The 288,358-nt window shown below is 46.4% G+C and overlaps 2 protein-coding genes across 8 annotated transcripts; one reads left to right on the top strand and one right to left on the bottom strand.

Moving 5' to 3' along the window:
- Positions 1–62,006: 62,006 nt before the first annotated feature.
- Positions 62,007–276,685, bottom strand: TRABD (TraB domain containing). Of its 7 annotated transcripts, none has more exons than XM_085653949.1 (11): positions 276,187–276,306; positions 258,261–258,317; positions 250,984–251,050; positions 241,035–241,113; positions 222,669–222,835; positions 217,281–217,421; positions 111,736–111,846; positions 87,989–88,128; positions 76,231–76,403; positions 67,701–67,812; positions 62,007–65,178 (listed from the first exon to the last, which is right to left on the bottom strand). In XM_085653949.1, exons 4-11 carry the CDS (start codon positions 241,096–241,098, stop codon positions 65,007–65,009), a joined length of 1,080 nt encoding a protein of 359 aa, XP_085510075.1. In that variant the 5' UTR covers positions 241,099–241,113; positions 250,984–251,050; positions 258,261–258,317; positions 276,187–276,306; the 3' UTR covers positions 62,007–65,006. The 7 variants fall into 7 exon arrangements, with proteins under 7 accessions (XP_085510075.1, XP_085510073.1, XP_085510074.1 ...); XM_085653947.1 differs by having other exon boundaries at positions 250,827–251,050; positions 276,187–276,291; XM_085653948.1 differs by having other exon boundaries at positions 250,827–251,050; positions 276,139–276,269.
- LOC146855989 (STING ER exit protein) lies at positions 263,813–264,949 on the top strand. Its single transcript, XM_085653943.1, has one exon. The coding sequence runs from the start codon at positions 263,852–263,854 to the stop codon at positions 264,518–264,520; it is 669 nt and encodes a 222-aa protein (XP_085510069.1). The 5' UTR covers positions 263,813–263,851; the 3' UTR covers positions 264,521–264,949.
- Positions 276,686–288,358: the final 11,673 nt, after the last annotated feature.

Genomic DNA, 288,358 nt, shown 5'->3' with positions numbered 1-288,358 from the left:
GCTCAAGTGTGCCACGCTTTGCGGTCAGTCCTTGTAGAGGGGGAGAAGGTGCCTGAGTCCTCTCCGTTAGAGGACCGGATCCTGGATGGCCATATGCCAGAGAGTACAATCTCGCTCATTTATAAGAAACTAATTAATGTTCGGGCGGATCTTCTTCTAGGGTTGCGCGATCAATGGACCAGGGATGGCCTCGAACTAGATGATGAGGATTGGCAGTATGCAGTTTCTTCTCCCAAAGAGGTCGCGATCCCCGCGCGCCTGCGGCTGGTGCAGCTTAAAATACTCCATAGGGTCTACGTGACGGGGCCCAGGCTGGTTCATATGGGTTTCTCTGAGGAGGGCTTATGTAAGAGAGGCTGTGGTATGGTGGGCACCTTCCTACATATTATTTGGGAATGCGGTGCGATTATGGAGTTTTGGAAGCAAATCCACGATGTGATGGGGGAGGTGACAGGCATCGTCATGCAGCCGGAGGCGCGGTGTTGTCTCCTGAATGTTTGGGGTCCTACTGACCACGACGCGGCACAGACTCAGTGGGTGACCCTAGGGAACATGGTAGCCAAGCGCGACATCGCTCGCCTGTGGGGCTCTACTAGGCCTCCTACATTGACAGCGTGGATGGAAAACATGGACTGGAGCATGTCCAGGGAGAAGACAGTGTATTGTGCTCGAGGGCGCCCTCGGAAATGGCACTCTGTATGGGCGCGATGGAACCAGTACAGAGGGGGCATATGCCTGCCCCCAGACCCGGACCCGCCTGAGGAGCAGCTCTCCCCTTAGCTTTCTTTCCGGCTTTGTACTCCTTGCTGGTATGTGTTTGTCTTCTTGAGTCTCTGACTTCCCCTCCTTTCCCTTACTATAGACCTGTGTCTGATGGACGAAATGGGGCTCGCTCCCCCTGATGGGAACCCTTTTTGTGCTTTCAGTACTTATCGCCTTGCTTGTGTTTAGGTTCGGGTTTGTGTTTATTTAAAACAGAACCTTTGATTCTCCTGTCAGTGAAATGTGGACGCTCACATGTGTTGTGTTTCTAAAGCTGCCGTGCCTCCGGGTTGTCGGCTGAATAGCTGTGTCACTGATTTAAAAGAATAAAGGTTTTTGGAAAAAGAAAAAAAAAAAAAGATGTTATCAAGGTCTGGCGGGATATATGCAAACAATATTCATTGCCTCATGTACATAAACATATGCCAATATGGGATAACCGTATGTTCCCCGACATATTTCAAGATATGATTGAGAAGGGGTGGCAACGCAACGGCATAAATCAGATTGGGCAATTGTATGATGAATGTGGGTTCCGGAGTATGGATTAAGGAAGAATACTTTTTAAAGTATTTACAAATCAGGGATTACCTAGTCAGAGGCCAGAAGCTATTAGTTTTTCCAATTTCATCGGAAATATTATTAGGACTATATAAGAGTTCTGGCTGTGGTGCAATTAGTATGGCTTAGCAGAATTTTTTAGCGGCTGCTAATGATGACAGTTTGCATATAGCTATCAAACTAAGTCGGATGCTTAGGGCTGAAGTAACGTCTGAGGAAATACAGGAATCAATGGAGGTACTGGATAGGGCAGTAACCTCGGTTAATTTGAAATTACAGAGCATCGTACAATTTATATGTTATATTACACACCAGCGATTATTTCCAAGTGGGCAGGAGCCCGATGTTCGGCCAAGTCATACTGCCCAAAATGTCAATTATATGCAGCTGATTTAAGGCATATGTTGGTTGACTACCCTGGGCTAAATAGATTTTGGGCTGGAGTTTCTAATATTCTCACTCTGGTATTGGGCCCAAACTATCAGCTCACTGAGAAGGAAATATTTTTGGGGATCAAACGTGATGGTGTTAGTCTTGAGTACTTGTTAACAACTATTATCTTAGTTTGTGCTCGTTTGTACATTGCCAGAGTTTGGATAAATAATGCTGACCCAAGTATTGGCGAAATGTGTCCTTTACTTAGACAAGTATATGAAATGGAGGCTGCGTTGGCAGAGGGCCTTGATCTTGGTTAAAGTTTAATAGGATGTGGGCTACTATACAATGGGACTAATGAGGCACTGTCACTTTAGCACATTTAAATCTGTTAGTATATTATGACTCTCTATCTTTCTCTGGTATAGACTTTTTAAATATATTTTTCAACCCACCTGCTCATTCAATCAATTAAATTGTAGAGTTAGGAAAGTATTGACTTTTCTTGAATTTTGAATAATGTAATTGTATTTGTGGTTCCAATGTTAATGAACGAATAATCTGTATGTAACTGATGTTTTATTCATATACTTTTTTTTTCTTTTTTTCCCCTTGTACTATATCGTGTAGTATTCATGGCTCAAAAAAAATAATTAAAAAAAAAGAAGAAATTGGGCTTTGATTGAATCCACTTGAAATCCCAAAAATTCTATCTGTTCTGAAGGAATCATTATGTTTTTTAAAAAATTGATGACAAACCCCAATTGTTGCAGCAAAGTCACCACCCAAGACAAGTGTGTCAAGAGCTGATCCTTGTCTTGAGCCATCAGAATCAGGTCGTCTAGGTAGACTATCATTCGAACATCCCAGCCCCCTCAAATGTACCACCACTGGCTTCATGAGTTTTGTGAATGCCCAAGGGGCTGATGAAAGTCTGAAGAGGAGGGACAGGTACTCGTACCACTGATTTTGGCACTGGAAGTAACACCTGTGCAGCGGGAAAATGGGAACCGTGAGGTAGGCGTCTTTGAGATCTAGACACTTAGATCCATCATCCAGTCCTTCTACTGAAGCAGATCCCGCAGAAGGTGAATACCCACCATTTGGAAATTAAGGTAAACTACCCAGGGGTTGAACTTTCTGAGGTTGAGAAATAGTCTCTGACTGCCACCCTTTTTGTGAACCAGAAACACCTTGCTGCAAAATCCCTGGGTGTGGGGAAAAGTTGGTGCAATAGCCTGTTCTGCTGCAAATTCTTGGATCTCCAAGTCTATCAAGCTCAAGTCTTGTTGGGAAAAAAGGAGGGGGTAAGAAGGGAAGATCTGAACAGGAACCTGAGAAAGAGCTATACGATAACCTTGAACAGTGTCCAAAACCCAACAATCTGTCGAAATCTTGGCCCAATTATGTTTAAAGTGTCGCAGTCTGCCCCCCAAAGGAATGCCAGAAAGAGGAGGATGAATTGTTACCTGTAGACTGGTTGTTAGGGGGTTGATTTTCCCTGTTGACACCTTTATTGAAAAGTCCTCGGAAGCCTCTGGATCTGGAAGGGAAGAAGCATGCTTGGGAGGGGTCTTGCCAGTAGCCTCTGCGGTGGTAGGCGAATCCTCGCTGAGGACCTTGAACCTTGAAACAGTCAACCGATCGTCCTCTGCTCCGGCCGGCCCAATCAAAAAGGGAGTTGAACATCTTCAGAGAAGATTGGGTCTTATCCAATGAGGCAAAGGTATTGACGAACTTGCCAATGTCCTTGACAAACCTATCACTGAAGACTTTACCCTCAGCTTAGTGGCCAGGTTTAGCCGTGGCCAATTCTACCAACTGGGGATCAATTCTCATAATCCTTAAACCCAAAACCACCACCACCTAATATTGATCTAGGGCCATTAACAGAGAAAATGACCTTTGATAAGATGTAGCTAGGTACATGGTCCCTTTAAAGTATTCGTAGAGGTTAGTCACCAATTTGTTGAACTTCAGGCCTACCAGAGAATGGGACTATGGATTCCATTGCCCTAAATGTTTTGCCTGCTGTTTCAATGCCTCAAAATTTTGATTTTTTCACATTTTTATGGAACCAAAAGTATGTGAAGGGTTGGCTTCAAATTGGATTATGAGAACAGCAAGCACTTTTATTTCAAAATGGCTGCAAACCGGCTTATTGTGTATGTGCAACCATTCAGAGCAGCCACCCACCACAGCAGCAAAGAGTGCTGCAAAGGTTCAAAGGAGGCCATATTTCAGAAAATATTAATAAAGAAGGGTAGATGAAGGAAGCCCCCTGCAGGGACAGATGGTCAAGTGCATCTGCTTACAGGCGGTCTGACTGCATTCCCAAGTTGTCCATCACCCCCACATCTGACTGAGAGGGACTTGTCAGATTGCAATATTTGCATGAAGGAAAAATGTCCTACAGAGAATGACCAGGATGGCATAAGGACTCCTATATCGACGGAAGACAAGTAGCCACTTGGAATTGAAGAATCAATAGATTTAGGAGAGCAATTAGGAGGTAAGCAGTACACATGTGTCATTAGTAACTACCCAGAATTGATGGAGGGTGATCTGCACAGCAACCAAAGTCCAACCAAGACTCTACAGAGATGCGGAAAAACAAGAAACAAAAGTGGTGGATTACACCATGTGAGATTAAGGATGAGTGGCTAGCTTTTATGTGTATATACAGTCAATCAAGAGTAGAGAAGACCCCAGTATGGTATTTGTAATCTCTGCAAACCTCCTGTTCACTCAGGGCATTTTATTAGAACTCTAACCGGTGACATGCTTCATCATGGAGTTCTTGTACAGAGACCTATGTGTTCTCTGCACAGACTCAACCTTGCTAAACAGGAGAGCTCTTTGATATTATTATATGGGATCCTAAACAAACTGTTTAAATCGTCCTAGGTGTCTATATAATCTGTTTATTTGAGAGCACCATGGCATAGAAATAGGGACGCTCGCTGAGAGAAAATAGTATCTCTAAGCATATGTTGGTCACTATGTTTCAGCCACCTGAATATCTTGGTACTAAATATGGATTTCATCACAACTTACTACGGATACCTTGATACTCCTTAATTTTAGGTAATTTTGATATGATCTGGTCTGTTGCCACTATTTGTTGAATTTATCACAGCCATGCCATACAAACTCTCCTTAATTTTTCTTCTGTAGGGTATTTGTGGGTTTAGAATGGACAAAGTCATTCAGTATAATATGGTTACATCTATGAATCTTTTATTGTGTCACACTGTTAACAATGCACATGAGGATTGCGGTAACTGCCAGTTTTTTTTAGTCCCTACAGTGCAGAAAACATTAACATCGACCATTACAAGTCCACTCGTGCATCAATAAAACAATGCATTATTCTGACTTTCTGAAAAAAACATCTTATTGGTATTGTTTCTCTTTTTGCCTCATAGGTTTGGTGGAGGCAGGCGAGCACTGGAACACTAGAAAATGGACAACAAAAGGAATAGTTGGTATCTTTCTCATACAATCCCGTATTGCTGTAAGTTTAAAGCCCCTTAACAGGACAGCCCCTCTTACTAGTACAATGGTCCGCACTAGCACTTCACACCTCCTTGATCCTCCACGCCTTGCATCATGTTACTATGTAGTGTCAACCTGAGGCTATTTGTAAGCCTTCCTGTTTTTGTGATAATTTTCCACCTAACCTGCTCATGTAAACGCGTGTTACATGACTTGCGCCTCCTGTACACAGTGACGACGTCCATGGATGCTCTCAGGTAGCGTATGTGTTCCCTCAGTGCCGCTGCTCCAGAGGAAACAATCTAAATGCCTTTGAAGTACTTAAGAGACCCAAACGACTCTATTATTAACTCTTAATACAGAGCTGCCATAAAGGCGTATAAATCGATCGACCTGGAACTTCTACAGAATAAGCATTTCTTTTATTCATTGAAAGCAGTGTAAAATTTCAAGTACACTTTTAGAATGATTTATACATAGTCAAGGATTATTAAGTACTTTAATCCTACAGTAATCTCATATTCCTGTCGTGTTATCTAAATTTAACATTCAGATGATGGATCAAAGTGTCAGTTTCCTTTCATCAGTGGTGTTTCAGACACTCTTATGTATCGGCACCATATTATTTCTGGAAAGAACCCAAGGAATGATGCTGTTTAAACCTTCCTTTTTTTCTTTTAAAGAATAACAGGAGTGATATTTTTAAAATATTTTCAGCATTTTTTTGTATGTGGTTCTAACTATTTAATCACCACTCACCTAAGATCTTATGTTGTGTGGTCCTGGGATATGAAGTGGCTCGACATTTTGGTTGTACTTCACTGACACACACACACCTCAAGTTACTCCGGTGTACGCAGATACAGGTCTTAGTTTTCCTCAGGGTCATGCCCAGGCGTCTTAGACCGCATGGGCATGTTGTAATGTAGACCACCTGTGAAGAGTTACAATTGGTGTCTTACTAACCTCCCCATTTTGTTTTTTTAAATCCAGATCCATGGCTTTTGTGAGGCTCTTAAGGTAACAGACACTACATTGACCAAAGGGATGTTGGCTTGCCACTTTTGGTAACCCCCACAAGGGTCGGGCCTGTTTTTTCCCATTGTTCTCTGGTGTGTACTAAACTGTTCCTTAAGATAATGGATCTTTTTTGAGAAAATTAAGTTTTTTTCCCCATTTCTTTGTACCTGTGTTTAATGGGTGTCAGTTTGCATTGAAGATCTTCTTTACCTGGTTCGAGGCTAGGTTGTATGTAGTCACACAGACACATTGTTGGCCCTTTTGAGGCCTTTGTGTAGATTCAAGTAAGCCTTCTCTATACTGATTCCTAGGTCTCTTTAGGGATCCCTCAATAATCCTTTCTTGATAGTCAAGTTTTATTCGTTTTTTCTGAGGTGGAAACTGTCATATTTAAAAAAAGTTGTTGTTGTCATTGAGTTTGCTCCTCGTTGTGAGCGTGAAAATAAGGTTTGCATCACAGCTGTTTAACCACGCAAAAAATGGTATAGTGGAAAACATATTACCATCCCAGATAACAAAGATATCATCTACATACCTTCTACAAATTTTGATCTGCTTAGGGAGGGGTTGATCATTTCTTTTCAAAAGTATGCACATACAGACCTGTCAAGCTTGGGGCAAAAGTGCTGCCCATTGATGTCCCATAGGTCTGTAGATATAATATCCCTTCGTACTCAAAATAGTTCACAGTTAATATCCACCTTATACACTCCAAAATAAAATGTGGGGGAGGTAGAGCACTCCTATACCTCACTAAACAGCAGTTCTGCAAAAACTTTGAGTGTCTCCTCCTAGGTTAAGCTCATATAAAGGCTTCTGTATCAGTCCCATTAGTGGATTGCAGTGGGTTAGAATAAATGTCTTTCAGGTAAGCGGGGGTCTCTTATTCCATAGGAGGCAAGACGAAATGGCAGAGCTATGAGAGAGGTTCAAATACTGAACCAATGCCCAAAACAATTGGGCGTCCTGGGGTGGTATTCTGTCTTGTGTACCTTGGGGCGGGTAAATAAGTAGGGAGTTGTTGGGTTTTAGTTAACAAGCAAATTCTACTTCATTCCTTGAGATCCAGCATCCTGTTTCCATATCTTTAATTTCCTTAAGTAGGTTTGGTGTGGGGGTCTACTTTCAAGATCTTGTCATTTTTTCCACCACCCAGAAGTCGTTAGCACTCATCTCTGTAGTCATTTTTAGTCTGTTTCACTGTACCCCCACCCTTGTCTGCTGGCTTTCTTATGATCTCAGTATCTGTTCTAAGTTGAGTGCTTTTTTTTCCTCCCTTGACATTTTGAAAGATTTTTAGCTTGCTTGGGTCTAGGTTCTCAATTTTCTTTGTGACAGTCTGTACAATAGCAAGGATTTCTACAGAAACACTCTGTATAGGTGGTCAAAAGTTTGATTTGTTCCGTAAGCCTGCGTTTCCATTGTTTAGTTTCCAGAAAAACTCGGATAATACACACTAGACTTTGAATTTGTCCAGAGTGCATGTGGAGACTAACCAAAGGCCCCTGTTGAGGACCTGTCATTGTTCTTTTTTTCTTTTGCTTAGATCCCTTTGTCAGATTTATCACAAAATTGTGGGTGTGGCTGGACCTCCTACTGTGTTCCTGGCCGTACTTTTTGTGTGTGTGTGTGTGTCTACTATTTGATGAGTGTTCTCCCACTGTACTCAATCCGTTTTTCTTCTCCCACTTGGTTGTCCCTGGCCTCACCCTAAAAAAGCGGTCAGTTATTGTATGGAAACCTGGAGGGTGGGGGTTGTGGGGTGAATGGATTTATCCACTCACAGTAATGTAGTTGTGGTAAAGTGTTGGCAGAAATGGGGTGGAGGGAAATTCCTTCAAGCATTCAATGGCTGTCCCCAGAATATGCCCCTGCTTCTCCCTCTATGCCTACTCCATTGTTCTTCACTGCTACTCCAGGCCTAAGAATTAGACGATGCATGGTCAGTGGACTGACACTCAGTCCTATCGCCACTTTTTGCCCGAAGTTGAGGTGTAATCTTGGGCTGAGGAGGGGTATATTTGTTTCTTCGGAAAACCATTTCACAATCTTCTGTATTTTGTTAACTTTTGATTGGATAAGGAAGTCCTTTATTTCTCTAATTTCTTTATTGATCTCTTGAAGTCTTTCCTTAAATGTTGATGTTACGACTGATTATTGTTCGAAAGTCTGGCAGCCTCTTTGGGTTTTTTAATTATTATAATGTGCCATCTAAGAAGAGTGCTCTATTCTTCTGTTAAGGTAGTGGATGTCTTTGTAAGAAATCAGGCTATTGGTTGAGTGGGACGTGGGTCCTGGTCAAGCAGCAACCACAATCCATGTCAGGTTAAGGCACCAGCAAACCCCAAATTAACCTGTGCCGAACCCCTTAGTAGCTTGGCACAGAGTAGTCAGGCTTAACTTAGAAGCAATGTCTAAAGTATATGTGCAACACTTCAAACAGTGCAAGAGTCAAAACAACATAAAAATAAGAATTTGCAATGCAATAGGTCTCGCATTACTGAGAGTTTGAGCTATTGGCATTGCAAATAACTATGCAATGCAAATAGATCAAGCTTTTAGTAATTCGAGACCAATTGCATTTAAAATGCTTGTTCTTAATAGCAATTAGTTAGGCTCAGAAATATGTAAATCCACAATTTTTAATAATTTTACAATACAATTTTGTAAATAGCCAAAAGAAATAAAATAATTCAAAGGTTTAAGAGTAAAGTTACATCTGTAAATTACTCAAGTGTAACACATGGTCTATAGTTTGTTTACAAGCATGTATTCTATCGTCCAGCAACACAGGATGCCATTTGCCTCACTGTAGCCATCTTCCCCATGCCCGGTTCATACTTCAGACCACAACCTTTTTTCTCTGTCTCATTTTACATGAACATAGTGTATCTTGTGTAACTACACAGGGCTCCATGTACATCATTGCTCTCAATCCCGCTTGGTGAACATGTACATGTCAGCATACACTGAGCCAGGTGTCATATCACAGCATTCTCTATCTACCATACTTTTCACGCATGTGCTCAGTTGATGGATGTAACTTCCTAATCCTGCAGTGCCACTTGAGTGTTGCCACTTGCATCAGAATGAGACACAGTGCCAAGTCCTCTATCAGACTGCAAAGCAATGTGCTATTGGACTTGCACATGTCCCATTTGGTCTGCAAATGTCCACACTCAACAGAAATGTGCAGACTTTCGCGAAGTCACTTATCAAACAAGCCATTTTATTCTACTGCTTAGTAATAAAAAACAACCACGTATTCGCCTTAAACTGTGTCACCCCAGACCAGTAAGAACTATAAACAATCTTTGGCTAAGCCAATAGCTTGGGGGTTGTCAGGCACCCTTTTGGCTTCTCAGTGCTTATTTAGTTTTTCAAGATTTTGCAGAAAGTTATTGCTGGAGAAGCACATGGGCCTTTAAAAATATTTTTGAAATGGTTAAAATGAGCTGACCCACATTGATCCATGTTGTATACTGTAGTGTGCTGAATAAAATGCGAATGGCAAAATAACAGGCCAATGTGTGAAGAAAGCAGGTTTAAAGTCATTATAAAAATAGTATATATATATAAATTTAGTAAAAATTGAAAGGCCTCAGTTAACACCATAACTAAAACCAGGGACAGACACCAGGGAGCAGGGACAGACACCGGGAGCAGGGACAGACACCAGAGAGCAGGGACAGACACCAGGGATCAGGGACAGACACCAGGGATCAGGGACAGACACCAGGGAGCAGGGACAGACACCAGGGACAGACACCAGGGAGCAGGGACAGACACCAGGGAGCAGGGACAGACACCAGGGAGAGACACCGGGGAGCAGGGACAGACACTGGGGAGATTGGTGGCACAGCACCGCATTACTGCAAGTTGGATTTAAATGCAACACAGTGAATTGCACAGAGAGGGAGCAGGGACAGACGACAGGGTGCAGGGACAGATGACAGGGAGCAGGGACAGACACCAGGGAGCAGGGACAGACACCGGGGAGCAGGGACAGACACCGGGGAGCAGGGACAGCCACTGGGGTGATTGGTGGCACAGCACCGCGTTACTGCAAGTTGGATTTAAATGCAACACAGTGAATTGCACAGACAGGGAGCAGGGACAGACGACAGGGAGCAGGGACAGACACCGGGGAGCAGGGACAGACACCGGGGAGCAGGGACAGACACCGGGGAGCAGGGACAGACACCGGGGAGCAGGGACGGACACCGGGGAGCAGGGACGGACACCGGGGAGCAGGGACGGACACCGGGGAGCAGGGACGGACACCGGGGAGATTGGTGGCACAGCACTGCATTACTGCAAGTTGGATTTAAATGCATCACAGTGAATTGCACAGACATAGATCAGGGCAACATGAAGTGCTGTTACACGGCAAATAACGAATAGTGCATCCCAGGTATTAATACTCGCAGCATTCACGTCACGCAGTCACGCTTCAACAGTAACTAAGGCATGAAGTAACAAATGGCAGAGAACATTTCAAATTCATTCGAAGTCAAAACAGACAACTTTTAAGTCCCCTTTTTTTGGCTGCTGCTCTACAGACACTATGATGCGCAACATCGGCAGGAAGGAGTTCCACAAAAGGTCTGCAGTGGTAGCGCCGCACAACAAACCCTTACGGCGCTGCATGCAATGAAGGCTGTGCTTTGCATCTCATCCATTTCAATGGCATTCACAGACTGTCAGGGGCTTGCCTGCAAGATAAGAAACCTCACGGCGCTCAGTCACATTTGGCTCGGATTACAGGAAGCAACCACTCGCTGGTATGGACAGGGAGGTCATATCAGCAGAAGCGCGGATTAAAAGATTGAGAAGTCAAAGCGATAGAGAGAAAGTGAACCACAAGTTTAAGTAAAACCAGACTCACTCCGCCATCAAACCTGACCGCGCGGGGGCTGCCAGGGCAGGCCCGTTCACCCCGACACTCACCTCGATCCATTTCTGCGCCTCGCTGAAAGCTGCCTCGGGAGCCAGCTCCTGCAGGTTGCTTCACAGTGAAATGGATCCAAACAAAAACAGAAGCTCGCGAGTGGTGCGCGCGCACGCCACAGCGAGCCCTGTGGTTTCACTTTTCGCGCCCGTGTCTGGGCACGATAATTGAAACCACATGGCCTATTGGTGTCTATTACGCGCACCAAGCGCGTAATAGACACCAATGAGCCATGGGCGGAGCAATGCGCCCACCTGTGGCCAATTGCGTGCAGTCTTTTATGAAAAGACGCACGCAAAGGCCAATGGGGTAGCACAAAAGGAAAAGCACACGCACGAGCGTTTGCGATTCCTAGGTCAGTGCTAAAACCCTGTTTTTCACCTACTAAATGTCTCGCGCTGCGCAGTGCAACGCTAGGCGCTAGACCTAAAAAGGACCCTACACCAGGTTAGAAAAATAGAGTTAAATGTAATTAATGAAGCAAGACCAAAACAACAAAAATCCAATCAGTAGATCCGGAGTTATGATTTTTTTTAAGACTAAAGTGTAAAATAGAACCTAAAATCACAAAGCGCCAACCACGGTGATCTGGTCTCACTGGCCTGGGTCTAAGTCAAAAGTTCCGGCCAACTGCGATGGAGCGCAGGTCGGGTACAGTCCCAGATTAGTCTTGCTGACGGTTTACCTTCCCAGGATTTGTGCCAAGAGTCCCATCAGCATAGGAAAGGGCTGCAAAAGAGAGCATCGCAGGAGGCTGTCGGCGTGGTGGGAAGAGCAGGTCGGCATTGCGGACGGGCAGGCTGGAGCTTCATATTGGCGGTTCCCCGCAAGCTGTCAATAGGGCAGTGCAGAGAGACAAACTAGCTTAGTGCGAGCGGCGTGCTCTCGGTATGAACAGACACATTTGCAATCACAAAGAACCCAAAAGCTTGATTTAAGCTTGCTGAGCCACAGCAAGTGTCCAGAACCTGAGGGGCACCATTGGGGGTCCAGAACCCACTTCAGCTGGGTCCAGGAGAGGAGAGGCCAGCAGACTATCCCTCGGGCTCACTCTGGAGTCCTGGGTTCAAGATGTAGTTGCACTTCCAGTTCTTCTTTCCCCGGCAAAAGGGCAGCAGACAGTAGGTGAGCAGTGCCTTTCGAGCAGCGTTCCAGCAGAGTGGCAGTTATTGTAGCAGCACAGCCATCTTCCTTCCTGCCAGAGTATCCACAGGTTAGGAAGTGTGCTGAAGAGTTGGTGCCTGAAGTCTTGTATTTATACCCAGTTGTGCGTTTGAACTGGGATAAGCTTCTAGAGGCATGCCTTCCTGGTCCCAGATTACCAACAAGGGTTATGCAGCCTGCTGAAAGGAGACAGGACAGCCTATTCAAGTGTAGACTAGGCTGGTCCCAGATTCTCCCTACCATCCTGCCAGCAATGGCCTATCCAGACACACCTAAGCTCCCTATTGTGTATGGCTGTCTAGAAGGAATACACAAAGCCCAATTGTCAGCTACATCCAGTCGTGATCCAGAGACAGGCTGCAGGCACCAAATGTCTAAGGCAGGAAAATCAGACCTTTCTAAGAGTGGCATTTTCATAATTGTAATTTAAAATCCGATTTCACTATAAATTAGAATGATAAATTAGGATTCCAGAAACACCAAACATGAACTGGTTACCTATTCCCATTTGGGAATTACACTTATAAAATGTAATAAAGTAACTCCAATGTGATACTATGAGGGAGGTTGGCCATGCAGTAGTGAAAAATTAATTTAAAAGTTTTTCAATACCAGGAAAATGTAAAACTTAAAAGTTCATGTCCTACCTTTTAAATACATTGCATCCTGCCCTCTCGGCTGTTCAGGTCCTACCATAGAGGTAACATGTATTGAAAAGGACGGTTTAGGCCCAGCAAAAGGTTTATTTTGCTAGGTTGAAATGGTAGTTTAAAACTGCACATGCACGCACGCACACACACACAGGCTGCAATGGCAGATCTGAGATGTTTACAGGGCTACTTACAAGGGCGGTACAATCAATGCTGATGGGCCGCTAAGAGCATTTAATTTACAGACCCCTAGGCACATGCAGTGCCACTTTAGTAGAGTCTTACAGGTAAACTAAATATGCCCATTGGGTAGAAGTCATTTCTACCATGTTTTAAGGAGAGAGCACAAGCACTTTAGCAGGTAAAGTTCAAAAAGTCTTATGGTCAACAAAAACTAATTCAGCAAAAAATTGAGGAGTGAAGGCAAAACGTCTGGGGATAACCCTGCAGAAAGGGGCAAGTCCAACATTCTTCATGTTCGTGTTATAGAGAAGGCAGCAAAGGGTATGGAAATGATATGGCACTACAAGAGAAACAGAAAGCAACTCTCAGCTTGCAGTAGTCAGAATCTGCCAGAAGAACAAGTTACTTATCTTCGGTAAGAAACATTAGTTAGTAAGATTCCTCACCTTAGAACATCCCCAGGCGTCGGGCTGGATCCGGAAAGATTTTTCGTCAGCAATACCCTTGCGCATGGCTAGGCGTAGTCTGCGGCTCCGCGTCCGTCGTCGGCATCGTGATCGCCGGGATGACGTCTGAGTACTTAGACGCCCTTGCGCGCTGACGTCAGTTCTTGTACATAACTTTCCGCGCCAGGAACGCAGAGCCATGCAAGAGACCGACACTGGTGCCAAAAAATTCTAGGGCCCTGAAAGGGATGACCTCAACCCTAGATATCGGTTCGCAGAACGGGGAGGATGGGTGGGGCGGTGAGGAATCTAACTAATGTCTCTTACAGATATATCATTACCGAAGGTAAGTAACTTGTTCATCTGAAAGAAACACGTTAGTTAGATTCCTCACCCTAGAATAGATACCCCAGCAATACCAACCCCGGTGGTGGGTCTGCGAACCAAGATCACACCAGAAAGTCCTGGAGAACAGAACGGCCAAAGAAGCCGTCTCTCCGGACTTGGCTGTCCAGGCAATAGTGTTTGGCAAACGTGTGCAGCGAGTCCCACGTTGCTGCCTGACAGATGTCCTGCAAGGGGACTCCCCAGCCCAGGGCAGCGGTCGCCGCTGTGGCCCGAGTGGAATGGGCCCTCAGCCCTACCGGAGGGTCCTTTTTAGCTAAGGATTAAGAGGCCTTGATACACAAACGACCCACCGAGAGATGGTCCGTTTGTGCACCGCTCGCCCCTTCTTAGCGCCCACGTAGCCAACAAAGAGTTGGTCGTCCACCCGGAATTGTTTGGTGCGGTCCAGATAGAAAGACAGCGCCCGCTTTGGGTCCAGACGGTGGAGCCTCTCTTCCTCTTTCGAGGGATGCGGAGGCGGAAAGAAGGTGGGCAGAGTACCAGACTGTCCGATGTGAAAGGCAGTTACCACCTTAGGGAGAAAGGAAGGACGAGTCCTGAGAACAACTTTGCCCGGATGGACAGAAAGGAAAGGAGGCTTAGAAGAGAGAGCCTGGAGCTCACTTACCCTTCTAGCAGAGGTGATGGCAACCAGGAAAGCAGTCTTAAGAGTGAGAAGACGAAGGGGACAATTATGAAGTGGCTCACATCAGATAGGTCAATACTAGATTCAAATCCCACTGAGGCATTACGAAAGGGACAGGAGGAAACATGTGAGTAATGCCCTTAAAGAATCGAGAAACAACAAGGGATTTAAAAAGAGAAGGCTGATCAGGAATCTGTAAGAAAGTAGAAATAGCTGAAAGATATCCCTTGAGGGTGCCAAGAGCAGAGCCCTGCAGGGCCAGGGAAAGAAGAAAGAGGACAACCTCAGAAAGAGGGGCGGAAAGGGGATCCACAGCCTTTGCTGTGCACCATGCCACAAATTTGTTCCACCTGCAGGCGTATACCGATTTTGTGGAGGGACGCCTGGCTGCCAGAATAACATTACAGACTTCAGGAGGCAAGTCAAATGGCATCAACACCCGCCGCTCAATCTCCACGCATGGAGGTGGAAGCTGGACAGGTTCGGGTGGAGGACCGTCCCCTGCTGCTGCGACAGAAGGTCCTCCTGAAGAGGGGATCAAGCGATAGACTGAGTAGCTCAGGATGCCAGTATCTTCGTGCCCAATCCGGAGCCACCAGGATGACTTGGGCCCGGTCGCGTCTGATCTTCTTCAGCACTCTGGGCAGAAGTGGTATAGGCGGAAAGGCGTACAACAGACCGCAACTCCACTCGCGAAGAAAAGAGTCTCTGAGCGAGTGCCGCCTTGGAAACTTCAACGCGCTGACATTGCGCGTTCTCTTCGGTGGCTCTCCCCACTGCCGAAAGAGGCCTTGCGTCATATCCGAGTTTAGACGCCATTCGTGATCCATCATGCACCGGCGGCTGAGTTCGTCTGTTCTGGCGTTCAGAGAGCCTGCCAGATGTTGAACCACCAGGGTGACGCCCTGATGTTCCAGCCATGTCCAGAGGCGCAGAGCCTTCTGACAAAGGGTCCACGACCCCACCCGCCCTAATTGTTGCAATACCACATGGTGGTGGTGGTGTTGTCCGTGAACACCTGCACTACTCTTCCCCGGACAGAGGGAAGGAATGCCTTCAGTGCAAGTCGGATCGCCCTCAGCTCCAGAAGGTTGATTTGGAGCCGGGACTCCGCCGGAGACCAGAGGCCTCTGCTCTCCACCTCTCCCATGTGGCCCCCCCATCCCAGGAGGGACGCATCCGTCACTACTACGTGCTCCGGTTGGGGTAGGGAGAGGAATCTGCCACTGACCCAATCGCGGTCCGTGAGCCACCACTGCAATTTGCCTGTCTTGCAGTGCCCTCCGAGATCAAGACATGGTCGGACAGGTTGCCCCGATGCTGGGCCCACTGAAACTTCAGTTCCCACTGCAGAGCCCGCATCCGCCATCTGGCGTGATGCACCAACAGGATGCAGGAGGCATCAGACCCAGAAGCCGCAGCACCAACCTTACCGAAACCCGGTATAGAGGCCGAAATATGGGAATCAGAGCCTGAATATCCCGGACCCGCTGTTCCGGAGGATAGACCCGGAACTGCACCGAGTCCAGAACCGCTCCGATGAAAAGGAGCTTCTGGGAGGGACTCAGATGCGACTTCGGCACATTGATGGAAAACCCCAGCAAATGCAGAAGGTCGGCCGTAGTCTGGAGGTGGGAGACGACTGCCTGGGGAAAGCCCGCCTTCAACAACCAGTCTTCGAGATAGGGGAAGACTGGAACCCCTAATCTGCGCAGATGAGCTGCGACCACCGCCATCACTTTCGTGAACACCCGAGGGGCACTGGTGAGGCCGAAGGGGAGCACGGTAAACTGAAAGTGCTCGTGGCCTACCGTGAACTGCAGGTAACGCCGGTGGGCCGGCAGGACAGGGATGCGGAAATAAGCGTCCTGCAAGTCCAACGCTACCATCCAGTCTCCAGGGTCTAGGGCAGCCAGAACCTGAACTAAGGTGAGCATCTTGAACCTCTCCTTCCGGAGGAAGGCATTGACGCTCCTGAGGTCCAAGATAGGGCGTAGGCCACCTTTGCCCTTCTTGGGAACCAGAAAGTAGTGGGAATAACAACCCCGACCTACTTCTGGGCCACGAACGCGCTCGATGGCCCCCTTGGCCAAGAGGGCCGTAACTTCCTCCCGCAAAAGGTTCAAGTGATCCCCCGACATGCGGTGGCACTGCAGTGGCATGGCTGGAGGGTTCGCCTCGAAGGGGAGGGAGTAGCCCCTTCAGACGATTTGCAGCACCCACCTGTCAGATGTGATGGTACGCCAGTGGAGCAGGTGATGTCGAACTCTGCCTCCAACTGGCGTGGAATGGGCCTGAAAGCTCTGGAGCCCTGGAGTTCTTAAAGCGCTCCAGCGCACTATCCGCTTTGTCACCAAAAAGGCGACTGCCATCAAAGGGCATGTCCATGAGCGAGCTCTGGACATCCCCAGAGAAGCTTGTGGACCTCAGCCAAGCGTGGCGACGAATCTCCACCGTGGTCGCCATTGCCCTGCCTAGCGAGTCCGGTGTGTTCAGTCCACATCGGATGGCATGCCGTGCCGCATCCCGCCCCTAGGCAAGAGCCTGGGCGAGCCGTGTCCGAGCCTCCTCCGGACACTGGGGCAGCACGTCCTCCACCGTATCCCACAGGTAGTGGGAGTAACTGTCCAAAAGGCACGGGGTGTTGAGAGACCGCAATCTCAAACTAAGGGAGGAGAACAGTTTCTTCCCAAACCGTTCCAACCTTTTGGATTCCCGATCCGGGGGAGCGGACGGGAAGGAGGTCTGGGAGGTAGAGGCCTGGATAACCCAGCTCTCGGGCGTGGGGTGCAGCAACAGAAACTGGGGTTGCCCGGGGCAGGGCGGTGGCGCCGGGCCACGGTCCGGTCCACAGGAGGAACTGTACTTCAGTGAGGAGATTTGTCCTCACGGCCACAGCAGGCAGCTCCAGCCCAAGGACTTTGGCCACCTTGCGCAGCACCACAGAAAATGTAGCACCTTCCTCCGAAGCCACGGTCGGAGGAGAGTTGAAGCAGTGTCAGGGGAGGTGTCAAGACCACTGGAATCCCCCAGTTCATCTGCCCAGTCCTGAGAGAGGGTCCTCAGACCCCTCCCAGTCGTCAGCGTCATCCGATTCTTGGTATACAGGTGGAAGGATCGGAGCCGGGTGGAAGATGAATCTGTCACCCATCGGCGTCGGATGCGGTGCCGGGCGGCGCCGCTCTGACGCCGGGCCCGGACCGGGACTAAACCGGGGAACGGCGTCATCCGAAGGCGGTGCCCGGGGCGGCACCAGAGGGGTCGGCGCCGGCGGAGAGGTCATGTGGTCGACCGGCGCCAACTCGGATCCAGGCCTGGATCCCTCGGGGGCCTGCGGCGTCGGGACTAGAGTCGACGACAGCGCCGGAGCCGCCGACTCGCTAGGCCTCCCAGTCGAGCCTGCGGGGACCCGAAGGCGCGCCGGCAGGCATCAACGGCGGAGCAAGTTTCCTCATGGCCACGCGGAAGTCCCTGACCTCCGCCGGAGTCGCGTCAGACCCAGGGACCGGAGGGTATGGGCGCGGACGGGACTCCTGCGGCTCCAACGGAGCCATGCGGGTGGTGCCACCTGAACCCTCAGCCGAGTCGCGCGACCGATGAGGGGAGCCAGAAGAGCGATGTCGCCTCTTCGACTTCTTGCTGTGCTTTGACTTACCGGATCGCAAAGACTTTGACCCCGACGAACGGTGATGGCTGTGGCTCAGCGACCGGTCCCTCGACCTCCTCCTCGACCGGGACCTTGAGCGGCACGGAGCAGACTGCCGGAACTCGAGCAGCTTGCAGGACCGCGCCCGCCTAGCCTTTGAAGTCAAGACCCGGCAGTTGAGGTACGACTCGGCATCGTGGTCGGCCCCAAGGCAATAGAGGCACCGGCGGTGGTGATCCGTTACCGACATCAGTCGGTGACAGGTGTCACAAGCTTTGAAGCCAGGCATCCCTATCGGCACCAGAGTCGAGGTCGACGAAGAATGGAACCAAAAAAAAAAAAGACTAAAAGGGTATGCTCTTCCCGGATCGGCACTTACTGGCGCAGAAAAAAGAAGAACCGACGTCAGTGTGTGAGGGTGGCGTCTAAGTACTCCGACGTTATCCCGGCGATCACAACGCCGACGACAGACGCGGAGCCGCAGACGACGCCTAGCGACGCGCAAGGGTATTGCTGACGAAAAATCTTTCCGGATCCAGCCCGACGCCTGGGGATATTCCAAGGTGAGGAATCTAACTAATGTGTTTCTTTCAGATGAGGATTTTACAAGGTCCTGTAGGTCTGACGTCTTTATGTTGAGAGTGGTGGGTGAAGGACCAAGTGGTAGGCTGCCTGTGCAGTGTAGCCATTATGACGGACAATGTGATGTATCCTATCTAGATCATTATCCCGCCTGTGTTCCCATGAATCCGCTGTCATACTTTTAAATTCCACTCCAAGGCTGTGATTACCAACCTTTTTGCTAAGAATGCAATTGGGCATCAGGGAGAAGCTGGCCTACCAACATTGGCTGCTGAAACAAGTGTCTTGTACAGTTCATCTTGGAGCTTTGTTTTGTGGAATTAACCAAGTTTCTAGTCTTTGCTGGGTTTGAGTTCCATAGATGTTCTTATACACCAATGCTCCTTTTACATGGGATGTATATGGAGGTGCTAGTCTACAACAGTGAGCCCTACATTTTTGTGTGTCTGTTCTGAATTTACTTTGAATTGAAAGAGGACCTCTACCATTAATGACTGTGCACAATACAGGGTACCTCGAAGAGAACGTGCCTGGCTATAGGGAGCCAATTAAGTGCTTGGAGCACTGGTGTGATGCCTTTCCATGGGTGGTGGTGGTGAAGAAACTCCCTTTCTGCTGTGTTGTGGATTCTTTGCTGAAAAAAGCCTGTTTGCAGGCCCCCCATTATCTGCCCTAGTTGGACTACTAGCTGCTGGTTTTCTACTCTGAAAGTGCACTTGACCTACTAACCATTATGAACAAGCATTGGCATAGCCAATAGGTCTCACCTTTGGGACCTTTTAGGTTTTTAGCCATGCAACAGTTGATGTTATTGCACCAAGGATATTATGCTGTATAACTAAATACTTATAAGGTCCCAAAAGCGAGACCTATTGGCTATGCCAATGCTTGTTGGAATTGTAATTATACTTGAAATATACGGCTGGTGGCGAATAAAAGTGAAACGTTCATGCATAATCCTTACCTCAGTATACTTAATAGAACTGGAACGTTCCTATAAGATATCCATTAAATTTTACATTATAGTGCACTCTGGGCAATAAAGTAATGTGTAACAGGTTAGAGAGAGTTAAGCAACAACAGAGCTGTCACTGAAGAAAAGATATTGCATCCCAGAAATGGGAATGAGACTACAGCCTGGACAGGATGGGAAAAACAACCAATACATATTTAAAGCATTTGACTTTTGACGACGTTAAGGTGTTCTTGCTTTTCTAACTTCTGAGGTGAAACATCATTTGCTTGTAGTTCTGATATCGTGTGTGGAGCAGGAGAATCTTTAGGGGTGATTTGTACATTCACTGGTACTTAAACTAGCCTGATAAACAGAAATGTAATAGCAAGTGTACGAAATGAATGCACATAGAATTTAATTTATCTTCCATGGTCCAATGGATTTTAAATAATGTGGGCCACCCGGTAAGGAGCAACTATGAGAAAGCCTTATTATGTGGGGTGAAATGCATCAGTGACCTGGCTTGTACTGATATTTGTTAATATTGTACTGTGTGAAAAAAAGAATGAAGAGCTCTGTCTAAAATTTGATGAACCAATTTTAGATGGGCTTCCATGTTCAGTTGGAGCAGTCACCTTTCCTGGACCAAAACAATCTTGATAGCAATATACCCAGGGATATTCTGAGTCTATGTATTAAAGTTCTATGAACGACAGACTTCCAATTTGAATTGACGTTATTTTAAGGGAAGCAGTACTTTGTGTTGTGTGTTGATTATGCATCCAACCGTAAAGAAAACCATTCTCCCTCACCTGCATGCATTCTTCATTTTGTATCACAGGTATCCAGCTGGAAAAACCCACTTTGCGTTGCGGATGGGCCATCTTCAAATGTGATTTGATTTAGAAACAAGACCTCAGCATTAACCAGCGTGAGATGCAAAAGTCCAGTTTGAAAAGCTAAGCACAGCTGGAAGAAAGATTTTAAAATTATATATCTGATTTGCTTATTCCAATAACTACCAGCATTAGTACTTTCCACTCTGAGTCTAATGGAATCCCCTGCTCTCTTCTTGGCTGCCAGTGTGGTCTATTTTCTAAAAAGACAATGAATCCTTGGTTGAATGCAGTTTTCCTGGCTCTAACAGAGAATTACTGTTCAATGAGTTCTTTACTTTCAAGCAGCTTTCTGTGATCTAACCCTGTATGTCACACTGTGGGGTGGAAAAAGTGATAGTTGTTTTTCTGGTGGAGACTAATTCTGAGACAGGGTAATGTAAATGAAATTGCCACTACCTCCGCCTACGCTGGACGCGTCATGTGATCAAGAATTCCGCTTCATGTGGATATTGTGGATGGTATTAAGACAAAGACACAGATGACCACAAATAGACACCAACTATCCGTGACGTAGCATAGTTTTTTCCTGTATGCATGAATATTCCCATCATTTCCCTGTAAGGAAGCATGCTGTAGCACCTTGGAACTTGCAAGGAATTAAACTGTTACATACTCTGCTAGTTTTCCCAGCCGAAATAACTCCAGGTGCCTTTGTGGGAAAGAAACGGCAGCAAAGAACAAGAGAGAAAGCTTTACTGGAGGAACAAGTATACCATGACGCTGTACCATTAATAAAGAAAGAAAATGAGCCCTTTCTGTATGTGCTCGAAGTCACTCAAAACACTCTGCTACCATGACTTGGTATTTACAAACTTGCTTGTGCCCTTATCCGGTCCAATAACTTGTATGCTAAGGAATCACCAATACCTTTTCTTTAATAACGGTAAATGCTTTTAAATAAACTGCAAAATATTTGTGTACAGGTTCTATGAGGGGAATAAAAATTAACTTAGAGGCAAGAAAATAAATGCCGTTGCAAGCCTCTTTTGTGAGGTAGCTCCCCTTACGCGTGTCCACTGGCTGGAATAATCATGCGGTGACTGAAGTATACACAGGTAAGATGTGGTGAAGTACCTCGGTGGTCATCACAATGTATGGCTAGCGGCTTGCCTCACAAGGCTCAGCGGCCATTCCACCATGAGATCAAAATCGGTGAGGGTAAGAAGGGGTCACCTGATCACACATCATCCGAAGCAGCGTGTCCTCCTCTGATCGCTGTCGCAACGGCAACGAGTCCAGGAGGAGTCGAGTAGGACATGGCTCCGATGTAAACATGGAACGTGAGAGTTATCTCCCAGCAAGGCAGCTATTTTACTGAAGCTGGCCATAAACCGTACAACTATTATATAATATAGAACGCATTAAAGAGAGGAGGATTCCCAAAAATTTTCAAAGGCACAAAACAATTCAGCTTTCAACCAACAAGAACAAGCAAGGTCCTGGGGAACAAAAGAAGGGAGTGATCCGCTGCAGAATGAAGAGCCGCGAGGCCACATTAAATATAAACGGACCGCGGGGCCAATGCTTTTAAGCAGGCGGCGGGAGCAGATTTTAATAATAATTAAAACAAGCAATGGCCGCGTGGCCGTGAAAGTGACACGGCTGCGTGGCGCGAAAGTGAAAGCAAACAAGCATTGGCCGAAAGTGATCGCTCCCAGAGGCGAAGCGAGGCGCGCGCACTTGTTGCCCCTAATAGCAAGCTGGTGGCCTTTGGTAGCACTTGAAAAACCCGCTTACTAAATGTCTCGCTAGACCAGCGGATGTGCTGGTTCTAGCGAGACCTAAAAATGGGGTGACCCAATAATGGTCTTGGACCTGGATTCAATGTGGTACAAAAGACAATGGTCCTAAACCTCACTTTTAAACGATATGAATCAAACCTACAATAGTTTTTTGAAAAACTATTTCTTGAGCATGCACACTGTTAGCTGACAGTAGTCAATACAATGAATATACTGAAGTGCAACAACCCAAAATTTGTCCAAAATAACAAGGGTTTTATTCCATCATACTTAAACCAACAGTAGATTTCTTACTTTAAAGGACAAAAGGAAGCAGAAAAAAGGGAGAAGGCTGCTCCAGGAGAACGTGCGGAAAGAGAGAGTGCGCTAGTGTGAAGGGGTGAAAAAGATTCCAGAAGGTGTAAGAAGAAAATTTACAATTGTTCAGAGATTGGACTGATAATCAAATCTCAGTCTTACATAGCCTGGCCACATTTAGTCAAATAGGAATCCATTTACATTTATTTTTTAAATACACAGATATAGCCTTGTGTGGCGAGTTGGGGGCTTATGATCCAGGCTAAGTAGATATGGATGTCGATGTTTCAACCCGTCTTGGGGCTCAGAGGGTAATTAGGGGCCTCGGCCTGCGGGACTTCCTCAGGACAGGGTAGGGCAACCTGGGTGTAGGTGTGGTATCTGTGTTACACACCCGCAAGGCATTGCAAAGCGCGGGGATAATTCCTCCGATCTGGTCTTGGTGATTAGCGTCCTCATCCGTCAGTGAAGGGTAATGCACTCGCTATAATTCAAAAGGCAATCAATGCTGGGCTACTAACCAGGCGCCAGTGGCAGTGCCCTCTCCCTAAAATTGATACCTGTGAATTGGTAACCTCAATTGGCAAGGACTTTAACTCCCTTATAAGTCCCTGGTAAGTTGTACTGAGGACCTGGGAGTTAAAGCAGTCACCAGGGCCTGAAGCACTGATTGTGCCACCCTGAAGTAAACAGATGACAGTAGTCCTGGCATTGCAAACTGCATGAGCAGTACAGACTGCTCAAATTCGACTTTGCCCCCATCATGTGTGGAAAGGTCAAAGCACTATTTTTAATATATGCCAGTCACCCGTAAGGTAGGCCTCCTGTGCCCAGGAAGCAGGGAGCATTATATTAAAGTTGTGGACACATAAGTGCAACCTTATATGTCCCTTTATGAGCCGCTTTCCATTAAGGGCTACTACAAGTAATCAGGGGGCCATAAGATAACATGGCCTGGAACCCAGGCACCTGTGAGGTTGCCAGTTCCATTATGGTACCACTGAAATATGTCATGTTTGGTATCAAACAACTTGTCTCATCATCACCAAAAAGAATCTCATGCCGGTTTTGATGTGTCCTGCACCTAAATGGCTACCACAGAGGTTGGCCACTTCTCTGTCCCAGCCTTTCCTGTGCCCTGTCTGACAGCCCTCAGCTGCTACAGGAATATGACCTCCTGCCAGGAGGTGTGAGAATCAAAGGACTGGCCTGACAGGATGGTTAGTGAAGTGGCACATCAAGGCAGTAAGCTTCAAAGCTTACACCGCCTCTGATGACATCTAGGTTGCCCTTCAAAGGATGACACAGCCCCCTACCCCCAGGTACATTTGCAGCTGGGAAAAATGATGTAGTCAGGAGGTATACACCACCAGAAGGCTAATCCCACCCCTAGGGTGGACTTTCTGGTCTGTACAGTCAAGCAAGGTGTCTGCCATTTTTAAAAGTGGCATAATACGGGGTTCTGGGTAGCAAAGGTGGCACCCCCCCCCCCGATGTGGCCACCACAGGAATGGATAAGCAGCTGGGGCTAGTAGCCCATTAGCTACTTCCAACCACACCCCTAAATCTAGGCTGTAAGCAGCACCCCCGGCACCAGAACCTTAGTTTTGATTAGAATTGCAACAGAGGACAAATAAGAGGCCTGAGTCCGCAACTACAGAACCTGCACAATGCTAAATGCGCGATACACTGAATCTGTGGCAACCCTCCTGCTACTGCACAACTTTGATTCATCACGGACCAAAGATGGGTTTCCCCTGACAGAGTGACTCCTTTGAAAGCCAAAGGCATCTCCAGAATCGCTTCGACTAGTGACACTTGTCGGCTGCAGCCTGCAGGTAAAAGTACACTCCCGGAACCAAAGAATTTCTGGCCATCAGGCCCTCCGAGAGATTGCACAAAAGTAGGTGGTCCAGTGCATTGTGGGAAACAGTCCTTACCTCTAGCAAGTTTCAGAGGGCTACTGTTTTACCCTGGATGTTGAAATATCTTCACACTGACCTCACCGCTGGCAAAGCTTGTTGGTGGCCAGTCCGCCTACCACTACCTTTACTCAACGCTGCAAAACGAGGGAGCTCTACAGCACCTTCAATCGACCACCTCCGTGGCCCTGGTGTCAACTTTTTGCATTGGTTTCCACACCAGCACCACCTAAGTGGTAAAACCAGATCACCCACTTCTGCATCAGCACCAGGGACAGCCAGAGCAACTCTGCAGCCAGGCCCTACAAGCCAGGTAAAATTCAATTTACTGTTGCATCACCTTATACCATCCCGCAGGTTTCACACAGCTCGACCTGCAAGTGATCAGTTGTCACAAGTGCTTTTTACCATTGACCACGCTTCTAAAGTTTTGCAGTATTGATTTGCACGGATTTATTTTTCCTTCTAAATCCATGATACAGATCGCTTTTTCTTAGTTTTGGTGTCTAAATTTATATAAAAATCTGCTTTATTTTCTATAAATTGGTGGCAGATTTCTTTCAAGTTGTGTAAATTACTTATCGTCCATGTTTGTACTCTGAATTGCTTAACACAAGTACCTCTAGTAAACCCGAATGCTCAGTGGCTCACTACCAGGACTGAGCTAGGTATTTATTAGTGGGACTCCAAAGGACCTACTGTGAGGCTTTGAGAGAGTATTGAATAGTGAAGCCTAACTAGCCTCACCGCATAATACTCTATTTTCCTACATTCTCATTTTAAAAAGACAGAGCTTTTTCCCGAGGTACAGACCATTTGCTTAGTCTACAAGTACTATGACAAGGGAAGCACAGAAAGATGGCAGCACCTTAAAGGAGCTTCAGCCACTGCCACTACTATCGCACTGAATCCTGGCTACTACACCCCTTCGCACAACGGGGGGGGGCACACTGGGGGCTAGACACCCTGAGGAGCACTGGGACCCCACTGAATGCACTCTGTGACATGCAGCAGGGCGGACTGTGGGTTGCTCCGAGGCTGTGGCAGCCACCGGTATGGCCTGGTGGGCCACTCCGACACCTCAAGGCATTGTAGGCTGATTGGCCGTGCTCTCTCTCTCTACATTGAGTCAGCAACCTGTTTGTTGATGGAGGGGAGAAGGAAGCCTTGGCTAAGGACTATAGTGACTTCCCCTGTTCTGGCTGGCGCCATGAGCAGTATCGGCATCACAACAGCTGACTGGCACACACTGAACCAGAGGGGCCTGGGTTGTGATGGCTGCTAGAGACAATGAGGCCAACCCTCCAATCTGCAATACAGGGCCCATTCCTGCAGAGCCCACTAGGGAAATTGTTGAGCACACCGCGAGGCCCAAGCCAGAAGCAACTGCTAGGCCCGAGCCCCTAAATCATTAATATACAGTGAGTCACAACTTATCCTGTAAGATGCACCGGATAGGTGGGTCCCCCCCCCCCCCCATCCCCCCCATCAGGCACACACCTGGCAGGGAGAGGGAGAAAAGTTTGAGCCAAGGTCCTGCTGCCTCCTCTGTGAACCTGTGCTAAGGCTTGGATTGAGGCGGCCACTTCTCCCATTCCACGGCAGGGCCCTTACTGTTGGGGAACACCGTACACCACAATTTGTACAGATGACTTCCTCCCGCCCTGCCTGGCACAACTGGCCACATCAGCGGAGCAGCAACAAATTGGCACACACTGGACTGTTGGGCTTATGTCATGATAACCACAGAGGCCCACTCCTGACCTTCACTTCTGGGCCCCCATCTGTAGCACCTTCTGCGGGGAATACCGAAGGGCACATCCAAGGGCCTGCAACTGGAGCAGCAATAAGGCCATTTTCCCCCGGCCATTGCACACGCAGTGAGTCCACGGAACTGTTCATCCAATGGGTCCCAGTCTAGCACACGCAGTGCGCAGAGGGGCAATGTAAATCGCCCCACGACTTTGCGGTCTCATTTGGCACCTTCAGGTGCAATGATGCGCCGATTACATTGCTGCCTGCATAGCTAGCTGACACCTGGGGGATCTCAGCGGTAAGACTGCCAAACGATGCTGCCCACCAGCCTGATGGTGCGAGGTCAGCCTTCCGTCCATCTCTGCTTCTTGGCCTCCCGTCCTTCACCTTGCTGGTAAGCCTTTGAAGGTTATCATGGGTCACATAAGATCAACCAAGGATCCCAGGGGATGCGCACACTCTGACGTGGACGTTATGCCACCTAACGTGAAGGGGTCCCAGCTGGAGGACGACGTTCCTCCAGTACCCCACAATTCATTCGACTAACTGGATCGTATCCTGGAAGCCACACAAGAGACGCTTGAGACTAGGATCAACAGTGTGGCGATAGACATTAATCTCCTGCGAGACGACCACACTAGGTTAGCGTACAGATTAAAAACTAATGAGACTGTCCTCCATGTGAAATACGCTTTGGTGGATGAGCTCCCAAACCAGGCGGCACCCCCATCATGAAAGTCACACTGTTTGACCAGCAAGCAAGGATGTGGAGGGCAGCAGCAGTAGCAATAACATTCAGCTGGCTGGCCTTGCCGAGGGCTCGGAGGGACCAGACATGGTGGCATTACTCAAACAATGGCTCCAAGCAGCTGTGACGTTGCAGGGCTTGTCCCAATTATTTGTGCTGGAAAGGGCCCACCGTGTCCCAGCAGGGCAACCCCCTCAATAGCACAACTCCGCCCAGTAGTGGAGCGCTTACTCAACTATAGAGACCGAGACACCCCACTGAGGATGGCCCACATGAAAGGCCCCTTATGACTGGGGAACGCCGAAATTGCCCTTTACCCGGACTACACCCTGGCAGTTCAGCACCAGAGGACCTCCTACACGGAGGTGAAACATTCCCGCCGAGACCTGGGTATGCAATATATGCTGCGGTTCCCAGACAGTCTTAAGATTATATTCAATGGCCACACATTCTTCTGTGACTCACAAGAAACTTGGGACTGGATTGAGACCCACCACATGGGGAGTATCGGCCTCTGCCACCTCGCCCCCAGTGCCAAATACGGAGACATAGGGTGCGCTCCTTGGAAGTGTGTCTGACCAAGCAACAAATGGACCTGGCCAGAGGGCGCACTAGAGGCAGACAACCAACCTAGCAGTACAACCAGACTGGGACCTGGGGACCACTGATCTGTTTCCTCTGGCAATGGCTCCGATTCAGACTTGGACCTCAGTGGTTCCTTCCAAGGTCCGCTCCGGACACCCCGCATGGCCGACAATCTCTGACCCTTCCCAACTGGTGTTAGAGCTTGTGCTGTTCTCTGGGACCCCATTGCGACAGGGCCACGCACCAGTCTTTACCCCCACAGATGATCATTGGCCTGGCTTTGCTGACTGCACCTACTACACTTCTGATGGTGGAAGCCGCTGGCAGTGGATGCCCATGCTCATGTCCCCGTCCATTCAGTCCTGGCAGGCCCATCAGGGCGAATGCAAACAAGCCTTGGCCCTGGACACTTGATGACATTCAAGTTGGTGGTTTGTTGGGGTTTAGGTGTTGTCGTTGTGCCCAGGTCGGTGGGAAGAGGGGTTGGGTTGTTAAGGTACACTGAGTACGTCATATCTGTTTCACTGTAGACCGGGTACCGTGTCTGCATAATGCTGGGCTTTGCATCGATTCATGTGCACTCCAGGGCCTTCGCCAGGGTCGCACTGAGGGATCCAAAAGATTCCTATCACCCATGTACAGCATATTTTGACCACACAAACTCCCTGTTATAGGGTCCTCACCTGGAATGTTAAGGGGATGCACTCAGCCGGTAAAAGACACCTGATACACTCTTACCTGGTAAGGAGGGGGTGGACATCGCATTCTTCCAGGAAACTCACTTGGCTGGGCCTTAACCATCTCATCTGCACCATAGATGGAGGCCAGCTCTTCGCCACGGGCTACTCCTCCTTCACCAGAAGCACACTCATATGGATCTATAGAGTCCCCTTTCTTTGCGAGTCCCCGCACATTGACAAGGAAGAGCGGTACGTCCTTCTTGAGTTACCTTGGACAAGAGCCCCTTGGGACTGGGTTGCATTTACACCCCCAATGTCAATCAGTCCATATTTATGGAATCCTTGGCCTTGCACTAGGTATGTCTGTGCCGGCGGCTAACATGCTGGGAGGCGATTTCAACTGTGTTGTGGATATATCGTTTGACAGATCCTTCCTCCCCCACTACTTGACTCATCAAGAAACGGGCCACTATTTTCCAGCAATGGATGATGAATTGGCACCTCTTTGACATTTGGAGGCTTCATTATGACCAGGCTGTAATATTCCTTTTACTCGCCGGTGCATGACCTACGTATATGACTGGACGGGATATTGGTGTCCTCAAAGGCAGTAGACCGAGCCATGCAGCTAGAATACTTGGCCCAAACTCATTCGACCATAACACGCTCTTGCTGTGGCTGCATTGGGGGAGGTGGCAGGCCCCGATCCCGATTTGAAGGCTCTGGCTGGGCTCCTGTCTGATGCGGTATTCCATGACTCCCTGAAAGAAGCGATTAGCAATTATTTTCCACGTAACCAAGGCTCAGTGACGGTACCCGTGGTCTCTGAAACATTTAAGATGGTGATTAGGGGCCACTGTATGGGCGTACAAGCTGCAGCATGCAAAGCTCAAGGAGGCAGAGCTGAATACCCTAGAAACTAGGATGAGAGCCCTAAAGTCCGTGTCTCTGCTGGACTCCCTCCCGTCACTATTAGCAGTGCGAGCTTCTCACAGAGATACCACATTTGCCATTTGGGTCTCTTCTTCTACAAAGAACATGTGGCCCGATCACACGCGGAAGGAGGTAAGTCTGAGAGGCTGCTGTCGTGACTTGTCTCCATGGGCCGTCAATCGCCGCCTACGAACATGCTTCAGGCGCCAGACGGTGCGATGCTACAAAACCAATCCAACATTCACCAGGAGTTTGTGTGCCATTACACGGCCTTATATGGGGGCCCGGACCTAGCCACTAAGGTTGTAACTGACAGGTTTCTGGCTGTGGTGAACCTGCTGCGCCTCCCAGGTGCGGTCTAGCTGGACCTCGGGCAACTGAATTTGGAACCCAAGATCCAGAGGGCCTTTAAGGACTTGGCATTGGTGAAGCCCCCTGGGATAGATGGGCTCCCTGTTGAGTTCTACCAGATGTCCAGCTCCCTGCTGGTGCTCCTATATAAGGTGGTATGTGAGACAGTTGCACTGCCACCCAATCTGTTGGGAAAACATTGCTAATCTCCCTGTTGAATCCGAGTAGGGACCGTGAGGACTTCTCAGGTCAGAATGGCTTTATTGCACTTCACACCACCTCCTTGAAGATCCGGCCCCTATACAGGGTACTGGTAGAGACACCAGTTGACACAGCCCTGAAGGCAGTGGTATTATCTGTGGACTTGCGCAAAGCGTTTGATACCATACAATTGAGATACATGCAAGCGGTTATGACCTACATGGGCCCAGAATGGGACAAATGGATGACACAACTATACACTGGGAATTGAGCCTGTGTAGAAACTGGGCAAAATAGCTCGGATTCCATTGTGGCTAGGTGACCCCTCTCTCCCATGCTGTTCGCACTGGCCATAGAACCGTTTGCTGGCACTGTTCAGCAGCAGGCACGGGGTTTAGGTATATGAGTGCACGGCAGGGAACATAACACTTTGCTACAAGCTCCTGTTTTTTCCGTAATGCCGGCAATAGTGTGTCCTGGGGGTTTCGATGCTCAGACACATGGGAGAGGCGACGGGTACCAGTAGGGAGAAATCCTATGTCTTCCCAGTTAGTGAGACCACTGATGTCCCAGCCCAGATGATTCGTAATACTGGGCTGATGTGGGAACCTCGAACGTTCCGATACCTCAGGATCCAGGTTTTTGATAGAGATGTGGATGGCCTGGAGTGCAACTTTGGGGGTGCACTCCGCTAGGACTCCAAGCTGCTTCGGATTGCACTACAGTGTTGGGCGAAGGTCGCTAAGATAACAGGCGAATCGTGCCCCTACTCCATGTCCTGCCACTAGTGGGCCTACAAAAACCGTCCAGGGGCCTACTCATGATCTGTGTAATGAGTGACTGGACTACGGTGAGCATACACACATTCAGGGATTGTTTTGCAGAGGGTAGATTACGGTCCCTAGGACCTAATGGAAGACATGGGCTTCCCACCACACAGTTCCTTACATATGCCAAAATAGTCTGGGCAATTCACACTTTATAGCAGCAGGGTCAGGCTGAATCGGTGACACACGAGGTCCTACACATTCTCCTAACATTATGGGAGGGCCGACGGCTAGTATCCTGGCTATAAATATCTGCTAGACTTCAGTCACCGCCTCAATGTTATTGCAGGTGCTGACAGTCGGCGATGCCCGCGTTGCAATGAGCCAGACAAGGACACAACCTGGTTTTGCCTTGGAGCGGAGTTGTTCTGGTTGGGAGGGGTGGGGCTGTGTAAGACCTGGGGGACACACCCTGGACCCGGCAGATCAGTGGGGTCTGTAGGTCTGCCTCCTGGCTTTGCTGCCATCTCCAAAGCTATCCATAGGTGATGCAAGCTTCCTACACTTGGCCAGGAGAGCCCTGGCCATGCACAGGAGCCCCCGGACGGTCCGCCCCGCTGCACATGGAGAACTGAGGTCGAACGGTGGGCTGGGCGGTGGAGACAGCGTTAAGAGCAGACGAAAGCAGGGGACTCCGCCGGCACCAGATTGATGCAGATTGGGCGACCCTCAATACCACCTTCACTGAGACAGATTGGGAAGAGGGTACACATTACTCAGATGCCGAAGGGTAGAAACCTCTCAGAAGGGGAGCGGGTCTTACACCGGGATCCCCAGGTCCACTGACTCATGTCCTACCAGTGAGAATAGGCCCAACATAGAGGGGCAGTCACACATCCGCTACTCTCTTAGACACATGGACCTCAGTGTTGTTTGCCAGTTACACTGGAGAGAAACGGGGATACCGAATAGGACAGGTTACAATGGTATATCCTTGTGATCAGTTACGCGATAAACAAGCTGAATCCCTGTTGATGCCTAGCCCCATGCACTTACACTGTTACAATGCGTTGACACTGCCTCTGGGCTTGAGCAAATTAACTAGCATAGTCATACCTAGGAGTCGTTATGGTATGGTATTTATGCAAACTTTAATAAGTTAATGTTTCAAAAAATGTACTATGACAAGGGAGATTGTGTCTGTAGTTTCTGGGAATATCTTAGGTGAGGAAAGAATCATACAGTGCAGAAGGCACTTCTTGTAAATTGAGGATCAATCGGAGGTCAGAATGTACAACCATTCAACAGCAGGGCCTCTGGTTCATTGGGCCAGATATCTGTGGGATTATAGTTTCTCCATTTTCAGCATGTGGGAATCTATGTTTTGGAACTGCTAAATTTAATGAGGTTAGCCTGCATCCATTCTTCAGTGGTATTGTTGTGTGTCGATTTAGATACCGTATATAGTTTTCCCGATTTATGTCCTTAAATAGGCCCAAATCGCATTGCCCATATTTAGGCATAGAAATCCTACCCTTATTTAGGCATTATCCATGCTAACCAAATACAGGCATGGCCACCTACATCCGTTAATCTACGTCACAACGAGATCTTGGAAAACCAGACTCTTAAGCCTTTAGGACTTCCCCCCTTGCTTGGATATTGATTTCTCCAAGAACTCATTTATTATGCATGAACATCTATTCCTTAGGGGTTAATTCATGACGTTCTTCTGCCTGACCTTTATGTCAATACTGGCATTCCTAAACACCTTCAAGGTATATATATACCTTCACTTACCAAGGCAAACCACGGTTCGGCTGCCTACTCGCACGACGCAGCTCGCCACGGCAAGTTCAAAAGGAAGTCAAGTCCCCGCCTGATGCACTGACCAGACGCTGTCATCCTCCTCGCAGAGAATCCAGCTCCAGTGTTTCTGACTCCCCTTGCGGGGTGTTAGAGATCGAGACTCGGAAAGAGATTCCAACCTCACTCATTCTAAGGTATGGAGTGGACTGGAACCTAGGGGGATTTTTGGCAAATCTTGGCAACTATAGCTAAACTAGACTATAGACAAACAGCACCTTCTTCTTACCTCGAACTACACTTAGGTTAGGTACACTGGGGTAGAACTAGCTTAGAAGCATCAGAGGAGTATTAACATTTTAGCCTGTGTTATTTATGTATGCATTTTTATGAATATCTGTCATAGCTATAAACCATGCTATTGCAGTATTATTTTATCTTACTGCTAACACTGTACATATTATACTTCGCATTCTGTCTTACGATTGTAGCAGTTCATATCTCTTGCACGAGAAATAAGACTGTTCAATAAACCCTTTTTTGTTGAAACGCCCGTCTAGCTATTTCTGTGTAACTCTGTAGAAACGAAGCATGCAGGATTGACTGAGTGAAACGTATCTATTGTTTCCACGATTCTGAGATTGTTCCGATTCGAAGGGAAACAAAGTTGTCATGTTTATGCGGTTGTCAGAAACTAATTCCTTCTTGTTTATTCGAGAAGTTTCTAGTGACCTCTGAGTTAGCTGGCACACACAAGTAATTAAGTTTAATGTCCTCGATAGAGACATACTGACCTCAGTCCTATGTCAAAACCATAGTGTATATTATTCCAATGCGCAGGGCCTATCAGGAATATAGGAACTACACTTCATGGCGCTCAACGGTTTGGTAAGGCACTAATTTAACGCTAGATACTGAAGTAACTCAGTCGTGCTTTTCTCAGAGACCCTTACTCATAATACTCCATAAGACGTCTGGAGTGGGTAGGGATAATATCCGCCATAGCTGTGTAGGACGAAAATCCTATGTATTAGCTGTTTGGTTTCTTCAACATTGAAGGATCGAATATGCTACTTACCAGTATGCATCTGTTCTTGGCATGTAGGGCTCCTGACATTCATATCTGTGCATAGATCGCCGCCTAGTGTTGGGTCCGGATGATTGCACATTGTTGTCCTGGAAGAGTCTTCGAAGTATCACGAGATAGGTGGCTCCTCCCCTGGACAACAGTGCGCATGGGCATCCTCTCCATCCTCAGATTGTTTTTCGCCATTGTGGCAGTGATGGAGTAGATACAGTAAGTGATGACCATGCTATACAGTAATTCTGAGTGCTGCAGCTGCTACAGGCGCCGGGGAGGAGGGTGGGCGATATGAAGGTCAGCAGCCCTACATGCCAAGAACAGATGCATACTGGTAAGTAGCATATTCGGTTCGAGGCATGTGGGCTGCTGAATTCACATCCGTGCATAGAATATATAGCAGTCCCTCGATTAGCGGCGGCTGCCCGTGCCAGCTGCAGCAGTCTGAAAAAGAGTCTTGAGAACAGCCTGTCCTACAGCTGCCTGCTGTTTTGAGTGTACATCTACACAGTAGTGTTTGGTAAATGTATGTATAGTGGACCATGTGGCTGCTCTACATATTGCTTCTAACGGAATGTTTCCCAGGAAAGCCATGGATGCCCCTAACTTTCGTGTTGAGTGGGCTCTCGGAGGAATAGTTAACGTGCGTTTAGCTTTTTCATAACAAATTTGAATACATTTAACTATCCATCTGGCTATCCCTGCTTTGGAAATGGCGTTGCCCTTATGTTGTGGAGAAAAGGCAACAAATAGTTGTTTTGTTTTCCTAAAATCCTTGGTCCTGTCTAGATAGTACATGAGGGCTCTCTTTACGTCTAGTGTATGGAGCGACAGTTTCCGGATTTTGAAAGAAAACAGGCAGTTCAATAGTTTGATTCATGTGGAACTGTGATATTACTTTAGGCATGAAGGTGGGGTTGGTACGTAGTACAACTCTGTTTGCATGAACCTGTATGAATGGCTCTTGAATGGTTAGTGCCTGGAGTTCACTAACTCGTCTCAGCGAAGTGATTGCCACCAGGAAGGCTACTTTCCAGGTGAGGAATTGAATGTCACATGAACGTAGAGGTTCAAAAGGGGGACCCATCAATCTGGTGAGGACCACATTTAGGTTCCACACCGGCGCCGGTGGGTGCCGTGGAGGAATTACTCGTTTAAGTCCCTCCAAGAATGCTTTGATGGCAGGCACTCTGAATAATGAGAGGTGTTGCCTGTTTTGAAGATAGGCTGCTATTGCGGTGAGATGTATGCGTATGGAACTGTATGGTAGACTGCATTGGTATAAGTGTAGCAGGTAACAGATGATATTCTGAGTAGATGCATCTAGCAGGTCGATGTCATTGTGTTGACAGTAGATGACAAACCTTTTCCATTTCGCCGCATAGCAAGCTCTGGTGGTGGGTCTCCTGGCCTCTTTGATGATGTTCATACATTCTGGAGGCAGGTTTAAGTATCCAAACTCTAAGACTTCAGGAGCCAGATCGCCAGGTGCAGCTGTTGCGGATCTGGGTGCTGAATTGCGCCATGGTTCTGCGTGAAAAGTTTGGGCGTTAGTCGCAGCGTTTGATGTGGCACCACAGAAAGTTCTAGAAACGTGGTGTACCATGGTTGGCGTGCCCACGTTGGAGCAACCAGAATGAGCGTCATTGAGTGTTGCCTCAGTTTGCGGGCCACTAGCGGTATTAATGGCGCTGGGGGAAAAGCGTACGCAAATCTGCCTGACCAGTTCATCCATATCGCATTGCCCTGCAACCGTGGATGTGGGAACCTGGCGGCAAAGCTTTGGCATTTTGCGTTTTCCCTTGTGGCGAATAGGTCTATTTCTGGATGACCCCACTTTCGGAAGAACGGTTGGAGTACTGATGGATGCAGCTCCCACTCGTGCGTTTGGTGGCTGTGTCTGCTGAGCAGATCTGCCATCTGGTTGTCCTTGCCCGGGAGGTGTTCCGCCATGAGGAACATGTTCCTTTGAATGGCCCACTTCCACATGCTCTGAGCCAGATGAGACAACTGCGGAGAGTGTGTTCCTCCCTGCTTCTGAATGTAGTACATGGCAGTCATGTTGTCCGTCCGGATCAACACGACTTTGTTGCACAAGTGTACTTTGAACGCCTTCATGGCTAGGAAGATTGCCATCAGTTCCAGAATGTTGATGTGCATCTTTTTCTGCTGTGTCGTCCATAGTCCCTGCACTGTATAATTGAGTACATGAGCTCCCCATCCCTGGAGAGACGCGTCCGCCGTCAGTATTATTTGTGGAACAGGCTCTTGGAACGGTCGGCCCTTGCAAAGGGTTTGTGGATTCCATCAATGCAGAGAGTTGTATGCCCGACCGCTCACCAACACTAGGTCTTTTAACTGTCCTTGAGCCTGATTCCATTGACGTGCGAAGCACTCTTGAAGCGGGCGCATATGTAGTCTCGCGTGCGGGACTATGAAGATGCAGGAGGCCATCATGCCTATCAACTGCATGAACACTCGCGCTGGAAGGGAGTGTTGAGGTCTGATCTTTGCTATAAGCAGTTGTATGCTGTTGATTCTCACTAAGGTTGGCTGAGCTTTGGCTGCCAGAGTATCTATGGTCGCGCCTAGGTACTGTTGTACGTGGGCTGGTTGAAGGTGTGATTTGGTATAATTTAGTGAGAATCCCAGACTGTGAAGAAGGTGAATGGTGTGGGACATGTGGCAGGCGTGCTGGGCTGACTTTGCCTGAACAAACCAGTCGTCCAGGTAAGGGAAGACGTGAATATGTCGTCTTCGCAAGTGAGCAGCCACCGTCGCTAGGCACTTAGTAAAGACCCTGGGAGCTGTTGTTACTCCGAAAGGGAGAACCTTGAACTGATAATGTTGATTTTGAATAGTGAACCTGAGATATTTTCTGTGGGATGGGTGTATGGGAACGTGGAAATACGCATCCTTTAAATCTAGTGTTGCTAGGAAGTCTCCCTGACTGAGTAACGGCAGAACCTGCTGGAGGGTGATCATATGAAAATGTTCCGACAGAATGTACATGTTGAGAGGTCTTAGGTCCAGTATAGGCCTGAGAGAGCCGTTCTTTTTGGGGATTAAGAAGTACAGAGAGTACACCCCTAAACCGTGCTGTTGGATAGGCATGGGCTCTATGGCTCCTTTTTGCAGCATACTCAGTACTTCCTGCTGCAATAATGTCAAGTGCTCTACGGACATAGGACGTCGTCTTGGTGGTATGTTGGGTGGAATGGATGTTAATTCTAGACAATAACCGTACTGGACAATGTCTAAGACCCACCTGTCTGTGGTGATGGAACTCCAGACTGGCAGGAACTGTTGTAATCTCCCCCCGACCGGTGTTTTGTGGACGGGGGGCAGTGACAAGATGTCACTGTTTGTTATTGGCAGAGGATCTGGTATTGTGGTTTCCTTTGCCTCTGCCCTTGGTGCTGGAGCCACGGTATCCACCCCTATTGTTTTTATTATAAGGACTTTGGGACCCTCCTTTATTGTACTGCTGCTGGGAGCCCTGACCTCTAGCTGCTCCTGAACTTCTGGGGCGACGAAAGGAGCCACTACGAAACTGCTGGGATTGTAGAGCCCCCATACATTTAGCAGTCTCAGTGTCTTTTTTAATCTTTTCGAGTGTGGTGTCAACTTCAGGGTCAAATAAGAAGTCTGGGTTGACTGGCTGATGCAAGATATTTGTTTGAATGTCTGGTTTAAAGCCCGATATTCTCAACCATGCATGTCTCCGTAACATCACACTAGTGTTGATGGCCCTGGCTGCTGTGTCTGCTGCATCCAGTGCGCATTTGATGGACGCATTGGTAACGAGTTGCCCCTCTCTAATGAGGAGCTCCGCCCCCTCCTTGTACTCATCTGGTAGGTGTTGTATTAGGGGTTCCAGGGTATCGTAGTGGGACCTGTTGTACCTGGCTAGAAGTGCCTGGGTGTTGGCAATGCGCCAGATGTTTGATGCTTGAGCTGCCACCCGTTTCCCAGAGTTTTCGAACACCTTGGACTCTTTGTACGGAGGAGGAGCATCACCAGTAGTTTGAGAGTTCGCTCTTTTGCGGGCGTTAGAAACAACCAGGGAGTCCAGTGGCAATTGACCCTTAATGTACGTAGGGTCTCCTGGGGCTGGTCTATACTTTTTCTCAATCCTGGGGTTTAACACTCGTTAAAAGCAGCAGTGTCCTCAGCAGGGGATGGTTTTATATTGTAGATAGGGGTGTCAGGAGCATTGTGGATGTCACCTGGGTCATTTGGGTCTCCCCATGATTGATCCTGGTACTGTGGTTCATCCTGGTCATGATGTAGAGGATAAGTGGTATCCTCATAATAGGTGTCACCTGCATCCGTCCCCGAAGGTGTTGGAGAAAAATCAAGTGTGTGGTGGGTATAAGTTTAATAAGGTTCCACAGGCAGTGGAGTGGAGCCAGAATCCATATTCTTCTTGCGCGGGATTTTATAGGACTCCAAAGTGTTCACCGGGACAATTTTTCTCTTCCGAAACACAGGTTTACCTGTTTCGAGGTCGATGACCCGCTCCTGTGAGTCGTCGACAGGTGGATCTGCAGGTGCAGGTTTTGCGGGTGCGAAGCCCTTCCGGAGTGCGAACATTTTAGGCGTCCCCGACGGCGGCAATCCAAAAGTGATCGGCGCCGGCGTCGATGTAGCCTTCGCGACCTTCTTCGGCTCGGGGCCCTGTTTCGGGTCGGGTGTGTCCCGTTCCCTGATGCGCGCCAGGGACTCAGACACCTGCTTCACCAAGGATGGCGATGGTGCACTGGAACCGACGTGCTCTTCGGGGACCGGCTTGGAGGCCGAGGCCGTCCCAGGCCCCTTTCCCGACTTAGGCTTTTCGATTCGAGTTTTCGGGTCGACGCCCTGTGGAGTGGGGATCCTCGCACCGTCGGCACCCTTTGCAGTCGATGCACGATCGGTCATCTGGGCTGTAGGCGTTCGCGCCCCAACTTTGGTTGTTAAAGGCATCTGCGGCTTCGGGCAACCGAGGGCCTTTTTGTGTTTCTCGGCGCCGAAAACCCTGTGTGGTTTCTCGGCACCGACAGTGCCTTTAGGCTGTTCGGGTCCGATGTCCTTCTTTTGTGTTTGCGGATGTGAAGGGTTGGAAGCCTTCGATCCGACGAGGACGAGTTGCACGTTTAGTTTCGGTTTCACCTGTGCAGCTTTCAGTTTCGATTTTGAGGGATCGACTCGAGAGGTTTTACAAAGTTCCGGCTCGTTGGAAATGTTCGAAGCCGAGCCCGGAGGCGGGGCTGTAGAACGCAGTGACTGGTCTTGGGTGAGGCCCGCAGGCGACCCCGCGACCCGAGCCAGCCATATGGACATTCTGTCCCTGGGCCTCCGTATCGACGGATTGGCCTAGCTCCTCCCCTGAGCTATCTTCTTTGGCCCCAAGGGCCCCATTGTCGTCTCCTACCTCGTCGACGACTTCTTCGTCCTGGAATATACCCTCGTCTTCGGCTTCATAGTTGGAGTCAGGTTCCGAAGCAGAATCAGATTCCACTTCCTCGACGCTCTCGAAATCTTCATCCTCGGTCCCGAATATGTTTACCGGGGTAGGCGCGGATTTGTTGGCCTCCAAGCGAGCTGCACGTCGATTTCGAAGTGTCTTCTTTGACCGGAATCGGGCGCAGGCCATACACTTGGATTCATCGTGATCCGGTGACAGACATTTGTTACACACCGGGTGGACGTCGATGTGGGGATATTTGGCGTGACATAGAGGACATCTCTTGAAGGGAGTCCTCGATTCCATGTTCGATCGTTGATTGAAGTTCGGTCCGAACTCGATCCGATGAGGTGAAAGAAGAAAGTTATCGATACTGAACGCGAATGATACCGACGAAGTCTAAAGATAGTTTTCCTAACTTGAGCTAAGATAAGCATATCCGAACCCAATGGCTGAAAAAAACAATCTGAGGATGGAGAGGATGCCCATGCCACCTATCTCGTGATACTTCGAAGACTCTTCCAGGACAACAATGTGCAATCATCCGGACCCAACACTAGGCGGCGATCTATGCACAGATATGAATTCAGCAGCCCACATGCCTCGAACACAGTGTTCCATAATATTGTGCACCTTAAATTTGTTCCCTTGAAACTTGCTCTGCAATTTTCATTAAACAAGGATAATAACACGTGTCTTCCAGGTTGCTCCGGACCCCGTGTCTTCCAGGTTGCTCCGGACAGCAAGTCAGCCACTCTGTGAGAGGTGCAGGGAGCAAGGAGCAAGGAGGGCGCCGCTCCTCTACCTCAAGCCCCCCGCAGCAACTGACAGCCAGGAGCGGGGGCAAGCGAGGGAGAGGTGAGCCGCGATCGCGCTGCGGGTGAAAAAGTGCCGGGAGTCGGGAGCGGGCAGCTGCGGTGCCGCAAATAGCGGGTGGTCTCGCAAGTACTTTTTCCTCTTCTTTGATGCACGGCTGGGAGAGAGCCGTGGAGCGGGTGCCACGAATGAGAGCGGTCCCGTAGGCATTTCTCCCCCCCACCTTGATGCACAACAGGAGCCGCGAGGATCACTCCAGTCCATGTTTTGCAGCAGCAGCGAGGTGCGAGGAGTGAGGTGAGGGCTGTGAACGACAGTGACCGGTCAGCGAATGAACGGCTGTAAAACCTGCCAGAAAAACACAGGAAAACCCACCGAGTCGAGGCCGCAGAAGCTGTCACTGAAGCCGCCTAGCTGCCGACCCACAGTTGATCCACCGCCGCAACTGCAACCGCGGCAAGGCCGCACATCAGCCGCAACCCGGTGAGCCAGGGATCGGGCTCCTTTCATCAGCAGCAGCGGCTGTAAGGCTCTCGGATTTTGGATTTTCTGTGCCGCAGCGGCATGGCAGGAGCCATACACGTTTCCTTATCACAAAGAGCGTACTGCAGAGCGGCGGGGAGCAAAGGAGCACCCGTTCGTGAATGCAAAATCGCCCGACGCAGTGAACCGTAGTGAGTTGGCAGCACTAAGTGGCAGCAAGCCGTGACAGCCTTGAGAGCCGCGAGCAGAGCAGGACACAGAGCAGGACACAGAGGAGAGAGGTGAGCAGAGCTGCAGCCGCGCTGTGTCCTGCCGTGCTCTCGCCCCGGTGAGGGAGGTCTGAGGGAGGTCAGATTCGGACCGTGCTACTGCCGGGTTCGAGCACAGATATGGCTACGCCAGAGGAGGAGGAGGAGGTGGTGGTAGAACTAGAGGAGGTGGTGGTAGAACTACAGCCGGTGGCCACGAGCCAAGAGAGGCCACACTAGACTCCACACTAGACTCCACACTAGACTGCACTAGGCTGCAGAGCCCGCAAGCCTCACCTGCGTCCTGCTGTTCCTCCTTACCCCCTTACCCCTCCTGCCGTAGCAACCTTGGTGCTCTCTAACACAGTTGGTGGAGAGGGGAGACGTGACTTGAAGAGGCGAGGGAAGCGAATAGGGTGAGGGGAGTGTTTATCCACCTGCGCTGCTCCCCACAGCTCCTTAGCCCTGTGTGTTGCCGGCTTAGCAAGCACCTGCGACCTGTGATCTGTGACCTGTAATAAGCGGCCAGAGATAAGTGGCAGATAAGTGGCAGAAAGGAAGCAGAAGTAGAACTGAAGTGTGGGTAGGGGGTCCCGCGCTTCGTCCACCCTCCTGCTACACTCTCCTGCCACACCTGGTCCAGGCAAAGTGAGGGCTCTGGACCCACAAAAGAAAAAGAAAAGCAGAGGGAAAACAACCACTGTAAACACAGTCTCTGAGCCTGTACCTAATCTGCTGTTGTGTGACCCTGAACCCATAACTGACAGCACGCCCCAATCCACCTGTAAGGACCCTGACAGGACGGCCTGCAAATCTTTCAGCAAACAGCCCAAGATAACGTCAAAATTCACTTACTTAAAAGACGCTGGTTCAGCGATCTTCTCAAGTAACATGAACATCGCTGGCCTCCCAACCCCCCCTAAGTCCCTTAGTGACAGTCATCAAGGGAAGCTCAGCGGCAAATGGGGGGACTTGGACCTCGCGAAGCAGTTACACGTCAGCTAGCGTCAATACTAATCCACCAGAGGAAGCATTTAAGTCCTCCCCAATCGAGCAAGTGTGTCAATACAACTCAGCACCTTCTTACGTCGCTAATCCTAACGCTGCTCATAAGTTACTGGACCTACAAGTAGAAACAATTAAAGAAGGAATAGAAGAAGAGGAAGCAAATAAATCCTCTCCAATTGAGCAAGTGTGTCAATACAACTCCGCATCTTCTTACGTCACCAAATCTAACTTTGCACATAAGTCACTGAACCTACAAGTAGAACCAACTGAAGAAAAAACAAGTAATTTGGACGATTCAAACGAACTAAGCGACTTGCAAAATAAAGTCAGGTTCAGTATTTCGCGCAGTCAAAATGGCGAAGTTTCAAACCACCTTAAAACGGCGAGTTCCACGGCTTCGAGGACGGAAGGAGTATTCACCACCCCTGGGAATGGGGCAATAGACTCAGCCAACCAGGAACAATATAGAGAGAGGAAACCAGACCCCACTGGAATTACAGAGGACGCATTCGAGGTAGACGGCAGCACCAAAGAACTCTCCTACTTCGAGTCAAAAGAATGGGAAAACATGCTGCATTCATATGGGAATACCACCTTTGGACACACGCTGCCACCAGTATCACCAAGGCAGGACAAAAGCGCGGGCCCCTCACAAGTAAAGGCATGGGCCACCGCCCTTGATATTCTTCAAAAGTCAGCCGACGCTATGACTTATCAGGCGAACAAAATGGACATCCAAATCAGCCTTCTAAACACGCTAGCCGTGTACATAGTCAAAATTGACGACAGGATCTCAAACTTAAACAGCCTGATCAGACGAGCCCAAGAAGCGGCAGACCGGCCGCAACAAGGATGTGACTGTACACAAATAGTGGAGCTCATTCCCAGGGATAATGGAAAAGCTAGTGGTAGATCTTAAAGAAATAACAAAAGTCAAACCCATTCCCGGAAAAGGCAGTGATGCTGACTTAGGAGACCTATGCGAAGATCCTCAAGTAACAACAGCTCCTAACTCAAGACTAAGTGGGGCTGACCAGACCAATTCTCCTCAACCCCAAGATTTTTCTGGGCTCGTGAGTCGCAAGAGGGCACAGCAATCATCTCCGGTTAATAGCAAAGCAAATTCTTCCTGCCTCACTTCAACAGAACAAGAGCAGGGAGAACCATCGGGGAAGGGGAAAAGACAAAGGAAGCGTAAAGGACGAAATAAAATGAGAAGGGGAAATACAAGACATAAGCCTCTACCCGATGTTTAACTCTCTTAGACGTCCGGCTGCCACAGGGGTTGACGATCCAAAACACTCCGCCACGTCATCAATCATAAGGGAAGAACAACCAACTACGCAAGATAGCAAAAAAAGGAAGAGGTCCACCGTCAATGGAAAAGGACCCAGCAATGGTACCTTCAGGTAAAAGGGTGTACTGTGGGACAGAAGAGCAAACCACAAGTACCCACCTGGCTCCCCCAAACATACCTATTAAGCAGAACATCACGACCCAGAGCCAAATAGCCTGCCCTATGATAAATCTTCCCGGTCGCACCATGACCTCAAACCAGGCATTTACAATCAGCCACGCCAACAACCAACAGGGCGAAATTCTAGCTAGTAGCAAAGGGTCTGTTGGACAATGGCTAAAAGAAAAGCTCGTAGGAGCGCCAAATGAAGACCAAGCCACGGGCCCTCTGCTAAAAGCAGATCACACGTCTAGCGCACAAAGCATAGAGGCAACTCCAAGGACGCTAAGTACAGCAGTGAGTGGGGATGCCTACTTTACTTACTTCTAGCCTGAATATCAGTCAAAAGGCTGCCATGACGTTCTAAACCGTGGCAACATCATGAAGCTGATCCAAGCATCAGGTCTGTCAAATCAAATAACCACACAAGACATAACATCGATAGAATTTATTGCACCGAGTCAGGGCCAAACAAACGAAACAACAAAGGTCACCTGGAGCTCAGCCGAGGCAATGAACAACATCCTAGGGCAAATTGACACCTTCAAGCAATGGGGTATACAGATAAAACCGGGCAGGGTAACGGGTTATCCACACATTCTGCAGGCAAGCCACAGTGAGGAACACACACGACCAGGGAGGGGCGCAGTGTATTCGGTCCTCAGGGGTGCTCGTAACAAAACTCCCACTCTTGTTCACAAACAGAGGGAACAAAGAGATGACGGCATTACACCACTCAGGGATCCGGAAGAGGCCGTATCATGGTCATGGTTGGCAGGCGCCCTGAATACAACTCCACTTTTACGATGACAGTCCAACAGGGAATACCGCCACGAAACGCGTCCCCTAAGAATTTGTTCATGGAACATCAATGGTCTAACAAGCAAACTTGAGGATAATGCCACAATTTCTTACTTTCAGGAATTCGACATATTATTACTACAAGAGACATGGCTTTTTGAACCGCAGCACATACAAGGTTTAAAAACTCATCACATTTCAGCCCATAAATTGAATCGACTGGGAAGAGGTAGCGGCGGCCTTGCTATCTACATATCAACTAAAAACACAGTTACCTCTTGGGATCTTCTGGGCTCATCACACTGTCTCCAATGTGTGGGAATTTCCTATACTCCTAGAAATGGTCAACGCTGGATCTTGATCTTAATGAACGCCTACGTTCGTCCAACCACAGCATCAAGGAAATCCTTCATAGAAGAAGTGATTGCGACAGTAGTGAGAGCGAAAACAGGACCCTTTGATCCAGAAATCTTACTAACCGGTGACTTTAATATGTGGCTAATGTCAGATTTAGAGAAAAATGAGGTCACCAAATCACATGACAGCATTTGGGAGATACCACCGTTGGTCCATCCAGGAGGGCATAAGAACGATCCAAAGGGACGATCCCTGCAAGGCAATCTTGAAAATTTGGGCCTCAGAGCCCTTAATGGACGTTTTCCCTCAGACAAGCCTCCTCGCTTCTCCTACATATCGAAAAAAGGCACCTCACTAATAGATTACACATTTGCCAGCCTCTCTCTTTTCCAACAAATAACAGACTTCAGTTTAGGGAGCAGAACTGAAAGTGACCATTGTCCCCAAGTAATATCGTTGAGGACTAGTGTCATGCAACTTGACGAAGGAAGGGCATTGCCATCCGAGTGTTTCACAATCAACCTAAAACGAATCAAATGTTCCTTCAATAATCTTCAGCAAGTCGCAATAGAGGCCAAAGGACTTATCGAGCACCACAGTAGACGGCTGGACGACACAATCTCCAACTGGTCAACATTTGCAACTGATCTCTCCGATAAATATGCGCAACCAGTAAAGCACGCGATCCAGATTGGACTGAAGCAGACGCCCAACTCGAATCGTGAGATACAAGCTGCAACAAGATCCATGAACCAGATTTGGCAGGCGCTAAAAAGTGATCCAACGGACCCCACAAAAATAACAAAATTGACAGCGGCCCGCAGCTACCTTAAGAAAGCCAAAAGAGAGCTACGCAGAAATCAATGGAACTCGTTCTGGGCAAAATTGCAGCATGACATTAAAACGAACAACTCCGCAAGGTTTTGGAGGAAAATCAACAGTGCTTCTGGGCGTGCATGGAAAGTCGCTTCATCAGGCATTTTGGAATCAGAATGGGCGGCGTTCCTCCATCTCCACTTTAACGATCAGGATGCAAATATCCAAAATCAGAGGCCCCAAGTCGAAGACAAACCGGCACATGCAGTAGCCGGCTGGGCACTAGTACCGAACATCACAAATTCGCCAATGAAAGTATGCTGGAACGATGAATCCAAAATGAAAATAATAAAAGAAAGCCCTCCGCCTCAAAGCGGTATTGAAACTATAATAATCCAGAAGGCAGATATTGAAAAACTGATTAAAAAGGGACGGAAGGACGGGGCTCCAGGCCCAGGTGGTATCCCTCAAGCCTTGTTCAAGGACGATGCATCTTTTTGGGCTGGGAAGCTAAGCACTTTATTCAACTCAATTTGGCAGAATAACATCATACCGCCTTCTTGGTGGGGATCCATTCTTGTACCAATCTACAAGGGTGGGGAAAAACAATCACCGAGGAATTACCGCCTCATCGCCCTCATCGATAATGAAGCTAAGTACTTTGTGGGAGTTTTGCTTAACTCACTTAGGGTATGGGCGGATGACAATTTTGTTATTCCCCCGAATCAGACTGGGTTCACAAAAAATACAGGCACATCTGTCAACCTTATGACCCTCTCCTGTCTGATTGACCAAGCTAAGTCCAGCTCCTGCCCACTTTATATGGGATTCATAGACTTCCAAGCGGCCTTCGATAACGTGAACAGATCAAAGCTCTGGAAGAAGTTGTTCAGCATCAATATTCCAGCCGACCTCCTAAGAGCTTTACAACTTTTACATCAGGATACATGGGTCAGGATTAAGGTCGGGGACGGCTCAAAATTATCCCGCCCAATTCCAACGGGAAAAGGATTAAAACAGGGCTGTGTCCTGGCCCCGACACTCTTCAACTTATTTTTATCCGACCTTCCAGAAGCCCTAAATAAGGTCAATTCCCACGCTCCCAAAGTAACTGGCCTTTTGTTGTCAAATCTCTTATACGCCAACGACGTGGTCCTGCTGAGTAAAACAAAGATCGGAATGCAAAGGCTCCTGGACGCCACTCTTGAATATTCAAACAAGAACGAACTTGTGATCAACAACAAGAAGACCAAAATCCTGGTGGTTCGTCCAGGGAAAGCCAAGACATTGTCCTGGACCCTGAATAAGGAAAGCATTGTCGAATCCAACTGCCACAAGTACCTTGGAGTCATATACAACAATAATGACAAATATAAATCTCACTTAGAAGAACAAAAAAGGAGGGGTGCTGCACTTGCTTTTGCAATTGGCTCAATTCAAAAGAAACTACAAGGTCCAACTCTTGCACCTACACTACAGGTCGCGCAGGCGAAAATCATCCCTACCCTAACCTATGGCAGTGAAGTCCTTAAAGGACTAGACAGCAGCCAATTGGATAAAATAATTTCAAAGATTTACAGATCGGTGTTCAAGTTACCAACTCAAACATCACCGGCACAAATCAGGTTGGAACTTGGAATCTGCCAGCAATCACTTGCCAGAGCTATGACTTTTCTTGTGTGCTGCCACAAGCTAAGGTCATCTAAGGAGGGAAGTCTAGGCATCCACTTGTGGGCCAGTCTTGACACAAACAAATGGCGAGCAGGTCACAACTATTTGGCAAAAGGCCTAACCACTTTAGGTCTAAACGATCTCTGGAGCATGCACATAAGCCAGAAGGAATTCAAACGGCTAGCGAAAAAAAGTACAAAACAACTTTCAATAGTAGAAGACAAGGCTCACCTAGCTAAAAGAAGTCACGGGTGGCTGACGCTGCAATCTTACGCCTTGCCGATCTCACCGCAGTACCTAATCGTACCCTTTTCTGTACGAACAAAACTAAGTTTCCTAAAATTGAGACTGGGAGTCACTAACTTGTTGGTTCATTTGCCAAAATGGAAAAGAGAACGTGGACCAGTTCTCTGCCGACTTTGTGGGGACCAAAAAGAAGACATTATACACATCATATGTCTATGCCCAAAATTACTGACCAAAAGACGGGCCCTTCTCAAACATTACTGGAACACAAAAAAGATCAGAACTTGTAGAGAAGCAGTTTTGGCTTGCTTTGACCCCAAGAATACCAAATTAAACTGTGCCCTTGTAAGGTTTATGGCTTACGCAGAAAAAAAATCCCCAGTCAGCGATCCTCCGTCGGCATAACGTATTGGCAGGCACAAATTGTCATCCGTAAGTCTATTGGACTAAATTAGTCTTATTTTAAATGAATCTTTCTTGATATTTTAACTTTGTACTTGCAATGGTTTTTTTAAATCACGCAATAAAGTATTATTATTATTATTAGGAACACCAGTACCAGTGGAGCTGTACCCAATGAAATCGCAGATTTTGATTTTACCGGTTTTGATGAAACCGATGAAAATGCGAAAATCATTGCTCCAAATTTAAGGAGAGCTCAGACTCAAACTTATAAAACATGGCATAACACCAAGAGGTGGTAGAGCAGGTTTTGTGATACAGGCACATGAATCTCACCAGACAGAGGTATTCTATTGATGGATAGTATTCCCAGAATCAAATCCAGTAACTAAGACGTTTCACTTCTACAAAGAAGATGAACCACCAGAGAAATATATTCCCTTCGAGGATATTGAAATTCCACTCACATACCAGGAGCATGATCTCTGGTTTAAAGGCGCCCTAAAACATTACAATCACATTACCAGGCTCGGTCCAGTACGTAGACCAGGAGCAATATTGCAGATTTTAGCCGGCTACACACCTCATCCGGACATTGACGCAATGTCAGACGTAGAATTACTTAATCAGATACAAAATTTAATAGAATTACACAGTTAAACCACAACTGTCTGAAAGTCCTGAAAAGGCCTTTAATAAAAACAATCCTACCTCTTCTAAAAAGAAGTGGGAAAATAATAAACAACACTCAAAAGAGAAAGATTCTCAATCCCGAGGTAGGTCTCCTCAAAAGGAGCCCTCTGAAAGGAGGTATAACCTCAGGAATAGGGATAATTTGAGAAAACCTGACAGTTATCAAGATACTGATACACGTTCCTCTCGTACCTTTCAGATATCATCACAGACATCTGAAAGAAGAGGACGGTCAGATCACAAAAGAAGAACACGTGAAGTCCAAAGACGAGCATATTTCAAGGGGTTATGACATACATCTAGCAGAACGGGACTGGCCACCAGAATTTGTCAGAGAGTGCCCACATGGCGAAGACATCATTATGCCAGCCTTCTCTAACCATGTTCCAGTACATTTAAAATATACTTATGCCAGGAAATGGGCAATGGCCCAAGCCCCAGCATTATACAAAAACCATGAAGGATGGGATGAGGACTCACCTCACCATAAGATCCAGTTAAAAATTCAACCAACTGCACAAATGCAGTATCCAATTAAACAACAAGCTCAAAAACAGGTCAGGGAGATCTTAGATCAACTTGAATACCAAGGGGTGATTGAAATATGCACCTCATCAATGAACAATCCTTTGTTTCCTGTTTCCACACCAGACACTACATATCGTCTAGTTTTGGATTACAGACACTTAAACTCTTGTTGTAAAACATTTGCAGTGCAAAATGCACATAGTACAGCATTAATGAATAACGTGCGGAAAAAATACAAAACCACATTAGATATTTCTAACGGTTTCTTTTGTCAAAACATAGCACCTGAAAGTAGTTATTTGACAGCTTTCTCAATAATGGGGACCCAGCGTCAATTCTGTTGTCTCCCTCAGCGATTCAAGAATAGTCCAGGGTTATTCTCAGCAAGGGTAACAGAGTTACTACAAATTTATGATGACAAGGCATTGTCATATGTCGATGATATCAATCGGACAGACGATGACCTGAACAGGTACTTGAACAGGATGAATACCATTATACTGGGCTTCACCTCTGAAGGCTACAAATTCAATTTAAAAAAAAAAAAAAAAAAAAAAAAACAATGACAAATTTAAAATCGATTCTAGGTTTCCTAAATTTTGGAAGAACATACATTCTAAACTACGCAGAAAGGGTTAAACCGATTTTAAAATCACACATTGGACACGGGAACACACAGATATCCTGCGTTCACTTCAAGCTGACATGTTAGCAACAAAACACTTACAAACACACATAAACATACGCAACTTAGTGATAAGAATCATTCAGGGTCAATGTGGATTCACCTACTTAACTTTTAACGAAGGTGAAAAAGTACCAATTACATACAAATCACATTTGTATACACAAGCAGAAATGAAATTCACATCGACAGAAAAAATTCTGACAGCAGTTCAAACCGCTGTAGCAAAAGAAAGAGCCCTAGCACAGGGGAAACGCATTATGGTCGTAACCCCTGTACCAGCCTTAGAGGAAGTTACAAAAACAAAAGCTTTACATCCAAGTTGGATACAATGGGTTAATTCTCTTGCTGCAACTGATGTTGAATATGTTTTTGATACTTATTTGAAAACACAAGCATTCCTACAATACGAACACGAAATTCCTCTGCCTACTGAAATTCTCCCTCTTGACCAGTACGAATTTATAATTTATACTGACAAATCTGCACAACCCGCTATGGGGGGGTAAGCAAGCTTATAGTGCAGCATGCGGGATCGTTAAAGGTCGTATGCTCAATGGCAAATCTAGGAGCTTGTACAGCTCAGCGAGATGAACTACAAGCATTTAAAATGGCACTTGAAAATACGGATCACGAATTCCCCACACTCAGTCTGCGATTCTTTTTATTGTGTTCAATCACACAATGAATATTTACAGAATTGGCTTCAAAAGGTTTTCAAAGATGCAAAAGGTGGCACAATCAAGCATAAAACGGTTTGGGAACAGGTAGCTCAGTTGCGAAACAGACTACAAAACACTCATGTGATGCACACGCTGAGTCATTAACGTGATGGCATTTACGTTGAAGGGAATTAATTGGCTGATGAAGCTGTGAAAGGGGCTGTGCAAACGGCTTCTGTAGCTGCAATCACTCGTTCAAAAACGAAAATAGACAGTGAAATAATACTGGCTGTCAATGCTTCAAGCAAAGGCAGCGGTGCAGCGTTACCTAAAGTTTCCACTCATATACTCATATATAATTGATGCAAACAATGTTCCGTTTGCTCGAATGCCTGGAGTGGGGGATAGGGTAATACCAAACATGGAACATAGATTAGGACTAATCCTAGCAGCACATGAAGGGATCGCCTCTGCCCATGCAGGTGTTTCAGCCACAGTATCGTTATTAAAACAGAGATACTGGTGGCCAGGCACTAGGAAACAGACCAGGACTTATGTTTGGGACTGCGAAATATGCCAGAAGATGAAAGTCTCTACTGTGAAACGTCCGGCGCAGACACCCCTGTTAATTTCAGATAAACCGTTAGCATGTGTTTATCTGGACCTCTGCGGTCCCTAACGGATTGTATCTATAAATATATCATGGTCGCAGTGGATTCATGTTTGAGGTTCCTTTGGATGTGGCCTCAGCGCTTGGCTGACGCTCGAACTGTTATAAAAGATTTGAGAGTCTTTATCGGCACATACGTAATTGGCACACTACATTCTGACTAGGGTCCTACGTTTAGCTCTCGAGCTTACAAAGAATCCATGGCCAGTTAGGGCGTAGCATTGCGGTATTCTTCTCCATTCCATCCTGAGGGAAATTCTGTTGTGGAAAGAAAAAAACAGGACATAAAGCAGTCTATAACAGCCAGGGTATTAGGTTCGGGTGATGGGTGGGTCGAACATCTTTATGGGGTCCAACGCTCATTAAACAATTTGCCAAGAAGTTCTCTAGGGGGTGTCACTCCATATGAAGTCCTATTTGGAAAATAAAAAGTTTGATATCAAAGATCGTTTGGCTGTTTTACAGAACTTAAATGAACTAAGATCCAAACAAAGCAACGTGTTTCTGAAGCCAACCACCACTGGGGAAAAACCAACCGACCCAGCAAGGCCTGTCTGGATCCCAAAGCTTGGTGATCTAGTCAGAGAAAAAATCACGGACACGAAGGAATTTGGACCTTCTTACAGACAACCAGTACCTGTCCTAGCAATCCACAAATCAAGAACAGTACTACTGCCCCCCTTGCAGGTAAAAAGGAGAAAAGATGTGTGTCCATCGACCTGATCAAACCACACTATGTGGCCAATACTAAGCAGTAGGCCAGGTGGACTCTGACAATGTAGCAGACGCACTCCGCTGGCTACAATCCAAGAAGTTCAAACTGAGAGACTCATCACCTTTGAAGATTCACAGTGAGAAATAAAGGACTAAGCAACAAAGCTATGGAACTCGTCCCTCTTGAGACCCAAATGACAGTTCGTCCTGATACACATGTCTACAACGAAGTAACAAGTGATCAACTGGTTCCAGAGATTTCAATGAATCCTGATGCAATTCCAACCATTGACAGAACTGCCTCTGGCTATTTCATGAACTTTGATACGTTTTCTGAGGATCCCAGCGAACCTGAAACGACGCCAGCACAAAGAACTTTCAAAGAACAAGCAACAGACTTTTTTCATCTCCTGAAAAAGACTTATCTGGTTTCACCATGGATTGAACTATGGATTGTTCTGGGAATATTCTTCTTTCTACTTTGGTTAGCTCTGGTAAAACTCTGGGTATGCTGATAAATAGAAGATATATTCAAATGGACACAGCAAGTAAAAGAGTGAACTTACTTCTCCAGCCACACAAATCATTCCATCGTGAAGCAAGAGACTTGTCAGCAGTGAACATCACAGCTGTTCCTATACCTGATGGTATAGTTTGGGACAGAACTGAATATGACATTTTTGGCCAGTCGGAACATTTGAAGATTCCACACTTATTTAAAATTTCATTAAGTAACTTTATTGCCTCTAGTACCTTTTCTGATGACTGGGACATTGAGACTGTTAATAACATGATGTCTGATCTAGAGATGTCTGCAGTATTCACAAATCATGAATATTTAGAGGGTTCATCAGAATATGAACAAATGTATTGTTATAACCACTATGGTCATCTTTTCTTGCATAAAACTGCATCACCTAGTAATGTATTTATGTATAACCAATGGGAACATTGTCCTACACTTTCGAGGGGTAGCTCAAAAACATTTGCAATGAAATTTCCATATTTTTCAGGGTTCAACTTATCAAATCCAGAAACGTTTTATTTTAAGAATGTAAATAAGACCGGAATGAAAAATATGTTAATCAATATGAAACAGATTTATTCTGCAGACTTTATTGCTCAACTGTCTAGACAGGGTTTTGACTTTTGGAAAGACAACATTGAGACAAAATCTGTCTGGGGTACAAAAGATTGGCAAGTGCAGGGGGTAGAAGCTCTGTTTAGAGCCTGTATCATCCCTGAGCAAATTATGTTTTTGAATGATACTGTCCAACAAACGTCTTGCCTTGGGTTAGCTAAGATCAAAGACATGAACACACCGATCATACCTATACCTGCAAGCAATAGCACAACACGGGGGGAGGTCGACGTACATAATATTTTGCATCACAACAGATCAGATCCAGCATGGAAAAAATGGTTGCTCTGGCCCACAGAAACAAACAACTGTCAAGATCGATTCCTGAACAAAACACAGGGTTTCACTATCAATAGGCCAGACCCACGCTATGTTCAAAGACAGCATCCAGGGGTAGCAACGACATACAGTGTAGGGAAACTCTGCCTTGATTGGCTACAGAAGACTACACTGCAGGATGTAAAACAAAACTTATCTTTACTTAAAGAAGGCGCAGACTTTAGGGAATTCTTGCTAGGACCAAGAAAACCGTGACAAAAACGTTTCATATATGCAGGTATCTACGCTGCTTCTAATGAAATATGGAAGATTACCCTAGCAGAGACTGCAGAACGAATACGAGAAATTGATCGTATTTAGAGAAATCTCTCTCTGTAGTAGACAATGGGTTAACGACTGTCGTCCAGGATATATTCATTGGACAGCATTGTGTCTTCTGCCATAGACATCATGGAACAAGACTTGGTCATGTTGCAACATGGTTAGTTTCAATTACGTTCTATAATGCTATTAGGCTTGACGCTCCAAAACGTGCGTTCAGGCTATGTGCCTTGGCGTTTAATCAACACTACGTCACTGTTTTCAGAATTTGAATTTAAATTATTTATAAAGCGCACATACACCAGCGGTTTCTTGGCGCTACAACTAACAAAGGACCGGAGCAGAAAAACGAAAACAAACTACAGGAGGGTTAGTTAAAGGACTTCATGAACAGATGAGCCTTGAGGTGTTTCCGAAATTGCGGGTACAGGGTGAGGGTTCGAAGTTCAAGAGGAAGAGAATTCCAGAGGAGCGGGGCAAGGGTCGCAAATTTCGAACCTCCCCATTTCTTTCTCCGGTACCGTGGGATAGTGAGAAGGGACTGGGTGGATGAGCGTAGTTCCCTGGTGGGAACGTAAGGGGTAATCTCAGAAGAGATGAAAGCCGGTGCCGAGCCCAGTCGAGCCTGAAAGGTGATGGAGGCGAGCTTAAACTGGACCCGAGCACGAACAGGAAGCCAATGCAAAGATTTCAAAAGGGGGGTAGTGTGGTGAAATTTCGGGAGTTTAAAGACCAGGCGGGCCGCCTGGTTTTGAATCTGTTGCAAACGCCGTAGACTATATGCAGGAATACCTGCATATAGGGCGTTGCCGTAATCCAGGCGGGAAACCACCATGGCCAAGATGATCAGTTTGAGGGCAGTGAAGGAAAAAAAACGGGACACCCTGCGTATAGTGCGCAGTGATAGGAAAGAAGAAGAAACCACAGAACTAACCTGAGAGTGAAGAGTGAGTTGAGAGTTGAGTTTTATGCCTAGTGTTTTGACTGAGGTAGAAGGGCTAGGTGAAGGGCCAAGAGAGGGGGGCCAGAATAAAGAGGACCAGGGGCTGGATGAACCACCCGTCAACACCAGCTCGGTCTTGTCTGGGTTGAGCTTCAAGTGGTTGTGGTTCATCCAGTCCCGGATATGGAGCATAATAGATTGGAAATTTAGAACAGAAGAGAGGGAAGAAGACAGATTAAAAACAAGCTGGAGGTCATCCGCATAATTGAATACGGCGACCTCCATTTGTTGCAGAGAAAAGATAAGAGGGGCAATATAAAGATTAAACAGAAGAGGGGAAAGGGAGGAGCCTTGGGGGACCCCGCACTGAACTTTCCGAACGTCCGCAGTAAAGTCGCCCAGGCGGACAGCCTGGGTGCGGTCGCTCAGGAAGGAGGATAGCCAGACCAGAGCGGTGCCCCCGATCCCCGCCGCCTTGACACGGGAAAGCAAGATGGTATGATCCACCGTGTCAAAAGCGGCTGAGAGATCTAGGAGCACCAGGGCCTGGGGCTGGTTAGTATCCATACCCTCCCTGAGGTTGTCCAGGACCGAGAGGACTACGGACTCCGTAGAGTGTGCGGGGCGGAACCCGGCCTTGCGGGAGGCAAGAGCTCCATGCTTCTCCACAAAAGAGCTCAGAGCGCAGGTGACATGGCGCTCGAGCACCTTTGCCAGGAATGGCAGGAGGGAAATGGGGCGGAAATTGGCAGGGATTGAGGGGTCCGCGCCCGGCTTTTTCAGGATGGGTACAATAACCGCAGATTTTAATGGGTTCGGTACTACGCCCTGAGAAAGGGAGCTATTGAGGAGGTGAAGGGGGGGGTCTGGGCAAGTGATAAAGATGTGGCGGAGAATATGGGCAGGACAGGGGTCTAGCGGGGAGCCGGATTTGACAAGGGGTATTATGGATGTCAGGGTTTCCTTAGTTAGAGGGGGGAGGGTGGTGAGTTCTCCCTTAGGAAAGGGACACTGGGGGTCAACAAAAGTGGGGGAAGGGGGAGGGATGTTGGCTTTAATAGTGGCTATTTTCTGAATGAAATAGTTATTAAGGGAGTGACAGAGTTCTTTGGAAGGGACGGGCTTTAGAGTTGTTCTGTCCGAAAACGCCAAGTTGTGCACGATTGAAAAGATTTCCTTCGACTGGTTTTCTGCTGCGAGGATTTTGGAGGAGAAGTAGGTGGTTTTAGCCCCCAAGATGTCTTTTTTGTATTGGGTCAAGATGTTAATGAACTCTAATCGTAGAGAGGGGCAGTAATTTCTCCTCCAAGCCCGCTCCGCGCGACGTACTGCTAGTTTGGTGGCCTTGAGCTCTTCGTTGAACCACCGGTTGGCATCCTTCTCTCGCTTGGAGGTAATTTGTTTTAGAGGGGCAACAGAATCGCAGCCTGAGGAGAGCCACTGTTCGATGGCCTTGACCTGGGAGAGGGTGGGTAGGCCTTGCAGGGAAGGGAGGGAAGTGGTAAGTAGGGACGATAAGTTTTCCGGATCAACTCGTCCCCAAGCACGAACCCAGATGTTTTTGGGGCGAGGGGGGTTGGTCGGAGGGTGAATGGGGAGGGCAAATGAGATCATGTAGTGGTCAGACCATGTGCAAGGCGAGATAGAGAGGGACTCCACAGGACAGTTCAGGGACCAGATCTGGTCTAATGTGTGACCTTTGATATGGGTAGGGAAGTGAATATGAGATGTAAAGTTAAGGGATTGGAGAGTTTCTGAAAATTCTTTTGAAGATGAGCATTCAGCTGGATCAGAGGGCCAGAAGTTGAAGTCACCAAGAAGTAGAATAGAGGAGTTGTTAACGGTGATTGTGGCTAGGACTTCCAGAAAGTCAGGGAGGAACAATAAAGGGGATCGAGGAGGACGGTAGGTAAGAAAGCAGGTAAGAGGGGGCGTAATGGATGTAGTGCGGATAGCCAGATACGCGGTATTCGCGATGTCTGGCAGGGGACAGGGTTTGGAAAGGAAGGTCGGTACGTGCGATGACCGCCACGCTGCCCCCGGCTCTGCCAGTAAGGCGATCTGCTCGGAGGGCGTAGTATGGAGCTGGTAAAGTGGCCAGTAGGGCAGGGAGGGAGTCATCGCAGAACCAAGTTTCCGTTAGAAAAAGAAGATCTGGGGCATGAAGGTCTAGCAGTACCGAGAGTTCGTGTGCATGGGCTACAGCAGACCGGGTGTTAAGGTAAAATGCTGCAAGGGTTTTGGAGATTGCCGGGAGAGCATTGTCACTAGGAGAGTGGGGAGGAGCGACTAGAGGAGGGGGGATGTCAAGAGGAGCAACGGGAGACAGACCGAGGGACGAAATGCGAGAGCAGGTGGAGGATGGTAGGGACTATGATCCCTGGAGGCTGCGTAGGTGGTCGGGGGCATAGATGGTAAATGAGGCAGAGTGACGTGCCCCTAGCCCCGGACAGTCGCAGACGGGCTTGCCTTAGGCGCGCCTTCGGCGCGCAATCGTCGCGCCCGTCCGCTGCGCCTCCGGCCCATACACATCCTTTATGAGGAAATCAAAGGGAGAGAGGGAATGGAAGGGGGCGTGGCCGGTAAAGTGGGCGGAGCTTACTCGCTCGCGGTAGATGGCGGCAGCGAGGGAGGATTCCCCAAGGCAGCGCCCAAATCGGCTGTCTAGGACCTCTGAAGGCAGGCAAAGATCGTGGCAAGATGCCGGTGAGTGAGCAAACACAGCAGTACAATACAATTTTAAAAAGCAATTAAAAAAAGCAGCGCTCCCGGCTTTCCACCTCAGGAGTTTGTTAGGAGGACGCGCTAGTAATCAGCACGCCCTTATAACAGATGGAAGGGGGCGTGGCCGGTAAAGTGGGCGGAGCTTACTCGCTCGCGGTAGATGGCGGCAGCGAGGGAGGATTCCCCAAGGCAGCGCCCAAATCGGCTGTCTAGGACCTCTGAAGGCAGGCAAAGATCGTGGCAGGATGCCGGTGAGTGAGCAAACACAGCAGTACAATACAATTTTAAAAAGCAATTAAAAAAAGCAGCGCTCCCGGCTTTCCGCCTCAGGAGTTTGTTAGGAGGACGCGCTAGTAATCAGCGCGCCCTTATAACAGATGGAAGGGGGCGTGGCCGGTAAAGTGGGCGGAGCTTACTCGCTCGCGGTAGATGGCAGCAGCGAGGGAGGATTCCCCAAGGCAGCGCCCAAATCGGCTGTCTAGGACCTCTGAAGGCAGGCAAAGATCGTGGCAAGATGCCGGTGAGTGAGCAAACACAGCAGTACAATACAATTTTAAAAAGCAATTAAAATAAGAAGCGCTCCCGGCTTTCCGCCTCAGGAGTTTGTTAGGAGGAATTAAATCTCACTGATAAACAGATCAAACTGGCACCAAGTGGAGCAGACTATACGGTGCTGAGCATTGAAAAACTGGAAAAATGACCATTCACGGTGGCAGAAAAACCAGCTACTCAGTGGATCATACATGGTAAAATTACTCCTTTACAACTTTCCATTTTCAGTATTGCCTAAAACATATACCAGCAGGCAAATATGAAAGGTTGTGTAAAGAATACATCAAGACATCTTGGGATTTACCTTACACACATAGATGTTGGAGTGGGGGGCGTGAAGTGTTTCATAGCGGTACAAACTGTGAAAACGCACTAAGCGGTTCTCTCCTTTGTCAGGGTATTAATTTACACGGGGCCTGCGATGGTTCCACTACAAACTTATCCTGTCACCTGCAAGGCTCACCAGCTGCAGTGATTAATCCAATTTTTGGACTACTTTCAAATGGAAGTTACCTCGTGTTGAATGATCACAGCTGCTGTGGCATGTTGCCAGGTATCCCATATCTAGTAATGGTTACATCCAGGGTCACTTGCTGTATGCAAGTCTTGTTTCCACAAATACAGTCAGGGAGTCGCCTCTATGGCCTTCACTGAACATCTCTTCTATACGAATTGATACTCTAAGCAGAATGAAAGCAAGTCTTTTACAACAAACTGTGCCACTGACCTCGCCCAAAGAAACCTATGATCTACAAGTCGCAAGGACTAATGCCAAGATACATGCCCTTTTGAATACAAACTGCCCAATACATTTCTCAGAAATGTTGGAACGTATCTTAAACATGTCTGATACGAGCGGTATTATACATGTATTTAAGACCGTGTGTTCAGGACTATTAGCACTTTAAGCAGTCCTCGGAATAATTCCCAACTTTGTGCACTCTGTTTGGCGGACTGCCACTACTTTTTGGACTCATTGCAGGGATCCTATTTTTGCTCCTACTGCTCCGATATGGCAAGCCAAATCACCGACGTCACTCCAAGCAGCATAGAGAGAGCTCTATTGGAGATAAGGTGTCGTGAGCGCATCCTCCAAATTTTGGGTTTACCTCGTCTACGAGAATTAAATACCACATGGTTTCTTTCATTCAGACCAATCTGGCAAGATTGCATCTTACCTGTTCTACGCTGCCTGCTTTGCAGTGAAGAATGCGTGCTAGACATCTGTCTAACACTCCCATCAGTCATGCCTATGGATATCGATACTCTGCTGGACCCGGTAACCGCCCATGCTGTGTGCTGTCCCCAGCGGCTACCAATCCTGATGACGGCATTCATTGAGATCTCACAGACGCAAATTGCTACTGCTGAGGTACGAGAGGAAATAACAGGCACGCAGGTAACATCCGACACAAGCATTGCGGATGCGACCAATGCTGACGGCGATGCTTCTCATCTATGTGCAGTTAGTCTTTTAAACAAGGTAATCCAACTTTCATCTACAACGGTAGACTACTTTTTGTCTACAGGATTAGATGATTTCATGTTTTCTCCACCCTCCTACACTGACTTTTGATTCAGCACACAGTGTACCGGGATGACTCTGAAATTGGCCTTCATTTTATTCAAAACAATGACTAAAACTTGAAACTTTTTCCAAAGATAAATCTTTTTTTTTTCCAAATTTGAATTTTTCTTTTTTGGCACGGTAATCTGCTTCTAGTAGAACTATTCATAGAGAACAGACTTCTTTGATACAGTTTCAGAGACAATATGTCACCTTGTCAAACAAAATTGATTTATGTAACTTGACATGGAATGGTTTTGGCTTTTTTCTTCTGTATTTACGGGCTATTTCATAATGTATATATGTATGTTCATTCATTTAGCATTCAATGTGAATATATGTTTAGAATGAAACATTGCTTTGATATGTACAGCACCAGTGCATTTTATGCATGGCAACAGTTTTTATGCATTTTACAAATGTATGTTTAGACATGTTCTTAGCTGTCCATATGTAGCTATTTTTTAGATATGTTTAGCATATTTAGGATTTAGTAATGTCGTTCATACGAAAGTGGAGTGGGTGTTGTGTGTCGATTTAGATACCGTATACAGGTTTCCCGATTTATGTGCTTATATAGGCACAATTCGCATTGCCCATATGTAGGCATAGAAATCCTACCCTTATTTAGGCATTATCCATGCTAACCAAATGCAGGCATGGCCACCTACATCCGTTCATCTAAGTCACGAGTTCTTAGAAAACCAGACTCTTAAGCCTTTAGGACTCCCCTTGCTTGGATATCGATTTCTCCAAGAACTCATTTATTATGCATGAACATCTATTCCTTAGGGGTTCATTCATGACGTTCTTCTGCCCGACTTTTATGTCAATACTGACATTCCTAAACACCTTCAAGGTATAAATATGCCTTCACTTACCATGCCATACCACGGTTCGGCTGCCTACTTGCAGAACACGGCTCGCCACGGCAAGTTCGGAGGGCAGCCAAGTCCCCCACCTGATGCACTGACCAGACGCGGTCATCCTCCTCGCAGAGAATCCAGCTCCAGTGTTTCCGACTACTCTTGCGGGGTGTTAGAGATCGAGACTCGGAAAGAGATTCCAACCTCACTCATTCTAAGGTATGGAGCGGACTAGAACCTAGAGGGACCTCTGGCAAATCTTGGCAACTATAGCTAAACTAGACTATAGACAAACAGCACCTACTTCTTACCTCGTACTACACTTAGGTTAGGTACACTGGGGTAGAACTAGCTAGAAGCATCAGATGAGTATTAACATTTTAGCCTGTGTTATTTATGTATGTATTTTTATGAATATCTATCATAGCTATACACCATGCTATTGCAGTATTATTTTATCTTACTGCTAACGCTGTACATATTATACTTCGCATTCTGTCTTACGATTGTAGCAGTTCACATCTCTTGCACGAGAAATAAGACTGTTCAATAAACCCTTTTTTATTGAAACGCCCGTATATCTATTTCTGTGCAACTCTGTAGAAACGAAGCATGCACGATTGACTGAGTGAAACTGATATCTATTGTTTCCACGATTCCGAGATTGTTCAGATTCTAGGGGAAACAAAGTTGTCATGTTTATGCGGTTGTCAGAAACTAATTCCTTCTGGTTTATTCGAGAAGTTTCTAGTGACCTCTGAGTTAGCTGGCACACATAAGTAATTAAGTTTAATGTACTCGATAGAGACATACTGACCTCAGTCCAATGTCAAAGCTATAGTGTATATTATTCTAATGCGCAGGGCCTATCAGGAATAGAGGAACTACACTACAGTATGAAGGCAGTTTATCTGTGTTTTAGTATAACATTTGTTGTCTGCATAGTTGCTAAAGATGAGGTTGAAGGAACTGATACACTTTGGCAAGGCTTTTCAGAAGTGATTGAACGAGAGTCTGAAGATAATCGAGCCTTGAGGAACTCCGAAGTTGATTAGGTTTGGTACATACTTTCGGATTTCACACCACATCTACACACAGTGTGAGCGAATGTGGCCTGAAAATAACAGTAGATTATTTTCTGGAATAATATGTTGCATAGTTTATTATTCGTTAAATAGCATTTTATGCAATTTTGCATGAAACACTACATCAAGAACTCTGTAACATACTTTCTGAAATCCGCATTAATTAAAAAAAAAAAATCTTTAACACTTTCCAAATTAAGATTTACAGGAGTCCGTTTAGCAAACGGACAGCGTGCCCTGTGCATAAACTATTTGATTCTGCCAACATAGATACGATACATTCAGCAGCAAATGTGGTCTTTAGATCTTCAAAGAATTGGTTAAATGGCTGCCAGGTGAATAAACACACTGGATTAAGTCTTTTTGGAAAAAAGCAATGCTTCAGAAGATTATCAATGTAAATATTATTCATCTACAGAAGACTGCTACAAAAGTACCAATTAACAAGCATCTTTCAAGCACCAGTTATATATGCTTTTCCCGTTTGGTACTATGTTAATTAAAAAAAACACAGCAATTATGTCAAGTCTCCTAAAATGTAATCAGTAGATTGAACACTGCTTAAATGTTTTTTTTTTCAATACAAAAATGTGATTATTAGCATCAAAATATCATTCTAACTTCATTCTAGTTCCATTAGCGATGATCTGGAAATCAAAGCCTTTCATACTTTCCATAAAAAAGGGGAAAAAACGAATTCTCTCAAAATGAAAAATCAACCCAAACCCCCCAAATCTTGGCTAATGTTCTCGAATGTATGTAGCAGTGCACATTAGGCAATATTGGTTACAAGTCATGCACATAAAATTTCAACACAATTTTGAAAACAAGTGTGGTTCAATATTGGAATATTAGAGAAGCAACTGATGAATCATCCCAAAAGGACACAAGAAGCAGAATGACAATTCTGATGGTGGTAATAATATTTAGAAAAGCTGACGAGTCATAGGAAAATGCTGCCTTAGGACCAAATAATCTGCTGTATATTTTGGCACAAACACATTCATTTCCTGGTACAAATGGCCACTATAGAAGGCTAGTATAAAAAACAGATTATTTCCTATGTTGACATCATCAGAAACGTTATTCTAGCTCTTCAACCTTTAGTGCAACTGAGTCAAGGACATAGGATTGTTCTACTTTTGGTATAATTTCAGCAATTTACTTTTACAGAACCAGTCAGTAGATGTAGTAGGACATGAAATACAAATGATATTAGCCACCAAAAAAGAAATTCAACAAAACATTTTAATAGTCCAGTTCACTTGGTTAAAGCAGAGTCTGAAATGGTACGATAAATCTTGATTACAAAAATTCAAAATATATGAAAGTGCTTCAGAAGAGAATGGTTACAATAATGTATTTATAAGAAATCAAAGGTACAGTTTAACAAGATCTTTGAGAGGCACATTCATCAAAAACGTATTCAAATTGAGAAACCAAGTACTACTAAGTAATACCAAGGTACACTTAGGAAAAAGCAATAAAGTATGGCTTCACAGGATTCATTCAAAATGTAAAAGATAATGAAAAACTTCTGTAACACCTCTAGCATTAACTGGAAGAGTGCAAAAGTGTAGTCCTTAAACAATCCTGAATATGCACACCTTTTTGAAAGACTTGTTAGCAGATGACATAATGAGGCCATCGGTGGTGCCAGGATGTCATCCCTAAGTTAATAAGGTAATGAGGAGATACTTGCTGTTAAGCATATTCCATGGCGCTGCAACAATCAATGATTTAAGAGGAAATATTGTGTCATGAAACATGAATATACATGTCGTTAACAGTTATTTCTCTACTGTCAATGTTCCATGAAACATAATGACGGCTTAGGACATCTCGTTACGAAGACCTTCCTGCTGGATCAGCATTAGAGTGGTGGTACCAGTTAACCTGTTAGGCAAAATACACAAGTGCATGGAAAGTTTAAAAAAACGCAACACTGTATTTTCATGAATAGTAAACTCATCTGGAGGCTTGACCAGCTTTCAAGGGGATAGATATTGTATACCCCTTTATTCTCCGACAATGATTACATGGAGGTATACTTTGTTAAACTATTAATTAACCATTAACGTTCCACCCATTGCCCTGTGCTGCCCACTCTAGGGCTGTACCATTAAGCAGGGCCATCACTCTGATAAAACCTTCCTGTTGAGATGGAAAAGATGAAAGCATGAAACCGAAGCTGTAAAATATAAATCTCAAATGTGAAATAATGGTCTCAGTGGATGAACTGGTCACTTTAGTTAGGGCTGGCGAGGATATTGTAAAATGTGCGACTTTCACATCCAATTTTATATCTGCTATTGTAAATAACAATGTTTAACATTTGAATGTTTACTGTTTTACATCTCAGTACTGTCTCTCACAATGCAGAACTTTACAAAAGCAATGTCTTGAATTCGGAAATAAAAGAGGGCAGGTTTGAGGGAAAGCTACCTAAAGTAACAAACAAAAAGTGTACCAGCTTTATATATGTTTTAGGACTTGCTTGCTCTATAATTAAAAACGCACACACACACTTCTCCAGCGGAGAAGAATACATCAAACAAATTAAATAATTTTTTATTGCTAGTCCCACTTGTGAAATTAAGGCATCTTTCTCTGTTTTTGCTCTAGCAGATTCAAAATTACCTGAGGAGCACAGTATATGAATTGCAAATATTTTCAAGTCAAATATGTCACTGTACAAGGTAGAAATATCTGACAAGACACTAAAACATTTGGTTTGTATTAAAGAATGACAGAATACTTTTAAGAAAATAAAAATGCACCCAAAATACAATAAGCAATCTAACTACAAGCAATATATGTGCAGTATTAAACTCTTCTGAACCAAAATAATCAATGACATAAATGCTGCTAAAATACATGTCTGCATTATAGAAAAATGTAAACCTTTTCTTTGTGGAAAAGAACCCACATTGTTTTTCGGAAATCCCCATAGTCAGAATCATGCAACCCGGTAGTCTTTAAGAGATGAACGTGTTAAATGGGTAAATAAACCTTTAGAATGTAAAGCAGTTATCCAAAATGTATGCAGTTTCAGACAGTATGCAGCTTATAATTTCTGTACAGCATGGTGAAAATAATACCACATGTGTATGATAATACCAAACCCTATTTACTAATCTTAGCACTTTGCATAATGGACAACGTAAAGTCATATTTGTAACAGAAGTTAAGGCCAATAAAATGGTAGTTTCAAGGAAGATCCTAGTATATAAAACTCAAGTGAACTGTTCACAATGTTACAATCCTCATCCAGAATGGAGCCATTTAGAATGTCATCAGTTTAAGTAGGCTAATTTTGCACAACTAAAAATAAAGTTAAAAGCACAGTAGAGATTAAAAATAAATGCTCCTCTAAATATTAATCAGTCTTTTAATCAAATGAGTCATACTCCCAACTTTGTGTAATGTACCATTATATTAAATAGATACTTTAAAAGAAAAGGCAAAAAATAAAATGATAAACTTTAAAAAAGCATGAATTAATTTAGGTTTGGAAATATTAACACTTTAATTACGAGGCTCACAAAACGGTATCATTTCAACAGGAAGTGCATAACAATCCTACCGAACGTTGCAATACCTTTTAAATACTGCTAATTTATAACCGTGTATCAGCAAATATTTGGCTTTATCTTTCCTTTTATAAAGAAAACATTTATATCAATAGGTCTGTAAATACGTTGTTCAAGGAATTACAGTCAACTATTTTCCAGCCTATATTTTACTCATTTTAAAATATGACATCTAGTTATAAAACTTCATTGGTAACAACATTTCAAATGGTTTTGTGGTGCTTGGCACCATGAACGTTATTTAGGTATAACTTGATCTGTACACTTCCAGGTGTGCGACTGCACATTTATGCAGATAACACAACTGGGTATTTCTTCACTATGGTCTTCAGAAAAAGGTCAACAAAATTCATATGGTTAATAAAAATATCTGATCTCTTTTGTATGACTGACCAAACAGGACCACATTCCTCCTGAAATCCAAAATGTCTAAACTTAGGAGAAACACATCTGTGAGCAGACAAAGAAATTATGCTGCACTCAATTCGACTTAAATAAAACGTTCCAATGCTCGAATCAGTTGACTATATAGGGTCAGAATGTAATTAGGCAAAAGGCAATGTAGCTGTCTGGACTTTATATGTTGTCACTTTCATCTGTTTTGCTTCCTGACGCAGGTTGACTTTCAGTTGAGATTTCAAAGCCTGAATTCTGAAATTCTTTGAAGACAGCGTGTTGTTGTTGGTAATGACAGAACTAACTTCACTGTCCTTTTACCGACACGGTAGCAGCCATATCCCACAAGTCCAAAAAAGGTGGCTTTTACAACAGATCGAAGAATCTTGCTTGAAAACGATGGAGGTGGTACACTGAAAGAGATTCGGACAAAACACTATCAGCTTAGGAAGAAACAACTGGTATATTAGGACACATCCTCCGCCACCCAATCTCCACCACTTTGAGATTCTTTTTTAAAGAATTTAGCCCCAAATGCTTTTAGGTGATGCAGTTTCTTTTCTGCATACATTTCATATTTACATCTTCATTGTACTACAGTTCCAAAAGCATGCTAAGCATCTTAAGTATGAAAACATTAATCTTGTGAACAGATATATTTAGGATTCAAGGATGACAGGGAATGATGAGAGGTGCCCCTAGATTGATTAAGTAAAGGGTTGATCATAGTAGCATTCTGGGTAGAGGGTAATGACATTAGGCTTTGGCCCCACTGTCATGTTTGCTAAGTACCATCTCCACTAAAAGAGATGGTGAAAAGTGGGCTTAACTTGAGAATCCCTTCCCAGAACTGCCTTTGCCTTTGCAATGGAGAGAGTGTGACATTCAGATATTAAAAAGCAAATTCAATATCTGTAAAAGTAGCAGTAGAATAATTTCAAAAGTGTTTAGCTCATTTAGGGCAGTAAAATGTTGATACAAGTATAATTAAAGGGTCTCCAGATAATCTACTAAGTGGGAAAGGGACCGAAGCAGATGGGGCTGCTGGTGACTTTCTTCCATCATTTTCATGATATTATCTTTATATTCCCGCTAGAAGCAATGATTGGTGAGCAATCATATGTTGTTATTACCATTTCAGGAGTGACTTTTGTACAAAGGGAACAGTTTCTTCCTTGGAATCCTAGCTCTCAAGCACAGGAATTTTCCCTCAATGCGTAAATGCTGAATGACTGTGCATATGCAAAATCCCAAAACACTTCAAAACACTTTTTAAAAAAACATACACCCATTTAAAGAGAATTTGAGCAGGTTAATTTGTTTTTACAAAAAATATATTTGTATTAGATTTTCAACAAACAACAAAATAATAGCTCATCATAGCGCACTGGATCGAAAAGGTTACATAAATCTACAGCAGTACATGTGCAGTATTCATGACATCAAATATAATACAATAGAAAAAAAGAGGGAGGGAAGCCTCCCGGGGCAGCCATCTGGCAGTGACCATGACATAGCGCGTCCGACAACAAGGCAAATAAAGCACCACAGGGCAGATAGCCCCAGGTGTAACTAACCAGACACAGCATCTGTATCTCCCAGATCCAAATTGCCTTTCACGCCCGCCTCAGTCTCCAGGTCATAATAGCTTGGAAAGGAAACCCATTCTGTGCAAAATTTACATGGACAACCCCTGCTGTTATATGTGACTTGTTCAGTGGCCATATACATGCCGCAGCTGGTTCTGGGTTTGCCCTCCTTGTGAACTGAAGTTATAATTGGACATTGGATATCTGGTGGCAGCACCCCTCCCCCCGCTCCCTTGACTCACGAAACATTCAGGATATGGGGTCCTAGTGTGCCAGCAAACAAGCAGGTTAGTTTGAACATAGTGTTTTAATGTACCATTTTAAAAGGAAAATGAAAACAAGTGACCAGATAGGCTTCATTTGCTGAAAACCTGCACTGTAACTTTGAGTCCGGGAAATTCAAATTTTTCAAGACTGATTTTGACAATGGCAATTCAGCACTACACATAGTTTTGATAACATAGTTCAACACATTACGATCTTAAAAAGACCCACCCAATTCCACTCTTGGTTTTCCTAGGAGTTGGTGGCCTGTTATCATTTCAGCGAGGACTCCATTGATATAAATATAGGAATACAAGTAAGTAACTTTTCCTTGCCTGCTGTAGAGTGGTCACTTAAATGTATGAATAGTGAACATACTAGAATACTTCTTCCGATTCAGAAGGGGCAGGAAGCTAACGTAAGAGTGGTAAAAGGTGGAACTGCCAGCTAAACAAAATAAGTTTCACAGAAGAGCTAGACTGGCCTGTGTGTCTATGTTATTAACTTTTGTGGATTCAGAGTACAGGCAGTAGTGCCATGCAAACATGTACAATGACCATGATCCAAATCTTTAGACTCGCCTCGGAGTTCATCTATCTCAGCACAAGTCATAAAAGTAAATAAGAAAGATTAAAGTGCACAGTACATAACAAACAAATAAAATCACATTTTAACTGAAACCATCATGCATTGATACAATGTCCAGATTGAACTGAGGCAATACATGAGATCAAAAAGGAGATAAAATGTACAAGACAACTCTGGTAGCAGCAAGGTAATATAGCAATTGACAAGTAACCTATTAAAATCACTTTTACTAAAACAGGACTTAGGGAGAACCTACCTCTGATTTACCCTTTTTAAGATTTAAATGTTCATCATTGTATTTAAAGTCATGATTATGCAGACTCATCTTCAGCTTGTCCTTTTTTTCAAGGTTGGAAATTAATGGTCGCTAATGCACAGACAAGCAGGCAATAATGCTAAAATGCCCCACCTTTTAAATTTAGCGCAAAACTGGGAAAACACATTGCCAATGACAATTAAGAATTATGCATCAACTGTATATGAGAGCTTACTACCTCATGATCTCTTGTATGTTTAATTCTTCACTCCAGTGCTTTTCAATTCCTGGCACATGACCCATTCCAACCACACCCACAACAACAGCTGGGATGCATTTTCTGGGTTCAGCTACATTGAGGAAAAACAAACAGACATGTTACAATGAAAGCAAGATAAGAGGTCATCTGTCAAAAACAAGGAGACAGTGCTTTAATGAAAAATGCCATGGTTAAGGAAATATTACATGCATTAAAGACAGCGCGAGTATTTACAAAACATCCCGGTAGATTAGACCTTGGGGGGCAATTCATTTATATCTGCAGCGCACATTTTTTAAAACAATTTCTATTGTGCTTTTACTACAGGATGTGCAACTGGTCACAACACTACCAGTGACAATTTGTCCTATGACCTGGCAGTGGTTGAAGGCCAACCAGCAACATACAAGTGTCTAGAAGCGGCGGCTGATCCGCAAAGACAGAGGAGCATCGGCCCACTGCCTGGCTCAGAGCCAGCAAATGAAAAATAAAACAAAGTTAAAGCAGGAAACACAAGGAGCTCATCATCAAAAATGAAAAAATAAAATCCACAAAGTAAAGCAAGCTCAAATGATTAAATAAAGGGAGGTCTGGAAGATCCCACCTCAAATCTGAATGTCAACTGAATTAGTGCATAAGATGGCTCACTCAGAGCTGAAATCCAGACAGATAAGTGAGCCAGGACATCCATCGCAATCAACCTACGATTTTGTTACAAGACAAATGAGCCAACACTCATCATCGAATCATGGAATAGCTATCTTGAATTAAACCCACCAATGAGGTTAGAGACCTGGCTATAGAAGCCAAGGATAAGAAGGGGGTTGAGATCCCAATTGCTAGATTATTGATGAGTTACCTGAAAACTTATACTCCAAAGGGCGTCTAACCCCTGTTTGGAGTGAATCCTAAAATATGGTCTCGAACTACGCGATTAACGAGAAAAAAAGGGGCTGATTCTAGATAAACAGGAAGTTTAGTAGAATCTCGTAAGCGTCAAAAGGAGAGAGGAAGGCCAAGGTTTAACTACAGTTGTGCATTCAAGACTCCTGCAAATACACGACTGTTCGGACTCCTTACAAGCTTCAGACAAACGTAGGCATCATACTGATAATTCGGGTATCATTCTACATATGATTTCTGAATGTGTGGGGATCGCCCCTTTCTGGAAAAAAGGGTCAGGATAGAAGTACATAAAATATTTGACTACGATATTTTATGACAACTAGACTGGTCTTCTCTGGGCCTTATGTAGCGATCCTCACACTCGTATGAGAAGAGAATGTATTCTTTTTGGATCTCTTGCTTGCACTAGCATCAACATCACATTGCACAGGTGGCAAAAGGTGAATGACTAATGTGAAAGAAGTGCGCACACAGCTATGGTTCTTTGGTGGTTGATCTAGGTTCTACATGCTCCTGGGTATCACTCTCTGAAGCAGAGTGTAGATTAAACAAACTGAGATAGCATCCCCAAAAACGTGGGGTATGTCCCCCGGGCACAGTTTCTAGTTCCTCCGAAGAGGATTGAAAGTTCAATAAAGTTTCATCACTGTAATGTGGTTTCAAGAATTCACATTTATTTCTTCATTTTTTCTTTAGGAGGAAATTGTACTTCATTTCCCACAATGCATCAGTAATGCTTCATCACATTTAAGACATTCAAATATCCCAATGCATTTAGGCCATTATCTGGTGAGTATCTAAAATGAATGAAATGATGTCGCCGTTATACAAGGGTCACGGGGTTCAGTAACGTGTTGGTGCACGGTGAATGAGGATTTACCGCGAGTTACTAGTGCAGGATTATGGTGGTGGGTCTATGGATACCGTGGTATAGAACTGTGAAAAAGTGCTTTGGATCATAAATGAAACGTGTTAAGAGAACATGCGGTGTGTATTAGTCGGAAGATGGAAAATTGTTGAAGTGGCAGGACGGTTATAAGTTACGTTGTGAAAGTGCTCCGATTTAGGAGTGAATGCGCGGTCACCAAATGGTGCTTTTATCATTGATACAAGTGAGTTTGCATTTCTGTCGTGATGTTAAAATATTAGACCACAAATTCGTGCTCTGTTAGGTTTGATGCATGTATTTAGTTCCATATACGGCGATGTATTACGCGCAGCGTTTAAACTTACTGTTGTCTGTGAGAGCGTGGAGACTCCGATGTGTTCCGCGCAAAGCTTACGAAAACCGGAAGTTGTTACTGGTGTTTAAAAGGACGATCGGTGTGGCGTAACAATAGAAATAGGACTAATGTGCAAGTGTTAGAAAAGAACGTTTACTATGTAGTTTCGTGACGATTACCAAAACATGAAAATGGTTAAGGTGTGTATCAACATATTTTGATGGTGTAGTTTAGATGAAATTAAAAATAATGAATAAGTAATACAAAGTTACACCTTGTTAATCAAGTAAATGCTATACATTGTCATTGTCAGTTGAAAATAAAGATGAGAAAAAGAAAAAGAAAAGAGACAAAAAAAAGAAGAAAGTCAATCAGAGAACATCGGTATTCCATCCGGTCATTCATCCCATGTGGTTTCATGGAATTTAGTAAGCGTATCGAATGATTTTCGGGATGTAGTAGCGAATTGTGGTTATCTTATCCTTCGTTTCTGGTTATGATTTCAAGTACGCAGAATTTGAGTTGGCGGATATTTTGTCCTGCCTCAATAAAGTGACTGGCTACTGTTGATTTCAGGTTTTTGGTTCTTATATTACTTTTGTGTTCGTTGATGCGGATTTTAACTTTTCTTTCAGTCTGTCCCACGTACATTTTTCCGCAAGGACACTTCAGTAAATAAATTAAGTTGAGAGTGTTGCATGTAGCAGTTACTTTTAGTTTAATCTCATGGCCTTTCATCGGATGTGTTATCTAGGTGCCAGTGATGATATTGTTGTAGTTGTTACAGTTTCGACAAGCTACAGTTCCTTTGTAGGTAATATCCTTTTGGTGTTTTATGGGATTTTTTATGATTTCTCCCAGGTTTTTTGATCTGGTATAAGCTAAGATTGGTTCTTGTGCGAAGATATGGTTGAAGTCTGGTTCTAGTTGGAGTATCGACCAATGTTATTTTATTATTCTCTTGTAGGTTTTACTCATGGTAGAGTATTTAGAAACCACCGTCATGCGGTTTTGTGTTGTCTTCTCTTTAGAAGATAATAATTCCTCTCGGTTTATTGTTTTGCATCGGTTGCTTGCTCGCTTCAGTGTTTCTTCTGGATAACCTCTTGTTTTAAAACGTTGTAGCATGTCATTGATGCGTATCAATCTCGTTTTTGGGTTTGATACTATTCTGGTCACTCTTAATAGTTGTGTATAAGGCAAGTTCTTCTTGAGTGATGGTTGATGGAAGCTTCCATATAGGAGGGTATTGTTTCTATCCGTATTTTCTGTATAAATCAGTTTCAAATCCTTCTGTTTTTGTGATCTTTACATCTAGGACGTTTATGGATTGATCTTGAATTTCATAGGTGAATTGAATTCTTTCATCCACGTTGTTGTGTGGTTATTCGATCAATAAGTTCTATGGATGAGCCTCTCCATAGAATGAAAATGTCATCAATATAACGGACAAAGAGTTTCAAGTTTGTCTGCCATTCTGGTACTGATAAAATGTGGTGCTCTTAGAAATTTCCCATAAAAATATTAGCATATGTGGGCGCGGCACAATTTCCCATTGAAGTACCGTTTTTTCGTAGGTACCAACTGGTTTGCCATTTGAAGTAACTGTGTGGTAATGTATATTGTAGTAGTTCCATGAGGAAACCTTTTAGATCGTTATCATAATTGCTTTGTAGTAAGGCTTGTTCTACGGCCTCTATTCCAAGTTGGTGAGGTATTGAGGTATATAAGGACTTGACGCCTATCGTACATAGTAGTTTTTCTTCGTCCTTTATGTTAGGTGTTTGTTTAATTTTGATCAAAAAGTCTATGGTGTCTTTGATGAAGATTTTTAGTTTGGTTACAAGAGGTTGTAAATACCTGTCTAAGTATTTACCTATTGGTTCATGGAGGCTGACCCTTGTTGAAATAATTGAACAAAAAGGTGGATTCGTCAGGCTTTTATGTATTTTTGGCACCATATAAATTGTGGGACTTTTTGGGTTCGGTTGAATTAAGTATTTCTTTAGTTTCTCGTTGATGGTGCCCATGTCTAGGGCTTTTTGAATAATGTCTTTTAAGACTTTTATGAATTGTTCTGGAGGGTTGGAATCCAATTTCATGTAGGTGTAATCATCAGATAGGTGTATTTCTACTTGTTCCTCATAGTACTTGGTGTTTAAAATTACCAGTGCTCCTCCCTTATCCGCTTTTTGACAAGTGATGTTCATTTTGTTAGCTATGGATTTCAAAATGCCCCATTCTGTTTGTGTCAGGTTGTTAGGTTTGCGTTGTTTTTGACTACTACAAGGCCATTCCATTCAATAACTTTATTCGATTCGAAAAAGAATCCTAAAAGTATTCATATTTAACATACAAACTCACAAATGGTATTTCTTATCAAAAAGGTACGAATACATAAGTGGCAAAGACCGTATGTCAAAAACACATTATCTATAGACACTTTATTCTTTATAAAAAGTTCTTTAAAATTCAATACGATAACACTAATAAAAATTGCATTAAAAACAGCAAACAATTTATAAAAATCTATTACTCCAGATTTCCCAATGGACTCACGATCAATTTACATCTCCACGGACATTTAATAACTTCCTTTAGACACAAACAAAGATCTAAAGTGCAATGTGCATTTTTAGACTACATCATCAAGTTTGTAGATTGTAGAAGGCAAAGTATACTGTGCATTATCAAAACCACAAAAACGTATATATTGGTGGGTTAGCCTCTCACACCAACCCACTTGATTTTGTAGGGTAGCTCCCACGACTCAGGTTATTTTAGCTAAATATGTTCATATAGGTTATCAATTCTATGAATTTCAGTAACTTATAGCAGGGGACATACTATCAATAACTTTTTCTGATTGAGAGTGCCAATCTAATAAAACTGATCATAGAGCTACATATAGCAGCAGTTTGTAATGTTCTTAAATGTTCAAAACCTTGCTTAAAATTGTAAGGTCTAATTTCCCTTAAGATAGGTTTAATAAAACAATCTCTTGGAGCTTTGTAAAGTGTGCAAAAAAGTACAAAGTGCAGAGTGCTTTGTTCAGCTTCATTGTCACATGGGCAAGGGGGTAGCCTCTCACACCAACCCCCTTGCTTCGGAAAAGCAACCAAAAAATGCAATATTTTTAACCGAAATCTGGTCAAATAAAAACGCCACCGCGTATGTGTAGTGAAAGACAAGTAAAATTGATGCTGTAATGTAATGGCCTGGTATAATGTTTGTTCATCATATTTAGATGAGCCCAGTATACTACGATATGCATTCTTGATCGCCATCTTTGAGCCTGGGTTAATACAAGGCAATTATGACGATCTAAAAGTTTTCCTCATGGAACTACTACAATATACATTACTACACAGTTACTTCAAATGGCAAACCAGTTGGTACCTACAAAAAAACGGTACTTCAATGGGCAATTGTGCCGCGCCCACATACGATAATATTTTTATGGGGAATTTCTTAGAAGAACACATTTTATCAGTACCAGAATGACAGACAAACTTGAAACTCTTTGTCCGGTATATTGATGACATTTTCATTCTATGGTGAGGCTCATCCACAGAACTTACTGATCGAATAACCACACTCAACAACGTGGATGAAAGAATTCAATACACCTATGAAATTCAAGATCAATAAGTAAACTTCCTAGATGTAAAAATCACAAAAACAACAGAAGGATTTGAAACTGATTTATACAGAAAGAATACGGATAGAAACAATACCCTCCTATATGGAAGCTTCCATAAAATCATCACTCAAGTACAACTTGTCTTATACACAACTATTGAGAGTGACAAGAATAGTATCAAACCCAGAAACGAGATTGATACGCATCAATGACATGCTACAACGTTTTAAAACAAGAGGTTATCCAGAAGAAACACTGAAGCGAGCAAGCAACCGATGCATAACAATAAACCGAGAGGAATTATTATCTTCTAAAGAGAAGACAACACAAAACCGCATGACGGTGGTTTCTAAATACTCTACCATGAGTGAAACCTACAAGAGAATAATCAAAAATAATTGGTCGATACTCCAACTAGAACCAGACTTCAAACATATCTTTGCACAAGAACCAATGTTCGCTTATACCAGATCAAAAAACCTGGGAGGAATCATAAAAAATCCCATAAAACACCAAAAGGATATTACCTACAAAGGAACCGTAGCTTGTCGAAACTGTATCAACTGCAACAATATCATCACTGGCACCCATATAACACATCCGATGAAAGGCCATAAGATTAAACAAAAAGTAACGGCTACATGCGACACACTCAACTTGATTTATTTACTGAAGTGTCCTTGCGGAAAAATTTACGTGGGATAGACAAAGAAAAATTAAAATCCGCATCAACGAACACAAAAGTAATACAAGAACCAAAAACCTGAAATCAACAGTAGCCAGTCACTTTGAGGCAGGACATAATATCAGCCAACTCAAATTCTGCGTACTTGAAATCCTAACCAGAAATGAAGGAAAAGATAACCACAATTCGCTACTTACTACTTACATCGCGAAAATCATTGGATACGCTTACTAAATTCCATGAAACCACATGGGATGAATGACCGGATGGAATACCTATGTTATCTCTGATTTAATTTCTTCTTTTTACGTCTCTTTTCTTTTTCTCATCTTTATTTTCAACTGACAATGACAATGTATAGCATTTACTTGATTAACAAGGTGTAACTTTTTATTTCTTATTCATTATTTTTTATTTCATCTAAACTACACCATCATAATATGTTGATACACACCTAAACCATTTTCATTTTTTGGTAATCCTCATGAAACTACATAGTACACATTCTTTTCTAACACTCGCGCATTAGTCCTATTTCTATTGTTACGCCACACCGATCGTCCTTTTAAACACCAGTAATAAATTCCACTTTTCGTAAGCTTTGCGCGGAACACATCGGAATCTCCACGCTCTCACAGACAACAATAAGTTTAAAAGCAGCGCGTAATACATCACCGTATATGTAACTAAATACGTGCATCAAACATAACAGAGCTCGAATTAGTGGTCTAATATTTTAACATCACAACAGAAATGCAAACTCACTTGTATCAATGATAAAAGCACCATTTGGTAACCGCTCATTCACTCCTAAATCGGAGCACTTTCACGACGTAACTTATAACCGTCCTGCCACTTCAACAATTTTCCATCTCCCGACTAATACACACCGCATGTTCTCTTAACACGTTTCATTTATGATCCGAAGCACTTTTTCACAGTTCTATACCACGGTACCCATAGACCCACCACCATAATCCTGCACTAGTAACTCGCGATAAATCCTCATTCACCAACACGTTACTGAACCCCGTGACCCTTGTATAACGGCGACATCATTTCATTCATTTTAGATACTCCCTAGATGAAGGCATAATGGCCGAAATGCATTGGGATATTTGAATGTCATAAATGTGATAGAGCATTACTGGTACATTGTGGGAAATGAAGTACAATTTCCGCCTAAAGAAAAAATGAAGAAATAAACGTGAATTCTTGAAAGCACATAACAGAGATGAATCTTTATTAAACTTTCAATCGAAACTGTGCCCAGGGGACATACCCCATGTTTTTGGGGATGCTATCTCAAAAGGTGAATGACGTCACTTATCACTCCTGGTGATCATGGAAAAGTTGCGCTAAAAAAAGTGACACTTTACGAAAGAGGCATTTTCACTTTAAGAACGTACATCGTTAGAAGTACGGTTGAAATTAGAGCTATCTCCCTAAGTGTAGAAACTGCCTTAAATGAATAGGATCTGCACTCCTTTCAGAATTGATGACTGTTTATTTCTTGTGCCCTCATCCATGTGAAAAAGTTTTGTTTTGCTCGCTCTTGTTCTAGATTGTTAATTGTGATACAAGTTAATTATCTGCATTGCTCGTCATCATTTTATTTTTCTTCTTGCTTTTCTTCCTTACCATCTTTTTTCCTCTATGTTAGAGTATACTGATTGGGCCATTAGTATATATGCTAATGAGATTGATATTTGCTTGAGCAATCAGGTTTACTAGATTAAATATTGCATTAAACTAGGGTTTGTTAATTTTGGAGCATATGTTATTTCTGAATGCTTGTTACTTGCAGGGCTATGTGCTGTAATACTGTGTATATGTTTTCCTTTCTCTGTCTTTGAAATTATTTCTATAAAAATGTGTTACAAGCTCCACAAGGGGTAGATCATTTGAAAAGCATAGTGCGAATTACACAAATGTCACATTACAATTTAATATTGAGAAAATATTTCTATACTGAAACAAAATTGTAAACCAGCTACACAGTACTGAGCAATAGAACAGTGAAAAGGTTTATGTCACAATACTTGCTATTACTTTCAGAAGTACGAGGTAGTTCTGTTTTCTTTGCTGCCTGCCTTAGCATGTAGGTTAAATAGACATCTCTCTCAGAAACGATTGTTCGATGGAGATCCGGAAATTCCCCTATCATCTCTGCCATCATCTGTTCCAGCAAGTCCTTTTGTTTGCATTTCTCTACATCATCTTTACTGAAAAAAAAGGGAAGCACATATCTACTTTCAGAGCTAAAATTTTGCAAACTTTCTTTGATATCATGATTTTATATTTACAGATATTTAGAAGGGAAACACCAATATGTAAATGTAAAATGTAAATGTAAATCCAGTACTTGTATAGCGCACAAATCCCCCCCGAAGGGGTATCTCGGCGCTGGGGGCCGTTGGGAAGATTAAGCGAGCTATTGCCCAGAGTCGCATGGTGCTGGGCAGACCCCTGCCGCCGGAGCCAGGGATCGAACCGTGATCCTCAGCGTCCAGTGTCAGTCGCCCTGGCCGCGGCGCCACACCTCTCTCTTGTCTGATAGCAAGTAGGAATTACGGATTAGAATACCTTTGCTATGTTAACTGAAAAGCGGTTCAGCTCACTGAAAGCAGAACTTTTTAGCTGAAGATCAGAAGAGGGTTCAATGAAGTGACAGCAAGTCAGTTCTTCAGCAGTCCTGTGTAGACTTATTAACCCCTTAAGCAAAAGAAATGCAATCAAGTCTGTATATTACCCCTCCTCCTAGTTCTGTCATTCTACCTTTCTACAGCCAGACCCCTTCCTCACTCTGAGGAATGAATGTGTGACAGTATTCTGAAGCCAGAATCACGCTGTGCCTTCATAGCGCTGTCATTAGAATTAATGCATCTTTAGTACGCATTCATTCAGCACACAAGTCGTTATAACAACTTGCCATAGGAGGCGCAGGATTTTGAAATTGTTTAACCCCTTCAGTGCCACGCCCTTTCCCCCTCCTGTGCCGGGCGTTGCACTAGTGGGTGGGGTTCATGACGAGATAGTCTCGTCATGGGCACAGCGCAACCGTGCTCCATGACGAGACCATCTCGTCATGGGCACTGAAGAGGTTAATATACTATTCCAACTCCAGTAGGCGCAACAGTAGGGAAGGTGTTGGTGATTAAATCCAACATCATTCAACCAATGTGCCCCCCCTAAGGCAAGTCGTTATAACGACTTGCGTGCTGAACAAATGAATACCAAAGACGCGTTAATTTGTTGCCAGCGCTGTATAGAAACAGCTGGATTCTGGCTTCGGTCTGAAGGATGTTTCCCCTGAATAATATTATCTCCTTACCATACACAGTTACAATTCATAATTCAAATACACAAATATCAAGTTCCAATGTGCTAAAAGTTTTAAAATTAATTGGCATTTAAATATTCAGTCAGTACTTTCGCTTATTTCAAAGGCACCAGAATAAGTGACATCCCTCTGGTAACTTGTGCTTGTGGGGCTAGTGCCTCAAAATGGAATAAACTGCACCATCCCCTCAGCGGCACATTTTTTGGAACTTCTCAGGGGCGCCTTAGATACAAGGGTAGACTAACCTAGTCGCAGCTAAGAGACTGTACTGTTAAAAAGAACTACTCTGCACCTCAGGATCACTGCCAGTGGAGCATCACAGAAAGTGTACATTTCTGACATACAGTCCTTCTGTTGAGGGATGATGGACCCAGGAGAGTTGGCCTCTATATACAGTGGGCTCCATGTCTCAAAACGGTGGCAGTGAAAAAATGAGGATGAAACAAGCATACTGATGCAGGTTGATCTTTGATGGTGCTTTATTTATTTATTTTTAAATCTGTTTTATTGATTTGCAGAGTTTACCATTTACAAACAGGCAGTAGCCAACTATGAACACCACCCACACCACACAGCATTAGACAAATCAAAAGAGCAGTACCGTGAATCGGGAAAGCACCCCACCCAGCATTTAGAGGGGTCCTTAACAATGTAATGACATTACAAATTGCAATACAGTACCCGTTAACGTGCTTTGGTGGTATGGGTCCATTGGTGTGGTGCATAGAGTCTACGCAGTGTCTTCAGGATACTTATTTATACAGATAGTACTAACAGAAGGTAGAACTTCAGGAGCCCCCAATAAAACCAAGAACAGCAGCAAAGTTCAACATGCAAATTCCCCCCCCCCCCTCACCGCATTATCCGAACGTCGACCGCCCTCCCACCCCCAACACACTCCGGCCGGCCATCACCACATGGTCAGCCCCGCGCCGCCCACTCCAAACATCATGTAGCACAGAGCCAACAGTGTGGCGGGCAAACAAGCCACATTAACCTTCCCATCGTGTTGAGAGGAGTATTCCGGAGTCCCAATGTTTCCTCTCTCAGGAGAGCTATTCGTTCTGCCTTGGCCCAAGCCTGGAACGAGTACCACCATGCCCGTGCATGCGGTGGGTCCAGCGCCTTCCAGCGTTTAATGAGGAGCCGCTTAGCCACCACCAGCCCCAGGTCGAGAAAGCGGGAGGTGACTTTCGTGGATGGCGTTCTGCGGAAGAGATTCAGTAGGTAAACTGACCACTCAAGTGGTATGGAACGGCCCGTGCACGCATGTAGCGCCCCATGTATCGACTGCCAGTATGGGCGCACCTTGCAGCAACTCCACAGCATGTGTACAATCCCGACTCCCAGCTACGCGCAACGAGGGCAAACCGTGTCAGTACGAGGATAAGTATCTGTTAATCAATTCGGGCGTGAGGTATGCCCTATGAAGTATAAACAACTGGCGGAACTGCATGTTTCGAGGTATGCGTGTTGGGCTCTGTAGCATCTTGCCCCATTCCTTATCGCCCAGTGGCCTCGCTAGGTCCGCCTTCCATTTGCGGCGGAGCGGTTCCAGACTACCGCTGCATGCGTGCGCAGGGAGGACGCAAACCACCGAATCAGATGTCTGCCCCTTCCCATAACGTGGAGATATTGCAGGGTGAGATGTTGACTCGGCTCCTCCTGCATGTCCCCCCATTTAGCGGTCAATGTCGCAATCAGGGAGCGATGTCTGAGGAATTGGCCAGGTGGCAGGCCCACCTCGTCGACCAGAGACTCAAACGTCATGAGGGTACCGTCTCTATAAAGGTCACCCAGGATCTGAATGTCCACTTCGTGCCATTCCGCTAGTGCAGGAGCGGTGAGCGCCCCCAGCCCGCTAGGGGAGCCCTCCAGTGGTATAGCCGGAGCATAAGGCACCTGGGTTCTAGTGAGGTAGAGACTGCGGCGGTAGCATTTGTAGGCCACTACCATGAGAAGTGGTGTTGGCATTGAGGCCCTCGCTGCGTTGTGGAATAGCTTGAAAATGTCAACTAGAGAAAGGGGAGGCGTCGTGGTTGCAGTGTCGTCAAGGCCTCTGCCTGCTAGCCAGCGGGCTATCCATTGTAGTTGCGCTGCCAAATAATGCTCGAAGCACGGCGCAGCCAGACCTCCCTGGTCAGTGGGCAAGTACAGCTTGGGCAGAGCCATCCTATGTCTTGCACTACCCCAGGTGAAGTCACGGAGCGACTGCGTGAGTGTGACAAAGAAGGCCGCCGGGACATATATTGGCAGATTGGCAAAGTAGTACAGGAGGTGGGGGGAGGATCACCATCTTGGACAGGGATACCCTGCCTGTGACCGTGAGTGGTAGTGTGGTCCAAAAACGCATCAGGGACTTTATCGCTGCTACTGCCCTACCTAGGTTGCCCTCAATGAGATCCGCCAGCTGACGGTATATCTGAATTCCCAAATATCGGAAAGTATCCGCTTTCCACTGGACACGCGCGCCATCCAGAACATAGCCAGGATCTGGGGTGTCCCCGCCGAACGCATAAAGGCAAGACTTGGTAGCATTCACCCTGAGGCCTGAGAGAGCGGCGAAGTCGAGCAGCACGCGCTCTAGATTGACCGAGATATTACCCACGTCTCTAACGAACACCATGAGATCATCTGCGTATAGCGACACCTGATGCGTTGCGTCCCCTAGGGGGATACCTTCTCCGAATGTCGCACGCAATGTCGCTGCTAGTGGCTCGATTGCTAGCGCGAACAGGAGTGGCGAAAGCGGGCACCCATGTCTGGTGCCTCTACAAATTGGAATCGCAGCAGAGATGTAGGGCCCAGTTTTCACCCTCAGTGTGGGTCTCCTGTACCAGAGCGCAACCATCTGTAGAAATCCCGAGCCCAACTCGTAGCGCGACAGCACCATCGCAAGATATCCCCATTGTAGACAGTCAAAGGCTTTTTCAAGGTCCAGTACGAGACACCCCGCCCTGGGCCACCTTTGTACACCATCCGATGCCACCCGAAAGAACCGCCGCAGGTTCAGTGAGGTACTGCGCTTAGGCACAAAACCGTTCTGGTCACTGTGTACCAGCTTAGGCACTACCGGCGCCAGGCGCTCCGCCAGCACATTGGCAAGTATTTTATAGTCCACGTTAAACAGTGCCAGGGGCCGGTATGACCCCCAGACTCACGGGATCCCTGTTTGGCTTGAGCAGGGACACCAGGTAGGCCTCGCGCATCGAAGGGGGTAAGACGCGTTCCTCGAGAGCTGCGGAGTAAAGGGCGTGCAATTTTGGCACTAGGGACCCCCGATAGGCCTTATAATATTCAGCAGGGAGGCCATCCGGCCCCGGTGCCCTCCCAGTGGCCATGGATCCGATTGCCTCTCCGACTTCCTCCGGGGTGGGGGGCCGTCGAGCGACTCTAGATATTCCCTGGGAGCCTTGGGCAGGCGGGCAGCGTCCAGGAACCTGTCCAGCTCGGGCCCGGAACAGTGTCCCGCAGAGCGGTACAGTTGCGCATAGTGGTCGGACAACACCTGATGTATCTCGCGCTGCGTGTATACGAGTGACCCCTCGGGCGTGCGTATGGCCCTAATCGGGGCGTGAGCATTTTCCTGCTTAAGCAACCAAGCCAGTAAGCGACCCGCCCTGTGAGCCTTGGCATGAGTACGTGCCGTGTGGGCCGCATAATTGTGGCAGCGCAGGCGCTCCATGAGGTCTGCATGCTGCGCCCGGAGGCAAGCCAGGTGAGCGGAGTGGCGGCCCCCTCCGACTCCGTCCCGTTCATATTTGAGTAATTGCGATTCAATGCGGGTGAGCGACAATGCCAGATTTTTACGTATGTTCCACGTTGCACCAAGGCAGTGACCCTGTATGGCCGTTTTGTGGGCGTCCCACTCCATCAGTGCGCTACTTGCCGACCCATCGTTTAGTTCAAAATACTCCAGTATAGCCAAACCCCAAGGAAGCCCTAAAGTCCGGTTGCTCTAGTGCGGCCGGCTGGAGACGCCATGTGGGGACGTCCGGGATCCCAATTCAGCCGCAGCTGCAGGGGATTGTGGTCAGAATGCGTCCGCCCCAGATACTCAGCATTTTCAACCAGCGGGATCAGTGCGTGTCACCACCCTGTCTACACGCACATGGAGGTCGTGGACTGCAAAGTAGTAAGAGTAGATACGAGCATCCGGATGTAGGTTGCGCCACATATCTAGCAGCGCCCAGTGCGAAAGCCAACCCACGAGAGCCTGCGCATTCAGAACAGCCGGTGTGGTGCGGAGGGGTGGGAAGAACCTATCTAGGAGTGTGTCCAACACCGAATTGAAATCACCGCCCAACAGCCATGAAAGTCCAGCACGAGGGGCCAACACCGTAGACAGTTGCGCCAGGAATGAGGGCTGGTCAGTGTTTGGAGCATAAATGGAGCCCAACAGCATTTGTTGGCCATTCAGAGAGCCGCGAGCCAAAGTGTACCTGCCTGTAGGGTTTATCTCTGTGCTGGTACAGATGAACGGGGTACCCGCCCGCACCCAGATCAGTGTGCCCCGCGCATGTGCAGAGTATGTGGTGCCGAATATCTGGCCTCTCCAGCATTTGCGCAACCTGTCAAGTTCCAGCTGTGTCATGAGTGTTTCCTGTAGGAGAGCGATGGCAGCGGCGTGTCTCAGAAGGTACGCGAAGATGGAGTAGCGACGCGCGGGTGTGTACATGCCACGGATGTTCCACGTAATTATATCAGTGCGCGCCATCTCGAGCAAGCCAACGCAGCGGAGGTGTCGGGGCCAGGGCCACCCAGGTCGCGCGAGGAATGGGGACAGGTAACGTCATGCCGGTGTGCTGCAACAAAAAGAAAAACCGCAACCGACGAACCAAAAAACCCTGTAACATCAAGGGCAGACATTGTGTGGTGTCCGTCCAAACTTCTATGACTATGAGGTGGCGTAGGCTAAGTCAGTGGAGTGCCTGTGAGGGTGCGTGCGCCAGCTATGCTGCATTATAACCGTCCCCCCTGTTCCTGCATGTGATGGGCGCCAACAATGTGAACACCAGTGTCACCGTATTGGACCTACGGGCTGTTAGGCAGGCTGGCAAGCCAGGGGAGCGTGCCGCCCCATGTGTCCAACCCCCTCCACCCCCGCGAAATAGCGTGTGTGACCCACCTGGCGACTGGCCGGACATCACCTCACTGACACCTTCTAGGCCAAGCAGTAGCGTTAATGCAACAGGCCCCCCCCCCCGCTCCCAACCGTTGGTACAACACAGAATGAACTACCAATCATTTGCGCATGTGCGCCGTCCAGCATGGTCACCAACATAAGAAGTTTCGCTCAGATGATTTCCTCTGCAGTTTGCGGAGTCACCACCAGGAGTGCGAGATCCTCCGAGACAGTGGTGGATGGTGAAGAGGAGCCACTAGGGACCAAGGTAGGCTGCATCCATTAGTCGAAACGATCCTGGGCATGTGGGGGGCCGAGGGTGGTGACAGCCTTAAGAGCTTTCAGTCTCTCCATTCCCACGCTTTCTGGATTCGGGGAATTGGACCCAGGCTGGACGTTCCTCATGGACCCGCGTCGACGCCGCCGCCGGGTCCGCCTACCCGGTGCAGCATCACCGTCCGGATTCGCAGGCCTCGCTCCCGACCACAGACCCCACTCCTCAAGCCAATCCCTCTGGGGAGTCAAATAAGCGGGTCTTCCCCTTAGCCATCACACGTAGGCAGGCTGGAAACAGCAGTGAATATGGTAGCTCTAGGGCACAGAGTTGTCTCTTCACCGCGGTGCAATTGCTCCTGCGTTTTTGCACCCGGGCGGTGTAATCAGGGAAGAACACAACTGAACTGCCACCTATTTTGAGATCGTCCAACTTGCATACTTCACGGAGGACCACATCACGATCTCTATAGTTGAGAAGCTTAAAGAGGAATGGACGTGGCCTGGCCCCCGGTTGAGGTTTCTGTGCCGGGATGTGATGAGCTCTCAACCACAAACTGCTGTGACAGTAATCCTGGAGGCATGAGATCACGAAGCCACCGTTCCGTGAACTACCCTGGGTGTCCACCCTCCTCGCCCTCCGGCAAGCCCACCACGCGAACGTTATTGCGACGGGAGCGACCCTCCGAGTCGTCAGCTTTGTCTTCCAGATCATTGACCCTATCCATTAGGTCTTGCAGCGCTGCGGCATGGCTTTGCGTAATTGGTTGAAGTTCCTTGATTGTTTGACCTTGCCCGGTAACTTTGTCTACCAGCCTACGATGGTCTGCGTGTAGGAGGGTGAAGTCCGAGGTGACCTTGTCGATCCGGGTTTCCAGGGAGGATCTGGTGTGTTCCAACACTGCACCCAACTTTTCCACTGCTGCTAGGAGAGAGTCCATTTTTGCTGCCAGGGCTGTAGTCGTGGGTTCTGTTACTCCACCAGTACTCAGGGCTATAGGGTCCAACGTGTTCCCGCGCAGTGGTCCCTGCTGTATTTTGGCTCTCATTCGACCCATCACAAGCTGTTGTGCCGTGGGCACTCGCAGCTGGACACCGGCTGGAGCAGTATGGCGGCGAGGGGGGGCCGACAGAGCGGGCTGCTCCCACGGCGAATGCACGAGATGATGGTCCGGCGAGGCAAAGCGCAGCGGCTGCGTCCCGCGGGTCGCGGATAGTGCGCGGGTGATGCCCCACGAGGGCCCGAAGCGGTACAAAAGGGGGAGGTGATGGACGGAGCATCAGAACCAATCAAACACTCACACCCAGTCAACAGATCCGGGTTTGATCCATCACTGTTCTTTAGACCACTCGGCCACCCCAGTTCTGACATGGCCATATGCAAATCAGTCTGACCCTGTGCCTCAACAGTCCAGCCCGAACTGCCAAGCCATGCCTTCCCTGGACCGGAAACAAGCTTCCTAGGACCGGTTTCTGGCAGTTCAGCCGTCTTTAGCCAGGCTTGCTTGAATCCAGTGGCAAAGTGAGGAAGGGACTCACGTCTGAGCATACCCTGCCAACTTATGGCAAACAAAGCGGTACAAAAGGGGGTGGTGATGGACAGAGCATCAGAACCAATCAAACACTCACACCCAGTCAACAGATCCGGGTTTGATCCATCACCGTTCTTTAGCCCACTCTGCCACCCCAGTTCTGACATGGCCATATGCAAATCAGTCTGACCCTGTGCCTCATGGGAACAGTCCAGCCCGAACTGCCAAGCCATGCCTTCCCTGGACCGGAAACAAGCTTCCTAGGACTGGTTTCTGGCATTTCAGCCGTCTTCAGCCAGGCTTGCTTGAATCCAGTGGCAAAGTGAGCAAGGGACTCCGGCCGCAGCCGCCCGGCGAGAGCAGGACAGCCGAGTGCGACGACCTCCAGGCCGGGGCACGCTGTTGACAGGTCAGCCCAGTCAATGTGCGGGTCCCCAGGACCAGACAACCGTTTCACTGCTGATTGGGCCCTCAGTGGCCAGGCCAGTAGGTACTTGTTGACGTTGGCTCACCCCTAAGCCGTCCGCCATCTTCTGCGAAGATGGTCCACAGGGATCGCCCCCGCACCCACGTTTTCTTCACGGGCTCAGTGTCAGAGTGCCACCCGGCCAGTCCCATGCCGAGACAGGGGTCACCCCTGAAGATGACAGGTACCAGAACACAACGGGGCAGTCCCAGCAAAGGCCCCTAGGCAGCACCCAGTGGGCACGGCTCGCCACTGCTCCCACCGTGGGCCACCTTCGTTGATGCCACAGGCCGGTGCGGGGCGTCCTACCGTTTCCGCAGCCACTCCGGGGACGACAGGGAGCGCGTCAGACTCCCGTAACTACTCCACACAAGGGTTGCGCCCTCACTACATGCGTGGCCCGCCGGGGATGGCTCCTTCAAGGCTTCATGGGGCTCCCCTCGCGCCTCCTCAGCAGCCCCCAGCACCAGAACTTGACGGCTCCGCACACCCCAGATCAGGTAGCTTCCGCTCCAGCCGTCCGCCACCCGCAGCGCCACCTCACCGGGGCCCGTGCGGGCAGGCAGGGACCCGCCGGTCTTAGAGTCTCCACCACCCGCGAGCACCCAGGATGTTGCAGGGGTTCGACTCTCCCCCAGTTACTCCACCAGTACTGAGGAGGGGTCTCCCACGCGGCCCGATGCATGCCGCTGACGGGAGCAATCCCACCCCACCACTTACTCGGGGCTGCCCAGGACTGTACTTCGCACCACTGACGACAGTCGCAGCAGTCAAGCACTGGCGGCCATCTTCTTCTGCAGGGCTCCGCGCGCGGCTCAGCAGACAGGCAGGGCCCACCAGTCCGCGCCGCCACCGTCCAATGCCCCGTCAGGAGCAGCGCCCCCGCCTTCCAGCGGCGCTCGGGGCAGCACAGGAGTCGATCCTGCTCGCCTCCCCTGTCGGACTCAGCCCGGGGTCTCACTGCTGCAAGGGCACAGCTCACCCTCCTCGTCGGGACGCGTCGCAGGCAGGCAGCACAGAATGGATCAAGTCGCACCAGGGTACCTCCGACAGCCGGCCCGCCCGATGCAACTCAGGGCCAAAGTCCGCCTCTACTGCCGGTTACTACAACGGAGCGCGGGCGTCCATTTTGTGATGAAAGGACGCTGCATGCGAGCGGGCAGCCAGCAGAGGCGCGCAGGCACAACAGTCTTCCCCACGGCACCAGCTGACCAGGAGACACAACACTCAGCCCGTTTGGCGCAGGAGGACTTCCGCAACCGGCACTCCACTGGTAGGTGCATGTTTGTCGGTGCGATCAGGAGAAATTGTCAGGATTAGGGGGATCAACAGCTCCGGCCTCACGGGTCCACGTCCACCATGTTGGCTGACAAGCCACGCCCCCCCATCATCTTTGATGGTCCTTTATTATAATGAAGCATACAATGCGAGAAAGCATGGAGATAGGATTGAAGTCCTCACATGGCTGGAAGAGGTGTGCCACGCTGTACCGGTTTTCACATTGTCTGCCTGTCCAGTGTGCGAGGCTCTAGTGGCCTAGGGGTGCCTCTATAGTGTACCTTCCAACACTCCCATGTATAATATCTGCAATTTCCCTAACCCAGGGTCCTTAACATCACCACAGTGTTTGACTTTGTGATAGTGCGTTACATGTGTAATGTGGCTGAGGACCAGTACACTCATGAATGGTTAGCAGAAGACAAAAGTTAATGCTGCACGAGATGGTGGATCCCTTTGGGTTGCATTGTTCCTTCCCTTGCACAGGACTACTTGCCCGCTGCTGGCCTGGTAATGGCTCTAGGAAACCCCACAGATGTCTGGATGAGCTAAAAGAACACACATCGTGTTAAAACCAGCTAGCATATGCCCTATACAAAAACATGATCTCCTCTTCCTCCCTCACTCGTGCCTGGAGTCACTTGGCATCCCGAAGGCCTTGATGATGAAGCCAGCATACAATCAACTTTTAATTCATCAGTGAGCATCAGCCTCTTCCACCTGCTACGCAGAGGTGCAGAAGACTCCAGAAGGCTCAGAAAGAGGGACCTTGTCCTGAGTGGGAGAACATTTAAATTTGAAAGAATGCTTGTGCTTTAAATGGCCATGAATTCAGACCATTACCCTAAAAAGAAGGATAAATACTTATTTAGTTAGCAGTTGCACTTCAACTGGGTATCAGAAGTAAAGTCTATGCACCAGCCCAAGAGAACGATTACAACTGACAGGAATCTGTTGTGGTTTCGAACTTAAAGTCAGGACTGAACTCGAGAAGAACGAGTTGGCCTAACGGCTAGGGCGGTCAACCACAAATATGGGGAACTGGGTTTGAGACTCGGCAGTGACGCTGAACATCCTGTGATTCTGGGCAAATCACTTATTCTCCCCGTGCCTAACAAAAATGAATGTGTCTTCATGTAACGCAACTGGTGCTATGTGAAGCGCTCTGATACCCAATACATTCGGGTCAAGTTCGAGCTATATAAAACTTCCTTAAATTAAAAAAATAAAATTAAAAAATAAAATACCTGTTCTGAAACGTGCCTTGGGGGAAGAGGAAGCTATACTGTTTATCCTTATGACCAGAGTCCACAAACTAAAGAAAGCTATCTGACTGAAACCTATGAAGAGTTGAAATGTAGAAACTGAGCTGTGGACGCATGTGGTTCTTGGAGCCCACCTGACATGAAACAATTGAAGGCTACCCTGTGCGGCCAGAGATTCAAGAACACACACAAACCATTGTATGGAGCGTGGAACTCTCTGGTGAGCTACATGTAATCCCCTACTTCGTGGGACTCCGTATCTACTAATTTTTAGAATGAGAGGGTGATGGAGGCATGTCCTCTTCATTCCTTGCTTAGCTTTCTTGCTGGCTGTGGACAGTGACCCAAATGTTTGAATATGCTTGAACTGTCATTCTAAATAATATGCTTTGGAGACTCGATACCAAAGTAAAGCACTTTCTTTTAGAATAGTGGTATATAATTAAAAATATTTAATGTTTTGCATCACATTTTCCTGACATCATTTAACATATTTGACTTGAAAAAACTGCCAAATGATTTTCTTACCTGATTGGATCAGATAAGAAGCAGAGACCCCATGCAAGTTTGACTTTTTGCCATAGAGAAAGTGCAGCAATAGCTCTCTTGAAAGTGACAGGTATGGGTCTATCTCCAAGATGAAATTTACAGAAAGGCACTCTACTAGCCTGCAACAAAAAACAATAATAAAGCAAATGTATTAAGATAGATCCATATAGACACTACAATACTAACCACAACAAATTACATATATGATCATAAATTAAAAACTTCCATGCATATTAAAGAAGTGGTTTCCATGACTCCATATCAATAATTTTGCATAATGGATTATAAGGAATATGCTACTTACCAGTATGCATCTGTTCTTGGCATGTAGAGCTGCAGATCTACACACTTGTGCATAGATCGCCATCTGGTGTTGGGCCCGGATGTTTGCAGTTTGTTTTTCCTCTTGGAAAGTCTTTGGAAGTCACGAGGTCGGTGACTCCTCCTTTGGATCGTATTGCGCATGGGCTTCGGCTCCATCCTCAGATTGTTTTTCGCCAGCAGGGAAAGATGGAACGTAGTAGTAACAGTGAAGATGCCCATGTGTGTGCTATCTAAATAAGATAAACTGGAACAGATAAAGGTAGCCGGGGAGGCGGGTGGGCGTGTGCAGATCTGCAGCTCTACATGCCAAGAACAGATGCATACTGGTAAGTAGCATATTCCGTTCGAGGCATATGAGCTGCAGATTACACACTTGTGCATAGATTATACAGCAGTACCCACCGTTAGCGGCGACCACCCGTATCTGTTGCAGTGGTTTGAAATAACGTATTGAGTACAGCCTGGCCCACACTAGCGTGTTGCTTAGTTTGCACATCTACACAATAGTGTTTGGTGAAAGTGTGCGGTGTTGACCATGTAGCTGCTTTGCAGATATCTAATGAGATGTTCCCTAAGAATGCCATGGAAGCCCCTATTTTTCGTGTAGAATGGGCTTTCGGGGGAATGGATAGCGTTTGCTTTGCTTTATGGTAGCAGATTTGAATGCATTTTACAATCCACCTAGCTATCCCCGATTTTGAGATGGGGTTACCTTTGTGTGGTGGAGAGAAAGAAACAAACAGTTGTTTGGTCTTACGGAAAGGTTGTGTTCTCTGAATGTAGTGGAGTAAGGCTCGTTTGACATCCAGTGTGTGAAGAGCCCTTTCCGCAACGGTCTGTGGTTGCGAGAAAAATACTGGTAGTTCTACTGTTTGGTTTAGGTGAAAGGGAGAAATGACTTTAGGGAGGAATTTTGGGTTGGTACGGAGAACAACCTTATTATGGTGCATTTGGAGAAAGGGTTCTTGAATGGTAAGTGCTTGTATCTCACTGACCCTTCTAAGGGAAGTGATGGCTACAAGAAAAGCGGTTTTCCATGTTAGGAATTGTAGTTCGCATTTATGCAGAGGTTCGAAGGGAGGCCCCATTAGCCTTGTGAGAACGATATTTAAGTTCCACACAGGTGACAGTGGCACTCTGGGGGGAATTATTCTTTTAAGGCCTAACATGAAGGCTTTAATGGCAGGTACTCTAAAGAGTGAGAGATGTTGCCTGTTTTGTAGGTAAGCTGCAACAGCTGCGAGGTGTAGGCGAATGGACGTATAGGCTAGATTGCACCTTTGTAGGTGGAGTAAGTAGCCTATTATGTGTTGAATGGACACGTCCAGTGGATTGATGGTATTGTTATGGCAATAAATAACAAAACGTTTCCACTTGGCGGCGTAGCACGCTCTAGTGGTAGGTCTTCTAGCTTCTCTGATGACGTTCATACAGTCAGGGGGAAGATTTAGGTACCCGAATTCAAGGATTTCAGGAGCCAGATCGCAATGTTGAGCTGCGCTGGGTCCGGGTGTTGGATCTCTCCATGGTTCTGGGTTAAGAGGTGTGGAGAGAGGTGTAGTGTTTGGTGCGGCACTACAGATAGTTCCAGCAGTGTGGTATACCATGGTTGTCTGGCCCACGTTGGAGCTACTAGGATTAGTGTGAGGGAGTGTTGGTGTAGTTTGCGCACCACTAGTGGAATGAGTGGGAGAGGCGGAAAAGCGTACGCAAATCTGCCTGACCAGTTCATCCATATCACATTTCCTTTGGACAATGGGTGTGGGTATCTGGCGACGAAGCTTGGGCATTTGGCGTTTTTATGGGTGGCGAAGAGGTCTATCTGTGGATGCCCCCACATTTGAAAGTACGGGTGAAGAACTTGCGGGTGAAGCTCCCACTCGTGGATCTGTTGTGTCTGCCTGCTGAGCAGATCTGCCACTGTGTTTTGGACTCCTGGGACATGCTGGGTTAGGAGAAAGATTTTCTGGGGTATTGCCCATCTCCATATGCTCTGTGCTAGGTGAGAGAGCTGTGGAGTGTGTTTGCCGCCTTGTTTTTGAATATAATACATGGCTGTCATGTTGTCTGTTCGGATCAGGACTGCCTAGCCTGAAATTTGAGTTTGAAAAGATTTTAGGGCTAAGAAGATTGCTAGTAACTCCAGATGGTTGATATGGAGTAACTTTTGTTGAGGTGTCCACTTGCCCTGTATGGTGATATGCAGTAGATGAGCTCCCCAGCCGGAGAGCGATGAGTCTGTTGTCAGTACTATTTGAGGAACCGGGTCCAGGAACGGTTGACCTTTGGAAAGGTTTGTGGTGTTCCACCACTGCAGAGAGCGATGGGTGCGACCGTCTACCAACACCAGATCTGTAAATTGACCCTGGGCCTGGTTCCATTGGCGCGCTAAGCACTCTTGGAGAGGACGCATCTGGAGTCTTGCGTGAGGCACTATGAAAATGCAAGAGGCCATCATCCCTATTAGTTGCATAAACACTCGAGCTGGAAGGGAGTGTTGTAGTGCGAATTTTGCGCATAGAGCTTGAATGCTTGCAATACTGGCAGGATTGGGGTAGGCTAGTGCTCTTGAGGTGTCTATGGTGGCACCGAGGTACTGTTTTATGTGGGATGGTTGGAGATGGGACTTCTGGTGGTTTACTGTGAAGCCTAGCTGGTGGAGTAATTGAATGGTGGTGGTAGATGTGTGTTGAACACACTGATGGTATGACCCGGCTTTTATCAGCCAGTCGTCTAAGTATGGGAAGACGTGGATGTGTTGTCTTCGCAAATGTGCTGCTACCACTGCTACGCACTTGGTGAATACCCGTGGCGCTGTTGTGACTCCGAACCGGAGCACCTTGAATTGGAAGTGTTGTCCGTCCACTACAAATCTGAGGTACTTGCGGTGAGCTTTGTGCACCGGAATGTGAAAATACGCGTCTTTTAGATCTAGGGTGGTCAAAAAGTCGTTTTGGGAAAGGAGCGGAAGTACCTGCTGAAGCGTTACCATATGAAAATGGTCGGAGTGTATGTACATGTTTAGGGGCCAGAGATCTAGGATGGGCCGCAGAGTCTCGTCCCTTTTTGGTATGAGAAAATATAGGGAGTAGACTCCCATGTTTTGTTGGTTGTTAGGATCGGGTTCTATTGCCTGTTTTTGTAGGAGGGAGATTACTTCCTGCTTTAGGAGTATTAAATGTGCATTGGGTGCTGCCTGGGTGGAATGTTTGGGGGGTAGATATTAGTTCTAGGCAGTAGCCTGATTGAATTATTTGTGTCACCCATTTGTCTGAGGTGATGGTAGCCCAGACGGGAAGGAAATGTTGGAGTCTGCCCCGACCGGAGTGGAATGGTCTGAGAGGGGGAGGGGGGGTAGTCATTGGGTAGGCGTTGTGGCAGAGCGGGCGTTGTTTGTTTTGCGTCTGCCTTTATTATTGTTACCCCTATAGCCGCCTCTTTGATAACCCCTCGTGAAGGTGGACTGAGTGGGGGATTTGTACGAAGTGGACGCGGTGTCTGAGGACTAGCCTCTAGATGTACTTCGAAAGGAAGAGCGGCGAAAGGAGCGTCTAGAAGGGTGTGACTGTAAGGCTCCCATGGACTTCGCCGTATCCGTATCCTTCTTCATTTTTTCTAGGGCCTCATCCACCTTTGGGCCAAATAGATGTTCCTGGTCAAAGGGATGGTTAAGGATGGAGGCTTGTACCTCCGGTTTAAACCTGGATATTCTTAGCCAAGCATGGAGACGGAGGAGGACGCTGGTATTGATGGCCCTGGAAGCTGTGTCTGCCGCATCTAAGGCACAGCGTATAGAGGTGTTAGTGATAGTCTTACCCTCTTGAATTAGTTTGTTGGCCCTAGCTTTATATTTTTCAGGGAGGTGGTGCATTATGCTTTCTAACTCGTCATAATGTGCCCTGTCATATCTGGCCAATAGCGCTTGAGTATTGGTGATACGCCACATATTGGCTGCTTGTGACGCAGTGCGCTTTCCTGATGCGTCCAGTAGCTTTGACTCTTTGTCAGGTGGTGGTGCTTCGCCTGACGCCTGGGAATTTGCCCTTTTGCATGCAGTGGACACCACTAGGGAATCTAGTGGCGCTGGCCCTCTGATGTAGGAGGGATCTGTGGGGGCAGCTTTGTATTTCTTTTCTATGCGCGGGTTAATGACCCTGGCCCTAACTGGGTGCTTAAAAACTTCTGGCGCATGCTTTACCACTCCTTTAAGCATAGGTAATATGGAGGTAGACCCATGTGTGGTGTCGAATGTGTCGAGGAGGAAATCTTCCTCCACTGGGTCGGTATGCAAGTCTACTCCGTGATAGTGTGCCACCCTTTGAAGTAGATGGTGGAACCCCAATGAGTCTTCTGGTGGAGATGGCCTGGAGTGGTAAAGGTCATCTTGTGGGACGTTGGGGATATCAGGGATATTGTAGTCGTCCCATGGGTCTGGGGATCCTGTAGGAGTGGGTTCCCCTGTGGGTAGGTCCTGGGGGACATCCCCTATGTCATCATATGGGTCCCCGTGATCATCATCGTGTGGAGACGGGGTGGGAGAACGATGAGGTTGGGGTGGAGAAGGCGGAGGAGGTGGAGAAGGTGGGGGAGGTGGGGAAGGTATCCTGAACTGAGAGGTAGCAGAGTCCTTCCTCTTTGGATGCGGAGGTGGAGCAGGCTTCTCAAAATGTCTCTTTTTGGAAGAAAGTGTCAAATGTCGTGTTTTTGGATCCTTGGTGAGTGTTTTCTGCAAGGGATCCGGTGTAAATAAGTCCGGTGAGGCTGGTCTGTCCGTCGGTGCCGAAGGCGTCGGGGCCGTTGTCTTTTTAGGCTTTTCCGTGCCGGTTCGTTGTTTCGAACCTGGTTTGGGAACCTCCGGACGCTTGGTCGGCGCCGAGATGGATTTCGGCTTCGAGGTGCCGGTGGCCTTGTGTGCTTTGGTCGGCACCGAAGGTGGTGTCGGTGCCGAAGAGCTGGGTTTCGACCCAGAGTGCTTCGGTGCGGAGCTCGGTGTCGATATGGAGGCCGGCTTCTTTTTCGGTGCCGAAGCGTGTTTATCGGCACCGGGGATAGGCTGGCTCGAGCCCGAGCCGCCGGAAGGCTTGCTTGGCTTCTTCACCGGGCCTGAAGGTGGGGTGTTGGAAGCAGTGTCCTTGGGCTTGCCTAGGCCCGGAGGCGAAGGTGTGACCGGAGCCTTTTTCGGTGCCGGCAGGGGTGTGTGGGGGGGTGGTGGGGGGGGGGGGGGGGGGGGGAGAATCAGTACCCACGACCCTCTGCGCCGGGGTGATGCCCTCCACATCTGAATCGTCGGCCTCGGAAGCGCTGACGAGGCCCTCTTCGGTGTACCGCTCTGGAGCGTCGATGCCTTCTCCGAAGATGTCGTCCGGAATCATTGTCGAGGAGTGCGCCATAGTTCTTCTTGCTCTTCGGTCCCGAATAGTCTTTTTGGACGAGAAGGACTTTTTTTTTTTTTAATTTAATTTTGAAAATTTTGAGCAAACGTACAGTCATAAGCAAAGGTGCATCAATGGTACACATTACATTCATAAGCGATACAATGGTGGCAGGAAAAGACACATCAAGCATTAATAGTGCGCACATGCATATCAGAGCAGGACTACACAGCAATCCTATGATTACTATAGGGTTCACTGATGCCTACTTTCCACCTGGAGGAGCCCCTCGCAAGGTCCCATATGTCCCAACATCAGGTGTCTGGAAGTCAAAGTTCACAAGGGTGGAGACCCCCAGCATGCAGCGTCTATGGAGCCATATCCCAAGAGAAGTGCCCTCCCACACCAACCTCTCAGTAGTCCATGAGGGATTCTCGAGCACGCGGCTATGTGGGCGTACTGTTTCCCACGGCAGCCTCCCCCCTTAACAAGTAGCAATGTAGTGGAGCCCAAATATCTGTTGGTCGTGATGCTATTGGTAAGAGTTCAGAATATGTACGGATTTGTTCCTGACAATAAGTAAGATCTCGTATCCACTCCTTAAATTTGGGGCCCTACCTCTGCCCCACCTACATGCAACTCGTCTCTTAGCAAGTAAGAAGGCAAGCGCAATGAATTTGCGGTGTGAAGCTTGTATGGGCTCCACGTATCCCAAGAGGGCAAGGATAGGGGAGGGCGCAATCTCCGTGTTAATAATTTTTGTAAGTGCCGTAAATATCTGGCACCAATATTGATGCACCCCCTCGCATGCCCACGCCAAGTGAAGAAAGTCCGCCCCATGGGCACGACACCTGTCGCACCTGTCGTCCTCCCGGTGAATGTATTTATAGTGTATTATTCTATATCTACTACTGGAGGAAATACGTTCCGTCTGTTGTAGGCAGAACTCCCACTGTTTATCTGTCAGTGGGACCTGCAGTTCTAGGTCCCATCTTGCCCGAGCCGCAAGAGGCGGGGCGACCATCAGTGAGTGGACCGACCTGTAAATTTTAGAGACTACCTTGGCAGGGGCCTCGTCCAGGAGGATACGTTGTAACGGCGCCACTTCCGGTGGTTCCCGCGGAAAATCGGGTGTTAGCGCCTTAATCCCCTGCCGGAGCCTAATGTACAAAAAAACGTCAAGGGGTGAAGGGTGGATGCCCTCAAATAAGTGCTCCATAGAACGGAACGTACCAGCACGGTATAGGTCCCCCCACGTCGTGACGTGGATAGTATGAGCTAATTTCCGAAACCCGGCCTCCTGTAACAGGGGCATGCTTGGATGGTAAACAAGGGGCAAGAGCGGCGCATACAACATAGTAATCCCTATTTTGGCTGTTATTCGGTTCCATGCAGTCGCCGTACTCGCCACTGTCGTGGGCGTTGTATCCTTCCCTTGTATTGGGATATACAATGCGCCTTCTATTCTAAGCCAGTGTTCGGCCGCTAGTTGGGGCATGTATCGAGGTTGCCGTATCCAAAAATAGGCGTAGTGTGCCTGCGCCGCTTGAAAGTACAGCTCAAAATCTGGGACGCCAAAACCGCCTTGACTATATGGCTTAGTGAGGACCTCCCACTTGAGCCGGGTTGACTTCCCGCCCCAAACCAGTCTGATGAGCTCTGAGCGTAGGTGCCGAAAGAAAAAACTGCCCGGATAACAGGGGATATTCAAGAAAAGATACAACAACTTAGGCAATATTACCATTTTAATCAGCGACGTCCTTCCTGCCATATAAAGGGGAAGCGTGATCCATCGAGTAATGCAGTCCGTAATACGGGTCATCGGCGTGCCATAGTTGGCCCGCAATAGCTCATCTTTGTCTTTTTCTATGTGTATACCTAAGTACTTAAAGTCCCCCTCGCACCAAGCTAGAGGGTACTCCAACTCAAACCGCTCAGTAGCCGCCCTAAGAGGGAAAACCCTTGACTTGCTCCAGTTGATCTGGCCTCCAGAGAGCCTGCCAAATCTGATGAATTCCCTAAGAATCGGATTGAGGTTCTCACTGGGGTCCCGTATATATAAAGTAATGTCGTCCGCGTACATAGATATTAATATCTGCCTCTGGAAACATCTCAACGCCTTATCCCTATGATGCTGTCTTAATTTTGCTGCAAGTGGCTCCATGGCTATAGCGAACAACAGAAGCGACAGGGGGCAACCCTGTCTAGTGCCCCAGGTGATGGGAAATGCCGAGGAAAGTCTGCCGTTTATCAGCACCTTGGCTCTAGGAGATGTATACAGTAATCTAATCCAGGAGATGAATATGAGTGGAAACCCCATACGCTCCAGAACCTGGAATACATAATCCCATTCTAACGAGTCAAAGGCTTTCGAGGCGTCGAGAAAGATGGCAGCCATTGGCAAATCGCCATGTACCGAATTTAGGATCGCGAAAAAAGTGCGCAGGTTATGGGACGTCGCCCTGCCGGGCACAAACCCTGCCTGGTCGGGTAATATCAGATTAGGGAGTAGCAAATACATACGGGTAGTAATTAGTTTCGCAAGTATTTTCACATCGCAATTGAGCAATGAGAGGGGTCGATAGGAGTCACACTTATCTGCAGCTTTCCCGGGTTTAAGGAGTGATGTAATGAGGGCCATGCGCATAGAAGGGGGCAAATGGCCCACCTCAAGGGCATCCTCATACACTTCACGCAAGACCGGTGCCATAAAGTCAATGCAAGTCTTATAGAATTCTATTGGTATCCCATCCAGGCCCGTTGCCTTGCCAGATCGCATGTGCATAATAGCCTCACGCACCTCGTCCAATTCAAAAGGGGAGCTCAGAAACGCCCTTTGTGCATCGCTAAGCCATCCGAGGGACACATCTTCCAGGTAATCCTGCAAGTGTAGATCCCCAGTCCTAGTCGACGTATACAATTGGTGATAGTGCTCCACAAACGCGTTAAGAATGTTCGTAGTGTCTCTGTATACGTCACCCTCCACGCCTTCAATTTCCAATATAGTGTTAGGGGGCCGCGTCAGCCTTATCGCCGCCGCCAGCGCTTTCCCTGGCCTCTCGCCCTCGCCATAGCGGCGGGCAGTCCAGTATTTACCTCTAAATTTCGCCTCCCTAGTGGCTTTGTCTGTATATTCAGTCACTTTTTCGCGGATATGCGCTAGCGTAGCATCGTCAGGGCTGTCGGCCACTGATGTCTCAAGCATTTTAAGGTCATCTTCCAGTGTTCGCAAGCGTGCTAGGATACTCTTCAGTACGCCTGACCCTTTAGCGATGCATATGCCCCTTAAGGTCACTTTAAATGCATCCCATATAGTTTCAACATCTTTCACAGAATCTTTGTTGCGCCTAAAAAAATCCAAACAGTCTTCCCGCAATTCCTCCTGATACACAGTATCCAGTAGCATCGCGGGTTGCAGGCGCCAGGCAGTCAATGGGGGGCCAAGGTCCGCAGCTCGGAGCGTAACGCGCACCGGCGAATGATCAGAGAACGTTCTTGGAAGATGGTGTGCTCGATCAAGCGCCGTATAAAAATGCGGAGATATAAAAACATAGTCAAGCCGTGCCCATGATCTTGCCTGCGCCGTGAAGTGTGTGACTTCCCGCTTGTCAGCATGGAGATATCTCCATGTGTCAATCAAGGTATGCTCAGCTAGTATTTCCGTCAGCGACACACGAGCTTTCGTATAATGGTGTGGGGCCGGGTGAGACCTGTCCCTAGTTGGATCAAGCGTAGTGTTGAAATCTCCCCCCCAGATGAGGTGCTGCGGGCCCACGCCTACGACAGTCGCACTGAGGTCTGTAAAGAAGTGCGGGTCGTCTATGTTGGGGCCGTAGCAGCAGACCAGGGTAACTGCCACATGCCCCAGCCTACCCCACATCAGACAATACCTCCCCTGAGCATCGCTTTTTGTGCCTGCCATAATAAAGGGGGTTCCTTTTTTCACCAGTATTGCCGCTCCCCTAGAGTACGAAGAGTAGGAGGAGAAAGCTGCGTATTTCGCCCATCTACCGGCAAAGGTGTGGGTAGCCTGCGCTTTAAAGTGGGTCTCCTGGATAAAGGCTATGTGTATTGCATGGCGATCCAAATAAGAGAGGATCTGCCTCTTTTTTCGCAGGTCTCCCAGGCCTCTGACGTTCCATGTTAGTATATTTAAATCAGTGTCTACCTTAGCCATGTTGATAATGAGAAGGAGTATAGTGCATCAGTAAAGAATTTCTCCACTCGCTCCCCTGAGCACTCATGCTGGATAGCTGTTCCACCCCTGCATCAGAACAGCAACGCACCGTGTGTCCCACCGCATTGCAAACATTACTGTCAGAACGTATGTGAATGATTGTGTGTACTACAAGCACCATGAGGGGCTCCCCCGCACGTCTCTATCATGCACTCCCGCAAGATCTGAAAAATGCATCACTGTGATAGGAGCCGCGCCCAACATTGTAACAACAGGTTCAGACATTCCCACGCCCCCACCCCTCATCCGAGAAATCCCCAACATACTTCTCGTAACCGCCTCTACAGCAGGTCTAGCCGGTAATGTAAGATTGTCAATCTCATACACTGCAGAAAATTGAGCCCCACTGCTCCAACCAGGCTCAGGTCTCAAGCATAGCCCCCTCTCCCAAATGACCGGAGCCATAGTTGCGGTTGGGCCCCGCACTCTCCCCTGTGCTCCCCTCGTCGTCAAGGACCCATCAGCCAGAAAACCTCCGCTATCTAGGGTAAGCCATCCTCTTCCATAGCCTCCAGGAGTGGTCTCATCAGCACGGCCTAAGGCATGAAGCTCAAGGGCTGCCCCTCTAACCCCCCCCCCCACCCGCTACCAAAGAGCCACATAAGTAGCTCAATTCGTCCCAGGACCTATCAATAATCATCTCCAACCTACCATATCCACAGGAAGTATTAGCTAACAATTTCCACAGCATGTATTCCTGACAATGTTCATCTTTCTGCCTGTGTGCAGAGGTCCTAGAGGCAATGAAAGCAATGGAAGAGACCAGAGCCGCCACGGAATCCCATACCCCACCCCCAACTTGCCAGAATCCCCTCCCCACCCCCCTCCCAAAACTCCCATCAGACAGCTCAACAGGAGCAACATAGTCAGTTTGTTCATTGGGGTACACCCCATGGGGTTCATCTAGAGTGTGCCCAGATCCACCCCCTACATCCTGCCCCTCACCACAGTCAAGGAAAGGGGGGGGGGTGCCTGGAATACATTACCAACCACTGTCCTATCCCCGACCATGGTATTCTCTTTCAGTCTCGGTGCCGTCGCATTCGCGTGCCCAGCAGGCGGGCCTCCATGGCACTTGCAGTTCAAAAGCCCCCAAGTTCGTAGGCCAAACGGTAGAAAGCAGCGTCTCTGTAACTAGTGTTCGTCCACATGATCTGCATCGTCGTCATCGCGTTGCACAGCCCGTGCATTCTTTAGAGCCTTCAGAAAATGTTCCACTTGTTGCGGAGTCGTAAAGAAATGTTGCTTTGCTTGGTGGGTGACTCAACTTTGCCGGGTACAACAGTGCGTAATCAATTTGCAGGGCACGTCGTTTTTTCTTAAACTCGAGGAATTTACGCCGTTGTTCTTGAACGATAGGCGTGAAGTCCGGGTAAACGGTGAAGCTGACACCATCACACGACAGTGCTTGGTTCGTGCGTGCAGCCCGCAGCGCAGTATCCCGATCCCGGTAGTTTAAGATCCGTGCAATGATGGGTCTCGGTGGAGCTCCGGGTTTAGGCCGCGGCCCAAGAGAGCGGTGTGCTCTCTCGACAATAAATTGCTTAGAAAACGCTTCAGACCCAACGGAGGCAAGGAGTATCTTTTCCACATATTCTTCCATGCGCCCCGTATTGGTGGACTCCGGCACACCCACCACACGTATGTTATTGCGGCGGCTGCGGGCTTCCAACTCCTCATTTTTTGCAGCGATAACTCTTAAGACATTGTCCATTCTCGAGAGCTGCGTGGTGTGTGAGGCTGTGGTGTCGTCATGATCAGATATCCGCCTTTCAGTTTCAGTTATACGCTCTTCATGTATGTCCAATTTCTGTGCAAAGGCGTCCATTCTTGACGATAACCGATCAACTTTATCCACTATGGTAGCAAAGCCCTGCCTCATTTCCTGCATCAGCTGTTGTAGGTCTGTTGCTGGGGAGCACGAGCTCGTGCCAGCCGTGGGTGAGCCTTGGGAGCTCCCCACATCCTGTGTACTCCGCACTCCTTTCTTAGCCGCTGGGGCCTCAAACGTGAGTTTGGGCTGCCGACTACCCTGTTTACCCATCGTGGGCTTCTTGGACGGGCCCACAGCAGCTTGCGAGGGGGCGGATTCCACGTTCCTCTCGGGCGTGGAAGGGGTCCGAAGTCCTGGGCGCAGCACAACGCGACTGTAGCAGCAGTTATTAGTCTATGAGAGGGCCCAAACCACCATCCACGGGCAGATATTGTAAGCAGAGAGGGAGGCATCCACCACCATCGGCATCACAGGAATACCGGCCGTCTTAGTCCATTGGCATCTGTCGAAATCGCGGCGGGAAATCAAAGAAAAAAAGGAGGGGCCCCGAAGTGAGCGCTCGCCCGCCGCCACTGTGTCTCAGCACGCCAGTAGGGTCGTAGGGGCAACGACCTAGTCGCCAGGCGGGGGGACCTCGCACCTTCGCGCAGTATCACCTGTGCTCCACCAGATAATATGCAGCTGAACCAGTAGCACACGTCAGCCCGCGGCGGCAGAGGCAATGGGGCCGCCGGGGCCCGTGACCAGGATATGCGCCCAGAAACCTGAATGCCACTCTCAAGAGCCGCGATGTGGGGAGCCTCAGAATCCCTTATTCGGCACCGCGACACCGCTCAGCTGTCCTCCGTCTCCCTGTGGGCAAGCTCGCGCACCATCACCTCTGTGCCCTGCAGCGGGGGGAGGGGTGTGGGGGGGGGGGGGGCGCACCGGGTCCCAGCCGTCCGATCGTAGCTCCCGCTGCACTGCTCCCTCAGGCCTCGCTGGCCCCCAGGTCCCAGGCGCAATCCTCGGACAACAGTACCTTGTGACAGCGAGTCCCTCAAAGGCTAAGCACGAAGTGGATCACACCGCACACACCTCCGCCTCCATTTCCCGGCACCGGTGCAATCAGTCTGTTTCCGCCGGTACGAGGGGGGGGGGCACCCCCGAATCACCAGGCTTCAAAGTCTCCCGTCCCCCGCAGACAGCCTCCTGCCTTGCCTCCTCACCCCGCAGCGGCCGTCAAGTTTCCCCGCAGACAGCACCGCTCATCAACGGTCTTAGCTTGCTCCGATCCTCGGCGCACAGCAAGGCAGATCCCACCAGGGGGGGGGGGGGGGGGGGACGGGACATCAGGCAGCGTCCTGCGTCCGTACAACACCTCCCTCGTCCCGCAGCCGATCTGCCAGAAAAAGCAGGACGCCGCGTTAGCGGGTCCCCGTCAGGGCCCACTTGCCTCGTGGCACGCCCCGGTCCGGCGTAGATCGCACGCCGGGCAGCACGCTGCGCCTCTCCTCAGCTCCGCGCCTGTTCCACCTTACACTACCGCTAACTCTGCCGCCGCTGGACGCACAGTCTCCAAACTTTCGCCGAAGCTGCAGGACAATAATATTGACAGCAGAGTGTGTTTTTTTCGTCGGGTGATCAGTGGTCTTAGCAGGATAAATGACGGATTTCAGTTCCAGGCTGCGGGAGCCTCACACCAGTGCGGCCATTCTGCTTGTGCGCCCTCTAGCGCCCCCTTTTTGGACCAGAAGGACTAACACGCCGGACAGTCTCGAGCCTCGTGTTCAGGGGAGAGGCAGAGATTGCATACCTCGTGGAGATCGGTGTGGGGGAATTTGGACCCACATCGAGGGCACTTTTTAAATGGAGTCCTTTCCATTAGCCAGGACCGAAGCTTGGAGAGGCCCGAAGGCCGCCGTCGACGACTGGAACTGAAGGTCCGTGCCGATGAGAAGGCGCGTTGAGTGGGGGAGATCGCGATCGAAACAATACCGCGGTTTGGGGTGAGGATTGCGCGTCGACCGTCGAACTGGAAGCTGTTCGGAACCGGAGCGCGAAGATCACATCCGAGCCCGATGGCGGAAAAAAAACTATCGGAGGATGGAGCCGAAGCCCATGCGCAATACGATCCAAAGGAGGAGTCACCGGCCTTGTGACTTCCAAAGACTTTCCAAGAGGAAAAACAAACTGCAAACATCCGGGCCCAACACCAGATGGCGATCTATGCACAAGTGTGTAATCTGCAGCTCATATGCCTCGAATATATGAATTTTACTCTACACAATTGAGATCTTACAAACACTACATATGCTTTCAATACTTTTACAAATGAGACAATTTTCGTTTTTACGATTTGGAAAGTTAACAGTATGTGTGTACTGGAATCATCAAGTTGCATTTCGCAAATATACAGTAGGTCCTCAGGAATAGCTTTTGCCCATGCTCACCTGTTACTATGCGAAGTCCTACCATTATAACAGCCCATTATGGTTGAATGAGTCAAAAAGGACACCGATTTATGTGCATATTCCAATTAAAAAATGTATTTACCGTGGGTAAAAATATTTCTGGTGGATACTGTATCACCCAGTAGGTTCCTCGACTTATAGTGGCATCCCAGGATCCTGATGGCAGTTCTCCGTACATTTTTTTTACAAGTCCTCAGAAGCAGAAACTATGATGGTATCGTATCAAAAGTAAATATGCAGTGCAACAAAATGAAATTGGAACCTTAAACATTTTCAGGTCTATAATGATCTTTCATAACAAGGAGGTGGGTGGTATTGGTGTGGAGTCAGTGGTTAGATGTAGTACTCAACTGAAATATTGCTACCAAAAAGAAGTAACATTTTCTTCTGATGAATAGTTCTACCTGCAGATTCCTTACCTCTTGAATAATACCAGCGCAGTTACCCCCTCCAGGTGGCGAGCCTGAAGGACTGGTCAAACCAGTAAATGCTGCGCCATTGAACAGGTGAAATGGCCATTCGCTCTCATTTCAAATTTATGTAATAAAAGCTTGGCGAATGTGTAAAGGAAAGCCCATGCCGCCGTGTTACATATCTTTGGGCACTCTCATGGCCAGTGCCAAGGTAGATGCCTTTGTTCTGGTGGAATCAATCTGTATTTCTGGTGGTTCCTTAATGCAGAAGACACATCCACCATGACAGTCATCTTCTGGACCTCCTTGCCCTTCTTGTTACCCACATATCCAACGAAGAGTTGATTTTCTGATCTAAATTCCTTCATACAATGGGTGTAGAAGTTGACTGCCCTACGATGGTCCAGCCTAGGTAACTTCTCCTCCTCTTTGGTGAGATGGGAGTGGTGGTGGGGGGGTGAAGGGGGTGATAGTGGAACAGAAAACATGGGAAGTGTATTGGAAAGCTGGAAAGCCCCATATGGAACAGAGTAACTAGCTAAGGCAGGTAAACTGCTTTAGTTCCCAGAACCAGTCAACACCATCTTAAAATAGTTTTGTGAAATGGGTAAAACATACTGGAACTCACTGTCCAAAACAACTTTTAATTTAATATCCATTTTTAGCTAATTCAAGCCCTGGTGATGATAAACGAGAGTGAAATATATGGTATATATGGTATGGTATATTTCACTATATATACTGGTATGCCATAACAACTGCCACACATTCCCCAGTCAAACAGTACCAAAAGACATTCTGGCACCTAGACTGCTGGATGTATACAATGCAGCTATTGCTAAAGGAAGGCTTCACCCAAGCAATGCTAGAGGCTATTATTATTAATTTAGTCCTAAAGCCAGGCTGTGACTTATACCGATGCGAATTGTACATGCGATTGTGGTTATTAAACATTAACAATAAACTAAGATTCCGACCCAGAGAATAGTGTTGAATAGCCCAATAGCAAGAGAATTGCTCTCAACCACCTCCCAGTTCCTTAAAGGACTCAATCATTTTTTGGCATTAGGTCTGCTGTACCAGTCGTCCTTGGTGCGGTCTTCCCCCAAAAATTTTGCCTTCACTCCTCAAGGCTTCTGAGTTATGATATTGTTGGCACTTGATGCCCGTTATAGGAAGCTGGCTCTCTATATACTATACCAAAAAGAGGTATTTTGTGCAGACAGTGCAGTGGATCCCCAGAGGCTTTACAGAGGATAAAGTAGATAATACTAATGCTATATTTTGTGTTAGTGTGGGCGAGCAGTTAGGCTTATCAGAGGGTAGTGTTAAGCATTTATTGTACACACAGTGGCAATAAATGAAACACACAATAAATCCAAGACCAATTTAGAAAAATTATAGTTGATTATATTGATTTTGTAGAACCATAGAACATAGTCTTAGGCAAATACGTGTTGAAATAGAAATACTTTTCAATGTAAAAAGTGGACATTTAGTGCAATTTTCAGAGTTTGCAATGTTAGCCTATGAGAGGTAGAAAACATTCAACATATGTTTAGGCAACATCGACTTACAAGACCAGTCTTCGGAAGTTAAGGTCAGTACTGATTAAGGTTCAGTTCAGCACCAACTGTACAACACCAGCGGCACAGAGGCGGCAGAGTGCAAGTCCGAGGTCAGGCGCCACATACAGACCAATAGGTACTGGGGCAATTGGACAGGGGCTACTTACAAGTAGCAGCAGCTTGGGGGACCAGTCTACGGGGGTTGAGGCCAATACTGGGCAGGGCCCAAGGCAGCACCAACACTACACCACCAGCAGCACAGGGGAGGACTGGTGCAGGGTGCCAACATGATGGGCACTGAAAATTGTACTTCACCTCACCTCCAGCACCTAAGGGGTGGAGTTGGCGAAGAGGAGCACACTTCCTATTCTTTCTATGTTATCTAGCCTGTACTACAGCCAAAAAGGGGATGAGGACAGAAAGGGGGCCTGCTCCCTCTAAAAGGTCAGACTGAGATTGCATTACAAAGGTGGCAAGGACTTTGAAGCTCCCTGCCACAAATGGCACTTCCTGATCATGGGGAGATGTGAAACCTTCACTCAGGAAAGACATTGTTTTTGACCTATGAGTGCGCAGGCACTCACCCCATGAAGTCAGAACACTGTCTGGTGGTAGCAGGGTGCACTAAGAAGATTCCAACATTCTATTTCATGACATGGTCTTGCTCCGTGGTGATGCCTTTATGGAAGAAGGTAAGGGAATGGACAATAAGGCAGATCTCACACACACCAAGAATATGCCTACTGGGCCTAATGCCTAGGCCTAAGACAGATAGGGAAACTGTAATTTTATCGATTTAGCATTAGCACTACCCAAAAAAACTAATGCTACCTGCTGGAAATCTAGTTGTGCGCTCCGTGCCCCTCTCTTCTAATAGTCAAGTGGCGATGGCCATTGCGATTCTGGGCGGAGGTGGAGGACTTGGTGAGCTACTATCTGAATTATAAACAGGGAAGAGCAACAAGAGAGTCAGGATGGGATACCATCCTACTAAAATTAACCTCGAAATCCAACAACAAACTTCTGTGAATGCTTTTAGACAACAATGGGAATTAACTGGTATGTGTTTTATTTGTTGTTTGATAGAACTGTGCAGCCTAACATCTATGGTGCCCTGATTATTACTTTTGGCAATACAGACCAATTTGATGTAATATGCTCTATTCCAGTCAACCATTGAAGATTTTTCCATTTCTGTTTACTGAGGGAAAAACAAAAGAAGATGGTCAAGGGACACCATCCAGTCTTCTGCTTTCAGTGCCAAAAGCATGTGGGCCAGAGACAGAAGGCCTGATGTAGATCTCGGCAGATGGGTTACCCGTCACAATGGTGATGGATATCCTGTCCGCCAAAATATAAATACCATTATATTCTATGGGATTTATATTTTGGTGGACAGGATATCCATCACCGTTGTAATGGTGTACACCTTCTGCCGAGATCTAAATATGTCCCAGAGTCTTTATCTCTTCATCACACAGATAGATGTTCAAGAACCTGAGGTTGAGAACCGGACACAGACCGGCGTCCTTAGGATCTGAGATATCAAGAACAGCACTCCTACCCAATTTCCTGCATTGCAATCAACTCCACTGATCCTTTCTATAAAACAGCCACCACCTCCTGTTGGAGGATCTGTCTGTGGCCTTCTGTGAGATGATGGGGATTGGAAGAGGGGCATGCTAGAAGGAAAGGGAATATGCACCGTCTGTAATATGTAGGACCACTAGTCGAACCTAGTGACCACTGAGGTCTGCAGAAAAGATGATTCCCACTCTCCAAATGGCTGTGTATGTGTCCCCTAAACGGAGGAACTAAATCAGCTTTCCCAGTAGTGTGGGGGAGGAGGGGGGGGCTTGCTGGGATGGTCTGCTTATGGATTACCCTCAGCCTCAGTACTGCCTAAGAAACTAGTTGGGCGGTTAGATGGGCTGGTAGGGCTGGCACTGGTGAAAAGGAAGTGCTCTGGAGTACCGTCTAAACTTCCTATATTGCCTATAAATATCACAGACTGGAGATGCCAGTCTCAAAGATAGGGTAGTCACATTTAGAGTCAAATCACTCCGGGGCTGAAGCCACTTTGTTGCCAAATATGTAAGAGCCATCAAATGCCATATCCATCAGACTGGCTTGAACGTTACCTGAGAAGCCCATAAGAATGCAGCCACAGCACACCTTCTTAGGACAACTGAAGACCTCCATGGCCATGGAATCCACTACAGTGTTCAGATCACCTTAACAAAAGTGTCTTCACGTGGTCAGGCAGACCGGTCACCACCATGTCCACCATTTCCCAGAGTGCATGTGTGTGCATCTGGCAAGAAGTAAAGTGGTGTTCATCGACCACAGAGCCAGACTCCTGGCAGAGAACACCTTTTACCCATGGCCCCCACCTTCCTAGATGCCCTGTCCAAAGGTGATGTGGAAAATGCTCCATGGTTCAGCTTTGAGCATGATGAGGTTTGCACTACTAAGCTCTCTGGCATAGGATGGGTGGGGAAAACAAGGTGAGCATCTCTGGTGATTGGGCGGGCAAGAAGTCTGTTGATTGCCTTGGGCAGACATTGGTTTGTCCCATGCAATTTTGATGGACTCCATTACAGCGTCATTAAGAAAAAGTAGTAGGTATGAGGCCACTGAAGGGGTTTGAAATATCTCAGACAATATATTTGATTTGCCCCCAACTATGGGAAGTAGCAGCTCAAGCACCTCCGCGGCATTCCTCAAAATTGCTGTAAACGAGGTCGCCTTTGAAGGAAATTCCATAGTCAACTCTGGCCAGGTATCAAGTTCATTAGCATTCTGTAATGCAAAATAATTTGCGAGGAAGTCTGCAGGAAGGAGCAAGTTGGCTGCCTCACTAATAATCCTCATCATGTGGCATCACCTCAGACACGAATTACGCAGGACCATGTTGGGAGCCTCCTTGTATAGGCCTCTTCTGCTAGTGGTTGTGCCTCCCTTCTGAGCCACTTGAGTTAAGCGTTTTGGTGGGGAAGGGCCTTGAAGTGCAGAAGCTGGTGTCTGAATCAGCACCAATGGTGGAGCAGGGGCTACCGGCAGAGTACTGCACAATAACTGCTCCAGCCGACACCAGAGGAGCACATTGTGGCATGGTATCATAGCTGACTGGTGGCAGGGAAACCCCTCCCCCAACCAGCAGAACCCCTATCAGGGGCCCAAAATTGTTCCATTGGCCTGCAGGCTCACACGAGGTACCTATAACATTCTTAAAAAGCACGATCATAACATATAGGAATCGCATTGGATCGGTGGTGGAAATTCAGGTGCTGGAAAATCCGGTAATCCAAGAAGGGCACAGACATTGGAGCCGGAAATGGCAAAAGGCCAGTGCCAGGGAAGGGGGTGGAAATAGGGGCAGTGCTGAGCCTGTGACCAGAGTCGGCAGGGGTCCTTCCTCCAAATCCATTTCAGAGGAGGAGTCCACCAGTGGTGGAATACATTCGCCTACCCCTGGCTTGGGAGTAATGCCTGGGAGAGGGGTCATCATATTGTCACTTCTTGTGTTTCGTTCTCTTCTGAAGATATTGAGGAAGAAGAGTGACACTTCATCTCTGACCTGGAGCACGATCAGTGTCGAGCTTGGTGCCCATGCACCAGGTTTAGTTTGCCGTTCCCGAATTGCTTTAGTGTGCATGATGCTGGACTTGTCATAAGACTTGGAGTCGTACTTTGGCCCAAAATACAAAGCAAAGCTTGTGGGGGTCTGAAATGGACATCTGCCCATAAAAGGAACAGCAGGGTTAAAACTCTATATTCTTTTTTTTATGTGTGAGACATCTCTTTGCACTGCAAAAAGTAGACATTTTGTAAAATAATTCACAGAGAGCAGCTCCAGATCTATATCAGAGGGTGCGGAAAATGGGGTCTGATGTCAGCATGCTAGGGTGGCACTATATGGCTCCAATGACGTAACATTCATGCTGCAACCTATTTCCAGATAAAGCTAGAGCTGCTTTCCTCTACAAGATAACCTTTGCATGGTTTTCAGACACAGTCTGGCATATGGCAATATTCATGAGGTTAGAAATGTGCAAGTAGAAGTACCAGGAATGCACTTATTTTAATGTGAAGAGTCATGGTGCACACGGCACAATCTGCTGATATTTGTAGTTTGTGGACACACAAGCCCAAAGCTTTTGGAGTGTATGCTTATTCTGCAGCTAAGACAAATATGTGGTGTGTTACCACCCAAGGAAGCCATCCCCACAGATCTGATGGCAAAGCTATAGTGGTCTCAGCAGAGACCTCCAAGTTTAACCCAAACCCCATGAGGGGCATCCTTACCTTCTCCTATGTGTCCGTGGGGTGAGTTGGATTACAGCGATCAGCTGTTCCACTACCCTGGAGTAATTTCCTGCGATGATTAATAATAATAAATTTTGGAATTCCATGGTGCCCTTCTTAGCCTCAAGGCAGGATCAATGACTGAATACCATTTGGAGCATAGGAAAGTCTTTAATCAGTAGGTAACTATTACAATGCCAGATGCTCAGCACATTTACAAAGTCTTCCAATGTGTCTTCCTGAAGGAAAGGTAGCTTCTTTCCGTTGTGGTCATGAATCCAATAACATATAGCACAAAGGCTTTTGTGAGACACAAGCTTGTCCTGCCACAATATGTATAATGGGATAAATGATCACGCAAATGTCTGGGGACACCAGATCGCTGCTTTTAATCTTTCAAACTAGTTTTTTGTTTTCAACCACCCGCCTCCTCACCCATCTCGGAAGCCGTACTCGGTGGGGGACCAAGTAAGGAAATATTTCATGACAAGTTTTCAATTTGTTTAATTAATGCTTATATTCATTTATCATATCTGTCCTTCCTCTTTGATAAGGTTTGAGTGATTAGGGGGTACTTACTAGTAGGCCAAGTTTCACTACTTAATGATTTGTTTTTTAAAGAAATACCTTGTCTGCTTTGATGTTTGTTCCTCTCAGACTGTAAACAATCTTAAAAACCAAGCAACCTCATGGTTTTCACAGTTTTGAATGTGGTGCATCTTGCCTATGTCCAATAATATACTTTGCATCTTCACATCATGAGTAAACAGATCGTTAGAGTACTTAATGGTGAGAGACATGAGGAAGTCAAACCTCTATATAGAATGTGTCTTTGCAATATTACGCTGCACTGATATTAGTGTAGGCTTACACATAGAAGGTGTGTGCCAGATAAAGAGATATCTATGCGTCAAGGTGTAGGTTTGGAATATCGAGTAGGCAATATCTAGATACCTTAATTTGGAGGACCAAAATATTGACAGTTGAGTAAAAAATTATTTTACTTTGCTCTACATGTTGTGCTTTGATGATACACATATTGATGTACAAAGTACACAGCTCTGGAGTTAGGAATAGTAAATCTATACTACATGCATGCACTTCAATATTTTGGCTAAAATATAAGGCATCTCGGTGTTGGCTACTCAACATTTCTGACTATAACCTGCACCATCGAGTAGGAGTGCTGTGCTCTTTGGCGGTACTGGTGTAATTATTTCGAAAACAAGACACTAAGTAAAAGAAAAAGTGGTCCAATAAATGTTTGCTTTTAATTATTATGCATGCGTCCTTTGCTCTAGGATATATTGTTCTAATATATAAACTCTGTCTTAACACCAATTTCAGGCGCCTCATATAACCAGGTCTTGCAGATCTAATCAAACCCTTTCTCGGGGTGGAGTGTAAAATTGTTATCTGAGTTACCTAACCGCCACCCAAATTCATTACCATATGAACCCCATGCAAGCATTACACGATGTTATGGCCCCTAGACGTCCAAACTAGTCTGACAGGACCCTTGTAAACACTGAACAGTCAATCCCCGTAGCCTACATGATACCAAACACCTGGCTGCCATGCTTACAGAGTACCGCTTTGGGCCATATATGGTTTGGGCAGGTCATGATAATTAATTTACAACATTTTTGTGCAGTACTAACCGAGCCATAGGTGTTGTGTACAAGGGCCCAAGCCAAACGGTTTATGCCAGAATTCCTTTAAGACCGGGTCAGAACTATATGTGCTGTCTGTGTCGAAATAAGTTTGGTAGCTCTGATCCTCACCTCCAATTGTCTTTCATTTTCTTCATTGGGCAGTGCTTTTTTTACAAGGGGATGTTAAAGACTCATGTAGTGGACAAACAACCCATCCAACTGCGCCAGTAGGTATCAGGAAATGCAGGCATTGAGCACAAAATAACCTACTCCCATATTTGGAAGTGTGAAGGGTAAAGGGGCTGCAAGATGTATATATGCCTCTCGCCGGTGTGGTACAGGGTTTTAAGTTACTCTCTGCAACATACATTTATTCTCACCTGCTCAATAACCAATCACACTGGCGGGGTTTGCAGAGACTGTAGGTCGGTGGTACGGTTTTGAGAAAAATCACACTCACTAATGAGGGGGGACTCGGAGTAAAACGTGAAGGGCACACCATCTTTCTCTGTAGCCTCTAAAGTAAGTTTCTGCAGTAATTTCAATTTCCACAGATGTAGAAAGGTACCAGAGGAAGCAATTTTAAAGGAGGATTACCACTGCCTTTTAAAATGTCTGACCAGCATGACAGAGGACCATACACGATGGTAGAAAACTGGCAGTGATTTTTCTGCCATCTGCATTAGATTAAAAATCTGCAACTATGTATACTAAAAATAAAGAGGGACTGGTACCATTAGGAGATTGTGCAACAATATTTTCAAAAGTGCCATGAGCAGCCAGACCCACCTTATAATTCCTTTCGAGTTTTCTTGCCTCACATTGGTATCCCATTCCCATGAACCACCACTTTTACAGTGCTTTATCCACATCCTACTCGCAAGCCATTTCATTTAGCTTTCAGGCTCTTTTCTATTAGAGTTTTGATGATGGTCCCCTACCCTTAAAAACTTAAACACCACTGACCTCTATTATGGACCCAGTTATTGATTGTTTCTGTACATGTGGGTCATTCTAGCATTAATTGTTGTTATACACACATCTGATGCAACACTAATATTAGAGTGGCACATTATAGGAGCACGCTTGATCTCACTGGCACCCTCAATTGTTATTGTCCTTTTGATTTTGGCAAATTATGATTTGTTATTCAACACTGTTATACTAACTTACTCTTTCAATTGAACTCTTTAGGAGGGACCACTGTTCCTTTATTAATATGTCATACCCCAGGTACCTAGTGATTCCAGGGTTTCCCTTGTTTGAGTAAAAACATAGTAGGGGATGAAACGCACTGCCCGAGGGCTAGCAACCGTTTAACTTTTATAATACTAAAAACGAGCTGGTTGTGATATACGACTAGGAATTCAAGATGTCACAGACAATTAGTGTCACTATTGACAGTGCCAGAATAAAATGCACTTGTATGCAACACATGCAAAAATCAGGAATACAATTTATGCTACAGTAAATCCTAATTTTTAAACCTGCAGTCTATGCTGGTCTTTTCCTATGTTAAACTCCCTGCTAAACACAGGCTTATTAAGCAGAACCAGCAGTGCAACCAAGTCAGCTTTCCTAAAATACAGGTGGAAGTCCGACACCATGAACTTGTCCTTTACCTCCTTGAAAGCTTCTCTGAACTCTCCTCCGGGGGCCATTCCCAGTTGCTCTGTGATATGGGCTGAGACCTTCAACAACAGTATTTGCATCAATCCAGACATAACCCCATTCTAGAGAGATAGAAAACAAACTTTAAGACCTAAACCATTAAGACACAGATATTACAAGTGAGAACAGACTACGTTTGCCAAGAACAGTCATGAAAACAATAATGTGTTTGGAGGACTCTAAATTCATTTACTTTTCAGTCACAGGACATTTTTCTTAACTCTGGCTTCAGTTATAGAAATAAATGTTATTTACCTGCATAGAAAAAAACAGTCCAGGTTACTTAGATGAAGCAGATCTTTACATTTGTTCGGACTGTCAAAACAATGCATTTGTAAGAGCGGATCTGCAGCATACATTTTCTCAACCTTCATGGCTCTGTGCAGCAGAGAACTTTTTTTATTATTTAAATTCATACATTTTGGTGCCTACTGGTAAATATGTTAAACACCTGATTGTAACCACAAGATTCGGTATTGAATATGCTACTTACCAGTATGCATCTGTTCTTGGCATGTAGGGCTGCTGACATTCATATCTGTGCATAGATCGCCGCCTAGTGTTGGGTCCGGATGTTTGCACGTTGTTGTCCTGGAAGAATCTTCGAAGTATCCTGAGATAGGTGACTCCTCCCCTGGACCACAGTGCGCATGGGCATCCTCTCCATCCTCAGATTGTTTTTCGCCATTGTGGCAGTGATGGAGTAGATACAGAAAGTGATGACCATGCTATACAGTAATTCTGAGAGCTGCAGCTGCTACAGGCGCCGGGGAGGAGGGTGGGCGATATGAATGTCAGCAGCCCTACATGCCAAGAACAGATGCATACTGGTAAGTAGCATATTCAGTTCGAGGCATGTGGGCTGCTGAATTCATATCTGTGCATAGAATACATAGCAGTACCTCCCATTAGCGGCGGCTACCAGTGCCAGCTGCAGCGGTCTGAAAAAGAGTTTTGAGAACAGCCTGTCCTACAGCTGCCTGCTGTTTTGAGTGTACATCTACACAATAGTGTTTGGTAAATGTATGTATAGTGGACCATGTGGCTGCTCTACATATATCATGTAAAGGAATGTTTCCCAGGAAAGCCATGGAGGCCCCTAACTTACGTGTTGAGTGGGCTCGTGGGGGAATCGTTAATGTGCGTTTAGCCTTTTGATAGAAAATTTGAATACATTTAACGATCCATCTGGGTATACCTGCTTTGGAGATGGCGTTGCCTTTGTGTTGTGGAGAAAAGGCAACGAAAAGTTGTTTTGTCTTCCTAAAGCCTTTAGTTCTGTCTATATAGTACATGAGGGCTCTTTTGACATCTAGTGTATGGAGCATTCTTTCAGCGACATTTTGTGGATTCTGAAAGAAAACAGGCAGTTCAATAGTTTGATTCATGTGGAACTGCGATATTACTTTAGGCATGAATTTTGGGTTGGTACGTAGTACGACCCTGTTTGCGTGAACCTGTATGAATGGCTCTTGAATGGTTAGTGCCTGGAGTTCACTAACTCTTCTCAACGAAGTGATTGCCACTAGGAAAGCTACTTTCCAGGTGAGGAATTGAATCTCACATGAGTGGAGAGGTTCGAAGGGTGGACCCATCAGTCGGGTGAGGACCAAGTTGAGGTTCCACACTGGTGCTGGTGGGTGTCTTGGGGGAATTACTCGTTTAAGTCCCTCCAAGAAGGCTTTGATGGCAGGCACTTTGAATAAAGAGAGGTGCTGCCTGTTTTGGAGATAGGCTGCTATTGCGGTTAAATGGATACGTATTGAGGTGTATGCCAGATTGCATCGGTATAGGTGTAAGAGGTAACAGATTATGTTTTGAATGGATGCGTCTAGCGGGTTAATGTCATTGTTATTGCAATAAATGACAAACCTCTTCCATTTGGCTGCATAGCAAGCTCTGGTAGTGGGTCTCCTAGCTTCCTTAATGATCTCCATACAGTCAGGTGGCAGGTTTAAGTAGCCAAACTCTAAGACTTCAGGAGCCAGATTGCCAGGTTCAGCTGTTGCGGATCTGGGTGCTGAATTTCTCCATGGCTCTGCGTCAAATGCGCGGGTTTGATCCGCAGCCTTTGATGCGGCACCACGGAAAGTTCCAGAAAGGTGGTGTACCATGGCTGGCGTGCCCATGTTGGAGCAACCAGGATGAGTGTCAGTGAGTGCTGTCGCAGTTTGCGTGCCACCAGCGGTATCAGCGGCGCTGGGGGAAAAGCGTACGCAAATCTGCCGGACCAGTTCATCCATATCGCATTGCCCTGCGACTGTGGATGTGGGAACCTGGCGGCAAAGCTTTGGCATTTTGCGTTTTCGCTTGTGGCGAACAGGTCTATCTCTGGATGACCCCACTGTTGGAAGTACGGTTGGAGTACTGACGGGTGTAGCTCCCACTCGTGCATCTGGTGGCTGTGTCTGCTGAGCAGATCCGCCATCTGGTTGTCCTTGCCGGGGAGGTGTTCCGCCATGAGGAATATGTTCCTCTGAATGGCCCACTTCCACATGCTCTGAACCAGATGAGACAACTGTGGAGAGTGCGTTCCTCCCTGCTTCTGTATGTAGTACATGGCAGTCATGTTGTCCATCCGGATCAACACGACTTTGTTGCACAAGTGTACCTTGAAGGCTTTCATTGCCAGGAAGATTGCCATCAGTTCCAGAAGGTTGATGTGCATCTTCTTTTGTTGTGTAGTCCATAGTCCCTGCACTGTGTAATTGAGTACATGAGCTCCCCATCCCTGGAGAGACGCGTCCGCTGTCAGTATAATTTGTGGAACAGGCTCTTGGAACGGTCGGCCCTTGAAAGGTTTTGTGGATTCCACCAATGCAGAGAGTTGTATGCCCGACCGCTCACCAACACTAGGTCTTTTAATTGCCCGTGAGCCTGATTCCATTGAAGTGCCAAGCACTCCTGAAGCGGGCGCATATGTAGTCTTGCGTATGGGACTATGAAAATGCAGGAGGCCATCATGCCTATCAACTGCATGAACACTCGCGCAGGAAGGGAGTGTTGGGGTTTGAACTTTGATATTAGCATTTGCATGCCGTTGATCCTCACTAAATTTGGCTGAGCTGTGGCTGCCAGAGTGTCTATGGTCGCACCTAGGTACTGTTGTACGTGTGCGGGTTGGAGATGTGATTTCGGGTAATTTAGTGAGAATCCCAGACTGTGAAGAAGGTGAATGGTGCGGGACATGTGGCTGGCACATTGCTGGGCTGACTTTGCCTGAACAAGCCAGTCGTCCAGGTAAGGACGTGAATGTGTTGCCTTCGTAGATGTTCAGCCACGGTAGCTAGGCACTTTGTGAAAACTCTGGGTGCTGTTGTCACTCCGAAGGGGAGGACTTTGAATTGATAGTGCTGCCCCTGAATGGTGAACCGGAGATATTTTCTGTGTGACGGGTGTATGGGTATGTGGAAATACGCATCTTTGAGGTCTAGCGTGGCTAGGAAATCTCACTGTCGGAGGAGCGGGAGAACCTGCTGTAGGGTGAGCATGTGAAAATGCTCTGAGAGAATGTAGCGGTTGAGGGGTCTCAGGTCTAGGATAGCTCTGAGTGAGCCGTCCTTTTTTGGTATTAAGAAGTACAGAGAGTACACCCCTGTTCCCTGCTGGTGTACGGGCACGACCTCTATTGCGCCTTTTTGCAGCATACTTAGCAACTCCTGCTGTAATAACGCTAAGTGCTCTGAGGACATAGGACGGTGCCTTGGCGGTATGGTGGGTGGAGTGGAGGTTAATTCGAGACAGTAACCGTGTTGGAGAACATCTTTGACCCACCTGTCCGTGGTGATGGAATCCCACGTGGACAGGAACCGCTGGAGCCTTCCCCCGACAGGTGTTATGTGGGCGGGGGGAAGGGAGAGGGCGTCACTGTTTGTTCTTGGGGGAGGACCTGGTATTGCCGTAACCACGTCCTCTGCCCTTGGTGCTGGAGCCACGATATACACCTCGGGTGTTTTTATCGTAGGAACTCTGTGTGCCCCCTTTATTGTAGGTTTGCTGTGCCCCCTGTCCTCTACCTGCACCTTTATTTCCGGGGCGACGAAAGGAGCCACTACGAAATGTCTGCGTTTGCAGAGCCCCCATTGACTTCGCAGTGTCCGTGTCTTTCTTTATCTTTTCTAAGGTGGCGTCAACCTCCGGCCCAAATAAGTAGTCGGGGTTGACTGGCTGATTGAGGATGTTATGTTGGACCTCAGGTTTGAATCCGGAGATTCGTAACCAGGCGTGTCGTCGTAGCATGACGCTGGTGTTTATTACCCTTGCAGCAGTGTCTGCGGCATCTAGTGCACACTTGATGGATGCGTTCGTGAGCAGTTGTCCCTCCCTGATGAGGAGCTCCGCTGCCTCTTTGTACTCGTCTGGCAGGTGTTGGAGTAGGGTCTCTAACGTGTCATAGTGTGAGCGGTCGTAGCGAGCTAGGAGGGCCTGTGTATTGGCGATGCGCCATATGTTTGCTGCCTGGGCTGCAATCCGTTTGCCAGAGGTCTCTAGAACCTTGGACTCTTTGTCCGGGGGAGGAGCATCACCAGTTGTCTGAGAGTGTGCCCGTTTGCGAGCATTGGCAACTACAATGGAGTCCAGAGGCAACTGGCTTCTAATGTACGTGGGGTCCCCAGGTGCGGGTTTGTACTTCTTCTCGATCCTGGGGTTTATTACCCGTGCCCTGGTGGTTTCCTTGAAAATGTCCTTTGCTGGCTTGAGGACACCTTTTAACATGGGCAGAGTCTTTACAGTCCTCTCGGAGGATGCGAAAGTGCCCACCAAGAAATCATCCTCGATAGTGTCTGAGTGGAGTTGCACTCCATGATTGGCTGCGGCACGTTCAATGAGGGCGTTGAATGCAGCAGTGTCCTCTGTGGGGGAGGTTTTTGCGCCATAAAGTTGCGGGTCCTGTGTATCCAGAGCGGCACCTGGGTCTACAGGGTCATCCCAGACTTGATCAGGGTCTTGCTGCCCCTCAGGGTCTATGTCCTCGGGGTAGGTGGTGTCGTCACCTATGTAGTCCTCCACTGCATCCGTGTCGGAGTGCGTTGGAGAGAATGATGGATCTGTGTAAGAGGTATGGACGCGTTCATAAAGAACTGGTTCCGATTCCGCCGGCATTTTTTGTTTTAGCGGGATCCTGTAAGAGTCTAAAGCTTGCTCTGAAGTGATCTTCCGCTTTCGGAGCATGAGCCTGCCGGTGTCGATGAAGTGGGACGGCGATGTCCCAGTAGTCGAGTGTTCTGTAGATGGGGACCTTGTCTGGGTAACGCGGGTTCTGATTTCGAACATTTTCGGCGCCGTGGATGGCGGCAAACCAAAGGTAATGTTTGCTGGTGCCGAAGGTGCCTTCTGTGCCCGTGTCGGTACGGAGCCCGACGAGGTCTGGAGGGCTGCCTTTTCCCTGATGCGTTGCAAGGACGCTGCCACTTGTCGCACCTGGAACTCCGACGGTTCTTTGGCACCGAGTGGTTCCGTAGAGGCAGGTGTGGACTTCTTCGAAGTGATTGGGTCATCGAGACGAGGAGGGGTAGGAGCCGTCGACGGCATCGATGTGTACCGTAGTCGCTGCCTTCGAGGTGGATAGCGATGCAGTGGCTATTCTCACCTTGGTGGTCGGTGCCGATTGCTTCGGTGCCGGGGGCCGAGGCGCTTTGACGGTACCGACGGCTTTCCTTTTTGGGTCGGCGCCGACATCGGCTGCAGCGAGTTCGGCACCGAAGTCCCTTTTGGTGCGGTCGGAGCCGACGGGTTTGGCTGGCGTCGAAGGTGTGGTGGTCCTCGAGACGACCAGTGTCAGTTTCACTTTCGGTTTCTGTTTAACCGGTGCGATGATTGGTTTCGGTTTTGTGGTAGGGAAACCAGTCTTTTTAGGTAACAATGGCTCTTGCTGTATGTCCGTGGCCGGGCCGGGGGGCGGGGCCGAAGAACTGCGGGATTGGTCTTGGGTAAGGCCCGAAGGCGATCCCTCGACCGGAGCCGTCGACTGACACACTGGGATAGCCTCAATTTGTACGGGTAGGCCTTGCTCCTCACCGGAGCTACCTTCTTCGGCCCCTAAGGCCTCATCGTAGTCTCCTACCTCGCAGTCGGCTTCTTCCCTGTGAAAAAGCTCTTCATCGACATCTTCCGATCGGGAACCGTGTTCGGGGCTGGAGGGTATATTTTCCACGCTTTCCACATCTTCGTCCTCGGTGCTGAAGATGTTGGTCGGGGCCGGTGCCGCTTGCTGCGCTTCCAGTCGCGCAGCGCGTCGATTCCGGAGAGTCTTCTTGGATCTGAATCAGGCACAGGCCATGCATTTCGATTCGTCATGATCCGGTGAGAGGCATTTGTTACACACCGGGTGGACGTCGATATGGGGGTATTTGGCATGGCAAACAGGACACCGCTTGAATGGGGTCCTCGATTCCATCTTCGAAGTTCGGTCGATGGTCGGATTTAATGGATCCGAAAAGTTGTTAAAGCCGTGAATAACTAGCCTGTAAACTGTCAATACCGATCGGGAACAGTACCGTCGAAAACTAAAGGCCTTTTGGCCTGCAAACTAAATTTTCCTAACTTGAGTCAAGATAAGCACATCCGAACCCAATGGCGGAAAAAAACAATCTGAGGATGGAGAGGATGCCCATGCGCACTGTGGTCCAGGGGAGGAGTCACCTATCTCAGGATACTTCGAAGACTCTTCCAGGACAACAACGTGCAAACATCCGGACCCAACACTAGGCGGCGATCTATGCACAGATATGAATTCAGCAGCCCACATGCCTCGAACATTGTAGAACTCGTCAATGCATCACTTATAGCTACTAAAGATACACAGGCTATGAACTCGTTCTAGCAATTAAGTAAATTTTTTGTCAAGACTAGGGTTCTCAAGTCTTACAGTAGATCAACATGTAGGAACTATCCGAAAGAAATTAGCGTGTAGAAGTATATGCTCAAATGAAAATATTTCTTGAGGGCTAGTAGCTGGACCTGACCATCTACCCTTGCATGTGGCTAGACAGAACGTGTACAAAAAGAGTGATTTTATATTCGCACGTCTATTCATTTGGGATATGTTTACTGTGCTACATGGCACAAAAGTCCCTTTGTGATGGGTAGGTTGCTGAAGCATGCAGTCATCACCGGTTTAACAATTTGTAATCAGTCATCGGAATTTTGGGGAGGGGAACAACTTATCCACTGGGAACAGATAAACCAAGGCAAACCACCTTTTAGAAATAAAGCCAATGACAAACGGCAATATTTGAAAGCCTGACCACCCTGCTGACCAGAGACCTTATATGTGGACTTTAGGTTAGAATACTGTCACCAAAACTATGTTCCGAACTTCAGATCTTGGGCTCCTCACAATGTGATCTCAGAACAATGCACAGCACGGAGACCACGCTAGGGGCAGTCACCGATACCATCAAACTATCACGAAATGCAGACACACCAGTCATGTTGGAATTACTGGATCTGTCTGCAGCCTTTGATACAGTTTTTTATTCAATCTTAATCTGCAGACTGCATGACGCAGGAATATACAGCAGGGCGCTACAATGGCTCAGGGGCTTTCTTAATAATCTAACCCAAACCATCCGTTTAAACTCCTTTAAGTCTTGCACTTACTCTGGTTGATAAAGGAGTCCCACAGTCAGACTCCTCCATTTCTGTAGAGTCGTCGCATTTAGGCCCAGTAATTCGGGCCTCATCAGGACAGGGGTAGAAGAAAAAGCACACCACACGATTACTAATGCAGGCAACCAAAAGGATTTCTCAGTCGAGGTGAGGCACCGTCACGCATTTGTATAATGACTTCAAAAGACTTGCGTCAAGAGGAGCCACAGGTCTACCTCTGGAAAAACGGACTCCTAACAGCGGGTTATGGAGGAGTCTGACTGATCATTACGGCATATAAAGTTTTTGGGATACACACCCTGGACTTGGTTGAGGGCTTGGTTTTCCCTCTAGTGTGTATCGGACTACCTCTAATAAGGATTGCTTTTGGGCTAGTGTTTTTCTGCAGCAACCAATATGTAAAAATGACAGGGTGTGAAAGAAAAAGTTGTTCGTAACAGATATAATTAATGCAATGTGATATTGTATGTTTTTAAAAGATTTGTTTGTAGGATAAACTACATTTTAAACCCTGTTTTTGGAGTTGGTTCGTGAGTTTAGAATTGTTTGAACATATGCAGTTTGGGATTAAGGTACCGATGAATAGGGATTCATTTATTTTTTCTCTATTGGAATAATTGCTTATAATCTGTTCCCACACATTATGTTTTTTTGATAGTTCTCCTTGCCCAGATGTGGCGGGATTATTAGGGCAAACCCCAAGATTTTTGGAGCACCAGGTGCAAGGTGGGATTGCCAACTTCTTTCATATGAGATGGTCCTGCTCGCAGGCAGTGGGTTTTTGGACTTCAGTGACATATACAATCAAGCAAACAACTGGCAGGACAGTACTGATGGATTGCCCAAATGGTCCACGTGCTCAAAATTGGTTAAACCCTGTAATGCACTGGGCTAAGCTGCCAACACTGTGACTAGAAAATTGCAGGGCATTAGGAAACTATGGGCATGCACAGAAATGGGAGGAACTCTTAACCACATTCCGGGAGGAGCCCACGTCAGACGATTCCTACGTGATATGATGAATACTCTGCATCCCGTAGGAAAAGTGTGCTGCACTGCGGAGTCATTATTACTCACCTTCATTTTTGATTCCGTTTTTCTATTACTGCGCTGTCTCCTACTACCAGCAAACAGAGGGCCTGCACTCCCCACTCAGTCACCCACACGAATTCTCTGCTGATAGTGTGTACGGAAAACTGTTTTCAAGGCCATTGATACTCGTTTTTTAATGTGATATATATATATATATGTCACAGAAAAAACCATAGGTTTCAGGGGTGTTATAGTTAGCTGGACATTTCACTCGTACAAAACCATTGAAATTCCCCCGTTATAGTTAGTTCAGCTACCTATAACTCGCGCCCCCGCAATGCACTGCTGATGACGTCATATTAGATCACTCATGACATGGTCAGTGACATCACTGGTGACATCACTGATGACACACTCATCCAGTATCTGCGTGTTTCTGTAAAGTTTAAATATGTTTATTATATATAGGGAAAGGCATATCGAAGAAAGAGTGGGTGTACAAATGTGTGAATGGATGATTTTGTAGGCGCGTGACTGACTCTATAAGTGAGTGATTAAACGTATCTTACTGAATGCATGGGTTAGTGACTAAACTGTGTGAATGTCTGTATCCGTCTGTCTGTTGGTGTGTAAGCGGATGCATGAGTTTGCAAATAGCTACATGAGTGTCTATATGGGTTGTAGATTAGTTGTCTCAGTATCTGTATGGGTGCCTGACTGTTTGTGTAGGTGGGGTGTGTGTGACTGTGCATAGATGTGTGAGTGGGTGATTAACTGGGTGCATGGTTTCAAGAGTGATTCTGTGATGGACTGTTTGGTTGGGTGAGTGTGTGTATGGTTGTGTTAGTGAGTGAATGTATATTTCAGTGGTACATGTGTGAGTAGCTACATATGTGAAAGGCAGTATATATGTGTGTTGGAGTACATAAATGGCTATAAGTGAGTGTGTGATTGTGAGAGTGGCTGAATGGAGGAGTGTGTGCTTGTATCATTGATTGTATAAGAGCGTAAGAATGTGCTAGTATTTGTATGAGTAATTGAGCTGGTGTGTGTATAACTGTATAAGTGAGTAAATGGCAGTGTGATTAATTATTAGCATGACTGAGTAGGTGTGTGAGTACCTCTGTGGATGAGTGGCGGTGTGTGAGTGTCTATATAGGTGTATGAGTGCATATGATAGTCCTGTATTGAGTGACCATAAGTATGAGTGACTGTACGGGTGAGTGAGTGGATGGGTGTGTAGACCTAAGAATCAGTAAGTGGGTATGTAGTTATTGGTGTTGGGAGTGTCTATGGTTTTGAGAATGCCAGTCTGTAATTTAGAGTGGGTGTATCAAAGGTTATATTAGGGTGTGAGAAGATGCATCAAATTATCACATGGATGATGTCATCAGTGATGTCATTTGAGATGTCTTCAGTGATGTCACTGACCATGTCATGAGTGATATGTAACGTCATCAGCAGTGCATTGCGGGGGCGCGAGTTATAGTTAGCTGAACTAACTATAACGGGGGAATTTCAATGCTTTTATACGAGTGAAATGTCCAGCTAACTATAACACCCCTGAAACCTATGTTTTTTTCTGTGAATTTTTAAGGTTTTTTTAAATGCTAATTCCTAACTATAACGTGCCTGAAACCTATGATTTTTTAAGTGAATTTCAAAGCTTTTTTAAACGCTAGTTTCTAACTATGCCTATAAAGGTAGGACATGTGAAGAAAGAAGAAATGCAGAAAGAAGCTACAGAAGTCCTCAAAGGAAAAGAAAAGTGCAGGAAGAAGGAAGACGTGGAGAAAGAACAAATAGAGGAGGAGAAAGAGTCTTTGTTGCAAAATCATCCTGTACCCTCAACATTTTCAGATGGGTACTGGTGGTAACTGACTAACCAGTCCTAAAACCAGTGCTATGCTGAAAGACACTTAGAATACAGTTAAAGCACCTACATACACTAGGGAACACTATGCGTTGGGGTACCCCTGTTATTAGCATGACCTTCTCTGTAAGCCCCTAGTATATAATAGGGCAGGGGTATTAAAACTACCTCTTAAAACGCGCCACAGGGCGCGTTTGTACACTGGTGAAGGGCTGAGCTGACTTGTGCAAACAGGCCCTATGGCCGTTTTAATTTGGGGGATAAAGTCCCCTTGAATCCTGGGTGTCCCTTGGGTACAACTAGCCCATCAGGTATCTCTAGTTAGCACCACAGAGCTGCGTTGCAGAGAAAATGGGCACGGCCTGGACCACCTCTCTGCAACGCAGCACAGTGGTGCTTACTGGAAGCACCTGGTGGACTAGTTGGGCCCCATGGGCCCTCAGGATTGAAGGGGAATTATTTCCCCAACTTAAAGGCGCCAGAGGGCGTTTTTGCACACGTCACCTCAGGCCCCCGTCCTCTCCCTTTCCCACTGTGTAAACACGCCCTGTGGCCGTTCTAAGTTGAGAGATTAAGTCCCCTTGAATCCGGAGGGTCCCTAGGGGCAAATTAGCCCACAAGGTACCTCCAGTAAGCACCATTGCAGAGAGGTGTAAAAAGGAGCACAGCCTGCACCACCTATCTGCAACGCAGCGGCACTTACTGGAAGCACCTGGTGGGCTAGTTGGCCCCCAGGGTCCCTTAGGATTGAAGGGGAATTATTTCCCCAACTTAAAATGCGCCACAGGGCGTGTATGCACAAGTCACCTCAGGCCCCGTCCCCTCCCTTCACCACTGTGTAAACCCACCCTGTGGCCGTTCTAAGTTGAGAGATAAAGTCCCCTTGAATCCTAAGGGTCCATAGGGTCAAACTACCCCACTAGGTACCTCCAGTAAGCGTCACAGAGCTGTGTTCCAGAGAGGTGTAAAAAGGGGCGTGGCCTCTGAACACCTGTCTGCAACGCAGCTCCCTGGCGCATACTGGAGATACCTGTTGGGCTAGTTGGCCCTCAGGGACCCTCAGTATTAAAAGAGAATTAATCCCCCAACTTAAAACGCACCAGGGGGCGTGTTTGCACAGTGGTGAAGGAAGGAGGCGTGGCCTTAAGTGACATGTCTGCAAACACATCCTAGGCGCGGTTTAAGATGGGGAATTAATTCCTCCTCAATCCTGAGGGTCCCTGTGGGCCAACTAGCCCACCAGGTACCTCCAGTATGTGCCAGAGAGCTGCCTTGCAGAGAGGTGTTCAGAGGCCACACCCCTTTATACAACACTGCAACGCAGCTCTGTGGCACGTACTGGAGGTACTTGATGGCCTAGTTGGCCCCCAGGGACCCTCCATATTGAAGAGGAATTAATTCCTGAACTTAAAACGTGCCACAGGGCGTGTTTGCACACATATCACCTCAGGCCCCGCCCCCTTCCTTCACCACTGTGCAAACACGCCCCGTGGCGTGTTTTAAGTTGGGGGATTACCCCCCCTTGAATCCTGGGGGTCCCTGGGGTGCAACTACCCCACCAGCTACCTCCATTAAGCGCCACAGAGCTGCGTTGCAGAGAGATGTAAAAAGAGGCGTGGCCTCAGAACACCTCTCTGCAATGCAGCTTCCTGGCGCATACTGGAGGTTCCTGGTGGGCTAGTTGACCCCCAGGGACCCCCAGTATTCAATGGGAATTCGTTCCCCATCCGCAAACGCGCCAGGGGGCGCGTTTGCAGAGTGCTGAAACGAGGGGGCGTGGCCTCCGGCGCGATGCCGGTATTTCTTTTCTTCTTATTTTTTTTTTAATTAAAATTTGGGAAGGGGGGCCGCGTGGCCCACCTCCCGAGGCCTTAACCATCCCCCAGGGCATGGCCTTTTTTATTAAATATTTTTTTTTGGGAGGGTGGCTGCGTTGCCCCCCTCCTCTGGCCACTAAAGGCCCCGGGGACCCCATCCCCGGGACCGGCCTTTCTAATTTATTTAGTTTTATATATATATTTTGGGGGGGGGGGGGAGGGGGGCCGCGTGGCCTCCCTCCCGGGCCACTAATAGCCCCGGGGACCCCATCCCCCAGGGCTGGCTCTCTCCGTTGGGGGGTCCCCAATCCCCCCACGTTCCCACCAGCTCCCCGCCTTTTGCAGGAGCCGGCATTGCTTTTCCACATGGGGAGCTGCTAACATGAAGCTCCCCGTGTGGAAAATCAATTTAGTTCGAATTTTGAAAGAGAGAGCAGGTTTCCCTGCTCTCTCTTTCAAAATTCAAACCAAGTTTGCTATGGCAGGCTCCCGCCCTGCCATAGCAAACAGCAGTGTCCCGGGGGTGGACACCCCGGGACACTGCAGGAGCCGGCCCTGGTGGGTGGCGGTCCCCAGGGCTATCATTGGCTCCAGGGGGGAGGCCGCGCGGCCCCCTCCCACCAATTTAGAAACCCCCGGGTAGTGGTGGTCCCTGGGGGGAGGGGGGGGGGTCAGTCACTGACCCCCCCAATTTACATATTTAGTGCCCCAGGGAGGTGGCGGTCCCCGGGGCGTGTGAGGGGGCTTGAGCTCCGCCCCCACACAGGGTATTTCTTTTTAAATACACAAGGGTGGCGGTCCCCAGGGCTTGGGGGGGCCTTTGAGCCCCCCCCAGCCATTCATTTTTGAAGCCCCGAGGGGTGGCAGTTCCCGTGGCTGGGCCCCCCCCAATCTAATACTTACATAGCCCCCGGGATTTGGCACCCCGATTTTATATCGGCAGGATCTGCGCACCCAGCGCGGATTTTGCTGATTTAAAAACAAGAAAAAAATAATTGGGGGCCCTGGGGGTCCTTGTGGGACCCCCTAAGCAGGCCTAGGGGGTCATGGTGTTTCTACCCTGCCCCCTTTTTGTGTTCTGCGTGTTTTTTCTTCTCTTTTCTTGTGCCTCGGTTCTACCGAGGCACAAGATGGCTGCCAACACGTCCTGGTTTGGAGTGTTGACAGCCAATAAGCATACAGTTCGTGCTCGTCGGGGTGCGCGGATCCAGCGTGGCCATAGATATATTTGTGATTTTGATTTTCTCTGGAACTACTGAACTGATTTACACCATTTAAGCAAAAGGCACGACTCTGAACCAAGGTCTACCTTTTTGGTGTAATTCCGTTCAGCAGTTCGGGCTGTAGCTGCGACAAACGGTCCCTATGGAAAATTGCATGGGAAAAAATGGTTTTGGGACCCCCCCCCCTTTTTCTCAGCCCCCGCTTGACGAATCACCCCGAGACTTACAGGATAGGACCGGAGCGGGCCACGAGTTATGAAAAATTCGCTAAGATTCGTCAACCGGCGCCAAAGTTATTCCAAATAGAATGTTGCGGATTTACTATGGATAATAGGTCCTAACTATAACTACCTACTGGCGACCGCGAGTAGGTAATATATATATATTCACTGAAAAAAACACAGGTTTCAGGGATGTTATAGTTAGCTGGACATTTCACTCGTACAAAACCAGAGAATATGTCGGATAATATAATACAACGACTATTGTGATGATTACCTATGGACTTGCTCGCATATTGCATTAATGTAGATAGATTATGAAAGGAATTTTGCACTTGCACTTTATGACAGCTGGTAGATTGAATATGGTTTTAAAGCATTTCACGGTCTTATCTTTGAGAATGTTTACAGTTATGTTTTTTAAATAACTGGTGACCAATCAGGTCTAGACCATATTTTTATTTAGCACTAGCACTTTATAGTTCACTTGAATCTTATTTTATTTATATAACAGCGCCTGGGATAACAATTATTGTGATTTTCATAATGTATGAATTCATATTATGATAGTATTTCTTCTAGCTCTAGGCTTGTAGGAAAGGCAGGCAAATTACACCAGTTTTTTTTCAATGTTTGAACCACTTGGGCATGGCCTGCAGCCAACGAAGATGGCCGCACTCTAGGTGAGCTGCAGTAGCCGATCCGTTAATACCACCCGCAATCCGGCATTATCCGTTTTCAAAAACGTTACCCACCGCCCAGTGAAGTGGCGAAGAGGTGCTGCGCGTCATCTCTCCCTTGGGGCGACTGGCCGGCGAAGATCCGCGGCTGCTGACTGTGAGGGCGGACTGCGAGCCCGGAGTCCAGAATATGGCGCCCTGCGTCCTCGAGCCACGGGACTGAAGATCCGTGCGGGGCAGGAGGCCCAATGCAGTGAGTGGTGAAAAACGCTGAGCGGCGCGGCCCGGCTGGCACTGGGGCCGGGGGACGCCGTGGCTGAACGATCGGGGAGTTCCGAGGCCCGTTGCAGCGTCTACGCTGATCGTGAAGCGGCCCGCCGGAGGCCCTCATCCTGGGTCGTAGCGCCGGCGCTAGGCCGGTCTCGCTGTGGAGGAGGGCACATCGGCTGGCGTCACGTGTGTGGAGCGGACACGGCTAAAGCAAGCAGTTCTTGGTGCAGCAGCATCAGTAGGAAGGAGGTGGTGAGCTGGCACATACATCGCTGGAGCCCTGGTCGGCCGGACGGTGTATGGACTCGAGGTGGGTGCACATACCGAGCCGGACGGACAAGACTGGAACTGTTATCAATAACCCGAATCAGTCGATGTTTCTCTTCATTAACAGACAGATCTTGCAGACTCCTAAAAACTAAGCCACAATTGTAAAGCTACGCCGCGTTTGCCTATATCTGTCACAGGAGCAACCCACCCGCTGGGCAATTGGCGCCATTGAGGATCACCTGAGGGCGGGGCCCCGGCTGCGGCGGTGAGCCCCGTGGAAACTCAAGCACAGGGTTGGAGGCGGACCCGCAGGTGGCCTGGGACTGGGGGGCCGCGGCGTGTCCCGCCCCGGGGGTCTGAGGCAGCAGGGGGGCGCGTGGCTGTCACTTCACGGCCTGGTTTGCTGCGAGCCACGTGCGACGCTGCTGGAGTGGGCCCGCCGTGGAGGGGACGACGCGGCGAGCTTTGGACCGCTAGACCCCGAGCCTGGGAGTGCGGCGGGCGTGCCCCCGAGCGGTGCTGTCGGCGCCGGCGGGCATCGCTTGGTGCCGGGGCTGCGTAAGGGACGCGAACAGAGGGAGCAGCGAGGGCCCCCGTAGTGCGGCCTAGTCTGGAGTGCATAAGGGAGCAACTGTTCAGTGGCTGCGGGGCCGGGCCCTCTGAGATCATGGGCCGCAATAAACCGCCGGTTCAGAGCCAAACGAACCACATCGATAAAAACACGGTCCACATGGGCCGAGAGGACGACCAGGAAGGCGGGAGTCAGAGGCATGGGGCGGCCGACGACGGGCCTGACTCGTCACTCAAGGACACTATGCTAGCTAGTCGGGCGATGCGGGGGCCATTAAGGACATGCGTAGCACCATGGAGCCCAAGCTGGACTCGGTCACGGAGGAGGTAAACCTGCTACGCGCGGACTTTAGTAAGATGGCCGATAAGGTGGCGGAGAGCGGCATTGGCAGCCTTCAATCCAAGACGAAGAGGCTGGAGGAGCAGGTGGCCTCTCTTACAAAGAATCAAGCGGACATTGCCGCCCGCCTGGAGGATCAAGAAGGGAGGGCAAGGTGCAATAATCTCCGCATCGTGGGAGTCCCGGAGGGCATGGAGGGGCAGTCGACGGACTGCTTCGTGGAAGACCTCATACTTAAACACCTCAAGCCAAAACGCCTGTCCTGTCGAACTTCTTCTCGGTAAAAAGGGCCCACCGAGCGCTGGGGGGGGCCCAAGCCGGGGGCTCTGCCGCGCACCATCATCGCCCACATCTTGAACTTTCGAGACCGCGATGCCGTCTTGCAGGCGTCGCGGACGTCTGGAGACCTGCGGTTGGAGGGGGCTACGATTCGGTTTTTCCCGGATTTCACACTGAATGTGCAGCACCAGCGGAGATAGTTTGAGGGAGTCAAGAGAACCCTGAGGGACCAGGGCCTAAAGTACATGATGCTGTACCCAGCGCGCCTCAAGGTTATAGACTGTGAAAAGGCGTATTTTTTCGATTCGCTGGCGGAGGCGCACGACTGGATGGAGGGATGGCGCGCTGAGGACCGCCCGAGTTGCTCGCGCCGACCAGCCCACCACAGCACGAGCCAGGGTCCCCGGGGCGGAGGGGCCCCTCAGCGGATGCCCCGGCAAAACGAACAGACCGCTCCTGAGTGACGACATTGGGAGAGCGGGTGTGCGGTTGCCGGGCACTGTGTGGGAAGGGCAGGGCGAGGGGGTCCTGGCCTCTCGGGGATAGGGGGCGGAGGGGATTAGGGATCCTGGGTCCTTGTCTGCCCCTGTGGTAATGGGATGGGTTCAACGCATCGGGGTGGATGTTTATGACTCCAGCGCTGTCCCGGGGGAGCATGACCGATTGGGAGGGAGGGGGGGGTACGTTGACTATGCTCCGTTCATAGGGTGGGTGATCCGAGCACTAGGTATGTCTTCTTCTGCGGTTGCAGTCTCAGGTTCCTTCCTTTTGTTGATTTAGGGGAAATGGGGCAACAGGCACTCTGCGTGTTCCACGGGTGGGTAGTTGGGGACCCACGTAGCAGGGAGGGGGGTAGGGATTGGGTTGGGAGGTAGGTGGTTGTGGGATTGTTTAGGTTTAGCTCACAATGTCTCTAATTCAAAAGTGCAGAGGTTTCTTGGTAACGGCATGCAGTGGGAGGTGAGATGCGGGAGGACGGGGCGAGTCGGGGTTCGTAATGGACGACAAGACTAGAATTAGGATTTGGACGTGGAACGTCAACGGATTGGGCAATAAGATAAAGCGCACGCTGGTCCTACAATACTGGAAACGCCACTCACCGGACGTGGTACTCCTACAGGAGACCCATCTGCGGGGGAATAAATGCAGGGCGCTTGACCGATTCGGGTATAGCATGGTGGCCCATTCTGGGTTTACGTCCGGGTCCAGAGGGGTGGGTATCCTTGTCCGGAATGCCATTCCTATTGTAATCTTGGGCACGTGGGCGGAGGACTCGGGGTGTATGGCTTCAGTGGCATTTAGATGGGAGGGGTGCACAATAGTCTTAAGCTCCTGCTACATCCCACCGGGTTTGCACACTCAGGCGTATATCAAGTTGGGGGCCCACATTGCAGATCTTCCCCGGGGTATTCTAGTTCTGGGGGGCGACACAAACGCAGTCATGGATGCGGGTCTGGATCGGTCGGGGGAGAGGCAGGGGAGCAGGGGGGAACTGGGTTTGCAGGGCTTTATCACAGCGCTGGGGCTTCAGGATGTGTGGCGGGCTCCCAACCCCTCCCACAGGCAATACACCTTCTACTCGGCTAGGCATGGGTCCTTCTCCAGAATAGATATTATTTTTGTGCCGTGCGATCAGCTGGTGGACTTTGTGGATCCCTGTATTATGGCCAGGGAAATCTCGGACCACTCTCCGGTGGGGGTCACTCTCCAGGGTCCGATACTTGCGAGAGCGGCGGTTCCCAGGATAGATCCTTGGCGTCTCAAGGATGACGCCATAGTCGATAAGCTGAGGGAGGGCTCCCACTTGTATTTCGCAGAAAACAGGGGCTCGGTCCGCACCCAAGTGGTCCTTTGGGAGGCGTATAAAGCAGTGTTGCAGGGGCAGGCACAGGCGCTGATTGGCGCCCAAAAAAAAGAGGAAGCGCTTCAGATCCGACAGCTTGAAGGTGAAATTGCATCGCTAGAGAGGGCAGCGGGGGGGGGGGAGGGGGATGGGAGGGGTCCCTCCCCGCAGCAGTGCCATGAGCTTGCCCTTAAACAGAAGGAACTTCGCTCCCTGGCGGAGGGCGAGGCGCGGGCATATTCCCTGGCCACGCAACATCGGATATACGATGCAGGAGACAAATGCATGAAATTGATGGCTTGGCTAGAACGTAGGGACCGGGAGCGATCCTGGGTAGCGGCAGTTAGGGATGAATCCGGGTCCTCTGTCACCACCGGCATGGGCATAGCCGAGGCCTTTGCGTCCTACTACGAGAGGGTGTAAACTCGGGTGTGCTCCAGGACGGAGTCAGATTGCGAGGAGTTCCTGCGGGGCTTTGCCTTGCCCGCCCTGTCAAAGGAACAAGCAGACAGCTTGGAGGGCGAGCTCTCGTGAGTGGAACTGGGAGAGGCACTTAACTCCCTCAAGCGTGGAAGGCGCAGGGGCTCAACGGACTCCCTGTCGAAATTTACAAGAGGCAAGCGAACATCGTCCTAGACCCAATGAGGCAGATGCTCCTCGAGGCGCGGGAGAGAGGGACGCTGCCGCCGGATCAGCGGGAGGCCACAATCATAGTCATACACAAGCCGGGTAAGCCGGCTGAGCAGTGTTCTTCCTACCGGCCTATCTCTCTCCTAAATGTGGAGGCCAAGGTCCTGGCCAAGGCCTTGGCGATGCGCTTGCTTGCGGTTCTGCCCGACCTGGTGCACGTCGACCAGTCCGGTTTATTGCCACGCAGGAGCACTCGACTTAATCTTCGACGGTTATACGGGGTTCTGTATATGACGGAGGGGGAGGAGGACACTCAGACGGCACTGATGGCGCTGGACGCCTCAATGGCCTTTGACAGTATTGAGTGGCCGTACTTATTCATGGTCTTACAGCGGTTGGGTTTCGGACCGGTTTTCTGCAGTTGGGTGCGCCTATTGGACGAGCGGCCGGTGGCAGGGGTAAGGGTGAACGGAGCGCTTTCCCGTTCGTTTCCTCTGCGCCGAGGCGCAAGGCAGGGGTGTCCGCTGTCTCCTCTCCTCTTCGCCCTGGCTCTGGAGCCGTTGGCCCATTGGATACGTAGAGACCGGGCGTTTTGGGGTCTCGCGGTGTGCGAGGGCTGGGAGGAGCGCTTATCCTTATACGCTGATGATGTTATCCTGTACATGGCAAGACCATGTCACTCGATAGCGCAGGCGCTCCATCTTTTCGACCGGTTTGGTAGCTACTCCGGTTATAGGATCAATTGGACCAAATCAGTGACTTTGCCCCTCTCCGGCCCTCCCCCGCGGATTCCAAATGGGTGTCCGGCTCTGGTGGCGTCAGAGGGCTTCAGGTACCTGGGGGTGTATGTAACTAGAGATAAAGGGGTGTTTTTCCAAAGAAACTTGGAACCCCACCTGGCGCGATTGGCATCTGACGTTACTCACTGGAGATCCCTGCCTCTGTCCCTGATGGGGCGCGCGGGGCTCTTTAAGATGCTGGCATTACCGCGCCTCCTCTATATCCTGCAGAACTCACCGTATCCGATCCCAGGGGGTGTGTTGCGGCGCATCGCACAGTTGGTGCGGACGTTACTTTGGGATGGCGGGAACCCGCGAATCGCACTGCAAAAGCTCACTAGGGGAGTGTACGACGGGGGACTGGCCCTTCCGGACGTCCGGCTATACTACTGGGCCTCCCAGCTGCAGGTGGTCAATGAATGGGTGTACGCAGTGGGGTCGGAACCGGCGTATAGGGTGGACCGACATGTTATGCCAGGGGGCAACTGTGAGCAGCTCTTGTACTCGCAGAGGTGGTGTAGGGACCTCCCATCCCATACCGGGGTAGTGATACAGTGTTGGAGGGAGGCCAACAAATTCTTGGGGTGGGCGGGCACCCTTACTGGTAGGACACCGCTCTGGTTCGGAGACCAGCTAAAAGAGGTCTCGAGACTATCAGGCTTCAAGGGATGGCGGCTAATCGGGATAGACTATCTGGGCGATGTGTGGAAGGGGGGTACCCCAGATCCTTTGACTACCTCCAAGGGGAGTACCATATGCACGACACCCAACGTTATCAACACCTGCGCCTCACTCAAGCCCTGCGCTCCCATATACAGTTGGGCTCTTCGCTCCCAGAGTACTCTCCCTTGGAGGATAGGCTCCTGCTTAACCCTATTCCAGGCAAACTAACGGCTACCATCTATCGTAAACTGATCAACAACATGCCCGACCCCTTAGTGTCCCTGCGCGTGAAATGGGAGGAGGATATTGGCGGCCTGGAGAATGAGGACTGGCAGGAGGCCCTGCAGGGCCCCCGTGAAATTGCCATTCGGATGCGGTTTCGCCTCGTACAATTTAAAATTCTACATAGGGTTTATTACCCGTGTACCGGCTTATACTCATGGGGTAGGACCCTGTCCCCCCTGTGCGTTAGGGGGTGCCGGGAGGAAGGCACGTTCTTTCATATCCTGTGGGAATGCCCGAATATTGTGCCATACTGGACCAAGGTGGCAAACACAATGACGACGGTAGTGGGAGCACCGGTCCCACTGGAGCCCCGGTGGCTGCTCCTGCTGATCAGGGGAGCCACAGATTGGTCCAGGTATCAAGAGATTTGGTTGGCTACAGCGGCTGGGGTGGCAAAACGTAACATCATGAGCAGCTGGGGCGCGCCCGCCCCCCTACAATGGGACCAATGGCTCAAAGACCTGGATTGGTGTCAGAGGGCGGAGGAAACTATCTATAAGTCCAGAGGTTGTGTGAAGAAATGGAGGAGGGTGTGGGGCCCATGGAGCAAGTACCGAACCTCGGGAGGTGGGGGGGGACAGCAGTAGCGGGCCCCTTTGGTAGTCATGCTGTTGGTTTATGAGCCTCCTGATCACTGCTATGTACTGCGTGAGACCTTGAGCAAAGTTAATAAAAAGATTTTTAAAAAAAAAATGTTTGAACCACTTTTTATTGCTGATTGTCCCTTGGCACGTCATGTGATCAAGACCGCATTCCGCTGTCGAAATGAGTAATGCTGGGCACTTGCTGTCGATGCTGCTGAAATCTATGCAATAACCGCACGAAATAGACTAAAACACGCTGTGGTCCGAACCTGTTTGTTGGGGGATCCCGGGCACAACAGGACTGTGGAAATCTATATTCATTTTGGTAAAGTTCGGCTGTCTTCACCTAAACGGACCCTCCAATCGTAAGAGGCTGGCCGGGACGCAGCAGACATCGCAGTGGCGATTCAGTGGAAAACCCGGAAGGAGTATTCGCCATGCCAGCCCCCGCTACGGAAGCGGGAGGAGACGAGAAACACTCAAGCGGTCCCGTGGAACGTTCAACAACTTGGAGGGAGTCGCTGGACGCTGACGAGCGGTTTGATCTCCGTACGGGTAAGCCGGGGTTTCTCTACCTCGTAAATATTCGAAAAATAAGAGCGGGTGATTGGGACAGTGTTAAAAAGAAGTGGCGCTTAAACAAAAGGAATTCACTCCAGTAAATAAGCGCGCAAATTGCGGAAATCACTGGTGCAATACCGCAGTAAGAAAATGTCAACATCAGCAGATGCGCTACGGGCTAGAGAAGCCGTAGCAGATGCTTTATTTTTAAATCTACCGGAAGCAAACACAGTGCAATGCGGGCATAATATCGTAACAAGTGTAACAAATGATGTCAAGAGCATGTTAAAAAATCTGGAGAAAATGCTTCGAACAGAACTAACAAAATGATGGGAGAAGAAGAGTCTAGAAAAGTACAAAGAAGTGGGTAGAGTAACTCGTGGTCTTAGAGTACTCATTGCACCATCGTTTGAAAAACCAAATCCGTTAATGTTAAAAGAACGGACCAATAATAACTTAGAAGCGTCTATGAACATGGTGTCGATTTTAATCAAATATGCGGAAATTTACAGACACGAATTAGTCAAAGAAATTGACAAATTAAACGCAATACTGGAAGCCCATGACCAAAAAGAGCTAATTAAAAAAGGCCGTGAAGATATTGACATAAGATTAAAATAGCACGAGGAAACTATTAAAACGCGAAAAATATGGAAGTTTGCTCGTGACAAAAACGATTACGAGACGGGGCGAGTATTTACATTTTCGAAGAAATTTGACAATGCCAAAAGACAAGCCTTAGCCCTGAAAACATCAGCAAGTAATATTACAGTTCAAGCCAATATTAATCCATCCAGCTCGGAGGCCAGTTCGTGAAGCAGTAATTATGAATCGGATGATAGTATGTCCAACAATCAATTGTTAAAATTACCCACTGACTACACACCATCAGAAGAATTGAGGTTTATCATAGAAGACCGCCGCCAAACACTTCACTCGTACAATCTGACGAGGAAAAAAAGCGACGCAACAACATCCGCAGAAAACAAAGGCGAAAAGCCCAGAGGCAGAGGAGGCAGGGGCAAGAAATGGCCCCAATAATAATTGAATCGAAAATATCTGACAACACAGTGATCAATCTTTCCAATGTCGAACTCACCATTGCAGAACTCCAGCTTCTATCCTTAGGCCTTTCATTCTGTCCAGGCAACAGCTTCAAATACGCCCAATCGCGGGTGGATGTATTTAAATTTATTCGGAAATTAAAGCTCCTGAAACATTTTAAACTGAACAAAGTCAATGAAGTAGTGAATACTAGCAAATCCACTGTAACAATGGATGAACATCTACAGGTTTCTGACATTCCCTTACTTAGATCTATGCAAGCACTAGCACAAGAAAATGGCATCACCACAAACTCTACACAACAAGATCTGTCTGAACTAGGAATGCAATGTAACTACAGCGATACAACCCCCTTTCGACCACCGTCAGTATTTCAGGGCTCGAAAAATTCACTCGCATCTTTATTGTTCACAAAGTAAATGAGCAATAAAAATGCTTTTAAATCTTGTTAACTTGTCACATTTGCTCAGCTTTCAGATTAGAGGTCAAGTGCATTTCAGTTGGGTCGAGGAGGTTTTGTAGGTTACTAGACCTACAGGTCTAGTGCATTTTTTATGATTTTTCGAGCGCTGTATTTATACCTATGATGCCAAAAGACGCAATCGACATCTTCAGTGACTGCGTTGTGGAAGATTTAAAACAACTTAACAGAACTGTGTTACAAAAAGAAAAACAACGCAAATTCAAAGAAAAACAATACTCTTCACTAATGCGCAAATTACAAAACAATGACATCATTATTAATAAATCAGAGTGCTATAGAAAGGCTGCATTTAGTGATCTCAAACATATCAAGGAATCCGTTTTTAAAGAACTTTCCCAATGGAAAAGAATGGGACTCCTCAGTAAAAATTAATTTGGCTTTTTAAAGAATGACTAACCTACTACACCGGTACTATATTTTATCCCTAAGGTGCACAAAAATATAACTCCAGCTCCGGGGAGGCCCATAATATTGGCACAAAAGGGACTATTGGAACCGATGTCTAAATATTTTGATTTCTTCCACCATGAATATGTAGAGACGTTACCATCTTATATACGAGACACTGGACACTTTTTATCCAAAATACAGACAGAGTGGAAACAAGAATATATCTTATTAGTTATGGACATAAGTTCACTCTTTACAAGCATACAACATATTGATGGAACAGGAGCAATCAGACACTTTTTATCAAAGCGTAACTGTAAATATTATCAGCACAATGAAATGCTTTTGAGTATGATCAACTTATGCCTGAATAACAATTATTTTATTTTCAACAAAGAAGTGCATCAGCAGCTGCGTGGTGTGGCAATGGGAGTGTGCTTTTCTCCCAGCTATGCGTGTCTTCACGTTGGTTGGTGGGAGGAGCATGTCCTCAGAATCACCCACAAAGAACTGTTTGAAGCACATGTCAGGCAACTTAGGAAAATCATATACAAAAACTGGCCCACGGTTAAAACAGACTTGACTGTCTTAACTGGTGCCAGAATTACCTATGATTACTTTCAGGCATGCTCCCTCCATGAGGGATGCACTGGTTAAGACCAGTCCTGAGGTTGCAAGTTCTTCTAACTGCCTTTCAAATAGAGCGGGTTTTTTTTAAATGTAGCTCGTGCAGAGCGTGTAAGTTTGGGAAAAATACCAATAAAGTAACAACAGCATTTGACCCTAACCCTATGAAACATACTAAACTGTTTACATGCCACACTGAGATTGCAGTCTATGTATTAGAGTGTTCAAGCAAACTCAGATACATGGGTAGTACCAAACTTCAAGTACTTAACCGCATAGCGCAACATTTGAGAGCGATATTGAACTTTGATCCCAGTTACCCGGTGGCTAGGCACTTCAAACATGTACATAATAATGCCCTAAAAGAACTAAGTTATTTTGTAATTGATTCAGTGCCTAGATCAGTGAGAAAAAGCTTAGAGAGTTAGGGTCTCACTATATATTGGTACTCGATACCAAAATGCCTAATGGTCTCAACACGGGAGAAGAGTTACATTATTTATAAACTGTACATTTGCACTGACTCTTGAGCTGTCTGTATTATATTCATTTTATCGTACCATATTTATTCCGTGGTTTTAGCCTAGTTTTAGACGTGGTTTTACTATGGGTGTTTATCTGGACTTTCCAGATTTTAGCCTCTGGTTTTACTAGTCTTTTACATGGCTGATGCCGGGGTTTTTATTATGGGCGATATTATAGTGGTTTTTACAATAATAATTTTTTAGATATTGGGTTTAATCATGTCTCCCTATTTAAGTGATATCACCATTAGGGAATGTTCTATGTGAATTGATTTATATTAAGTTTAGCACTGGCCAAATATGTCGGATAATATAATACAACTACTATTGTAATGATTACCTATGGACTTGCTCGCATATTGCATTAATGTAGATAGATGACAGGAATTTTGCACTTGCACTTTATGACAGCTGGTAGATTGAATATGGTTTTAAAGCATTTCACAGTCTTATCTTTGAGAATGTTTACAGTTATGTTTTTTAAATAACTGGTGACTTATCAGGTCTAGACCATATTTTTATTTAGCACTAGCACTTTATAGTTCACTTGAAGTTTATTTTATTTATATAACAGTGCCTGGTAAAACAATTATTGTGATTTTCATAATGTATGAATTGATATTATGATAGTATTTCTTCTAGCTCTAGGCGTGTAGAAAAGGCAGGCAAATTACACCAGTTTTTTTCAATGTTTGAAACTCTATTTATTGCTGATTGGACCTTGGCACGTCATGTGATCAAGACAGCATTCCGCTGTCGAAACGTGTCATGCTGGGCACTTGATGTCGATGATATTGCTGAAATCTATGCAATAAACCGCACGGAATCAACTAAAACACGCTGTGGTCCGTACCTGTATGTTGGGGGATCCCGGGCACAAACAGGACTGTGGAAATCTATATATATATATATATTCACTGAAAAAACCATAGGTTTCAGGGGTGTTATAGTTAGCTGGACTTTTCACTTGTACAAAACCATTGAAATTCCCCCGTTATAGTTAGTTCAGCTAACTATAACTCGCGCGCCCGCAATGCACTGCTGATGACGTCACATATTACATCACTCATGACATGGTCAGTGACATCACTCATGACATCACTGATGACATCATCCAGTGACTGTGTGTTTTTCTGAAAATTAAATATGTTTTATATATGTATATCTCAAGGTCGATGGAAGAATAAATGGGTATATAAGTGTCTAAATGGATGATTTGTTTTTGAAAAATTGATTGTGTAACTGACTGATTAAGTGTATCATAGTGAATACATGGCTTAGTGAATAATGTTTAAATATGTAAATATCTGTATCAGTCTCTCACTTTGTGTATAAGTGGCTGCATGGGTTGGTGAGTAGCTACATGGGTGTCTATATAGGTTATTAGTTGGTTTTTTGAGTATCAGTCTGAGTGTCTGCATGGTTCGGTGGGGGGTATTACGTAGTGCATAGGTGCATGAATGAGTGACTCACTGTTTGTATGTGTTGAACACAGCATGTGTGCAGGACTGTATGGGTGGATGAGTGTGTGTATGGGTGTGTTAGTGAGTGAATGACTGTCTCAATAGTGTCTTTATGAGTAACTACATATGTTTTAAACTAGTATATGTGACTATTGGTGTATATATGTGAGTATATGTGAGAGTGAGAGATTGAAAGAGTTCCTGTATGAATAAGTATGTGTTTCTATAAGTGATTGTTTAAAAGACTAAGTATGTGTAAGTTTCCGTAGAAGTAAGTATGGTGGTGTGTGTATAACTGTATATGCAAGTAAATGTATGTTTGATTCTTTATTAGCATGAGTGACTATGTGTGTGAGTAACTCTATGGATGAGTGGCATTGTGTAACAGGATGTATAGGTGTATGAGTACATATGATGAGTGAGTACATGTATGAGTGACTGTATAGGACTGTTGGTGAATGAGTGGATGTGTATGTGGATCTTAGAATTACTGAAGAGGTTGTTGTAACTGGTATTGGTATGTCCATTGTTTTGAAAATTTTAGTCTCTATTTTTGAATGTGTGTATCAAAGGTTATATTAGGGTGAGAGGAGGTCTGCCACTATCACAAGGATGATGTCATCAGTGATGTCATTTGAGATATCATCAGTGATGTCATGAGTGATGTCACTGACCATGTCATGAGTGATGTAATATGTGACTTCATCAGCAGTGCATTGCGGGCGCGCGAGTTATAGTTAGCTGAACTAACTATAACGGGGGAATTTCAATGGTTTTGTACAAGTGAAAAGTCCAGCTAACTATAACACCCCTGAAACCTATGGTTTTTTCAGTGAATTTCTGAGGTTTTTTAAATGCTAATTCCTAACTATAACGTGCCTGAAACCTATGGTTTTTTCTGTGAATTTCAAAGGTTTTTTAAATGCTAATTTCTAACTATGCCTACAGAGATAGGACATGTGAAGAAAGAAGAAAAAATGCACAGAAAGAAACAAAAGAAGTGCAGAAAGAAGCAACAGAAGTCCTCAAATACGAAGATAAGTGCAGGAAGAAGGATAACGTGCAGAAAGAGCAAAAAGAAGAGCAGAAAGAAGCCTTGTTGCAAAATCATCCTGTACCCTCAACTTTTTCAGACGGATACTGGTGGTAACTGAGTCTGACTAACCAGTCCTAGAGCCAGTGCTATGTTAAAAGACACTTAGAATACAGTGAAAACACCTACATACACTAGGGAACATTATGCGTTGGGGTCCCCCTGTGATTAGCATGACCTCCTCTGTAAGCCCCTAGTATATAATAGGGCATGGAGATTAAAACTACCTCTTAAAACAGGCCACAGGGCGTTTTTGCACACGCTAACTCAGGCCCCGTCCCCTCCATTCACCACTGTGTAAACACGCCCTGTGTCCATTTTTAGTTGGGAGATTAAGTTCATTTGAATCCTGAGGGTCCCTAGGGTCCAACTAGCCCACTAGGTACCTCCAGTAAGTGCCACAGAGCTGCGTTGCAGAGAGGTGTAAAAAGTGGCACGGCCTGGACCACCTCTCTGCAATGCAGCTCAGTGACGCTTACTGGAAGCACTTGGTGGGCTAGTTAGCCCCCAGGGGCCCTCAGTATTGAAGGGAAATTATATCCCCAATTTAAAACGTGCCATAGTGCGTGTTTGCACACGTCACCTCAGGCCCCGTCCCCTCCCTTCACCACTGTGTAAACGCGCCCTGTGGCTGTTCTAAGTTGTGAGATTAAGTCCCCTTGAATCCTAAGGGTCCCTAGGGTCAAACTAGACCACTAGGTACCTCCAGTAAGCGCCACAGAGCTGCGTTGCAGAGAGGTGTAAAAAGGAGCTTGGCCTCAGAACACCTGGCTGCAGCGCAGCTCCCTGGCGCATACTGGAGATGCCTGTTGGGGGCGCGTTTGCAGAGTGCTGCACGGAGGGGGCATGGCCTCCGGCACGATGCCAGTCTTTTATTTATTTTAGTTTTTTAAGAAGGGGGGCTGTTTGTTTCCCCTTCTTATTCTAATTTATTGGCCCTGATGACCCCATCCCCCAGGGCCAGTCTCCTAATTATATTTTTTTGACCCCAATCCCCAGGGCCGGCCACTGTTTTTTATTATTTTAAAAAAATATAAATTTATAGACACACCTAGGACATGCTGGACAAACCGTACGTACCTATCACCATGACGATTTGCGTGATATTCATTAAAAGGCGACTATGCATGCAATGAATCCACGTGGAATGTATTTACACCACTAGTGAAGCTCTGACATGTCTGATGCCCTACCATGCCTAATCCTGGTAGACACCCTTGTCGTTTATTTATACAAACATGGGTAGCTATTGACGGGCACATTTAATACACATGCACACCAAGCCATTCAAAGGGGATTCGACAAAAATTCGACCAAAACTATGCAAGAAACCCCCCTCACGGTTAATAAAACACACATCCACTGCCGGATGTGTAATACTTTTTATTTTACTCTCTGGAAAGGGGACGAACATCACTTGAGAGTCACAGCGTGCTCCTGACAGAGCCCAATGCTGTGTTACACCCACCATTGCCTGCCGAGTGCCACACACCTCTGTGTTGTATTCCACTAGCTAGTGCATATGCTATGACACTCTCTAGCCCATGTGCACTGTAACACCACCCCGTGAATATGTCATGCCACACTGGTCTTCGCTCGGGTTATATTGCCCCATCTAACGTGCCTTTCTCGATGCCTATGTTATAACGCACAGTGCTATGCCATACATATTACAATCTGGGATCCATATCTTTGTCACAGTGCATATGCAACGTTACACTCCCCAGCACATATTTTATATTACAACTTTAGAGACTAGTTAGGTTACACAACACTGCCCTGTGCATATTACACTCCAAGGCGCATATCGCATAGCACGCGCTAGTGCCTGTGCTATCTCGCGCTCTCCAATGAATCTGTCATTGCGCACAATGTATTGCATATTATATTTCACGCCCGGTTCATCTTATATCACACTTTTTGGTGCATAGTTTATACCATACACTATATCTAGTTTTCATTTTCAATCGTGCTCTCAGGACTATGTTCTATATAACACTGTGTTCACCTACCCTTTTCACGGGCATTACATTTTGCGATAGGGGGTGGAGGGTCAGGGGGTGTTTCTGCCAAGTGAGCCCGGAGTCACAGTCACAAACGTCCTCTTCTTCCTGAATAAAAGTGAGATTATGCTGCATACTTGTTCATATTTTAAGTAGTTCGCACAGACACAATGTTTTAAAAACAATAAAGTTCCTAATACCCGCCTTCTCTGAACAGTTAGCTTGCTGCCCCATCCCCTTCCTCCCTATCCTCTGTTGTGTGAATCCATGGACTAGCCTCCTCCCTCCTGCCATGCATGGTCTGATGTGCTGCCACTGCCCTCAATTTAGTATGATGTACCAGTCCACTCCTCCTGCCCTCCATTGCCCAATTCTATGCCCCATCATTGACCTCCTGCTTAAACTCTGTGCTTAGCTTGCTGCCCCTATTCTCCTTCCCCCTGCCCTCCGATGTCTTTGTGCATGCCCCTGCTCCATCCTTTTTGCCCACCATGTCCCATGGACCTGCCACTTCTATCTACTCTGAGTGTTCTGTTGAGCTGCCACTCCCCTCCCACCTGCCTAGCATTGTCAGATGACTGTAACCTGTCCCTGCCACCTCCACCCTGCCTGTCTACATGCCATGCCCCTATCCTCTTCCTCCTGTCCTACATGGTCCATTGTACTGCCACACCCTTCTGCCCTCCCTGGTCTGTTGTGCTGCAACTGCTCCTCCTGCCTGCCCCGTGTGGTCTGTTGTGAGGTCCCTTCCCCTGAACTTTCTTGTCTGTGCACAGGTCCTGACCCTCCCTTCTATCCTCCATCGTCCTTTGTGCATGCCCCTCCACCCTCCTTCTTGCCCATCATAGCCATTGTGCTGCCACTAACCCTCCCACTTGCCATGCATGGTCTTCTGTGCTGCCATGGCCCCTCCCACCTTCCCTGTGTGGTCAGTTAGCTGCCCCTGACCCCCTCCCACCTTCCCTCCATGGTCTGTGTGTATGCCATCTCAGTCTCACTGTTGCTTTTCATGGTGTGTCTTGCTTCTAGTGCCCATCCTGCCTGACCTCCATGGCTATCTTGCTGCTCCTGCCCTGCCCCCTTGCCCCCAGCCCTACTCCCTCCCTCCTGGCTTGTCTGTTCCATTGTAATGCCCCTGATCCGTCCCTCCTGCCCTTTATGGTCTGTTATGCTGCAGCTTTCTCTCCTGTCTGTCCATTACGGTCAGCTAGCTACCATTGCCTCTTGCCCCTCTGTTCTCTGTTGTCCATGTGCATGGTCCTGTCCCCTCCCTCTTGCTTTCTATGGATTGTTGTGCTGCACTCCCGTCCTGCATGCCCTGTGTGGTGTATTGTGCTGCTGCAAACCCTGATGCCTGCCCTGCAGGGTCAGTTTGGTGCACCTCTCCATGTCCCTCCTGTCCTCTGTTATCCAAGTCCATGTCCCTATCCCATTTCCTTCCATGATCCAATGTACCGTACTTGCGAACATTTTGAACTTGGTAAGAGGGAGATTTTGAAAAAAAAACTGGGGTATTGATTTTCCCCTTTGAGTTACATTGAAAAAGAGGATATTGTAGACAGGAGACAGATCAAATAAAGCCCATTTGAGCTTAAAAACATTGGACGTTTCCTGGCTGAATCGGGTCTGTTGGCATGAATGGTTGTACTACCATTGCCTCTTCCTTCTGCCCACAATGGTCTATTACATTGCCACAGCCTTGAAGGAGGGTAGATTTTGTATCACAGGGGGCCCCTGGCCCGTTCTGTCCACACCTGAAGTATGAGACCCTTGTCCTTGCCCTGCCAGCTGCATTTGTAGGCCGTATTAAATCCTGTGTTGCTATATAATTATCCTGAGACATCCTTACCACTCAGCCAGCATAAAACCCCTGTGTAGGCCCTTCTGTTCAATATGTAGGCCTCTTTGTTAAATTGACCATAGCTCTGCAATTTTAGTGTATAACAGTCTGAAGGCAGGTCTGCGAGGCCTTCTGATCCAAACTAGTAGTCCCCACCCTACCCGAGTGCTCCGTGCTCGGTATCAAAGTTCAACATCCCCCTGAAGCTGTCGACATACAGTAGGCTGCATCCTGGACTGGTACTTGCTTCCTGGGCAGGTTTCCCGCTTTTAAGGAAGTGGCAACCGCAGAGCGTCAAGTTAGGAGAACTGAGGAGATTTTATACATGAATATATTGAATTCCCGTACAATACCCATTATTTTCTGCTTGCTCTATGGAACTTACGATAAGCGATTGGCCTGAGAGACTGACCTTTTCACCCAGTCCATTGTCAGCATTAAGTGGGTAAATGACGAAATGTCTGGTAAAATCTGCAGACGAACCTTTTGGGTAGCATACGTAGGTAGATGTAGCGTGCAAAGGAGCCCACAAAATGATATAAAAAGGGAGCACCCACAGATATCGACGGACTACCTCGCCGTCTGTATGTAGGTTAACAGGCAGTGCAGGTTTTCCCCAAGAGCTGGGAGCTCTTGTCTTCCTTTGCTTAAAATGTCTTGCTCTGCTTTGCTTGAAGTATCTTATTCTATTTTACCTATATGAAATGTCATGTTATGTTTAACCATTGTTCTCTTTACTTTTGCATTTAAAAGATTTTGTATTGTAATTGCAGGAATGCTTGCTCTAAGAGTAAACGTGAGTGTTCCTAGGTAACATTTTCCTTGGTGTAACTTGTTTCCCATGATGCATTTATAGATGTGTTTTCTCTCTCTCTCTGTCAGTACATTAACCCCTTCGGTGCTCATGACGGAACGGTTCCGTCATGAGCCACGGTTGAGCTGTGCTCATGACGGAACCGTTCCGTCATGACCACGCCCGCGCAAGATTCCGTCAGCACAGCGGCGGAATTTGCGCAGCATCGAAGGGGTTAATTGAGATACAGAGAATATTATGACAGCTGTATGATTATCTGGATTCTGTATTTTGTACTTTATGTCTCTATTCTGCGGTTTCTTTGAAGTTGCATCTTCTCATTAAACTGCCATTGTATTCTGCCTCCAATTCCATGTCTCATATGTCTGTTTTCTTCATTTTTGGAGCAAGCGTTCCTAGGCACCCCGGCTCAAATTAAGGTGCCCCTTTTGTCCCCGACTCATTCTCCTGCTCAGTTCTGTGGTGGCTCCCGGGGATCTGGGGACCGCCCCTAGCTTCCTTGACCCGTAATAGATCTTCCCTCCAACAGCCTCTCTTGCAAGTCCTGTATTGTTGGTTTGTTGCCCCTGCCCCCCTTTCCACTGCCCTCCATAGTCTGTTGTGCTTCCACGGCCCTTCCTGCCTGCTCAGTGTGGTTAAATTGTTGCCTTTGCACCCTCCTACCTGCCTTCAATTTTCAGAGTCCGTGCCCCTGGCCTCTGCCTCTCAACAGTATCCTAATGAACAACTAGATTGCTAACATTCTATATTTATTGCAAAAATGTGGAACGCCTGACATCATCTTAATGTAATCAAAACTGTAATACCTAGAGCATTTCCTTTAGAAATGACATATATGAGAGGGTCTTATTTGCATCAAAATTATGGTTAGTGCTCTAAAAAACTAAAAGGAGGACATATTTTCGGAGTTTTCAAATAGCGACAAATAACTTTTAAATTATTTGTAATCTTTATGTTTTTTTATCCAGTTGACCACTTGATTAAATGTTGCACTTAGGGGAGAGGATGTGGTGTTACTTCCAGAACTGCAGACTTTGCAACTGGGGAACCAGGTTGAAGTTTCTGCTTCAGCTCGACATTCTGTGATTCTGGTCAAATCACTTAGTCTCCCCATGTCTACAACCAAAATTAATTTGTTCTTGTGTGATGTAACCAATGCTCATGTAAAGCACTCCAATACCTGACAAGTCTGCACTATATAACACTGCAAAAACACAAAATAATAAGTGTTTTGCACACTTCTGTCATTGGGCTATATTTGGGCTACATCTGGGTGATTTTGGGCTACATTTGGGCTCTTTTGTCTCCGGTGGCCATCTTGGGAGATTTATTTGTTATGAAGTTTCCTAATTTCCTCATGTACTGCAGTCTCCTCAGTAGGAAATGCTTTCAGTTTTTTACTTTGATTCCATCATGAAGGTATTCAGATATGTCACACATTTGCCATAAATTCTGAATGTTAGCACTCTAGTTGCTCATTAGATCACTGTAGTAAAACTACTGCACCATGGAAGTCTGCTCCTGGTATTAAAAGTGCATGTTTCAGTCTGCATGTCAGAATTTTTTAATGAAATAGAAGAGGATTTGAGAAGTCACTCAAAATGTGCCCTAATTTTTCTTTCTGCAGCACTAATCATACTTTTTATGGAAAAATGAACCCCCTCATTGTGTTCCTTTTTAAATTAAATGTTTTAAGTGTTACCAGTTTATTCCACTCAAGATGGCTTCAGGTGTGCCATACTTTTGTCATAATGAAGACAGTAAGCGCTCTAGTTGTTTTTAAGAACATTCTGGGACATTCTGTCATTGGGCTATACTTGGGCTACATCTGGGTGATATTTGGGCTACATTTGGGCTCTTTTGTCTCTGGTGGCCATCTTGGGAGACTTATTTGTTATGAGGTTTCCTAATTTCCTCATTTACTGCAGTCTCCTCAGTAGGAAATACTTTCAGTTTTTTACTTTGATTCCATCAAGAAGGCATTCAGATGTGTCACACATTTGCCATAGATTCAGAATGTTAGCACTCTTTTTGCTCATTAGATCACTGTAGTAAAGCTACTGCTCACCAGGGAAAACTGCTGCTGGTATTGAAAGTGCATGTTTCAGTCTGCATGTCAGAATTTTTTAATGAAATAGAAGAGGATTTGAGAAGTCACTCAAAATGTGCCCTAATTTTTCTTTCTGCAGCACTAATCATACTTTTTATGGAAAAATGAACCCCCTCATTTTGTTCCTTTTTAAATTAAATGTTTTAAGAGTTACCACTTTAATCCAAGCAAGATGGCTTCAGGTGTGCCATACGTTTATCATAAGTAGGACTGTTAGCGCTCTAGTAGTTCTTTGGAACACTCTGGGAAGCTGCAGTAGAACACAAAGGAATCAACTGGCAGTCTCTGCCCTTGTTGGATGTACATGTTTTACTGAGAATGTCAGACTTCATTCTCACATGACTGAGAAAGATAATGTGAATTTACAGAAAATAAGCTCTCAGTTTAGCCTATAGATCACCTTCCAAACCTCTGTGGTAAAAGCATGAGAAAATATTTTTCTCTCAATCATGATATCCCAGCAGAAGGCTTTTTCACATGGTGAAATCACCTTAGAACATACCACAATTCCTAAAATGAGTATGGTACCATCAACAAATGATTTATAATGTAACTAAAGTCTTAAAACCTTCTATTAACTGCAATGCTTTTTAATGAGGTGCTATCATGTATATTGGTCCCAAGATGGCTGCCAACACTTCTTGGATGAAGTGCTGACAGCCAATCAGATCTCAGGATGAGATGTGTGGTTAGGCTCCGCCCACATATATATATGCTTTTAAATGCTATTTTCTCAGGAAATACTGAACAGATTTACACCAGACCTGCAAAAGGCACTTCCTTGACCTTATGGCTACCTCTCTGCCAAATTTCAAGTAATTCTGTTCAGCCGTTCGGGCTGTAGCTGTGTCTAAAGGTCCTATGGAAAAATGCATGGGGAAAACGCGTTTTGGGACCCCCTTTTTTCTCGGCCCCTGCTTGACGAATCCCCCCGAGACTTTCAGGGTAGGAGCGGGGCGTAGCGCCCCACCTATTTTGAAAATTTCGCGAGGATTCGTCGACCGGCGCCAAAGTTATTCCAAATAGAATGTTGCGGATTTCCTATGGAAACAGGGTCCTAACTATAACTATCTACTGGCGACCGCCAGTAGGTAATATATATATATATATATATATATATATATCTATATATTTTCACTGAAAAAACCACAGGTTTCAGGGATGTTATGGTTAGCTGGGCATTTCACTCGTACAAAACCAGAGAAATTCGGCAGTTATAGTTAATTCAGCTAACTATAACTCACGCCCCCACAATGCACTGCTGATGACGTAACATATTATATCATTCATGACATGGTCAGTGACATCACTGATGACATCACGGATGACACCATCCAGTGACTGTGTGTTTCTATAAAGTTTAAATAGGTTTTATACATATGCCAAGGTGTATTGAAGAATGAGTGGGTGTATAAGTGTCTGGATGGACGATTTAGTAGGTGCGTGACTGACTGTATAGGTGAGTGATTATATGTGTCTTACTGAATGCATGGGTTAGTGACTGATATAGACGTTCACACAGTTTAGTTTGTCAGTTGGTGTGTAAGCGGTTGCATAGGTTGGTGAGTAGCTAAATATGGATCTATATGGGCTATTGATTGGTTGTCTGAGTATCTGTATGGGTGCCTGAGTGTCTGTGTGGATGGGTGGGAGTGTGTGACTGTGCATAGATGTGTGAGTGGATGAATCACTGGGTGTATGGTTTCAAGAGTGCATCTGTGAAGGGCTGTATGGGTGGGTGAGTGAATGGATGCCTCAGTGGTACATGTGTGAGTAACTGCATATGTGAAAGGCAGTATATGTGTGTTGGAGTGTATACATGACTATATGTGAGAGTGAGTGATTGCGAGAGTGGCTGTATGGATCAGTGTGTGCTTGTACTAGTTATTGTATAAGAGTGTAAGTATGTGTTAGTATATGTTTGAATAAGTGAGGTGGTGTATGTATAACTGTATAGGTGAGTAAATGGGAGCGTAATTGATTCTTTGCATAACTGACTAGGGGCCATATGTAGAAAGCAAAATTGCGATCGCAAACGCCGAAATTCGCCGAATTTCAGCGTTTGCGATCGCAATTTTGCTAAGTGGGATGTAGGAAGGCAAATCTGCATGCAAAATAAGGAATCGCAAAATTTGCGATTCCTTATTTTGCAAATGCATTTAAGGAATCCCAAATAGCGATTCCTTAAATGCAATGTAGAAAGCACCCAAGTTGTGCTATTTTGGCTTAAGGAATCGCAAATTACCACCAACTTCAGGTTGATGGTAATTTGCGATTTCTTTCAATAATGCAGTTTTTTGCATTATTCAAAGTGCCATGTGGCACACATACATGCCCTTAGGGCATGTATGTGCGCCACATGTGCACCCATGCTCATTACAAGGGTGCAAAAGGGTGTCATGTTGACACCCTTGAAATTGCATTCTCAATTTGCGATTCTCTGATTGAGAATCGCAAATTGAGAATGTCTTCCTATTCATTCCTATGGGCCTTTTAGCCCATAGGAATGAATGGCAAGGTATTCCTTATTTGCGATTCTCAATTAGAGAATCGCAAATAAGGAATAGGTGGGATTCGCAAACAAAATTGCTAATCCTACCTACATAGCGTTTTGCTATTCTCTAATTGCGATTCCCTAAAAATTGCAATTAGAGAATCGCAAAACACAGCCTACCTACATATGGCCCTTGGTGTGTGAGTAACTATGGATGAGTGGAGGTGTGTGAGTGTTTGTATAGATATTTGAGTGCATGTGATAATGCCGTATTGTTGGTTGACTGCATGTATGAGTGTCTGTATGGGTGAATGAGTAGATGTGTGTGTAGACCTAGGAATTAGTGAGTGGGTATGTACTAACTGGTATTAGTGTGTCTATGGTTTAAAAAAATGGTAGTCTGTATTTTAGAGTGGGTGTATCAAAGGTTATATCAGGTTATGAGGAGGTGCATCAGATTATCACATGGATGATGTCATCAGTGATGTCACTGACCATGTCATGAATGATGTATTATGTGATGTCATCAGCAGTGCATTGCGGGTGCGCGAGTTATAGTTAGCTGAACTAACTAGAACGGTCGAATTTCTCTGGTTTTGTACGATTGAAATTACCAACTAACTATAACGTCCCTGAAACCTGTGGTTTTTCCAGTGAATTTCTAAGGTTTTTTTAAAAGCTCATTTCTAACTATAACGTCCCTGAAACCTATGGTTTTTTCAGTGAATTTCAAAGGTTTTTTTAAATGCTAATTTCTAACTATGCCTACAATGACATGTGAAGAAAGAGGAAGAAAAGTGCAGAAAGGAGCAAGACAAATGCAGAAAGAGGCAACAGAAGTCCAGAAAGACGAAGAAAAGTGCCAGAAGAAGGAAGAGATGTGCAGAAAGAATCAACAGAGGAGCAGAAAGTCCTCCTGTGCCCCCAACTTTTTGCTGACGGGTACTGGAGGTGACTGACTGACTAACCAGGCCTAGAGCCAGTGTTATGCTAAAAGACGCTTAGAATACAGTGAGAACACCTACATACACTAGGGAACACTATGCGTTGGGGACCCCCTGTGATTAGCATGACCTCCTCTGTATTTGCCATGAGTTAGTGCCTGGGTCATTGCATAGGTACAGGGGTACTGACTGGATTATTAAAGTGCTGCAAGGAGAGTGCATGGTGAATTTATAAGTGCTTGGATTTTAGCAGAGTGATTGGATAAGTACATGGTGCTGACTGGGTGATTGGAGGAGTGCATGGGTAGTGACAGGGCGATAGCTCGACTGCATGGGTAGTGCTCAGAGGATTATAGCAGTGCATGTGTTAGTGCCTGGGTCATTGCATGAGTAGATGAGTAGTGACTGGATGATTAGAGTGCTGCAAGGACAGTGCATGGTGATTTTATAACTGCTTGGGTTTGGCGGAGTGATTGGATAAGTACATGATGCTGAATGGGACATGGGTAGTGACAGAGGGATTTGTGGAGTGCATGGGTACTACTTGTGTTAGTGCCTGGGCCATTGCATAAGTACATGGTGCTGGCTGGGTGATTGGAGGAGTGCATGGGTAGTGACAGGGCGATAGCTGGACTGAATGGGTAGTGATCAGGGGCTTGTAACAGTACATGAGTTAGTGCCTGGGTCATTGAAAGAGTGCATGGGTAGTGACAGGATGATTAGAGTGCTGTAAAGATAGTGTATGGTGAATTTATAAGTGCTTGGGTTTTGGCGGATTGATTGGATAAGTACATGGGTACTGACTGGATGAAGAGAGTACTGCAAGGAGAGAGCATGGTGCATTTATATTTTTTTGTTTTTGACGGAGTGATTGGATAAGTACATGGTGCTGACTGAGTGATTGGAGGAGTGCATACGCAGTGAAAGTGTGATTGCTGGACTGCATGGCTACTACTTGGGTAATTGGAGGAGTGAATCAGTAGTGTGTAAGTGGATAGAGGACTGCATGGATAGTGCAGATGTGATTGTAGGACTGCATGTGTTAGTGCCTGGGTCATTGCAGGAGTACATGGGTAGTGACTGGATGATTACAGTACTGCAAGGACAGTGCATAGTGAATGTATAAGTGCTTGTGTTTTGGTGCAGTGATTAGATAAGGACTTGGAACTGGCTGGGTGATTGGAGGAGTGCATGGGTAGTGACAAGGAGATGGCTGGACTGCATGGGTACTACCTGGGTAATTGGAGGAGTGACTCAGTATGTTGTATCCTGGTTTCAATGTGTTCATGCTCTGCCAGCGAGTTCTTCCTAGAATGATGTAATGTGGAATGTTGGGGGTCAGAGACTACAGTTGGAGAAGGGCTGAGCAGCATGCTGGCTGCTCCTGGTGGACCTAGTCTTTGACTGAACATATGTACCTGTAACTACTTCAATACATACTCTCGAAATACTACTACCAGCCTGAAGTCAGTTACTACAATTTTATGGCGATGAGGATGGGATGAAGAGGTTTACTGCATCCTGACTCTTCGTTGGTTTCCATGGATACCTCTGCTTCACAAGAGAGTCATCATATTATTTTGAGGATGTTTATCAATGCACAGTTCCCACACAACGTTCTCTTAGTAGTGAATTGAAATTTGAAGTTAATTTGTCTGAGCTTTGAAGCTCCATTTCTATTGCACTGTGTCTGAGCTACTGTGTCAGGAGCAATTTATACGTGAATTCTATCTTCTTGTCAGTTTGTTGCAAATGTTTACTCTTTTACATTTGTTTGTTGTTTACTATTCATAGTACATTTGCGCTCATTCCTCTACATGTATTGTTATATCCCTTACATTTGAGATTGTGTCATGGGTTTAAATACACATTTATTAAGTAAACATAATTTACCTTACAGATGTTCTTGTTATGAACTACTCTGGTGAGAGGTCGCTCACCGGTGATGTTTTTCAAAGTTAATGTTTATCTTTCATAGGACTGTACAATGATTTCAGTTAGACTTACATTGTACAGTTTGGGTTGCAGTCCCATATCTATGACGCACATTTATTTTATTTGTCTCTACATGAGGTGTGTCACATGGGTTACGGTCCCATCTCTATGGTGCACAACATTTTGCCTCTACACGAGGAGTGTCGTAAGGGTTTCAGTCCCGTCTTTTTGGTGCACTTTGTTTTCATCTCCACATGGGTTTCAGTCCTTTTGCTCCTGTATACAATGATTTTGCCTCATTACGAGGTGTCTCTCGTGGGTTTTGTCCCACTGCGCAGCGCACAACATTTGACCTTCCGAGGTGTATCACACTGTCTCTTATCTTCTTTACACGGTGCACGATTTACAGTGCACAACATTTGACCTTTCAAGGTGCGTTTCATTGTCTCTTATCTTCATTACATGGTGCACGTTTTACACTGTGAGTGTTTCTTTATTGCAACAGTGCACAACGTCTTACCTTCTCTCGAGGTTAGCCTTGCACAAACAAGTTGTTACCCTCTTTGGGTGTATGGTTTGGGTTCCAGTCCCATTTTCATAGTGTTAGACTGGGAGTTTGTTTATTAAGTTTCATGTTTTATTGTCAATACTATAGCCCAGTCTTATTCCCTATTTTGATTTAGTTTTCTATATGTGATGGAGAAGTATGTGTAATCATTTGTATTTCTCTTCTCGGTCTTCTTGTTTCCTCTTTCTCTGACTTGCCTCCTCGCATACTTGTCTGGCCAGTAGGTGTGCAGGTGGTAGTCATTGAGGGTTTCTCCTTCCTCTCTTTCTTTGGTTATATAAAGAAGGGAGGATGGGTATTGGACAATGTTTATCTGTTGAGATATTTCCATTGTCTCTCTCACTGCTCTTCTTGACTCTTTTTGGTTTGCTCTTTCGTTCATCTAGCTTCTGCATCTTGTTTCTGCTTTTCTCTTGTTCTCTTCATCTGTGATTGTATTTTTTTCTGTTTTCTTTTGGAATAAAGGAGGATATGGTTGGAAAGGAGGATACTAGCCAACCAGGTATCTCCAGTAAGCGCCACAGAGCTGCGTTGCAGAGAGGTGTAAAAAGGGGTGTGGCCTCGGACCCCCTCTCTGCAACGCAGCCCTGTGGCGCTTACTTGGAGGTACCTGGTGGGCTAGTTGGCTCCCAGGGACCCTCCTGATTGAAGGGGAATTAATCCCCCAACTTAAAATGCTCCACAGGGCACGTCTTCACAGTGGTGAAGAGAGGGAGCAGGGCCTGATGTGACAAGTGTGGAAACGCACCCTGTGGTGCGTGTTAAGTTGGGGGATTAAGTCCCCTTGAATCCTGAGGGTTCCTGGGGGCCAGCTAGCCCACCAGGAACTTCCAGTAAGCGCCACACGACTGCGTTGCAGAGAGGTGGTCCGAGGCCACACCCCTTTTAACACCTCTCGGCAACGCAACTCTGTGTCGCCACAGCGCTCGTTTGCATAGTGTTGCTGGGAGGGGGCAGTGGCTTCCGGCGCGATGCCAGCTTTTTTATTGATTCATTTATTTTTTATAAGGGGGGCTTTGTGGCCCCCCTTCCTTTCCTATTTTTTGGGCCCTGGGGACCCCATCCGCAGGGCCTGACACTAATTTGTTAATTTTAATTTTTTTTAAAACACGGAAGGGGGCCGCACGGCCCCCCTCCCGAGGCCATTTTTGGCCCCAGGGACCACATCCCCCGGGGCATGGCCAGTATTTATTTTTATATTCGGAGGGGGGCTGCGTGGCCCCCCCTCCTCAGGCCATGTATGGCCCCGGGACCCCATCCCCCGAGGCCGGCCTTTCCTTTTTTAATTTATTTAATTTTATTTTTTTAGGGGAGGCGGGCCACGTGGCCACCCTCCCGGGCCACTTCTGGCCCCAGGGACCCCATTCCCCGGGGCCTGGCCATCCTTTATTTATTTTTAGGAGGGGCCCGCGTGGCCCCCCTCAGACCAATTATGGCCCGGGGACCCCATCCCCCAGGGGCCGGCCCTATCCGTTGGGGACCGTGGGGGGACCCCTGTTCCCCCACAGTCCCTGCCGGCCCCCCGCGTCCTGCGGGAGCCGGCATTGCTTTTCCACACGGGGAGCTGCTGACATGCTGCTCCCCGTGTGGAAACGCAATCTGCTTTGGATTTTGGAAGAGAGAACACTCCTCCTCACACCCTTGATGTTCTAAGGTCCTCACAATCAGGGGAGGTCAGCTGGCTCCTCCTAATAATCACTTTCAGCTGCAGTTCGATGTTAGTGAACTTCAGCTCCCATGATGCAGTGAGTACTGTATGTGGAGCCATGGTGTTTTATCTTGAAATGAAAGCTGTAATTGCTGGCAAGGGGTGGGGATATTGTAGATGTGAAGAAATCCCGTGAATAACAGTCCAGCATTCCCTCGGGTTTATAATTAAATGAAAGATGCCAGGACCACATCTACCACACTGCTGAGGAGCCCGGCAGAAGGCAACCAAACTGAAGGCAAACATCTTTTAAGAGTTCTATCAGAATGTGCTTGAGCGCTAACACAATCTGTGTTTTCAGATATTACCCAGTCAATGTTCAGAAGGACATACATGGAAAGCATCATTCATTGTCAGAAAATTAGCTATTCATTTTACGTGACGAAACAAAAGGAAGCTCTGAAGTTATCTGGTCAACTCTTGCAAATGTTTTTGAAAACTGATAAGTTACAATATCCTGACATCTAATAAACTAACAAATAAACTGGAAGAAACAATTACCGACTACAAATTCATCCATCAAAATGACAGAGAAACCACAGCACCAGTGCGGAGTCACTGACAAACAAGAGGTGACGGAAAACACCTTTCACATCCGATTCATATTAGCTATGTTGCAGCTGTCAATTTTTTTTTTTAATAAAAAATTGCATATTCCCTAAAATATATTGAAACTGCGGAAAAAAGGGAGATTTAGCTTTTAATATTTTATGGTCATTTTCAAGCTACTTCAATTACATGCCAATTTCCAACAAAATGTACTTGGGAATATGCAGACCTAGTCTCGTATTAGTGAACTATGTACGGCCTTAGTGCACCCACTCCTCTTTCAAGTAAAAACCAACAAGATACTGTTTTTAAAACTAGTAATCAACACCACAATTATGGACGTTTACAGCAGCATTTCTCCTTAAGATACATGAACCGCGGAGGAGCCAAGATGGCGACCGGAGCAGACGCTTGAGCGCCCGGCTCCGTCAGCCCTTGGCCTCGGACTATCATCCTGATTCCTATCCTCGCCGATTTTCGAGGTGCACCGTGTGAGACGACGCGCTGACCGCGCCGCCGCTTTCCCGGAGTCTTAGCCCGCCCGGATGCCGGAGTTCTTGGTGCCTTTGTTCTCCGCACTGGACCCCTGCTCTATTGTGGCCTTGGCCGGCCCCCTGGAAGCTCCGCAGTCACCGGACCCGCTGGCGCACACCTGAGCCCCGCGGTCCCGATCCCACCTCACACCACGGACTGTCGCCAGATGAGCCGGGGGAGAGACGCCCGGACACCTCCTGCACCCTGCACCTGACGGGCTGGAGCCATAGGGTAAGCCCCGGTGTGGCGGGTCTCCTGCCCCGCTCTGTGGACCGCGCTGTGGAAGGCTGCAGACACCCTTCTTCTATTGCCTAGTCGGCGGTAAAGAGAGCCCGAGGGAGGGGAAGCGACTGTTGGCTTTCACCTGTTGCGGCGCAGACCTGACGGGGATTGCCTCCTTGTTCCGACCCCCCCCTGGCCACTGTACCGTTCAGCGGTAAAACATGGCGTTGATTGCCTGCTCGCTGCTGGGGGGTGATGCTCCGGTCTCGCCCGCTGCCCGCTTCGCCCTCCCTCTACCAGACTCTAGCTCCACAGTGCCGTCCCGGATTGCTGCCGATGTGGGGGCGCAGCTTCCGCTGACATGCGGCTCCGTTCTGGCTGCCCTGCGGGACTTTCGTCTGCAATTGTGTGTTGGCTTGCAAACGCTGAGTGAGCGGTTCGACTCCATACTGTCGGCTGCGGGTCGTGAGCGCCCCGTTTGTTATCAACAAGACGTGGGTCTGCCAGTGCTTCTGTCCTCTTGCGTGGACGCAACGACTGTGTATAACCGTGCTACACTGTTATCTGCATCTGGCTTTCCCGGCACCCAGGATCAATCGCTCTCCTGCTCAATTGCGGATACTTTGTTTCCCCATTCATCGCTGCCTGCTTTGTTGTTGCCTGCCCCACCGCGTCCGCAAGAGTATCCAGCTGAGCGACACCTGACGTCCTCGAGGAACCGTTCACGGTGGCCTACGGCTTCTTTTATGTGGAACTCCTGTACTTTACAGGCCAGGTCTGGATTTTATATGGTGCACAAGGGGACCTCAATAGACGATCGGCGGCCATTTTGTGACTCTACTTCTCCATCTTCTCCCCAGCGGCCATATTGTCTTTGTCTGCACGGGATGCGGGGCCTTCATGTGGGGGCTGGTCTAATCTTAAGCCCGCGATCGGGCCAGGGCTAGATTGATTTATATCACCATGGTTTCACGGATGGGCTGGACTGGGACTGGAACTGTTTGCATATGTTGTGCGCACTCGTCGCGATTTGTCTGCCTTCATTTAAAATTGTTGTGACACGTTATCTTCACACGACCGCTTTTGGGTGTGGTGGGTTTTCAGTGTGTGGAGGCGTGGCTGGCCGGTGGTTCCGGGCGCTCCGTGGTTACGTGGGCTCCTCCCCGCTTTCTTTCTTCTTTGTTTTCTTATTTTCTTTATTCTATTCCTACTTTCTCTCTTGTCTATATTTCGGGTTCATTGGGCGACAGGCACTATGCTGGGGGGGGGCAGGCCGTAGCCTCCGCATTGGTGTAGGGTGGGGGGGTAATTCACTGTTTCTTTTTAGTTCTATGGGCCTTTTTCTTCTATGTCTCTGCGCTATACTCGTTTCGATTCGGGGTCCGGGTGTGGGGTGGATTGCGTGGGGGCGGCTTTGGAGGGGTGCGTATTTACTTATGTGACTATCCTGTTATCTAACTGCACCGCCTCACTGTCTGAGATTTTCTATGGCCGTTTTAATGATGCTGCTGCTCTCCCGTGTGGTGAAGCCATCTCGCGGACTCGAATCTCCTTGGTTCTATCCTCTACTGACTTTTTTCTCGATAAAATTATTTTGAAAACCTTAAAATTAACCTTCACTTCTCCTTCCCCTGGTGTCAAGGATCTCTCCAGTGTATACCTCCTGAATCGATGCTAAGCTTGACCATTGATGCACAAGGGATGTAATGTTGGACTCAGTGCTTAATCGTATTGTGGCCGGCCGGATGGTTGTAGGCCCGTATTTGTTCTTTTACTATGCACAAATAAAGGTTTTTAAAAAAAAAAAAAAAAAAAAAAAAAAAGATACATGAACCGCATTATCACAAGAAATGCCTGAGCACTCCAAGCCTACAAGAGCAGTTGAAAACTCGCCTGTCCACTGTTAAGTACAGAATAAATGGATACCATATTTCCATTGGTAATTTCATACGACCTTTACTCACGGAAGTTGATAACTTAACAGGGGGTGGGAGGTTTCTGCATCTTTCCAGAATGCTTCAAATGTGACCCTGCTCAAGTTATTACCCTACTTCAATTGTCTTTAAGTGGGCAGTCTTGACAGATACCCCAACAGGAAGGCCAACAAGCATTTACAATGCAATGGTCTCGGCAATATTATAGGTAGAGCTATTGGTATTGCTCATTTTTTTATATCCCTAACTAAATGGCATTGTCATTTCTATTGGCATTAGCTTTTTTTTTTGCATATGTGATACCTATTGCATTAGCAGAGAGAGAGTGAGGTAGTGAGATAGAGAGAGAGAGTGAGGTATTTAAATAGAGAGTGAGGTAGTGAGAGAGAGTGAGGTAGATAGAGAGTGAGGTAGTGAGAGAGTGGGGTAGTGAGGGAGAGGGATGTTGTGAGGTAGTGATATATAAGCATAGCGTGATGTTGTGATGTAGTGAGATAGAGAGAGGTAGTGAAAGAGAGTGAAAGTGAGTTAGTGAGATAGAAAGAGTGAGGTAGTGAGATAGAGAGCGATTGAGGTAGTGAGTGAGAGAGAGTGAAGTTGTCAGGTTGTGAGCTAGAGAATGAGGTAGTGATGTTTTGAGAGAGAGAAGTTGTGAGGTAGAGAGAGTTATGTAGTGAGAAAGAGTTATGTAGTGAGAAAGAGTGAGGTAGTGAAACAGTGATGTAGTGAGGGAGAGGGATGTTGTGAGGTAGTGAGATGTAAGCAGAGTGGTGTTGTGATGTAGTGAGATAGAGAGAGGTAGTGAAAGAGACAGTGAAAGTGAGTTAGTGAGATGTTGCAGAGTTCTGATTCCGTGATGAGGAGCACACACGCTGCTGAACTTGGCTCCGGTGGGAGTATAACTTTTGCTTGTTTTCGTGTGCAGTGTTTGTGCAAGGTAAGTTTGCACATTCAAGCTGGAGCAGTTTAAGGCAGCAGGCATGAACCTTGGATACTTTGTGTTTCTGACACTTTAAGCTTCACATTTCGAGCCAGGTGGAGAGGATTGTTCAAATTTAGAAGGACACCTAAAAATTCTAAAATGTACAGACCTGCAAGAGCTGGTATCCATTTGTAAGAGAGGAGAAAAGTCGAGCAATGGCCTACGATTGGATTTTCGCTAAAAACTGAAGTATCATAAACGAAAATAATAAAAAGTAAAAGAAATGTGGTCAGCAGAGAGGAGCTGGAATGGCATACGTCAGTATGATAGCTGAGCTCTTGAATACCATTGATTTAGGTTTTAGAGCAATATGAATCGAAAATACAAGCCTGATAAATGACACAAAGATTCTGAAAGTTTAAATGTCCGCACTCCAATTAAACTGAAGGGCAATCTTGGAAAAGAAGATATCGGTGTAAGTTATTTTTAAAACTACATTGATTTACTCGCTCGAAACTGACACGCTGCCAACATAACGTGGATGGCACACTGGGTTAAGTTCGCTGCTAAAACACGAGTTTCTTTGGGTCACAAGTTCCAGCCACATCAAGGACCACCCATCCGTCTTAGTTTGGTAAATGGGAGAACAAAGCGCCGAACACTATGGGACTGGCAATCTCGTTCTGTGTTCAAACCCAAATTTGTGCCCAAAACGGGATTACAATCTGGGTGCAAAACCTGGATGTTTGTGGCCACTATTTGCTGTAAATCGTAGAAGTAAATAGTACACACATTTGAAACTAATAGGACATAAGTTCTGTTTGCACATGTCAGAATGGGGGATAACTTGTGCTATTAGCATTTTATTATCCTTTCGAGGGTGTCAAACTCGGAATGGGGCAAAATGCACAGCTGCAAAACTGCACCAAGCGCTCATGCAGGTTAGGAAGTGAAAAAATGTTACCTATATTTTGCAGACACAGTATGACCCAGAACTAAACGGATCTGTAATCTGCTTCCATATTCCCCACCATGACCATACATATTTTTGTCTGCACGCCCCTTTTTACAGCACGGAGTAAAGATCTGTGAAGGGTTGAAGCCTACTGAGATCCGTGTATGCAATCACATGGAAGCTTGCTGATCGAAACGACTGAAGGGTTCTGTACAATGCAATTTGACTTGATAGGGCACCAGTAGCAATGAGTCAATGACCTCTCACACTTGTACTTAGCAGTAAATAACACAAGCATTTAATAGCTAAAGTGGACCGCAAACATGCGGTATTTATTACAAGTGATAAACAGCACTTTTTTAAAACACATTATCATATATAAGTCAGTAAATTAATGCTCTATTTACCCTGACATGTAGTAATTACCACTACATAATAACTCATTTCAGGATTCTGACTACATCTAGATAAGTGCATCGGGAGAGACGTGAATGCTCTGCCAAGGGAGTGGGGGAGAGTGTAGATCAGTTACACTCACAGGGCTAAGGATGTGGAATTTGAACATATAATAAGCGAGCGAACAGCACAAGTCAGCTGCCAGTTTTACAATTACTATATGGAAAGTTTGATACGGTGAGCTGCGAGCAAGGCACATTGGCAACCCAAACCGATTTCATAAATCAATGCACGCGGTATTAAAAGCAACAAGTAAGGAGTTTTTAGAAAGAAGTAACACAGTGAGTTCAAGCAGTGGGACAGCCCTGCACACTCCGAAAAGCCTGGCACAGAAGTAAATAGACGACATACAGTAAGCACATTTTGAGCCAGGTGGAGAGGATGGTTCAAATTTAGAAGGACACCTAAAAATTCTAAAATGTACAGACCTGCAAGAGCTGGTATCCATTTGCAAGAGAGGAGAAAAGTCGAGCAATGGCCTACGATTGGATTTTCGCTAAAAACAGAAGTATCATAAACGAAAATAATAAAAAGTAAAAGAAATGTGGTCAGCAGAGAGGAGGGAGTCTGTAACCAACACCATCTCCGGCGGGATCACTGCGAGTCCGGGGAAATGCCAGCTCCGGAGGCACAAGGGGGAAAGGCGTCCAAAGCACGGTGCGGATCCCTGCTCGTCGAACTGGAGCCTGCCCCGGCAGCGCCGCCACCAGCACAACAACACGGCGCCGGACGGATGGATTCTCACGGCCAGACGACAGCCAAAAATTGGCGGATGGAAGCTTCAAAACTTTTTCGGATTCGGGGGCGTGTTCCTGCTGTTCGAAAAAGGGCGTGGCTAAAAAGTGGAAAGAACAGCACGGAACACGCCCCCGAATCTGAAAAAGACGGAGCCTATTTGGAGGGACGGCTCTCTCCTCCAATGGCTGGCCTTTGTTTAGGAAGCCAGCCAATGGAGGAGAGCCAAAAAGAGAGGCGGGCTAAAGAGCCACTCTCAGAAACATAAGATCTCCGGACTTCCGGTTCTGCCTTCGGCAGACCGGATGGTCCCTCGACCTAAAAACCACACCGTGGATCCCGCCGCCACGCTCACTGACCCCGCCCCCATTGCACGCAGCATCACAGTTCCCATACTTTACCACTGCTCATAAGTAAGAATATTTTGCATATAATTTTCGTAAAACCAATAGATCTTGACTAATGACAGACTTTAAAACATAGCCCTGTCAAAGGCTTCAGATCTTCGCTCTCCGGCTCCCTGGGTGGGATTTTCTATCAACACATTTCTAAAGCACCCTCCGCCCCCTTTCAGTGACGTGAACCCTCAGCGAGGACACCCACGCCTCTATTACAGCAAGACCTTCCTTCTAGTGAGTCTGGTGACAGCTGTGCCCATGTCTCGGAAGAGGCAGAGATGGAATGTACTGAGGCCGGTGTGGGGATCGGGTGGCAGGACAAGGGAGACATGACGCGGGTTGTGCCCTTCAAGCGCCATCTTGGAGAAAGGGCCAAGTGCCACACACACACATGGACACGCACACACTATTGGGCTCTCTCTTAAGCAGCACACACAGTCAAACAACACACAAGCAGACACATCGACAGGCAGGGAGATGGACGACCACTCAAAGAGATGGGTGCAAGCAATCACGTATGCATCACACACCGGCAGGAATCTGTGCACGCACAACCTCACACTTTCACACACACAGACCACAAACTCACAGGCACAAACACGCACAGCTCAAAATACACAAATCCTCACCCACACAGGCGGTGCTTTAAATGGGGAAAATAAGGGCGGCCCTCACCCAAACGAGGCACGGAGTTTGGAGTTAAGGTGCAAGCACTTCTCTTCCAGGCCGGAGGTTGGGAAATTGAGTACCAACAAAACTGTAAAAGCATCATCGGTTATTTACAGTGCTTAAGCAATGAAGCATGAATCTAAGCGCTAAAAATAAAGTGTATCCTGCCAGTGAGGATTAGGCCACAATTGTCTGATATCACACGTGTTGTGACCTGCCATTTATTTTGTAATAGAATAAATGCATTGTGAATGCGGAATGCTTGTCGACATATTTCGTTAAAAGTGACTTCATCTATTTCCATTCTTTAAAAGTGCACATGATAATGTGTCCGTTTGGAAACTGCCTTTCGTGAAAGATTGGTGTCTGCCGACAGCAGGGTTTGAGGGGTGCGAGGAAGTGCTGGCAGCGTTTTGATATCGGTGAGAGCTGGCCACAGAAGCACACACAGTGCAGGCACACACACTCGCGCCCAACGCTAGTGACGTCAGATTAACACGCACGTCGTTTGAAAGGTAATGTAGGACAGAGTACTGAAGGCTGCACAGACCCCCGTTCTCCTTGCTACAGGGATCTCTCTCCATGTGCCCAGGGTCACACACAGAGCTGAAGAGCCCTGTACTCCCCTGATCCGTTGGGGTCTGAGCGATTCTCATCCAGTTCAGTTCACACAGACTGTTCCTCACTCACGTCTTGTGAAACCCACGAAGCGGGTCATGCGCCGACCTTGGCCGACAAGACACGGCACTTCACCTGCACCGCTTGGAAGGTAGGTCGGGGCGCCTTGTGCTTATCTTCGCAGGGCTAGATTAGACCCTGCTGTCGGCCATGGTGTGACGCGGGCCCTCTCCACCCCTGGCAGGCCGAGGCAGCCCTGGTGAACTTCAGAGGAGAGCTGCTGGATTCTCAGCAGTAACTCCGCATTGGGGTACACAGAGGCTCTATGTGCCTAGAAACCCCTCGGGAGCAGAGAGGCGCCTGTGCTGGTAGTCATACGTACCTAACACGATCCTGCCAAGCCCACCGCCCTGCAGTCCATCAGTGTCGGTACTCTCCCTAGCTAAGGACAAGCTCCGGTACTGAATGGTGGGTCATTCAGAACTGCCGGTACTGGGTACCGAGGAGTCATGGCCCATTTAAAGCACTGCATAGGGCTAATGGCATAAAGGCAATGGTGTGCACAGACATAGAAGTGCAAGGTACCCATGAACGCGTTAGCAGACAAGCAAGGCACCTATGCAGACACAACACAAATGGAGGTACACAGACACACACACACGCAAAGACAGATGACAAACCGACCGATGGACAGACACGTACCTGTCCGACCGGATTTACTTATGCTATTTAGGGCCTCTGTGGAGGAACTCGTATCTAAAGTGGTAAAAGAGCAGAGTGTCCAGGACTCAACCCTTGGCCTCTCCTTGTGAACATCACTCGCCCTGTGTGAGTCACTCCTTCAGTGGCGTGCGCTTCAAACCCTCCATCTCTTATGATCTCTCATAGGTAACAACACATGTTCTCTACATAGGTATTAAGAGGGAACCTGACCTGATCGTAGTCCAGCTTCTGACCGTCACCGCCTGCCTGTTGACGGCGCGGTCAAGTTATTTTTACAAGCTGGCTGTACTTAAATGTGACGCTGCGCGAGCCCTGACACCGATAATCGCTTCGCTCTGGCGCAGCCAGACAACAGCAAAAAAATGGCGGATGGAAGCTTCGAAATTTTTTCGGATTCGGGGGCGTGTTGCTGCGAAAAAGGGCGTGGCTAAAAAGTGGAAAGAACAGCACGGAACACGCCCCCGAATCTGAAAAAGACGGAGCCTATTTGGAGGGACGGCTCTCTCCTCCAATGGCTGGCCTCCGTTTAGGAAGCCAGCCAATGGAGGAGAGCCAAAAAGAGAGGCGGGCTAAAGAGCCACTCTCAGAAACTTAAGATCTCCGGACTTCCGGTTCTGCCTTCGGCAGACCGGATGGTCCCTCGACCTAAAAAGTCCATCAGCAGAGGTTGCTGAATGATAAATGTAAGAGATTTTTTTTTTTTAACTATGGTCTCCCAGAATCGCTTACTTTATAGACTTGCACACAGAGCATGAATGTAAGATCCAGGGGGCAACACGATTTCCAGTAGGATATAGATTGCCGTAGCAAAATTATATGTTTAAGTGGGGGAAATGACATCAAAATGGAAGTTTATAGACCACCATCTCCCTTTCGGAGGGAAGGCAGTCCTTGATTATATATTGGCTCCTAATCCTCTAATCCAATACTTTCAAAATGCTTAACATAGCTCATCTTTTAGCTTCCACAGCATTTAAGAAAAAAACTGCACATCATTGCTGTTTTACATGTATCTGCAAGTGGAGGCGGGATCAGAGGCAAACCAAGGGTGTCCTGGGCCTTACTGCACGCAAGGAAAGTCACCATCTATGCCCTTACACCATACAGATAGGCTGCAAAAGAGTGGCATAATTTGGGTGCAGTAGGGCACTCCCATCCCTGCGCGTAGCACACTGTACCCTCATTGTTGGAGAGAACTAATGATGAAACAAGCCTCATGTTGTCAGTGGGGTTTGTTCTGTTTTTTTACTTAAGATGAACGATATGATATGAATGTTTTCATAGCCCAAGTTACTACAACAGCTATAAGGAAGCCACAAAGACCCACAAACTGCTGTTTGTATCAGATATTACTAAAAAAAAAGATAGAATGCATGTAGTCATCCTCCTTTACAAAAAAAAAACCTCTTGCATCTTTGCTGTAATAATTACTGTAGTTGCCATAAATTCATATGGTATTTTTACTCATCGAAAACATATGCCCCTGATTAAAGATAGATTGGTCCATTAGTACGTGATTCTCCAGTAAAGAGGTCGCTGTGGAAAGATGTCTATTCTAGGGTCTTCTTGAGTCAACAAATGTGGTTCATGGAACCAGCTAGGCCGAGATGTCAGAAAGTGGCCTATTCATCTCTTATGATTGAGTGGGATGGTCCTGCTGCTGTCCTTGCATTGGATCCTCTTTATGTACTATTTGGACATGGTGTCCTTAAACCATTCTTGTGGAAGTTGGACCCTTTTTGCCTAGGTGACCCACTGCGTTAATTTAGATTTTGTCTTAATTTTGTGGTTGTAGTTGTTCCCCTCAATATACCTGTGACTATCATGTGACACCAGAACAAAGTTAGGATTAACCATATTGTGCTTTGGACTTACCCTCAAAATTATGGATGTTTTGCAAGAACATTAACTTTCCTTTATGAGCTTCTTTATCTCCTCAACAAGACGATAGGTAGAGAGACAAGTAGAGACTCCACAATGACTCTACTCTGATTTAAGTACTCGGCTCAGCTGCACCTAAAATATCTTATGCAAGGGTAGATTGGGCCGCAAGGAACCACAGTCTTTCATCTGCCAACTATTCCAAGTCCACCCTTCCACTATGGTACTCGACCAAGGGTTACTCCAACACCGGCTCAATATGTGAAACCAGTCGGTCACACTCTTTGCCAAGTGGGGTGGCTGTAGGCCATGGTGGATACCCCCTCAATGAGAGGAAATGTGTTAGACTTTACTCTCTCAGCTCAGAACTTGGGGCTCTTCCTGAACGGCTATTTGCGCCCCGCACCCCCAGGCGCATATGCACTTCGTCCTTATTGTTCAGAGATCCAGAGAGTGATACAGTGGCTCCAGCGGGAGAACTATGAGCTCTCTTGGGGCCAGTCTCACTGGTGAATCAGATAGGAGCTTCTTAAGCATAGCAGCACCTGGCACAGCTGCAGAAAGTAGACAAGGGGGTCGGGGGGGGGGCACCTCCTCTCTGTGTGTTCTCCTTTTAAAGCCCCAGAGACAGGCAGCTGAACAGGTCTGTAATCATGTAATCTCTTTAACGCTACCACAGATTATTCCTTGGACTAGCCAAAAAAGTGGAAACGAGAAAGACAGGACTGCTCCAGGGAATGGCATAGAGAAGCTCTCTTACAAAGCAGCTTATTTATACTACAGGCTCAAAGTAATAGGCTACAATGTTTTAATATTAGGCCCAGCCCAAAACAATGTGCGTACAGTACCTACAAATCAGCATTACACACAATGAAATGCCTTCTCCATATCAAAGGGAGTTTTCAATGCAGGAGTCTATGCTCAGTCAGATGTGTAACATATTTGATAAAATTAAAATTATGTTTTCCTAAAACAAACCTTGGTTGGTCTAAACGTTGAAATTAACTTCCTTAGTCTTGTAGTAAGTATCTTGTTAAAGATATCAGTATCAATATAAATACAATTGGCCGATATTGTGCATGCTATTAACACTTTTACCGAGTTCTATAATTAAGGAGATTAAGGCTTACACACCACAGGAATTCTTTCAGCCTTACTTCAAGGAGTTTGATAGAGTGCAATCAGGAATAAGACAATACAACTTGCCAAAGAACTTGGCTGGAAAAGCTTGCTGCTGGGGGGTCTTGTTTTTAAATGTAATACAACGTTCACAGATCGGGTGGTATCTTCAAGCTCCTACCTCTGTTCAAATGTTTCACCTGGTTTCATCGACTTGACAGTTGTTTTGAGTTTCTAAAAACCGGACAGTTCTGTTAATTCGATATTCTCACTATGAACCAAATTCTCTTTTACTGTGCTTATGTAAGCAAATCCTGGTCCGTCTCGCTGTTGGTCAGTATACTAGGATTTTATCTGCTTTATTATCTTTCTCATATTATCATCTCCGGTCTTTAAAAGACAGAAGCCAGTTTTGTTCACAAACAAGCGTTCAGTAGATCTTGCACATATATGTAGCCCCTAATTATTGTAGCTATCTCAAGGGTTTGCAGTATTCACCCCGTTAAAGTGTCCATTCGATCTAGTAACTTATTTTTTCAATATTGTTCAGGGGTTGGAATGTACTCATCAACTTCATTTTTGACTGAAACCTCTCTGTAAATGGGTAATATTTTCTAAGTCCTATGTCTGTGTTGATTCAGGAATAGACCACTGTTAAGTGGACCGGGAATGGTTGGATGAAGTGATGAACAAATGTTATTGACATCCTTGAATTAATGAGAATTAAGAAATCCATTTGGTACTGATTTTCGGTCTCACCAATTAAACACTAGGAAAAGCCATCCACAACTCCATGCTGAGGAAACATTTACATAGCGGAAGAACATACACTCACACAATATTGACAGAGCCTCCTCACAAGCCGAACCAGCTTCTGATCTGTGACAGAAATCTCAGAACTATTTGGAAAGTCATGACCAGACTACAAATAGCAATAATGTAACACCATTATCAAGAAACTCATATTTATTTTGTTTGCCATCACTGCTCCTTTACTTTGGTGTTAATCCTCCCCAACCCCCAACCGCCTCCATCCACCCAGTCAATCCTCCACACCCTCCCCAATGACCGTCATTCACATCCGGTCCATAGACTCACTCTCTCCACCCTAGATTTTCTTAGTAAGAATGTCATGATTCATGATTTATTAGTACTTTATGGGGTAGACATTTCCACATGACCGCTCCCTCATATGCCTTTGAGCAAGAAAATAATTTACTTTCCTCCAGCATTCCATCTATACATCTCAAACAGAATAAGGCTAGAGCTTTAAGTATCAGTGGGAAAATTAATCTTCCCTCTTTCACAATAGCGGAGACTACAATGCACTCATCACCAGATTAAAGTCTATACACACTAACAACTCTTCTAGTAAACCTTGCAATTAGAAGAAAGCCTAAAAGGAATTTCTTACATTAGGAACATTAGCCATCTCAACCCTACCTGGCAACAGCTTAGCCTTGCATCTCTTAACGGAATCAATTTTATGGCCCACCTTTGCTACAGAGATGTTTTTGTTCATCAAAATAATTGATAAGTGCATATTTTTTCGTTAGTGAGAATACATACAATGGGTAGAGGGGAAGAATAGTTTCTGAAAAATTCTACTATGCTCTGACTTTACCAGACTTTCTTCCTCCAGTGAATGTTCCGTCAACCTAAACACCCAGAAACATTCATTACGGTGCTTAATCCCCTTAATGCTTAATTACACAAGATTAACAATAATCAAGCACTGGTAAACTTTGCTTGAGCAATCAGAGGGGACCAGAAAGACTCTTGTTGAGGCAAGTAAGCCTTTTAGCCTGAATTTCATCAACATGATTACCACCACTGGTTGCAAAATAATTACCCAAGGTACAAACCAAATTTATAATCAACAATAAGATTGCATCCTGGAACGATTCATACAAATACGTAGGACAGCAGGTCATGGGCATTTTCACAGTCTTATCGGAGCTGGAAGAGGGATAAAATGTCCAAACTTCACATAATACTCAGTAATTTTGTTGCGACATTCCTTCTTTTCAAGTGCAGAGATAGATTTTCACAAGGTCACTAGGACAAGGGATTGCAGTAGCAGTCCTTGATTTATACCCACCCATCAGCACTAGGTAAACAAGCATTGGCATAGCCAATAGGTCTCGCCTTTGGGACCTTTTAAGTGTTGAGTCACAGATATTGCCAACGTTTTTAAGGTATGTTGTAGAGCAATGTACCTTCTGTGTTCTGTACTGTAAAGTGTGTGTGCAAGTTGTGCTTAGTGTAGTGACGTAAGGGCAGTGGCATGGTGTAGAATGTCGTGGTGAGTTGTGATATGATGTGTGTTGGTGGGATGTATGTGTGTAGTGTGTTTTGCTGGTGTGTATGTTGGTGGTATATGCAAGTTTACATCCACCAAAAAACACAATTGTAATGATATTAATTATGTGTGTAGTGTGATGCGGTTAGAGTCTTTTGTAATGTTTTTAAAATTGAATACATTGTTTTGTTAGTTGTGTGTTATTTTTCTATATTTACTGATCAATAAAATATGAACCTATGGACGGGCTGGAACATTGTTTATGGTATTTCCACCGAAAACAAAGTGAATGCTCCTTGTTGTACTTACTGTACTGGAAATGCTTGTAAATGAAAGCCAACGTAAATATCTATTTAGCAGTAAAACTTATATGTGTTTAGCTTGCAAATCCAGTAAGTGAGGAAGGGGGCGGGAGTAAAGACAGCAGGGACAATGGGAGGGGGGTGGGAGTAAAGAGATCACAGACAACGGGTGGGCGGGCGGGAGTAAAGAGGGCACGGACAACGGGTGCGCGGGCGGGAGTAAAGAGGGCACAGACAACGGGTGGGCGGGCGGGAGTAAAGAGGGCACAGACAACGGGTGGGCGGGCGGGAGTAAAGAGGGCACAGACAACGGGTGGGAGTAAAGAGGGCACAGACAACGGGTGGGTGGGCGGGAGTAAAGAGGGCACGGACAACGGGTGGGCGAGCGGGAGTATAGACTACATTGACAACGTCGTATGGAAAACAAGCGGAAGAGAAAGCACGCTTGTTCCTCTGGGGAAGGTGTTGTTGCAGCAGGCCTAGGCAAACACACCGCTCATCCACCAAGGCCTGGAAGACATTGGGGCCGAGGTGACATGGGAAGGGGTCAGAAAAAGCACAGAGCTACTACTGCTCCAGCAACAGGAAGAAAACAACGGACATGCACATGGGCGGGTAAAGGAGGCCCTAAAAAACACAACTCTGCCCACCCTAAGACCCCGGCCCATCATCGCCCAGTGCCCGCCTTCCCAGTGCGGCCCTGCTAATGGGGGCGAGGGGAGTGAGTGCACGGTGTTGAATTCTGTGAATCTCAAGGGCAGGCTATGTTTAAAATCGATCCATCCAGCTCACAGAAGCCAGTAGATCAAAGCGCTCTCCAGGCGCTAGAAAACTCGTGCACCTCTAAAGTCAGAAGAGTGACGGACATTCACGTGACAAGGTGGTGTGTGCGGGGCAGCCAGCCGGTGAGAAACAAATCAGTGGTGTGGGATTGATGTACCCTCCTCTGCACTGACCTCAGCAGCTGTAAACTGTAGATGCAGCACTTATGGGGTCGCCCCTTTGTCATCTTCTCCCCCACTGCTGACGCACAAGAGCCGGCACGGACAACGGGTGGGGGGCGGGAGTAAAGACAACACGGACAACAGGTGAGGGGTGTATGTAAAGACAACACTGACAATGTCGTATGGAAAAATAAAGCAGAAGAGAAAGCATGCTTGTGTGACCGCGAGAAAGACAGGACCGCGAGTGGCATGATCTAACAAGCGCGGTCGCGAAAGTGAAAGAGACCATGAAACAAAACAGATGCCCTGCGGACCCCTGACCCCGAACAAATGGCGCCCTTGCTCGTAACCGCAAGCTGTCGGCCGTGGGCGGATACATTCCCTGGGAAAGGTGGGACATGCAACCATCTTTGCCCAGTTGCGTGCTGTCTTTTTATAAAGACACACGTAAATCCCAATAGAATAAATGCTAAAAAAAACCTAAAAAAAACACACGCACGAGCTTGTGAAAAGTCGAGAGTGATTCCAAGAGGTCGTTTGCCTAGAGAAGCGCATGCGCGCTGCGCTAGGCTCAACCTAAAAATGAGTGAGGAAAAGCTAGGGTCCACCCACTGCAGAGGAAGACATGGTAACACTAGGAGATGAACGGGAAAACAAAAAAAGAGCAGAAATAAAATTGTCTAAGGTAGCAACGGGGAAGTACATTGCAGCACAAACAAGATGGTGGGGTTCTACAGAACAGTCGGTGGGTGGCACAAAAGATAATGCAGAGCAAAAAAGGGCTCGAGAGCTGAACTGAAATATATTCAATACAAAGCGACAGCTGTGGAACTTCATACACAGTGAATTAATCTACATTCCTTTAAAAGTGTGCCGAGGGATCCTACAAACCATCTAGCATTTATACTTACAAGGGAACATCACACACTGTTTTGATGACTGGCCCTACTGAGGTATCTCACTGTTTTTAGGTCTCGGCTGCGAAGGCTGCGCTTGCGCAGTCTCGCTCTGAGATTTAATGACTTGGAGAAGAGGGGCTTGAACCCGCCCCTCTTCTCCCCTGTTCTCCATTGGCTGGCCTCGTAAATGCTGGCCAGCCACTGGAGAAGAGGTCAGTCACTCCGATTAGGCCCCGTCCTTTTCGGATCGGGGGGGGCGTGTTTTTTGCGAGAAGTCTCAGGGAGGAGACAACAGCAAAACACGCCCCCGAATCCGAAAAGGACGCTGCCTTTCTCCGAGGCATTTCTGCTCTGCCTCGGAGAAAGGCGGTGGTGTCTCTTAGGTAGGAGTCACTTCCACCTTTCTACCAGGGCAGACCATTACACACAATACAGGCCTAACACCGTGCCTCTAATGTCTAGGCTAGGGAGACGAGGAGTCCCGGATTTGCCGGGGGAGTCTGATGGTTCTTCAACATCTGCCCTGGCAATTCTTGCATATTTAGCACCCGTCCCGGTGTTCACAGGGGGTTGGCCGAGCAGAGGGGGCGGGATGTATGCATTACATACAGTGCAGGATTAGTTAACAAGCCTCATCGGATGATGTCGTGTCTAAAAGCTGCATGCAATGTTCCTTGTTTGTTATCTGCGATTTCTATGGCGGTGAGGACTGCCGATTAGGTCTTTCCGTGCCTCACTTTCAAAGCAAAAGGGTAGTCCCACGTCTATGAGTGCACTGTCCCGCTTTTCAATGCTGAAAATCTGGCCACTCTACATCATCGTCCCAAAAGTGTACAATTGCCTCAGGACCTATCCAGCAGCACTGAAGAGGTTAAAAAGTCGTGTCCCGGCCTCTGCCGTGGTCTCTGTTCAGGGCAGCAACGCGCATGCCCCGTCTGAATCAAAATACATCCCGACTTACTCTGCAGCTTGCTCCCTCCCCCTCCCGCATCAGCTTCATGTGACACCTTATCCCGGAACCTCTTCCATATCACGAGCACTCGTTGACAACAGCGGTGGAGCTCTGCATTTAATCTCCGCTACCCTGGGACGCGGACAGCCCGGAGGAGAGACGGAGAACTTGTATTTTGTCGCGGTCTGGAGTTGCGCAATGTTTTCCTTTCTTTGCCGCTCACAGTGGCAGGGCAGGCGCCCGTGAATCTGCTCCAAGGAACACCTGCATAGACGAAAGTACCCACCAGATGTTTGCCCCCTTCCTGACACGCAACAAAATCAACGACATACATTTTGTTGTAATACTCGTGCCAAAAATAGCCCCCCCCAAATGGCTTTTCAAGCATTTGGGAATTACCACGGCGGACAGTGACTGAAAGGGGGGTAGCACAACTGGCACAGCCAATTGGGCGTCACGCGTGACTGATTGCCCCTCCCCCGGAAGAATTGCCAGTAGCCCACCTGTTGAGCCAGTTTGCTTTCTTTCTCGTGCACTGTGTATGTAGGGGAAATGCTACTTCGGAGCAAACAGTCTGTTCTGCAACATCCTGCTTGAATCAGACTCCATTGTTCAAGGAGCTGCACTTTTCACAAGTTGTCAGGTGGTAGGATCCGGTTTGCCGCCACCACACCTACCCTTTGTAGAAGGCAAGATTAACCAGTGCAGCGCCCTCGGCTGCATTTCTCAAGAAAAGCTCAGCTTTCTTGACACGCGGATTTAAAACGTCAGGGCAGAGAACGAGCATAGCTAATGCTGTTCTGGTGGTCCGAGTCTCAGAAAAAATACGACATTTACGCGAGTCCCGTTGGTTTTCCTTCTACGCCTGGAGTACATTTCCAGAGTTTCTTGAATTTGCAGAGGAGCTCAGCAATGCCCTGGGGTGCTGGGACAGTTGCAGTTTATATTGAGTTCACCCGTAATCCTTTTGCAAATAAATAATGACGCCCATGTGAAACTTTTACACGTATGTAATTCTATGCAGCAGTAGTGCAACTGTATTTAAAACGTATTTTCCTTTTTGTTTCTCCTTGAGGAAAACATTTTCACCACAGAGAAACCCAATTCCCTACATTCCAACTCATTCCAGAGGTGTTCCTCCGTCATTTATACTCTTGACACGGATTCGATCCTCCCCTTGACAGAAGTAAATATCAGGTCATGTCCAGAGTGGGAACAGCTATAGAAACGTTGGTGAACGCCAGCAATCGCTTGTGAGTGTGCACACACTTCCCAGACCATTCCTTGTCTACAATGCCCACTCCCCTCACGCTGGAGAAAATGTACAGAGAAGTGAGAGTGCATGTAATTAAAGATGTACATTCAAGGTTTGAAAACCCCAAATACAGGGCTACGTCACCCACAGACAGGGCTTTAAGTGGGATGAAAAAACTGGAGGGTCTCTCAAAGGGGCGTGGTCAATATAATTAAGGGCGTGGCTTAAAAACACAAACTAAAAGTCAGTATTTAACACAGTGTGCCGCCCGACTTGTATTTTGCTGTTCCTGTCATTGCGTCCAGATCTATGATACAACAAGTCACATCATACCTACAAGTCAGGACTACTGGCTTTGTCAATGGTTGTTAGTTTCATAAGATAAATAAGCAGCAACTATGGCTTGTATATAATATTGAAAAAACGTCCACTTAAAGCCCTGGTGACACCAGGACAATGTTGTTGCTCTTGACTTTCAAAAAGAGAAGGGAAATCCTGAGAGAAAATGACTCTCTTTAATGGATTTCCCTTCCCCTATAACGCTCACCACACGCACATTAAGTTCCTGCTGTCACTGCAGTCTAGAAAAAACAAGCATTTTCAATGCAATGGTCTCGGCATTGGTAAAGTTAGAGCTATTGGCATTGCTCATGACAATGCTGTTTCTTTAAATGTTTTAAAAACAAAAACATAAATAAAAACAAGCATTTACAATGCAATGGTCTCGGCATTGGTAAAGTTAGAGCTATTGCCATTGCTCATGACATTATTTTTGTTTATGTTTTTGTTTTTAAAACATTTAAAGAAACGGCATTGTTATTTACAATGTCAATAGCTTAATCACTCTCAAATGCGAGACCTATTGCATTTGCACCCACACACAGAGCCACCTACACACACACTGATTAAGCTATTGACATTGTAAATAACAATGCCGTTTCTTTACATGTTTTAAAAACAAAAACAAAAAAAATGTCATGAGCAATGCCAATAGCTCTAACTTTAACAATGCCGAGACCGTTGCATTGTAAATGCTTGTTTTCTACTCCTATAATCAATGAACCACTTGCTGCTCACTTATTATTCTATTTCGCAGTGTTTATTTCTTGTCTCTGTTTAAGTCTCAAGGCATCAGAAGGAGTCTGTCATGTCCTTTCCTGCATCCTATTCATCATGAAAACACAAGTAATTTATCTGCATCAAATAGCAAGGCAAAGTGATAAAACATGTTGACCGCAATCCCAAATGCTCATTTGTATTCAATATCCCCGACATTCAGGGATATTGGATACAAATTTCACCCATGAGCACTTCGGCAAAGTTTGCAAGTAAAAATTAACTTCAATTGTGCGATAGGATGTTGCTGTCAACGCCATTTTTTTGTTAATGCATAATGAGCCGTGTTTTACCAATGTGTCATGTGGCCAGACATCTTTCATCTAGCTAGACCAAACTGGTGAACTCCAATCTATACGAAAAGGGATAATTTAGAACGATAAGAACAAGCCAGATATAGTTTCTATCCCCAAACGTTTGGGGTAGGACAAATTACTTGGAACAGGAACCCTTACATATATATTGTGGCATGCTTCATCCATGTGGAAAACCAGAGATTGGTTTGGGTGGGCCCAATCATTTCTGGGAGCTCTTCGATATTATAAGTAGAATGGGTGGTATCCAACAAATAGCAACAATTAAAATTATCTATTAGAACACTCTAAACTATATTTGTTGTTAGTGTCCCTGACAAGATTAAGAATGATTAGGTGGGGGGCGTGGCCAGGCGCCAACAAAGATGGCTGCGTAGGTCCGGAGCTCCGCCGAGCTAACTGTGCCGCCGTCTACCATCCGACCATTATCCGGGCTGCAAACATCGGGAACCCCGCGCCACATTCCCGAAGGGTGGCTCGACCGCTGGTGCCCGGAAGCGACGCCCGGAAAGCGAAGGGGCGCGCGGCGGAGGTGGCTGCTGCTGCCCCGACGGCGTTGGCGTGCGGCTGGAGCTGAGGGCGCGGGCGCGCCGCCACTCGAGGCCCCGGCGTGTGCGGCCTGCCCCGTAGACGGAGCTGGAGAGGTGCGGATCGCGCAGGGCAGCGGCCGAGCTGCTGTACATAGCGGATGCTCCCCGGCGCTTTATTGAAGAGGTGACCAGTGCCGCTGACGGCCGGGAGGGGCGAACTGTGTATGGGTGGCTGAGCCCCCGGACCTACATCCTGGCGGTAGGAATCCGTGGCAGAAGAAGGGGCTGCATGCCGGCGGAGACATCGTTGCCTGCTGGAGTGGTGGAGGGAGTGCGGTGGCCCTATCAGTGTATAACCGAGAGGCCCGGCTGCGGGACGGGCGGTGATCGCCGACGACGGCGCAGTCTGGCGGACGCAGCCTACCCGGGGGTGTAACGAGCCCGGACCAGCTCTCAATCGCCCAGTGGCTCGCAGGACCCCGAGTGTGGCCCCCGCACGGCAGATGGTGTGAGCGGAGAGTGTGAGGGATCGGCGCCGGGAGTGGTGCTGACGCGGCTGATCCTCCGGAGCGCGGATCGGTGACGAGGTGCTGTCCCGAGAGGCGAGGAGACGACAACGTGGGCCGGGAGTCCTTACCGGCGATTGCGCTGTGGGCCGTCCTTGGCGAAGCGGCAGACGGCGGTCGCCATGCGCCCAAAGGTGGGGAAGCATACGCAGACTAACAAGCTGGACAAGTATGCGGTGCACACTGGCCCGCCGCTCTCTGGGGTACCGATGGACGCCAACGCAGAAAAGACGGAGCCCTCCCTCACCTCCATTATGGCCGCCATACAGACCCTGGGCACTAACCTCGAGACCAAAGTAGACAGGATCGCGAATGAGGTCAACCTTCTGCGTGCGGACCTCGGCAAAACCACGGAGCGGTCCAAAACAAACGAGACGAACATCACGGCCCTGCAGGCCTCAGAGAAGCGACTGGAGGGCCGCATCAACGAGCTCGTCCTCCAACACCGCCAAATGGCGCTGCGGCTCGAGGATCAAGAAGGGAGGGCGCGGCGCAGCAACATCCGCGTCGTAGGCGTGCCGGAGGGAATGGAGGGGGACAGCGTTGAGCTCTTTCTCGAAGACCTCATTCTCCACCACCTGAAGCCTGGGAGGCTTTCGAAGCTCTTCACGGTTGAACGCGCTCACCGAGCCCCGATCCCCAGGCCCAGACCGGGAGCCCCGCCCCGGACCATTATCGCCAAGATCCTCAACTACCGGGACCGGGACGCTATCCTTCAGGAGGCCAGGCGGCGGGGGGATCTACAGCGCGAAGGGGCCACTATCAGATTCTTCCCAGACTTCACGCTCCGAGTGCAGCAGGAGCGCCGCTCGTTCCTGGGCGTCAAGGCGGCGCTCAGGGACCGCGGTATTAAATACATGATGTTTTTCCCCGCCAAGCTGAAAATCATCGCGGAGGGCAAGTCGTACTTCTTCACTTCACCGACTGCGGTCCAGGAGTGGCTCGACATGGCGGAGGACCGCAGTGGGCGCGAACGTGACCGCCCGCTCCAGGTGATGGAGGCTTCCCCTGGATTGGCGGCGGACGGACTGGGGAGAGCAGAGCAGAGTCAAGGGTCATGGCGGTCCAGATCGAACAGCCCCCGCTGGGACTCTCCCCCAGACACGGCGAAGCGCTGAGCCTTACGCCCACGGCCTCCGGCCGCAACGAACAGTAATGCATCTGCTATGTGCTGGGGTTCACTAGACTATGGCGGGACTCTGGTGAGGGCATGGTTACTCTCCCGCACATTGACATTGAGGGGGTCCCCTGATTGCCTCGCATGCTTGCTGGTGTAACGGTTTGGGCGGCACAGTGGCGGCGGCGGCTGGAGTTGGTGCTGGCCTCCGTTCTCCCCCACATAGTTTTTCCGGGGAGGGTGGCTACTCTCTCCGGGTTGGGACGGGCGACAGGCGCTCTGCTAGTTGGGGAAGTGGGTAGTTTCAGACCTACGGAGCAGGGGGCAGGGCGGGGGGTGGGGGGGCTTGTTTGGGGAAATGTTACAGCTGATGCACTCATGTTGCTGCGATTGTCAGGTGTTGATTCTTTGGATTCGGTCCGACTTCGGCTATGTATAGCTGTGCGGTGCTGGGGGGGTGGGGGGGACGGTGGGGGAGGATGTTTGTTTGTTTTGGTCACACACTGATGGGCGACACGGGGTGGCTGGCGGCGCCGGGGCTTGGAGGCGGTCAGGACTCTACAGCAGGGACTATGGCTAGTGGAGGGGGGCACAGCCTTAAGATCCTTAGCTGGAATGTCAATGGGCTAGGGAATGGGCTTAAACGTACTATTGTCTTGCAGTTCCTTAAACGACACCTCCCTGATATAGTATTTCTGCAGGAAACACACTTGATGGGGAACATGTGCCAGGCCCTCAATAGATGGGGATATACCCTAGCGGTTCACTCCGGCTTCACCTCTGGATCGCGGGGAGTGGGGATACTGGTTCGCCGGTCCCTGCCCCTGCACATTGACCACACTGAGCTAGACCCCCTCGGCCGTTTTGCGAGTCTGTCGGGGAGGTGGGCGGGTCGGCGGGTTAACTTTGTCTCCATATATATCCCTCCCGGCCTGCAGGCACAGGCATACGTGGACCTGGGGAAACTCCTGCTCTCCCTCCCTGACGGGCAGTTGCTCATAGGGGGGGGACTTCAATGCCGTTGCCTCCGGCACCCTCGACAGGCACCCCCCCAGGGACACGCCCACGGGGCAAAGGTGGCTGGCAGATTTCATCGACGCCTTTGGGCTCACAGACACCTGGCGGCTGCTGCACCCTGCGAGTAGGCACTTCACATTCCACTCCGGGCCGCACCGCTCTTTCTCCCGCCTGGACTACGTCCTGACCTCCATGCGGCCGGACATGCTCATCCGGGAGGCCTCCCTCCTGGCGCGGGGTATTTCTGACCATTCCCCGGTGTACATACAGATCGCGCTGGGGGGTGGCCGGGAGGGTTGCGTCTCCCCAATACTCGCTTGGCGTCTCAAGAATGAGGACCTGCGGAAAAAACTAACTAGCGCCATTGAGCGCTATTTCGAGCTCAACACTGGGTCGACGGGCTCCGCGGTAACCCTGTGGGAAGCTTTCAAGGCGGTGTGGCGGGGGGAGGCCCTGTCGGCCATTGCCGGCGGCCGTAAGGAACGAGAGGCGCAGATCGCCTCGGTCGAGACAGACCTGCGAGTGTTGGAAGGGGAAGCCTGCGCGGAGACGGAGCCGGGGGTGCACCATCGGCTACGGCTCAAAACCGCGGAGTACAAAGAGCTGGTCACGCTCGCTGCTCAGACGGCCATTCAGCACAAGGTGGGCAAGCTGTACGACCAGGGAGATAAGGCAGGCAAACTTCTTGCGTGGCTGGACAAGAAGCGTCGGGCCGCGACGGTGGTACCGGTGATCACGACAGCGTCGGGCGCGACGCTCACGGAGCCGACAGAAATTGTTGAGGAATTTGCCGGACACTTCCGGCGGGTTTATAGCAGGGGGTCGGACCGGCCGGGAGAAGACTCCGATGCCTTGCTGGCGGACATTCGTATGCCCTGTTTGTCGGAGGCCGACCGGGATGCCCTGGAGGCCCCTCTTGCCGCGTCCGAATTGGAACGGGCGATTGTGGACCTTAAACCGGGGAAAGCGCTAGGCCCCAATGGTTTGCCTATCGAGCTTTACAAGTTAAAGCCGGATGTCCTTAGCGTGCATCTCCTTCACATGTTCGAGGAGAGTGCAGCGACGGGAATACTGCCACGCGACCAGCGACTGGCGACTATAGTGGCCATCCCAAAAGAAGGGAAGCCAAGAGATGCCTGCTCCTCGTACAGGCCGATCTCTCTGCTGAACGCGGAGCCGAAAATTCTTGCTAAGGCCCTCGCGAACAGGCTCCACTCGGTGCTCCCCAAGCTGGTCCACCCGGACCAGTCCGGCTTCATGCCCCTCCGTAACACGGCGCTTAATATCCGCCGCCTGCACGGGGTGCTGGGACGGTGTCACACGATTCAGGAAGATGCAGTGGTGGTGTCGCTTGACGCCACCATGGCATTCGACACCCTCGAGTGGCCATACATGATGGCCGTACTCCGAAAACTGGGATTTGGTCCGTATTTCGTTGCTTGGGTCCGCCTTCTCTACTCGGAGCCGCTAGCTCAAGTGGTAATTAACGGTAGGGTGTCGGAGGTGTTTGGCCTTGAACGGGGCACCAGACAGGGATGCCCGCTCTCCCCCCTCCTATTCGCGCTCTCACTTGAACCGTTGGCGTCATGGATCCGGCAGGCCAGCTGCATAACGGGGCTGCGGTGGGCGGAGGGCTGGGAAGACAAGATTTCGCTCTATGCAGACGATATCCTCCTCTATCTCTCCCACCCGCGGAAGTCTATTCTGGCAGCGATAGATATCTTTGTCAGCTTTGGGAAGAACTCCGGATTCCGCATTAACTGGGCTAAATCGGTCCTATATGTGCTCCACGGCGATCCTCCCCGGCTCCCTGACGGTTGCCCGCTTGTAGTGGCGGAGGAGGGCTTTCGATACTTAGGAGTGTTTATTACACGGGATGGGCCTCTCCGGTTTGAGAGGAACCTCATGCCGCCGCTCCAACGGTTCCAGCGCGACTCGACCTCTTGGAGGCAGCTGCCGTTGTCGCTGCTGGGTCGTGCGGCCCTTTTTAAAATGATGGCGCTCCCCAGATTTTTGTACGCTCTCCAAAACCACCCAGACCCGGTGCCTGCCTCGTACTTTGCGGCGGTGGAGGCGGCGCAGCGGACCCTCCTGTGGACGGGTACACCCAGAATAGCGTTACGGAAACTCACGCTGGGGTGGTACGACGGGGGGATAGCCCTCCCGGATATTCGCAAGTACTATTGGGCCGCTCACCTCTCGGCGATAAATCAGGGAACGTATTGCGACGGGAACGACCCGGGGTACGCAATGGACAGATGGCTGCTCCCGGGGGGGAACTTCGAGGTTGCGCTGTACTCCGGTTCGGGCAGACTCCACCTCACGGGGCCTACGAAGCATTCGGTACACATATGGCACGCCGCGCACAGGGCGCTGGGCTGGTCTAACAGGCTGACCTTGGCCACACCGCTGTGGGCATCGGAGAGGCTGGGTAGCCTGCGTCACACAAAGGGGTTTCGTAGCTGGGATCTTATTGGGATCTCCCGGGTGGGGGACCTTTGGGGGCCGGGGGGGGGGTCAGATCCTTCGCCTATCTCCAGGACACTTACGACCTGGCGCGCACGGAATATTTCCGGTATCTACAGGTCCGTCACTCCCTCCGAGCTAATATCCCCTTGGGCACCATGCCCCCGCAGGCCTCCCCGTTGGAGGACAGGTTGCTGGATGGCCACATGCCAGAGCACGCCATCTCGCTCACATACAAGAAATTGTTTAACAACCCCCCTGATCCTCTGGACTCCCTGAAAGAGAAGTGGGTGGCGGATGGCCTGGAGATTGATGACGAGGAGTGGACCATCGCTTTGGCATCCCCTAGGGAAGTCGCGATCTCGGCTAGACTCCGTTTGGTGCAGCTTAAAATACTGCACAGGGTATACGTCTCCTGCACCAGGCTACAGGCGATGGGGCGGGGAGGGGAGGGGCTGTGTCGGAGGGGGTGCAGAGAAAGGGGCTCCTTCTTCCATGTCTTGTGGGAATGCCCTAGGGTGCAGCGGTATTGGAGGCGAGTGGTGTCCTGCATGGGTGAGGTATGGGAGACTCCTATTCGCACTGAGGCCAAGAGGTGCTTGCTTAACATTTGGGAGCCTACGGACTTGACCCAGCGGGGGAGACTCTGGGTTACACTGGGGCAAATGGTTGCAAAGCGGAACATTGCTCGTCTGTGGGGAGCATCGACACCGCCTAAACTGGTGGACTGGCAAAATGATATGGACTGGTGCATGCTACAGGAAAAAGCGGTATATACGGCGCGAGGATGCCCGCGGAAGTGGGGGGAGGTGTGGTCACTGTGGAACACCTTCCGAGGGGACATAGTTGAGCCTCCGCAGGCCCGGCTGTCTGGCCTCGAGATTCCGGTATAATCAATGGCTAATGCCCGACGTCAAGCATATTGGTTTAGTCCTCCTGCTGTCTCTGTAGGTTCCCGGTGCTGCGACACCCCGGATGTGAATGCACTTTTAAGACCTGCCTTTTGTGACCTGCTTTTGTTCTGTTCTGTTATAAAATCAATAAAAAGATTTTACAAAAAAAAAGAATGATTAGGTGTGATGCGTAAGAATCTTAGTAATTTCAGCATTCTTCAAATGAGCAAAGATATTTTAGGCAACTCCCTGGACACTTGTAGACGTGGCTTTATTTATGACTCATAACTATCACAAGCATGCCAGAGAGAATTCCAGTGGCGTCTCAACACATACAAAACATGCAAGCATAAACACTTTTTTTGTGGGGAGTAGACAATATCTTGTTGACCCCTATGGAGGTTAACTACCACTCCATTGGGGAGAACGAGGGAGCAACCACCATTGTCAAACATTTGTCAAGGTGCAGTTAATACTGCTGCACAGCTGGGAGGGCTGTATCTTTTTGTACAGGTGAGCTATCTGCGAGGCTGGAGTAGGAAGTCAACCATAACTTTTGTTGTCGGTAGTCACTAAAAGAACTTTTCTAGGAAATAAAGGTATTGTCTTCCCACCAATTGCTTATTATGGATGTTCTCTGGCCATGATTGTTTATTTAAAAAAGGCAGATCTTGAAGTGCAACTGCATCTCTGCTATTGCTTTACATATAACATCTCACTGCTGTCAAGTCATTAATTGCTAGTTCCAAGACAAGCAGAAATTCTCACAGAGCCAGTTTTTTTGAGCTGATGTCATAGTTTGAATTAAATTTTTCAAGTATGCCTTGATTATGGCATTTAGTTTGTCAAAACACTGCTCCATATAGTCTCAGGTGATTTATGCAACTTCTGTGCCTTATTCAGTCACAATACTTGCTACACTGTCTGTTACAGGTATCAGGAACGCTTGTTTCTATTTGCGCCATGACAACCTTCAATAGAATGCACGCCATTACGGAAAAAGACGCTCTCCCCAATAAACGTGCAAACTTAAAAAGGCTGCGCATGTAGTAAGGATAGCACATCAGAAAACAACAGAGGAGTGGTTAGAAAGCACAGCTCCATCTTTCCCTGCCATTGGACCTAAGCACATTTTAAAGAAGCAGGGATACCCTCTGCAGTTAGGTGCAGGGTGTAACTGCACAAGCCCGAGGGGGTCATGCCTGGCGGGTCTCTTTGTCCTCAAGCCCCCTTTCAAGCAAAGCCCTTGGAGGTGCACTACCTTATGTGTAGTGACAATAAGTGCACCTCAAAAAGGCTTCTTTGCACACCGTGCATTATAGACACAGATACATGGGCAAAGGCAAAGCCTCATTAGTTTGGGGCCACATTGCTCATGCAAATGAAGGTATGCCTTCTTGGAATTGCACCAGAACTCAATTCGAACTAGCACAATCAGTATTACAAATGAGGCCACAAAAGCATCTCTGACCCCGCCTCTTCTGTAATGCCCTCATATGCAAATTTCTGCTGCATCTTTGGGACAGTATGTATAAACTGCCCCTGGTTTTATCATCCTGGGTAGTTAAAGAATGGCAATGTTCAACCTGTAGTTCCCTTTAGCAGAAATACAGTGCTAATGACCTCTGCCGCCATTAGGGGTGCCACACAACCCTTTACCACAGTACCTAGAAGTCCAAAGGCTTTACTGTTTTTTAGAAGTTCCCTACTCACAGGACGAGCCTTAAATTAATTATTTTTGTGACTGCTGCTGAATAGCTGTACTAGAATATGCATCAGATACACCACCTTTGGATCACAACAACATCCGTATAGCCCGGCAAGAGTTCTAGAAGGCTCAACTCTGCTCAATCGGCCTAACTGTATTAGACAAGAGTAACTTGGCACTGCATAACCCAACCAGGCCGTGAGATAATTAGCATTTACTCATGCTTCTGGGATAGCTACCAGACTTAACTCAACTTAGGAATTAGTCCTGATGGAAGATAGTTAGTGCTCCGAATCTTCTTCACTCTTTAATGTAGGCTCTGGTCAGAGAGGTTGGACCAATATTTTCTGTTGATAGCCAGTAACCAAGTTACCCAAGAAGCGTGTAGTCTTTCATCTGCCATTGAGCTATCTAGAGAAGCTTTCTGCCCCTACGATGTCCTCTTGTGCATACCCTCTTACACAGGTTCCTAAAGACACCAGATACTTTTCATCCCTTGTCGAAAGCACTTGCTTTATTAGCCACTGGATGCTTGCTAATTAGTTTGGTGCTACTCTGTGACAAAGGTTACCTGTCACTATTTGAAGGCTGTTGTCCATCACCCTTTTTTGTAGTGCCTTGATGTAGAGACCTAGCTATACCTGGTGACGAGTGGAGAGCAGAAGACGGAGAACAATGCACAGGTTATACGATCACTACTGCCTAGAACACTCTCAGTGGCTCACAGGCATGTCACTGCTCCCATCTTAGAATGAGGGAGGGAAGACTTGCCTGTCTTCCATTGTCAATACCTGTTAATTTCTGCTCTACTGATGCACAAAAAAATCATGATCCTGGGCAGTATCATAGATTAAATTTTGCAGTCCCATAATAGTCAAATATAAGCTTTGTTGTCTACAATCACTGTAAATACCTTTCACAGAAAAGGCAATACGATTCTGTACAAGCACAGGCTAGCAGTTACATAGTACATACACGATTGAAAATTGGAAGGTTAGCTACAGCAGTGAAGCCACCAGCAGAAACATGGCTAGGAAGTGCCTAATTACAAGCAGTCTTAAAGGAGGAACAGACCAAGAACCAAAGACTCTACAGAGTGCATTAGGATGTAATTAAGCTTTCGTTGTTGCCTACGGTCTACTGTGGTCTAGCCAGAGTGGCGCCCTCAGGAGACTGATGGTGGCAATGATGTTCCTCTCAAAGAGATACTACACAGACCAAATCCATCCAGGTGCCAGCACACCCAATACAATCTGGTCTCACAGGAAAGCCTTACTTAAGCTCTTCACCATAAACATCTGAGGCTACTGCAAGTTGGTTCAACATAAGAGGCAACACTGCTTGTTCCTCTCACCTGAGAATGCACCGATCTGTTCCAAAGAAAGAGGATGTAGAAGGCTAAAGTAATTCTGACTTTCCAGTGTCACCGTGGGTATTCGCAAAAACAATCTAGGACGCAGATGATACACATGTGAACCTTGCTGGTAAAAAGAACAAGCATTGGCATAGCCAATAGGTCTCGCCTTTGGGACCTTATAAGTGTTTAGCCATGCAACACTTGATGTTGTTGCACCAAGGATATTGTGCTGGATAACTAAACACTTATAAGGTCCCAAAGGCGGGACCTATTGGCTATGCCAATGCTTGTTTTTTGTGTAGCACTTGGATTTTCATGATCCCTTTAACATTACTGACGTAGTATATCGAGGGCTGCAATACGACTCTTTAAATTGTTCCAGCACCGCTGCCTGATGTCAGTGGCATTTTCCCTCAGGAGTTCATGCCCTCACACCGCAGCCTCTCACACAGCAAACTCATGCCAGGTAAACATCCTCTCGCGAGAGAACGGTAATGACGCGAATGATCAGACCTCGAAAGGGGCGGTTCGTTTTGGTTATTTTTTGCGCTATTACTTTTGCTAGAAAAATCCAAATTGGAATTATTTGCGTAATTACGCAAAAGGAAATTGCACACCACGACAGCCTGGACCCGTCTGGGACCTCAGATGAGTCCTTAATGTGGCATAATTTTATCAGGCTCATCGACCTTGAAAGGATGAAAGGTCGCAGTTAACCATCGGGATTTGAAGTCGTTGCTGGCAACTAATGCACTATTCGAGTTGGAAGGTGCTTTAAGTAGTAAGCTTCTTACCTGCCGTGTGAAGACGTAGAACCAGCAGGAGGATGACGCCTGCTATGGGGGCGTCTGATCCTCGCCTTCCCTGGATCATGGCTCCTGAATCTGTTTTTTGCTACCTAAAAATCCACACTCCTCAAACAGCCGGACCAGCAGCTTCAGAAATGCGTTCACAAGTAAGTGTGGTGTTTGGTCCCACCTTTATGTGTGTTTATGTATGTACGTACACAGAGCAGGCGATCATCAAAGACACCAGCATTGTATCTAAATTCATGGGAGTGGCTCTCAGTGCTGGCACAAAGTTCAGTCACTCACTTTCTGAAAATGTAAATCATGCACCTCACATCACCAAAATAGCACCTTCGGGAGTGATGAATGACTGTAAAACCGTGGAATGAAACTAGAATCTTGTGCGTCAGTGATACCTGAAGTCAGATAAAACGTGAGTCACTCACGCACAGGTATCGGAAAATAGAACGACACAATCCACTGAGAATAAAACACGCCAGAGTAAACTGTGCAACAAAAAAACAACATTACAGAAAACAAATTGCCCATAAAGCAATACTTCGCAGTACAGGGTATTTACAATGAGAATGCATACTACTTAAATTTGTACATTAATAAAACATTCGAAAAACAAGTAACAATTTAGTACTTTTCCAGAAACAAACAATGAACAGCTAAGCACCATTCTGGATTCAATTTTCGACAAAAATATGCCTTTCCACATATTACCAGTCAGCGTACAAAATATTTCCATATAACAATGTCCAACAATAAAACACAATTCCAGAAACAAGTTATCACAATTACAACAAGCATAATAGACACAAGAACGTCACTGAAGGAGAGGCATAGCGATCATTGGAGAGGCGGAGTGAGGCGCGCGTGCTTGTGCGCGTAACCACAAGCTCTAGGCCGCCACAAGCAAAAGCGTGTGGTAGCATTTTCTGGAGCCACACACTAAATGTCTCGCAGAGCAGCGCATGCGCTGGCTCAGCGAGACATAAAAATGAATAGAAAGGACAACAGAATGTATCTTTTGACTCACAAAACGGCAATTTCTTTGTATATATTTTTTTCTGTTATTTTGGAGTTACTAAAGTCAAGCCTCAGACCTCCTGTTCCTGTTTGCCGCTCTCCTGCCACTCCTGTCGTCCAGCCTCGTGGATTTGTCACCTCACCCCCTGCCTCAAAGATGTCCGTTCGGTCCCAGGTGATCGCTACCTGCCTACGTCCCCTGGACTCTCCTATTCAAACCCCTTATTGTAGCCTTTGGATTAGTGCAGCGCACTTGGAAAAAAATGTAACCTAATTGGGTTGGGTTCATTTTTATCAGATTCTGGAATTATTTTATTCTCTCTGTGCAGTGTACTTGGGGTTTGCCCGCCGTTCCCACTCTTTGCTCTTCCCAGGGCCGTGTCTAGGTGTTTTGTCGCCCTAGGCGAGAAATGAAAAATGCCGCCCCCTCCCTTTTACTACCATCACTCTCTACCCCTGTCATCCAGGCTAGAGAGGCACACCCTCTCCTGCCGAACCCTTCTATGTTACTCTCATTTACTATCAGGAAACACAATCGCAACAGTCAGTCCTGCAAACTACCTCAAAGAAAGGCCCGGGCCAGACCGTTACGGTAGCCATGCACTCACAGAGCTATGTACACGGATGCCCAATAGAGCCTTGTGTTTAAATACTACTGAGGCGTCAAGTGCACCTCATTTTCAAAACCAGACACAACAAAAATAGTAACTTGCACCATCCTCCAAGGCCAGATCTAGTGGTTTTGCCAACGCTTGCGTTTTTCCACTGAGGCACCTGAAATAGTTATCATCTACCATTGTATCCATTTAATAGAGGCTGATCACAACAATTAAAAGATTTCCACGTCAGGGAGATTATAGTTCAGGGAGATTATAGTTCAGGATGCTCAAATCTGCGCTAATCAGAGACTATGGTAAGACATTAATAAAGTTTGGCGTACAACACAGAATGAACTGCTTCTTGGCGCTGTGAATAGAAATTATTGACAAGCTTGTGCATGGTACCGCTATGAGAGTAATCCGGAACAGAATTTGAGCCAGTGCAGGCAGAATGCACACTTCACCATAGTTGACAAGTGGTTCCATGTTGTGGAACACCTTCAACCAATGCCGGGTTTGCAGCCACCTGTGCATTGCATTCTGGGATTTGTAGTCTTACTTTTAACAGAGTAAGCACTGGCTCAAAAAACACAGCGTGGGGGGGTGGGGTTTGCCAGACAAGATGGCTGAGCAGACGTAATCAGTTTCAGCTCCGGAGCCTTGCATCGCTCGGAGTAATCCAAAGCTCACGTACGCCGTTCCAAAGGCGGAGGCCCACTCCAGGAAAATAGCGGAAGCAGGCGGAAAGGCTACAAAGGCAGAGATTCCGCCGTGATCCCTGCCATTTAGATAAGAACCTGGAGGCCGTGTGCCTGCTGAGGCTGCAAGATGGCGGCAGCTCCGTCGCTTACATAAGAGATGAGCGGGCTCGCCGCCGCACCACCACAGACGAGAAACAGGACAGCGAGAGGCAACGGCGGTGCACTCCCGGTTTCAGGGGCATACCAGCAAGGGTACTTGCGGAAGATTTAACGGTCCCATGACTCGGCGCTCGCACATGGACAGAGGAGCCAAGCACATTGGTATATACTGAAGGCTCCCAGCAGCAGACGCTCTGAGGATCACAGAGGTGAGGAGGCTTGACAAGCGCACCAAAGGGCTGGCCCAGGGAGAGCGACACCCCCAGCAAATGCCCATGCAGACAGGGAGGCCCGGTGCCCTGGGGGGAGCGCTTAGCAGCCTGACTTAAAGATGGCGCCCATATGTGGAAAATCCGCAAGGAGTGGGGACACAGCCTGAGAACTATGGTGAAGGTATTCTCTTGGGATGCAGAGGAGAGATCATGATCCTTCAAACTCCACAGCAAGAGCACAACCTGCAGAGTTAAGACACTCCGGCCCACATACTATGCCTGACCCTAAGATGGCTGCCATGACACACAAATGAGGCAATGTGCTACTGACTTGGGTCCCTCTTGGTGACTTGCCTCCATCTAGCACTTGCTCTGCACCTTGAAGCTGATCACAGACGGGGGGGGGGTGAGTGCAGTGCCCCAACACAACGTGCGCACGGAGCCGCACATATGCCACCGAAGAAGGCAACGAACAAGGTCACCACTTACTGCAAGGTGAAGAGGGTCTCCCGGGCACAATGGCACTTACTAGAGAAGACCTGATGGCTTCCCTCAGAGACTTTAAAACCGAAACGTGCGCGGAAGTTAAACAGGACCTGCGGTCTACACTTGAACAACTAAAGATAGACCTATCCAAATGTATGTCAACCATACAACACGATGTTGATGCAGTGGGTTCCCGAGTTCTGGAGGTGGAACAACACACTCAGGAACTAGAAGTACGTACAAAACAACTCCAGGACATGCAGCAAGATCTCCAGACCCAACTCCAACAGGCGCTCTTAAAGGACAAAGAGCTGGAAAACAGGTCTCGACTGGAGAATATTCACATTAGGGACCTAGAGGAAGACGCAGAGGGACCGGACCTGGAGGCCTTGGTGGGTGGGCTCTTTGCCGAGATTCTTAGCCCATGCCAGCTGAAGGTCAAGATTGAAAGGGCCCACCGCGTTGGCCCCGTACAGACGGGCGATAGGAGACGTACCAGAGACATTCTCGTCAAACGCCATTCATTTAAAATGATAGAGGCCATACTACAGGAAGCGAGGAAGAAGGGTGAAACCGCCTTTCAGGGACAGCAATGCCAGCTGTTCCAGGACTTGGCGCCATCTACACTGCAACGGAGGCAACAACTTAGACCGATTACAACAAAGCTGCGGAAGGACGGCATTTGCTATAGGTGGACTTTTCCATTTGGTCTTGTTTTAGAACTGAACAATAAGACGCACCATGTCTCGGATCTAGAGGAGGGCCTACGCACTCTGGGCCTTCCGCTGCCGGGGGGCAATGGTAGCGAGGATTCAACGACAAGTCCGGGTGCAGAAGTGCAGCCCGACAGCAATGGCGCACTGTTACCAAGGGGAAGTCCAGCGGGAAAGGACAATCGCCGTAATCGAAACAACGAATATACGTCGGTTTGGGACACACGACAAAAGAAGGTGGTAAGGACTGATTTAGGCTGGCTGTCGAATACGGACTGTGGAAAGGGTGATTAGTACCCCCGTCTGCCGTATCTTCCCCTCTGGGCTTGAACACTCTTAGACCAGTGTCCAACTGAAAATGCTTTTGGAACTGCTGTTTTTGGGAACTGCTCCAAGCGAGGCTCCGGGTACGGCCTGAGTCTCCCATGAACGATCTTTGTTTCCTCAAGAATGAGGTGGTTGATGGCCCGCTGGCCATCCAGTTAGGGGATTGGGGGGGGGGGTTCTTTTTTGTTAATTGGGGAGGGTTCGTGGTGGTGGACGCGAGGCTAGGGAGGACTCTCCCTATTAGAGGCGGCAACAAGCTCTTGTCTGATGAAGGTCAGGGTGGATCAAGGGGGACAGCGAAGGTGGATGGAGGGATGTTTCACATTTGGGGATGTCGAAATGAGTCAATTCTCAGGAACATACAATATGGTCTCGATAGTTTCTTGGAACGTGAAGGGCCTGAACTCACCCCTTAAACGCCAAAACGTCTGGCAGTATCTCGCTGACCACCAATTTTAAGTCGTTGCGCTATAAAAAATCTGATGAGTTACGTTTACGCCACAGAAACTATCCCTTAATCTATAGGTCGTCCTCCACTTCGAAGCAGAAAGGGGTGGCTCTGCTGTTTCCCAGCTCTGCACAGTTCGAAACTGAGGCTATTAAGACCGATCGGGAGGGGCGAATGGTGATGGTAAAGAGGAAATTGAGAGGCCTATTATGTGCGTTTGTGTCTATATACGTTCCTAACACAGGCCAAACAAGTTTCTTGAATTAATTGTTAGACCAACTGGGGGAGTTAGCTGAGGGACCAACAATACTTATGGGAGATTTCAATCTGGTCTGGCAAGCTGAGATGGATAGCACACATACAAAGAGGGCGGCAGACAGCACATTCTCTAAGAGTATCAAGGAGAAAATACAGGCTCTTGGTCTCCGGCACGCCTGGCGCTCACTTTACCCGACGACTAAAGATTTTACATTCTATTCCCATGTACATGCAACATACTCTAGGCTAGACCAGATATTTATTAGCCAGTCGCTCATGGGGTACCTGGACGCAGCGAAAATACTTCCTATCACCATATCAGACCACAGCCTGATAGCTCTCACTCTGTCTTGGGGCCACGAGGGGACAGGTCATCGTAAATGGTACTTCACAATAGTAGTGACCAGAGACAGGCTCTTAAGGGAGGAACTGAGAAGCTCGATCAAGGAGTTCTTTGAGCTGAACCAACCCCATGCTACCTCACTCCAGAATAATTGGGACATGTTGGACTTGGCCCTTTTTGCAGGGTCATCCCTAAACTTTTTGCCATTTCTTCTAGCCTTTTTTCTGACATGGCGTTGGTGGTTTTAGGACTCTGGGCACTTTAGCACTGCTGTCCAGTGTAAAGTGCGTGTGCTCTCTGTGTTAAATATGGTAAGATTGGTCTACACCTGTTTGCCCTATTTAATTTACCTGTTAGTCCCTTGAAAAGTGGTATCTCATTTACCCAGGGCTGGTAAATTAAATGCTACTTGTGGGCTTGCAGCGCTGATTGCACCACCCACCAAAGTAGCCTTTCATCCCTATCTCAGGCCTCTGCCATTGCAGGGCCTGTGCGCGCAGTGTTACTGCCGCTGTGACGTGGCACCTAAAGTGTGTGCCATGTCTGTGACGCCCCCTTTTACTACATGTCAGTCACCCCTAAGATAGGCCCAAGCTAGCCCTATGGGCAGGGTGCATTGTAGGTAAAAGATAGGACATGTACCTTAAGTGTATGACATGTCCTGGTAGTGACAAACAGACATTTTGGGTATCTCACTACTGTGGGCTGCCCTCCCATAGGAATGCATTGGAAATTCCCTGATAAGTGTTTCAGTGGTAATTCCTGATATGAGAGGCGCAGCGTGGTCAAGTTTGGTATATTTGGAATAGTGATAATAAATGCTGCGCAATGGTGTGCGCAGATTTATTATAACTATTTTAGAAATGCCACTTTTAGAAGTTGGCATTTCTGTGTGCTATGTGTCTGCCTGCTTGATGTGAATTGCATGTCTGGCATTTGAGTGACAGGGGCTGGTGAGGTGTGTGTGGCTCCAGGAGGGGCAGGGTGAGTCAGCACTAGGCTTAATGGGACATTTGGAGTAGTGGGAGGAGTAGTCCCAGGTCCCTGAATAGGCCTGTGCCTAGCCTGTACAATGCTGGCTCCGCCCCCCTGTGGTGTGTCTGATGACGAGCCCCCGCCTGACAAAGGGGAAGAGGAGCCTTGTAAACAAAGTGCTTTAATTCCCACATGAACCAGTTGCATCTAGTTCCCCTAAAGTCCTGTACTGCAGACAAAGGAAAATGTACTATAAAAAAAGTGGCTATGACCCCATGAAGTTGAGCTGCTCCTGTTCTTGCTGGGGCTTTGCTGCTGCTGGGGGCCCAGGAGGAACCGCCACAAGAGGTGGCCTCCCTGCTGAAGGGCCCTGTGTGCTGGCCTCCGTGGGCCCAGGTATGCCCCTTGGACTATGAAGGACTCCTAGCGCCTCGTGAGCGCTATATTCAAATTGCCAGGAGAGAGGAGCTGGCGTTTGAGGCGCACTGTGCTGCGTGAAGGATTTCCAAGGGAATCCCTGGTGTAGGGATTCCCCCGTGCTGATTTGTGGAGCGGGAGCCCACCCCGCACTACCGTGGTCCCAAGTTGCAGCGGGGACCTGCCCCGCCTTGAGGGTATTTTTAGCGACAGAGCGGGAGCCCACCCCGCCCTGCCCTGCCGGTGCCGCTGGTTTATCCCTTCTTAGGCGGGAGCCCACCCCGCACTGGTGCCGGTGGTGGTTGGAGCCTAGCCCGCATTCTGTGCTCTCCTAGCGGGTGCCCACCCCGCAATGGCCTTTTGAAAACTGGTGCCCACCCCGCAATTGCCTTTATTTTGAAGGAGCGGGTGCCCACCCCGCTTTGCATTGCGTGAGAGGAGACACCGTGGTGGAGGACTCGGCCTGACCCAGGGGCCAGGCGGTCGTGCCGGACTATGGGCGGGGCCGGAGGGAGCCCCGCGTGCAGTAGAGGCCAGGAAGAGATGAGACGGCCCAGGTGCTGGTGCACCCAATAATCAGAGCCTGGTGAGTGATGGGCGCTGATGGTGCCTGAAGTCCGGCCTTCACTAGGAGACCCGCGGAGTCCACGGCAGCCTTGATGAGTGGGGGCTCCCCTTAACTCGTTGTTCGTGGCGGTTGAGGGCACAGGGAGGAGCCCGGCGAACGGGGCTCCAAAGGCACATTGAGTACCAGTGCCTCTTTGTTTACAGCTGTACCGCTGTGGCGGACAGCTGCAACGTGGGAGTAATCTTTGTGGTGGAGTCCCAGTGGGGCTCACAGGGCACAGTGGTGCCAGTGCAATTTCCAGCTGCCCTGCGAGAGCCCAGGCAGCTGCCAAGTGGGGGCCATTTGTTTTACAGAGTCCCAGAGTGGGGCTCATGAGGCACGGTTAGTGCCAGGGTTCATCTTGCCACAGCTGCCCCGCTGGACAGTGGGCAGCTGCAACACGGGGGCATTTATGATTTAATGAGGAAGGGGTAAGATACACTCCTCTGCCCCAGCGCATTGCGCACTTTGGCTTTTGCTGCATTGGCAGCTAGAGGGCCACTTGGAAAGCCCTAGGATTACAAGCCCTGACTTCCTGGACATGGGGCATTTTGAGCCCCAGTGAAAGGCCAGTTGGCCTGGGGGTCATTGTGGATACCTGTGTGCTGGTAGGGCGCAAGGCCCTAAGGCAGAGGTCTTCAAAATTTTGGATGCCGAGACCCCCCTGTCAACATTTTGAGGCGTAAGGACCCCCTCCAGACAAAAACTTCTAAAACCTGTTGACTAAATTGTGTGGGATGAAAATGTAAATGAGGTTGTGTGATGCCGCGTATTTTGGGATAGCATTGCTTCATTATTTTGATATTTTTTTACACACAGTAACACCGAGGAAAGATTTCACCCAATCAGTACCCATTTATAGCCAAAATACATTATCATCAGAAAGATTTCAAGTCAACCTTTGTGAAGCGCCTTCCACTCTGCAGCAATACGTGCTGCCACATTAGAAGGTCACCTGGCCCTGACCGGGAGAAGCAGGGGTCCCTTAAAACCCTGGCGGTTTTGTGCAGAGTTAAACAGTTTACCCATGCAGCTTTCCTCTCACCCCCTCCCTTCCATCCCTCTCTCCTCTCCTAACCCCGGATCCCTCTCTCACTTTGCAGGCCATTTTCTTTCACCCCTTTTTACAACTTCTGAACTCTCCCCATTTAACCTCTCACTTCACCTTTAATCACCTCTTGCCATTCTGTCTTTTCACTGCCCTCATCTCGAACAGTCTCTCACATTTATCTCATGGCCCCTCAGCACTTCTCATTCACCTGGTCTCTCCATTCAAATGTTTGTCTATTTGTATCTTACACCTCTCCAGTCCCCCCATTCCTCTTTCACATCTCTCCTTTGTTCTAACAGAAGCCCTCACCTTTGGATCACACTCACTTCTTGCGTGTCCACACTTCTCTTAGGCAATTCACATTTCTCCTCATCCCTGACCTCTTCAATCAAATTCTCTCACTCCCTTGCTGTCCTCTCTCACCTCTCCTCACCAAGCATACGGGTCAGACCCGTATGCTCCTCTCGGCATGTGCCACTCTGCTTATTGTTCCCTAATTCAAGAAGGCATGAGTTGTCGGTCTCGCTGTTTTGATGCAGGCCGCGCAGTTATGGAACGTGCACCCTCCTTTGCTTCGCTCCACCAAGAATCTATTATCCTTTAGGAAGATATAAAACCTTTCTCTATGCTCTGTAGGTTACCCCATTTGGCTAATTCTCCTTCTGTGTGTTTCTCATTTGCCTTCAGGCAGTAGATGGTTATTAGCCCCAGGACATCTTTTGGTAACAGTAGTGCATTACAGATGTAAATAATAGGCAGAAGCAGGGGCGCCACTAGACCAGAACTGTGGGGGTGGGCGCTAACACTCCCAAGTCAGGGCTGGTCCTAACACTGGTCGCACCCGGTGCAACAGTCTTTTTTGATGCCCCACCCCCGTTTCCACCTTCTCCATGAATTCCTTCACTGCCACTCACTAACAATGCACCACATCTCTCTATAGCACCTTTCTGACAAACATTTAATTTTTTATAGCACTACTCATAGTTTACTCACACTCATTTCTGTGATCTGCATGGTACATATTCTTTGAAGCAGGCACATTAACCCTTTGCACTGTGTGGGTGACAAGAGTGCCCATGTGAGTGCACGGTGAGCGATGCAACAGTGTGAGAGTAGGGCAAGAGGAGTGACTGCAGGGTGAGTGAGGTGGCGTATGAATTTGGGTGCGGATGAAAGTTCAGCATGGGATGAATGAATGTATGATTACTGATGGGCTTGTTTGAGTGAGTTGCATATTGAGTAGTGAGGGGGACAGGTGAGTGAAGTGTCACATGAGTGCAGGATGAGTAGTGTACTCATGTGACTGCAGGGTGAGGTATAGGGTGAGCAGCACAAGTGCATTGGGAGTGCAGAGTGATCACTGTGAGTGCAAGGTGAGCGGGTGAATGGTGCGAGTGCATGGTGATCAGTGTGAGTGCATTGTGATCGCTGTGCGTGCAGGGTGAGTGTGAAAGTGAAAGGCGAGAGTGATGAGTGAGTTGTCTGAATGCAGGGTGCATTCCCAGACACTGGAAGTAACTCAGCATGTTATTGACGGCGGCGTAGAGTTTAAGATCCAAGTTAAACTATTGCGGCATTAATCGGGGATCGAAGATGAAGGAAATAAATAATGTGCTGATCCTGCAACAAACTTTCAGCCCTATGGTTAGGGTTGCCAGCAGATTATTTTGATGGCCCAGTCGGTACAAAAAAAAGCAGTCACCTAAAGCTGTATTTTCAGTACTTATCTGTGCATACTTCGAACAGCAAATATAAATAGAAAGCACTGTTAATTGTGTTCTAGGGCTGCCTCAATGATCCATGACTGATAATTAAAGAGAACAAAGACAGAAAAGTCATTTAACGAATGCATACATACTTTTTTATTTCTAAGTCTATTTAGTGCCAAGAGGAGATCTTTGCAGACTCTTTAAACAAAACACGGCAGGCATTTTTCTTTTGGCAAACCTACTTTATATTCCTTTCCATGAAATGCATTCTCACACTACAGCAATAAATGTAAAAGACAAATGTAAGGAATAGGCGGAGTGGGGACCCAGGGGGTACTGGAACCAGGGATAAAACCTAAGCCTCTGTAACCAGTTTGCAAAGGCATGTAAAAATGCAAGTGGTCTTTAAAGACCTGTGAAAAACAAGGGAGTGCTGGAGATAAGACTCCAAACACTGCCCAGCTGAGCCCCCAGCAGCTCGAGTTTCACTGCAGCAGCCCGGACTGAGACAGGACGGGGGAAGACGGAGGGGGGGCTGAAGCCCATGGGCCTGTGCAGAAGTGTGACTGGGAAGGCGCGACCCCCTTTGCATCACTCCACGACCCCCCTGGGGGTCGCGCCCCACAGTTTGAAGACCCCTGCCCTAAGGTAATGCCGCAGGGGTGACATCATGTGGTTAGGCTTATATGGGTGTTTCATAATGTGTTTACGCCTAATATGATGATTGCATAATGTGTTTTATGCCTAATGTGATTTATGCGTAATGTTATGCCTAATGTCATGCTATGGTATGTTAGGATGGTGTCTAATGCTAATGTGATAATGCTTTGGTCATTATGGAGCCAGTAGTTACTGGTTGTGTTTTCGATTTACTTACCTGATCTAATGGTTCTGACAGTGGCCAGATTGGCCTTGTCCTGTAAATAATCCCCATGTGAATATTGCCAAGTGCTATTTGGGACAGCGTATATTATGTGATTATGTTTCCAATGTGTTTATGATAACACAAAGGCTATTTTTTCATATAACCTTGTGTGGAGTTCCTTTGTGTGGTGTGCCTAGTGTGTTGCTGCTGTGTGTGTGTTGCACAAACGCTTTACACATTGCCTCTGGGATAAGCTTGACTGCTCGTGCCAAGCTACCAAGGGGGTGGGCAGGGTTTATCATCAGTGTGCAACTCCCTTGCCCTGACTAGAGTGGTGGTTTCTGCCTGGCTTAGGCGCAAGCCCTAGCCAACCAGAAATCCCATTTCTAACAGGACACATTTAAGGCTGTGCTCCCAGGCAAATGTATAGAGCTAAACTCCATCTTAAACCGTAGGAGGGTAGAGGAATGGTTGGCACTAGAGTAGGAATTGCAGAGAGTCGAGTGAGAACACAAGAAGGCTCCCACACGAATCCTACAGAGAGAACTCGCGGCTCTGAAGGGGAAAATTAAAGCAATCTACATGAATAGGGCAGAATGCACACTGCTTAGGCTGCGACAGGTATCATACGCACAGGCGGGGGGAGGTGGGAACTCATCTGGCTTGGCAGCTTTGGGAGAAAAGGGAGTGAGAATATATAGGAGACAAATGAGACAAGGATGGTACACTGGCCCACAGGGAAGTCGATAAGGCTTGCAAATTTGGGGATTTCTATAAGGCCCTCTACACAGGATCGCAACCGAATGTTGCAGAGCAGCAGCAAAATCTAGACACTCTAGAACTCCTGAAGGTTGCACCAGTAGACAGTGAACGGCTCGATGAGCCGATCTCCGAGGAAGAAGTGAGGGTGGCGACCTCAAGGCTCAAATTGCATAAATCCTCGGGACCGGATGGCCTGACGGCCCAGTTTTATAAAATGTTCACAGCAGACCTCACACCACACCTCACTCAATTGTTCAATGCCGTAGCAGACGGGTCAGCAGTCTCCAAATCTATGGCAGAAGCAGCAATCACGGTTCTCCCTACACCGGGGAAATCCCCCCATGACTGTAGGTCCTAACGCCCCATTGCCCTGCTCAATCTGGATGCCAAGCTCTACTCTGCCATTCTGGCTACGCGAATAGATACACTAATGCCCAAAATAATCCACCCTGAACAGGGTGTTTATAAAAGGGAGGCAGACACATGACAATATTCGTAAACCTGTGGACTTGATTTAAAAAGTCTCTACAATTAATTTCCTGGCTGTCTGGGTGGGTCTCAACGCTGAAAAGGCCTTTGACACGGTGGATTGGTCGTTTCTGTTCCTAACCATGCATAAATTCGGTTTTGGCCAGCAGTTTATCAACTAGGTTCAGGCCAATTACACGCACCCACAATCGAGAGTACAGGTTAACGGGTCACAGTCACCTTCATTACTGTTAAGTAGAGGGACGAGACAGGGCTGGCCCCTATCCCCGCTCCTATTCGCCCTGAGCATCGAACCCCTTGCAGTCAGATTCCGAAACAATCCAGAAATAAAAGGGATTCCCTTTGGGGGCATGGAACACAGACTCGCTGTTTGCGGATGACATTTTGATGTCTCTGACAAACCCGTGCACCTCACTACTGGCGCTTCAGAGACAACTAGATGAATTCGAGGGGGTAGCGGGTTTCAAAGTCAATCCCACGATGTCCTTCATACTAAATCTCACCATCCCAGAACGGGAGATTCCACAACTGCGGCGCCAATCGGCCTTTCAGTGGGCTAAAAACTCCATCCAGTATCTGGGAATCCAGCTTACTCCAAAAGTAGAGAACCTATATAAGACCAACTATCCCCTAATGTTACTCCAAATGCAAAGTGATCTCAAACGCTGGCAGCCTCTCTTTATCTCCTGGATAGGTCAGATCAATGCTGTCAAAATTATGCTTCTTCCAAAACTACTCTATTTCAGGCCCTCCCAGTTGAGCTCAAACGCAAACTCTTTCCCAAGTTATGCTCTCTAATCCCTAAATTTATATGGCAGGGAGGAAGGGCTCATATCCCATTTCATGTGCTTCGCTGCCCCAAAAACAAGGGGAAGGGGGGTGGCATTGCCAGATTTCTCAATATACTATAAGGCTGCCCAGCTGCGAGTACTAGTGTGTAAAGAAGTCACTTCTTAAGTTGATTATTAGGAGTTTATTTTGGTTACAGCATCCCCAGCATGACCAACGCTCCAGCTCTTCAACTGTTCAACCCTTCGTTAACATTCTTTTACATTCCATGCTAGGTCATCGGTGACCTCCTAAGATTCTACATTACTAACACTGGAGATCATTACAAATCTTCCTTCTTACGGATTTAAATAGAACAAAAATTAACATTAAAAATAACATATGACAGAATTCCAAAAGTACTTTAAACTTAAGAGACACTAAATTTTACATTTGTTGCATGTATCTAAATATGAGAACATAATATCAAATTTGTATACATTACATCCTAAGAACGTTAAACCTTGCATATGTCACTCATACTTCTCATTCCACCATTTTCCAAAATTACCACACTCCGTTTTACCTCCCTTACTTTGCAAGGATCCGAATATTTACTCTCTCCTTTGGGAACAAGACCTCTTTTCTTTACCACCACCCAATCACCAGGTGCTACTATGCAATATTTTGCTCCTTTCCTTCGATTGTAATACATCACATTTTTAATACTGTGAATTCAAAGACTTTCTTTTAATTTCCTCACGATCAACCTCCACACTCATAGCAGTACAACTACCTCGCAACCATACAGGACACTCTTTGACACCTGGTTGTCTTCCTTTTAAAGAAACAAATGGAGAAACACCCGTCACCGAATGGGGAGTAGTCCGGTGAACCCACACCATTTTTCTCAATTCCTTCAACCATGGAAGATGATTTGCAAATGACAATTGTATATTATCCATCACTAATCGGTTTATACTTTCAACTAGACCATTGGCTTGCGGTCTAAAAAGAGCTACTTTTTCATGTACAATTCCCATGCTAGAAAGATAGTTCTCCATTTCCCTTGAAATGAATTGTGCTCCATTATCCGAATACTTTTAGGAATACCTTCCTTAATAAAAACTTCTTCAAAAAACTCAATAACGCTAGCAGAAGTCACTTCACCAACAATCTTGAGCACAAACCATTTGGTATGATAATCCACCAAAACTAAGATGTACCTACTTCTTGACCCTAACTTGGATATGGGTCCAAGAATATCCACAGCCAATCTCTCCCAAGGCTTATCAGGTAACTTCACTACTTCTAATGGCGATTCTCTAGTTATTTTGTTCTTGTCACTATTAGCTCAAGCTACGCAATTTTTTATCCTTTCTTCAACAGCATGATCTAAACCCGGCCACCAAAACTATTGCCTTACTTTCCTTTTTACAATTCCTCTACCCAAATGTCCCTCATGAACAATATCAAGAATTCTTTTACGAATCCCTTCAGGAGGAACAAACTGACCTCTTCTCATAAGCTTATCAACCACACTCAATTCTTCCTTGACTTTAAAATATTCAAGCATGACCCCACTTAGTTTCTCATTCTCTTCCCAACCACATACAACTCTCCGTTCAACCTCCATCATAACATCATCTTCTAGTTTTGCAGCCATCCATTCTTCAGCAACAATAGCCAATCCTCCATTCAAAAATACATTATCTCTAGATTTTATCTGAGCAACAATATCATCAGCTTCACCATCCACTGGCATTCTTGAAAGATAATCAGCCACCACATTTTTGCTACCTTTCACAAATTCAATTTCATAGTTATAATCCATCATTGATAATAGCCATCTAGTGATACGTGGTGTTAGATTTCCCTCTAGACCCCTTCCACCTTTAAAAATATAAGTTAGAGGCTTATGATCAGTCCTGAGTTTAAAGGGAATAACCCACACAAAAAAATCTAAATCGATGAACTCCCCAACAACAAGCCAAGGCCTCACGTTCGATTACAGAATACTTAGTCTCTGCACCTTGCAATCTTCTAGATGCAAAAGCAATTATGTTTTCCATTCCATCTTTTACTTGCGTCAACACTGCACCAATTCCAACTTAACTTGCATCAGTTGTCACGTATGTTCTCGCTGAAACATCAAAATGTCCCAACGTTGGAGTTTGAATAATACATTTCTTTATCTGCGTAAATGCAACCTCACATTCTTTACTCCATTCAAACTCATCTTTTTTCAAAATTCTCCTCAAAGGCTCTACAATCTCAGTAAATTCTTTTACAAACTTAGCACAATACTCCGCTAACCCTAAAAACGACTTCAACTCATCTTTATTTCCTGGCCTCACTGCTTTCTCTATAGCAGACACTATACTTTTCTTTGGACTAATACCTTTTGCATTGATAGTATGCCCCAAATAAGTTACTTCATCCATGCGAATTTGGCATTTTTCTTTTTTTATCGTCAAACCATGCTTTTGTAATCTCGACATTACCTCATCAAATAATTTGTCATGCTCAACTGTATTTTTTCTTACAACTAGTATGTCGTCCTGGAAACAGAGCACATCCTTCAAATCACCAAATATATTTTTCATGATCCTTTGGAATACCGCTGAGGCAAGCCCGAACGGCATTCTTTTATAACGGAATGCACCCAAGGGAGTGACAAATGATGTTAAATGCCTAAATTGTGCATGTAAATCGACTTGGTGATATTCTGATGTCATTTCCAAGACACTAAATATCATACCACCAGCTTTTATTGTTAACATTTCCAATATATTCGGAAGTGGTTGCCTGTCCACCCAGATATTATTGTTCAAATCACGCAAATCCATGCACAACCTGATCTTTCCCTCTCCCTTGGGCGCCACCACAATGGGCGCCAACCATTCTGCTGCCTCGATAGGCTCAACAATTTGTTGCTGTAACAGTTTATCAAGTTCCTCCTTTAAGAGCATAGTCATAGCATTAGGAACATTCCTTACTTTATGCACAACTGGTTTTGCACCATCCTTTAGAATGATCTTATGCGAGAACCCTTTCAATAACCCCAACTTCTCTGAAAAGACTCTAGGATATCTCTTGTCTAGATCGTTACAATGAATTCTATCAAGATGGTTTCCTTTACAAACTTCTTTCACTTCATCATGTTCACATATTATATCTGGTTCAACAGCGTTAGGATTTATAATAATCCCAAGGTCTCGCTGATGACGCCAACCTAATAGATTTGATCCATAGTCAGTAACATAAACTCTTCCATACACCTTATTTCCCTTGAAGTCAATTGTCATCCACAACATGCCTAGAATTTCAATACTTCTTACAGCATATCCTATTGCTTTTATATCTGGTTTACTGAAATGATACTCATTTGTGTTCTCCCAATTGTTCTCAAAGGTATGTTTGGAGATCAAGGTGAACAAACTCCCTGAATCAACCAAAACCCTTATGGACACCATATCTAAAAACACATGACAATGAGGTTTCTCCAGTTTGTCTGTGCTTTCCAATTTTACAACACTTTCACTCACATTCTTGTTATTCCCCTCAATTTGTACTTCAGCATCTACTACAGAAATGATTGACAGTTGAAATCAATTCATCAACACTATCTAATTCTTGACTCACTTGTTGAACTCTCTTCACCCCACCAAACTCAAGTCCAGTCCGACACATTTTTGCAAGATGTCCCCTCTTTCCACATTTTCTACAAAAAACACTCCTAGCAGCACATCGTAGACTTGACGCAATATGCCCAGGAGCCCCACATCGAAAACATTTCAACTCTCTCCAATCACTAATCTTTTCTTTAGTCTCTGTATTCCCCTTCCTTCTTACTTCCGCATTTTTCTTTACATCAGTACTTTTGGCACTGTATTTTTCCTTAAATTGTACAGTCGCCACTTATCAACACTAGTCTTTTCTTTCACGCTTTGTGTATCATCCATTTCCTTTAGCCACATCGTTGTATGTTCCATTCCTTTAACGATCTTGATGGTGTCTTCTAGATTAGGATGTTTAATTAGCAACTTTTCTTTAATCCTTTTATCATTTGTACATCTAACAATTTGGTCTCTAATTAGGGAATCCGTTAACTGTTCAAAACGGCATGACAATGCTAAGCCTCTTAATGTAGTAACATAAGATGCTATATTTTCATCTTGTTTCTGAACTCTTGAAAAAAACTTGTGTCTTTCCAGTACCAAGTTTGTTTTAGGAGTAAACTGAATGTCAAGCATTTGCATTGACATTTCAAAAACATTGTGAGGTTGTCCATCACCCATCCACAAGGACAGTTCCGGCAGATCCTCAAATTCTCCTTCCTTCAATCCCTAGGGGATGAAGTAGAATCGCTTGTCTTATAAGGGGTCCATATCGATCTCCACCAATGGCCAAAATATATGTAAGAAACAATTGTTTCCATGGTACAGGCAGATCGCCAGGTGAGGACAAAAAAGGTGGAGGCGAAGCCATAGATTGTTCAGCCATGTCAATATTGTATTGTATATTATTATAATATATATAATAATAATGTAACAAATTAACACCACCAAGTTTGTTGTCTTTTGCGAACAATATATACGGTAGCTTCAATGTTATGGAACGTACATGTAGTAGGAGTTAGCTTTAATCAGTTTAATCTTTTCTTTTGATCTTTTAATCTTTTCTTCAGTGTAGACAGTTTACAGTAAAATTTTTATCGGTATTCAGAAAACATTTGTTAATAGAAAGGCAGATTTGTTAACCTCCAATGATATGGGAACATAATCAGTAGAGCTGGTCTGTCTGCTGTACTTGCTCCAATATGAAAAACAACAACATTTCCTCCTCAGCAAGGTTTAGAATCATGAGCTTCTGCTGCTTGTTTAAGTCAAATATACGTAACCACAATAGCGCTTTAGACGCGCTTCACTTGTCAACTATATTTAACGCATGCCGACTTGCACGCCGATCATTACCGCAATCATATTATTATGTGGCGCGCGCCGATTCACGCGCCGATGACCACAATAGCACTTTACAACGCGCTTCACTCGTTGCTATAACAACGCGCGTTGACTAAATGCTTACACGTTCTTGTTGCAGAGCGTCAACGCGGGTCAAATTGTTGGCATAACAAAGTCGTCTTCACAATGTTTCAATTCTCTCCATTACGCGGTGTCCAAAGCTTCTTTTAAATGTTTTCCAGGGGTGGGGATGCTGAAAGTCTGTCCCCCGCACAACTTCCAACTCGTCGCCAATGTAAAGAAGTCCCTTCTTAAGTTGATTATTAGGAGTTTATTTTGGTTACAGCATCCCCAGCATGACCAACGCCCTCCAGCTCTTCAACTGTTCAACCCTTCTTTAACATTCTTTTACATTCCATGAGATTCTACATTACTAACACTGGAGATCATTACATAGTGGAATGGTTCCCGCGAGAATCTGATACCCACTGGCTCCATATGGAGAGGGCGATAATGGGACGATCGATTCGGGATATACCATGGCGGCCGAAGACAGAACAACCTGCCAATGCATATATCAGCACCCCCACACGCGCCACGCTTAAGGTTTGAGATGAGGTTACGAGAGAGGGGAGGCTGACCTCTTTTCCTTCACCATACACGCCCATCTATTTTAATCCCAACTTCCCACCAGCGGCGAAGGAGGGTCCATTTGACATTTGGCGGGAGGGGGGGATGCCGGAGGGTGTCAGATATGTTTCACACTTATGAAGTGCGCACATTCGAGAGCTTTAAAAGAGAATTTGAAGTCCCACAATCAGAACACTTTCATTATCTTCAACGTAAACATTGGATTTCATGGCCACAAATGAGGGAGGCGGCTACCAGGGAACACACCCTGATAGAGCGGTGGTTACTGAGGGCGGGAACAATGGAAGGGGCGATCTTCAACATAAACATTGGATTTCATGGCCACAAATGAGGGAGGCGGCTACCAGGGAACACACCCTGATAGAGCGGTGGTTACTGAGGGCGGGAACAATGGAAGGGGCGATCTCCTTTCTATACTCGCTACTTCTCTCCGGAGTACACGCCCCACGAGCGAGATACCAATGATTTTGGGAGCACACACTTGGAAGGGACATCTGAGTGGAAACACTTATGGTAAGATATCCCTAAACACAACCACTCGATAACTCTAAGAGAGGTCCATTACAAGACCCTATTTGATTGGTACCTGTACCCTTCTAATCTTAAGAAGATTTTCCCCAATACTTCAGACCTTTGCTGGCAAGGGTGTGTCTTTTGGATGACTTCCGCCACATCTGGTGGGATTGCCAAACAATCCGGCCTTTTTAGGAGGAGATTCTCACTCATAATAAAGATAGGCTGGGCTACACCAATCCCAACCTCTATTGCGGAAGTGCTTATGGGTATCAGAGATCCAGAATTGGAACATCAAACGAAGGCAGACAAAACTATACTGTGGGCATGTTTCGGAGACGCAAAAATGACGATTGCGGCAGCATGGAAGATGAAGGCGCCAGCGCTGTCACATTGGCATACACACCTCTGGAGAATTCAAACAATGGAAAGAATGGCGGACATCTTCCGGGACAAGCATAAAAACTTCGAATACAAATGGGGCCTGTTGGTTTCTTTTCTATCCAAGGGTCTTCCCTCAGCGGTATGCCCGCCTTCCTTACGAGCACTTCACCTATTCCATCTCTAAGTTGGGTCCCACCCTCAGACTACCCATGCCCAAATATATTGGCAATCACCTAAGGACATTGCACTCAACCAGGCCCGGTCCGCTGCACTGGTGTGACCACGACTGCCCGACGGAGAAAGGATAAGGGAACATCCACCACCAGGGAAGGGGGGGGGGGCTATTCGTATTATAAGGAGATTGTTTTTTGTTTATTTTCCTTTTTCTTGTCCTTTTTTCCTCTCGGTTTTGTTTTCATAGGATTGCATTGCAGTTATTGTACTTAAAAAGAACATGGCCTGAAAATAGGGAGGGGGATATGGTGACAGAGAAACTAGACTTTCATTAACCTCTTCGACGCCGATGACGGAACGGTTCCGTCATGCACGTCGGTTGGGCTGTGCTTATGACGGAACCGTTCCGTCATGGCCCCGCCCGCGCTCAGAACTTTCAGCACCACGCGGGAATCCGCGCAGCGCTGAAGAGGTTAAGAAGTACTTCAATGAACGGGGAGCTAGTTCTCAAACCTCTTGGAAACTTATTGTATTGTCATTCTGCTTGGTCATGCTGAATAAACAGAATTTTGACAAAAAAACAATCCCAGCGTGGACATTGACGTTGGCCTAAACAGTCACTACCGGATGACGGTATCGGGCATGCCACTAGGCTAGTGGCCAGTTCTTTTATTTTTTTGCAGTTTTATATAGCGCGATCTTGATCCAAAAGTATCAGGTATCAGAGCGCTTCACACGAGCACAAGTTGCGTTACATCATGAGGACACTGGACAAATTCATTTTTGTTAGTCACGAACACCCTATTATGACAACAGGCGCAAAGTTCACTGAGCGGCCAATATTTCAGCCCAGAATTTCGAAAGAGAACCATAACCATTTTTAATAGTTCAACTAGGGGCGGTCTAGGGGCTGAAAAAAGGGAGGTGTGGGGCGGAAAGACAAAGCAGGTTTTCATTAAACTCCGCAGCGAATTGTTGCAGAACGAGCAACCGTTATATACCTAGTGATATCATATGCTTGTCGATGAGGGAGAGCTCCGTGCTATCCGAGATGTCTGACTCCATTGTACACATTCAGGGACGAGGGCAGGAAGAACAGGCACAATGGTAAACTGAGTTCACTTTCACTACAGTCCTCTGACGTGCCCTGGCCCTGCAAACCCCATTCTCTCCCCGAAGCCAGGAAACTAGTTTACCACCTCTTAGTCTGAAATTCAGCGGAAATATTCTAGGGCTTGTAGAGTCGCCCGAGTAGTGTATATGCGTGATCGCCGAATTGAAATTAGTGATTTGCTGCTGTATTTTAAAACAGGTGTTACGCCAATTACCTTGTTTTTTCGAAGTAAGCTAGCGCTAACATGGGGTATAATGTTCGAGAAATACAATCGTAAGAATTATTCGTCCGGAAGAAAAATTAAATAGAATTAGATTTCAAAACAAAGTGCAGAAAAAGGTGCACTGAGCTACTATTTAATTTGCAGAAGCAGTAATAATAACGTTTAGGCAGCTAGTGAAGGCTAATAAGGCCTAACAGTGAAACCCCCTCACCCCTACTAAATTTGAAACTCTCACATTAGACTATGCAAAGCTAGTCCAAGATGGCCTCGGAGTATACAAACCACCTTCCGCGTTTGTCACTATAGAGCTACGCCCCTTTACTCTGATGTAGGGCAACTCAGTTTGCCGTTGCTAAGCTACGGAACCAGCTGGTTTTAATGTGTGTGGCTTACGTTTTCTTTTGCACAAATTCCCCCAGGTCCGTTTCTACCATTAGGCAAGACTAGGCAGCCGCCTAGCTTTACTTTCGTAGGTTCAAATTTTTAAAAAATCCCCCTTTTGCCGCCCTAGGTGGCCGCCTAGTCTTGCTTAATGGTAGAAATGGCCCTTTCTCTTCCGCCTCCCTGCTAGCCCCTCACACCTACCAGGACTAGAAATTGAGGCCACTGTGTGACCCCGCACAGCGGGTGCATCAAAGGCAAGCCTATCTGTGCCCGAATGCGCATGGACCGCGCCCAGCGCCAGGACCCTCGGTCCTACCGCTGATACAATGCCTAAGAACTACTGGAGCTGGACACCGGACACCATATCATCTGCATCACTTCATCGCCATGATCAGCAAAAGACCCTTCCCCTGCTGACACTTCCACTTCTTCTGCAACACAACCTACAAAGGTTCTTGCACCACTCCCACTTATAAGAAGACCACGAACCCGGAACCGCTCAAATGTATCATGCTCAACGCCCGCTCCCTCTACAAGCACGCCCCAGAAATCTGGGACACCATGACCACCTTCTCCACTGACTTTGCATTCATCACCGAAACGTTGCTCAACCCCTCCTCGAACCCAGACATCACCACTCCAGACAGCTACAAGATGATACACTGAGACCACACCAACAAACAAGGTAACCATCGGGTGAACAATCTCCAACAACCACCACCTACCTCTCATGGAAAACATCAAATTCCAACTACAGACGGACCCAAAGAGAACAATAAGAAGCACCCTCGTCTACAGACCCCTGGGACCCAACCAACTTTCTGCAACCTCATCGCCCCCCTGGCCATCGACTCCCACCACTAAGTCCTACTCTGTGACTTCAAGTTCCACATCGACGACCCAAACGAGGCCAACTCAATCGCCCTCCTGGAGAACCTAAACAACATTGACCTCACCCAACAAGTCACCAAACCCATGCACACGGCCCGACACACTTGACCCCATTTTCACTGCCAGCGACAGAATAAAATTCAGCCACACCACAGAACTCACCTCAACTGATCACCCCATCTTACACTTCACCATCTCCAACGCCCAGCACACCATCACGCCATCACTAAGCGTCACGCCTCTTCCCACCATAGCTGAATCTTAGTAGAAACAGTCCCTCACCACCAACCAACCTGAAGCCTCAGCAGACTTTGGCCAGGCTGTCCAGAACTTCTCTGCCTGAATCACCAACTACACCAACAGTCGCCCCACTAAAACTAACAAAAGCCAACAAAACCTCAAAACAAGCCCACTGGTACACCCCAGAGCTCAGGACCACCAAGCGTAATTGCTATCAACTGGAGAAGCGATGGTGCATCACGAAGAACCCTGCCAACAGAGGCGTTGACAAGAAAGCCCTCAAAACTACCACCAACACATCAAGGAAGTCAAGAATGCAGCCATCACCGTCCAGATTGATACCGCGGACAACCACACTAAGGTGCTCTTCAAAATAGTCTAGGAACTCTCCAACACATCAGCCACAGAGAACACCATCCACCCCTCCCAAGAACCCTGCAAAACCCTCTCAGACTACTTCCACTACAAGATTGCCACCATCTACAACAATTTTTACCTCCAACCCACCCCCCCCTCAACCAACCAGCAAACACTAGCCAAACGATCACCACCTGGTCTCCACTCACTACCCACACCACCACAGCCATCATGTCTTCCATTACTCCAGGTGGCTCCCACCGACCCCTGCTCCCACCAAGTCTTCAACCTCGAAACAAACCCAATAAGCACGGAACTCACCAGCATCCTCAACACCTCCATCACCACAGCAACCTTTCCAGACAGATGGAAACATGCAGAAGTCAGACCCCTTCTAAAGAAACACTCTGCCGACCCCAGTGATCTAAAATAATTAGCGACCGATCTCCCTGCTCCCCTACCCGACCAAAGTACTCGAGAAAGCCATAAACCAACTACTCGTCGAATACCTGGAACGAAACCACCTACTGGACGTCTCACAATCAGGAATCCGTGCCGACCACAGCACTGAGACCACACTGACTTCTGCCACAGGGGACATCAAAACTCTCCTCAACTGCAGAGAAACTGTGGCCCTGATACTCCTCGACCTCTCTGCGGTGTTAAACACTGTCTCCCACAACACCCTCATCAATTGATTCTACAACATCGGGATGCAGCATATTGCCCACAAATGGATTGCCTCCTTCCATACAGGACACACAAGGAGTATCTGGCTGCATCCCCTCACCTCCGCAACAAAGGACATCATATGTGGCTACCCCAAGGATCATCACTCACCCCCACCTTATTCAACACCTACATGACCCCCATCACAGATGTTGTTAGATCCCACGGCCTCAACATAATCTCCTACGCAGACAATACTCAACTTATCTCAATCAATACCAGAAAGACCCTAACCCAGGCCCTCCTTACCAGCCACCTCGACTAAGCCAACGCTCCCAACACCTGCATCTCCACCCAGCTCCTCAGAAGACTCTAGACCATACAGAACCCAGCAGCCAGACTTATCCTGGACTTTCCCAAACATCACCACCCACCTCAGGAATCTCCACTAGCTCCTCATCCAGAAGAGATGGTAGTCAAGATACTCACTCAAACTTACAAAGCACTCTATGATTAAGGACTATCATACAGCAACCACTGACTGAAATTCCATCAACTCTCCCGTCACCTGCACTCCTCCCTACTCGCCAACACCCCCGCATCCGTAGCAGGTGCTGCTCCTTCTCCTACATCACTGCCAACACCTGGAACGATCTACCCACCCACCTCCGAACAGCACCATCCCTGATGGACTTCAGAAAAAGACTCAAGACGTTGCTTTTTGACTGGTCACACCATCCTCAGCGCACAGATATCCCTAGGGGTGAAAGTGTAGCATTTTACAACTGTTAATTGAAGATATGGACTGCACAAAAACCACACTGAGCCAAACTGCATCACAACAAATGTTTTAAAGAGAATAGGGCAGAAATCAGTTCTGACCTGATAAATTGAAGCCATAAGACTCTTGGGAGCGTTTTAACAGTTTGTGAAATTGGTATCTAACTAACAGAGCAAGATTTTAAACAGCAATAGTTAACATTTATTAACATTTCTCAAACAACAACAGGGAAGGATTTCCTTCATTTTCTGCTCTACTAAGTTACAAGAGATTATACAAGACCAGTTTGCTTCCAGTTTTGCTAGTGGCAAATAGTCTCGGTTCTGGTGGGTGTGAGGAAGTACCCTCAGGACATGGTGGAGTCATTCCCCAACATATCAAGCAAGAGAAGAAGTAAAAACACCTCTCCTGCTTGAAGTGAAACCTCCCTCTGTTCGGCTCCATCAGCACATAGGAGAGTTAGTTATGCAAATCTTAGAGTGCTTGTTTACAGAGTGGAATCCTTGCTTAATAGGCATGGGAAATTAGTATTTTTTTCTTTTAATACAAAATGTTATTACCAGAGCATTTTCATTAAATAATAGAGAAATGGGTCAAAGGAACCGTAATGATTATAAATGAACATCCAATCGCTAATAAAATAATTTTTCAACAATTCGAGGAGCCAAATTTCAAGTGTATGCAGTTTCACTCTACAGGTCTTTGCTGTCCTCCATAAAGTATGTGCTCATGCATCATGCCATTGCCAGAGGAGTAAAAGAGAAGACACAGGCGAGTGGTTTCATGTAGCCTGTACCTGGCAGTCTAAATACTTACTAGTCAGAAACCTTTCGTTATTTAAGTCAATGAATGGAGATTACTGCCTCACAAAATTTCCCTTCTAGGCTATATTTGCATTTCACAGGTCTACTGAATAACCAAGCAAAGTTACTTTTTATATCCATGTTAGTTGAAATATCAATCACTTAATGAACAAGTTACTTACCTTCCGTAAATGTTTATCTGGTACTGACTATCTAGCCGCAGATTCTTTGCCTTAGAATATTCCCCTGACGTCAGACTGGATCAGTAAACTTTTGACGAGCAGTACTTCTGCATGGCAGTAGGGGGGCATAGTTTGGCTCTAATTGGCACAATCTGCGTCGAAAGGGACATGAGCAATGCCTATATAGGCACCACACCAGTGCGTGGACGTTAGTTTCTTTTCGCAACTTTCCACGCTAGAAGTGCACAGCCACAACAAACACCGACCACTGGTGTGTGAAGCTAGTGCCCTTTAAAGAGTAAATCCTTTACACTATAATCCTTTCGCAGAGCGGAGAGGATGGGATGGTGGGTAATGAATCTGCTCCTACATAGTCTCTTACAAGAGAAGGCGTTACCAAAGGTAAGTAACTTGTTCATCTGATAGAGACTTCAAGCCGCAGATTCCCTACCTTAGACAATATACCCAAGCAATACCTCCACAGAGATGGGGCTGTGATACAGATTAGACAAAAAAGTCCTGTAGGAACAAATAGGCAAAGTGACCGGACTGTCCAGGCAGGAGTGGTGCGTAAACATGTGCAAGGAAGCCCACGTTGCTACCTGACAGATATCCAGGGCTGGAATTCCGCAGTCTAATGCACTGGTCGCAGCCTTGCCTCTGGTAGAGTGAACACGCACACCCTCAGAGGGTTGCTTTTTATCAAATGCGTTGCAGAACTTGATGCAGACCAATATTCATCACAAGATGGTCCGCCTCTGCACCGTCTTCCCTTTTTTCCTTCGGACATTCCCCCCACGAAGAGTTGATCGTTTGCCCAAAACTCACAATGGCGATAAAGGTAGCACAACAAAGCTCTTCTTGGGTCCAGCAGGTGTAGTCTCTCCTCTACTTTAGAGGAGTGAGGCATAGTGTAAAAGGTAGGCAGAGTGATGGACTGGACTACATGGAAAGGAGTTACTACCTTCAGTAGGAAGGATGCTCGAGTTTGAAAGACCAGTTTGTCTGGGTAGAAGGAAGGCAAGACCACTGACTCCTTGTCAGTGAAATTGCTCCCCCTCCCTCGCAGCTCCACCATTAAGTGAGGCCTGCCCCTTCACTTGCACTCGCGTGTGCTGGTGTTCAAGGCCCTCCTCCACCCGCAGGATCACCTGTGCCTCATCCCTGGTGGTCCAGTGGACCCCTGTTCTCCTCTGCTTCGCTCTCCGTTTTTTTTCCCCACTTGTTTTTTTGCTTCTCCCTATGTCTTTTTCTGTTCTACACTTTTTTTCTGCCTTTTCTTATTTTTCCACTTTTCCTCATTTCCCTTAGCCTCCCTGGTGGTCCAGTGGACCTCTGTTCTCCTTTGTCGCGCTCCGCTGTCTTCTCCGTTTTTCACTTGTTTTTCACCCTTGTTCAGGTTGTTTCTGCACATTTCCACTTTGTGCTTTTCCTGCCTTATTTCACTCTTTTTCTCCCCCCCCCCCTTATTCCTCCTTTCCCGCCCGCTTTTTTACCCACCGCTGCTGCCCCCGTTGCCCCTCCCCCCAGCACGACCTATCCTGCTCCCCTCCCCGCTCCAGTCTCCCAGCAGTCCAGCCCTCCCCGATCCCTACTTAACGGCAGCCGCTGCGCACCCTCAACCCAGGCAGCAACAACTGCAAGCTAGCGTCACCGGCCGACACCCATGGACCCTTCAGCTGTCACCGCTGCCGGCACACCTGCAGCACCGCCAAGACCACGGACTCAGAGCAACCCACCCGGAGGAAGACACCCGAACCGAATGCATCCTCCACAACGTCCGATCCCTCCACAAACACGCCACCGAAATCTGGGACCTCCTCGAAACATGGACCAACACCTCCTCGGGACCGGACATCGCCATCCTCCAAGGATACAAGATCTCCAGGAAGGACTGCCACAACCGCCCGGGAGGAAGAATAGCCATCGTCCACAAATCCACCCTCCGCCTGAGCACACTCTCCGACGAGCCCACCCACCTGATGGAACGCCTTCACTTCAAGATACTGGCCAGCCCCACCACCACCCTCCGAGGAACCCTCATCTACCGACCCCCTGGACACCCCGGGCCATTTTCCGAATCCATCACGGACGTCATTTCCCCACAGGCCATCGCATCCACCAACTTCACCCTGCTGGGAGACCTCAACTTCCACCTCGACAACCAACTGGACCCCAGCACCACATCCCTCCTGGACAACCTCCACAACATTGGACTCCGCCAGATCGTGTCCGAACCCGCGCACTCAGCAGGACACACCCTCGACCCCCCTCTTCACAACAGGAAACTCCATCACCTTCAGCCACACCACTGAACTCCCATGGACCGACCATCGATGTGTCCACTTCACCTTCAGAACACACACCATCCACAGACACCAGCACCTGCTCCCACAAAGGAATTGGACCAGAATCACCGACAACCAGCTAACCTCATCACTCAGCAACTCCACGCCTACCGTTGCGGAAAACGATGGCTCCAACACCGCAGCCCGAACCCTACACAGATGGATCACCGACAGCGCCAACACCTTAGCCCCCCTCAAGAAAAACACCACCACCCACGCCAAGAAAGCTAGATGGTTTACCACCGAGTCCAGGCGCACCTGCCGCTGCCTTGAAAAAGGACTGGAGGAACACCAAATCCACAGAAGCCCACAACAACTTCAGAGCCGTCACCAAAGTCCACCACCAACTCATCAGAAAAACAAGGAAAAAAGCTATCTAAGACAGAATCTCCACCCACGCACACAACAGCAAATAACTTCAACAAAATCAAGAGCATCTACGTCAACTTCGATGAAGACAACCAACACACTGAACCCTCACCAACCACCCCCGACACCATGAAGCCAACGATCGACAACTGGACAGCCCTCACCACCGAAAACACACTGAAGACGAATAACTCAATCCACTCCGGGGCCACATCGGACCCCTGCCCCCACCACATTTTCAACAGAGCCGCCGACACCATCGCGCACCCATGCTCCGCCACACCATCAACCACTCCCTGGCAACCGCATTGTTCCCAGATGACTGGAAACACGACGAGATCAAACCCCTCCTCAAGAAACCCTCAGAGGACCCCACCGACCTCAAAACTACAGACCCATCTCCCTGCTCCCCTTCCCAGTGAAGTTATCGAGAAAGCCATCAACAGCCAACTCGCCACATTCATTAAAGAGCACAACATCCCAATCCGGCTTCAGAAAAAAACCACAGCACGAAAATCGCCTTCCTCGCTGCAACAGACGACATCTGCACCCTGCTGGACAAAGGAGAAACAGCAGCCCTCATCCTCCTCAACCTCTCAGCGGCGTTCAACACAGTCTCTCACTGCACCCTAATACACAGACTCCACGACACAGTGATTCAAGACAAGGCCCTCGACTGGATCCGCTCCTTCTTCTCCGGCAGAACACAGCGGGTCAGACTCCCCCCTTTTCTCTCGGACCCTACACCAACCACCTGCGGCGTCCCCCAGGGGTCATCCCTCAGCTATAAGCTCTTCAACGTCTACATGGCTCCGCTCGCCCCCATCGTCAGAACCTACGGACTCAACATTGTGTCATGCGCAGACGACACCCAACTCATCCTCTCCCTATCCAACGAACCCAACACCGCCAGACAGAATTTTCGAGAAGGCATGGAAGCCGTCGCCAAATGGATGAAAAACAGCTGCCTTCAACTAAACACCAACATAACAGAAGTACTCATCATGGGCACACACCCCGACGCATGGAACGACACCTGGTGGCCCCCCGCCCTCAGAAGTCCGCCCACCCCCACGGACCACGCACGCAACCTGGGAATCATCCTGGACTCCGAACTCAAAATGGACCGCCAGATCAACGCCGTCTCATTCTCCTGCTTCCACACCCTTCGCCTCCTACGCAAGACCTTCAAATGGATCCCCCTCGAACACAAAGACCTGGTCACCAGCAGACTAGACTACGGCAACACACACTACGCCGGAATAAACAAAAACCTCACATGCAAGCTACAGAATATCCAGAACGCCGCCGCAAGACTGGTCCTCAACCTGCTTAGACACTGCCACATCTTCCAGCATCTGCGCACACTCAACTGGCTCCCCATCGAAGATAGAGTCACCTTCAGGATGCTCACCCACACTCGAAAGGCCCTCCACGACACCGGACCAGCATACCTGAACAGCAGACTCAAATTCCAGGCACCCCAAAGGACCCTACGATCAGCCCAGCTCTTCTATGCCATGGTCCCCCGCACCAGAAAGACCAGATCAGGCAGTCGCTCCTTCTCCTTCCTCGCAGCCAGAGCCTGGAACGCCCTCCCTCTCTACCTCAGACAGACAACATCTCTCCCCATCTTCACAAAAAACCTGGCTCTTCGACAGACCCCCTCCTTGATGGACTAGAACCTGTGAAACCCCCCCTCCCTCAGCGCCTTGAGACCCTCACGGGTGAGTAATAACGCTTAACAAATATGTGATTGATTGATTGATAGGTACAGAGGAAAAACTTGAGAAAGGGGTGCAGACAGAGGACCAACATGTTGATCTGTACACCATGTCATTAACTTGTTACAACTGCAGGCATATATCTTCTTGATGGAGGGACTCCTGGCTGCCAGAGTAACATCCAACAATCAATAAAGGGGGAAGGGGCAGGTAGAAGCATGTGGAATTATCACTCGGCCCCCTCTAGTGTAATAGGTCTAAATCAAAAGGGAGTGATCATACGGGTTGTCTGGTGTCTTCAGATATTGGTTATCTACCCGAAACCCTCAACCAATATTTGCCACTGGTGGTGTTAAGTGATCACCACTATGGTGTAGTATTGGGTGGCGTCATCATTGAGTTTTGCACCTAGGTACTCGATTCCCTGGGTGAGTAGTAGTCTCCTTTTGAGGGAAAGTATTGGCGTGATTCATGAGGAAAGAAAGGTTAAAATTACCTCCTATATCTAAGGAAGTGACTTTTATGTGGGTGTAGTATAAAGGGGTAAGGTTAAAAGGTACGGTGGTGATGTTCTTGGGAAGTGTAAACCCAGAATCACACGCATGCGGTCAACATGTTTCGGCCCTTATTGCCCATAAGGGTTCAAGCCTTCGTCAGGACCGGCTATTGAGAACGAAAAATCCCTTGTAATAACTTTGTAGGCTCGTAAGTCACTACTAATGTGTTTTCTCACCGATCATTTTTATTGAATGTTTTGATGGCTTACACTGATCCTGTGGTATGTGGAGAAAGGAAAAACAAGGGGCTTGATTAAACACCTATTATGTCTTCTTTACATTTTTTACTTAGTTTCTAGTGTCTCAAAAACCCAATTATCTTTTGCATAAGAACGTTACCTCGGATCAAATTAATTGCTTTATTATGTTTGGTGCCATACATTGGTTGACATCTTACAATTTTGGAGGTACTTGCAAGTAACCACTTAAAAGAATTTAGTTAATAAACAGGTAGTGGAAAAGAGTTCTATTTTAGAAATGACAAACTCTGTATGAATAGATAAAAGGAATGGAGGCCTGTGAGTTCCTTATCTACTCGTCACACCAGTAAGGAGCATCTGACAAGGAGTCAGATTGATAGCGATAGTGAACCCCAGCAAGTGCAGAATGGGCGCCATAGTCTGGCGGTCGAAGACGACTGCCTAGGGCAAGCTCTCCTTCAACAGCCAATCGTCGAGATGGGAAAACTGGCACCCCTGATCTCCAGAGATATGCTGCAACCACCACCATCACCTTGGTCAACACCCAAGGGGCACTAATGAGGCCAAAGAGGAGCACCACAAACTGTAAGTGCTCTTGGACTACCGTGAACCACAGGTAACGTCTGTGGGTAGGCAGGACGGGGAAGTAAAAATAAGCGTCCCGCAAGTCCAACGCTACCATCAAGTCTCCTGGGTACAGGATAGACAGTACTTGAGCGAGTGTGAGCCTTCCTGAATTTCTCCTTCTTAAGGAAGGAATTGAGAATGTGCAGGTCAAGTATAGGACCAAGGCCTTCGTCCTTCTTTGGCACCAGAAAGTAGCGGAAAATAAACCATGACCTACTTCTGACATTAGCACCATTTCAATGGCTCCCTTGACCAAGAGAGCTGCCACTTCCTGACAGAATAAAGAGAGGTGGTCCTCCGTCAGCCTGTTGTAAGTGTGTGGAATGGGTGGAGGAGTGGTCACAGAGGAGGGAGTAGCCCCTTTGGACGAGCTACGAAACCTAACGGACTGATGTTACTGATCTTCAGTGGTGCAGGCATATCCCCCCCCCCCCCAATTAAATGCCCATGGCGGTTGGAAGGCAAACTAAAGGAGTTTGGAGGCTGCGGCTGCTGACTGGGACAAAGGATTCTGATTCTGGAGGTGGAAGCCAGAACCACCAAGCTCTCTGGGTTGAGGTGCTGGTTGAGGAAACTGGGGTTTACTGGGGTGGGGCGATGACGGCGGGCAATAGTCCTGTACTCAGGAGCCCTTGTGCAAGGATTGGACCATGCCCCGAGTAGGACGTCTGTGATCGCTTAAATGTAAGGGAGAAGTAGTTTGGATGGGTAATTCCCAGTTGAAGCACCTCGGTCAGGACATTCATCTTGACTGCCACGGAGGCCAATTGAAGTTTCAACACCTCAGCTGCCCTCCTTACCACCATAGCAAACAAGACACCCTTCTTCGAAGCCACGGTAGATGGAGAGATCAGGCAAGTGTCTGTTAGGGTGTCCAGTCAACTGGGCTGGGGAATCTCTTATATCCTCACACTAGGTGTCCTCAAAGTCTTCTAAGGGCTGATAACCATAAGGGTCCTCAGACTGCTCCCTTCAATCCCGGCTTGTCATAAGAATAAGGCACTGGCTCAGAAATGGGAAGTTTGCCCCCCAGTTGCTGCCGGATGACGCCTGTCTGCTCCGTGTTAGAGTCTGGAATGAGGATGGGGCGGCACAACCAATGGGCATCAACATTGGAGGGGGTGCCAGGGAAGGTACAGGTCCTTCGACCGGCGCCGCTCTGGATCAGTCAGTGCATCTCTGAAGCCCAAATGGCACCGAGGGCAAGTGCACCGGGGAAAACAGCATGGGCCCCTTCCGGACCCAAGGGCGCCCAAATATGAGGTACATGGCCTCAAAATTCTTTAAGCTGGACGGGGGTCAGTGTGGCTCTTGGAAACTCAGGAAGGCACAGAGACAGCGCAGGCTCCACCACAGAGCTAGGCCCCAAGTGCTGACGGCCCTGCAACTCTTCGTAAGTCTTGCGCAGCCAAGTAGCAAGGCCTCTCAGACTAGGACTTCTTTGGTGGGACTTACTGAGTTTCCGGATTACTTTGAATGGGACGACAATCAGTGGGTGTGGCTCCACGAACAATCTCTGGACCTTCCTTGCAACCAAGATCTGGAATGTTGCGGGGGAGGAGGGGAGGGGTTGTCGGTCGGTGAGGAGCTTGAGGGACCACTACCTCAGCATCTTTGGATGCATGCCGCAGCAATCCCAGAGTTGTGATCGTGCTCCAGATAACAGAGGCAAACTAAATGCAAGTCCATTACCGACACTGGATTGTGAAAGTCACCACACAGTTTGAAACCTGCCTTTCTGGTGGATATCCTCACACAAGGAGAAAGTCTCGAAACAATCTTTGACAAAAGGTCAAAAAAAGGTAATTCAAAAAGTTACAGGGGATAGCTCTTTAGAGCTGTACTTACTGAGAGGAAAGAAAGAACTGACATCAGTACACTGGAGTGGAGCCTATATAGGCACTGCACATGTCACTTCTGGCGTGGACAACGCTATTGGAGCTGAATGGAGTAGCACATATGTAGGGACCAAAACCCCAGATGACACTAACAAGGCAACATGGAGCCAGACGACGCCACAAAGTTTCCAGATCCAGTCTGCCGACTGGAGAATGTTCCAAGGTAAGAAATCTGTTGTTAGAAGTCTCTATCAGATCATGGAAATTTAAGATTGCACCCACTTTCAAAGGAATGGTATATGAAAATGACAAGCAAGTTTGTAGTTCAAATAGGTGCAGGTGGCAAAGTCAGCACAAATAGGCGCATTTTTAAAATCTAAATGGAAATAGAGTTTGTGTCTGAAACAGGTTATTATAAACCTCATGTTATCATACCAAAAAAGAGCATGATAGCATTATACTATGAAGAACTACTGACCTGTTCAAAATTCACTTAGCGGTATATTTTCTGTGCTTATGATGTATTAATGATATTCTAATGAAGTCTGAAGAAATTCATTTGTAACTTGCTCCCCAATTAAGAATGAAATAAAAGAAAAAAAATGGTCAAATCTGTTTCACAGTCATATTACAGCAGTAAATCTCACAGCATACCAAGTGATGCACTGGTTATTAAACACAGCATGTGCACGGTGGACCTCACATTACACCAAGTCCAGAGAGTGTTGTGTTGAACAGGTCATACCTGTTTTATGGCTTGCTGAAGTTTTTCAAAGTTAATTTCTTTGGCTTCCTTGAGTAATGTCTTTTCGTCCATTTTTAACATGGATACTCTGTACTGACAAAGCTCGACCACCACAACATCAGGTTGAACCTCTTGGATTGTCTACAGGAAAACAACAAGAGATGTAATCGCAAATGGAAAACAAAAATTCAGATCTCTGCAAATGTTTTGCAAACACTTTAAATGCATTGATGTAAAACCAGAAAAGAACTAGGTGGAATAAATTTTGGGCTACCGAAAATGTAACGCTTTTTCAAGTTGTAAGCTGTTATTAAACAAAAAAGCAATTAGACTACATCCCAAGATGTTACTGAATAAATCGTGATATGTACTATAAAAGACAATGAAGCAGTCTGGAATAAATAAACGGAACTTATTCAAAAGTTTTCAGATATAAACACAAGGCATTTTTTAATTTAAGAGGCACTGACGGGATGTGCCTTACAGGACAAGACCAAAAATAAATACATTTGTGTGCCCTGTAAGTCAGCGCATAAAGGTTGCATCAAACCTTTCAATGTTGTTTCCATGTGGTTGTTGCACTCCTGATGGTCATAACTGTGAGGTTCTTCTACATACACACCGCACATTTATTTGACCACTGGGATAAGGTTTCCAATTGCCCAATGTTATTGCTAGAAAAACCGTGAGTTACATGAAGCTCGTTTAAAACGTCCTAAGAAATGATTATTAGGAAATACTGCTATGGAATATATTTCTTATTTTAATAAAATACTCAAGATATTTTTTCAAAGAAAACTGCACATAAATTTGAACATAGTCCAGTGGTTTGGCTTTTGCAGATTTACTGCACTGAGTTATGTTATGGTAGAAACAAATTCATAGAATTCTATTCATGGGGCTAGGAATTTATATTTCTGATATTCTGCAAATCTTTGACCAGAAGACCCTTAACTGTGGAATTTAGCCCCGGCTCATCACTATATCTAAAAAAAAAAAACACGAAAGGATGCACTCAATTTACTTAAAATGTTGAATCTAGTCGCAAGAAATATAAAGTACAGTACAAACATAACATTATAATTTATAATAATAGCATATGACAACATCAGTGATGTCACAGGCGATTTACACATGATGCAATGTATGAAATAACGAACTATGCATTGGACTGTTGAAATCAGATTGTCACATGCATAACCTATTTAAAAACCGCATGTTGTGATATTTTACATCATTGACGTATCATTTCAATATTGTTTTTTAACATACATATAGAATAATTCATGGTATAACATGCACGATCATGACATTTTTACTCGAAGGGTACTGCTGTAAAAAATATTTTAAAAAATTGGAAGGCTTGAAGGACGAAATGACTTTCAGTAGCAGATGTCCTTAAGTGCAAAATACTACTTCATGTAGCAGGTTATACCTTGCTATATATATTGCATCAAAGGAAAGCATGCTTTGTGTTCTTGATAGAACATTTAATTTCTTTAACTTAGTGACAATCTTACTCTTGATCGTTTTTTTTTTGTTTAAATTTGTTTGAGATTTTTACATTTGTTGTTACAAGTTGCCATTGCAACATTACATGTTATATTGTACATTTGCGGGCATTTGGTTATTATTATTTTTACCAGTGTAGTCAGCGATCTCATCAACTCTTGATCGTTTCTGATATATATATATTAAGTGGCAGTTAGGAAGACAAAAATGTAGTTAGTTTACATTGTTTATTTTGTAGGCTGTGTCTCTCTTGTGTCTTCAAAAATTTAAATAGAACTATCTGGCTATGCTAAGGTAGTTCACCACAAGCGGACTGCTGTGGCATTTTAGCTTGCTTAGAAAGACGTTCCCTGGTTGGTTTATGGTTGGTTTATGTCAGACTAAGGATGGTACTTTATGGTCCTCTTCGGCCTCTGCTTTTGGTACAGCCAGCTGAAGAGCAATGGAAGGGCTCAGTGGTGCTGGAGATGGGTTTGGCGCCTGGCTCGTCTAAGACGTCCACCTTATGCTAGAAATGCACATGAATGAAGGGAATGTTTGAAGTTTTTGAAAGTGGTTTCTAGAGCTGTTCTGCAACTTCCTTCTTTGCAGTGGAGATCTAGCGCAAGTCATTGGGTGTATGGTTTGTGAACGGACACAGACAAACTAAATTATTTCAAATGGTGTTTATTTTATTTATTTATTGAATGGGATAGCAACGATTCAACTATGCTCCCCCAAAAAAGCTTAGCAAAAGTAGGATATAGGGATTGGGTAGCCCAAGTAGAGTGAAAAAGTACATCCTGGGAAAAGCCTACATTAGAATTTATGGCCCACAAACAGGTCAGATCCCCGTCGTATTATTTTGAAATAATACAGACACCAAAGGATAGGAAATTATATATCCAGTTCAGGTTTGGCACCCTCCCTTTGAATGATCCAGTGGGAGGATGGCATTGTGACCCACCAACTTCTCAGCGGTGCCCAGCTTGTAAGGCTCCTGTGAAATCTGTGATGAATGTCATGTTTGTCTGTCCGTCATATGCTCTTCCCAGGGCTAATTGGCTAAGTCCCATTTGCAAACAACTGGGAACCCAAAATCATTTGGAAGCCATGCAAATGTTAAAATCAGATGCAAGACCGTTGTTTGCCTGTGCGGGTGCCAAATTTCTTGGACACATGAGGGTCATTAGGAAAAGAGCTCAACGGGTGGGAGTAGGCTAATTGCACTATTATGTTTATATTTAAAATATTAAATGTCTAGCTTATTATGAGAGGTTTAGAGCTCTTGCATAGTCCTTTGGCCCTGGATCCAAGCTGGCACTCCGGCTGTAGTACAAACCCAGTGTCCGTGGAGGGAAATCAAATGCTAAGCTTCAATATATGAATATACCTATTCTGACAATTTCCTGAAATGGCATGTATTACAAATCAAACTTAGCTGGTTAGTTTTGCTACAAGTTCCCAGACCATGCATCAAAAATTAATTTATTCAGAATTTTGACTATCCATTTTAACAGCGGAATTTTAATTACGTCTTAAGCGATTGTGTTTTAACGACTGGGTGGTTATTTAGGTTTGTATATTTACGATGCAAAAACGTTTATGGTAAATATGAAGTAATAAAGTATTTATGATGAAGTAAGTGTATGAAAGAGCTCTGTGCCGTGCACAGTTAAGACATAGCAACCATATACAGCTTGATATGGTAGGTTGAAAATGTTGCAGCACTGTAATTTGCTGCACTGTACACTAGCACACCTATCTATGTACAATGCATCATAAAAATATGTGCAAGCATATGTTTTTACATTGCATTACAGAACAGTTTTATCAAAAACGAATCAACTGAGTAACTTTGAGCAGAATTGATCAAGAAAAGCCAAGAGGAACAAAGTAAGAGCCATTAAAGGCATATCAATTATAGAGAAAATGTACAGAAAAGCTAAAAACACAGTTTTCTATGAAGGATTTAAACAGCGATGTCTAAAGGTCTAACAATTTTTTTTTATGTCTTCTTTTGTTCTTTTACACATTTATTTATTGACTTTTTTGGAGTTTTCCTGGGGCATATATCAGTCATTTTAGAACAGTGCCTCTTATTTGTAGTGGGTTACAATATTCAGCAACTATATTGTAATACAGTTATCTGAAAATAAAATTCCCATTCAGACTGCATATCAGTACAGGCGTAAAAAGAAATTGTAAAAAAAAAAAAAAAATTTTGCCTGTAATTTCACTAACTACTTGCAGTCCCTGTTCTTGTATTTGAGGACAACGCCATTGTTATTCTTGTGTATACATGGACCACAAGGAAGAACCACGGTTTGACCTTATTTTTAACCAGGCATGGCTAGATGATATAATCTATACCTCGGCAAAGCAAGAAGGACACCAAAAGATGTCTATATCCTTTTGGTAAACCTTTACGGCCATGGACAGAGACAATGAAAGGAGATTTATCACCCAGATTTCCAGATGCATAGCACGCAGCCTTGAACAACGAAAGTATCACTGTTGGAAAGGCACAACCAAATCAGATCAGATTAAAGCTCCTCATGGCAACCAGTGAGGCAGGAAATGGATTGTGACAGTCAAGTGGGGTCCTTTTAGGACAGCAAAATGTTCATAATGGATGCAGGTCCCTCAAGAGTGCATCACTACCCAAGCACTTACATTAAAAAGGTACATTTAATAGGTGCTCCTAAACCTTTTTTTATATCACTTATGGTGGTATGCATTTGGTGTATTTCCTCAAGTATGAAAAATCACATACAAGTCGGTTTACATTAAGTCCTGCTGAGAGAGCATGAGCCACCAACAGTTCAACATGTGCTCAAGTGAAGTGACTTTCAGGTTTTCTCCGCACTTGCCAACTCCAAAATGGCCCCGTATATGCCCAATTAGTAGCAGAACAGTAGATACATACCTAACCAAAATCTGAGACATCATACATAGCAACAGTCCCATGAAGAGGCGGAAGGACCTTTTGCTGTCTATTTCCAAGCATATACAATGCCCAACAGCTGCCCTCAGCTCCTGAAATCACATTAACACTTCAGAAGGTCAACCGTGCAACCTATCAGCAGACTCTGGAACTCACTTTCTCTGCGCTAGGTTTGCCGGCTACATATCCAAAAATAAATTGCTCCTCCCACCACCATCAGCCACACCACAATGTTGTGATGCTCTGCCAGCAACCAGATCCGCTACAGGCTCAGCAGATACTGCACCATCCGCCTCAGATGCATGGTCCGCACACACTTAAGTGCATGCTTTTTGCAAAAGAACAAGAGAACTGCCTTATTTCTGCCAGAGTATGGGAGAGATCTGCTGCAGCTATACCACAACACAATACCTTGGTTCACAGGTCGTTTAGGTCTTCAATAGAAGCCTTACTTGAAGAAGGGTTGGAATTTCCAACTCAAAAGAAGTCTACAGTAGACAGTACTGGTCGAAGTACAATCTAAAGCTGGGCCAATATTTCCTTAAGGCTCATTTCTCAATATTTTATCTATTTTGTCCCTGTAACTTTATACACTGTTTATTGTGTTATATCGTGGAAAATGGACGAGAAATTAAATGGAGGGAGCAAGGAGGGTTAAGCTGGCATAACATGTTTAACTAAAGATACAATCTAAAATAATATATGCTTAAAAATGCATACTTTCCTGGTAACAAGGAGTAGCCAAACCATGTGGATCTATGAAACGTTCCCCAGCAGGAGAATGGAGTAATTAATCACCTCTTCCATTAGTTACATCCAAAAAGGTATTTTACCATTTTCTTTTCAGAAAATGAATTAGCAGTCTGCTCAGGTTTGCTTTGATATTACCTTCTGCCACTTTAAAAAATAAACGTTAAATATTAATTGAGGTTATGTAGCTCTGTCAATACCTTCACAACATCTCTCTTGCTGCTGTCACTAAAGTGGGCTGTGCCAACTATGTACACCTTGCCCCCATCCTCAGTGACTAGTTCCGTAACAGTTTCTGGAAGGGTTGGCTTTTTTTGTCTCCTTTTCATCTTCATCCCCCAGAGAAGTTTAAAAGCATCTGCATCCGCTACAAAAAATAAAAAAGAAAGAATTGTAAAAATAAGTTTCTCAAAATAGCAGGTTACATCCCATGGTTTTAAGAAATAATGATAACATATGCACCACATTTCACCCTGTAGTAGTCTCCATGCATTAGACTCATCAGAAGCACTCTTTATTGCCAGCGAATACAGAATCTTGTAATATTATGAATTTCAACATATCCCAAACAAAACCGCACATATATCAATCACGCCTGTTATTGACAATCTGAAGGAAAATGGTTGAAACCTTCTGAATATGTGTTGTGATCTTGTTCTTCTTACTCCTTGAATATACCTCTGCCGATACCTCAAAGGAAATGAAACACTGAGAAGGTGCTAGCATTGTGGAAAAAAGCATTGGAACCAATAGAAAAAGTGTAGAGAGATCTTTCAATGTATGACAACGCTTGGTTAGAGTTCAGCTCAATATATCAAGAGTACCTTTAAACAAAGGCATAATGGAGAACTCAAAGCAAGGGAAAGAACAGGATAAAGACAACAATTGCCCATAGGTTTGCAAATGTTAAGCCCCTGTGTGAACTTTTAGCTCACACAATCACATAGTTATTCCATACTAAGTGATCAGCATATTTTACTTTGACTCACCTGCGATTGGTTACAGACACAACATGAAATGGTGGCTCTGGCTAAAGAACACGCTTCAAAATTAAAAGTCGGAGGGGAAAATGATTCCTGATGGATTTAAAAAGCCTAAAATCGTTTGGACTCCCTAGTGTGCTTTGTGTAACCGTGGGAAAAGAAGTTTAAAATGGATATGAAAAATTATTCACCCTTGGAAGTTTACCAACATCTTTAGGACCAAACTAACATGTTTCATCTTTGTGACATTAAAAGGCTAAAAAGGTGAATGTTTAAGCATTCTTGAATTTTCCAGGATCAAAATGCAACTTTATGAATATCCCATGCTATCCATCACAACAACGATTTTATAATTAAAGGGGAAGCATTTTAGATGGATGTCTAGAGTGGACATATTGCTAAGTATTTACTAGGGTCATATTAAATATTTTTAACAGGGCAAGTGACTTAAGGGTGCATAAATCTGAATGTGCGTAATATAAGCATTGGTATTTTAACCCAGACATGAAGCTGAGGCCAACAAGTCTCTTCGTCTTTTAAAGCACCTGGCTCAGAAATCCTCGGGCAACCAGAGGGCCGATTTTAGCAATTTATAATGTGAAGAGAGACAACATTACCAGATCAAATGGGAGAATACTGTGACTAGAAAACTAAAGATGAAATGAGGTTGCCTGTATGGTGTAAATCCAACATGGAAATGCTCGATTTAAAATCATAAGTAAACAGTATTTTAACTTTTTGAGTGTGAAAGCAGCAGATCAAAACACATAGAATAACTGTGGTCAATGAGACAATATGCTACATAAACATTGGGGTTATACTAAACTATGGGATTTGAATTTTCTGGAAGTGAGTGGGCAGTGCGAGCTCTACTACAACTACTCAACTGAATATGGATTCGCATTAACATATCACTTAGGTGCGTAGACAACGACACATTCCAAATGAGATTGCCTAAAAGCAGCTTGAGCTCACAACTACCGACAACCAATAAAGAGATGTGGCTAGCCATCTTATGGGAGAACAGAGTCATGGAGCAGGTCACCTATACACTACATGGAAACACCAAAGAAATGTAGCATGATATGGGAGCTATTTCTGAGCATCATGGAAAAGGAAAGAAAAACGTTAAAGTGCTTGACTAGAACACACACTCTGCAGCCATTTCTTCAAATGTGATGTTTACAGGTCGTGAAAAAGAAGCAGTGTTAGGAAGAGAGGAAAAGAGCTGGTTTTAGGTTTGGAGCTCAGATTGAAAATATCCTTTGGGGTTTTGCTTAGTGATCACTTATTTTGAGGCGACGGAGCATCAAAAGACTCCGAGAATATAATTCTGTGTGGCAGCACCGATTGAGTGCAGAGCTTGTCTGTGAAAGCTAGAATGGAGAATACGCCTGGATGAAAGAAGCCAATTGTCATTATTTGCTTGTATTATAACTTAGTCATTATAAAGGTTACTGGTCACAAGAATGCGTCTGGTGTCTCACGAGGTGAAGCTCAGTCTGTGACCACATGGGATCAAGATTGATTGAGCAGGTGGTGATCAGACAGTAGTATCCTATCAGTGAAGAAGCCAGTTAGACGATCAGTAGTCATTTTCTTATTTCTTTATCAGTGCTTCAAGGAACTGATGGAGCATTGTTTCTAGGAACGTTTATTTGGCGGTTTAGTACTGGTAAAATTATACCAAATCTTGAGGTTACTGGATTGTGGTTCAATGAGATAGCAGCTAGGGTCTCATGTAGAGGTGTTTGGTTTACATATAACATGGTGATTCAGTTGCTATCACCTCTGGGGCACCACCACTTTCCACCGGGCCACCAGTCAATGGGTCACCGAAGGACCTGTGATCAAAGTCATCGCTGCTAAAAACTGATGCACTGGGCGCAGGTGGGCAATGCAGTGTGTTTGTTGAGTTGGACGAACGCGCAGCATGATGGCAGCATGATTCTGAGCTCCAGCCTGCCCTGCAATTAGGCTCTAAAAATCCTGGTCAGTGGTGAGCAGGAACTGTCACTGGGGCCGGGAGAGGACTGTAGTTGAAAAATGTGTGGGCGCAGCCCATGCTGCAGATAAGGTGCACCTCCTCCCTCCATCTGTATCGACAAGATACCTGCCAAGCAAGAAGATCAGGAGAACCATACAAAAAGAGCTTGGCAAAGAGGGCAAGCTTTTCTGGGGCATGTGCTGTCATGGAACGCCAGTGATTATCGAATGAGGGAATAGCCCTTGGCAGGGATTTTCAGCTTGTCACCTTCCAAAGGTGCGAGTTGCATGGCCTGGAACTTGTTCACCAGGGGCAGAGTGCGGGCGTGTTGTGTAGTTCCTACTAATCCGTAGTATCTGCATGTTTGTTTGGACACCATAAACTAGGGACTTGGTGCCTAGACTGATTCCACACCCCCCGCAGGATCTGTTGGTCTAGAGACCAGCTAACTCACAGTGCCACCGTAAGCATCCCTTACCTAACCAGGGAGCGAATGGTTTCTGGCAACCACTGAACATGACAATCCTGATCCATCAGGGAACTTGGAAACAGATCAGAACCTTTTGCTTAGTCACTCATGCTTACTTGTGCTCAGAGAAATATACAGAATATACAGTGGGATGTTTTCAATATATTTAATGAACCAATGTTATTATTGTATAGAATACATGTGCTGTGATAATCAGTTGACAGAAACAGATAAAAGTGATTACAAGCACCAAAAGCGTAAACAGTAGATACAGTTCTACCATGGTGCCAAAACAGTGTATATATGCAGGCATATAAACAATGCAGTAATTGGGCGTACTCCTACTATGCAAGCCCTCCTCTGTGTGTGCCTAGAGTGTGTGTAGCCAAGAATCCCCCCATGGGATGAGCTTACCCAATTACCTGAAGGGAGAGAATGAAGGAGCCCGTCTTGGTCAGGAACTGGACACCCCCTCACCAAGATGTCAGACCGCTGCTTGGTGAAGTCTTAGCATGTAGGGACCCTTGATTTCAGCTGAAGTGCCTCCTCCACTAATCTATTGGGATGCTCATTATTGATAATAGAAAGCTTCCTTGCAATGTACGTGTGGATTAGCGATGTTATGGATATGCAGATAGCCCTGTCGCCTGTGGATGAAGATAGGATGACATTTGTACATAGTGCGTAAAGATGCCTAGTACAAGATGTTCGAGGTATCATGATAATGTGCAAAGCTAGATGTGGAAACAAGGTAGTTTCGGAGAAACTAATCCACATTGTTGTGCATGCAAATATGTGCAAAAGTACACAGCTGAAAAATAGAACAATGTAAGAAATGAGCCGCTTCGCTACATGGGCCTATCCCGGGAATGTAACAGGCGAGCAGTAACAAAAGGCTGAAAGTCAAAGCACAGCAAGACGCACATGAACAGAAAGAGATTGGAAAGGACTGAAGAAGAAGCAGCTGGGTCTAACTGATTCTGACCAGGTTGGTGTCATTTGAGCCTCCAATACTGCCTTGAGATATGAACCTTGCAAAGAGACACCCTGGCGTGAGGTGGGTGAACCTGGCCACAGTATATCCAAGATGCCGTTAACAGACGTGCAGTGCTAGTGTGGCAATCCAATGATGCAGTGTGCCAAGAGATGATAGGTGATATTCTCCATGAAAGCCTCATGTTGTATCTCCTAAACCCAGACCTCCATTTGTTCCATGGATATGGCTGTACTAATTAAGACTTGCATCCGGTGGGAGGTTAGTATTAAACTGGGGGCCCCCGCTGGCAGGATCTAAGAAGCCAATGGCCTTGCAACATGCTATACAATGTTAAAGAGACTCCAGTCTCTCCAGCTAAGGATGGACTCCCTTACCCTAAAGGCCAAGGACAAATATTAGGTGAATACTACTATCTCAGACTCAATCTACCCACCACAACAGGGAATGACAGGGGAACAGAAAGAAAACACACACTGTTTAGTATGGATACATTTGCATTTATCCGATCAGCACAGAGTGATAACAATACCACTCCCTTTAAAAGATCGACTCAATGAATGTGACCCTTATCTTGCTGCATATAAACTTCATTAAAATCTTGGAGTAGGGGCAATGAATGAATCCGGGGTTAAAGGAAATTGTGTTCGAGATGAAAGAAACTTCATGAAATGGCCAAATCTCTTTCTGCATGGTTACAATACCTCATCTTACAGTCGAAAATGCTGAGGGAAGACGCCAAAGAACAGCATTCAATTTGTAGACATTTCGGAGAAGGAGGAGGGACCCAACTCAGAATTGTTCACAGAGCACTGGATTCAATCAGTCCTGAAACCAAAAGGGCCATCTGCCTTCTCTTCTGCACAGCTCACCGAATCCCTGGCCAACCACCCTCATCCAGAGTTCCTCTGAGAACTATAACAGCTAAATTCCTAAACTAAAGGGCCAGAAATGCCATTCTCCAATTTGACAAACAAACTGGTCCAAACCCTTAATAAAACACTATGGTATTTTTCACTGCAAACTCATCGGAAGCAGTGCAGCAACATAAAATGGAGAATTTTGATGCTACAAAGAGAAAGTTGAATGGCATGGACTGAAATACATGATAATGTTCCCAGCAAAACTAAGACCTCAGTAAAAGCTAGATCTATGACATCCCATTAGGTATGGCACTGGCTGCAAAGATGAAAAAGCACATGTTTAATCAGGAAAAAGAGTGGAATATCAGTTAATCTTCATGTGGGCCGTGACACTGAGATGCTTGGATCTGCAGACAAGAAGGGATCACTGGTTGACCCTGGATGAAATAACCGACTTGCCGGAGAGAGCCAAAAAGAACACTGGAGAAAAACAACATGCTCCTGATAGACAAAGAGAGGACACTGAGTGAAATGACTCAACAACGGCTCAACACATGAGCAGGGCACGTAACTCACATCGGGCCCACAAATGGGACGATAGAAAATATCCTTGATGTTCTGTTTCACCAGGGACAGCAATTTAACACTAACCAAAACACTCCTCCCTGGTGCCCCCCACCCCATATAAAACTGGTGCCTGAGGCAAAAGATGTTGTTTTTTTAAAACATACGGTATAATTCACACTTAATATTTTCAGGGCACAGGGACTTCAAGCACTGGTGTAGCAGGCCGTTTTAAACCTGCTTTGCAAAAATATAAAGTAGGGGGGATATGTGGGTACAATTCACAGTTGTTCATGGCTCAAGTTGTCAGTTGGAGATGACTCCCATGAACATTGCACAATTTGCTGATGCACTGGGGGGCTTAGAGACGTCTGACTGATACACCATGGGACTGAGCAACAAAACCCCTTTCATTTCAGCATACATAGCATCCTATCCAGGATAAATCCATTCTTCAGGTCAGAAGAGTGTAAATTACTATATGAACTTTTTAGAGCTAGTGGACGGAGATATTTCAGACTCATAACTAACGGCACAGGGGTATCTGATGTAGAGACAGATTTGAGATGCCTGGGAACTGAAAAGTTTTCCCTTTTTTGTTTTTTTAAATTTGGAATAACACCTACTTTTCTGAGAATGTGTGTGCTGTTGAATCCAGAGTTGCGAGAAAAGCAGATAAAACCATAATAAGGTGAGGCTATGTCAGAAATGAACTTGAAAAAACTAAGTCAGATGACAATGATCTTAGACTTGGAGGTGAAAATCATTATGGCAGAGAGGGAGGCATTGTTACTCCTGAATGCAGCAGACACCAGAAAACTGGAACAACTCCAAAATGATTATAATAAACTAGTCTTTGAAGCAGATATACTATTACATAAGTAATAGGGAAAACATACACAAATCAGGAAATAAAGGTGGGAAGCTAACATAATGACTGATCAGACATAAGGAAGCTTCTCAGTATACAAGACACACAGATCCAGCAAACCGCAGGTTCAAAACTGATGAGAAGAAAGCAAGCTCATTTTAGAAGTACTATGAGGCGTTGTATAGCTTGAAATACCAGATCAACAAGGTAGATATTGACACCTTTTTCGGATGAATGAACGTTACTTAAGTGACAAATGCAGATAGGGGTAAATTAGAATAAACATCGAGCACAAAAGAAACAACGACAGCCATGAGTCAGCTGCAACTGGGGAAAGTCTATGGCCCTTACTACAATGGCAGTCGGTCAGACCTCTGACCGCCATCGGGCAGAAGACTGTCCGACAAGGAGTCGGCAGTCCCACCCGCCCTATTATGATTAGGCCGCCAGCACGGCAGTCGGAAAGAGCTGCTTTATACTGCAGCGTATGCAGCAATCCAGGAATAGGGCAGTAGCACAAGCCGCAGTAGAAAAAAGCACTTTGTGCACATCCATGCACCGTGTGCCAGGAACCATGTGGTGCCTGGCTCACGGTGCATGAATCTGTGCAGGGTCCCTAAATGTGTCCCCAGGGCCACTTTGCAGTGGCCCATGGGGGATGGGGGCCCTGCTTGGGGCCCCCAAAGTCTGTTTCAGACAGCCTTTTCATGGCAGTCAGACCCCCACGAAAAATCTTGCGGAAAGGGATAGCCTAATACCTACGGTACTGCCTCCAGAAAAGGGCAAGGATTCTGACCGCCAATGGGATCATGGATTCTGTCGGAGGTGGCGGTCTTCCCTCCCCGCTCCCCCCCCACCCAGACTACTGCGCTCTGACCGCCAGCATCTTAATGCAGCGGTCGGACCGATGGCCTGGATGTCGGATGGACCGCCACTGACGGCCTGTCGGTGGCGCTTCGCTCGACATCGTAACGAGGCCCTATGTCTCGAATAGCCCTTCAACAGTACTTTTAAATGTTTGTCAAACGCTCCACAATTACAACAGCTATCTGAAGGCACTAGAGTGAAAGGATCCATGTCAATTGATATGTGCTATGCAAATGTGATACCAATATACAAGGATGGCCAATTGAAATTGCAATGCCACTTGTACCACCCAATCTCACTTCTTAATGCAAAGGCAAAATGTCTTGCAGCAGCTAGCAAACAAGCTGCTGCCCTATCTTCCTTCCTTCCTTGATACACCCGAATCAATTGGGCTTCATTCTAAAAAGTGCCACCAGATCGAAATTCCACTGCCTTCATAAATGCCTAGTCGAAGCAATAAAATATCCTGAAGGCCCCTTTGCAGTATGGTCACTTGATGCCGAAAAGGAATTCAGTACCATAGAATGGAAGCCAATGTGAATATTAGGCATGGGACCAAAACTCGCTGTCATTCTCTCAAAGAGTATCATTAACCATTTAGTGGACTCCAATATCTTCTTACAAATGCTGAACTCAAACCAGTCCATTTCACATTACATTAGATCTGTCAATTAGTTTCTCCTTGAGCATTATCTTTTCTGTGCATTGCTTGAACTTAGCTTCTGAATGCTTTAAACCTATAAACACAGGTGCTGTCTGTTCACATTCAGCGATCAGTGTTGTTCACCTCTAAATCTCACTTTGCTCAGAGCGAGTGGCAAAACCTCATCTCCACAATTTGCTCTGTTGTTTTCCATCACTAGCAACAATACATGATGAATGTTACCTTATTTTGTTGGATTCTATTACAATCCACAAGGCAGAATGTTGCGTTGCCACTATCTCGCTCGGGTGTAGGATTGTTCACCCAGGTAAATCTGTGAAAATCACTGCGCCCTTATGGGATATATTTTAGGGTCCTCACCCAGAGGTACCACCAATGGCCTGCTTCATCATCGGACCCTCCTCCCGCTCACCTAGTGTGGGGGGACGGACTGAACACGTTTGTAAGTGGAGTTCTTTGGCTATGTGGTTTTAGGAATTGTGAGAGGAAATTAAAATTGCCTGCCGGATCCTACTACTTTTTTTAATGGTTGGTCCATTGGCACAGCTAAAAACAGTGCAATGTCATAGGGGAGTAGTGACCTTATTGTGAGGTCGACATGTTTCAGCCATTACAATCGCCTGTATGGGTCAGACGGCTTTCTTCTGGACCTTATTGTTGAGCTAATTCCTATAAGTGTAACTGGCCTTTATCGCCGTGTGTATCCGTCTTTTTTTTGGTAGTTTTTAAGAAAGGAATGCACGCAAATCATACAGATCAGTATTTTGGACTTTTGCATTGATATGTTGCTCACCAACAGTGTGCTAGACAATTTATTCTTAAGCTTGGACCAGATAACATCCACACACAAGAATGCCAGAGGCAAAGCAAAGATTGCGCACCTGGGGCAAAATAAATTGACCCTGCGCAGCATTCTGTGCTTTGTACTGCTGAAGATGAAATGTCTGAGTGTAATACACAGTTACACCTACAAACTCAAGGTCATGGAGACGAGGCACCCTGAAAATAAAATGCACTTCAAGTGGACTGATTCTATACAAACATTTGGAGCCAACTTTGAATCTGACTGGTCAGTTGTGTTTTGGTCCAACTGCAAGAGGACTGGATATAACCTACCTCCTGAAGCAAATACAGTGTTCATATTTTTACCCAGGGAGCTCTGAACACGTGAGTAGAGGCAGAATTATTGGCTGTCTCACTTTTAGAAATTATTACATCCTCACAAACAAATCTTGGCTGCTGCTGGAGGAATCAATGAGGTGAACTGCCCTGCAAGTACAGAATCTGCCCAGCTCAGCAATAGCTTAGCATCGAGAACCTTGCTGTGAGGAGGTCAAAAAATCCCAGCCTAAAACTACTACCAAGTTCAAACTCCATACTTTGATGAGTGGCCTTTGAAGTTGTGTGCTTCCCACAGTTACAGCATGAGCCCTTGTTTGCAGCAGTGTCGTAAATTCAAGGCCTATGATCCTGCATCTAGAACTGCTGTGCACTTTCCCTCCAAGAGGTGTTTATTTTCAAGCAACGTTAAAGATTACGCGAGGGCTCGGTTTCTGCATCCATTATCGCTTTGCAATTTCCCCCCAAAAAGTGGCATGATTTAATTTTCTGAAAAAAAGCAAATGTCAACATAATTCAGAGATATGCTATGACTATAAGAGGAGCAACACAATAAAAAATAGAAATCATGCTATTTGTGAGTGTCAGCATAGGTTCACCAAAGCTTCATAGACATGGTGAAAAAGAACACTAGCAATTATAATCGCCTCAGATAGGCTAATAGGAACATGGACAGCAGAATTAAGCAACACATTTAACAATCCCGCCCCAAAATTATACGGCTAAGGACTCGGGCAGCAGGACATTAATGAATAAAGATATTTTTATAACAAGAAAGAGATGAGCCATTGTGTGAAAGGCAATCAATATGTGAAACGTTAGACAACATTTCTACTAGAGGTGGAACATTTCGAGGAAGAGGTGTGACGCCGCGGCCAGGGCGACTGACTCTGGAATCTGGGGATCACGGTTCGATCCCCCGGCGGCAGATTAGCCCAGCACCATGTGACTCTGGGCAATAGCTTGCTTAATCTTCCTGAGGGCCCCTAGCGCCTTGAGACCCTTACGGGTGATTGTTCGCGCTTTACAAATGTGGATATTATTATATTATTACTAGATCATTGAATATTTATGATACATACATAGATAGGTCCCATGCTTTAAGGCTTTCTAAGTATGTTTCAGATGTATCAGCTTGTGTAAATAAATTAAGACTTTATCTTTGATGGTTTACCTTATTTGGTCTAAGTTAAACTCTGTGACTAAAAGATTAGCAAAACGCTTTTTCTCACCAGGTTAATGTCTGGAAAAAACAAAACCCTTTGACCAAAATTAAAAAAAAAAAAATCTTGAAAGCCCACTGCAATACCATTTCATGACGACCAATCTTTTACTGTTAGGTAGTATTTAATCTCTGGGTCTATCTCCTTTTCAAGAAAATCCAAGATAGAGCCTGTTCTATTTTTAGGTACACACCAGCCAATCAGCTTAAGACTGACAGGTTTTCTGATGTTCTCTCACATCGGACTTCCAACAAGATAATAGAGGTTATTGCACGATTTAAAAAATAAGTTGCATACCCATTTGCTTCCTGCTTGTGGGTTGTAATGTCCTTGGATTTGATGGTTCTTCCTTCCAGGGATTAAACTCCATTATCTGTGTCTGTGACTTCCATCATCACAGAATTAGTCTGCACTCAAGAATTCTCAGAATCGGCCCATTTGCCACAGGAAAAAGCCTTTTGGGATGTATCATCCCAAAAGGCCATCGCAAAATAGGGTATCACAAAATTTGAGATTCCCTATTTTGCAAATGCATTTTAGGAATCCCAAATTGCGATTCCTTAAATGCAATTCGAAAGCACCCAAGTTGTGGGAATTTGCCATAAGAAAGCGCAAATTATCACCAACTTCAAGTTGGTGGTAATTTGCGATTTCCTAGAAAATTTCCCTTTTTTGCATTTTTCAAAGTGCCATGTGGCCGCATGTGCACACATGCATATTTCAGGGGTGCAACAGGGTGTCCTTTTGACACCCTTGAAATTGCAATCACAATTTGCGAGTACCTAATGGGTACTCGCAAACTGCGAATATCTTCCCATTCATGCCTCTAGGCCAATAGGAATGAATGGGAAGGTATTCCTCAATTGAGAATCGAAATTTACGATCCGCAATTAGGGAATGCGTAGGAATAGCAATTAATATTGCGACCCCTACATACATCTCATTTTGCGAGTCCTTAATAGTGATATACTAAAAATCGCTATTGAAGACTCGCAAAACGGTTTTTGATACATATGCCCCTTTATGTATTCTACACACTAGCCACCTTTTGTGCAACCTATTCGGGAGGGCCATTTCAAGCCTGGAAGGGCAGGTCAACGGATCACAGCCAGAAGCAACTCCTTCATTTGTCCCTTTGTGGTGTTGGAGGCTAGGGTGAAAGTAGTCCTCTAGCAAGGTAGTAACTGTGGTCTTCATCCCAGATGTCATTAAGGTTCTGTAAACTGCAATTCCTTTGGGTATTTACCAATGTTAACATGCCACCAGAAGTAGAAGTTTAGCTCACACTGATCATAATATCCCTCCTAAAAGCACTTGTGACAGGCTAGTCCATCTTCACTCGCCGGACACCCTGGACAATATCCAGGAGGGGGGGGGTCCTTTAACCCTTCCCTGCTGGGATGACAGGGTTGCTGGAAGACGACAAATCACCCCACCGATCCTGCAACTGCAGTACAAGTCCAAGCTGTCAATCACTCTGGGATGCCTCTTTAGCCGATAGCCTCAACCCCTGTATGCTTCTCCCCGCTTGCTGCTTTTATGTCATATAACCATCAGCCTCTGTCAGGATGGCTGCCATTTTGACAGTGTTAGAGGAGGAGGGCACAGTTGTCTGTTTGGTAATGACTTAGAGGACTGAAACTGTGCTCCCGATTGTGTCCAAACCAGAGGTAACACTACTGCTTTAGCTTCTCGCCACTGGGCTCAGATTACAAGGACATTCACTTGGCAGAAGACAAACAGGGACCAGCACAGTCACAGAACAGAGCTCTGGCAGGAGAGTCCTTTCTGCAGCTTTCATGTGGGACGTTAATGCATATTTTAGGCCCCAGTGCAGCATAACAGGTTTTTCCACTGCAAAAGTAGTCAACCATGCACCACAGCCTTCGTACTGCTGCTCTTCCCTGCTGCAAACAGGCTTCTACTGCACCCTGAAACTGCAGTTATTTCCTCCGCAAGTATTGGCTCCAGAGAGAGTGCCACCGACCAAGAAAGTTTAAGCAGCCTGTACAAGTGGCTCATGTTGGAGAACATAAAGGAACTAAATCAGATATTAAACTGTGCCATAAGAATGACAAACTATAGAGTGATATTAACCCTGTAATCATTGATAACTGTGAATAGAGTATAGACAGAAACTATCTAGTAACAGTTACTTTCAGTAGAGTTGTTAATGTCACAGAACGTACTCAAATTGCTCAGCTTATTTCAATAATAATAATAATATTAATAATAAAGAACTATTGTTTACTATTGCCCATGGTGTCAGAGCCTGTAATGGTCGAACTGTTTCTGATAAAGCAACAGGTCACACATTCAAGAGGAGGGCATCGAAGACACGGATTTACTATATCCTTGTCGACTTAGATCTGTGGCCTTTAGTTAAGGATATGGTCATCATTGCCCGGGAAGACAGTGATCATAACGCTCTGTCACGGATGATGACGGGGTTAGTTACCCAGCGCAAGCACCCTAGGGCTGAGTCCACACAGGTCATCACAAATAACAACAATAGGAGAGTTAAGTGGCCAATGACCCTAACCGACCCAAACTCTCTTCCCCAAATATATTCTGTGGTGAAGCGGTCTCTTATAGATCTAAGTATGCCTACCACTGGGTTGGAGGCGGTCATGAGTATCTTCCAGGAACTAACTGCAAAAGTAAAACCAGTCTTTTATAGACAAAGCAATAGAGTCAAGCAGCAAACAGCACCCTGGTTCAACGATGCATGCAAAAGGGCTAGGAACGAGCTAATGGTGATGGTAAAATCGAAATCCCCTGCAGAAATTGCGAACAGTAGGAGGTTATACAAACTAGCCCAAAACAAAGCAAAAAGGAACTGGGAGTGTGAAAATTGGAAATTGCTCTTAGACGCGGCTAAACATAAGAACAGCGAATGTTTTTGGCATCTATTGGCAAAGGGATCACCCAAACTGGTAGCACAAACTGATTTCTATATTCAGCCCCACGTATGGGAAGAATATTTTGGGGCTTTGTTTGCAGACCAAGGCCTGTCGTTCGCTCCAGCATTAAGCATGAATCCTTGTGAACAGGTAGTAGTTGAAGCTGAAAACATCACTCTTGCGGAAACAATTACGGCCGTTAAGCTCCTGCAGAGCGGTAAAGCACCGGGTCTTGACAAACTTCCAGGAGACCTGTTTAGGGCTGAACCGACTGTTTGGGGCCCGCTGCTTCAAAGGGTTTACACTAGTATCCTGAAGGGGGTTGCTATTCCAGAGACTTGGCGGGGTGCCGAAATCATTCCCATTCATAAGAAGGGTGATAAAGGGTCGCCGGGGAATTATAGGCCCATCAGTCTTATCGATGTATCGCAAAAAAATGTTTGCAAAATTATTCTAACCAGAATCCAAAACTGGATAGAGGAAAACAGTCTTTTGTCAAACCTACAGGCACCAGTACCACGGACCAAGTTTCTAGGTTTCTCCTGCTAATTTGGAAAGAAGTCACAATCAGAGGAGGTCACCTATATGTAGTGTTCGTGGACTTAAAGACTGCCTTCGATTCCATTGATCGGTTCCAACTTTGGCAAGCGCTGAGCACATTGAGATTACCACCTTATTTGCTCAGAATTCTTGTCAGGCTACATCAAGACACTTTTGCCAGGGTTAGGTGGAATACTGAAGGCACTTTGACAAACTACATAGCTGTTCAGAAGGGCGTTCGTCAAGGATGCGTTCTTGCCCCCACACTGTTTATCCTTTATATCAATGGCTTAATAGGAGAACTTTCTAACTACGGTGGCGACCCTCCAAAACTGTCTGGCAAGGTAGTGCCTTGCCTGCTTTTTGCAGATAACACACTGCTTATTGCCAGAACACCCCGTGGTATTCAAAAATCTCCTTATTAAATTTGCCTTAGTTTGTAAAGATAAGGGTTTAGAAAAAAGTGGGCTAAAAACTAAATATATGATTTTTAACCCGTATAAATCAAATAAGAGAAAACTTACCCTGGGCACGCACAGTTTGGAGCGGGTTAGTTCATTTGACTACCTGGATATCCGTATTAACGATAGGCTGGCATTGACTCCGCAGATAGAAAAGAGCATCGAGACTCTCAAGCATGTTGACTGTGCTATAGTTCAAATGGCTAGAGCTTCCCCCTTTCGGCCAATATCCCCCATTATTGAAATCCATAGGGCTAAGGGCCTAGGTGCGGCCCTGTATGGGGCCGAACTGTGGGGGCTGGAAAACCTGACAGATTTAATTTGTGTTGAAAATAAATTTATCAGAGACATTTTGAACCATCCAGTGAATACACCACTCTTGCCACTTAGACTTAATCTTGGCTTAAAACCTATAGATCATTATGCCACTTTGAGGTCAATCTTATTTTGGATCAGGGTGTGGATAAGTAAAACTCAGGTGCCCCTGAGGGAGGCAATGGTAGAGCTGATTGCCTTGCATAATCAATCAAACAGGCCGCATCAAGTGGTTTAGTAAGATCAAGCTCTGGTTTTCAAAAATTGGGATGGTGCAACTCTGGGAGGATCCAGGTTCTATGACCAAACTCACGGTCCCCATTGTTAAAAAAAAGGTTTTGGGATCTAATGATCTCAGAAAGGGTTGACCGGCTTGCACATGGCACTTTGACTGCGGGGTTCTTGAATGTTAAAGGAGTATTTGCTTTTGAAGGGTTTTTGGATGATATTGAACCCCCCCCCAGGCACGAGCCCTGTATGTTCAGTTCAGATCAGATATGGAACTCTTCCTTTGAATGCATTGAAGAGCTCTTGGGGAAACATGTCTGTAAATCCTTTGTGTCCTTTATGCCATATTTCCCCCGAAACCATCAAGCACCTTTTTTTCTGTTGTTCCTTTTATGCTGAACTTAGGAAAACTTGGCTGGCCCCTGTATGTCGTATTTTATCTTTTAACTGTCCACTGGAAGCAATACATATATTTAAATCAGATACTACAAGCTGGCTAGTACTTGCTGTCTCGAGGCTTTTAATGTTCGCATGGTGGAAACGGCTAAAAATGAGCAAACATGTTCTTGTGCCATAACTTTAATTAGGTTAAGTGGTATTTTCTCAGACGCATGTACATTGAGTTGAAAAAACAAAAAACAAAAATCTAGTAGCCTGTTTTACTGTATTGTAAAAAAAAAATTACGGTTTTTATATTGGTGCACATTTTATCATTGTTCTTAATGATAATGTACTACTGTATTTGAGATGTGAATGATCATATTTTTGATCGATTGAGTAAATATATATATATATATATATATATATTAATGAGAAGAAAAGGTTGCCCTGCATGAGACTGCACACACGGTAAGTTTACCACTTCATTGAAGACTTGCAGGTTACACAAGTTCTGCAAAGACACATGAAAAACCCAAGTGGGTGTTGCTGACAACCATAGTTGCCGACGAAGCGGTAAGGTCCCCTTGTTGTTGCCTACATGTGCAGTGTACTCGAGACTTGCAACTGTGGATTTTCTCTTTGCTGGGGATTATTAAGAACTATGGTTGTCAGCAACACCCACTTGGGTTTTTCATGTGTCTTTGCAGAACTTCAACCCCCAGCAGACACTTTGGTACACGCCCACTGGGGCGGGATGTTGGAAAATTGAATAAATTCTGCAATGCTGTGGCTGCTCCGTTTGTCATGTGCCTATGATTAAGAACGAGATGTTCGAAACGCGTCAGGCTCTCCAGGGAGTACTCCAGCTGTGAGTTTGTGTAACCTGCAAGTCTTCAATGAAGTGGTAAACTTACCGTGTGTGCAGTCTCATGCAGGGCAACCTTTTCTTCTCATATATATATATATATATTAATAATAATGAAATTCACATCTTTTTTTACATACAGAAGACGTCTTGGACATTAGATTTATTGTGAGTGGTACAAATCCTATCTGAACTAGACTTTCTGCCCCAGACCCCTCTCCAGAAAGCCTCAACTGTTTGTCTCTGCCATCCCCTGAAAGTCAAAACCTGAGAAGAAGTTACTTGGCCATTCGAAGGACTTGCTGTAGTATTTTGCACATCTGTTTACAAGATCAGCTGTGATCCTAGTCACAAGGAAAATCTAACTGCCCTCGAGTCGCACAGACCCAGAGAACTGGCCTACCAGCTCTCCTTAGGCATCCTCTCAACTTTTGTTGCGATCCGCTGCCAGTTAACTCAGTATTTGCCCAATGCTCTCTGTATGCATTGGCTTCTTCTATTATTCACCATTAAGACCCTGCTCCTCAAAGAAAATGTGTAAATCCCCCCATAACAAGCTCTACCCAACGTAACAAAACTTGACAAACAGTACCGAACTTTTGCCAGTGTTCGGCCATGGCACTGCCTCTGTAGCAATCTGCATTTTTATTTTAGGTTTTTAATTTGCGGCACCTCTATTTTTCGCCCGAGTGGTGCTTTTTAAGAGATATGATCAACGCAGTTTACCACCAGACCTCCTCTTAACTCAAGCTCTCTAACTCAGCTTTACCTTCTGCCGACCAAATTCATCTGTTCAGAAGAATTTTCAACTTTTGGACCTCCAAATGACACTCAAACATTGACCTGAAGGGGACTTGAGAGTGCAGCTTAGCCCGTAATACATTCTCTTGCACCCTCAAAGCACACCCGTTTTGGGCTTTCTAATACTGCTCATTAATCCCTAGCCCTCAGCTACACTGACAACAAAAGGGCAATGTTCCTTTCCAGCACTTGTACATGTCTTAGCTGCTGACCGTTCAAGCGAAATCTACAGCAACCTATGCATCCTTCAGCAGACACAGGAGTACCTGTTTGGGGTTTAGTTATGAGTTCATGCAATGAACACAGATAACGTCGCTGTTAAAGCCATCAAAAAGCTTTGTTGTAGTTTGCAAATCCACACCATGTGAAGGAAGTCTTTGAGGTTACCCTCTCTCCCACAGTCGACAATCAGCATATTATTTTCTGTGGAGGTATCAGAACTGAACTAGTCTGAACCTAGCACCTATTTCCACTTTCAATGTACAATAATACCTCAAATCCTCCGCTACATTTGGTTCCCATTTCTCTGTGGGCTTCCTCAAAGCATGTGATGTAGGTACCGTAAGTGTTCTGCAAAACATGGGACACCTCCATAGTTTTTATCTCTTTCTGTAAGACCCTACCTGTAAGTGGAGAATATTACACATCCTTCTATCTAAAGGTTAGATTAGGGCATGGAGTTTCATAGGTACTAACAGATCTGGCATTTATCCAGGTCATACTCACTTTGTAGCCCCCAAGAAAACTTCAGACAATGTTAACATAAAAACCTATTTCTGGAAATATTAAGTATTTACTCTTCAGCCGCATTATTCCTATGCAGATTAGAGGCTCTCCTGCAAGCCTGCCTTTCCACCCTTAGGTTGCAGCAGTGCTCTCCCAGCTCCCTATGACTACTCATACGGCTCTGGAATTTCCCTGAATATATAAGGAGCAAAGTTATTTTGTCTAGCAGACCCTTTTCTACTCTGAGAGCAGGCTCTACCGTACAAACCCAGTGGTAAGGATAGATAAATGTAAGGCCCAATGGTAGTATAGGATATTTGGTTACCCCATCCTTCTATTATATATACAAATCTAATCTACTGAGATTGTCTGTCACACAAAGTCAGCTAAGTAAATGATAAAGTAAATCAAAATATGTGCCGAAATCATTTTGAAAGCTTGCTGAGATGTGGATTTGCATTTCACTTTTAAATTAACATGGAGTAAAAAAAAAACAATTATAAATGCAGTTGGGCACACAACAGGAAATAAGTAGTCATGTATCTAGTGTAAGTCAACAATAAAGTAGAAATTGTGGAAATTAGAGAAAATGAAATAAAATACTTTTCTAAAAGGGCTGTCTTTACAGTCTTTGCAGATATTAAAGGAATGGCTTTGGAGTCTAGTAATCTCTAATGCAGGTATTTCCATTAGAGAGATAGTTTGTGTTATTAATATTTTTCAATAACAAAGTAAAACCTACATATGTTCTGTGGTAAATCTGAAACATCATTTGGTCCCTCTTCAGAATCCTCGGATGATGGCATTGCTTCAGCAGCAGCCTATGTGGGATCAATAAAAAAGGTTACAGTTTTTATAGTTATTCTGGAATCCAATATATGGTTACATTTAACAGGTTTCGCTTAGATTGAAAATACGGTACACCTCCAGAGTTATCTTACAATTACCATTATTTCTTGAGATTTACTGGGCACACAAAGATCTATGCAGCAGGTGCTTTAACTCCATAAGATATTTTAAAATGCAGACTTTACAATCAATTAACCAGAACAGATTTACTGCCATGTTTCTCCCTGTTGCCAATTTCTTTGTGGAAAAGTTTTTTAAAAAAACAAATGAATACGTTCGGGACCAGATTTTGTGTCAGGGTTGCATCACTTTTTTGGCACAACTCCGACGCGAAATCTCATTTGATAAATATTGTAATGGGCTCAAAGGTACTCATGATAGACCTACTAATCACATGTGTAAGGTCTTAAGATCTTATGTCCCTTCTTGTGATGTCACTTCCTGTGAGGTCATTGGTTATGATGCCACTTCCTGTGATGCCACGTGCGATGTCACGCTCATGATGTCACACACCATAATGTTACTTGCATACTGTCCAACTTAATTAGTCCCCCCTTTTCTTTTTTTTTTTAGGACTTATGCCCTGGATTCATGTTGGATTTTCAGGACATTAATATATGATAAAACCTACATACAATTAGTCCAAAGTGAAACAATTTACATAGCCAGTGGATTGTCCAAACCCTTTCTGCGTTACAACTGGCTGGGTTAGCTCATCCCATGTTGAGAAAACAAAAAAAAGAACTGGTCTGTGTAAATATGTAATCAATGAGCCACACAACCATATTTCTCTTCACCCAATACATGTATACAACTGTATTCAAAAACAAGTCTATTAGTGAGGAATGCCCCAGTACCAATCAGTAATTCATTGAGCAAACAAATATAGGACTGAAGTTGTTTCATGTAGCACACCAACTAGGTTGTCAGCAAATGGTTTTCCTTCAAGAGCATGCCAGTATTGTGGGGGCTGTACACTTTTCAGCAATTTATCTTTATTTATGCAATCATGCTAAATATCAAAATATATACACTTACCAATTCAGCAGCGTGTTTTAAAACATCACGTTCATGTAGGTTTTAAAAATATATTTTAATATTCCCTTTCCACACTTACAGATCTAAATCAGACATTCTTTTCATTAAGGAGAAGCTCTTGTGCCCGATTTCCAGTCTGATCAAATGACCATTTCCTACGGCATCCCACAGGGATCATCAGCAATCAGTGGGGGTGTGATCGAGGCAAAGTGCTGGTGTCTGGATGAAAGGTGCAAATTTAGGCGGTGGTTGATGTATGGTGGTCCTTGGTTGTAAAGAGCTTTGAAGGGGTGGGTCAACATCTTGAACTCGCATCTCTTGTGAATGGGGAGCCATTGGAGCTTCTTGAAGTGGTGAGTGATGTGGGCCCGCTTAGGGAGGTCAAGGAGGAGTCTGGCTGCTGAATTCTGTATGGTCTGCAGTCTCTTGAAGATGTGCGAGGAGATTTCAAAGTGGAGTGTGTTGCTGTAGTCTAGTCAGCTGGTGACAAGGGCTTTGGTGATGGTCTGTCTGGTCTCGATGGGGAGCCACTTAAAGATCTAACAGAGCATGCGAAGGGTGAGGAAGTAGGCAGATGAGACTGTGTTGATCTGTGTTTTCAGGGTGAGCTTACTATTCAGGATGATGCCAAGATTGCGGGCGTGGTCGGAGTGGGTGAGGGTCCTGGTTCGGGAGGCCACCAGGAGTCATTCGATGAGGAAGTGTTATTCCCGAAGATCAGCACTTCTGTCTGCCCATGTTGAGTTTTAGGCAGTTGTCATTCATCCATTCGGTGATGCTCGTCATGCACCTGCAGAAGTTGGTCCACGCGGTGGACAGGTATTCTGATAGCAACAGGATGAGCTGGGTGTCTTCTCCATATGAAATTGTTAAGTCCATGTGCTCTGACGAGGTTGGCCAAGAGTCATGTAGGTGATGAACAGAGTAGGGCTGAGGGACAAACCCTGAGGGACCCCGCAGATGGTGTTCTTGGGTTCCGAAGTGAAGGGAGGTAGGCGGATTCTCTGGGTTCTTCCAGTGATGAAGGAGGTGATCCATTTGAGGGCATCTCCTTGGATTTCAATGTGGCAAACCCTTTTGAAGAGCATGTAGTGAAATACTGTGTCGAACGTGGCTGAAAGGTCGAGGAGGAACAAGGCAGCCAATTTTCACTTGTCAACGAGGGATCTGATGTAGAATGTGGCCGTAATGGGGGCAGTTTCAGTGCTGTGGTTGGTGCGAGATTCAGCCGGCGAGGTGTCCAGAAGATTGTTCTCCAGGTGTTCTGGGTTGGCGGTTGATGGCCTTTGACTGGAAGGGTCAAGTTAAAAAAAAGTTTTCCCTTTTGGGTAAATCAGATATTCAGTCCTTATCACTCGCATAGATCATTCCCATAAACCACACATCTCACACCAATGATGATGATTGGGGCACTTATAAATCAACTACAGCCTCGTAGAGATATAAATCAGTTTTTAATCAATATTACGAATAGATGAATGTACACTGCACATATAGACTTGATCACATTAAAATTCGTTAAGGTTCATATACAATCAACAAAAAATTAAAACATATAAGTTCCAAAATCATTAAAAAACATACTGAAGAGAAGAATATGAAGAGACAATGCACTATGTCTTTTGAAGCGTTAATTTGGACATTTGTTTAGGTAGCATCAAGCATAGGTCTGAATTCCCTGTCTGTAACAATATGCTGACTTCTCCAAATTTAGCACCATATGTAAGCGTCAACGCATTTCGATGGTATATTAACAAGAAGAACAACCTTCTTCAGGACAATGCTTTTTTCTCCTCAAATTAAAAGACCGAATCCTATATTTACCGGTGCAACTGCACTCAGTTGGAGTATGTTCTTAATATCATACCATAAAGATCACGATAATGTTGGTCATGTCTCATAGGTTAAATCCTTATAATATGGATATCAACAAATCAACGTCAACTTTAGGCACTTACCCAGACTCTTGACATCTAGATAAAACTGTGGTATATTAGTACCTGAAGGAACAATTGGGCTGGTTTCAAAATCGGGCTTATTCACCGATCGTGTAGCAACCATACGTAGCGGGTGTCAATCAGTCCCTGTATCCTCTATGGTGGGCTCACTTGCTCGTGGTTGTTTTTCCAACGACACAGTTTCACCCAGAGTATTCACTGCGTCTTCAGTCTGCGCGTCAAAGGACAGCAGAGAGAGTAGGCGGTAGTTCTTAAGGTTGGGGTCGGCGGAGGGTTTATTGAGTTGGGGGTTTGACTTCTGCGTGTTTCCAGCAGTCTTCAGGGAAGGTGGCCGTGGTGATAGATGCATCGAGGATGGTGGTGAGCTCGTTGCGGATCGCCTTGCTCCAGAGGTTAAAGATGTGGTGGGGACAGGGTTCCGTGGGTGCTCCCGAGTGGACGGAGTTCATGATGGCTTTAGTGTCATGTGTGGTGAGCAGGTGGTCAGTTTTATCACTCTTGGGAATGAGAAGGTATTGGTAGTGGTGGGCTGGTGTACGAGGCTTCTGTAGATGCAGGCCTCGAAAAATCCTAAAAATGTTACTAGACCAGCAGGCCTAGTGACTTAAATAATCTACTCGACCTAATTATAGTGGTCTTGACCCATAAACTGGTTTCAAATTATGTGATCCTGGGCAAGTATTTTATTTCACTGAGACTCCGTTTTCTTCTTTATCACATATGAGAGCACCTTCAAAAACGTGAATTCAGCAAGTCTGTTGTACAGAAAACTCTTTTGTTCGATTACATAGACTAAATATAGCTCCATATATTATACAAATGTTGCACACATAGGATTCACATACCCGCTGACTCGGCTCTTAGTTCATTAAATGCATGGTCATCAGGGCGGAGGCAGGAATGTTTCTAAAGTCATGCTTAAATACTATCACTTTTAATAAATGCATAAAGTAGCAGCACACTGTCATTTGCAATCAGCAGATTTTACACTGAAATGGCCACAAATCTTGTCACTGACATGTGGTTTTAAAACTATAAAGTGTACAAGGTTTGGAAATGAAGTTTCTGCAAATATTTGTCATTTGCACACCACCAAGTTAAGTGTTCTGATTTGTTTTGCTCCCATTTAAATCTTTGTTTGCATCACACTTCTGAATTACAAAAAAACATTTTTTTTCATAATTCCAGATATATTTTGAAATACTTGTGCTATTTGTTTTCAAGCTGTTTAAATGTTGTGTTAGAGAAATAAACGACATTTTACAGCTTTTTATTTCACAATTCTCAGATAGCTCACTTGAAAAAAAGCATTAACTGTAATCAGAGAAGGAAAAGTAAACACCATTTTCCAGGAACAGATAAGCAACAATTTGTAAAAAGACAAACTGACATTTGACCTCTGTCTTTGAACAGATGGAAAAAGTGTCAAGATAAAAACAAGATTTAAAGGCGTCTTAATTGCTCATTCACTTTCTGAATGAAACGAACACCTGTTTTTTCCAGCTCAGTTCACTTAGCCAGCACTGACAGGAAGTGCTAAAAATAGCTCGATCTGATAAAATCTCACTCACCATTGCAAGTGGGCTAGTGGATTTTTCAAGGCCTGAGATGGTGGAGATCTTGTTGTGGAAGAGGTCAGCCAGAGATTCACTGAGTTCCTGGGAAGGGGTGATGGTGTTTACGGTGGCTGAGGGGTTGAAGAACTCTCCGATGATGTTGAAGAGTTTGTTGCTGAAGTTGGAGCTTGCTTCGATGAGGTCAACAATGGCGCTCCTTTTTGTCTGTTCCAGGAGTTGGTGGTATTGGTTAAGGGAAGTCTTGAATGTGGCTCAGTCTGTGAGCTCCTTGCTAGTGCACCATCTCCTGTCGAGTCATTTGCAGTTACCTTTCATGGTTCTTAGTTCTGAGGTGTAGCAGCTGGTTTGTTTAGAGGACCTCATGAGTTTGGCAGGCCTCACGGGGGCGACTCAGCGCAGTCTGTGATCCAGGTGGAGACGTTCTTGACAGCTTGTTGTGGGTTTGTTGCGGTGTGTGGGCGAGAGATGTTGAGGGCATTAGTCCATTGACTTTGAGACGTTGTTCCAGCTGTGGTGTGAAGTGCTGGTTGACTTGTTGTCAGTGCTGGGGGAACAAGAGATGGTTAAGTGAGTGGACGATGGCGTGGTCTGTCCAGGTGAGCTCGTGACATGGATGTACTTAACTCTGTCGCTAGCCGTGAATATGGGGTCAAGAGTGTGTCCTGTGGTGTGTGTGGGGTTGGTGACAAGTTGGGTGAAGCCGATGTTGTTCATGCTCTCGTGGAGGTTGGCAGTGTTGGTATAGTTGAGGTCGTCCAGGTGAACGTTGTCACAGAGAAAGATGCAGTGTTTGGAATCAATGGCAAGCAGTGCGATGAATTAGTGGATGGGATCGCAGAAACTGGGGCAAGGACCTGGAGGTCTGTAGGCGAGGGTGCCACTGATGGTGCTTTTGTTGTCAGTTTGGAGTTAGAAGTTGAAGTGTTCTATGATTGGGTGGTGTCATCTGGAGTGGTGGTGCAGTGGACAGTTTTCCTTGTGGATGATGGTGATTCCATCTTTTTGTTTTTTGATGCAGTCACGGTGTGCTATCTTGTATATGTCTGGCGTAGCTGAGGCGGTGTCAGGTGCAATTCCAGGGTTGAGCCAGGTCTCGGTGAGGAAGATGACGTCGGGGTGGAGGGAGGTGATGGAGTCTCAGATCTCAGTGGTGTGTTTGCAGAGACATCGTGAGTTGAGCAGGAGGCAGTGCAGTGGTTAGGAGATGGGTGTGATTGGCGTGGTGGTGTTTGCCGTGCCTGCAGGAGCTTCAACGTTGCAGGAGAAGAGGCAGTGCCAGCAGGTGAAGGGTCCTACCGTCGAATGGGGCGAGGTGCGGCAGCAGTTGTTGTGGAGTCCAGGGTCCAGGGCTTGGTGGAGGAGTAACTTTGGTAGGTGGAAAAGTCAGGATGCGGCAGAATATACACAAAGAACAAAACTATCAGGTCGAATATGCACAATGAGCAAAACAATCAAGCAGAATAAGGGAATGAAACAAACAGGCAGAAACCATCAGCTAAAAGCAGTAGCGGAGAGTGAAAAAGCTACAGCGCAGTCAGGGAAAGGCAGTGTGGCGTCTCAACAAGTGGCAAGGGAACTGGTACAAGGACAAGCACTGTTCAACGTTTGTCCTCAAAGTGAGCTTGAGCATCCAAGCTCTGAGCAGACAAATTACCGTTGGTTGCTATCTGTGGCACTCAGAAATGGTGGACTATTATTGGTGTTTGTCTGTGCTGGTCCCTCCTTGCTGTGTGTGTTCCCACCCCATGGCGATGTAACTAATGGTTTCTTTTGGTTGGCCAACGCTCCTTCGCAGCGTGCGATGGTCCCTCCTCCCATCTGGGCATCGCAGCCTAGTTATTATCTGTTGCACCTTCCACATGTTGGTGCTGATTCATAGCGCTCTACGTGGGGTTGTGCACTGGCCCTGCAGATGCACCCTGCTCAGTTTGTAAGGGCAGATCTCTGCCTCAACGGAGAGCTGCTCAACATGACTCCCCGTCATGCTTCACTCCCCTCCACCTGCCCCCCCCCCCCGGACATCCCAGCAGCAGGGGAAAGTCTCTCTACCCCTGCAAGGTTCTGATGTCCCAGTCCCTCTCTCCAGTGCTTTAAATGGAGAATATGCAGTGTATGTACCTGCCGTGACTTCTCACAGTACCTGGCTGCGTCCCCGGGCTGGTAAACGCTGGCAGTGCTTAGCAACAATATTGCTGCACTCCTTAGAAATGCCAGCCCCCCCTGTTCCTGGCATTGAAGTCAGGTAGCCGCTCCGCAGCCGTCGTCTCCTTACTACCTTTCAGGATATTGTAGACTTTGCTGTCGCAGGCTCTCTAACACAGAAGGTTTGTTTCTTTCGTTTAAATCCAATGCTCGGATTTAAATTTTAGCTATTAAATGGCTTTGCACAGTCTGACAGAGACCAGAAGCTAGTGTACACCAAAGCTGCAGTCACATGGTCTGGGTGCATTGGTGCGGTGGGGCAGGTTTCTTTAAGTCTGCACAAGTGTCAATGTATATTATTTATTCGATCTCCTCGCCTCTGCCCTCGTTCCTAGTCTTCTTTCATCTCACCGTTTCTTTCTCTTGCTCTATTTCTACTGTTTTTTAATACAGCTCTACGTAAAAAAGCGTGTGTCCCACGATTACACCCTATTTTACACCTTGGGCTTGTGTAAAAGCGCTATATTTTCATACTATGTTCCCCTTTCTCTTGGATTAATTGTGAATTACTTGTGGATTTTTATAGCAATAAAACGGAGGGGTTTTCTGTGTGCATATTAATTATGAAGATTTCGGTAGGCAGGCGACCTTTGATTATAACTGGTGTCAAAATCTAACTAGGGCCACAGTTCACATGTTGTGCATACTGATTCGTCTAAATGCAAAAAATGATAGAGAATGTTAAAATCACAGTACGCGCCACACTTTAAAAAATATATATTTAATAAATCACGTTGATTCATGGCATAGTTACAGTTGTAGTAGAATGACAGAAGTTAATATTTGCAATGATCCCACGTCTGTCCCCTTTACTACCAGCCTCCCAAAGCCATGGGGGTGGGGGGGGGGGGGTTGTTTGGTGATTCCAAGTTAAAAAGGATACGAGTCCACATGCATAATGTCTAGCCAATACATGGAACATCCATTTTTACCAATCACAATCCCAGGTTTAAGACTGTCCTGCTGGTACGTTATCTAGTTTTCTAGGAGTGATGAGGGTTAGAAATCTCACTAATATATCTGCTGACAAGTTGTAGGAACATTCTACGTTCGCCAATGCTTTTTACCACTATACCAAAGATTCTGTTGATTCTGAAGAATAATACATTAAAAATACAACAGGCAAGGAAGCGTTCATTGGCTTGTAGTTTCCATGTTAAACTGTCGGTCAGTAATATGCGCCAAACTTGTGGATGGATAGGAGTTTGTTGTGTGCACTTATTTGTTTGTGGTATTCCTTCTGTAAGTAATTGTTAATAAAAACTTAATTTGTGACTTTTGTGAAAGCAATTCATTGTTTTATTCTAGTTTATTGCAGTTTTTGAGAAACCTGTTGGTTACTGCACATTCTCCTCGCTCCATTGTACACTGCGTTTTGGAAGCGTACCAGAAATGTTACACCGCGGAAGAATTTTTTCCTGCAAATGGAGGTGCTTTTATAACTCGACACCTGTCTTTGATATTGACCGAGTTTCCCCATCTCGTTGTATAATGGTAATTTCCCTGGCATTTAATATTTTGCAGCTATTTTTGAGTTGGGCGGCCTTTAAAGGGGTTTATACGAGCTATACAGGTGAATACCAATGTACCAGTGCCTTCCTCTCACTAGTACAGTTCTTTCCACACGTGCATTTAATCTTAGTTTGGTTTCTCCTTTCATTTCAATGACCCATCGTGTCACCTGGCCCACGCTCGGGCAATAAAGTCCCAATCAGTAAACTATGATCTCGTTTGAATGTATGCATTCTCAGGTGTAAATATCGGCCTTAATGTTTCTTTAAGAGTAATGTAAATATTTAACTCGTAGCAATTAACCACGCTGCCTTTCATCCGCGTACGTGCTTCTTAATTATTGGGTTAGGATTCTTCTGAAGTTAACCAACTTGCCGTCTGCGATGTGAACTGAAAATATTGAGTATTACCTGGTACTCTGGTAGCATTCGATTCAATTACTGATACATTTCTCTTCCTTAGCACCGGCACCAATATGTGCATTTTAAAATGCCACACCCTCACAGGAAAACATATAAAGATGTGCCCGAATGCATGATCGTCCTCAAATATATATTTGCGCCGTGCATAGTTGTACAGTGCAAGTTTATAATCAGTCTCTAGTTCAAGTCTGAGGCATTGTATTATGAAGCCACAGAAAATAGTAAACAATTTTAGGCACAGTTCGCACAAAAAGTAATTCTGAGGGATGAACGGCAATGTAGCTGGTTACCATTTTTGCTATCAACTTCTTCACTTAAACTTTAGTCCTTTGCCTACACACAGGAAAATTATAACGGAGAAAGGTTAATAACCAGCGCAACAATACCTTCATTTTTTTTGTGCTAAAGCTTAATTATACGAGCTCCTCTATTTACATACAGGCTCATTCACAGTAGCTTTAGTTTCACAACATGCCCTTCTCTACCCCACATGCAAGCATGGAACCAATACCTCCACATGCCTCTTTCGCTTAACCTATTAAGGCCATTTGGCAGGCCATAACCAGCATTTGCAATGCACTGGGTCTCACATTACTGAAAGTTTGAACAAGTGGCATTACAAATGATGTTTGCTAGGGGTTTTTGGGGTTAAGAAATATCCCAGCAGTAGCATAAGTAATAAAATAAATTCCATGGAGCAAGAAAAGGGTGCAGTACCAAAGGCTGTTACTAGGTGGCCCTATGGAGTTGTAAAAGGACCTCTCTCTATTAGCCACATAAGATACTACACCCTTATATATGCCACTGCTGGGATATTTTTTCAAAAATAATAATAATAATCTAACAAGCATTATTTGCAACGTCAATAGCTCAAACTTTCAGTAATGCGAGACCTATTGCACATCGAATGAACTGCTTCTGTCGCGCGTCATGGACACCTTAAAAATAACCTCACAAGGAAAAAAAAGTTAATTACCATAGCTGTACAAAGAACAAATGGCGTCAGGGTATAAATCCTGCTGTGTCATTCAAAACCCCGAATCAGGTCAGACGTGGGGTGGATGAAGCACACAAACGTTTGCAGTTTAAAAAAAGATAACATATAAGCACGTGTTAACTTTTCCAAGCTGTACCAAAAATTGTGGCACTTCTGCTCGCAGTCATATTCCACAGGAGACTGTACTTCTATGGTTTCGTTTTCTAGAGAAAAAAAAAAGTATTTCTTTAGACAGGAGACAAAGTGCATGCAGCATGCATACCGTATCAAGAAACTGCCCAATGACTCACACTGTACTCCCACGCTGAGATGAGGAAGTATTGAAAACAGAGGCCACAGGGTTTATAGAAACAATATCCTAATGGCATACGAAAGAGCTAATGAAGCCGCTTTGCAGAGCTCTCCGAAAGCCCGCGTCAGACCGATGGCATTGACATGTCTGTCTCTAAACTAAGCGGTCATGGATGTCATTGACAATACATAAACCTAGGGCCTTTTAACAAGAGCTGATCTTGCAGGTCTATTTTGCTGGTGAATGGCTGCTTTCTAGTCGAGGCAAACTACGATTCTGGAGTCTGCATGTCCCTCAATCTAACAGCCTGCCTGGCGCTCTGGTTGTAATTATTTTGCATTGTAAAACTAGCTTTCTAAAACACTGCAAGGAAAGCTCTTTGGCGCCATCAATATCCAATGTTCATGCCAGGGCGCCCGAAATCAAGAAATCAACAATGAAAGAAATACAGAATGGTGTTGCGAAGGTAAAGTTCGACCCCCATTAGTGCTTAAAACGACAGGAGTCACTGCTTCACAAAAGAGTACGCTTTTACCAACATTAAAACCTCTCTATCAACGCGTGTAATGAAACGAGTTAACCTTATCATACAGTGCGCAGAGTGGTCAATTAGAGGTGAAGTGTTGTGAGCAGTGAGGCCAAGGATTATGCCCTTTGTCATGTCAACATTCATCATAAAATGAGAAGTGTATGGGGGTGGTGAGAGTTATTGTTTGCACAATGTTTTAAGGTTTTGTTTAGTAAGCATGGAATACACTATCTCTACTGGTTTGAAGTAATTTCTAAGACTTTTCAAACATGTGCATGTCTTAACATACCATAACCATACCTTTAATGTATTTGAAGTGAATTTTTGGTATTGTGTTGATAAAATAAATTCAACTCCTATGTTTTAATATTCCACTATTGCAAATACTTGGTGCTGCTAAACCAAAGCAGAAGAAGGCCCTTTTAAGCACGTTTTTGTTGTTGTTCGTCCCTCAAAATTCGAATGATAAAACAATCACTACAAAATGGTGTATTCCACATGTGAAAAAATAATACATGCTTTTCATCTAACAAGAAAAGCACTTTTTGTATCTCAATTTGCTTACACATTAAATCGGAGCCTATTTTAAAAAGTTGTTTTCCACACCGCAAACAGCTTGTTTATCGCTTGGAATACAGTGACCTCAAGCAAGCGTAGGTTGGAATCATGCTCTCCAGCTTGATAGATCTCTTCTGGAACCAGATGTACTTCATCTCTAGCTTTTTCACTTATACTGCGTTTTCCACTCTTCATCATTCTTGTTACATATTGTGAACGCTCATTGCTGTATTTGGAATCCAAATGTCTCCTCATACTTGAAGTTCCAAATGAGCACCTGTCTGAATTTCCACGGCTCAGAAATCAGTCACTTAATTTGTAAGTAACCTTTTGAGCATTTATTTTCTTGAACCAGGTAGGGAAATTAAAAATTTTCATTCAATGGACTAAATGTTTAGCCTGGACAGTGGGTGGCTCACTTCACTCCTCTGAGCAATTGTAAAGTTGCTGTGGAAGAGATGTTCCAGTAATGTGTTCTTATGAAGGGATTTGTTCCTCTGCACCCAGTCCACAGATGTACCACAAATTGTGTTCCTGGGAAGCAGCCTTAACAACGCAGGTTGAGCCATGCATGCCATACCCCTGCAAGCGGAACCACGCTTGCCTTAACCACACATATACCTTAACTACACATATGCATGGTCAAGGCAGTGCACGTTCTAGATGCTTAGCTAGGCAGGCACAGGAAGACAAAGCATCAGGAGCGAACGCAGACTGGTAAGTGGGGCTTGGTTTGGTGGGGTGGGTGTAGTTTTTAATGGTTGGGGTTGTTTTTAGAGCTGGGGCAGGATAGTTTTTAAAGTTTGGGGTACTTTTCAGGGCTCGGGAGGTCGGGTAATTTCTAGGGCTCAGGGGCGGGGATGTTTTCAGGGCTCAGGTGCAGGGGGTAGGGGTAGCTTTTAGGATTCAGGGGGGGCTCGGGTAGTGTTTTTAGGACTACGAGCGGTGGGCCTCCGATCTGATCTTTACCATACATTTCTTTACCAGTCATGCCTTTGCCACGAAATTGCCTGGTAAAGGCATGCATTGTTCATACACATTCAATGTTTTGGCAGCATAGAAGAGGCAAGTGTGGTTTAGCCATGCATGCCGCTGTCATACAACCTGTGTTCTTTCTTATTAAACAGAATGATTAAAATGCACACAGACACGGTGTTGCACATGAGATGCAATGCTTTTGAACGTAATTCAATTACAACATTTACTCAAACTAATAATTAAAATTACATTTATAGACTTCTCTTCCATTGTGTTAAGGGTAATATAATATGTAGTCTCAGCTGCAAGATTATTTACAGCATTTCTAAATGCACCGCTCACATTAAAGGCGAGGTCACAACCATTGTACTTAGTAGTACCCTGGGTACAACCACAGCATGTGCTGAACACTATTGTGCACAACCTTTCGAAGTGCATAGCTGGTTTTGGCTATATGGCCTGTCCTTTGGCCGACCATACACCCAACCACAATGCACAAGGTATGTGTGTGTGTGTAGTGGAGGTTGGCTGTTTTTATTTTTCATTTTTGTTTGTGGGCCTAGGAGCTGGATTCACAGACTTGAGATTTGTGTTTAACATGATGGGTTTCCTTTCGCACCCCCGCCCATGGGTATGGAGTCAGGGAAAGCTCAACCTGTCCCCTTATGTCCTACTTTAAAAAAAATGTCAAATAAAGGTTGCAGCAAGTAACTTTTCTGTCACAGCCAGCTAATCTGAATCTGCGTATTCACAGACCCCAGTTTGTATTTGCAAAACCACGCTGGATGATGGGGAAAAGCAATGCTCTCTTATATGGTGCTATTTTTTTATTCTTGAAATCTGGGATTGCGGACTGTCTGCACACCAGGGTTCATAAACGCTACATTGAGATCTAACCCTTGGAAGCCTGTTCAAGACATTTTTGTAACACACATCTAAAACTACTAAACAAATTTCCAACAAACCACGCAGAGGCATACTACTGAGTAAAGTTATTGTTTCATGCCACTGTTTGATTAATTCCGTTCACCACTTACCCTTTTTATTGGAAAGATGCATGCACATTTATCCAAGTCAACATCATAAACAAAAATCGCCTTTTCAATGGAAAGCGAGACATAACAAGATCTACAATTATCACTGCTGACTCTATTACATAGAGTTAATTTGCATTCTAAACTGTACAAATAATTTGCTGTTTCTTTGGAGGACAGTATCTCAAATTGTAATGCATGACTTGCATATTGCAATAGGTCTCAATTGTGATAGGTTATTAGAGTGTTGCAGACCAAAAGGACATTCAAAAGGACCAACCAGATGACCATATAAGAGCGTGAAGAATGGTGAAAACAGAGAAAATAAGGGTGGTGTAGAGAACCCAAATCAGGGCTCTTTGATGGAGGAAAAGGGGCTGCGATTCAGGTTGTGGAAGCACCCCTGCATTCAGAGGTATCTGCCCTTTGATACCAATAGTATGCCTTTGGCGAATACCTATCCCTTATTATGGAGAGAATATAAGCGATCTGACTGAACATCTCTTTGGTAGATCTCATACACTCCAAAACTTAAGTGGTAATAAGTTCTGCCACAAAAGGAATGAATACCTTTTCATGGGAAGGACTAACTTCCTTGCCAAGAGTAAGTGGCTGGAAAACAGCCAGTCTGCAGAAGAGTAACATATAGTTACAGTGCACCACCCCGAAATGGCTTAAGTTGTATAAAACGAGCAGAGTTGCCCAGCCTCAGTAAAAAAAAAAAAAAATAATAAAAAAAAAGGACATACATTACAGCTTTATTCCGATCGAATTTTTTTTTTTTTTTTTTAATTGTGTATGTTGTATATGAGAAGAGTCATCTGTAGATTGCCGTATTAGAACAATGCATCGTAGTTTGTAGGGAGAGAGAACCACAGATCTGAACCGTCTAAAAAAACAATTATTTGCAATGCAATAGGTCTCGCATTTGCAAGAGTTTTAGCTACTGGCGTTGAAAATAACAATGCCTTTATTTACGTGTTTTGAAAACCTGCAAGCGGTGCTTAACCCCTTGTGTGCGCACGACGGTTCCCGGCGGTCGTGCATTACGGTGGGCGTGTGCGCACGACGGCCTGGAGCCGTCGTAATCGCGCACGCGTTTATTTCTCCCACATAAACCCGCACACAAGGGGTTAAACAGGCACTTTGTACTTATTGTCCTTGCTTACGAGAAGGAGGGCTGGCAGTAGAAGAAGTGCAGTCAGTGTTATTACGGTTTGTAAACACATAAATAAAAGGAATTGTCTTTTACAATGCCAATAGCTCGAACTCTCGCATATGCGAGACTTGAAGTAATCGCGGCATCCACGCTTTATTTTAGGGTGTTGAAAGCTAAAGCATGAGTGCCGCAATTGCTTTAAAAGAAAAGAAATAGAACAAAAACGTATTTCTATTTGTTTACTTTTGAAGCAATTGCGGCACTCACGCTTTAGCTTACAAAATCCTAAGCTAAAGTGCAGGTGTCACGATGGTAACAAAAGTAAACAAATGGAAAAAAAGGCGTCCACACTTTTTTTTCCTATTCATTTACTTTTATTACAATGGCGGCACCCTCGCTTTGGAGGGTGCCGGCATTGTAACAAAAGCGCGGGTGCCGTCATTGTAAATAAAATAAACAGACAAAGAAAAGCATGCGGCCGCCTTCGGCCAGCATATAACAAAAGAAAAGCGCACTGGATGAATGATAAAAAATGTTATACAAAAAAGTATTAAGAGAGAGCGTGTCCTGCCTGTGTTGCAGGCAGGATACACCTATTTAAGAAAATAGTGTTCGGAGGTTGTAATTAAAGCCTACCGAGTAACAACTTATGTAACAGGGGCTGTCCTCATGGGAGGTTACAAGCAGAGAAAAGGTGGTACTAAGGAGGGACTACTAGGCCTATTGACCAATGAAAAGTCACCATTTACAAAGGAAAGAGACAGAAGCCAATTAAAAAAATGAGCGGAAAGTGGGAGGAGCTTTATGCCCTTATCTTAAATACAAAGAAAACACAATAAGATGATGGCCGGAGCGCTGCAACATTTCAGACATTCACCCCTGGTCACTATTAGATCCGGGTTAAATCCATCATTGTTCCTTTGCTCACTTCGCAACCCCACTACAGACCCAGTCATATGCAAATCAGTCTTGACCCTGTCCCTCATAGGAACAGTCCAGCCTGAACTGCCAGCCCAGTTCTTCAATAGACCGGAAACAAGCATCCTGGGACCGGTTTTGCGGTACCACCCCTCATCAGCCAAGCAAGCGTGAATCCAGCGGGAGAAACGGACCCACGTATGGGAATACATTGCCAACTTAGGGGAAACAAAGCAAACACAAACAGTCACTGTTAGAACTGGGTTAAATCCATCATCGTTCTTCTGCTAACTTAGCCACCCCAGTGCAAACCAGCAATAAGCAAATCAGTCTTGACCCTGTTCTTCACAGACCCTAACTGCTGCATTGCACCAATCAAGGAGAAGAAAAGAACGTGACAGCATAACTACATCTCTGGCCTCCAAAGACTGTACTTGACACCCAATGTCCTGTGTAAACCTTGCTGGTGAGTGGAAGATCATTTCTGAATTTCCAGAACTTAGGAGGGTGGTTCCCCTTAGTATGTTTGGAAAGAATCTTTGCCTTAAGGCCACCTTTCCCCACTGGACACCACAGGTGCACCTCCTGACCAGTTGCAGTCTGCCTGGCGCTACTGAACAACATCCAAGAAAGACCGGGCTGTCACTTATGCACTCCAAAGTGAGATCCTAGACCAGGACATCGCTGCTGAATACACTCAGATAAGTCTTATCAATGAATTTGTGCTCACCATACATTGGAACTATTTTAGCTGTATAAAAGTCTACAGCGGGTATTGAGAGCAACAGCGACATTAAAGGACTGGAATAGAGGCGACAGATACAGAGGTCAGCTTATGTAATGAGCCTCCACCTGTGAGATTATTAGAAGACTGGTATGTTCTTGCCTATTTCCCCTGCAGTACCTCTTATAGAAATCCCCTTTTGTGGGATTTCATTTTGATGTATTAAAGTACTTCTATTTTTATAAAAGATAAGCACTGAATTGGACAATCATTGTGTGCTTATTGGTAAGTGCGGAGGTCTTAGTCTCTACCCCCACACTATCCTCAGGAGAACTCTTAGATAGCTTACCCCGCTGAGGGTCAAGTGCTGAAATGGTTTATTTAGTGTTCAGTCTGCAGTGCCATAGCAGGTCAGGACCAGAGTCAAGAGTGATAAACAACCTTAACCACCTCAGTTGTAGCCCAGTAATCCCTGCTTGTCCCATAGCCTCCTAACTAGCTCGGACACCTAGCTCTGGGATAGAAATATCTGGACAAATAAACAGATCTAGCCAGAATAAAAAAAAAAACATTTCCTTACAACTCCCTCAATTTTTACCATGATTTGATGAATGTTATGGAGGTGAACGCACCCTACTACTGGCAAAATCCATGTAAAATTTAGATTTCTGCTTCCAAATAGCTTTCTGGTATACGAGTGTGCTGGGCTTGAAATCTATGGCACTGTGTTTATGACCAAACACCACAGCCAGACAAGCAAGCAGGTAGGTAACGGACTGTGCTCTGCAATACAACTTGTAGTGTTTAAAGACCAACAACTTAAGTAGAGATGCAGCCTCATTTTAGAGGAAGATAGGATGACAAACATCGAAAATAACCAGTAATTTCTTCGCAGCTTCAGAACCCTGCATCAGATAAGGCAGAGAAAAATAGGAACTTTCAAAACCAGAAAGGTTAGATCCTTATATATAGCCACTGTGTAATTTCAGATGGGTGTAATTTCAGATGGGTTTTGGAGGCAGCATACTCCTGGTTACCTACAGCAAGATACAGTGTTATAGCGGACATGAATATTAATATACATGCATTAATGGGTGTTCCTTACATATATTTGGAACATTTATTTTGATAACAAGAGGTTATAACTTTATTTACAAATATGTGAATATCTTTAGATTACAGCAGTGTGGTACCTTAAAAAAGGACTGGGTGTACACATACCTCCTGAGGTTCTCCCTGCATCATGGAAGTCCAGCTCCTTCACCAATCAGGCAAGGTCTGCAAAAAACATAGTCTCATTGGGATTAGAACACCTCAAAAGCGTCTATCATAAACAGGAGATCAGAGGGGCATTTGTGCTGCACGTATTTTGTATATATGTCATCATGAGTACAACTAAACCAGCTAATTCAGAAAATACCCTTAGGGGCACCTCCGGGCCGGCAATGACGATCGTTCCGCCATCGTCATGAGATTTATCCTCCGCCACATTATGATGGCAGTGGGTATTGCGGAGGATGGAAAGTCCATCCGCCGGTAGCAATAGCCACGATTGCCTGGCGAAGCGGTCAGCATGCTCACAATGGCGGCGTAGCCTACCAGGCTCCGCCGGCACAATTATGATGCAGGCGGAAGCCAGCCTTTCCGTGGCGGTTGAACCGCCATTGAAAGGCTGGCGGAGAATGTCTTCTGGGGCCCGTTGGAGGCCCCGCTTGTGTTGAGGGAGGTGTGGGTGCACGGGGGGGGGGGTCCCCCCCCCTACATTTCACTGCACCAAGTGGCAGGCAGTGTAGTCCCTGCCACGTAGTGCAGTGGAATGGCAATATGCTCTTTTTAACATTGCAGCGGTGCTGCTGTCAGCAGCCACCGCCGCAATGTTAAAGGTGCGGAATCCGACGGCAGCAGTGGCGGTCCCATCATAATTGTATATGCGGGACCGCCGCAGGCATGGCGGTCGGTCCCAATCACCGCTACGGTGGCGGGTGGTCCAAGTCCGCCCGCCATCATAATGAGCCCCTTAGTTGTCAGTTGCCTATTTTGTAGCATGCGCTGAAAGAAAACTGATGCGAACAAAACATTTGTTTTTTTTTAAATAAGCGGTGGCAAAGTGCAGATTTAATATTCAACTAAATGCTCTCCTCCATGCAAATACGTTCTCCTAGATTCAAAGCCTATAGCCCGAATCATGCTTCACACTCTTCATCAAGAACTACTTTAGATCCCTCAGTTTACAAAAACTAAACTGGACATCAAACCTTTTCTTACCTGGCAGTTCGTTGATGGAATGAGGTTCAATTTAAGCTGTGCACCACAGACAACCATCTCTCAATAGGAAGACCCTAAACACTTACTCTTGGAAATTGGGTTGTTGGTCAAGTAGGGAATGGGCCCAAGTCAGACAGTAACCACAAACCAAGTCAGGGTCATACACCAGCAATCCCCAAATTAACCTGTGTTCACCCCCTGGAAGCTTGTTACAGAGAAGTCAGGCTTAACTTGAAGACAATGTGTAAAGTATTTGTGCGACACTTCAAACAGTGAAAGCACCACACAAAAATATACCACACCTGGTTAGGATATCAGAGCTTAATTTAATGAATAAAACAAAACCAAAATGACAGAAATCCAATAAGTAGAACTGGTGAGATTGATTTTTAAAATATGTGAAAATTGCGCCAAAAAGCACTAAGCAGCAACAAGTGATATCTGGTCACCTTGGACCGATCCAAAGCCAAAAATTCAGGCCGTCCAAGATGGAATGCATGCAGGCTACAGGGATCAGGTTGGGCCCGCTGATCGCAAGTACCTTGGTTTAGGATGTGTTGACGCTGAAGATCCTATCAACTGAGGGGATGCGAAGGCCAGAGGGCGATGCAATGTCAATACATGCATTCAGGGGTGATGTGCCCGTTTCGGACAGCGCAACAGCTACGCTGCATCGGCTCTGATGTGGGGTTTCAGCTAGGCCGTCGATGCAGCCATGAAGGGAGATGCGAGAACTTTACCTGAAGAGCGTCGCGTAGTGGTGGTTCTAGAGACAAAGTAGGGGCTCCAATCCGGGCAGTGGCAGCGATGCATTGGTTCTGATCCTTGAAAATGCACTGGTTCCAATCCGTCGAAGATGCGTCTGTGCCAACTAAGCAAAAGCGGTGATGCTCCGGTTCTTTCTCCGCAGCGGGGAAGGGTTTGAACAGCACCTTAGGCTCACTTCCAAGGGTCCAGAACTGGAATGGCACCAATTGGCACAGCAGACTCACAGACAGCAGAAGAAAGATAGTTGGAATATTTTATGTCCTTGAGACTTCAATCAGGAGGAAAGCCAGCAAGCTCTTGGAGTCACTCCGAGTTCAAGTGATACAGGTCCAGTGCTCCTCAGTGAGATCAGATGGGCAGCAGGTCAGCAAAGCAAGAAAGCAATTCTTCCAGAGCAGCAGTTCAACAGAGTGGCAGTCCTTCACCGGCACAGCAGTCCCTCTGCCGGGCAGAGTCTTCATAGGTCCAGAAATGTAATGAAGTGGTACGTTCAGAAGTCCAGTTCTTATAGCCAGTGGTGCCTTCGAAGTGGAGGAGAGTTCAAAAAAGGGCCTTGAAGTGCACAGATGTCCTCCCTTCCTGTCCTGGCTTCAGTCTCCCTAGAGGGGGACATGCTGCCCTTTGTGTGTGGGGACAGGACACAGCCTATTCAACAATAAGCGTGAGGCTGTTCCCAGCTCCTCCCTCCCATCCTACGAGGATGGCCCTACAAGTCACAGCTAAGCTCCCATTGTGCGTGGATGTCTAGAGGGAATGTACAAAATCCAGGTGTAATCCGCCCCAGACGTGTATTGGAGACAGGCTGCAGGCACACAGGGCTAAGAGCAGGAAAATGCCATCTTTCTAAAAGTGGAATTATTTTAATTGTAATGATAAATTTGACTTTGCCATGAAAGAGGATTTATCATAACAATTCCAAAAGTACTAAACATGACAGATCTACCGCCTTCCAATTGGGAATTACAGCTTATTAGATGCAATACGGAATCCCCATGCTAACCTTTCGGGGGAGTAGGCCTCACAGTAGTGAAAAATGAATTTGGGAGTTTTCAGTATCAGTACATGTCCTATCATTAAATTACACAGCACTCGGCCCTATGGGCTACCTAGAGCCTACGTTGGGGGTAACATATTTCATAAATGGGGAGTGTTACAGATTTACAAGGGTTTTAAAAGCCAAGTCAATATGGCAGTGCAAACTGCACACACAGGCTATACAGTGGAAGGCCTGAGACATGTTTAAAGGGCTACTTAAGTGGATGGCACAATTAGTGCTGTAGGCCCACTAGTAGCATTTCATTTACAGGCCCTAGGCACAGGTAGAGCACTTTACTAGGAACTCACAAGTAAATTTAACGTGCCAATTGTGGATAATCCAATCAAACCCTGTTTAGGGGAGAGAGCACATGCCTTTTAGCACTAATTAGCAGTGGTAAAGTTCACAGTCATAAGAAAACAGGAGGCTGAAGTGAAGGTGGAATGAGGCAATTCTACCGGGGAGTACACTGTACACCCCCAAATGTCTCCACGGCTAGCCACAGGTTCTTCTCACTACAGCAATGACACACTCTTCAAGAGGTCTACTTTGCAGGGCCATATCAAACTATTTACCAATTCTAATTTTACCTCTGACTTACTTCTATGTAAAATACTGAAAGGTTGTTAAGTATCTGGTTTACTCTGCCATTGGGTCCTGGATAGATGGAGCGAAAGGGCGGATGGATAAGCAAAAGGATGAACGGATTATTGAAAGGATGGATGAAATGGGGTGGATACGTGAAAGGATGGTTTGGTTTGATCGATGGGTGACCCTGGGCCAATGGCGGCTCTCCTTCATGGGTTCCACAGCGACACTGCACCCTCCTTGTTTTGTTTTGTGCAGACCTGCATCGGGTCCAGCAACAAACTGAGAGAGCTACTGACATTGTTTGCTAACACAGGTGCATTAAGGTGCCTGTGCCGTTGCAGCACTGTGAGCATGTCTGTGTGTGTGAGTTAAAAGTGAGAAAGAGTCAGTGAAGGAGCAAGTCCGAGTTAGTGCTAATAAGTGACAGTAAGGATGAGTGTGTGTGAGAAAGAGAGTGAGGGAGAATGACAGGGAGTGTAAAGGAGTGTTACTGTGTGTGAGGCACAAAAAGCCTGAGTAATTCAGAATGAGTGAGACAGAGTGGGGCAGAGTAGAATAAATGGGACTGCGTGAATTAATGAGACTGAGCGAGTCAAAGTGCATTAGTAAACCTAGGGGGTTAGTTAGAAGAGGCTTGTGCCACTGGAGCAGGCCTCTCAATCATATCTATGAGGCGATGCAAAGCCAACCTGTGTGGCTTTGCATGGCGTCATAGATATGGAGTAAGAAAAGGCAGCACAAAGCGCTGTATGCTTTACTCTGTGTCAAGAAGGTGTTCTTTGGGTGTTGCGGTGGGTGTTCCCACGTAAAACCCATGGATTTTGACATTGCCCCAGCTTTACAAAGTCACGTAAACCTGGGGAAGCACCAAAACATTACGCCTCCCCAGAGCAGGCGAAACAAGGAGAAATGTTTTCATTTCTCCTAGTTTTTTCCTCTTTCCATTTGTGCTACATTCTGCAGCACACATAGATTGAGGACAACACCACCATTCATTGATTTTGTACAGGAAGGTGCCCCTTCCTGCACAAAACCAATCCTGCCAACAACGCAGAACAAGGGTGCCTGTGTTGGCGCTAGCACTAAATTCTGCACCTGCTGAAAGGACATGAATGCACCGTATCGCGTAGATACAATGCATTCCTGCCATTTCAATTTGGCATAGGGCAGCGCAGCAAAAAGACTTGCGGTGCTGCACTACACCAAATCTTTGTAAATTAGGCCCTTAGTGCAAGAAAGTGTGAAAGGTCACCATCCGTTACTTGTACAAGTACATTTTTTTTCACATTTTGTGGCTCAGTAAATTATCTTTTGTGTTTTGTTTGGGACTTGCCAATGAGATCCACCAGTTTTCATGTGAGATTAAGGAAGCTAGCACCCAAAAAGTGTTGTGTAAAAAGTAATCAAGCCGAAGCCCTGTGTAGCGCATATGGAAATTAAACACTGGCAATGACTAATCCTGTACCAAATACTCATAGAAAATCTCTATCAACATGTTTGTGCCCCAAGAGTCAGGGTACAAGATTTATTTATGGGATTTATAGAGTGCATGGCTACCCTAAGGCTTCCCAGCACTAGAAAGCAGGGGCCTAACACAGGCCCCCGCATCCCGTGCAGTGCGGGGGGGCCCCAAGCTCCAGGGGGCCCCCTCAGCACTGCACTTCGGCCGGGAGTTACTGATAGATTCCGGAGGGGGGCCCTCCACGTACCTTGCAGGGGGACCCCCCTCAATTATCTTTACGCCACTGACTAGAAGGTCACATAGCTGATAGGGGTCGGCCGGGACTTGAAGGTATTGCTTAAACAACTAGGTTTTAATCGCTTTGTGGAACTGTAATTCTTTATTCATCAACCTATATTCCACTGGTAAAGAATTCCAGAGTTTAGGAGCAAGGTGGGAGAAGGATCTTCCTCCCCATTTCTCCCTTCTGATCTTTGTTATTAGAAGTTCCTCCATGCTTGATCGCAGTCGCCATTTTGGGATGTAAGGGGATACTAGACACTTTTTTTGGGCCCTCTATTATGGCAAGCTCTGTGGGTGATGACCAGCATTTTGAATTTTATTCTGGCCTCTACAGGGAGCCAATGAAGTCCAATTAAGTGCTTTCTCTGACGTCACTGAGACGCGCCTAGTTACCGGGACTTCAGGAAGATGCCGAAGGTGGTGTCACGTTCAGTGGTGTGCTCGGACACCCGGGACCGGGAGGAGTACGACGATGGCGAGAAGCCGCTGCACGTCTATTACTGTCTGTGCGGGCAGATGGTGCTGGTTCTGGATTGCCAGTTGGAGAAACTCCCCATGAGGCCTCGGGACCGAGCACGTGTGATCGACGCTGCCAAACACGCTCACAAATTTTGCAACACAGAAGAGGAGGAGACCATGTATCTGAGAAGGCCAGAAGGCATCGAGCGACAGTACAGAAAAAAGTGTGGCAAGTGTCAGTTGCTGCTCTTCTACCAGCACCAACAGAAGAATGCCCCCGTTACATTCATAGTCGATGGTGCTCTGGTCAAATTTGGCCAGGGATTTGGAAAAACCAACATTTACACACAGAAACCAGATCCACCTAAAAAGGTTATGATGACTAAACGGACCAAAGACATGGGCAAGTTCAGCTCCGTTACTGTCTCTACCATTGATGAGGAAGAAGAGGAAATTGAAGCGAGGGAGGTGGCGGACTCGTATGCACAGAATGCAAAGGTGATCGAGAAGCAGCTGGAGCGCAAAGGCATGAGCAAGAGAAGGCTACAGGAACTGGCAGAATTAGAAGCCAAGAAAGCCAAGATGAAGGGCACATTGATTGACAACCAGTTCAAGTAACAGGCGGAGAGTCTGGATAGGAGAGATTAATGACGACGTCTATGACTGCAGCTGCTGTTCCCTCCCCAGCCGGTATTCACGTAGAAGAACATTTAAACCTAGTATGGTGTACACAGTGGATTCGATTTTCTGCACATGAACCACACCGTTACATAAATAATTGACTGACGCCAGAGTAAATTTTCGGGTTTAGAAGGGAAACTTTCTCCAATCTCCCTCCTCTTGGGTAGAATATAGAGCTGGAGTACATTGGCTTAAACCAACCCAGGGTTTAAAACTTGAAGTGACGCTGCTGCTTTTGAGCACCATGGGCCATCATTGGCTCGAAGACTGTCTGTTTCCACAGCCGCCTTCAGACATCAGCCTTCATTGCACACCCCGAGAGATGCTGGAGGAACCGCCATCAAACACTTATATTCAGAGGATGTGCACCCTCCCACAGCCTTCTGTTCTTAAAGGGAGATGCTGCAGACCTGGCAGAGCTTATTCACAAACTCTTATTTAATTTGTATTTGATGTTCAATACGAAGAGCAAAATGGAGGGTTTACACATGGTGAACACCTGGAAGCCATGAATTAGTATTTTTTTTAAATAAAAAGCCATTCATAAAAAAAAAAGTGCTTTCTCACTGACTCTCGTGCTGGAACATTGCACAGCAGCCTTGCAGCTGTATTTCGGACCACCTACAGTCTGTGGGTTACAAATTTAGGTGCCCCCAGGAACAATGAGTTTCCATAGTCTAACCGAGAGGTGACTACAAAATGGGCCACTGTCTTCCTTAGCTGTGTAGGAATCCTGTTTAGAATTTTCCGAAGGCTTCTAAGTAGTCCAAAACAGGTCGCTGCAACTTTCTTAGCCTGTGTCACCATGGAGAGATCAGTTTCTAACCAGAAGCCTAGATTTTGTATTATTTCTGTAGGGGTGGGTGGATTGCCTAGATAAGCCGGCCAACCTATGGTGGGCCTGGATATTGATTTGCTTCCGAGAAACAGTAACTCAGTTTTGTCCCCATTTAATTTTAGACAACTTGTTGTCATCCACTCTTTGAATCTTACCAAGCAGGAAGATAATCACTCACCATCCTTGCTATTTTTTGGGTCCAACGAGATGACCAACTGAGTGTCATCAGCGTAGGACGTCCTAGATATATCAAACTCCAGCACAATATTAGCCAGCGGCTCCTTGTACACATAAAAAAAAAGTTGGGCTCAATGAGGAGCCCTGTGGGACCCCACACTTCAGTTTTTAGAGACAGTAGTATTCTCCTGTACTTGAAATGTTCTATCTTCCAAGAACGATGACAGCCATTTAAGCGGAATATACAGCTGGGCAACTTTTCACCTGTAAGCAACCTACATTTAATATGTCATAACTCTGTGTGTTTGATGGTAGTGCGAGCCTATAGATCAGAATAGGTGTTGAATTTATTGCTTGAATACACAGACCACAAAGAATCCTGAGACTCTAGCTCTGAATTACAGCTTTGCGTAACACTACATACAATATTTTCCAGTCAGAATCATTTTCTTTGAGTTAGTGAATCAGAGAGCCACTAAAGGTTATTTGCTGAATATGAAAAACGCTGCATTTACTTTACCAATTTGGGTCTTTTCTATGCTGTACATGAAACTGAAAGGTCTTTTAAGTTCGTTCTTGAAGTGAAGGAAGAGAATAAAAGTTAGAATGCTGCAAAACAGGTAGCTGCATGAAAAAACATGGCTGAAGTAACACTCTAAACCTGGGGGGCGTGGCCAAGATGGAGGCGAGTGCGGACGCACTTAACTGAGCTCCGCGCGCAGCCAGACGAAAACATCCTGAAAATACGGGAAATGAGCCACTCATCCGGGGTCCAGAGGTGGGGAGCACATACCCTGCATGTATACTGACCCCCCCAATCAGAGCAAAGGCGATGCTAGTGGGGCGCTCTAGGCGCGACACTGTGACTGCCAGCGGCCACAGCCCTTCGACTGACTGGGCCACCGATGCCATCGGAAGGTGGGGAAGGCAGAGACGAATAACAGCTGCGGCAGGGGGGGGGGAAGAGCGCAGATTCTTCCCCTTCCCCGAGGTTGGGAACGTCAATCGGAGGCACGCGCAGACGCAGCACATACTTATTGGAGGTGAGCAACTTGCGACCCGCCGGCAACGCTGTGGTGATTCCAACAGCCGACGCCCGGTCGGGCCTGCGGGTGGCTGGACTTAGGCTCAACGCGGTACACCTTGCTTCCCACTCTCCCTCTTGGGCCCTGTAGCGAACGGGGGCGGCGGCCTGGATCGAGGCACATACACCCAGAGACTCTCAACCCTCCCCCAGGTCGTGCCCCAGAGGCTGTGCTACGGGCGTCGAGCAGCCCGCAGCGAGCAAATGAAAGCTGCTTAACAAAGGAGGGCCCAACCGCATCCGCAGCAAGGCCTCGCTGCTATCAACGTTGTGCATCCCCTCCTCCCCCCAAAGCCTGGAATACAGCCTACGATGGAGGCCCGGAGATACACATTGCTCCCTACAGGGCATTAAATAGGGCAAAAATGGACAGGGGATTGCAACTTGGTGCATTCTGAGAGACATCTCGGGGGTCTCTAAACTACTGCGGTTATCCTTGATGATCCCGAGGCCATTATATGGGCGACCATGGAAGTACCCGAGGGTGGTTACTAGAAGTTCCGGCTGTGTGACAAGTGGTGAACCCTCCCTGCTACACCTTCTTTGGGCACATCCTGGGCAGCCTGGCTACCCACACTGCGTCTGTGCACATCAACCCCAAACATAAGGAGCAGATGACTGCACAGAGGGGGTATCGCATTTGCCTCCCCCCCCCACCCAACATGGCCTGAGGCACGAGAAAGCCCAAGTAGGACAGCTGCACGAGACGAGACCAGTGCCGCCATCGCTCGTGGAACTAGTCAAAGCCCAAGTACACAACGGGGAAGCCGCGTAGCGACAAATCGCAACCCCAACAGTCTGAAACAACGATGTCTATAGCGGATGGAGGAAACGGCGTGCAACTCAGGGCCCCCTAATGCAAGTGCCCCACCAGATCACTCGCATCGGTTCGATGAACTCATGGCAGCGATACTAGACATTAAGACCATGTTGGATCCCAAAATCAACACACTATGCCTCGATATGGGTTTCCTAAGAGAGGATCACAAGAAACTCAAGGACAGAGTGGAGGAGTCGAAATCGGCGCTAGCAGCTTTGCGCCCCACTGTGTCTACGACCACTTACCAACTCAAATCCCTGCAGCAAGAGGTGGAATACTTGGCGAGTGGACTGGAGGACCAGGAAGGTTGGTCACGCAGGAAAAATATCTGCATTGTGGGGCTGCCGGAGCGAATAGAAGGACAAGCCATGGACCTATATCTGGAAACCTGGGTCTCCAACGAGATACTTCAGGGAAAGGTCTCAAAATTCTTCTCCACAATAAGGGCACATAGGGTCCCGGGTGGCCATCCACATCCAGGTAACCCGCCACTAGTAGTGGCAAGACTGTTCAATTATCGAGACAGAGAACATATTCTCCAAGTGACCAGATCCAAGGGCCCCTGGCGGGTAGAGAACGCAACCATGCATATCTACCCGGACTACACACTGTCTGTCCAACGTCGAAGATCCTCCTACACAGAGGTCAAGTGGAGCCTACTGGAGCACCAGACACAGTACGCACTGCAATACCCGGCCAAATTGCATATCCGCAACAAGGAGTCCAACATATATTGCTCCACTCCTAAAGAAGCCTTGTCATGGATGGACCAAACTGGACTCGCACACACTCCACCCACAACTCAGGCAGAATCACGACCACCTTGGAAATTAGTAGGCTCACAGACGACGGGTAAGATAGTCAGTTACCCCTAACAGACTCCCAAAGCTCAGAACTAGGAGGAGAAGGACCCCGCAAATGGCAAACGGCATCGGGTGAAGCCCCGTAGAATGCAGAGTCCGGTGGCAGCGAACCTGTGACCAATCGTCAGTGGACACGAGAGCTTGAGGAGCTCCCTGAACGTCCTTTTTATGCTAATATGCAGTTAGTGGCCAAATGACCAGACACCAATGGGGGGGGTTACCGTAATTCTCATCACTTCTCCCGCTCCATATACTGGGGACTGAACCAGGAGGTATCATAAAGTTGAACAAAAATGGCTGCCAAGAGTCAGCTTGGGACAGACTATAGCTGTGCCCCCAGAAAACGTTAAGTAGCTGAGATAGCAATTGTTTTACAAGACATTTAATTGCATATCAGGGCATGTGGCCAATTGCCCATTGGCAAGCTGGCCTTGGGTGGGGAGTTGCGGGAATGTTATTATCATTTAAAGTGATCTTTAGTTCCTACTATGTAGAGCAGGGGTTGCAACTGAGTAAGGTGGTGTGCAGCGGGACGACTGTGGGATGGTCGGATGGGAATGTGGATCGAGATGGTATGCTGAAGGGTACTTTGACTTTTCTGCTTGCAGTGATTAAATGGCTAACAATGAATATACACTGTTAACCTGGAATGTGCGGGGCTAGCAGGAAGTGTTAAAAGACATAAAATATACCAGTATTTGTGCACCCACAAGGGCTCAATCGCATTAATACAGGAGATGCGCCTTACCACACAGACATTAACCTCACCGCGCAAGCGATGGAGAGGCACGGTCATAGGCACCAGATACTCTGGATATGCTAGGGATGCCCTTATATGGGTGGTGACAGGCATACCTCTTAAGGTGGTACATGCACAAATCGACCTTCAAGGACGCTATATGACGCTATATGACGCTGGAAGGCCAGTTGACGGTACTCCGCTGGCACTAGTTTCCCTGTACGCCCCGAATACAGGGCAGGGGCAGTTCCTGCAATCACTCACGCCATCCTTACCATCAGACCCTACAGCGCTGGCACTATGGGGAGGGGATTACAATTCGTCACGCCTGCCACTCCTGGGAGCACAATCCATACAGACTTCAAGGCACCTGAGGGACTGGGCAGATCATATGCTCACACTACTCCTCGTTGCATGACTTGCATACGAGGATCAATGCAATATACTGTTCCATGGAAGCCCTGACGAGGGTAGCGCAAATGGAATATTTATTACAGACGCTTTCAGACCACAACCCATTGCAGCTGCACCCCGCACGGGGCACTTGCAGAGCTAGGATTCCGACCTGGCGCCTGTCGCTGCGCTTAGGGACTTGACGTTCCGCTCTGCCATATGACAGACGATCCCCACATATTTCCAGGAGAATATGGGCACTGCCTCCAACAGGGGCATAGAGTGGGATGCTTTTAAAATAGTCGCCAGGGGACATGCTATCAAGACAACATACAGCTCACGGATGGCATTGATAGATGACTTATGTAGACATGAGCCGGAAATCCAAAGATGTGAAAGCCTGGCGCCCGCTGACCCTCTGGTGACTCCGCTACTGGCAAAGGCACGGCTAGCATATAAGGAGGCTTCAGACAGTCTATGTGCATAGGACTACAAACACTATTTAGCCAGACAACACATAGAAGGCGATAAAGCAGGCAGAATGCTGGACTGGGGCATCCACGTTGATAGGCAGTGGCACATAATTTCGCTATATGCGGACGATGCTCTGGTCTCCTCGGGGGGAGGGAGGGCACAGTATATAAGGATCTGATGACACTTCTAGATGCCCATGCGCAGGCCTCTAGCCTTCCGGTTAACTGGCCTAAGTCAGTAGTTTTTCCCATGAAAGCGATCCCATTGGATCGGAGGCAAGGCATGCCCATGGCCCCATTGGCATGGGCATTTGACACCTTTAAGTATCTGGGCATGCAGATTTACCATTTTAGCGCAGACATTATAGATGGGAACCTGGTTAAGGCAATAGCGCAGGCAACACTGCCGTTCTGGCCGGTCTCCCCTTGTCCCCTATGGCAAGAGTGGCCATTGCCAAAATGCTGCTTCTCCCAAGGCTTCTCTACTTTTTTACTGCTCTCCCACACAGGCTGCCTCGGAGTATATTTAAGGAACTGGAAATGCATCGGTGGCGCTTTTATGGGGAAGATCCAGGTCTCGAGTAGCACTCCGTAAACTGTATCTACCACTCACGGACAGGGGATTGGGGGCATCTAATTACGAGTACTACTACCGGGCTGCACAGCTCCAGTGGCCAATGAGATGGCTGGCGAACGCCCAGGTGACAGAGATGTCCAGCTTGGCACTGCCTTTAAGACATACAGCTATAATAGAATGGCTATCAGGCTCCAATACAAAAAAAGCAAGGCAACTTGCTAATGGCGGTAGCCAGGCGTAGCTGCCTAAGATACGTGATGCCTAAAAACCTAGCGTCACCATATGCACGCATGCTACCGCTCGAGATCTTATCTGGGGCATTTGCTTGTCATGACCGCCCCGAATTAGAATCCTGGGCAGAATTAGGATTGACACCTGGGGCAACTTATTTGTGGATGCACAGTTACAGAGCCTGGAAGGGCCGATAGAGGACTTCGGTATCACACAGGGCACATTCATGCTGTATGCACTACTAGCGCGGCAATTCCCCCTAACATGGGGGAATGTCGAGACAGAACCAGAGACATCACAGGTGCTACAGACTTTGCTTACACACGGAAAGGACAGACATGCGGGGACAGCGATATACAACTGCATTAGGCCTGGCCCCGGCACCCAATTGGCAAAGCTCTGAGTACTGGGATATCGAGTTATCAACCACCATGACCGATAAGCAGTGGGCGTAGTGTATAGGGTACCCCAAAATTATATCCATGAATGCCAGACTGAAGTATACGCAGTTCAATTATTTAGACCACACATAACTTAACACCACACATACTGGCCCGTATGTATCCTACATCGGTCAACATATGCCCCCGCTGCTCAGACTCGGATGCAAAGTTCCTCCACATGGACTCGCCATGCCCCCGTCTCGGGAACTACTGGAGCGAGATCACCGCGATACTGGGGGAAGCAACCGACACTACAATTACAGTGCAAGGCCTACACTTTTTACTCGGCATCACCAAGCGTACCACAGCCTAAAAAAGCCTCAATAGATTCCTAGACCTGGCCTTGGCATTAGTAAAACGAAGAATAGCCATGACTTGGAAATTGAGCATAGCTCCCAACACGCGCATCTGGTTATTGGATCTTCAAAAGGAACTGGTGGCGGAACACACGACACAAACACTGAATGCACCCCGAGACCCCCCTCAGACCAACCTCATGCAATAGCATGACTACTTGTCATTTGTGGAAGACAAACTGAATGCACCTAGCTCCTCCCAGGGATGAGTGGGTTCCCCATGGCGGGCAATAACAACTCCATGCCAATATACATCCTCGAACAAGAAGGGCACATATCCAGGTAAGGCCTGACTTAACTAGACAAGGCCTCCAGCTCGCGAGTACGAGAAAGCACGAGGTGCGCAATCCTCCCACTCTCCCCTTCGCTCTCTCTTCCCCCACCCTCCTCTACCGCTACTCTCGCTGCCCCCCTAGATAGCACACACAAGCAACAACCCTAGCTCATATGAGAACCAAATTACACAGTATATAAGGATTGGTTGAGATCGCAAAGTTTGTGTTCATTTTAAATTGGTTGGTGTGAAAGCATAGAGGTAAAACGAAAAGTACAGTCAGGTGTTTTTATTTTTTACTGATTAAAATGGGTACAATATACGTAGACATGTACAAAAGATCAGATATGGTTCTCTTTATTATAATGTGGCCAACACGCACAACAGCCTCGTTACCCACCAAGCGTCACATATGTAAATGTCACTGTACCGTTTTGTATAATAAAGCTGGCAGATTGTGTTATGTATAACCTGTGAAAACACCAATAAAGACAATTTAAAAAAAAATTAACACTCTAAACCTTAGGTGTGTGAGTGTTTGCAGACTATTGCACTTGGAGCAACAACCAGAAGGCCCTACCACCTATACATTTCCTTTTTAGGTCGAGCCTGGGCAGAGCATGCGCTGCTCTGCGAGGCATCCCCTGTATTTGAGTATGTACTTGAAGCCCCGCTCACTCTCCGCCCAAATTTGTCATAGGCTTGTGCCATTGTTTTTCGTAAATGCTGGCTTCCGATTCATTAATAGGCTTGTTAGTCCCTCCTTAATACTGCCTTGTCTTCATTTGTAACCTCCGATGAGGACTGGCCTCTTTACTTTTGTTGTTACACGGTATGTCTTATTTAGTCTGTAAGCTTTATTTTCTTTCATGAGTTTCTCCTACTGCAGGCACGACATGCTTTCCTGCAACATTCAGCACACGATGTGTGCTTTCACTTTCCAAGCAGCCCGGGACAATGGCTGATGCTTCTTTGAAATGCAATATGTCTTGCATTTACAAGAGGTCGAGCTATTAGCATTGTAAATGACAATGCTTTATATTTATGTGTTAGTTATCAAAACACATAAATAAAAGGCATTGTCATTTACAATGCCAATAGCTTAAAATTTCGCAAATGCGAGACCTATTTCATTGCAAATGCTTGTTGTTAATGAGGTACAGAAGAGGAGCAGTGCTGAATGAATTCAAAGAAATTACTTTGTATGTTTTATTCAATCAATCAATATGGTATATTAAGTGTACAGTAACCAGGACTTCAAATAAAGTTTTTTTTTAACTCATGGATTATAGAGTCATTTCATTCAGAGTACTTTTAAGCTGGTAAAAATGCGCAATATTTATTCGGAATCCATGGATATCAATTTTATCTACCTATGCTGTCCCTGTGGCCGGAAATTCACTTAAAGTAAAGTGTATTTCAACATAAAGATATTCTTATCAGATTAGCCATCTGTCAGCCACAATATTGTGCCTTATTGTACACATCATCAGTTATGTAAGGTCATTAATAAGAATATATTACTAAAAGTGGTGTACCTAAGATTTGGTCAAATTTTTATGAACAACAGTTTTCTTTTGGGAGCGTTTAAGTGATGTTATTAAGTCCTACAGTTCAGAACAGCATTTACATGGTAGTCTGATGCCTCTGGAGTTCTTTTTCAGACCGAAAAGAGTGTAAAATAAAAATTCCAAGCTCACGCAAGCTATTCTATTATTGACTAGCATGCAGAGCACCGCTACACAGAGGACATTTACAATGGAATAAGCAGGGGTTTAAAGTATTATGCCGGAGCAGCTTTAAAACTCTAACATCACTTTTGCTGCTTAGCCCAAGTGGGGAGGGACTACTGACCAAAACCACCACAGCATTTATCGTCAAGCTCGATTAAAACTAAATATGTCTAGACTTGGACTGTGCTCACGTTTCAACAAAAGCTATCCCACTGTTGAGGGGAAACCCGAGATAAAAGTAAACCAATATTACTTATATGAGTAACGATAATAAGGGCAACCAAATAAGATTGTGAGAAAAAGCCACAGCCCAGGCCAAACAAGAGAAAACTGCTAGGGTAAATACTCTGGGGTTTCAGAAGTCGTAGAGACGCCCTGTCACGGGCCCGGTTCTAGGAATTTTTATCTGGGTGGGCCAAGGGTACATTTGAGTGGGCCAATGAGGGCCCAATGTATAACAATTCTGAAGGTAGACTACAAGCCCTAGAGTTACACATGGACATCGATTCACTAAAATGGCAGGAGTAGCGGAAATTACATCACACAGCCTTGACCTTAATGACATCAGAAGAAGTGACATCGTATGACCTTTGACCCTCAAGTGATGTCACATAACCTTAACCCTTATAACATCACAATAATTGACATCGCTTTAAGATATAATAAAAGCCATAATATAACGAGTAATACAATAAAACAACGTTGAAAAATGTCTATTTTAGACACCACTTGTATTAGGGTGCTGATGTCATATGAAAGGAGATCCCTAATCGTTTTTCTTAGTTTTACAAGAAAAATTATGTGTTCATCTGAAGGGGATAATTCCACTTTTGTTCTTAGATAATGGTCGGATATTTATTATTCCCTTATGGCTGCTTATGCAATGAGGCATGCACTGCCACTATGGGAATATTAAAATGTATGCCACATCCTACAATATATTACCGAGTGCATCATACACAGACTAAAATACGTAAACACCTTCAGAACCCACACACAGAAGTCTGGTGGACTAATTCGTCCACTGTAGGGGTCTGTGTGCGACCTCAGTCACAGGTTCAAATCCTGGTGGGTCCACTCAGCCTTTCATCTTTCTGAGGTCAATAAAATGCGTGCCATCGAGTTGGGTAACAATAAACATCTGTTATTCAGTGCCAAGATAACCTTAGGTGAAAGCGAATTTTACAAATACACGTTATGTTAGATAATTGAGGTGCAAAAGGACGCTCACAGCTCTGCCCTCCGGTGCCACTGCACCTGCTGCATCACTGGTAGGAAACACCCTGTCCCCACTCCCCCAAACACACCGCCTAACTGCAGCTTGCCTCCGACATGAGGTACGGTTGCCACACTGCCGTTTTCTTCCGAAATTAATATTTTAATGTCTTAGCCAGTGTAAAAATAGAGAAAATCACCTAAAGTCAGTATTTTCATCCCCTTTACAGTGCATACTTAGAACAGTATTTATAAAAGAAAAAAAAATGTAAAATGTGTTCAAGAGGTTCCTTAATTAGACCTGACTAGGGTTGCCACCTAGCTGATTTTTTACTCGCACCACCGGTATTTTAATGCCCCAGCTGGTAAAAAAAATTAGCAAAACTGCCTAAAGCAATCATTTTTAGCCCTTATCTGTACCCAATTCAAACAGCAAATAAAAATGGAAAACACTTTTAAATGGATTCTAGAGCAGCTAAGACTCTTGACTATTAAATATAGTAAAAACAGACGGACGGAAAAGTCATGGTACAAATGTATACATACAATTTTATTCATAGTTCTATTTAGTATCGTCCATACCTGTGCACACTCTTAAAACAAATAGCTGGTATTTTCTTTTGGAAAGGTGACAACGCTACCCCAGATTGATAATTAATGTAAACAAAGTGAAAACGCCTAACAATATTTTGGCCGTCCTAATGGCCTCTTCTGCCGACTGGGAGGACAAAAGGTTATGTTTGGGTAGGGCCAGGCCCACCCGCTAGAACCGGGCGTGCGCCTTTAAATTCAGAAAGCATATACATACATCCTTGAGTTAAGGATGCATTTCCCTTATAGAATTCAGGGATGACCCCCATAGTTTTCAGGATGTTCCTCCACCTCCCCCAGAGGTTAGGAGTCGCACAAGAATTTGGAGCGAACCCATCTAGAGTTGAGGAAGACCCTCGTTTAGTTAACGGAGATCACCAGACCTCAGAGGGACCTCTAAGGAGACGAGTTCAGCGAGACCTCTGTCCTAGAGCCCAAAGTGAATTCAAATTCGGACCGACCATCTTTAAAGTCTAGCGAACAAGATTACAGCAGGCGTGAGTACTTCAAAGTATTAAACTGGGACTCCGGAGAGCTCACGTGACTGTCCAGAAGTAATTGGAACTAGCAGCAATTTGGGATGATACAAAGAGCAGGTTGACTGCTGACTTCCGTAACTGCCAATAGACAGCGGGACATCTCACTCGTTTCTTCTATGTGGCTGTCATGTGCAGGAGAAGTGACAGTCCGGGCATCGAAAGCTTACGCCAACCACCGAAAGAAGTAACTTTCGCTGCCTTGTACTTACAAGTAGAAGCTAAATGGGATAGTCTCTCCCGCAGAGCAGTCGTCTCACCTGCTACGCAGACACTGAAGTACATAAACACTCCTCCCGGTCGCACACCGCTCCCTCCTGCAACTACACATGAGCCCGGCTGCAAAACATGCTCTATTACTCACTGCTCCCAGGACTCGTGGCGAATGGTATGCCGGGAGCTGCAGTTTCAACCGCACCCTCCTCATGCCTGTGCACCCAAAGAATGATAAGTAGATTCGTCTGACTAGTGAACTACAACCCCCAGCACGCCCCATGGTGTCAGACACATCCAGCTTGCCACCCAAGCAGTGTCGCCGGCCGGCTCTTCAACTACCAATAACATGCTGCAGCGTAACATATGTATACAAGGTTGCGTCACGATTATGAGACGGTCGGGGCGAGGGAGTAGATTACCAACCTCACGCGTGTGTTGTGTCATCCGGAAATAAGGAGACGTGTCAGAGACCAAGTCGTCGTCTGATTTCTCCTTGCGTACTCCAGCGTTAACACTGCATGGGAGATCTACATCATAGACACAGAAGAAGGATTGTAGTGCACTCCTTGCCAGCCGTCACAGCGAATATACAGATATGGCGGACATGCTATGTTGTTTGCTTTAGCTACATAATTAATGGTTGACGATTAATCGCGAGAATGGAGAAAGTGGTATATATAACATCTATTACAACAAATAAAGAGAAATTCTTTAAAATAGGGAAGCTAAATTAAAAGAATGTACTCAAGGAATACTGGTGTGACTCGAAATTCTTAGTATTGTTCTGCTTTAAAATATGAATTTTCTGGTTTCATTGATTCTTAAAAGAAAGTGTCACGTGTAGAATGGTAGTAAGGCAGCCCCTTTAACAAGTGCGACACAAAAGGTAGGGCTTATGTCCACATGTACTGCAATACGAGGGATCCCAGCTTCTAGACCTGCGAGTTTTAATTCTATGAACGATACTGTAGCATATTGATTCTATACGCACCAGTACCCTTGTGGTTCTGGGTGGACTCTGAACGGGAACTATGTTATATGAGAGGAGGTGTTAGGTGCGGTTCTGGGCAGTATGACCTGCAGCTCCTGTGTGTGGCGTAATTTATTTGGATGCTCCAGTGCTGGGAAAGATGCTAAAACTGGCAACGAGTAGGGGATTTCTTGCCAGTGGAAAGTAAGAAAGGCTCCCCCTGAGAGTTTGCAACAATACGATAAACTCCTTGTGTGTTCAGAATCGATGCAAAGTGGTCTGTGACCAGCACATGGAGTAAAATCCCTGCTCCATCCCGTACACGGCTGCAGAAACAATCAGAGGCCCTGCAGAGGAGTATATTTCAAACGCCCACCAATCCTGACGGTGAGGGTGTCAAGTGAAATGCTGCGCAACAAACATACAGCGTCTATTCAGACGATGTGAGAAAATAACCATAGGTCAACAAGATGCTAGAACCAGTGAGCGAACTCACATTCAGGGCTATTGAAACATACTGCGGCACATGTTTTTCCAGAGGGCTGGTGCTCGCAGAGGCTGTTGGAGTCGCCGAGCACAGCAAGATCATCTGAACGACACATGCTCGCATAATGGCGGCAGAAAGGTGTGCGGAATACAATGCAGCCATGTTCTTGAAGCCACCACTGCCATTTGCCAAGTCAAAAAAATAAGAACATTGGTGCTAGATGGATGGCTTGGATTGAAACCTTCGATTAATTAATAGATGCACTAGAGAAGGAAGGGGATAAGAAAATCATCAAATACTTGAAAAACCTTGCAGGTAATGGAGTGAAAGAAGCTCTAAAGAAGGTTTCACATAGTGATACAGCGTCGTACCAGAAGGTGAAAGATGCACTGGAAGCCAAGTTCAAATCAGTGCTGAATGTTGATTATGAAAGGCATATCTTCAACAAAGCACAACAGACTGGTGAAAAAATGGATGAGTTTGTTGGAAGACTTGATGCACTTATCAAGCATTGCAAGTTCTGGGACTTCACAGATGAATAAGCCATGTGCTTCAGAATCATCTAGGGCTGCCTTGCAGGCTCTTTTAGAAGGCACATGTTGAGAGAGACACTTAGTCTAGAGAAAATGCTGATGTCTGCGAGAGCAGAGGAATGAGCAGAACGAAAAGCTGCTGACATGGAAGTAGGGACAGTGCAAACTGAATCAGCGTCGACTATAAAAAGCAAGCACGATACAGATGCTCACAAGTTGATGATGAAGAAAATAAAACTATGCTTCCAATGTGGATTTTCATATCCCCATGAAGGCAAATGTCCAGCCCTAGTACAAATCTGCAAGGGTTGTGGGAAAGAGAATCACTTCATAACTGTGTGTTGACCTAAGGAAAAATCAAGTGCATCTCGACAGAAAGAAAAAATGGCTGCAAGAACATACCAGAAGCACCCTCACCACGCCAACAAAACCGGCGATGAGAGGAGTAAAATATACCATCTAAGCACTTACGCTGGGTCTGTGTCCTGTTTTGTTCGGTGAAAATCGTGTACCGGATCTGGAAAGCAAGTAATATATACATAACTCTCCAATACCCATAGAGAGGACACAAAGTGCACCCAACTGCAAGCAATTCCTTTATTAAGCTTCAGGACACAAACACGGGTGTGCCTCCCCGACGCGTTTCGGTCTTAACACCTTAATCATGGGTTCCAGCGGCAACAAACAATTTTGCAAAAGCAGCTGACGTTGTTTTATACCTGCTGAAGCTTAATAAAGGAATTGCTTGCAGTTGGGTGCACTTTGTGTCCTCTCTATGGGTATTAGAGAGTTTCTTTATATATATATATATATATATATATATATATATTCACTGAAAAAACCATAGGTTTCACACATGTTATAGTTAGCAGAAATTTTACTGATAAAAAACCAGTGAAATTCCCCCGTTATAGTTAGTGCAGGCAACTATAACTCACGCGACCGCAATCCTCTGCTGATGCTAATACTGTATTTAGACACTTATATGCCCATGTCTTCTTCCATACATTTTTAGCTATACATATATTACAAATATTTTTTTTTCATAAAGACACATATGTCATCAGCAGAAGATTGCGGTCGAGTGAGTTATAGTTGCCTGCACTAACTATAACGGGGGAATTTCACTGGTTTTTTATCAGTAAAATTTCCGCTAACTATAACATGTGTGAAACCTATGGTTTTTTCAGTGAATTTGCAAGGTTTTTTAAATGCTAATTCCTAACTATAACGTGTGTGAAACCTATGGTTTTTTCAGTGAATTTGTACGGTTTTTTAAATGCTAAGTTACTTTACGCCATTCGAGGCGTGCGCGCCCACTTAACGCAGTTCGTTCCGTGCACGGTTTTTATCAACTTTAATAAGCCCTGTACAAGCACAGGGGGTGGGGTCAATGTGGATAGTGTTTTTTTTATTTCAATTTTATAATTTCATGTTGCCAAAATTTAGTTTTTTTTACCTATTAATAAGCCCTGTACATTTGGTGGCCTTCGGCCACCAAAAGCACAGGGGGTGGGGTAAGTGTGGATAGTGTTTTTTTTATTTTTATTTTTTTACCGTACGCTTACGGTAAGCGTACGGTAAGCGTACCCCGCGAAATTGCCGAAAAAAAAATAAAACCGTTTTTGCTCTTGGGGGATGTTTGTGGACTCCCTCAACATGACTATGTGGGAGGGAGTTGTCAAAACAGCCCCGTACCATGTTTTTGGCCATCATGTTTGATAAACAACACTCAGTGCGAGAGACAAAATGGCGGCCGCCGCTTCCTGGTTTCGGCCGATTCGAATGTTTACTAAGATCTAAGAGCCAATCAGAATCGCGCTCGCGCACGCCACCGTACGCTTACCGTAAGCGTACGGTAAGCGTACCGTAAGCGGGCTCAGATATATATATTGATTTAAAGGCTATTTTCTCAGAATCTACTGAACAGATTTACACCAAACCTACAAAAGGCACTTCCTTGACCTAGGGACTACCTCTCTGCCAAATTTTGAGTAATTCTGTTCAGCCGTTCGGGCTGTAGCTCGTTCTAAAGGTCCTATGGAAAAATGCATGGGAAAAACGCGTTTTGGGACCCCCCTTTTATCTCAGCCCCTGCTTGACGGATCCCCCCGAGACTTTCAGGGTAGGAGCGGAGCGTAGCGCCCCACCTATTTTGAGAAATTCGCGAGGATTCGTCGACCGGCGCCAAAGTTATTCAAAATAGAATGTTGAGGTTTTCCTATGGAAACGTGGTCCTAACTATAACTACCTACTGGCGACCGCCAGTAGGTAATATATATATATATATATATATATATATATATATATATATATATATATATATATATATATATATATCCAAACACATTCCTCCAAAACAGAGGAGCCCCCGACCCTTCAGGGCGGCCTCGTTACACAGTGAGCATGGAGCAGCTCACCAGCGTCAGCACGACAAGAAAAAACATCGAGGCCCTTTCCAGAGATGAAACGCTTTATTTGTTGTGGCAACAGCACTCCTTCCCCTTTCCTTACGCGTTTCAGCTCTCGCCTTGGTCACAGGTGGGAAAGTCAATCGAAAGCAAAGTGCGTTTGTGCTGCTTTAAGTACATAAAGTCACATGACCTTCAAATGGAAATACAAATCCCACAATGCAAGTGTAGATTATGGTAAGTTCAACAAGGAATTTAAATGAATTCTCTTTAGCATCGTTTTTTGCTGTTCATTGCGTCTTACTTGCATTGCTGATGGTGGAAATACTGTCCTCTTGTCATGTGAAAAAAATCAAAAGTCAGTGCTCATAGTAAAATACACCACCTCAGACGTTTGTTGCTCTGGATGGTCAGAGCGGGATGTGCACCCCTCCGACTTCCTTCCAAACAGTCACAGATTTCGCACAGTGGCATTACCAGATAGGTTATGTGGCTGCAGTTGGTCATGCTCCCGTTTTAACATCCAAACACATTCCTCCAAAACAGAGGAGCCCCCGACCCTTCAGGGCGGCCTCGTTACACAGTGAGCATGGAGCAGCTCACCAGCGTCAGCACGACAAGAAAAAACATCGAGGCCCTTTCCAGAGATGAAACGCTTTATTCGTTGTGGCAACAGCACTCCTTCCCCTTTCCTTACGCGTTTCAGCTCTCGCCTTGGTCACAGGTGGGAAAGTCAATCGAAAGCAAAGTGCGTTTGTGCTGCTTTAAGTACATAAAGTCACATGACCTTCAAATGGAAATACAAATCCCACAATGCAAGTGTAGATTATGGTAAGTTCAACAAGGAATTTAAATGAATTCTCTTTAGCATCGTTTTTTGCTGTTCATTGCGTCTTACTTGCATTGCTGATGGTGGAAATACTGTCCTCTTGTCATGTGAAAAAAATCAAAAGTCAGTGCTCATAGTAAAATACACCACCTCAGACGTTTGTTGCTCTGGATGGTCAGAGCGGGATGTGCACCCCTCCGACTCCCTTCCAAACAGTCACAGATTTCGCACAGTGGCATTACCAGATAGGTTATGTGGTTGCAGTGGGTCATGCTCCCGTTTTAACATCCAAACACATTCCTCCAAAACAGAGGAGCCCCCGACCCTTCAGGGCGGCCTCGTTACACAGTGAGCATGGAGCAGCTCACCAGCGTCAGCACGACAAGAAAAAACATCGAGGCCCTTTCCAGAGATGAAACGCTTTATTCGTTGTGGCAACAGCACTCCTTCCCCTTTCCTTACGCGTTTCAGCTCTCGCCTTGGTCACAGGTGGGAAAGTCAATCGAAAGCAAAGTGCGTTTGTGCTGCTTTAAGTACATAAAGTCACATGACCTTCAAATGGAAATACAAATCCCACAATGCAAGTGTAGATTATGGTAAGTTCAACAAGGAATTTAAATGAATTCTCTTTAGCATCGTTTTTTGCTGTTCATTGCGTCTTACTTGCATTGCTGATGGTGGAAATACTGTCCTCTTGTCATGTGAAAAAAATCAAAATGTATATATATATATATCCAACAGACTACTCCCACCAGCCTTGAAGGTCCTTCAACTGCCAAAGAAGTAAGTACACGAGCCTGGAAATAGTGTAATTTTCATTTAATGCCCAGAGCGACGGCCATAACGTATCGGCTCCGTGGAGCCTTGATCACATGACATATATATATATATATATTATATAAGAACCTGTTCACTCTCTTACCTGTGGAGAAAGAGGATAACACATCCACTGTATGGTTACTGTAATTCCGTAATATTCAAAGCTGTAGTTACCTATGTAGTTACCATCCTGAATAGTCTTTTGTCCTTGACAGGACTGTTCTATGTGAAACTCTCAGCCAGAGTATGTACCAATGGACTGACTTCTGACACTCTTCAAATAGCTCGGGGCACCAGACAAGGATGCCCGTTATCGCTCTTGCTGTTTATATTGGCGATGGACACTTTAGCTCACCAACTTCAAGAAAAACGTTTGGGAGCCTTACAGAGATTACCCTCTCAGGTACAGCTCAAACAGGCAACAGGAGGACCCTGAGAAATATGAGACAATTGTGTAAAAGGATGAGTGAAAGTATTCGCATTGATTTAAATATATAAATTGATTTATCCCATACCTGATGTCTAATATATGATGACAATATGTTTATATTGGTACTGCCTTGATATTCATCACTTCTTCAATAAATGGATCAATGGAAAAAATATTGTAGCAGGAGCCATGAGCTTCTATTGACTGATTGGTAACTGGACAAAAACAAACAAAACAACAGACATTAATTTGCACAGACTGTCGGTATTAAAGCGCTGTGAAACAGCGTTTTTATTTTAATGCCATGTTCACTACCCATACTATTGTTTATTGCATACCGAACTGTACAATGGTTAAAAATAAGTCTCTGACTGACTAATCCTGAAGAAAGGTGACCATGGCCAAAGTTTCTGTATCCAAACATCAGCTGAAAAAATCCTGAATCTGTTAAGTGTGTCTCCAGCCAAAGAGGTCCACCTCACACAGACCCACTTCATCATCAATTGCTGGAACACAACTGGGTCAAGCTTCCAATTGCTGGGGTCCTCTAAATATCTGGCTTTTTAGTCGGCCACGGTACTAGTGCAACCAGGAAGGTACTCCAATGTAACAGCTATATAACGCTCTAGGCAAAAATGCCAAAACTCATTTGCCATGTTCGCTATGATCTTGGAGCCTGTGCCCCAAAGTATGTTTATGTATTGAAACTTCAGATAGATTGGCTATCTTGTCACTCATCATGCCCTTGATAGCAAATGAGCCTGCTAAAAGTTCTAGGCAACTGATATGGAACTCCTCCTCCTGCTTCAACCATTTTTCCTCTGTCCTGAACCATCCATGTCATGCTTCCCAAACCGACCTGTTAGGATTCAATTCTGTGTCAGGACCTGGAGGCAAGGATTAGGCTAATTCTTTCTTCATTTATTTTGATAGCAGCCATGTCAAAACACACATCAAACAACAAACGTAATTTCCCATAAACCCAGGGACAGTGAAGTTTGATGAAGGTATGTCCAGTATCCAATCAGCAACTATGGTGCGCAATCATCGCTTATGCCCCTCTTCTCTTGCCTTCTTTGTCCTCGTGTTGTGATTTTGCATTATTATAGTTATTTTCCCTTTCAGGTGGGGAACGATTCTGCATTTCCATTTGCAGCGGCCGCGGGAAAGCTTGGCTCGCTCCTTTCGCAGTCACTTGCTAGTAAGTTTTGTGTATGATGGGGGAGGGAGCGCTGCAGGTATCTGGCTGCTAGAGAGCGCGCACCCCATGGCGTGCCTTGTGCGGCGCTCACTCTCACTGCCCGTGGCATGTACAGTGCGTCAGCTTAAAAACAAAAAAGCTTGCCGTGTGTTCCGTCCGCGTGCGAGTGAGAGTCGGTTGGCCCCTGTATTGCCTGGAGCATGACACCCTGTGGGGTAGGCCCTTGATTTACAGCAAATTCAGCTCCCACTTTGACGGCAGAGACTGCCCAGACATCTACTTTTCCAGTTTAGTACCCGGTATACCTGAGGGCGTGTGTGTCTGCAAGGGCTTACAGCCCCTTAATCCTGGGAATTCAGCCAGGGCGTGGGCGTAGCTCTACTACTACCTTCATTCCTGGCTCTCCTCAGTTTCAATTCCATTTTACCCCGTGACATACCTCTGCAGTTTTCAATACACGGGCAGGTGTGGGCATACATACATTTACAACAATTGAGGAATGTGAAGAATATTACATGGAAGAGGAGGATTACTCCTATTTCCTTTCACAGATGAAGTCTGTAACTCACTGGACACCTCCATGATCAAAGCGGTCTCAGATGCAGTGGCCCCCCCGGAGAAGAAACAAATGGATATGGCCCAACTGTGCCTACAACCTCTCCCACAGAGGGAAGAACTCCTGGGCCACCCTTAGGCCCCCAAACCTCCATGGTTGCCCACTGTACCCCCCACGAGAACCGGCGCAAACGCCTACAATTTTTGGGGATGGACCTGGATGCTTTTTTGAGACTGAAGAAGCAATCCCTAGATCCCAACCTCCCTCCTAAATCCAATCTGGACACCCCTGCAAGCCATACTCCCCCCGGGGATAACACCCCCTGCCATGTCTAATGGATCCCATACTGGGTCAGACAGAGAATCTGAGCATGAGCGGTCCTGGAGACTGAATTCTATACCTTTTCATGTGTCAGATCCTGCCAAGGAGGGGCCCCATGGAGCTCAATCTGACATGTTCGACCCAGAGGAGTTCATGCACCCCCTGGTGTCCTGGGTTAAAGGTAACCACTTATACAGCAGGCAGGCGAAGCAAACCTCTCAAAAGTTATGGAACTGCCTTTGGGTAGAGTGCCCCTGCCCTGCCTTAGATGGCAAAGTAGCTATCAAACCCGAGATCAATGCAGCGATGGCCACCTTTTTGGCCAAATTAATCAGGGTCCCAAAAAAGGGTATAGACCACTCTTGGCGGCTGTGCCAAGATAAATTCTTGGACATTACAGGCCAACTGACAAATAAATTAAATATGGGTGTGTAGTGCTAGAGGCACTCTTGTGGTCCTATGATGACCTTTGACTACCATTATTTTAATTGACTTTGGTGTGTTATTTTATCCTAGCCTGAATGTACAAAGTCCCGAATATGCCTTGTTACTCTTAGGGGTTTCTTTTTTGTAATCTTGCAGTCTTTCAGTGGGAGCTGTTACAAAGTAGAACAGCCTTGCCAAGAACAGAACGTGTGTGATGTGCATTTGAAAGCATGAGAGAGAGAGTGGAATGTACTTTTTGGTCTCGAAGTGCAGTGTTATGAGCAGTGGTGCACAAATGTGCTCTGTGTTGTACATTGAGAGATAAAGTATGCGATGCAATAAGCAGTGGGGCACAAATGTGCATTGTGTTGTACATTGATAAGCATTATGAAGTTCTTATTATTGGCTTTGACATGGCCTCATGTCATCCTGAATTCTGACTCTGCCTGGCTTCAGCTTTATCTGCATGCACAGCCACGCTTGCAAGTTGTTTGGGTTAATCTCATTCAAGGATTGTTTTTTGTGAGAGATTGTTTAATGTACCCTGGAAGGCTTTTGTGAGCTTTGTCAAGATAAAGTCTGGAACATGCGAGATTTTAGAGGGGACGTGGGAACTCCTTCCTGCCATGGAATGCTTGCTTGGAAGCTGGCCAGTCCTAGTAAGATTACTTTGGCGCAGGGGTTAAAATTCTCAAACCTTCTAGTGTGTGTTTTGAGATTATAAAGCTGAGGGTTGTTGAATTAGAAACTGGGATTTTGGAATCCGAAAGGGGACGGATGCGTCTACTTCGGTACAGCGGGACCCTGGTTGCTGAGGCTCTTACCCCCGGCTGTTAATCCCTCGGTCAGGAGTGGGCTAAGATGCAGTGTTTGCACCAGGTGAAGTGTTGAGTTTTGAATATTGCCATTGTGATGTGTGGCCATTGGCTTTGATCATTTGAGGTGTTTCTTTGTGATGTGTGAGTGAGTCAAGGTGCACATCCAAAGTAATCATTTGATGCATTTAGTGTACATAAATATCTTTCTGATCTCTTGCAGGACGTCCCATTATATTTGCTTGAGTCTTATCTCATATTATTTGCTGCTTGTTTATTCATGGTATTAGTCATGCATTTAACTGTCACATTTACCAAGTGTGTTATTATTGCATGCCTATAAACATATATATCTCTAAATATATTTGAATGTTGTGCATTTGGCATCTGGTAAAGCCTTTCTGTTAGAGAGCATTGTGTAAAATAAAACCCCAAGCCTTATTCTAAAAAGAGGGTCTTTGCATCTTGTAAAATAAAACCCTTTTCTGAAGGTGTTGTTTTGTGTTTGTCTCCTGCTTCACCGTGTGTGTTTTGAGACACCTTGTGGGAGATTCTGTATTATCTGAAAGGCAAAGCAAGACAGGGTGAAGACGCGAAAGCGTCAGGGGCGCTCATCTCCCCAGAGGTGCTCTCCAGTTGGGCCCAACAGGCCATCTGTCTGCTTGGCAACGCCAACTGCTCCATCTCTACAGAGAGGCGCAGGTTGCTGTTAATAAAGCTAGATCCCACACTGGGGGAGCTGGCCACTTCTGAGACTCAATGATGACTGGCTGTCAGGCTCTACATCAAAGATGCTTACCTTACAATCCCCATTTTCCTGCCGCACCAGCGTTTCCTCCAGTTTCAGTGGCAAGGCCAGACTTTCAAGTTCACCTCTCTGCCTTTCCACCTTGCTTCAGCCCCTTGGTGTTTCACCAAAGTACTCAAGCTGGTGGTCGGACACCTGAGGGTTTCTGGAGTTCGTATCATAGTGCGCCTGGACGACATGCTCCTCATGGACCAATATCCTTATGCACTGTCAGCACACTTGGGGATGGCGGTGAATCTCCTCCAGTCCTTGGGTTTCTTGGTAAATCAGGAGAAATCAGCCCTCACCCTGTCTTGCACCCTCACTTTTCTAGGATTCATGAGCAATTCAGTGGAGACGACTCTCAGTCTTTCTTCCTAGAATATGGCCAAAATTCGGCACGAAGTGCAAAGGACATTATCCAAGCCTCAGACTTCCCTCTGTCAGATCGCAAGGGTGTTAGGCCTCTTGTCGTCTTCCATTCAGGCCATTTTCCCACGCCCCCTTCACTTTCGGGCCCTTCAGAGGGTGAAGGCATCTCATCTGTGACACGGTCTTACATACTCCTAATACATTCTACTTTCGGAGGAAGCCAAGAAGGAACTTGGGTGGTGGCTTTGCCATATGGAGGCATAGAACGGGCGTGCCATTTTCGACTAACAACCGGCGCTGGTGATCAAGTCCGATGCCAGGGGTTTGGCTTGGGGCGCACAGTGTGGAGAGTCCACCTCAGGCGGCGGATGGTCTGCCTCCGAACAGTCCCTGCATATTAGCTGCCTGGATTTGATGGCGGGTTCGTTCACAGTGAAATGCTGGACCAGAGATCGAATGTAGTCCTGTGAAAACGGAAGCGACAACCCCAGAAGAAGCAGGAAGGAACGAGGACTGGATGGAAACTGTGGAAGAAGGAGGAAGTGCCTGGAATTATCGTGCAGAGAAAAAGATGTGTCTGACTGGAAGGGAGCCCGCTGTGGAAGCTGCAGTCTCTGAGAACCTAGAAGGACCATACTGGGAGGCGGAGGAGAACAGCGAGTCGGGCCTAGAGGAGTGATGGACTGCCCTAGAGGATGCTGATTAGAGAGTTGTGGCAGAGCGTGTGAGTATCCAGGGATGGATTGGGGATTTACCGGGGAGAGGGCAGAGGGAGGAGAGTGTGGGAGGGATATGGGACATGGGCGGTGTTGGTGGAGGGTATTTTGCAAAAAGCTTATATTTTCTCCTATCACAGCCTTAAAAGAAATACTCATATAAAAGTGACTATGCATACCTGAGAAGGACTACAAGTCCTGTATGTGTGTCTTACCAGAAGGGATTAAAACCAGCACAGCAAAAGGGATATTGCAGATAAAACTGCCCTGTTTATACTCCCTGTATAGTCTCAAGATAAGGGATATATATATTGTCTTTTCTTTCTCTCATACCATGTTATTTTGTACTGAAGGTAGGAAATAAGAAAAAAGTAAATAAGGGGCACTTATAATTTTCATGTTTAAGAGTGAATGTTAAACCAATCACACTATAACCCTTGGGTTCTCTTCACATGGATACTCCTTTTCCCACACGGAAACTTCTAAGTATTGCCTCTGAAACCCTTACTTACCGCTCTTTTCATTTCCACCGAGAATTTGGGG

This window comes from Triturus cristatus, chromosome 4_1 (assembly GCF_964204655.1).
Source record: "Triturus cristatus chromosome 4_1, aTriCri1.1, whole genome shotgun sequence".
NCBI classification, from domain to species: Eukaryota; Metazoa; Chordata; class Amphibia; order Caudata; family Salamandridae; genus Triturus; species Triturus cristatus.
Note: the sequence above shows the minus strand (reverse complement) of the source record. Positions and strands in the feature narration are given on the sequence as shown.

Bases quoted from the DNA above. Each gene is read 5' to 3' on its own strand.
- LOC146855989 (XM_085653943.1), top strand. From the start codon at position 263,852: ATGCCGAAGGTGGTGTCACGTTCAGTGGTGTGCTCGGACACCCGGGAC.
- TRABD (XM_085653946.1), bottom strand. From the start codon at position 258,284: ATGATGCAGGGAGAACCTCAGGAG. The intron at 222,836-241,034 runs GTAGGTTTTACT...TATTTTTTGTAG, and splicing joins AGATTTACCACAGAACATAT to CGGATGCAGATGCTTTTAAA. The intron at 111,847-217,280 runs GTATGACCTGTT...CTATCTCTCTAG, and splicing joins TTCAGCAAGCCATAAAACAG to AATGGGGTTATGTCTGGATT.